The sequence below is a fragment of the Stegodyphus dumicola genome, chromosome 3 (assembly GCF_044657685.1).
Source record: "Stegodyphus dumicola isolate Sdum_Otavi_A_Nest chromosome 3, ASM4465768v1".
NCBI classification, from domain to species: Eukaryota; Metazoa; Arthropoda; class Arachnida; order Araneae; family Eresidae; genus Stegodyphus; species Stegodyphus dumicola.
This window is the reverse complement of record NC_140770.1, coordinates 268,742,822-269,031,179: the sequence shown is the minus strand read 5'-3', so window position 1 is coordinate 269,031,179 and position 288,358 is coordinate 268,742,822. Positions and strand designations below refer to the sequence as shown.

General features: G+C 33.2%; 3 protein-coding genes across 8 annotated transcripts; 1 reads left to right on the top strand and 2 right to left on the bottom strand.

The window, feature by feature from the left end:
* Positions 1-54,277: 54,277 nt before the first annotated feature.
* On the bottom strand, positions 54,278-71,740 carry LOC118197950 (cytosolic Fe-S cluster assembly factor narfl). Of its 2 annotated transcripts, XM_035369519.2 has the most exons (11): positions 71,550-71,740; positions 71,372-71,464; positions 71,118-71,273; positions 70,699-70,831; positions 68,701-68,835; positions 65,240-65,376; positions 65,041-65,152; positions 64,858-64,936; positions 61,512-61,649; positions 57,943-58,100; positions 54,278-54,625 (listed from the first exon to the last, which is right to left on the bottom strand). In XM_035369519.2, exons 1-11 carry the CDS (start codon positions 71,613-71,615, stop codon positions 54,387-54,389), a joined length of 1,446 nt encoding a protein of 481 aa, XP_035225410.1. In that variant the 5' UTR covers positions 71,616-71,740; the 3' UTR covers positions 54,278-54,386. The 2 variants fall into 2 exon arrangements, with proteins under 2 accessions (XP_035225410.1, XP_035225411.1); XM_035369520.2 differs by lacking the exon at positions 71,550-71,740 and having other exon boundaries at positions 71,357-71,464.
* Positions 71,741-71,930: 190 nt separating this feature from the next.
* Lst8 (MTOR associated protein, LST8) lies at positions 71,931-103,147 on the top strand. Of its 3 annotated transcripts, none has more exons than XM_035369523.2 (9): positions 71,931-72,012; positions 74,543-74,677; positions 78,342-78,393; positions 78,503-78,665; positions 80,359-80,530; positions 84,949-85,026; positions 90,882-91,009; positions 94,629-94,840; positions 99,600-103,147. In XM_035369523.2, the coding sequence occupies exons 2-9, from the start codon at positions 74,558-74,560 to the stop codon at positions 99,710-99,712; spliced, it is 1,038 nt and encodes a 345-aa protein (XP_035225414.1). In that variant the 5' UTR covers positions 71,931-72,012; positions 74,543-74,557; the 3' UTR covers positions 99,713-103,147. The 3 variants fall into 3 exon arrangements, with proteins under 3 accessions (XP_035225414.1, XP_035225412.1, XP_035225415.1); XM_035369521.2 differs by having other exon boundaries at positions 99,588-103,147; XM_035369524.2 differs by lacking the exon at positions 99,600-103,147 and adding an exon at positions 98,692-99,562.
* A 4,580-nt stretch (positions 103,148-107,727) lies between these two features.
* Positions 107,728-266,581, bottom strand: zuc (Mitochondrial cardiolipin hydrolase zuc). Of its 3 annotated transcripts, XM_035369527.2 has the most exons (3): positions 112,186-112,336; positions 111,528-111,812; positions 107,728-108,076 (listed from the first exon to the last, which is right to left on the bottom strand). In XM_035369527.2, the coding sequence occupies exons 1-3, from the start codon at positions 112,220-112,222 to the stop codon at positions 107,838-107,840; spliced, it is 561 nt and encodes a 186-aa protein (XP_035225418.1). In that variant the 5' UTR covers positions 112,223-112,336; the 3' UTR covers positions 107,728-107,837. The 3 variants fall into 3 exon arrangements, 2 of the variants coding, with proteins under 2 accessions (XP_035225418.1, XP_035225416.1); XM_035369525.2 differs by lacking the exon at positions 112,186-112,336 and having other exon boundaries at positions 111,528-112,074; XR_015040457.1 differs by lacking the exons at positions 107,728-108,076; positions 112,186-112,336 and adding an exon at positions 264,705-266,581 and having other exon boundaries at positions 111,675-111,812.
* Positions 266,582-288,358: the final 21,777 nt, after the last annotated feature.

The window sequence follows — 288,358 nt, the reverse complement described above, 5'->3', positions numbered from 1 at the left end:
GCAGTTAAAGCTTTTTTTATAAAAACTCTTTAATTTTTTTTATATCCAAATGAGAATTATGTCCTCACTCTCTTGCCTCTGTGCAATATGCAATCTGCCTCTTGTCATTAGTTCTTCAGCTGCCTAAACATATCAAAAATAGGCTTATAATTCTGGAATAATGGATGCACCAATCTAGCTATGTATGCTCACTTTAATAATGTTATTATAGCAAAAATAGAGAACTGTATCAAACGACCATACGTGCGCTTTCTTTCTGTAAAGTTGTCTTGATCAATATAGGTACAGGTAGAAACCAGCCCAAAACCTGCTGTGTACCCCAGGTGGTTGATGTTTTCCTGAACCTAGATAACTGTTAAGCTTGAGCGACAGTTTTAAAGAACAACAACCCCGGGGGGGGGGAGTGCGAGAGTCTCACTACCTCTTCCTCTACAACCAACCTCTCGAGAAGACTTTCGTCTAGCCGTGTATTTTGAGTACCCCCTTGCCACACAGGCACTATAGCTTTCAAACATCCATGCTGTAGTGTCTTAAATTGTTAAATGAACTAAACTGATAGAGGGCGTTGCTACTCTATCAAGTGTCAAGAAGAGCTTAAAAATAGAAGTTCCTCTGGCTTGAAGATAGACGATGTAGTAATGGTGTTAAGAATTAATAGAAATTAATTAGTTTTGCATGTTGTATATGGGAAATTTTAAATGTTGATTTTGTACCCAAATGGTGGAATTCTTTCAAAATTTCACTACACTTCCGGGCTTATTGGTGCCGGTTTTGTGGTAGGAAAAGAGGCGTGGAATATCCCAAGGGATATTTTGCATCAAAAATGGAATGCAACTATGCAATAAATGTGGTGGACTTTTCCTGTGAAACCATCGGTGAAGTTCGGGTATCTCATCCATTTCTTCCGGTCCTGTCCTGTAAAGGTGTGACCACCATCATTATGTAAGCCCAACCTAAAATGTCATTTATGTGTGTATGTCTGTAAAAAAAGTATGTTATAGTTTATTCAAAGAAGCGATGAAAATATCGGTACAAAACGTCAATAACATTTCAAACGTTGTGATAACTGCTGTATCATACGAGTTTTGATTAAAATGAGAAAATTTGCTGAAGATTAAGTTATAATTTTAGTACAGGGTATTCGAAAGGGATATGAATTTCAGAATACATCTCATATCGCAAAGTAGGACAAAGTCCAGAGAAGGGTCCAAAGAATTTATCCACGCACTATAATCACAGATGGCACCGAAACGTGCATATAGCGCCAACATTTTCGGCTTAACTCAAAAATGTAACAATGAATTTAAAATTTAAATTTTATAAGTTTAGCCTAAAGGCTCAAAGGATAATTTAACGCGCAGAAAGGCTCTGACTCGTAGAATTCGGCGTAAACAAGCGTCTAGGACAGTCTAGGATTTTATTTAAAGGTAATATTCCTGCTTTAGCATTCTCGCTAGCTGATGAGTTAATTTGCGAGTTCGTAAAATATTTTGAGCTAGCCTATTCTGTTGAATGTGTAATCTTAGACGACGTTATGAACGGTTGAATTTAACTGTCTGTTATTGCTTAAGTTCATAACGTTTCATATTCTTAGGGAGCATAAACTAGACGTTAACAGACTGTGTAAGGAATTATACTTAAGTACGACAAAGTTCAGAGAAACTGTGTAAAGAACCCTTTATTAACTCAATATAATTAATTCACAGATGGCACCGACTCGTACTTACAAAAGGCAACACTTTTGGCTTAACTCAAAAAGGAATAAAATGATAACTTAAAATAGAATATAACTAAGTTAGCCTAACGGCTTTTCATAGGGTACTTAAATCGCAGGCTGGCTCTGACTCGTAAAAGTCGGCGTAAACAAGCTTAACGGCTAGAATCGGACAGGGAGAAATCTAATCGCTGGTATTTCAAGATAGCAATGCGACATTCAAGCAGGCATAACACGTTCTAAAATCACCTTCCAAAACATTCCCTTTACTACTTCTTTCTATCTCATCTGAATAAACGCAGGCTAGCTTATTAACATTCTGGCAGGAAAGCGTTGGTTGAAAACGAGAATCAAAAGAAATTGTTTTAAAATAAAAAATAAAAAAAAAAAAATAACTGTTAGATAAATGAATATCCCCATGTCTATAAATAGCCTTTCAAACACTGGGGGTAGGGTACAACTATGCCAAATTTGATCGAAAATCCCCATCCTCCTCCTATCAAATCCACGAACTACGCGGCGTTTCCTGTCCCCTATTTCTGGGTGCTACAAAAAGTCATTTATCGCCATTAATGGAACATTCTATTGAGACTGCAAGCCTTTATTTTCGTTTATCAATATTGTAAAAATTGGATATATATATATATATATATATATCAGTTTTGAATAGTAAAATTGATAGATTAATGACATACACAAAACTGATACATAATCAACCTATCTAATATCGGATTTGTAGCTCGCCTTATATAAGTTTCTTGTCTAGATAAATATTAACAAATCTTCTTAGATAGCAGAATGGTTTTAACTTTCAAATTTACCATTTTAGGTAAACAGTTCTAATTTAATTTAAAAAATTCACTTTATTAAATCTAAAAATTGGACTTTTTAAGTCGTTCTAAATTCACACTTATATTATTGCAATATATTCCCGTTATTAAGCTTTCCATTTTTTAGTTATTTTAAGGTTATTTAACTTTCTTACAAATTTCATATTTTAATACTAGAAACGTTTAAATATTTATTCTGTTTTCCACCTGATGTACTTTGGCATACATTTAATTTCTAATACACATTTAATTAATAAATTGATAATTATGAGCGTCAGCAGAAATTTCATAATTAACAACAACAAAAAAAAAATATTCAAACTCCCTTATATTCATATCCTGGGATTTTCAGTTCCCTTTTAATCCATTCCTTTTTCACATATTGTTGCACTGTACTCAAGTTTTCATGTATGTAGAATGTACATACTTTGTACTGTATTTATGCCAATTCATATTTCAATGATAATTTTTACAAATTCTTGCATCAAACTCTAGTTAACAGAAGCTGTTTCTAACACTTTGGCAAAGCTTAATCTTCAGCATGCAGCTTATTTTCTAACCTAATTTCAGGCTGAATCATTTGTAAAATTAATTATTTGAAATTACTTGTTAACGAAAATGGTCGCTAAATAACGCTAATAATATTCCTAACTGTTGTAATTTACAATGCAACAAGTTCATGTGATTTATAATAGAATTCATTTATAATTTTTTCAGCAGTATTGAAATTAATAGCTGATACTGATAATGTTATACATTTAGATTACAATGATTTAGATTGCCATTGCCTTCTTCGCTGATGCTTTTATGCTACATTCCTAATATTTGATAATGGCATGCAAGTAAGTTTAACTCATTCATTAAACATGTAAATCTTTAATTCATCCCACTTTTGTTTTTACGTGTGCTGTATCTTCTATTTTCTTTAATATATTTTTCAGCCTAATTACAAAAGGTCTTATGATCAAGCGGAAAAGTCATTAAACTTTGGTAGTTCGACCCGAGTTTCTAGTCCCAGTGATCCCCCAGCTCTTTCTTTTTTTTTTTGTACTTATTTAATGTGTAAAAATGTAGCGTAAAAATTTCAGTACATGAAGTAAACATACTTTTTTAGTTTATTCTTTAAAAATATTGCAAAAATTTTCACTTTTACCTTAGCATATCTTTTTACAAATCCCTCTGATAAAATTCGGCTTCGGTTTATTTAATTATGGCAAAGCACACTAGGGCTATCTGCCTAAGGAGAGGGATGCCTTCGTGGAGGACTTTCTAAGGGAAACTGGCTCGTATACACGTTACACATGTGGGGAAAGCCACGAAAGCGCCCATGCAGCCAGCCCGTTTGCTGGATTTGAACCTCGGAGCGAACTACCAATGTTCAGCTACTTTACCGCTCGGCCGCTGGAGGGCCCTCTAAGACGAAAAAATAAGGAAAGAAATTAACTCGGTTTCGGTGATTGATATCTCGGTGCAAATTATATGTAACATTTTTCCAAAAGGCATGTAATTATATGTAACATTTTTTAAATTTATCTTCGCGCATTTTTTTCAATTTGCGCCAAGAATAATTCACTCGGTGAACTTCTTGATTTACAGCAATATATTTTCCTTTCCCTTTTTTTCATTGTACCCGAGCGGAAAAAATGTCATCGTTCATACTTGAGTTTATATTGGATATCAATAAATTAAGAATTATTTCTCCATCTAATGTTTATTCCAGAATTTTCTTTTCACACTGTAGCGCTTAACTTTATGAGTTTTCTATAATCACTCAATTTCTCTAGCTATGGCAACTTTGCATACCTTCTGACAAGTAGTCATATTTTTAGCCACTGTTATTTTAATTCCTGCTGATTATTAGTACATTATTCACTTGTTTCAGAAGTGCAACTTTTATTTTACACTCAAATCTACGTAAAATAGCATTAAAACTTCAGTTATGCGGAACTCCTGAATGGTTTCTTGTTTTAGATTGAATGAATTAAGCTTATTTTTGCTGTTAATTAGCTTGTTATTAATTTAATTATACATTTCTAATTAATTATATATTCAGATATTTCCAAGCATATTACTCAAACTTTTGCATCGCAATTTTTAATTTTTGGTTAAAAAAATAAACTTTTGTTTATTGAGAGGCCTGATTGATTATATTAATTTGCATTATTGTTTATCTAATTCCTTTAGTCTAGATAAATTTTAGAAAAAACTTCTTAGCATAATAATTTTAATTTATTTACAATTTATACGTCAGTGTTCCAAATGCATAGTAATGTTATTATAATATATTTCATGCTAAGTTTTTTTTAAATTTAACTAAATTTAATTTCTGCAAACATTTACATGATTACTTTAATTAACAAAAACTATTTTAGCACACTTTAATACACTTTGATATGGAATAATTTTTTGCACGCTAGTGAACGCTATTAAATTTTCCAGTCTAGTTCAGACACATCTTGACTATTATTGATGTAATTTATTAAAAATGTAATTGGTATGCTTTATAATTATTTTATTTATGATATTATTATAATAAATGAAAGATGTTTGTAATGCTAATATGTATGTTTACCAATACCTTTTATTTTCTTTGTTAGCTCTTGCATTTATAACTATTATTTAAGTAATTAGCCTGCTTGTTAGATATTTTTTACTTGTTCTTGTGATATGTAATTGTATTTATTTATTTTTATTTTCTTCTTGGCTACAATTGATTTCGGAAAGTTAAATTGTAACCCTGAAGGCAACGGGGGAAAGAAGGCAACTTTGAATTCGTGCAGTTGGACTATAGCACGACCCCGAGGGGGGGATTTTCATTAGCGCAGTTGGAGTCTTGTTTATCAGTGAATTAAAACTGAAGAAAAACAATTAATAACCTACCTATAAGACTGAAGTAATGAAGTGCTGCAAAACTGCTTACTGCTGCATGTCTCGAAAGCGTGACTTACAGATATACATATTAGATTTCTATATACATATAGCATTGTTCTAACATAGGTATTTTGACACAGAATCGGACTTTTCTGAAATAACATACCAATTTTTTCCCATATTTCGTTTCTACGAATCAAACTATGCCTGGATATTACATTTTTTGGTGAGAAATTTATGGAGAAATCTAAAAATTTATCTTCGCGCATTTTTTTTCAATTTGCGCCAAGAATAATTCACTCGGCGAACTTCTTAATTTATAACAACATATTTTCCTTTCCTTTTTTACTTCTTTGTACGAAGTAAAAAGGAAGTATTGTAATTGCGAAAAGTTTTAGGCAGCATATTTCAACGAAAATATCCATTTTGACAGCTATCAAATGCAATTTAACGATGTTTTTGCGTGATATCTGTACGTAAGGACAGAATAAAATACTCTTTTCCTTCAAAAAATTATAAAACTGCTTTAAAATTAATTCTGAAGAGAATTTTTCGTGGCGTCTGTACGAACGTATGTACGTACGTGCGTACGTTCGGGCATACGTACGTATCTCGCGTAACTCAAAAACGAGTAGCCTCAGAACGTTGAAATTTTATATATAGGACTGCTATCACATGTAGATGTGCACCTCGTATTTTGGTTGCAATCGGCCGCACCAAACGTATATAAATATATTTATATATATATCCACTCTGTTACCCGGCTCAGTGATCTCAGTTTCTTTACTCTTATATGTTTGTAAATTGTACATTTTTGGCTTTAAAAATGATTGAATTGTGTTGTTTCTATCTTCCGGTTAAGGATTTTATGCCTTTAGTAAATCTGTGTGCAATATTTTTAGAATTATCAGCAATTTTAAAGTTGTTTAATAGCCGCTAAGCCTGTTTTTAATGGCGGCCATTGATGTTTACATTTGAAACAGGAGACTAGTGGATTTGCTGCCAATCTAGAGAAACTTAGCTTCGCAACAACAAAGATAACGCGTTCATTTATTATTGCCAATTAAATCATGCTTAATTCTTTCTGGAATTTTTTCGAGGAAATAAGCGTTTGAGATTTACTTCGTAATTTTTACTATAGATATTTTGAGTTTTTATGTATTTTTGCCTTCTCGCGAAGTGAGAAATGAATTAATTAAATGAGAAATACTCAATCGTCTGTGAAAAACTGTTTCTTTTTTGTTTTGTTTGCTTAATTTCTTTTATACATAGTTCTAGCTTTATTATAGTATTTGAATAGAACATGTGGCAACGATTTGATAATTCTTTAAATGATATACATTTTGTGCATTCTGAGTTATAATATGAATGAAATATAATACTGTTAAGTAAACCTAAATCGTTCTTACTTTCAAATAATTTTTAACAAAATGCGTAAACCACATTTGTCGTTATTATCACTTATAACGAATATGCCAAATTCCAAAACACACCAATATATGAATTCACGTACATCTTGGGAAATTTTCAACAAAAAATTCTAATTTTTCGCAAGTATGCATAGAAATACATCTATTTTAAGATGATGGTAAAAATTTTATAGGTTATAATTAAAAATGTTTTTCGGAAAATTAAAAAATTAAGAATCAGATAAGTTTAATAAAAAAGAAATATTAATAAATATATAACAAATTCAATTAACATGGGGGAACTAAAATTTTGAGAGCTAATTTGTTTGATGTTTACAAAACGTAGCACGTTGGCATCATTTAAGTCGTAAAATCGAAATATGGAAAAAAAACTAGTACGTTATTTCAGAAAAAGTCTGATTCTGTGTCAAAATACCTATGGTAGAATAATGCTATATATAAATCTAGGTCCAGTAGAACAGGAGTTATAGAACTGTCCCTTTTTGTTTTATGTTCAAGGTATACATCATTATACTTAATCCGTATCTGCATAAAATACTGTTTTCTTTTTTCAGCCTTTTTTAATGGAAATACATGAAACATGAGCAAGCGATTCGGAGGTATACATTCTTTCAATAGGGAGATGTATGATTAGTCAGATTATTACAATCACTTTTAATCTTAATTCAGTAAACGTTTTAAGCAAGCGTACAGCAGAAAAGAAATTTGGTTCATTAAAAAAGTCTTAGTGGAACGGGATATTGATGTATCTTCTTAAAAAGATCCTGTTTTATTGGACCTAGATTTATATATCTGAGAAAAATATTGGAATGTATTCTCTTTTTAAAATGACATCTTATTACGAAAGTAAAGCTCCAAAATGTTACAAATCAAAACATAAGCCATCTTGTTGAATTCACAACTTTTCGCCAGCTGTTCGATTTCCCGACTTAAGGATTTTGATGTAAAAGATGTGTAACATGATGTTCATTCCAAGTTATCGGCAGGAAAAGTGCTTTCCACGAAAAAAGGATATTTTAGACCGCAATATATATGGCTAGGCAAAATTTCATTTCCTTCAATATCCTCTAATTTTGGAGAATTTTCCAAGAGGTGGAAGATATGGCGTTGTTGTATTGAAGGAAAGCTCTTTATCTGTTGATCAAATCAGGATGTTTTTCATTAAAAACAAAACTACACATTCCTTCTAATTCTTGAAAATAACGCAATACAATTCAATAAAAGTCAAAAATCAGAAACTGCAAGTCAGAAGGGATGCCCAAACCATCTGGTGTTATTTTGAAATGGGTAATAGGCTTAACCTTCTACGCGAAAAATGACATTTCAATCGCAACGAGTTCTGCCAATTTTGTCAACTGCTTTAATAAGCTTATAAAGACCTTGTTTTTTCTAACCAATTATTTTTATTTTAAGAAACTTTCCTTTCCCATTTGATTTCAACTTTCTGCCACAACGCAAATTTAAATAACATATATGCAAATCTAAGTGAGTTCAAAAATAATATTGAAATAGCATTAGCATATTTTAAGAGTTCACGGTAGGCAAGTTAGTTTTCAGATTATGCAGCTTGGTTTGAAAACATTTGAATCACTTTTCAAATTGTTACCACCAAATCTTATCGCCCTCTATTATACTTAAAGAAATTAAATAATGAAGAATTTGCATTAATCTATGTATGTTTCTCGCATTGCGATAAAACAACGGTACTTAGAGCCAACAAATTTTGAATAACGTAGTCCTCCACCCGAACATGGGCATCTGGAAGCATGAATTTGGAATTTGTCTTCTTAACGTTTTCATATTTTGTGACGCTTTAACAAATGGTTTATTAGCAAACTCAACGATTTCAAAACGATCAATGGCTACACTGTACTAAAAAATAAACATTTTTATCTCCAGCGCGCGAGACTGTGTATCGGAAATTCAAAGATATGCTGTTTTTAAATATTTTGTGATATTGCTGTTGAATTGAATTTGATATAATTTAACTGCGAAGAACATGCTATTTAGTAAATAAAGTTAACACATAAAACGTTAAAAAACGCCCTTTTGGGCGTAATATAAAATCTGGAAACTTTCAGATTTTTAGTCTAAAGGACGTTAGCCCAGAAGGGCTATTATTTTCGTTTTGGCATTTTGCGTTTAAAACTTTAAATGTCGGTTCACTTTTCAAACTTTTGCCACCAAATATTACAGCCCTGTATTGTATTTAAAGAAATTAAATAATGAAGAATCTGGATAAATGTACGTATGTTTTGAGCGTATGTAAGTTTTACTGAAAGCTTTCAGATTTTTTTATTTATAGCTTTTCGCCACTATTAAGGTCAGAAGTGGTGGTCATTTGACTATGGAGGCACCTAATAGGTGGCCACCGTTTCCTCCTTTGAAGTGGCAGACAATTTACATCCATGCCTGCTCCGGAATTCGAACCCAGGCTCGATACCACAGTCGGCTTCCTTAAACAGATATAAAAAATTAAATTTGCGCATTGTTATTTAATTCATCAAAGTATACTGCATATTTTATGCCATCAATTAATAATAATTAGCAACAAAAAATAGTTTATTTGCTTCAACAAAAATACACACGAGAGGAAAAGCTGTAAATCTATCTGTAATTTCACTTTGATCTATCTTTCAATCTTTTATTTATACAATATTTGAATTAATTTGGACTTTCTAACGATGATGACAGATAATTTTTAATTCATTTATGTTCTTACCCCACTATAACTATTATAACTAGTGTTGAAAGTGCATCTCTTATTATATTGAGGGATACGCAAAAGATTTCCTGTTCGGTTGGTTTAACAATGCATTCAACTTTCGGTAATGCGCCATCGGTTAAAACTTTTATGCAGTTAAAACGTATTCTTCAATAATATATTTTTTAAATCAATTGAACAAACATTATATAAGACACGTTCCTTAAAGTGAATTCTTTCTACATTGATTCCACACCATTCGATTTGCTGACATTCGAAACTTTTTCCTTCGAATGCTGGCTCCTTAGGGAGACATTTCAGTTCATTTCCAAGTATGAATATGTATCTTCATAATAACTGGATAATATTGCAGCCAGAGTAAAATTTTCAACAATTCGTTTAAAAAATATTGTGGCATTTATTTTTAAGTTTTAATGAAGAAATATTTTTTTTAAATTTACATCTTTCGTTTGTGTCCTTTCGCCGCGAGGTTTGCTCATTTTAGAATTTTTGCAGATTGGAGTGACAAGCAGTTTTACTATGAAGCTCAGAGATTTATGAATAAGTGTCGAAATTGGTGACCTGGCAGTCCGCTGTCTCGTCGATTAAAGCAAAATCTGATGGATACGCTAATTCTGGTCTTGATGCAAGTACATCGAAGATAGATCCGCTTTTGGTAAGTGCGTGTGTTGGAATTTCTGTTGCGGTCTAAGTACAGTCTCTTCTCAGGTTACATTAAAACTGCTGAAATAATAGGCAATGTGAAAAAAAAGTCTTGTATTGAAACCAGGTTTAGGCTGGTAATTTTGTGTTTGTATAGTTTAATTTAACCACTCATGAGTGATTAGATACGCTTGAAGAATTGTAATTCTGCTTCTGTTTGTTTGCTGGTTAGATATTCTAGTGCTGACCAATTACCTCACAAAGCATATGTAACATTTTGATCTAGCTAAGTCAACTGTAACTCACGACGGGTATTACAATATAAGCTTTTTTATTTAATAAAAAAAGCAATAATTTAGTTCAAAATCATTAGTTATCTTGATAATGACTTGTTTAATTAGCTGCGTAAAACACTAATAATATTTATACTAATTTAAATAGTTTTGTTTACAATGTTCCAAATTAAATGCAGATTCTTGCACCCGAAATTGAAAAAGAAAAGTCATCAGCACAAGAGCGATGATTTTCAGCAATATAGCCCATTTAGCCCAACGGATAAGGAGGGTTTGGATCTCCCATTTTTTTCGGTTGTCTGCCTTTTGTACGAATTGATTTTCTCCACATTTCAGTACAGGTTTGAAAACTACAGAGCTAAAAGTTTGTCAAGAAAGTTTTAGAAGTTCTATTTTTTCCTTATTCTGCGATACAATCACGTTTCCTTATTCTGCGATACAATCACGAGAAACCCGTCTACAATTCTCTACATTTTGTCAAACTTATGTAATGTTCCACATTTAGTAACAGTTAGATGGTCCAAGATCTTTCGCAAATCGAGTACTAATCAAATTTAGTTAAACTTCATGTTTTAAAGCATAATAGTTAACAACGGATGACGTTTAATTCCTGCCCTTAATTCGCAGAGAGAAGCCATCAGCCTTAAATCGATGGAACTAAGTCTAAGCTTTACAGTTTAATGCTACTTTTCTCTTTTCGTTTCATAAATTTCATGAATAGCTTCAGCAATTTAGAACCCAACTTTAAAAGAATGTGCCGATAACATTTTATAACATTTTTATTTTCCATTCTGAAGAAACCCGTTTGAAATTAAACGGTATTAATGGCAAAAAGAGCCCCAAAGTGTTTAAGAACAATGACTACTGATGGTTCGATCTGCGTTCGAGTCCAGGGAAATGTGCTGGCTGCATGCATGATTTTCGTATAGTTTTGCCAATATGTAAAAAGAATACAAACTAGTTATCCTTAAAAAGTCCTAGTTTTCAGGCTTTGCCATATTTTTCTTAGCCCAGTTGATGGCAAAAACAAAGCTCTAGAGACTATTAGGTTATTCGGAATAGCAAAGTAAAAAGTCAGCGAAGATTTCGCTGCCATTTGAACTTCGGCTCTGAATCTCATTAGCCTGACGTGCTGCCAGTTACACCATGAAGGCATGTAGTGCGGAAGATAAAAATTCCTTATAAAGAAACGTATTTACTTCGAAATAATATATTGCTTGCATTAATAGACCTATACGTTTTTGTGTATGAGTTGTAGCTTTACATTACGCTAGTCTAACCAATGATTAAGACTTGTATCTTTAATGTCACTTTTCCCTTCCGTTTTCTTACCAGAATGCAAATTAAGCTTCCAAATATTTAAACTGAGATTGTTGGATTGCAAGACAGAGCCTGCTTCTGCTTCTCGAGGCCACGTTTCTAGGTTTCGTTAGTTCAGATAAGATTACGTTATTCAGCTTTGCATTTTAGTTGCCGAGATTTGAAAAGTTACGCCGGTTTAAATTTTGAGCCAACTTCAAGTTAAACCAATTGTGTGCCCTTTAACTACTAGACTTACCTTTTAATCTTCAGATTGACTCTTATTTTAAGTGTAGCACAGTACCAGTGGTTGCTGGTACTATTATTATTAAGTGTAGCAATAAGTTTTGTAAATGTGCCTTAAGAACAATGATAAAACGTATTGTGTAACAAGTATGTGTAGCAATGTATTAACATGTGATGTAAGCGGGATTCAATGTGTTAACATGTAATGTTTAATTACGAAGTTATTTTTGGTATGTTTTCAGAGTACAGCAAAATTTCCGCAACAATGGCTTTTTAAAATAATGTTATTTCATCAAAAGTAGTATGGAATGTATTGTGGCTTCAGATCTGTTACGTGTATTTTGTATATTATTCTACTTTATGCAACGCATGCAGAAAAATCTAGTACTTTGCCCTTGTAATGTCTTGATTTTGTAGTGTAGCTTAGTTACTGGATCCGGACGGATGTTCGGACCTGCTCTTACCTGTCACCTGTTGTTTTAAGTGCATTACCACAAGCGGTTGGCTGATCTGTTAAGCAGGAGACGTGCATTATGTTTCAGTTCTGATTTAATAAAAAGATTCATTTTAAAACCTTCTTAAGACTTTGTACTTCTTTTCAGACGAAGCGATTATTCGTTTCAAGTCGGTCAAGCGTTTGCACTTAGTTTAATGCTACCAAAGAAAATTAAGCTTTATAAAGTTTGTAGAGAGAGATCTAGTACAGATATGTACAAAAATGAAAATGCTTCTGATGTATTCGATAATAATATAAGAATAATCTTAGAAGGAAGTATATTTTGAGGACACTTGCAAACACAAAATCATCGATAAACAGCTCTCAACAGCGAGGGAAAATGTAAACCTTATTTCATATTAAATTTCTTTTCACACTTTAGTTCTTTGTTGACTGCATTCTTAGAAGATCTAATTAGCTTTGCATAGTTTAAGAGCTATGACACTTCAAGAGATCAGTTTTGGGCTTTAACAAGCTTAATAAGTTCACATTTGTAATATTCTTTAAAATTTATAACATTCTTTAGAATTTAAGAAGTTATCCCTACATCTTCATTGTATTCTGTTTCTTAGATTGAATTATTCCAGTAATCATAACAATATGCTGCACAGCTCTTATCTTAAGAATGTTTAGATTATGTCGTGTTTTAAATCAGACGCAGTTAGACTACTATACGAAGTATGAGACACAAAAAAAGTAAAAGCGAAGTTGACATCAACTGTTTTGGTGACGTCATCCCACACACCTCCTCTATCCATGCGGCTTGTTTCGACTTAACCGATCACACCCGTTGGGAGTACTGCGTCATTGAGTGAACATGTGAAACTGCATTCTGCCGGAAATAATGTCTAATGTAAAAACCGAACAGCGAATCAACATCAAGTTTCTTGTGAAACTTAAGAAATCAGCCACGGAAACATTTTAAATGTTAACTGAGGTTATGCAGATGAAACTTTGTCTCATGCACGTGTGTTTGAATGGCATAAGCGGTTTTCAGGAAGAAGGGACAAAGCAGGACTTTCAAAATCAAAATTCAAGGCAATGTTAATTGTCTTCTTTGACATTAATGGAATTTTAATGATTGAGTCGGTTCCCAGTGGTCAGATTGTTAATCAACACTGCTGCATTGAAGTACGAAAAGGACTTTGTGAAAAAAGGCCACAGTTGTGGAATGATGGAGGACTGTTGCACCAGGACAATGCACTCGCTCAAACGGTCCTATCTGTCAATTAGTTTCTGACCAGCAAAAAATTACTGTGATGGGGTATTTTCCTTATTCACCTGATTTGGCTCCATGCGACTTTGTTTCATTTCCTAAAGTTAAATCTTGCTTAAAGGGAAGCCATTTTACCTCAGTTGAAGAGGTTCAGGCAAAAAAGGAGAATCTCCTCAAGGGCCTTCCAAAACCTCGTTCCAGAACTATTACCAGCAATGACAGCACCGAATGCAGAAGTGTGTGAATGAAAGGGACTACTTTGGAGGTGATAATGTCGTGGAGAATTGATTCTGTAAGTACAATAATTTATTGGACCAGTCTCGTTTTTATTATCGCACTTCGTATATAAGACGATCAGTTTAAGATATCTATTGATGACACAGACGACACAATGTTTTGGTTTGCCAATCTTTATGACTATGTTTTGGAATCACAGACATGGATTATTTCAATGCAATAATAAGCTGCATTAAAGTTTCATCATATGGACTTATCATAAGCACACAGATGTTATCCAGCATAATACAACCTTGAGCTCAAATTCAAGCACAGCAGTACAGCAGTGTTGAACATTTCACGGGCGGCTCTAAACGAGATCTGGATTACTGGCAGTGGATTTTCTCCTCTCGAAGAAAGCACATCGCGTATAGCTGGAAATGCAGACGCGGTCGCGGCAATTCAGTGCTTCGACTAGGGCTTGTAGGTTTGAAGGCTGCTATCAAATGTGCATAGCGATTCCTGCAGAACAATGTCACCATTTGCGTTGATTCTGCATCCAGCCTAGTAGCAGTCTCCAGCGTTCACTATTCGTAATTCACTAGTACAGCGTATACGACAAATACTACTGGATATTCTTATTGATTGCGGACGCATCTTGTGCTGCACGGTAAAAAAAAAGTTCGCTCTTTACAGGCAAAAGTTTTGTAAAGTTACAGAAATCAAACAGTTACAGAAGAATTTCCTGTAATGGTTGAAAGCAAACTGTAGCGGTAACAGCTGATTTGCTTGTAGCATTACAGATAATGTTTCAGTAGCCGCGCGGAAGAATCACGTGACTGACTGGAAATTAGCCAATCAGGAGAAAAGTGTTTGAAAGCTAGTTGCAGAAAAAAACATGGCTGAATGCATGTTGGTTGTATAGCGCAGGTAAGTAAGAAAATGTTTACAATTACTACTTGAAATATTTTTTGTTCATTTTATGCAGATTATTCTCATGCACTTTGCACTGTTATATGTAGTGAGTAAGTATTTAAACGTTTAAGCTTTGCGATTAATTAATATCAGTGTTCGCAATGTCTAATGAGTTGAAAGAGTGCAAAATATTTATTCCAAATGCAGATCTAATAGTAGTATTTTGTCATTGTGCATCCGATAAATTACGCCTTAAATAGCCCGTATTATTATTTAAAACTAATTATTCCAAAATTTAATCACTGTTTGTGGTATTTAATTGAAATGGTAATGTGGTTGTTGAAAACAAAACTAATCATGTTAGCGTTCTTTTCCAATCGTCTTGTAACGTTGCGCGCCTCCAACTTGCACGCAACCAAGGGGTGACTGTGAAAACTGTATAAAAGATAGAGCCTTGTGAAGGGTTTAAGTCCCTTTTTATTCAACGTAATAAATTACAATTGCGTGCTCTTGACGCTTACAGACGGCGCCAACTCGGCGGTCAAATAAAAATAATAACCTGAAAAGAAACTAAAGACAAGATTCTAACTACGAGGCTCTCTAAAATAACTAACTCACCGCGTTTTACAACACCGCTGCTAATTCAGCAGACTTGAAGCTCACTTGAACGATTAACACTAATTCCCGCCAAGCACATAGGCCGAAACGCAGGGTTCTTCAATTTCTCGCTAACTACCTCCGCGCTCGTGAAGTAAGAATATCACACACCGAACTTGTTTCCTTTCTATTTAAATCATAATACTTCCGCTAATAATTTGAATCCTTGCGCGTTCTACTAAAATTTACATATTCTGGCATTGGCAGTTCCAGGGGAAAGTAAGGCTTGACAGGAAAGATAGTATAAACTTAAAATAAATGTTAGTTAAAATAAATATAAACCCTACAGTCTGACCAAAGAACGTTTGACATCTTTTTCCCGGCAGGCCTTGCGAGAAACGTTTATGTAAACATTTAGAATTCTGAATGTAATGTATATATTTTTTGCTTACTAGGTTTAGTTTATTCTTTTTCTAGGATTATCTAATTAGTTATACCTGGTTTATAATTCAGTCTAATATATTTATGTACGAATGTGTTATGAAGTAAAATTACAAAAACTTGAAGAACGCGGTCGAGAATCTCGTTTATTCCTTTAGTGTAATAATATTTTTTTCAGTGGTATTAATTTCTTACGAAAATATTATAATTCCAAAATGAAGTAATTATATTGATTAAAAATATGCCGTATCATACTTTTCGTAATGTTTTGTTTTACTAACTAGATGCAACTTAATTATTCCATATATTTTAATATACCAATATCAACAGGGGAAAATGGAAATGACCTAAAATATTTTTCTAACAATTCGTTAAACTAATTATAAAACAAAACTAAAATTTTGTGCATTATTTCCAAAAATATCATTTCATTAATATGTTATAAATGACAACATATATTATATTGTATATATAACTACCATTTCATACTTATAAGTTTTTAAACATTTAATGTAGAATTTATGTTGATTTTATTTTGCCCAGTTTTAATACAGATTTGAATATGATAGTCTTGTTACTAGGATAGCATGAATCTGCTAATACAAGTTTAATACATTTCTTGACAAATGTTTCTCTTATTCATGTAATATAATATATAAATCATAAAATAAGTTTTCTTAAAAATAAATTATTGTTTATTGTTTAAATTATTATTGTTTATTATTGTTTATTGTTTAATTTAAAACAAATCTGTATCTGTATGTTGTATTAAAAATAAAATAATAATGAATTTTTAAAGAAGCATTGATTTTAGCATTAACAATGTAAATATATATATATATATATATATATATATACATGAATAAATGGAAATGTAAGCTACTTTTCCTTACAAAACTGCCCATGAATATATACTTGCCCTTAGGCTGATAGCCTTTGCATGCTTTGCCATATTCTATCAATCCAAGTGATGCAAATATGCAGAAAATTTTACTTTCTTTGAAAGTTAATACAGGAAATAAAATTCAGTGAATTTGTAAACTACATTAGTTCTCTTATAGCTTGGCGTTTAATTGCCCAATGATTTACTAGTCCAAACTAAGGCAGAATTCAGATATCGTTCAAATAAAAGAAAATTAATAAGGTCTGATTTTTAGACGTATGTATGAAGATTTATTTTTTTTAATATTATTTTAAGTCAACCAAATTAATTTCAAATTTAAGTAAGTATCCATGCCTTTCAGTAGCATTATTTTTGATATCTTAAATTAAATAACTGAATGCAATATTTCTTGTTAATAAAAGAAAAGCAATGTTATGAAAGACTAGCGAAATGGATTTGCAAGTTCTAATTACGAAAGGTCCCATGCTTTAAGGGGTCATTTTTAAAAATACTTAATTAAAAAAATATTTAATGTAAAACTTCCAAACTTCACACATGTGGAATATTAATTCTATATATTTTATCTCATTCTTATTTTATTAATTAATTTCATAGCATTTCGTGTGACACTAGTATTAATTATTAATTAAATTTTATGCAGTTTCTGATCTATGTTTTGATTTTGTTATTAATTACGTTAGTTTACATAAGATTTAAAATTATGTAAGGTACAAAAACCTTCTGCATCTATTAATATATGCTGAAGTGAATGAAATTATGCCAGTGAAATTTTTTTAAATCAAAAACAAATTTCTGTCGAAAATTAAAGTTATAAATTCTAAATGCAAACAAAGGAGTGAATTTGAAAGTTATCAAATAAGCCAAAGTGTTGGTCATTTTTTCAGTTTTGCAGAAGAATTTTTATACTTTGCAGAATGGGAATATGATGTTTGGTTTTGTTAGTATTAATTATTACAACCGAATTATTGCAACTTACATTGCAACACGTAATTTAGCTTAAAATTTATTTGAACTTAATTTTCTAATTTATTTTGATCATGTATATTTCATGTGTCATAAGTCTTTGAAATGAACTTAATTCTCATCCTATTTATTTACACAATTTTTTTAAAGAAGAAAAAGTCACATTTGTTTTGCTTAGTTGCACACGAAGATACATGTCTATATAGAGAGAGAAAAAGAGGAGTTATGTTTACTTGCAGACTTTTTTCCTCCTTTTATATTATAGTATGAAAATCAAGGGGGAAATTAAGCAATCAATTTAATTTTGAAGGATGTGATTACAATAAGATCATAGCCAATCAAAAATATTCATGAATGAACTACTGGTAACTATCATAGTATTATTATTTAAAAGAAACCTACATTCCAATAAGAACGCTTAGTAACATAACCATTTAAGTTATCTGATAAAAGTAATTTTCATTCCTACTTCCCTATACCTTGAATTTCACTCTTAGTATTGCCCACTGCTACTCCCTAGACCTCAAAGCATTTAATGCATCTGGAACTGCAATTTGTGTCTTCTTCTACAGCATGCAAGTTATCACCGTTTAGTTTGTACTGCCACGAGCGATGATCTTCAGAATTACCGTATTGCGTTGCATATTCCACCCCACCCAGCTTTAGAACCAGATTCTGAAAATTAAAAAAATATTTACATAATTTTCCCCCTTTTAATGCATTCAGAAAATGAATATCCCAAGATTTTAAAATGGATTTATCAACATAATGATTGTTTTCGTCATACTAACAAAGGCAAACTTTTGCACACTTAAGGCCGCGTTGAATCTTTCTCTTCTAACTGTTGAATATTATGTCAGCCTAATACAAACAATGATCTATGAGAGTGAAAGCAAATATCAACTGCTATTCACTGTGCAATTTTGCCATATCAGCTGAATTTCACCCTAGCAAGCATTGGACCACAACCTTCTCTAATTATTTATGTATGATCTGAGGCCTAAGGATTTGCAAGAACAACAATGAGAATGACAAATTATAAAGAAGAAATTATAAAGAAGAAATGAGATAACTTATTAGATGTTGCAATTATGTTTATTCTAATTGAAATAGAGGTTTCTTTTAAATAAATAATATTGTGATAGTAGTAGTTTATCCATGATTACTTTTCATTTGTTATATTCCTACTGTGACTGTGTCCTTTGGAAATTAAATAGCAGACTGTTGACAAACACTGAGTGCAGATAAGAATAAAAAGATTAGTTAGACGTTGTAATTCAAACGTATGAACAAAATTTGAATTCCTTGTAGTAACAAAATGAAGTTCATTGCTATGTTGAATTCTTTAATTTACTGAAAATGTCATTTTTTAGAAGGAGAGAATATATTTTTGAAATATGAAGAACAGCTGTTCTGAGTTCTTCATAGAAATATTTCACAAAATGTCTTTTACTGTAATAATATGATCATATCAACATGCAACACGTTTACTCATATAAGTTAAATCTAAATCAACATGTGTCTATTTTAGCTAAAATTACTAAAAAGAAAGTTCTAGAACATATCTTATTAACTGACATTAAAACATGCAAATAAAACATACTATTTTTTCAGCTATTTTACAGGGCAAATATAAGGAGTAGCATATCAATTTGAGCTTTTAAATTAATCAAAATGATAATATGAAAGGCCTTTCAATAATATCAGACATAAGTTTCTCTTCATAAAACAAAAATACTCTGCAACAGACTAATGTTACTTTTTGAAAAAGAACATTGCTGTTGAAAGCACATCTTTTAAATTAATGGCCCACCAGCGGCCGAGCGGTAAAAGTCGCTGAACACTGGTAGTTCGGTCCGAGGTTCGAATCCCGCGAACGGGCTGGCTGCATGGGCGTTTTCGTGGTTTTCCCCATGTGTAACGTGTATACGAGCCAGTTTCCCTTAGAAAGTCCTCCACGAAAGGCATCCCTCCCCTTAGGCAGATAGCCCTCGTGTGCTTTGCCATAATTAAATACACCAACACCAACACCTTTTAAATTAATGCTATTCTGAGGTCAAATTGACTAATTTAAAAAGACAAACTATTATGCTTCACTTGCATATATCTGTATAATGATATACACATGCAGATATTGTTTTACTCAAAACATCTTGATTTCAATATATTTTATTATAATAAGCATCATTTTAGACAAAAAAAATCTATTACTTTTATAGACATATCCTTTAGTATTATCTATGAAAAATATATTCTACACACATAATTACTTAATGGGATATTAGAAGGAAATAATCTGAAACCTTTGGAAGATACAACCATTGGAATTTTACGTAAGAAAAGTATCTTCTACTCACATAATAACTTGCTATAATAATACAAGCAAATAACCTGTAACGGTTACAGATATATCTGTTGAGATTTTACATGAGAAAAACATGTTCTTTTTACATAATTATTTGCTGTAATATTACACGCAAATAATCTGTAACCATTACAGATATATCGTTTGGGAATTTACATGAGAAAAATATGTTCTACTTACATAACTATATGCTGTGATATTACAAGAAAAAGATCTGTAACCATTACAGGCAAAACTCTTGTAATGTTACAAAGAAAACACCTGTTTCTGTTACTCAAATAACCCATGGCATCCCGGTTTCCATGAGTTTTCTTAGTAATCTTACAGATTTTTTTTACAGTATGAGTTCCAGCTCATATGGGCATTAAGGCTAATGAGAAAGCAGATTTAGTGGCAAAAGAAGATGCATTCAACATTATTCTCGTTGAATACTCAGTTACTTCTTATCTAAAAAGATCCACTTTATAAGCGCTCATTGTTAAATGGCAAGATTACTGGGATAGTGCTAACACAAATCGACGAACTCACCTACAGTAGAACTCTAATTATCCAAATCAATTGCGACCGGACCCCATTCGGATAATAAAAAATTCGGATTACGAGCAGTTTAATTAATTACTGTATGTTGAAAATGGGAGAAAAACTATTTTTAAAGAGAAAGGGGTTTTTAATTAGTTAAAATGAAATGGCAATAATTTTACGCACGTGTTATATAGCGCTCTATACAGTACTTACAAGTGCTGCTGAAAGTCATTGCTTGCTGAACATCTCGGTCAAAGGAAGCTGTTTGACTGTCTTCGACCGTTTTCGGGCAGCTAAGTCGCGCATCCGCATCGCAATGGAAAGTTGCATGTGGTCACACTCGGACTGACGTTCCATCCACTTCAACGCAGTTTCAAGGCCGGCAGACGCTTCACTAGCTGATGGTCCATGTCTGTTTCAACTTTGACATTAAGGTCATCTTCTTCTCGACACTTTCTTCTCTCACACTTTCAATAAGTTCATCATCATTTGGAATTTGTAACCCAGGGTCTGACGAAGCACACCATTCTGCTTTATCCTCAGCACTAGCTTCTGAACATACAGGAATTTTTAAAATAATATTTCTTAATTCCTGAAGTGACACGTCATCCTTGTCTTGTCCTGTCTCTTCCCTTTCCTTTTCTTGATCTTCTTTTTCTTCTTTTGTTTCTCTTCTTCGGTTGATTCTGAAAAATTCGGAAATTCTGAAAGCCATTCGAATAGCCGAAATTCTGATAATTGCAGTTGTACTGTATTAATATTAGCGGTCAGCAAAGTACTTCGAAGCAACAGCGGGTCATTCCCTCAGTTCATGTCGAGGTAGGGTCCGTTCTCTTCATACTCTTTTATATTTGGGATTATGGTACAGATGCATGTCCTTGCGGCCAGGAAGGCAACGCGGACTACTTCGTCTCTGAATGTCCTAACACGCAGCAATGCAGAAACCACCTGTTGAACTCTGGCCAACATGGACCAAAAATGCAGTCAGAAAAGCAAATACCAGAGTAAAGATTGCCTGAATGCAATGTCACAGTATTCAGCCAAATATGTCACAGTATTCAGCCAACTATGTGCCTCCACACAACACTGACATCTCAGACTAAAAACGCAGTGAACGACATAACATTCACTGGTCGTATATTCAATGAATTTCAAGATTAGTTGTGTATAGTGTGTTAAATTGAGTTAATTAATTGTGTATTGTTTAATTAATTTTGTATTGCCTTGTCAAGATAATATGTCATTTGGAATATATTTCTCTGTAAAATATTTATGCACTTAAATTTAAATCCTAATTAATAAACCGAAAATGTAATATGAGTTTTTGAGAGCTCTGTGGTGGCCCAACAGAAGCAACAAATTCTCCAAAGTCAGTTTTCATCGATATAAAGGGTATTTTTTACATGTCTGGAAAATCGTCGTAAGATAATCAAAAATATGAAAATATATTATAAGGTATTTCTCCCACTTTCTTAGCGTGCCTTCGTGGTGTAGCGGTCAGCACACTGAGCCGGTGTTTCAGAGGTCTATGGTTCGATTCCCGGCAAAGGCGTTTGCTCATTTTTCATCTTACCTTCTTCCAATTAACCTAATTTCTCTACAATATGTTCATTAGAAAGTCAGTAATGCCACAAAAAGGCACCTCAAGAGCAGGCCACGAGTGTTGTAGGCAAGGAATCTAGCTTAGGTTTCTTGTATTAGTATTTGCATGTATGTCTATCATTACAAGCTGTTTCGTATGATATTTCAATATTATGCATATAATCATTTCATATTTTTTCATCTCATATGAAAAGTATAATTAGAACTGACTCTGGGTAAACAGAGTGGATATAAACATGGTACAATCTCTACGAATCAAATATAAATCTTCCCTCAACAACTATCTACCAAGAATACGTGTGCGACAATCTCTCTCTATATATACTGTATTTGACGGCATATAAGACGCACTTTTTTTCCTAAATTTGGTCTCAAAAAAGTTACCTGCGTCTTATACGTGAAGGACATAGGTTAACTTTTAATACTGAATGCTATTTTTAGCCCGGATAAAGGTCTAAACACACATAACTTTTTCTACATCTGCCATAATTATTTTGCGCATGCGCAAAATATCTGTCGCCAAAAAGCGGCAAAGCTCGAAGCTGAAGTCGAAGTTCGAACAGGTTCGACGGTCACATTACGTCTATGGAGCCTTTACTTCTTTACATAGACTTTCTTTGACTCAGCCGACACACGTGTCGGTATCGGTGCTACTCTGTATAAACGTGTCGGTATCGGTGCTTAAAACTATTTGTTTAAAAAAAAATACCCTGGAAAATATGACTACAGAAAGCAAGAGATTAAGCTATACAATTCAGTATAAACTAGGAGTGTTAAACTACGCCAAAGTGCATGGAAACAGAACAGCAGCAAGGCATTTCGGTCCACCACCTACCGAAAAAATGATACGTAGTTGGCGACTGCAGGAAGATCAACTGAAGACTGCTAAAAAACAAAAACATAACCTTCGGTGCCCAGCTCCATCTTGGTCTGAACTTGGAAATGCCATAAAAATGTGGGTGACAGATAAGAGGAAATCTGAGATAAGTGTTTCAACTAAATCAGTGAGGCCAAAGGATTTGCAGAAAAACATGGGAAACAAAACTTTTCAGGGTCTGAAAGCTGGTGCTACAGGTTCATGAAAAGGCAAGGCTTATCAATGCGCACAAAAACAACTACAGCACAGAAAATGCCAGCAGATTATGAAGAAAAAATACTAGCATTTCATAGGTTTGTTGTAAATGCACGCAAGAAAACTTCTTTTAAGCTCGGTCAAATAGGAAATATGGATGAAAGAGAAAGAAACCACATTTTAAGTTATTGTGGTACAGCGCTGTCGCGCGGACTATTGAAACTTTTTTTCCTTGTGTGTCGTCTTCTAAATAAGGGTGCGTCTTATATGCCGTCAAATACGGTATATACAGGGCGTGCTGTAAATGTTCCAACAAACTTCTGGGGAAGATAGAGCACATTATAAGGATTAAGAATTGCATAGGAACACATGCTCGAAAATGTCAGGTTCAGTGGTAGCAGAGGTATAGAAGACGGGAAAGGAAATAAGAGAGTGATTAATTTGAAACATTTATTGGACATGAGTACAAATTCTGTACGACAGCTTGAAGGTTGCAACAGATGCTCGTTGTTTGCACCATCAGACGCCAAACATGCCTGACACCAGCAGAACATTGATTGGCGGACATGTTCAAACACACCGGAAGTTTCTTGATTGTAGTAGCTGCATATGCGAATTTTGCCGCGAGATCTATTTCAGACACATCAGGATCGTGATACACGACGCTTGATGGCTCTCCCGGATTTATCGAGCTTTGATTTATTTTTGTGGCACTTGATGGCTCCACACAAAAATAAATCAAGGCTAGATAAATCCGGGGAGCGCGGAAGCCAGGGAACCGGTCCACCACGCCCAATCCATCGATGTAGGTATGATCTGTTCAAATGGCTACGAACATCCATTCCAAAATGAGCAGACGCCTCATCATGTTGGAACCACATGTTTACAATCTCTGCGTTTGTATAGCGTTCCATGCTCTTCGCATGATGCCTACCGCTCGAACGAGGCAATCCTCCATTTCCGCTAGCACTCTCCTGTACAACATCCTCTGGCGGCGTACAATGCTGTTTCTGGGCAGGGGTTCCTATGCAATTCTTAATTCTTATGATGATTCTATCTCCGCCATAAATTTGTCGCAACATTTACAGGACACTCAATTTCGAAAAATGTTTTAAAGTAACTTGAATGTAAATTGTTAAAAATGTTTAACGGGGACTTGAATTAAATCATGAATAACAAAATTTCAATTGTAAAAAGAAATTAAAAGCAAGTAATTAAATTAAAAGCAAGTAATCATTGCCATTGATCGGAAATTAGTTGACTTTTCAAGGGGAACAAGCCAACTCCCGTTCAATGAACAATAATTAAGAAATAAATACGAAAGTGTTTCGTTCTTTACTCGAGTAATAAGGCGATGCCAAACCGGCAATTCAAGCTAGGCCAAATATTTCCGTGAATAGAAGGGATTAAGAACCAATGCAGAGCACCAAAGAACTCATTCCGATTAAGCATTTTCGCTAATTCAGTTTTGAGTGAAAAGCAATTTCTGCAGTAAAATTGATAAATTACTCGAGTAATTGTTCCCCGACACCCTCGTGTTTATGCATTTTAATTCAAAACTATTTGTAAAAATTAAACATTGGAAATTGGCATTATGAAATAGAACTCAAAGTAATTGAAATAAACATTAGAAAATTACGAAATATAAGAAATATAATGCAATCTTTGCAAAAACTAATCAAAAAACAAAAAATAAAAATTGAAATTTAAAATATATATAATAAGAAAAGGGAATGTACATGAAGATATAAAAGGCCAGACAAAGCATTAATTAACTTATGTTCTTTCTAGTGGGAAGTGGGCAAAGTGTCTTCTTCGCGTCTGATTCAGAAGGGTTGTGTTTCCTATATATATATACTTATAGTTTCTGTATATATATATATATATATATACATAAAGAAACTTAATAAGAGGCAAAAAATAAAAACAAAATTTTTTAAACCCTTCCTGCGCTATAGCTGCAGTATTGAAGTGAAATAAACTTAAAGCACCTAAAGTTAAAGTATCTAAATTAGATGCTTTAACTTAAAGCGTCTACTTTAGGTGCTTTAGGGCCCACCAGCGGCCGAGCGGTAAAGTCGCTGAACACTGGTAGTTCGGTCCGAGGTTCGAATCCCGCGAACGGGCTGGCTGCATGGGCGTTTTCGTGGTTTTCCCCATGTGTAACGTGTATACGAACCAGTTTCCCTTAGAAAGTCCTCCACGAAGGCATCCCTCCTCTTAGGCAGATAGCCCTCGAGACTTTGCCATAATCACACACACACATTAGGTGCTTTAAGTTTATATGTATGGATAAGCAGAGTTCATAGGTATATACTTAGCTTGACTAATGCGCAGAAACAATACAATATACCCAGCGAAATTGATATGCTAAAATATGTAAACAACAGGTACCCTGATGAAATCAACACGTACTTTGGAAGCTTGGAACGATGATGACTGCTAACACCTAGCAGTGAAAAAGTATGAATTGGGAGCGCCCTCTAGCAGTAACAGTGAACACAGGTGTTAAGACGAATAAAGCTTATATATTCACGAACTGTCCGCATTTCGAATTTCAGAGGAAAAAAAAGAAAATATATTGTACCGTGTAATCTTCCCGCTAGCACTTTTAGAGGAAAAATCTCACTGAACTGTAGGGAAAAGGGTGAATAGATTAGAATCTTGTTGTGGGATGGGAAAATCCATGGGTATTATCAGCTAAGTGATGTATGGTCTCGGAAGATATTCGGATTCCAAACGCAATAAATAGAACTGAAGAGGATTTTACTGTGGGGAGAAAAACCCTTCTGATCATGACAGCGAAAGAAGCAATGGAATCGGTAGTTTGCCGGAAGACGAGCGTTAGGAAAAAAAAAAAAAAAAAAAAAGAGGTCCGCTATTGTATTTACGGTAGATAGAATGTGGGAGCTTTTGTGATAACGTAAACATTAAAATTTGTTTTAGGTAATATAATTAAAAACACAGTGGTACTTTGGTATATATCCGCTTTGAAATACATCCAATTTGGCATACGTTCCATTTGGATGCGAAAATTGTTGTTTGGTTTCTTGCAGCATGATTCGTAATTTGTTCGGGCGCCACTTATTACGTGTTACACTTACTCTGCCAATACTACTTAAATCCTATAAATCTAACAGACATGAAACGAATTATCGTTATTTCTGAGAACAGCGACCAAGTCTTGAGAGAAGTTAAAATAATCTTTTTATTTAAATGGTACTAGAAACATTGGTGCACAATCTTGTACTACAATCACCACAACCCGTGGTGATGTAAATAAATAAAACAGTCCAATTTTAAATTTCAAATTGAAGAGTACTCGAAGATTACACAATTAAATACTGTATCAAAAGCCGGCACATTAACTCTACCGGAGCGTCGGAATTAAAGGGTCGGCAAAGCGAAAGAAAACAAAATAATACAACTGGTTAGAGGGCAGAAACTAGCCACGCAGCACTCCACTGGATGCCAGAAACACTCTCTATCTCAAATCCAAAAACCTCAGTTTTAAAACTCACTACTAATTGGCATTCTGACGAGGAATGCGGAAAGGAGATATTATAGTAAAGGATGAAATTAAATAACGAGTTCATTAATACGATTCCACACAAACGAAATACTGAGAAAAATGTATATAAACTCATAAAATGGGAAAACTTAAAAATGGCATTGCAAATAATTCTAAACGCTAATCCAGCATCAAACTCTGTTGTTTTTTAGACTTATAACAAGAAATGAATTTGTAAGGTATATTTCAATTTCTTGTCCAAAGGAGCAATTTGCCCAGAAGAACTATTAATTTCGTTTTGGTATTTTGCGTCGATTCGCTACAAGCGTCGTTTTACTTTTCAAATTGTTGCCACCCAATATTATCGCCTTGTATTATATTTGAAGAAATTAAATAATGAAGAATCTGCATAAATGTACGTATGTTTCTCGCATTGTGATAAAACAATGGCATCGAATTTTGAATGACGTAATCCTACTGCGAATATGGGCATCTGAAAGCCGAAATTTGTTTTATTATCGATTTCCTATTTTGTAAAACTTTAATGAACTTTTAATTAACAAACTCTACGATTTAAAAGCGAGATAATGGCAACACTGTACGGGAGGGGGGATTTTATTTGCAGTGCGCGTGACTGTGTGTATCGGATATTTCTAAAGATATGCTCATTTTAAAATTATTGGACATGATATTTAATAAATAAAGGTAGCACTCAAAATGTTAAAAAACGCTACTTTGGACGTAATTTAAAATCTGAAACTTTTTTTTTTTTTTTTTCCTAACAGTTATTTCTATTTCAAAGACCTTTCCTAGCAACTTTTGTTTCCACTTACAAACCACTTACCAGAATGAGTTTTTTAAAATCGCATTGAATGCAAATGAGTTAGAAGAAGTATTCAAGGAAGGTTTAACTTACTTCGATAGAGTGTGTTAGGAATCCTTAGTAGTGCGTGTTTGCGTTCGCTAAGTCACTCTTGAAACTGCTGTGCTCGGGTGTATATTACGCGCCTATTGATATTCGCCGGCTAGTTTAATTTAAGGGCCAAGTACGTTAGATAATTGTGTTTAGTGTCTCCCTTAATTAATCATAGTTTTTTATTTCTTATTCTGAGTTAAAGCCCGAGTAGAGGCTTCCTGTAAGCCCGAGAAGGGGCCACCTATTATTCTTACTTGAGTAAAATAAAAGGTATTTTAACCCTTCTCGAATCGGCGTCTGTAGTTGTTTGAACTCAGCGATAAGTCCCTACATAGTTCACTGGGTTCCTCGACGTTCATCTTGTACAAAAGGAGTGGGGAACCCTACAAATTGTAAATACAAAGTCTGTCTATAAGGAAAATTGGGAAAGAACTAGCTTTTATAAAATGGGAGAAGGCTTCTAAATTTCTTTACAAGAAGCATTTTCTTGCAAGGCACGGGAGCTTAGTAAATAAATAAATAATCGTAAAATTAATGTTAGAGAAATCGGTATGGAGGGAAGAATAACTGTGTGACGTATGCCATCATAACTTCAAACTGCAAGCAAATCACATGACGCCAAATAAAAACTGAAATTTTGTCTTCTGCTTAAAGTCTGTAGCATATATATATATATACATTTAATGTAGAAATTTGCCGAATTTATATCTTAACTCTGAAAATTCCAAACTTTATAGCAAATACATTTTTAGATGCTGAAATTTTGAAGTAATAGACATGAACTAGTCGAAAAATCGAGAAATTTTCCTGAATTTACCAGAAAAATCAGGAATTAGGTTAAAAGTTTTACATCAATGTCATTTAAAGATTCTTTTCTCCTCTATCCGATAGTGCAACAGCAAAATTCTGAGATTTTAGTTTGCTTGTAAAACGAAGATATGCACCAAAAATCATTTAAATATTCACTTGAAACATAAATTGAATTCTAAAGAAATCGCTTTACCGTATCGTATTGTATCTACGAATAATTATGTATAAAAAATTTCAGCTCGATAGCTTATGATGTATAAGTTTAATAATCGATGGCAAATTTTCGACAATAGCTACAGACATCATCAGAGAGCTAAATAAAAGCTTATAAAAATAAATGTTTTAAAATAAATTGTAATGCGAGAGAAAAATATTTCTGACACATTTGTTCAATAACTGTTAGTTGAAGGCGAACTATTATGTATTCGTGAAATAATCTTATTCATTTAAATGTTTCATGTTTTGTCAAATCGTTTTTATTGAAAAAAAAAAAAAAAAAAAAAAAAGTGAATCTGTACCTGAGGAAAAATCATACTAATTTTTAGACGTGTATTCGAATGAAAAATATAAAATGCAAGTTTTCCCCCATGAATCAAAAGCAAAAAATTTGAATTCCACCTTCCCCGAATAGAAAAGTTAGTGACACTAAATAAAGTATTCTGTGAGAAATTATGCATCGCAATTTATATGCAATTTCTTCACGTCTGTCTTCATAAAAGATGATGTACTTACTCATCGCGATGAATTATTAACGGCGTTTTCAAACAAATGGCATTCATTTTATCTTTTCTTTTTCACATCTTTGATATTTTGACTAAAAATCAAGAATTTCCGCCCATTGTTAAAGATATTTTGACGCACCATATTTCACGCGTTCCAAGGTTAAACAACACGGTAAATGCTTCGAATTTGCGGCGTATTCGAACGTAACCTTGAGATCTCAGAACTCATCAACGTATCATGTAATGCAACTTAAGAATTGAATAGATGAAAAATAAGTGGCATTTATAGATACCTTTTTTAATATTAAATATTAGTTGTTTTCGTACTATCCATAAATCCTTTTTTTACTTTTCTGTACGAAGTAAAGGAAGTATTGTAATCACGAAAAATTCCCGGTGCCACATTTTAACGAAAATATCCATTTTGACCGCTATCGAGTGCAATTTAACGATGTTTTTGAGTGACATCTGTACGTATGGACAAAATAAAGGACTCTTTTTCCCCAAAAAAATTATAAAATGGATTCAAAAGAGATTTTTTTCGGAGCGTCTGTACATACGTACGTGAACATGTATGTATGTATCTCACATAACTCGAAAACAAATAGCTTCAGAACATTGAAATTTTGTACGAGTATATAGGATAGCTATAGGATGTGCACCTCCTTTTTTGGCACCAAAAGTACATAAATATATATATATATACCCATACTATTTCTCAGCTCAGTGAGCTCAGTTTCTTTATTCTTATATATTTGTAAATTGTGCATTTTTTGCTTTAAAAATGATTGAATTGTGTTGTTCTTATCTTCCGGTTAAGATTTTTATGTCTTTAGTTAACCTGCATGCAATAAATGTGGAATTATCAACAATTTAAAAGTTTTTTTTTTTTTTTAAGTGCGGCTAAGCCTAATTTTTGTTTAACATAGCAGCCATGTTTGTTCACATTTGAAACTCAGCGGAATAGTGGATTTGTTGCCACACTAGAGAAACTAAGCTTCGCAACAACAAAGTAACGTCTTCTTTTATTATCGCGAATTAAATGATGCTTAATTCATTCTGGAATTATCATTTAAGTTATTAAATTATCCCATATATTGGCTCAGCATAGCGTCCTCAACAAAAGACAGTTTCTACGGCTTTAGTGTCTTCTTGCCGAGTGAGACCCAAACTAAACTTTCAGTTTTGTGCACCGAAAAATCTGCCTCCTTGCCCGCTGGCCGAATTGCTTGCTTTTGCGTAGAAACTGTAATTTTAATTGTTTTAACTGAATTCGGTGTTTTATGTTTTTCTATATAGTTCAATTTTTAATGAAAATATTTTTAACTTTTTTTTTGTATTTTTGCCTTGCCGCGAAGTGAGAACTGAATTAATTAGTAGCTCATGCACATTAGGTAAGAGGCGCTGAATCGTCTGTGAAAAACTGCTTCCTTTTTATTTGTTTAATTTTCTTTATACATCGTTTAGGATTTATTTGAGTATTTGAATAGACCCTGTGGTATTTCTTCAGATGATATAATTTTTGAGCATTCTGAGTTATAAAATGAATGAGATGTAACGCTGTTAAGTGAGCCTAGCGCCTGAGTGTCGCTATGGTAAAAGAATATAGTGAATTTTAAAGAGTGCATTTATTTTATTGTGGTTTATGCGCTATCGACGAAGTAGATTTAATTCAATTCAATAAGTTTAAATGAAATGGAGAAAAAATGCGCATAATTTAATATTTCATGCAAGGAAGTCATGTGATGTACGCATCAGATTTTTTTTTTTTTTTTTTTTTTTTTTCAATGCGCTGCTTTTATTTCTTAATTGTTTCTGTTTTCAAACTTAAAATTTTAACACTCAGCTTGGTTAATATAAATCCAGGTTAAATTTGAGTCAAATTCATTGACCATTTTCAAGTGAAAAACTATTATTACATTTTGGGCTACAAACTGAGGAAGTAATTCAAAGCTCTTTAGTTGGTCTTTATTTAATTCTGACAAATGAACTTTCTAAGACAAGCATTTGGAAGTGCAAGAGATGTCGCTTAATGTGATTGCGGTTAATATTATGATTTGGATACTGCTATCAAATTATCAAAGTCCCGCCCCTTTTGTATAGGAAAACAAGGGAAATACATCGCTTGTTAATATCGTTACGAATCTTGTACTTAGATAATTTTAGTGAAGTTATATGTGAAATTGATGTTGGTCTTGAGGGGTTCGACCCTTTATAATCATACGGTCCGGTGGGACTAGGAGAATTGGGTCTTCCCTGTATTATGACTATGTGAAATTGATGTATTTTTTCTGCGAAGTGTAAATGAAAAGGCCGAGAGATTTGATGCTCTGCTGAGAAACTAAGAATAGAGGAGCAAGTCTATTTAACATTGAGTAAATGGCTATCTCGCTAATTTGGCAAGATATCGCCAAGCTGGCGACGTTTTTGGAGACTGATATTTGTCGCCAAATTTGGAAAGAAACCGACAAAAGTGGCCAAACCGTATTCGGCCCTCAAATGCCTTCCAGTAATTTCGAAAAGCAGAAAGTGCTAGACATATCTCGGCGGGCAGGTGAAAAAACTATAAAGGACCGGACAGAGTATCTGCTGTCAGTTGCAGTTGGGAGTTGTTAGTTCAGTGTGAATTCGGAGTACTGAGATATCTCCGGGTTACCTTCGCTCTTTAGATGCGCTTCGCATTGCGTTGTGTTTAACGTTCTTAATAGCTTGAAATGTAACTACTGATTGTACTCTGTGATACTGCGAGGAGTTGCAGTACTCCTTTTGTGGAAAGTTCCAGAACAGTGAAGTTTAACTTTTTGTAAAAATAAATTTTCCAGGCTATCGTGGTTCTGCTTGCATTCAATCTATTACGAACTCAACAAAACTATCAAAATTTTAGAGAATGAAATTTCAGACCAAAGTAAATTCTTCAAATAAGCTGAAAATCAATTTTAAAAATTGCCAGATGACTGGAAAATGTCACCAAGTGAGGAATTAAGTCAACAAAATGCTTGGTTTTTATTTTAGTCAACCATTTAGAATTAGATAATTGAAATAAAATTTTTGTTTAAATTGGGACAGAATTTTAATAATTCTCTTGATTTCCAGAACAATCATACATAAATCTCTCTTCTTCAGACAGAAGAAAGTGACCGAAAATATCTACCAGGGCTTTCTGAAACAATTCCAAGCGCACCATGTAATGAACTTTCTAAAGAAGGTAAAGATAAAATCAGCGATTTTCTTATAAATGCAGATATAAGCAACGCCCTCTAAATAGTATTAAAATTAGGGGTACAATATCGGTCAAATAATTTTTAGAAACATTAGACACAGTTCATAAATGAACTTTTTCATAACGCTTGCAAACAATGCACTAGTAATAACTTTTCTCATAATTAAAATACTGTAAAAATTAGTATTATTATGTTTCTACTTACATTTAATTAATTAAGTTCTATTGCTGATTTCAAGGACACTTTTTTTTCTGTCACTGACTGTTATCATTTGGTTAATGTTACCAAAATAGCCGCAGACAAACGTGATTACATTAAAAGCCGCCTAGTATAAATCAAAAATCTGATGCGTACACCACATGACTTCCTTGTACGGAATATTAAATTATACGCAATTTTCCTGCATTTCATTTAAACATATTGAATTAACAGTGAACGAATTTTGAATTAGATTTACTTCGTCGATAGCGCATAAAGCACAATAGATTAAATGCACTCACACTTTTTTAAAATATTATTTTCTTTTCTGAATTTTGTAATCAAAAACTTTTGTTCTTTTATTAGCTGATTTAAACTAATGAGTGACCGAAGAAACTAAATAACAGGAATATAGCTGATTTAAACTTTATTCCTGTTATTTAGTTTCTTCGGTCACTTGACTTTTTTGGTTAAGTAGGCTGTTAAAAATAGTGCGTTTCCTATTTCACATTTTATTCAGTGATTGTGAAAATTATAATAAATATCTATTAAAAAATTCATGTTACCAGGTGATAATTTATTTTTGCATCGCTTTAAATGACTGTCAGATGCAGGTTTGGAACAGAAATCGGGAAAGAAAAATGGATTTTGATTTCATCTTTAAGAAAAATCAAAATGTAGAGCATGTGTTCAAAAACTGCCAAGTCTCTTATTTTTCGTAGTATTTCATTCAAAATAGGAATGTGGTGTTAATGAATGTTTTCACAATGTTATTCTTATGTTACATTAAATAGCTGCCTTTACGGTGTTGGTGTGGTGTGTGGTGTATTTAATTACGGCAAAGCACACTAGGGCTATCTGCCTAAGGGGAGGGGTGCCTTCGTGGAGGACTTTCTAAGGGAAACTGGCTCGTATACACGTTACACATGGGGAAAACCACGAAAACGTCCATGCAGCCAGCCCGTTCGCGGGATTCGAACCTCGGACCGAACTACCAGTGTTCAGCGCTTCTGTCTCAAGAAATATCACATTTCAATTTTTTATTCGGTTAAGGCTGCTAAATTTTGGTAGTTTGACCCGGTTTGAACTTACACGAATAGGCTGATTGCAGGAGTGATTTTCGTAATTTGTTCCATATGTAACGTTAATACGAGCCTGTTGCCTTTGAAAGTCCTCCACAAAGGCATCATTCCCCTTCGTCAGACAGCCTTCGAGTGCATTGCCATATTCTAATAACCTAACCTTAACGTGCAACTCTACATATCCGCTTATAGCAGTTTTCCACCGATCGGAAGAAAAATATGTTAATGTAAAATTGGCACGTTTCAGGAACAGAAACATTTTGGTCCTAAAAATGAGGGATGTACGTCTGATCGCCCTCGAAGTCGACAGACAATCTGTCGCCAGTTTAAGAATAAAATTGTTACTTTGCACAATTTTAAAATATTAAATGCCTCCGTTACTTGTACATTTTTTTTTTTTGCTAAATATTAACTGCATGTTCTAAGTGCTGAATATTTATATGAATTCATTTCTAGCAAATTTTGAAAATGCCATTTAATTTTAAGAAAAGTTTTGAACATACCCTTTTACAACAATCAGATGTTTTGAACATACCCTTTTAAACAATAGTATGCATGAAAATAAATTTCGAGTCAAATGTTTTTTATTCAGTAAATGCCTTTTGCGAACAAATTTCAGAAATAGAAGCGCCTGAAACAAAATGTGAGCCACTTTATAGTATAGTAATAAAATAGAAAAATAAATTCAAGAGAAAGAAGAGAATTCAAATATTCCTTCAGAACAATTCATTCTAAAATATGTAGTCGCATACTTCAGAATAGTATGAGAGAATAGGACAGTCAGAAAATTTCTTTACAGCTGCATTTTCAACAAATATCTGAGAGTCTAGAAATTTATTTTGTTGCTTCTAAAAGGCTGTTTGTCTAAAAGGCGTCATTCTGGAATACTTTATTGTGGACTCGGTTGTTGGAGCTACTCGATGAATTTCCAAAGATGTTTCTTTTTACTTTCCTCTTGAAGCACAAAAACCGTTATCATCATTACCATCGCTTCTTATAAAATTTATTTTCACTTGTTGCACTTTACAGTAAATAAGCACATATAGGTGTCCCTCGCTTAAAACGGTTAATATGAAATTGCTACAATAAATTAAATCGTGTTAATCGAATATGCAAATACGTGTCAATTATTGTTGTTATGAGTAATCTCGCTTGTCTGATATCAGATCGAACCTATGAAATTTATCGTGGCAAGATTGCACCTGTCGTTGGCAAGAGCCTTGTATACCATACATATGACTCTGCTCAGCTCTGATCCTAGTTTTGTAAGAGAGCACCCCAGAGGGGACAGCTCCGACGGTCTCCACCACTATTTCCCTACACACCAACCTCTCAAGAGGCCTCTCAGCTCTCAGTATATTTTGAGTGCCCCCATGAGGCACAGATACTATACACTTACACACATTCATACCTTTTCCTGGAATTTAACCCAGGCTATTCGGTATGGAAGTCAGAGTCACTAACCATTATCCTGGTTACGCGACCGTCAACTCCTGTAATTCAGCCAACTATTTTTTATAACCCAGCCACTATATCTTCCTTTACAGCAAATAAAAAGAATGTAAAAGAAAAGCTGAAAGCTTTCAAATCTCGCATTACTGCCAAAGAGGCGTTTTTGAACGTTTTGTGTGCTACCTTTATTTATTAAATATCATGTTTTCCGCGCTGTGTTTATTCGCATTGTGTGTGGAAATTTCATGTGGTTAAACATAAAATTCAATTCAACAGTAATATCGTAAAATAATTTTAAAATGAGCATATCTATAGAATTTCCGATACACAGTCTCTCGCGCTGGAGATAACATTTTTTTTTTCCGTACAGTTTTGCTATGGCTCGCTTTGAAATCGTTGAGTTTGTTAATGAAAAATTCGTTAAAGTTTTACAAAATTTGAAATCTCTACATATAATAAAACAAAGAGTCTGCGTGTGTGTGTCTTTCGTTCGCGCTGCGCGTAAGCTAATAGACCCACGGCTACGAAATTTGGAACATAGGTGCACGTAGACAAGAGCCAGTGCACCTCGAAGCTATTTTATTTCGAAATTCGAGTTCGAATATTTTTTATTTTATGTTTTGTGACGAAATAGCATCATTTTGAGACATAATGGGCTATAGGAAAGCGAGATTTTACTCTACACACTCCGTTTTCACATCGTCATGAAACGTAGGCATTTAGCTATTTTACGAATTTAAAATAAATTTCGTGTTTCAATAAATCGATTCAATACGAATTTGTTTAACAAAGTGAGCTTAACAGCTTTTCAACGGGATTTTTTCTAAAAAAGTTTATGTTTAAAAATGTACAGTTTATTTTTCTTTGATTTTTGGAAACGTTAAACTTTAATCCTTGCGACTGCTTTTACAAAAAGAATTTTGGAAAAATGATAATATTTTGTATTTTTAAAAAAATTTTAAATGAAGCTTCCGAGTACACTTTTCACATCTCACATCTTTAAAAATGTGATTTTGGCAACAATTTTCCTGTCTTATTGTTGTTGATAGATTTTTGATGAAATAGCATCATTTTGAATAGTTTCATACTTTTAGAAATATTTGTTTGGCAACAATTTTTCATCGTATTTCTTATGTCGCTGTTTTTAAGAGATTGGTATATTTCATTGTCATTTATATATATATATAATACATTTTTATTAATTTTTTTTATAATGTTGTTCTGCAGAGTAAAATTCTGCGCGGAATTTTATGTTTTTTGAGTTGCTTTCGTGTTATTTTTTGCTTATTTCACTGTTTGTAAGATATTGAAAAGTTTTGCATGATTTTTTTGCTTCAACGGAAAGTTGGTTAATTTTTTTATTAGGATAATTAATATTTTTATTAAGGGATATAGCTTATTTCATTGTAATTTTTTTCTCTTGAAAATATAAGATAAAATATCATTAATTATACTTTGCTTCTCAGAATTTTTTGTTTTTTGTATTCTTTTATGTTATTTATTGCTCATTTCACTGTTTTTAAGATATTGAAAAGTTTTGAGTGATTTTTTTAGGAAACAAAGTTCTTAACCTCCTTTATACCATTCGAATTCTTAAGATTTTGCAAAGGAAAGTTGGTTAATTTATTTATTAGGATAATTAATATTTGTATTAAGGGATATTGCTTATTTCATTGTAATTTTGTTATACGTAATAACTTTTTTTATGAAGTTAATCTGCAGAGTAAAATTCTACGCAGTTTTAAATTTAACGTTTGGTGTTCCCTTCAGCCTTTTTTCTGGTACATTTAAAAGTCAGACGAAGGCTGGCAGCGAAGTTGCTAGTAGATAATAAAACAAAGTCTCCAGTGTATACGAGCCAGTTTCCCTTAGAAAGTCCTCCACGAAGGCATCCCTCCTCTTAGGCAGATAGCCCTAGCGTGCTTTGCCATAATTAAATACACCACCACCACACCACGACATCCAAGTCTCCATGTTCGTTCGGAGGACAATGTTATTCACAGTTTGATGACTCTAGCTACCGCTGTTTTTAGCAGTGCAAGAACTTTCATGCAGATTCTTTATTATTTAGTTTCTTTAAATATAATACACGGCGATAATATTTGGTGGCAACAGTTTGAAAAGTGAATCAACGCAGAAAGTGAAACGACGCAAAATGCCGTTTTGAGAATAATAGCCCTTTGAATTTTGAGATTAACGCCTCTCAGGCTAAAAAGAAAGTAACACACGCAAAAAAATAATAGAATAATTACAATAATTTTTTATTGCACAAGAAGAATTGAATGTACGCTCTTTTTAACGAACAATTATCTAAAGAAGTTTAAAACACTCTTTTATTTCATACTTTTCCTCATAACAGCTCACTGCACTGTCAGTCATATACTGAAACTATAATATTTCTTTCCGCGTTTGGATTCAAGTCCATAACTTGAGTTGTAAACTCTTCAGCAGTGCGAATATTCTGCTTTAAGTTCATTTCGCTTCTGCAAAAGTTTTTTTTTCACAATGAATAAGTCAGCTTCAAATTTGATTGCTTTTCTTGAATACTTGACTTCAATAATTTCTGCACATTCAGTGTGTTGCATAGAAACCTAACACATGTCCAGTGGTGGCAATTACAGCCGAGACAAGGTTTACGGCTAAGGGGGTACTACCATGTTAACTGCGTAATTTTAGAAATGCGTTCAAAAATATATATTGTGATTGCTAACTTTCAGTTCCGAAACAAAAATAGCACATTTAAAGCAATAAAAAGTGAGACATATTCTTGAACACTTTTGTACTCGCGCGCTTTTCCTTAAATATAATCAAAAACTTGATAAACTGCCTACGATTAAATATTTAAAGTCATTATCACATATTTTACAAATTCTTCAGATCATTGTGATTACTTTATAATTGTACAAAGTTCAAATTTATATAGAGATATCAAATGGTAAGTCATTGCAATGGATTGAAATTAATAACCTCTTTAAGCAAAACAGTTTAAAATTTTATATTTGTCTTCCTGGAATTCAATACTGAAAGAAAAATGAAAGGTGTATGAGGCCTTATAATTGAAAGTTTTAATGATACAATAATTGAACAATTATTGAGCAATAATGTTACAATCATTGAGCAATAATGTTACAATCATTGAGCAATAATGTTACGTCGAATCCTGGCGAATGGGTTAGCTGTATGGGTGTTTAAGCGGTTTTCCTCCTCGTAGAACATAATATGAGCCAGTTTTCCTTAGAATAACCTCCCCGAAGGTATCCGTCCAAATAGTCCTTGAATACTCTGCATACTGAATACATATAGTCTTACCTTCTTTGGAAGCATAAACAAACTTGTGACCCTGGGAGACGTAAGCGAATTAATGCTATGCTTTGGAAATTATAACAGAGACGTACTAAGGGTGTAAAAGTCCTTTTTATTAAACTCAATAGATTAACAGTAGGCACGTCTTGTACTTAAAAAACCAGCCAGTACTTATGCTACAACTCAAAATTAATGAATTTAAATTAAATTAAGTCTTAATTTAGCCAAAGGCTACACAGAGAAAATATGCAACGCCGCAGAAGGACTGCTATCAAAGAGACAGAGACTGAAATAGTAACGTGGCCTTTAGCAGGCGGAACACGCTTTGATCAACAGTCTAAAACCTTCCTTTAAATCTCTTTTTATCTCATATGAATAAGCGCTAACTAAAATGTGCATTCTGGTAGGAAAACGGAAAAAAAGAGCGACAGAAAAGCTCTTTAACATAAAATAACTCGTTAATAAAAATAAATGGAAACTTTAAAAATTACACAGATATCGAAGATATACAGATAGAAAAGATATCTTTATCTTTACAGAAAATGCGACAAAACTGTCTAGATAAATGTGAAAATTAAATTTCGGAGATGGCTGTATCAATAGAATAGAAAGAGAAATCAGAAATGAAAATTAATAAATCAGACTTGTCAATCGATTGATAAAAGAATTAATTTTTCCAGAAAAGTACTTTTTCACAGTAGAAACGAAAGAAATTAGAGATATTTTAATTTCACAATTAAAAAGAAAATACCAAAAATTAAATGAGATAGCTTCCAATTTTCAGTTTGTAACCGACGAAAAATTAATGTTATTCGATTTAAGTATTTTAGAGATCAGCAGCTTTTGCTCATATCTTAATTATCCAAATGATAAAATTCAAATGGACTTAATATATTCCATTCCAAATATTGAGTTTTAAAATCTACGCTATTTTAATAATTCTGATCGCTAAAGCAAAATCAGGTCTTTTTTAAGATAATGCGGAAATGCAGTTTAGTTCAATGATATCTGAACTCGGAAACTGCGTTAAGAATATTTTTAACGTTACTAGTTACTAATATTTATGTAAAAGAAGCTCCAGAAAAACTTAAAGTGAAACAAAATTATGCAAAATCTTCTCTAATTGAAAAAAAATTAAATATCACTATTTTTTATACAAAACATAAATTAAGATAAACGATCTTATTTAAAGGCCTTTTCAAAATTGTTGTTATATTTCTCAGTTAATGAGTTTTTTTAATGGGCTACTCTGACAATCAAGTATGATCACAACAGAAGTGATAAAAATTCATTATTTTGTGAAATTTATGCAAAAAACTGAAATTTTAGTTCGGAATTAAAAAAACATCAGCCATCACTAGCAAGAAAATAATAATGAACAAAACCTATTTTTCAGTTTATGTTATACTAACGGAAGTATCCGATGCTAGTTAAGTTAGATTGAGGTAGTAATGCATCTAACAACAGAGAGAACGATACCGTTGTAATCCTTCTCTAATAACGATGCAAAAAATACGATTCATAGTCGTACATTTTTCAGTCTGATGCGATATGAAAACCATATAAAAAATTTCAATCGAAAAATAAGCTAATACTTTCTCATTATATCAGCAACAATGGCACGCAGTTTTTAATGATTTTCGTCTTTCTAATCAAATAATCGTAAAAGCTCAAGTTCCATCTAATATTTCACCTGCATTCAATTTTAGTCGATTAAATGAGTTAAAACCATTTATCATAATTGATCAGAAATTAATAACGCCAATAAACAAACACACAAACAGATATTCTTCTTTATATAGATTTTGTGAAACTTACAAATTTTTGATTAACAAACTCTACAATTTGAAAGCGAGCAGTAGCAACACTTTTCGAAAATAAAGCATTTTTATCGCCAACGCGCCAGACTGTTGCCACTCGAAAAATGAGTTCGGAAATTAGCGTTTTCAGAGCTTTTAATGAATATTTCGGCAGATTAAGTCGCACGAAGATGGGAACAGTCGAAATGGCTTCCCACGAATTTTTGGAATCGGGAATAATGTATTTAATATTTGGCAATGCTATTTTTATTTCATCGTAAAACTTTGAAATTTTTTATTAACAAACTCTAGGATTTGAAAACTAATAGTGGGAAGAACTTTCGAAATAAAGAAGATTTTCATCTCCAGCTTGAGAGACTGTTGCCACTCGGAAGAATGAGGGCAAAAATTGTCGTTTTTCCGAGTTTTTATTAGTATCTCTGATTTTAGCTGCTTTTACTTGAAAAAAGTGGTCGTCGACCTTCTTCAGAACCTAGAAAATAATTGTAGAAAGTTTGGTGGCGATAGCCAGAGTAGTGACTGAGTTATTATCGAACAAACACACAGACTTTATATAATATATAGGTTTTTTTAGTAGTTGAATCCGTGAAATTACCCTAGCCCCATGCCTAATCTGGAAGGTTGCTGAGCAATAAACTAAGCGATTTAAAAGCAATAAACACAATTCTTAAATAACACTTTTTTTACTTTTTAATCTAATTGATTTATGGAAAGATGATATGATGATAAAATATGATATTATTAAAGATTATAAATATAATTGATTTATATAATTCAGTCACTACTCTAGCTATCGTCACCAAACTTTCTACATTTCTTTTCTAGGTGCTGAAAAAGGTCGACGTCCACTCTTTTCAAAAAAAAAAAAAAAAAAAAAAAAAAAAAGCAGCTAAAATTAGAGATACTAATTAAAAACTCGGAAAAAACTATCATTTTCATCTTCATTTTTCCGAGTGGCAACAGTCTCGTAAGCTGGAGATTAAAATCTGCTTTATTAAAATCATGAGATGCCCAATTAGAAATAGTCTATATTTTTATAAAATTAATCATGCACTTATTAAAGTAATTATGTACTCATTAAAATAATTGTATATATATATATATATATTGTTTTTTCATAATAACTATTTTAGGCAGATGGTTGTGCTAGCGGCTAGTTTACTAATAGTTTTGATGCATTGCTAATTGCAGTTAATAACGCACTACTAAGGCATCACTAAACATGCTTCTGAATAAGTTGAATACCTGCAAAGTTACTACAAGCCTCAATAGATTCGTTAAAACGAAAGAAAGGTCTATTAGTGCAAATTATGCAGATTTTAGTTCGCTAATGTGTAGGATCTTTAAAGTTCCGAACATGTCGGATTATCGCACACGCTGTATTATGTATCTCGGTTCATAAAAATCGCTTCCGAACAACTAATTTTCTTCGTTTTCGCTTTAACCCTTTATTTTCCTAAGGGACTTTAAAATCCTACCAATAAAATTGCCCAATTATGTTCTAGCGGGAGTTTTAAGCCCGATTTTAAATTAAAAAAAAAAAAAAAAAAGCAGTGAAAAACTTATAATAGTTTTGTAAGTTTACTACGAGATGTTTCTCATAAAGAAATATAATAAAAAGGTACGAACTCTTTTTCAAAAAATAAAGTAATTTGGGACATAAAGGCTAGCCAAGGATTAATTATATATTAGAACGTGAAAACTTGACTCCAGACACAAGCTTTCAGTTTTTTGAATATTTCCGCACAGATGTTTAGAGAGTCTGAATTTCTCTACCCCTTCCCCCCCCCCAAAAAAAAAAATTCCCAATCACACACAGCTGCCAACAGGTTGCTATGGGGGAAAATAAAACAAATTAAACACGAAGCAAAATGAAGACATGTTTAAATCGCTCGCTATCGAAGGTCGTCCGTAGTCTTTGCGTGACAATCTGCCCGACAAGCAATATCCGCCAAAATATTTATTTGGATTTTCGTCGAAAATTAAAACTTAGCCTGCTTTCGTCCGCTTTCAGATTCCAACATTTCTATTCTTCTTTTATAGACAATAACATAAAAGATATACATATTATAGAGGGTGTTTAAAAAACATGACTTTATTCCTCAAAAATTTATTCTAAGCATGCACTTTTTATTACAAAGCTTATAAAACAAGACATAGAATTCCATTAAAAGAGTAAATCTAACTTTCTCTCTTAATGGAATTCCACAGAGGAATATATTGCAATGACTTAAAATAAAAGAATTCCGTACCTTTAGCATACATTCGCTCAGATATTCTTAAAAAACTATTTTTAAGAGAAATATACAGATTTAATACTGAATGCATTTCATCTGAGACAAACTCATCAATCGTCAATAGCGCAATTCATGATTGGTAGCTGTTCCCCAAATTTATTATCAAATTTTAATTTGTAACACGTGTTACCGGCAAAGCTTGAAATCCGGCATTCTATACAATGACTAGGTATTGTATAGAATGCCTAAAACTAGCCGGCAATGTATGAAACCATTCGTATTTCATACATTTCCTAGACATTCTATAAAATGCCAAATAGGAATACATTTCCGATTCGTTTCGAAGAATCAAACTACTTACCAGAAGTTAAAAAATGATGTTTTTACATCATTTACGCGAAAATGACTACTAAGAAGGAACCAGGGGACTACTGCCTGCCGAATCGCTAGGATGTGATGTTTGTGGAAAACAAAACTATATTCATTTATCCTGTTAAAGAAAGCGTCAGTATTATACAGTATTACGGACGCTGATTTATTTTCCGTACTGCATTAAAACTCCTTTGAGTACTGGACACAGACTACGTGACAGAAATTTGAAAGAACTTTCAATCAAATATAGAAACGTAACACCTAATGATACTGAACCGTACAACAACCTTCGTGAGCCCTGTCAAAAAAACAAAAAGCCATTAAAAATGGCATTGCTGTAAAACTTACGATTGGTTCTGAATTTAATTTCCGTTATCAAGTAGATCTTACTGATTCCCAGTCTCAGCCAGAAAGAAAATACAAATTTGTTATGTTGTATCAAGATATTTCGAATAACAGTTTTTTAATGGCACTCTTTCATTAATTTTTCAAAATAACATTTGTATTTTTGAGGAATGAACGTCTTTTGAACAATATGTCCCTTACCTGTCAATAATGTGCCGGAATTCACTACTGATTAAAATTATAAAATCGTCTAAAACATATTCTCCAATTATTAGAAATACTGGAATGAAATAAGTAATTGATAAATTAACACTGTTCTAATCTAAACCAAATGAAAATGCGGTAATGTGCAAAATTACCTGGCAAATCTTTGCATGATCCTGTGTTATTATAAATTAAGAACCTTAGAGAAATCGAATTTTACATACGTAAGTTTTTTAAATGCTTTTGCATCATTTGCAGCTACATTCATTTGAAGTTGATGAAAGCAAAAATATTTTGTAAAGTCTTGGTTATATTTATTTTTTTCCTTTAATCTCAAATTAAATTTAACGTATACTAAACTTCCATACTTAGATTATTAGTACAATTTTTTGTGATAAAATATAATTATATACGTATACAACGTTTTATTACATCTTATTATATACGTATATAAAATCTTATTATATATAAGAATAGAAATGTTTTTCAGAAATCTTAAATGTTTAAGTGCGCAGTTGTGAATCCTGTACTTTAACTTCTGACTGTAGTCATCGCTGAGAATACAGTAATACACGAGGGTGAAGGCTTGATGAAGCAGATAACTAAACTGAATTGAAGAATCGCCATCTATATTTTTACTTCGCCATCTTTATAATCTCTTTGGCAGGCAAATTTACTTTTCAATAATCGTTGAATACAATAATTTTTTATATACACAGGTAAAAAGACAGACGTTTTTTCAGGCAGGAAAAGCATAAGAGGCTCAGTGTTGTTTGTCTAGCCAGAAGCTAGGAAAAAAGGAACTTAGTTCCTCGCGAAGCCGTATTTATGCTGCTTAGGTGCATGTGAATCTAAGCCATGATTGGCTAATTTTACTTTTAGTTACCTTTTTCGAGCAGTGTTATGTAATTTGAAATGATCTCGAATTTGGGAGAAAGGATTAATTTAGAGAGAGAGAGAACCAAATTTAGAATATTTAATTTTGAGTTCGCCAATTTGCACCTCAATTAAGCGTCTGTAGGAATAATTTGAAGCATCTCTAGTTACCCTCTAATGTTTTTTAATCTTACTAACTATTAAGTTCTCTCTTTTCTATGCATTTTTAATACTATTTTCTAAGGAATTATTGCATCCTCCCTGCATGCTCTCTTGATGTAAGGGGTAGCATGTCTACCTAGCAACTGGAAGGTCTCAAGTTCGAACCCGTGAAAGGCATAGTCGATTTTTAAGATTTCTCGCTTCGGGAAAATGCTAATAACTATACACTTTAAAGTTTTGTGTATGTGATTAATTCTGCATATTTATACATTTTGTTAAATACTTGTGCACAACAAAGATACGTTCTACCCTTCTTGCAAGTCTGCTGAGAGCATTTAAATTTTCTTTCGTATGTTCAATTTTTCGAGTATTCATATTGTTACTAATTTCGTATTTAGTTACATATATTTTTAGTAGAATTAATTAAAATTGTTTTATATCCCCGTGCAAAGCAGCACGAGACTTATTGAATAGAAAGCTACGCCGAAAAATTAGAAATACAGGAGCACGCGCATTTAAGACGTATATATCTCGCAATTGTACGCTTTTGCCATCCGGAAAAATCGAGAAAATACGAGAAGATTCTCGTGCGTGATTAAAAAGCTGGAGAAAACATCTCAGTTCAGTTGTTTACTTACTGCTGTGTTTGATTGTAGCGAATTCGCGGTGAGAATCGGATTAGCTTTCTCAGTATTTTGAATTGAGTTCTATTCAACGTTTTAGTAGTTTAAAACATAACTACAGTGAGATATTGCTACATTGGTACGAATATCTCAGAGGATATTTCAGCATTTTGTTTTATTTCTTGGGATAAGAATAAACTTTATTCACTTTTCATCGGACTTGTGCATTCGATTTATTACGAACCCGCACGCACGCAACAATATTTTTGTAAATTAACAGCATTTGTATGTAGTTCATACTTATATATTTTTTATAACTGAACGATACACACGAGGCCTTTAAACGTACGTCGAGTTAAATACTATTCTAAACAAGTAATATAAAAAAAAAAAAAAAAAAAATTAAATTCCTACTTAGGTCAACAAAGAAAAATTTTGGTACTATTCGGTTTCGAGGGCCGTAAAAAAATTGCAGCGAAAATGTATGCGCTAAAACGCCAAATCTAGCAAACGCGCCCATTTAACAGCGCGCCAAATCTAGCGTACGCGCCGATTTCAGATTGCGTAAGTTTACATAGTTCTATATTTCTTAAGACGCCATTGAAATACTAGTTTAATTTTTAAATCCTTTCTTGATATCTTATGGATTTAACAATTTGGGAATTGCCCATGACGAAAAGTCGGTAATAAAATTTTGGGTAAAGTGCAGAATCACCCACTGCTTGACGCGTTTTTAAGAATTGCACATACTCGGTGTCCATGTGCACATCAACCTGTTTTCACTTTAAAAAAAATCCTAGAATTGCGCAAAAATGGCATTGCGCACACCCTTGACTTTATCTATGTACACATCGACCTATTTTCACTTAAAAAGTAAAAGAAAATTGGCAAAAATCCAATTGTTTTTATCCTTGTAAAAAGCGGCAAACAAATAAGTGAGCGATTCTGCACTTTACCGAGAATATTTTCAAAGAAAAGGCATCATTCATTATAGAAAATTACGTGTGAACAACCAACGAGATGAAATTATACTTTAGCGATAACTCGGTAGCGAAATAGCGATGCAGGCATCCATTCAGTTATGTTCAGCAATTTTTATATAAATTATAATAATGATCTGAAATAGTTATTGACTCTTATGCTTCCATTCAGTCATGTTCAGCCTTTTTCATATAAATTATAATAATAAAAAAGTATTATATCAAATTAACTTTTCATCTAAATTAAAACATCAACCTTGAATAGTTATTTACTATTATACTTCCTTTCTTGCCGCAATTATTTTTGGCAGTATTGGCATCAACAATAGTTTGACGATTTTTTTTACGGCCCTCGAAACCGAATAGTATCAAAATGGTATTTTAATTACTTTTTATTAACATTTTTTCGTTTATAACTTATGAAGCTGAGGGTGGTCTATAATTTCTCATTCTATCCATCACTTGTAATGCTTCATTATTGCAAGGAACCTTTCCAGTGAGTTTCGAGTAGTCCAGTTCTTCAATTAATATTCCATCTAATGATTTCACATGACTCAAGGCGATTTATGCTTGACCTGCTGCGAAGAGTTTTCGTAGGAAGCTTTTCTTGGCGTTTATGTTTTTCTTTCTCCAGTCGTCGCTTGCGTTGTGTTGTAGTTTCTTTTCGCTTTCTCCCTTTGTGAAGCAAGGGGCATTTTAAAGGGTTATATTTTAGGTATATATTATTATCACGTTAACATAGAAATATGGGGAGACTTTTCGCTCCATAATGGACATTACATCCGCTTCATCCAACTCTATAAAAACTGCAGTTCCTTAATTCCATGCACTTTAAAAATCTTTAAAATTATGTATTACTGTTGCCACTTATTTTTGTTAAATATTACAATCCCATTGATCCCAGTCATGTACTATTATTTAGAAGTTGTTATAATTTTAATTTTTACAGCACCTGAGAATTCCTAATAAATGGTCATTATTTGCAAATCTTATAATATATTTATAAAAACAGCATATCTTTAGTTCCGATAAAGAGGAATCAATACGTAGGAATTGACTTTAATATGTGAGAAAACTGTATTAACATCAAGTGTCATTCACTTCAAGTTTAAAAAATGTATTTAAAAAATGTAACTTAAGTGGATGAATAAAAAGTATTTTATTTACGATTGAAAATTTGAACAAGATTATAGGGAGATTGTGAGCTAACATTAGGAATTTAAAAAAAAAAAAAAAAATTGCAAAATATGATTGAAAACATGCTTATATAAGTGAAGCCACCAATTAAAACCAATGTTATTTACAAGCCAGCTATATATCTGCATAGAGCGACTTCGTCGATAACTATGAGGGAGATCCTAAAATTCAGTGATACACTTTTTTTTTTTTTTTTTTTTCATTTAAAGTTGCTGCATCGCACTGTGCTTCGAATACAAAACTCTTAACAATTTATCTAGCGAAAAACGTAAGGCAGAAATATTTATAAAAAATTTGCTCTTCATCTTAAGTAAAGTTGCTTTCGCTTATTTTTATACAGCTTTCTTTAGAGGAAAAGATGCATTGCTTTATATGTACTCTAAAAATGTTGAGAGAAAACACATTTGCATTTCAGATACGAAATTGCTGACTCCTTGGGTGAAAGCTATCACGGTCCATATACTGACCTTAATCCGTTTTTGTGTTTACAAAACATTATTTTCCAGGAGGTATGCTTTTCACGTAGATCCACAAAACAGTGAGTTCTCTTCCGCAAGTGAGAAATGGGCTAAAAAGAAGCTCTCAGGAAAATGTACAAGCAAATAGGAGAGAACTCTCTCTCCAAAATGTGCATCAGCGAGGAAACTGACAAGGTAGTGCTTTTCTGCAAATGGAAAACGCATGTAGAAAAGATGAAGGGGAAAGAAACATTCCTTACTTTCGTAATAAATAAGGAATATAAGGTCCTATAAGGGAAATTCGCCTAAGCGTACGAAAATATATGTATGAGAAAAGGAAACAAGGAACTTAAAAATGCGTTTAAAACCCAAAGCCACTACCTGAAACCGTAAATTATTAACAGAAGAATTTTTAATAAAGTTTCTAGGGTTATCTAATAATACTAATTAGACCAACAAGCCTAAGAATCACTGAACGAGTTATCACTATGTCTGAAACAACGATATAATCGTGAGAAGGTTAAAAAAAAAAAAAAAGTTTTATTAGTAGCACCTAAACGACTTTTAAATTATTGATCGCGTTAGGTTTCTGTAAGTTTCACCATTACTTTTTGATTTAAGTCAAGAGTGTTGGCTTCCGCAAGCACGAGTTGGTGGCGACTGTTAAAATTTACTTCAGTTAATAAAGGGTTCTAGAACCCTTCTCCTGATTTTGTAGTATTTTAAAAGAGTGATAATTCACTAAACAGTCTTTCAACGTCGCGTACGTGTTATCACAGTAAAGAAATACAGCTTTACAAGGTCATTAAAAGAAGGAATATATAAAATATGGAAAACACTGAACTACAATGGTTTCAGAAGAAAAAAAAAAAAAAAAAAAAAAAAAGCTTGCTTCCAATTAAGATAAAATTCAATGGTTAATGTTTCGGTATTAAGACTGCGAGTCCTCTTAATGTGTTTCATAAATTTCTGAGTACAGGTATACATTTGACAAAAGCAATGATTTGCAGAATATGGGGTTTAGAATTTTGCAAAAATTTACACTTATATTTAAGTTCAGGATGGCCATAAATTTGGACACTTAAAAAAAATTACATAAAATCAGCAAACTGGAGTATCAGAGTGCAGCTGTACGTAAATATTTACTGCAGATGCCAGATGCGCAATTTTTTAGGGAAGGCTTAAGACGCATTTTAGTTCAAATTTTCCTCGCTAGACCTCACTGCATTGCTAAATCGTGAAAATATGCAAATTAGGCCCTTCTTATGAAGATGTGCAATTCAGAGCTCGATGCACTTTTATTATATTATTACAACAGAAGCATGCTTGCAAACTGAAAAAAACCCTCATTCTATAATGTGCTACTAGAAGCTCCATCTATCCGTGAAAATTTAAACTAAAATTTTTACTTTACCCCAGTAAAATGAATCTCTCTATTTATGATGTGTCATTTCCGCATGTAGCAGGAAAAAGCACATGAAATTTTCTAACATATTTGCAACAAACCAGGAACATCAGGTGGCATTTCCGCACAGCCGTTTAAAAAAAAAAAAAAAAAAAAAAAATAGATTGATGTGAACACCACATAACTTCCTTGTACGGTCTATTATATATTCTTTTTAGAACAAAAATAAACTAACATTAAATATTAATAGGTATTTATTGTTAGACTAACTCCAGATATAAACTGCTATTATGCATGTAGTTAGACTTCGCGGTCGACACTGCAATAAAAAAAATAATAATAATAAATAAAGAGGTGAACAAGTAGATGTTATAGCAGTCTCATACACAACATTTCAGCGTTCTACATTTAGTCGTTTAATGAGTTATGTGAGATACTTACAAACGTACGTACGTACGCATAGACGTCACGAAGAAATCCGTTTTGAATCCATTTGGGAAAAAAAAACACTCCTCTATTCTGTTCGTATGTAAAAATGTCAAGCAAAAGAATCGTCCAAATGGATTCGGGAATGGTCAAAATGGATATTTCCGTTGAAATATTATACTCGAATTTTTTTACAATTACAATATTCTTTTTATATCGTATAAGGAAGTAACAATCATCAGCCTACGACTATTCATATGATTTTTTTCTTATTATACCTTGTGTATTTTCAGTTTCCCAGCACTTTTTTTAAAATTTATACAAAATGAATCGGGAATGGTCAAAATGGATATTTCCGTTCAGTTGGATTCGGAAATTGTCAAAAGGGATATTTCCGTTGAAATATTATACCCGAATTTTTTTTACAATTACAATATTCTCTTTATATCGTATAAGGAAGTAACAATCATCAGCCTATGACTATTCACATGATTATTCACATAAACTTCCCCCTTACTGAAACATCGAAATGAAATGCGCAGTCCAGAAACACTATCGATACCGGCAATTTTGTGTTAACGTATATTGTAAAATTACCACTTGTTGAAATAATGAAAACAAAATTGAAGGATGGATTTGAAAATGAAGCAGTTTCGAAAATTAAAGAACATATTTGTAAGTCTGGCACAGACGAAACAGATGTTAAAAATTCAGTTTTTGAATACAAATAAATGGTTTCGAGAAGAGGATGCCTCGATACCAAAACTTTTCATCATGATATCAGTGGACTCCTTACAGATGTTATGGCTTTGTAACCAACATGCCATCAACTCAAAATTTCAAATCATCTTTTTGTAAAATATGGTGGAAAGCTCAACGTATCACACTGAAACCAGATAACACTCATGATTTAATTATTCTTACCTATTTTACACTGGCTTTCTTTTGTACCAAAAAAAAAAAAAAAAAAAAAAAAAAAAAAAAAAAAAAAATGCCAGTACTCATCTTCAGTAATGAAAGGGCACAGGTATTACAGGAATACAGCAACATTACTTCAACAGAAAATTCAAAAAGATGTTTTCTTAGTTGTATTTCTTTCATGCAGATTTTGGTAGCTCAGTGAACAAACATAAAGTTGTGGCTCTATCCTATGTTGTGATGTAGAGGCCTATTTACCTGACGAAGGGATGCGTTCATGACGGGCTTTCTAAGCAAAACTGGCTCCTAAACATATTTCATATGGGGAAAACCCCAAAAACTTAAATGCAGCTAATCCGTGGAATCGAACCCAGATCAGAACTACCGGTGTTCGGCCGCTGGTGGGGTTTAAAGGAAAAACAACAAACAGCAACTAGTGCCATATAAGAAGCTTGTTTCCCAATACAATCACTAAAGGATATACCTGATTGTAACGAAAGTTTTCCGCCAAAAAACGTTCATCCTGAAGTCATAAAAAAAAAACTTTAAGCAGTCCTTTTAGTGCAGGTAGTAATCACCACCCAAATCTATGATTATCTGACAAAGTTTTGGTAGTTTTTCAAAGCCTTTGGCTCAGGAACGTGATGGCAGAACAAATAAACCTCATTTCGGATGTCCTGTGCAGAATGGAAGACAGCAGCAGCAAGATGTAGCTGCACAGTGTGAAAAAAGGTAGAAGTCCGCAGAAGCAATGTCGGGGCTACATGTTGGGTGTAGCAAAAAATCCCATTTGAGTCCGCATAGAGGCCAGCCGGTGAATGCAGACACATGTGGTCTTGCATTATCTTGATGGAACATTACCTTTTTGCACCAGAACTCAGTTCGGCGTTTTTTCTTGATAGCAGCATCAACATGGATTAACATCTCGTTGTACACCTTACGGTCGAGGCCTTTTATGTGAATAATACCATGGCAATCCCACCAGATATAAAGAATGAGTTTTGTGTTAGTCAAATTACTCTTTGCGACGCTGCTGACAGACTCACCGGGCGCAGACAAACCCCGTTTTGGCTTGTCTTGTTGAAGTAAATCCACTTTTCATCACAACTGATGATCCGGTTCAGAATTTTGTCCTTGTGTTGATATTCGAGCAGATTAGTGCAGGCCCAAACACATCTGTCCTTGTCTGCTTGAGTCAGCTTATGCAACGCCTATATATTAAATTTTGTAAAATTTGGTGTGAAATTTATGGAGAAATTCAAAAATTTATCTTGGGCCAATTTTTTCAGTTTGCGCCAAGAATAATTCATTTGGCAAACTTCTTAATATGTGGCAACCAATTTTCCTTTCCCTTCCATTATGCTGGAATGGAAAAAAAGGCACCTTGTTCCCACCTTTTTACATGAAAAAAAGTCACATCATTCCTACTTTCAATTAATTTTAGCGAAGCGCCTAAATCTCATTTGATGTTTTATCGCTTTCAACAAATATGGCAAATTTCAAAATGTGCCAATATATAAATTCATGTATACCTTTGAAAATTTTGAATACAAAACTGAAATTTTTTGCAGGTATGCTCCTCTAATTTAAGATGATGGTAAAAATTTTACAGATTATAATTAAAAAAATTTTTTGAAAAATTTAAAAAAATTATTTAAAAATACAAATTTTAAAAATAAATCATAAAAAATGGGTGAATTTTATTTGTTATTAACTTAAGATTTTGAAATGTGAAAGGAATAATCAAATAAGTTTAATAAAAAAAAACAGAGATTAATAAATATATACCAAATTCAATTAACAATGAGGAGCTAAAATTTTGAGAGCTAATTTTTCAAAACTACTGGTGTGATTTTTACAAAGCTTGGTAGTTTGGCATAATTTGAGTCGTAGAATTGAAATATGGAAAAAAATTGGTATGTTATTTCAGAAAAAGTCCTTTTTGTGTCAAAATACCTATGTAAGAATTATGCTATATATAAATTTAATACATATCCTAAGTCATGCTTTCGAGACATGTAAAACGCAACGCAAGTTCAATTTCGTCAATGGGCCCAGTAGAACGGGAGATATAGAACTGTCCTCCCCCCCCTTTTTTTTTTGCTTTGTGTACATCAAGTTTATTCAATGCATAGTGCTACTAATGGACATGGCACTAACATCTAACTCCTTAGCAAGCTCTCGAGTGGTGGCATACTGATCTTCTTCCACAAATTCTCACAGGTGGACCTCATCAACATCAGTAGGCCGGGCAGAATGCTCTGCTTCTTGAATGTTACTGGAAACTTTCATTAAAACACAATATTTACCTTTTTACACAAGCACATTCATTGGCATCATAAATATGTCTTGGAAAAATATTTAAGTATCAGAATGTATACAGCATTAGCACATCTTCCTCAGTAACTCATTAATGAAGGATAGTTAATAATACATGACAGATGTCCACAGCAATCTAAATTAAAAGAATTTGCTTTCTGCTTTGCCAAGCAGTAGTTGGATAACAAAAATATTCCGGTGAAAATGTGAAATTACAATATCAGAAGCATACAAAAAACAATACTGTGGTAAGACAGAGCCGCAAATTTGACAAATGTATGTAAAGACTTCATCTAAAGTTCAGCTCATAAAGATTCATATATAATCACTATCAAATTGATCATACAGATTTTAATTTTTCTGGAAAGAAGTAGAAAAGGTATATAAAAGTAGACAATAAGATCAAAAATATCTTAATTAACTTAAAGGCTATAAGTGATATACTAATACTGATTATCATATTAACTTCAATAATGAAACACTAATTCAAGATATGAAATCAGAAAAAAACTGAATGAAACTACATCACATAAATATATAAATACAGATGTTCATACAGTTATGTACATAATCTGACACTGTTTTCTTACATGTAAAGAATGCTTAAGTTCTGTAATTTGGCACAGGATTTTTTCTGTGTAGTTTTCTATTCTTCTTCCCCTTTCTTGTCAATTTTTATTTTATCAAGCTATTGGTATCTTTAAGTTAAGTAGAATTAAAATATGAGATGTTTCACTTCCACTTAATAGTAAATTAGTCACCTGAAGCATATAATGCACTACTGATAATAAAAATTTTCTCCCACATAAGTTTACTTCTCAGAGCATGAAATATGATAACATTAAACTTTTTTTGTATTCTTTTTTTCACCCCATCTTTGTACACGTGACAGCTGGTGGCATTGTCTGAGCATTCTAAAAATAAATCATTTTAGAATTCTGTCATAGCCACACTCCACACTATATAACATATTCTTTAGTCAAAAGTAAATAGCTATAAAACAATTATTAATTGTGCTAAATGCCAGCAAAGATCAGAATTAAACAACGCTTAGAATATATTTGAAAAAATCAGATAAAAAAAGCATTTATTTAGAGAGAAAAGTGATTAGTATAAGTTTTTTTATATCTTAAATTTGGTATTTTATTCTCAATCAATATATGCTAAAATAATTTGTACTTGTTTCTATATTATTCATAGTATATTAAACATGCAGAACTTTTTATTGGTGTAGTTTCATTTCATTTCTGCTAAAAGTTAAAAGAATAATACATTCTTTAACATACCATTTAAAAATGTATGTGACCTTTTTAATGCAATTTAAACACATATGCATAAAAATTATCCAGTTCAACATATAATTAAATAGAACTTAAATCTTTATTAAAATTATATAATCCTAATAGTATACCATTTTTATAACAGTCATATGTTGTACAAAAAGTCAATGTATTTAGTCTGCCATTTATTTCACCATTTAATTAGTAATGCATTATTCATTTTCTGTACAGCATGATATTGAGTGTGCAGCATTTGCTTTGCTTTTCCTGTGTCTTCTCCACCTAGCCAGTCTTCATATAAATCCTTAAGTAAACTATCTTGTGCTGGATTTTTTACAGGCAAAGAATGATATAACTGTTCTACTTTCAACAACAGCTCCTTAGGAGATTCACCCATAGGTCGAATTTGAGCACCACCATTTATACAACCTTAAAAAAAAAAAAAAAAAAAAAAAAATATATATATATATATATATATATATTTTTAATATTTATATTTATATATATATATATGTATTTATGTGTAAAGAAAAACAAGAACTTTAAAATTAGTGAATTTTACAATTTATTTAAAAGAACTGAAAAGTAAAATCCTGCACTATTGCTGCAAGGATAATATTTAATTTAATAAAGAATGTAGAGAACATATTAATGAAAATTATCTCCTAGCAAATATGAAGTGAAATTTGAAAAGGAAAAATGAACTATTATGATAATTATTAATTAGAATTTATAAATAAATACACTGTAATTGTCAATTAAAACACAAAGAAAAGAATAAAGCAAGATAATTATTGCTGATTCTATAGAAAGATCCTGACTTATCATCAAGGATTACTGGAACCTCTCCATACAACCATTAACAATTCATGAGAAATGCATTTCATCATTTTACATATCTGAAAAAAAATCCCTTTTCAATTTTACACTTCTATTCATTTTTATATCATACAAATTTAATCTTAAAAATTCAGATATGTAAGACAATTCTCTGATGTATGGAAACTATTAACTACAACTAATTAAAAAAATAAACATAGCAGTCATACAGAACAATACTTAAAACTAAAAAGCAAGAAAAAATATGAAAAACTGAAATAAAAATGAGATGCAAATGAAAAGAAGTAAAACAATAAAAGTACTTTTAAACATACACGCTTTCGAGATGTGAAAAATGCAAGTTGGATTTCGTCAATCAGCCCAGTAGAACGAGAGATATACAACTGCCCCCCGTTATTTTGCACAGTGTACAATTATCCTACTGAATGGTTGAAAGCTAACTGTTTTGGAAAGGACTTACATCTAGTTATGTATGTAACTTTAATGCACTGACAGACATTATAGTTATTATACATTATACAAATTTGTAATTTTGAATGGCTTCAAAACATGTATTTACCATGAAAGGAGAAAAAAAGTATTTTTTCTTTGAAGAAGAGGAACCCCCTTTCCATTTCATTCTCAAAATGTATATTTTTAGTCCAAAGGGGCTTTGTCCTCAAAGGACTGTTGTTTTCCTTTGCCGATTTTGCGTTGAATTGCTATAAATGTCCGTTTCACTTTTCAAACTGTTGCCACCAAATGTTAGAGTTCTGCATTATATTTGAAGAAATTAAATATTGAAAAATCTTCATAAATGTATGTATATTTCTCGCACTGTGATAAAACAATGGTACATAGAGCCATCGAATTTTGAACGACGTAATCCTCCTACGAATAGGGGCATGTGGAAGAGCAAATTTGAAATTTGGAATTTGTTTTATTATTGATTTCATATTTTGTAAAACTTTAACGAATTTTTGATTAACAAACTCAAGGATTTCAAAGCGAGCAATGGCAACACTCTATGAGGGGGGGAACCTTTTTATCTTCAGTGTGAAACTGTGTATCGGAAATACTAAAGATATGCTTATTTTAAAATTATTTTGCGACACTGCTATTGAACTGAATTTTATGGTTTAAGTGCAAAAAACATGATATTTAATAAATAAAGGTAACACACAAAACGTTAAAAAAAGCGCCCCTTTGGACGTAATTTAAATCTGAAACCTTTCAGATTTTTTTTCCCTATAAAATTAACACTAATCGAATGATGAATTTCATTTGAATTTTAAATTTATTGTACAGTGAAAAATGAAAACATTAAAAGACTACAGAAAGGAACCAAAATATATGCCTGAAAAAGCAGTTTACAGTTTATATAAAAATTAACTGATTTAAAGAAAAAGGAAATTATCTAATTTGACTCTGATGTAATGTGATAAAAACTCTAATAAAATATATTAAGTAAAACAGAGAAAAATAAAATAATGCACTAATGAATAATATATTAATCTTTCTTGAGGGAAATTACACACAATACATTTTGATACCATTATGAATATGAAATAGGTTAAATTAAAGTAAATACAAAAATAATCTGAAATTAAGGTCATTTGGTTAATTATAGTAAAGCTTTTTAGGGTTATCTAACTAACATGCTTTTGTAAATTATTTTAAACTATCTCTTAGTTTTGTTACATATCAGAAAAACCACAGAAATTTAAAGGCAACCACTTTAGATGCCAAAAACTGACCCCATAAATTTCTTACGCTATAATAAATCTGCTTTAAGATTTTTGAAAAACAGAATCTGAAACTCAGCATTTAAACTCTCCTCTCGACCTTCTATTCAACATCTGATCTGAATTTGCCATATTGCATCTTTAATAGTTTGAAAACTTATGGCAGCCAAATCTTTAAAAAGAACCTCAAATATTTAGGGTACTCTTCTGTTATTGAAATCGAATTCAGAAATGTATGCATATATGGCATGTGTATGTATATATGTGAGTATATGTGTGTGTATGTATACATGTATATATGTATATTCTGTTACAGTTTTTGAATTGAATTAGCTATTTTTAAATAGAATTGTTATTAAATTGTTTCATTTCTCTGTGCAATGCTGCACGCGACTTATTTTAAGAGAAAGCTACGCCGGGAAAATGAAAAATACAGGAGCATGCACGTTTAATAAACAGATACCTCGTAATTGTACACTTTTGCTTTTCGAGAAAATACCAGAATGTGCTCGTGCGTGATTTAAAAAGCTTACAAACCTCTAAATAAAAGGAGGAAAACCTCTCAATTCGTAGTTGTTGGTAAGTTAGTTATTTTATGAGTTTTGTTTAGAAAACTGCTGTTGTTTACTGTAACGAGTTCGAGGTGAAATCAGATTAGCTTTCTGTACATTTCTCTATTCTGAATTAGTTCTGTTGAACGTTTTTAGTGGTTTAAAAAGTGACTACTGTGAGATATTGGGATATTGCACAAATATCTGAGGAAATTTAAGCATTTTGTTTTATTTGCTGTGATAATAATAAATTTTATTTATTTTTCATCGGACTTGTGCATTCAATTCATAATGAACCCATACGCATGCAACCATACGTACATATATTATACAAGCATATATGAATACATACATCCATTCATACATACAATTCTGAATCTGGTCCCAATAACAGAAGAGTAACATATTTAACAAATAGTGAAAAACAAATTATTGATTATAGATTATGTCATTTTAGTAAACATATCTCCCTTCAGTTCTATCACATACATAATACAAATTCTTTTATACTCCTAAATTTACATACTCTTACGTTCTAATTTCTAAACAGATTAGAAAGACTGTATCTAATATTAATTTTTTAATAATATTTCAAATAACAAAGATAAAAAATAATCAGAAAATCAAATACCGGCTGGACATGCCATCACTTCAACAAAGTGATACAGAGACTTTCCTCTTTTTAATTTCTGCACAATATTTTGAATATTCCGAAAACCATTTGCTATTGCAAACCTGAGAATAACTTCTCCATCTTTTTCTAAAGTAATTTCTCTAAAATCCTGGTTTCTATTAAAAAAAAGAAAAAAAAGAAAAAAAAGTATATAAAAGTGTAAAAAATGAAGTCTTTCAAAAGACATATAGATCATTTATGAGTTAATTTATACACATAATTGTTGTAAATTAATCAAGCATTTTGAAAAAATTTCTTTCGTAACTCACTTCTTCTAGTAATCCTAGCAATGTTGAGGCATGCACTGACCACTTCCAAAAACTATATCCTATTATCCTTTTTTCCCCTCTTTTTTCATTATTATTACTCTCTCTTGTGTGCTTATACATATCTTTAATGTATCTGTTCTTTCTTATTATTTTAGTCAAAACTGAAAAATCGTGACTTTTGTATAAATATGCATTCCTGTTGTTAATGGATACATGATGAAACATCCCTCACTATATGATTTTATTTTGGAGAATTAACCTGCCAGAATCATAAAAAGTAAGCAAAGTTTGCTACCTTCATATTCAGTTACAAACAAGACATTGCAATTTAAACACAGCAAGGTTGCAAAATACCCCAGTAATAAATAAAAAAGTAAAACTTATAATATTATTTTTAAAAACTTTGCTATAAATGTATATAGCAATAGATGTGTCAAAACTGGCACATACCTCTTTTCTGTCATTTTAAACTGAGCTCACTTTTAATACAACAGTTTTATTTTTGAAATTTTTTCTGATATATCACACTATATTGTTCATCTTTAAGAAACAACAATTTAATTTCTAAAATTACAATATAAGTACCACAGTTTCAGAATGTATGCCTTTCACTGACTGTCAAAGTAACAAATAAAAGCTTTGATATGGTGATGATATTTTTAAGAAATGGTAGTGATTACTGGGAAGCAGAAAAGATTTATGCTTTAGAAGGACAGTATGCTAATCATGTAGATGAAAACTAAAAAAACAACAATACAAACATTTATAACTATAAATATGACATGAAAAAAAATCAAAATTTATTACAAGAGCTAGTTCTTATCTAATAAGTGAATGACTTCAGATGTGATCTCTGTATTAAGATACTATGCATAGAAAGTGTCTCTAAAGTTTTCATTCGATTTCAAATTCATGCAACAAATTTTTAAAAATAATACAACAATTGTATTTACATTCAGGTTTCAAAGAAATGTTCACAGATCTTCAGTGTGGTCTCCTCTGGCTGCACAGCACATATCAACTTGAGAATCGAATTTTTTCATTATGTAACATGTCCACTATCACAGAATTAACTGCTGCCATCATATATGTCTTCAAATCATCAAAAGCATTTGGTAGTAGAGGAATGTACACTCAATTTTGATGAACTACCATTAAAACAAATCATATACTGAGAAATCAGAAAAAAAATGACAAAGTGAAATATCAAAACTCAAAGCCCATTTTGCCCAATCCAGTGTCAAGGAATTTTACACTGACCATCAAATTTCAAGGATAAGGAGAAAACATATGCTATGTTGCAATTAATACTCAATGCTGTAATTATTTATGTTCATTAAATACAAATGAACATAAAACTGCATATGTTAGCAATGGAAATATGCAAATTCGGTGTCTCATAATATAGTGTTCAATGGACAAATGTTGGAAATGTGGCCTGTAGTGTTGTTTAAAGTAAATATTTTTCTGAGAATAATCAGTATTCATTAGTTATATGGTCCAAAGACATCATTTAAGAAAATATCAAAAGGGGCAAATAATTGGTAGAATAAAGGGAGGTCAAACACAAATGGAGATTGGCCAAGATTTTAATACCAGTCAAAGCCTCACATCAAGAATTTGAAGCCACTTTATAGCACTGGATCAGTTAACAGACAGCCGGGTCAAGGGCGACCAAGAGCAGCAACTGCATCAGAAGATTGTTTTTTGTCGTTGTCAGCTTGAAGAAACTGTAAAGCAACTACAAAACATTTAGTTTTAGACTTTCAGGCTGCCCAGGAATTCAAAGTAGACATTCTACTGCTGCACGAAGGCTTAACAAGATTGGGCTGTATGCAAGAAAACCAACAATTTGTGTTCCACTTACTCCAGTTTCCAAAGAGGCCTGTTTAAACTGATACTGTTGTCATGCTGAATAGAGCCAAGAAAACTGGAAATGAGTATTGTTTACTGACAAGTCCATATATAGTCCTAAACAGTGATTCCAGACATATTTTGATCTGAAGAGAAGATGGAACATGCAACTTGTCTTCCCTTGTCTGTTAAATACCCCATTTCTGTGACCATGGTTTAATGGTTTGGGAAGGAATCATGACAAATGGCCCCTCCGAGCTGCATATCTTTCAAGAAGGTTTTGTAACCTCTCAGAAGTTCGTGGACGAGGTTCTGGAACCCCAAGTTAGACTCTTTAGGGATGCTGTTGGCCCAGAGTTTTTGCTAATGGATGACAATGCTTGGCCTCATCGGCCATATACAGTGTCAGAATACTCATAAACAGAAGAAACCCACTCAAATGGATTGCCCACCTGACACACCAGACATGTGTGTAAGGTGGGCAATCCATTGATTGAGCATATGTGGGATGTCTTAGGGCACCAAATTTCAGCATGCCAAATTCTTCCCTGGATGATCCAGGAGCTGAAAGGTGTACTTTTAGAATAGTGGTGTACAATTCCAATAAACTTGATCAGCACTTTGCTGATCAAGTTTATTGCAATTAAATCTGAAAGTTTATTGGAATTAAATCTGAGAAGAATTTGCTGATCAAGTTTATTGGATCAATGAACACTAAGTCTATAAAATCAAGATAATTTTTTTTTTTTTTTCCTACAAGAGGTAACTTCATTTTTCTAATCTCCATAAATTTGGTTTTAATTTCAATATTTTATAATTAATCAACTGCTAGACACTGTAATTTATGTTAACTAATGCTTCTGTACAAATTTCTATTAATTGTTTTTCATTAAATACCAGTTACATTTTATTTCTGCCATTGTCTTTTAATTCTGATGACTCGTGTATCGTTCAAAAATTACCATACTGCCAAGTATCATGACATATTTCCATCTAGCAGAAAAATTAAACCTTCACTATCTTGCTACAACTGTGGGAAAAGCCTTAGCATATATGAAAATATTAGTTTCCTGAGACAGTTTTCTCTGTGGGAAAAAAAAATGGGTGACAAACTTTTCCATACGAAGCCGCACAATACATGAATTTTAGGGGAATCTTTTTCATGTCTCCTAGTAATGTAATCCTGATCATGTAATGTTCCTGATATTACATTTCCCAAAATTCAGACAGTGTGCTTTGTAATTTACTTTTTTTTTTTTTTTTTTAATTTTATCATTTAATCTGTTTATCTGTCTGGTTACTTTATGGGTGCACCTTATACGCAATGAATCAAAAGGTAAGATAAAGTTAAACAACACACAAAGAAAAATCATAAGATGGGAATGCATATTTTCTTTTACATACCGCAAAATTTTGTATTCCAATTTAGATAATGTTTGTCCAAACAGTTCTTTGGCAGCATACATGAAGATGTGATCACAATATCCACCAGAGGCACTTCCTAAATGTGTATAAAGTTCTGGTGGAAAAGGAGTTTCCTTGCTAAGGAGAAAAAAATCAGAAATTTAAGCATTTTTAATGTCTTCCCTTTCCCAACAATAAATACTGAAAATAGAAAGCCGATTAAATTTGAATGAAAAAATGAAGATCACATTTACATGATATTAGATACATATTTCTGATAATGCAACATACTTATTTTGAATATATTTATTATCTACTAAAACTAAAGTTTAATAACAGTAAAATATATATATATATATATATATCAATCTATAAAAGATTCACCTCTTTAACACAGATTAATTTTTTCTGTATTAAAATGAATCGGAAATATAAAACTATCTATAAAAATTGATTTCTTTAGTACAGATTAAAGAACTTTCTTCTCAAAATTACCATCATATTTAATCATCAAAATTGGCAAATTGCCCAGTTTATGATGGACAAATTTCAAATGTTATCAAAAGCTTACATAAAAAGAGTTTTTATGTTAGGCACTCCAGATTGCCAGAATTATTAGCACAAATTCAACATAATTTCGGCCAACTTTCACAATCAAAGGTAAAATACATGAATACCATTTGTTCAGTTAATATCAGAAATTGAGATATATATGATATATGTTTTTATAAAAATGCATCAGAAAAGAAATCTTCTAAATGTACTTCATTAGACCACCAACAATCCCACAAATTATTTGTTACATTCATTAATTAACTAATTAACAATTAAATTTTGGCTTTGAATTTAAATTTATCTCAGAAGATCTGATTATGAAATGGCTTCCTTCCAACTTCTTTTCCTTAAAAATAAATGGAAAATAAAATTTGCAGAGGAATGTTTTGCTGACATGTAAGCACATTATTTCTGCTATGGAATCTAGAATAAAGTTTAAATATTATTATCATAATAAAAGACAGAGATCACAAATCTTTCATTTAGTATTGCTAGTAAGTTACTTTTACTGTCTTCCAATAATTCCAATTAACATGTCAGCATCCTTAAAATTTCAAGCCACAAAAACAAATACACAGACCACAAAAAAAAAAAAAAAAAAAAAATGATTTAAAATCAGAGAGTATTATCAAATAATATTCTATTGATTCATTTAAGTATTACAGGCTAAGAGAAGATATGAATTAAACATAAAAAGATTACTTTTTATTAATAGGTCACAACTTGACAAAATTTATTTATTTAAAATTGAGACAATGCTGAAAATATTTGGCCATAATTGTGTGGCATTGCATTTAATTTTATTAACTTAACTTTTAGTTTACATCTTTCCTATTGCCTCATTTCTTCACGAGCTCGCTCATTTCAGAGATATGCAGATTTGAGTGGCAAGAAATTTATTATAAAGTTAGAGGAATAGTTCGTAATCGGATGAGAGCTTGAATTAACACTATCTGCTTTGACATCCAATTTGTCACTTTGTAAACTGCCATTCACATTAAGTCATATCTGGCTGGTAAATTAAGATTTTGAACAGGTGTTTAGTAATTAATCCTCGGATTTAGAGCCTGTATTAGAAAGAAATTAGATATTATATTTGAGAGATTTGTACATGCCGATTTTGTGTCCGTTGCCAGATCCAAGCGAATAGTAACTTTATATTCTAATATTTTTAGTTTAACCCTCACAAGTAAGTGAGGTAAAATAAACTTAAATTAAATTGAATACTTGAGTCTCTTTGTATTCAGATAGCAGTTAAAATATTTATGAAAACTGACTAAAATAGCATCTAAGGAACACCTGAATGAGAGAAGTTGGACTGAACTACTTGAGAATAAGGTTTAGCCTCATATACCAGGTTGTTCAATAAGTTTGCAGAACGGAAATGAAAAAACCAATTTTTATTTGTAAAAATGACTTTATTTTTCAAAGTAGTTTCCCTCAACTTCAATACACTTATTCCAACAGTCTTCTAATTTATGGATGCCTTGACTGTAAGGGTTTTTCGGCAGCTCTGCAAAATATCACTCCACTGCAGCTATTACCTCTTCATTTGAAGAAAATCGTTTTCCACGGAGATATTGTTTGAGGTGTGGGAAGAGGCAGAAGTCGGAGGGAGCTAAATCTGGCGAATAGGCTGGATATTGCAACAATTCGTACTTCAATTCAGTTATTTTAGCAATGGTTTTTTGAGCTGTGTGCGCAGGTGCGTTATCTTGGTGGAAAATGATTTTCTTTTCTGTAATCTGGGTCTTCTTTCACGAATTTTTTCATCTAATTGATTCAAAAGGTTACAATAATAATCCGAATTAACTGTTTTGCCAGTTTGAAGGTAATCTATAAACAAAATTCCTTTTGCATCCTGAAGAACTGATGCTAACACCTTCTTGGCTAGTTTTTTGCACACGAACTCGTTTCGGCGCCGAAGAGCCGGGTTCACACCACTCCTTAGCCTCCTGTTTTGATTCAGAATCATGATGGTAGACCCAAGTCTTATCCATTGTGATAAATTGATGGATAAAGTCGCTTTTATTCTTCTTAAAATGCTCCAAATGTTGCTGGCAAAGTCGCATCCGAATGTGTTTTTGCTCCAACATTAGAGAATGCTGCATCCATTTTGCACAGAGTTTTTTGAAACCCAAATTAAAACTCAAAATATTGCTCACTGTGCCCAATGAAATGCCTAAAGCCTCTATTAAATCTCGTTCAGTCAATCGACGGTCTTCCAATACCATATCTTGTATTTTTCCGATGATTTCTGGTGTTGATTCAGTTTTTGGATGTCCCTCTCGCGGATCGTCTTCAAGGCTGGTACGATCACTTTTGAATAAACTAGCCCACTTGCAAACCATTGTTTTTGAAGGAACAGATTCACCCAACACATTCACCATTTCAGTATGAATTTCCATTGCCTTTAAACCTTTCTTTACAAAGAATTTGATAACTGCACGTTGCTCAATTTTATCCATACCTGAAAAAAGCCACAACACATTAGATATAAAGGGTGGTTAAACAATGAACAAATTAGCAGATCGAAATGAAACTTTTGACATGTTCTTAAGAAAGAACAAATATGAAAATGGCGTTGAAGTTTTAGGTCTAATATTGACGAATAGATGGTGCTCCGCGAACTTATTGAACAACCTTGTAGGTGTTACAATTCTTTCCCGAAGGATGTGACACATATCAATCTCTCTTGAAATGCATTGAGTTTTTATGTAAAATCATTATCGATCTCCGATCGAATTTTACTTAATTTATACAGTAAAATAATGCATCATAAAAAATAAACCTTATGAAGCAGTCCAAGTTTTCAGGTTCGATCATATTTAATGAGACACCTTCTGTAGTCAACATAGCTTCAATTTCAACTGAAACAATAAAAAAATGCACATTTACCAAAAATGAACTAAAATCTTATAATTACACAAATCCAATGCATGCAAATTATAACTGAGACAAATAAAACTTTTACTTGATGTTAGAACACAATCAACATCACGAATCTGATGTGTATCACTATAAAAATCACTTCTTGAAGCTTCCAGTTTTTTGTCAAAGCAAGGCATAACAGTCACGTGATAAATCTGAAAAAGTAAATTATGAAAAAAGAAAAAGTTTAAAAGGAATTATGTAATATACTATACATAACATACAAGATAAACTTGCCATACCTGGTCTGGTCTTTTCATTAGTTTGCTACAGAGATAATCTTTCACAAGTGATCCCATAATTTGCTGAGGGGATTTAACAGAACTAAGGTATGGTAAAATGTAATCACCATGAGTTTTTTCAGCATAACATATCCAACCTTTAAAGGACATTGAAAATTATCATATTACCTTTTGATAAAAAATAATATAATCAGATCATTAGCATCACAGACATTAACAAGATAGTATTCACCCTCTAAAATTTTAAACACAAACAACACTAAAACAAATATTAGCAACTAAGAAAATGTAGCCATTTTGCATCATAAAAGGAAGGTTAATAATGTAGCCATTTTGAATCATAAAGGATGTTGGTTAGGAAGCTTTCTTATTGCTAATATCTCCTCAATAAAAGGCCAAAATATAGAGCTAATTAGTTTGCTTAGTAGCTATTGTTTATATATCCTTACTAAATGATGCAATGAATGTTTTCTATATGAATAATATATATAAACCAATATAAATTTTATTTAAGCTAAAGGGAATTACTTAATAATTTGAGCTTTTCTTACTTACAACCAATTTGACAATTTTAAAAATATGTCAAACCAAAAAATAAACACATTAAAAATGAATATACATGTAGCATGTACAAATACATATTCATAAAATTTTTATCTCTACAGTTTGATAAATCTTAAAAATGGAGGTAATTATGATCTTTACAACATTTAAATGTGTACATGCTAAACTAAATACATTTAATGGTTAGAGTATATTTAAGGGTACCCCTTGGATTATCACTAAGTATTTGTTTCATTTATGGTAACCTGAGTAGTTGAATGTCATAAAAACCCTATTATGATGTAATTGGTTGCATGATTGCAGTAAATTTGAATGATGGGAAAAGATTTGTAAGTTTGTTTGTGTGTTGGATGTTGGTTAGGAAGTATGCTGGTTATTTTGTGGTTTACATGGTTAAATGGCTGAATGTGGTAAGATTAATTTGAATTTCTGTATGATCTGGAACGAAAGGAACAAAAGCAATAATTGACTGGTGTGTAAATGAAGGTTTACTTAGTAGCCATTATAAGTGTTCTGTTTGTACAAAAGAAATGCATATGATCGAACATCGGAGGATACCGGCACTACGGATGATATTCCTTACTCTTATTTTTTTTAATTTATGTGATGATGCCAGTGTACAGATTCTAGTTCAAATAATTTTAGGAAATTTGTGGATGCTGTTAAGGAATTTTGTTTGACTGAAGGCACAGAAATTTCTGAGTAAGGTTAAGTGGATATTTCCTTTGTGTAGTGCTAAGATGAATTTCCTTTTTTTATGTTATTTCATTGTTTAATTTAAAATGTAGTTTATTGAGATTACATATTTTTTTGTTTGGCTCTAGTGTAGAATTCGCTGCTCCTTTTACTTTTTAAGTGAAAATAGGTCGATGTGTACATAGATACAGAGTTTGTTCAATTCTTCAACTTGTTATTTTGGCTTTGTGTTTGAGGCAAAAATCACCATGACACAAATCCAAAATAAAAAGTCAAAGAATTACACGAGCTCAGTGTTCATGTACCGCCAGTTTTTGCCAAGGAACAACAGTAAATATATTTTCACTCGTTTAACTGCTTGAAATGTACATATTTTATTATTCAAAATGTATTGATTAAATCATTTCAAAATTTAAGTATTTCAAAACTGTTTATACATATACAAGGATCAAGTGTTGTTTTTTTTTTTTTTTTTTTAAACACTATGTCCATCACAATGGTCAAAATACAAAATCACACAATTGTCAGCCACACAGGTAATCTTCAAAATGGCAGCTTTTCTTTTTTTAATAACAACATATCATGATGATTCATAATAAATAAATCTTTATGAAGTGGTGCTCTTAATGTAAAAGTAGTTAAGTGAACTGAGTGAATACATTAAAATTTTACACACAGAAATAATATTGTAGAAATATTATCAAAAGAAAGAACATTAAATACACAAACTAGAGAAAAATATATAAAGTTATTTAGTTTTTAATGACATCCACTTATCCCAGTAATTTAAAGGAAAGAAACTCAGTGATTTTTTAAATAATCATCAAACAAACCTTTTACAGCTGATTATAGCTTAATATCATTTCACCAACAATGTTTATGGACTAGATACATTATCAAAATTAGACGATGGGATAATGCAATCTCTGCACTCATTACGTTAAAAAAATCAAACAATGGCTAACTTAGAAAATAATATTCCCAAAAACAAAGTTTAAAATAAATTTGGAAAAAGGAGTTTCTTTCTTCAAGTCTTGTTTCCTGTTTTTAATTTTCTTAACATATGATAACAGAACTGAAATAATTTTCCATTAATCTAACAATGTAGTAGAAAATGTAAATAATAATAATATTCAATAAATCATTAACATCCCTACTGATATAAATTCGTTAAAGTAAATGTGTCTCAATTTTGTCCTCAGCTTTATTTAAAATCTTCTGATTAGAAAACATACACACGGTTTTCAAAGAAGTACAAATTGTTTTTAACACAGGAAAAAACAATTTGTACTCTATGAAAAGAAATAAATTTGCTATTTTCTAAATACTTAATTTACCAAAAATCGTTTCCTTAAAAAAGTATTCAGTTCTTAAAAAGATTCAATTTTCAAAACAGATGAAAGCAATTTTTATTAATCTAAATTATCTAAATAATTTAATAACTTTACAATTGGCTCAAAGATATAGAAAACTTAATTAATCATTAATTACTAATTATTAATGTATCACAAGTGGTAATTTTAATAGAGCCAAAGTAACAGAATTTTAATGCTGTATAAGAATAATTAAAAATAATAAAAAAGGGGTTAGAAAATTTGGTACTTATGGTATTATCCCTCTGACCGTTAAACAATTGCCAAGTAGCACAATTTAGTGCCAATCATGCGTGACGTAATAGCTACTCATAACACCTGCATTTTTGTTTGATGTAAACCTGATTGATTCTCGATAAGCCACCTCATCTTTTAATGAACAAGGATATATATTAACTGTTAGAATATTTTTTCCTTGCATTTTAAAAATGTGATTAAAATTTGGGACTTGCCTTCTATAGAAGATGCAACAATGGTTTGTTTTCAAGATTATTGGCACCCTACCATAAAAAATAGGGTTTATTAATAGATAGGATATAGTTGGCTGAATATGGCCGCCAAACAGTAATAGATTAGAACAATTACCTGCAGGAAGTCTATACTAAACACAGCTTTTGATAAAATCAGAAAGTCTAACAATACAGTAGAAATTGATGAAAGTATTTTACAAAGTGCAAAGAATAAAGCGGGTTGAATACTGATTATTTTATTAATATGCAAGTATCCATTCCTTCAGAATTTTGTAGAAACAATTGTTGCAACTTTGATGGCTCGATGGCAGGTAACTTATACAGTCAACAGGATAATACGTAAGTACCAAAAATTTACCTGGGCATGCTGAAGACAACATAGGCAACATTCCAGACTGTATGTCTTTCTTCCTATAACGAAGGACAAATTCTTTCTGACTTTCAATGAGAGAAAATTCTCTAGACAGAGTTGTATCAAATACAAATGTCACCCCTAAATACATACCATCAATAAATCATAAAACACAGCAAGAATTTATAACATTTTACACATTAATAAATCATCTGAGATTCATAGCATAATAAAAAACTGACATATTTTTTTATTATACAGTGAACAAGGGAAAAAAAAAAGAAAACAGAAAGAAGAAAAAATCTGATGATTCCATGATAGAAAAGATCATATAATTAGGTACAAAATTCATTATTCATTAAATACACAATATAATCTTTAAGCAATAACAATAATACCAATTCAGAAGTCAAACAACAAAAATCAGTGTTATATTTTTAAAATTTTCACAGGACTAGTTTCGGTGGGTTTACCGAACCACCATCCTCAGCTGCAAAACCGCAAATGAACAAGATAGGAAATAATGATTAGATAAGATAAGAAAGCCTGAACAAGAGTAAGAAAGTGGTGCCATCTATTGGTGAAACCAGAACTAAAACATAATTTCTTTAAAGGCCGAAGGCAAAGATGGATTGGAATTAGGATCGTTAACTAGAACAGAAAGATTTTTTTGAATGTGAAATGCCTCTAGTGTCTTAACAACAATAAGTTTTTTGAATATGATTATCTGAGTTAAGAACTTTTTTAGATATGAATATTTTAGAGAAAAGAGAAATTATAACAAAGAACATAGCTATTATAATTTTTGTTGTACATTATATAACTTTGTAAAACAGTTGAAATTAAAATTTTAAAAAGGACTAACTCTTGTCCAGGCTTTAAGAAATAAAGCATAAATTATTTTGTTCCCTTTTTCAATACTGCTTATAGAGATGTAAGCCAAATTAAACATCATCCATGTGGATTTGTTTTTAAATTTATATGTCAGTGAAAAAAATAGTGAGTAATTTTATCAAGGAATAATACTATGGAAACAAATAGAAGTCATACAGCATAACATCTGAAATTAAATATTAAGGTGATAAAAAAGGAAAAATTGGATGTGCATACCAACTTAAGACGCAAAATGCCAAAATTAAAAATTTAGTGGATACATTTTAAATAAAGTGACTCGAAGCATTTTTGGAAATCACTAGACACAAGTCTTCTTTCATAAGAAAACAAATATTTTGCACATATGCCAGAAATATAATGTCATTTATTGAGCAATATCAAATGAAAAGAAAGAGGGATTAAAATAGTCACAAAATAAGTGCAGAAATACTGATGCAGAGATGAGAATTTAAACCATTAATTATAATAGATACATTTTTATGAATGTGAAAAGCTTAATAATAACTTAAAATGATTTAATTTAAATCAAAATAAGCCTGATGCTACATTTTTTCTGAACTGACAGAAAATTCATCCCACATGAACTGAAACATACTTAACTAAGGTAATCCTGGATATGTCATAATTTTCTCAAAATTACTTCTCTTTTAAAAAATGATCCAAAGATATAATAATCAGCTAAGGAAAGATCAGAAGAATATGAAAGATGACACAGAATTTCAATACCCAGCTTATAAAACTTTTTTCGCATTCACTAAATACATGAGTTAACATTAATCAATTTTAATATAAAGCTAATATCACAAAGACAGATACCTTTTTTATTAATTTGTGTTATTTATTAAGCTTTGAACTTTAGATGTATAACTCCTAATTTTCTAACGTATGACTGCAATTATACCCAAGTTTCAGTATGTTGCAACATTGCCAATTAAATTACAATTGTGAATCTCATAAAATTTATAAGCTCCTAAAGTAAGGTAGATTTCAATAAATGTTTCAAAACATTAAATAAAGAGGGGATGTTTCCGTAACCGGCACTTGGTGAAATTTCGGATTTGTTTACATCGGAAGACAGAGTACGTGGGCCAGATACAAAAATTAACATACCTAAGTTGTGAAAAAACTTTGTCAGTCTCTTCGCTGTATCTTCAACAGTTAAATTATATTTAGCAGCTAAAGAAGCTCTTGACTGAGGTGAAACAGAAACCACAACAATTTTAATTTTATCAAGATCACCTGCCTAAATATAAAAAAGAATCGTTATAACAATCTATAATAAAAAATTACTATTGTGAAGATATATAACATAAAAATAAATACTTTTTCGTTATGCACTTGCCATGTTTTCTAGCCCCCGTGAAAGAGAAATCAAACACACGCCGAGACCCAACGATAATACCATTCTAACATTGTATATGTGTGTAAACTATTTTTGGTAACTAGAAATTGTTTGCAATTAAAAATTCCGCCAAAATGCGTGGCAGGTGCCTAAAAAAGGATCGAAAATCATAAATAAAGCAGCTTACTTCAGAATGAACCAAATTCTCTTTCATAATACGATAAAATTCTTCCTGGCTCTGCTGAGAAATCAGAACACTCTCTGCAGAAGTGATGCACCCACTACATGCTAAACAATCATTTAAAGTTATTTTGGCTTTTTGTAACGGTTCTTTTGATCCATCCTAATAACAAAATAAGTATATTAATATAAAACAAAACAAAATAACGTTAATGATTAGTTAACACAAAATAACTACTTATTTACAAGTTAGTTATGTACTTCGTTAGTTTCAAAATAGTTTCCATCATCCGAGATGACCACCGATGAGCTTCTATTATCCTTCTTTTGCAGCACTACAGGTTTGATACATTCCTGGAGCATAAGTAAAATAATTGTTACATGCAAGTTAAAATTATTAATTAATTAACTGATTTGGTAGCCTTTAGTTACTACTTACCTGAGAAGGAGTAATAAAATCATTTAAGTCAGTTAACTGCAAAGCTCCACTAAACATATGTGCCATATTAAATAAAATAAAGGTCAATAAGTTTTAAATATTCTCAAAATGTGCTTTCCTCATTTTAGAACTTCCATATTATTTACATTCATTGTTTACACTTGTCGCCTGCTCGTCTTCAATGCGTGAGCTTTCGCCAAGGTATTACCAAAGCAGTTCTTTGAATTTATGGTGTTTCATATTTAAAAATAAAATGTAAAAATTACTTTTTAATCGCAGATTAAATAAATTTTAATAAAAAATATTTAACAATGTAAGCTAATCATTTTACAATAATATTAAAGGCTCAAAATAGCAGGATATATTACATAATGAGTTAAACGTAAATAAAAGTATCAATCGGAAAGACTTCGTGAATGCAAAACAAGAGATCTGTATGTAATGTGTGTGTATTTAAATAGATGTAAGACAGTTTTTCCCGAAGTTTTTATCAAATTATATCAAAATTTTCTAGTTTTGTTATATAAAAATTTTTACATTTGATGATTTATTTATTTTAAAGTATAGTTTTCGTTTGGAGATTTGTAAAATACATATTAAATGTAATTTACTCATGTTGTACTTTACAGTACTGATTCGCATTCTTGATTGTTTGATAAAATAAAACCGAGGTAGAGCTTCAGGGAGGAGGCTTCTGTTGAGAATAATCTTCTAGTATTTAGGGATAGGAGTAAGATAATCTGGAGGATCTTCATGGTTGAATAAAATCATCTTTGATAGCAGATTATAGACGATAAGTGAGACTGTATATACATATATTTGGATTACAGCAACGCACCAGTGGTATCTACCAAAGGAAAGGACATCCGCAGAGGACTTTTAGGAAAACTGGCTCATATCCATGTTACAGAGCGCAAAAATGCTGTTGCAATCAGCCCGTTTACTGGTATTCAAATCCTAGATCAAACTACCAGTATTCAGTGACTTTAGCACTCATCCATTAGTGGCCCCAGAATATATTTGAAATTGAAAACCACTGAATTCAGTGAAAATTTTTATTGTGTTCGAAATTCCAACAGTTTTTATAAACAAATCATGATAATTTTGCTTTTAAACTTAATTTTACAATATGTGCATATGGAATTTTCTAACAATTTTAACTGCAGTAAAATTTCTGTAAGACTACAGAATTTTGCTGCAAAGTCTCTAAAAGAGAACACTGAGGAGATATATTAATAAATAACTGCCAAATGCTGAGGTTTTCATACTTTGTAACTGTATATTTTTTAAAAACAAAATCAGATCCCTTTGTATTTGGAGAGTATAATAGCTTAAAAATTATGGCAAGATTTAGTGAAGAATGTAAGTTTTAAATTGTTAAAGTGTGTTTTCTTTTCATATGTTGATATAGTAGTACAAAGTCCGAGATCCAGAATAGTCAGGACTTCAGCAATTCTACATTTCAGATAGTTCTGAATTTTTTATCATTAATTTAAATCTGGTAAGATAGCATGTAGATATGGTGACATTGGGGCTTCCGTTAGGTGAATGGTCTTCAGGTTCTTTAGGTTTTAACCAATGTTTCAATATCTACATGTAGGTATGGCAGCTTTGGAGTTCTTCTGTTTAGGTCAGACAGAAAAGGATAACTTTCTTAAAGGACATTGGGGCTTCCATTAGGTGAATGGTCTTCAGGTTCTTTACGTTTTAACCAATGTTTCAATATCTACATGTAGGTATGGCAGCATTGGAGTTCTTCTGTTTAGGTCAGACAGAAAAGGATAACTTTCCACAACCATTAAAGGGCTGAAATTGTTATTGTGTCAAACAGTGTCAATTAATGTATTATGATTGGCCATGGTGCCAGCAGGTGTTTGAATACGACATGCAGGAATGTCAGTCTAGAGAAGAATTAGACTTATATCTGTGGGTTTTTTTAGGGGGGGGAGAGCAGCTGTTTTAATCTCTATTCTGGATCCATATATATATATATATATAGAGAGAGAATTATTATTTTATTTATTTATATATATATATATATATATATATATTTTTTTTTTTGGCTGGTAGTTCAGAGGTCTGCACCTTGGATGTCTAGATTCCGAACTTTGTACTGTAGTGTCTGCCTATTTACAATACATATTGATAGTTTGGGAATCTATCATTAAAAAAAGAGTTCATGAAAACCACCAACTTGCACTTAATAAGTAACTTTTTCAATGCGTAAAAAATTGCCAGATTGGTTGTGTTAATATGTAATTATCTGATTATTATTAAAAAGTGTATATAAGTCTAAATCAAGATTCATTTTTATGCATTCTATATAAAAAGTATAATTCAGAAAATGCGTCTTCAAAATTTGTTAACTCGAACTTATAAAGCTGTTAATTTTTCTTTTAGAACTTCTACCATCCTCAGAAAAGTCAATGTTAAAAAAAAAATGCTTTAAAATATATTAATGTTTCATATACTTTATATGGGAAATGAAAAGAAAAGCATTCTTTAATTATAACTTTGCTCTTAAAAACTGATCTGTTTTATATTATTTTAGATAACAATAATAATTTTCATATTTTGATTTGACTTGTGGAATTCCAGTTTTCCACAGAACACAATTTGAAGATCACTTATATAGGATATGCATGATACCTTATACAATCTTTTCCAGAGGCAAGTACTGCTTTGTGCACTGCCATCAGCAAATAATTCAATCCATTAATTTCTAAACTGCATCAAAAGGAAATATTCCATTAAAGTCCAAGAAAATAAATTTTAATTATAATGATAATTGCTTGAATAGAATCCTTTCAAAGATTTAATAGTGGTGGCATAGTTGTAGGCATTTGTAGATTACTTCAGAAAGGCTGTAAAAAGAATATTACTATGTTAGTTGTATTCTTTTTGTAACTGAAATTCTTATCTATGTATGCCTTTTCAAGAATTTTGATTTTATTTAAGAAATGTATATCAAAAGTTCCTACTTTATCTTTCAGTAAAGAATACATGACATGGCAGTAGAAGAACAACAGAACAAGATGATATTGGCCACAGGTGGTTATGATCATACCATAAATTTTTGGCAACCACACAGTGGAGTAAGACAGTCTTCAGTTCAACATCCCAGCTCTGTATCCTTGTAAATTTTCTGATTTTTCAGTCCAAAATACGTGTACTAATACATAAAATGGATTTTTAATGTTCCTTATTTGAAATGTTCCACATATTAATATCTGCAATTCCATCTCAAGTTCAAAGGTATACAAAAAAGTTCACATTAAACACACCAGCATAAGCTATATTTATCTTTCTTTTTTCCCATCTTATTTAGTTCAACAAAGTAAGATGTTATACATATTCATGTATCTGTATAGATTTGGACATATATATTTGTGTGTGTGTATATGTGTAAGATAAAAAGTATATAGATCAAAATTAACCCCATAATTCTCCCTTTTCTAGACTGCATCATTTCAATCCATCTTGCAGCTAATTTTTCTTTTCCAGAAAAATTTTTTGATGTTAAATTGTCTTGCAGAAAACTTTAATTATTTGCCAATGAAAAAATTTTCGGGCACATAAAAATGGGACATGTAAATTTACTTTTGTCCACAGAAACAATTTCAGATTTCTTTTCGAGACATTTGCAACAAACAGATTTCGATCTTGCCTCCATCAGGAATTTAAAAATTACTTAATTATTAAATTATTGTAATGAAAGACATTTAGTATACATTATTAACAAAATAACATTAACTAAACTCAAAAAAATTTTAAGTCAGTACAATTAAATTTTGGCAATTTTTTTACTAAACTTAGATGCAAAATTTTAAATCATCGCAGTTCTCATTCTTGCATCTCCTTAAAAAAAAAAAAAAAAAAAAAAAAAAAAAAAAAGATGTGATTTAATGTAGTTGATAAAATAGCTTAAGACTATTAAACGTTAACACGCAGTTCGAATTTTCCCGCACACTGGAAATGTAGCTAGACAAATTATCAGCCAAAGGACCTTGAACCACTCATGGATACATTATGATGGATGATGTTCTTTTTCTCCTTACTACTTAAATAATGATCGCTTGGTGTAATGCAGAGGAAGATTGTAAAAGTCAGAGCATAATTTTTTTTTTTTTTTTTTTCTTTTTTTGTGTGTGTGTGTGTGTGTGTTTTTATATTGCTTTCGAAACACTTGGAATTTCAGTTAGACAACATTTAACACGTTTCAACTTGCACTTAATTCCATAGGCCAGTTTTCCATTTTCAAATACTACCCATGTCCTGTTGACTTCATTGTCATAAGATGACTTGAGTAAACTGCAACAGGAATATGTAAGATAAAAATATATAAATCAATATTAACCCCATAATTCTCCCTCTCTAATCTAAAAATCATAACTTTTCTGAACTGCGTCATTTCTAAATTAATGCATCTTGCATAGCTTGCGTAACTCAGAACCTGAACTCAAAATTTTGAGAACTAAAACCTTTCTGATCTAAACAAGATATGTTTTTGATAATTAGTTTGTATCCAGCAATAAAAGTTATAGTCAATTCGGCCACGTCTGTCTACATGTCTTTCCTTTGAATGTTATCTTTCTAACTATACAGTAAAGTCTCTCCAGGATATAATGAAGAGAATCATCATCAATCTGTTGCAGCTTACTCCAAATCATCTTACTGCGCACACACATATATATAGCCTAAACAGCTTATACCTCTTTAGGCTCTTGCATACATTCTTTCAAATACTACCCATGTCTTGGCAGACTGACAGAGCTTCTAGATACTTACATAATTCTCATTTACTGGAGTACATTTTAATTCTCTTATTATTATAATTTTCTGAAATACTCTTTGAATTTTGTTAAGGCAAGATTTCATTTAAGACACTATATAGTAGTTTGTAGATGGTAACCGGGAAATAAAAGGGTAGAATTATGTAATATTTTTTTTTTACAATACATTACTTGGTGGCATTGTTAGAAGAAACCATGTTTGCTTGGTTTCTTCTAATAATTCCGGTCTTTGAATCCATAAAAACAAATAACAGACGGATAAAATTTTAAAAAAATCACATTTTTCTTTTCACAGATATTATTATAAGGAAAGTATGTTAAGGTATCTTCTATTATCGTTCAATAGCTTCAGTGGAATTAGTTCAATCTTGAATTTTATTTTATTCATTGTGAAAACAAAGAATAAAATAGAATAATTTTTATTGATTATTTGAAGTATTTTTATGAATTAATTAAATGGGCATTATAGAATATTGGTGCTTGTATATCTTCCTGTTGAAAATTGTATGCTATGTATTGTCAATGTTGTGTAGGATTTAATGTTAATTAACCAAATATTATGATTTGAAACTTTACTGTAATTTCTTCTTTCTATAATTCTCATCAGACTTCAAATTAGTTAATGAGTATTTAAGTGGAGGGTTTGAATGTTTTAAAGTTGGAGCTTCTGGCAGTCTTACTTTCAACTATCATTGTCTCTGCTAAAGTGTGTTCCAGCTTTTGCTAACCAACCTTAAAAGTGTGTCAATAATTACTTGAGCCAGCTTAATTAAACTATTGTGTGTGCAGTCGTGGACTGTATTACTTAAATTTAACTTCATCTTATGTTATTTGAAATACCGGCTAATCTTTGGAATATGATAACCGGTAGTTTGGCAACATTTTGGTAAGGAGATAAAGGTTACTAGCTAGGACTTTAGCAATAATCTGAGAAGTACACAGTTCGAATCACAGATTATTTTGTCTCAGAGAAATGAGAGATCATGAGACATGTAATGGGGCATTTTCCGGAAAATTCCAATCGTGATTTTAGCTAATAAGCACTTGGAAACAATTTCGCTGCTAAAGTGCAGAATCGCCCACTTATTTGTTTGGCGCTTTTTACAAGAGTAAGAAGAACTGGATTTTTGTCAATTTTCTTTGACTTTTTAAGTGAAAATAGATCGATGTGTACGTGGATAAAGTCAAGAGTGTGTGCAATACCATTTTTGTGCAATTCTGGGATGTTTTTTTAAGTGAAAATAGGTCAACATGTACATGGATAACGTGTATGTGCAGTTCTTAAAAACATGGCAACCAGTGGGCGATTCTGCACTTTCTCACAATTTCGCACCTAATCTTCGTCATGATTAAGCACTTTTGTTCCATAAAAGTTCTAGTATAAGCGTAATTCGGCTAGCAGATTGTTAGAAAAAATGTTGAGTAAAAAAAAAAAAAAAACATGCCTTTACTTTGTGAAAACAAAATGGTGTCCAGAAAAAAAACTAGCAGGTTGCTGTAGCAGGGTTGATCGCCAAAAATTATCCTAGTTACCATAATCTGAAGATTCACCGAAATACCTTTAATTAGTGGAGTTATCTTGTGTAGCGCATGGGCTGCCTTCTGGTAATTTAAGGTGTTCAAAAAACATTATTTTAATCTTCATAAGACTGTTATATGAATTCAGACTGGAGCGATAACTCACTTCTCAGTCTAGTGGGGTCTCAAGGACTTAAGTTAAGCTAAAACTGCTTGTATTGTATAAAAAATTGTTTCGTACATAATATATAATATTATGCATGGATTACACAATTTTATTATTTGTTTGTTGCAATACTGGTAACATTTAAATGTATTTCTTTTTTGTGTATGTATATGATACAAAAATATCCCTATTCTTCTGGTACCAATATGAAATAAAAATTCTTAAATCATGTAAAAAAGAAAGAATGTTCCAATTTAAACCTCTTCATGTTACCAAAAGCAAATTTATGTTATATCACTTTAATATTAATAAAAGCAAGTCAACAGCATGGAAATTACACCAAATCGACAATTATTAGCTGCTGCAGGTATGTTGCACGTCTTGTAGACATCTTAATAATTGTATCCTGTAATATATCAGTTGTTCATTGTATAACTATAACCAGTTTGATATTATTCTTTGTAATGTCTGATCAGGTTTCCAGCATATACGAATGTATGATATTTATTCAAATAATCCAAATCCAGTGGTTAACTATGAAGGGGTGCCAAAAAATTTTACTGCTGTTGGTTTCCAAGAAGATGGTAGGTGGATGTTCACAGGATCTGAAGATAATGCAGCTAGAATATGGGATTTAAGGTACAATATAATTTCCTCAATTTTTAGAATTGTTGATAAAGTTAGTTCAGTGTGGTTTTGGTAGAAATCATTATTTGCCAAATAAGAAGTAAATCCGAAAGCAACTCGCTCTAATTTCAAAGCTGATTGATAGAAATTACTAAATTTATTCTGTGATCATCATATTTATAAAAACGCTATGAATAAACTAGAATAAATATAGAAATTTTTGCCAGTTGGCAGTGAAAGTAGAATTATGTAGTTTCTGATATGTTTGTTATGAGAAAAGTTAAGACTCAAAGAAGCCGCTACATCCTTTGTAATTATGACTTTTATTAAAATGTGTCACTTTTTATAGAATTTTTAAAAAAAATTGATTTTTTTTTTAGATAAGATTGTTTCTTGTAGAGATGTTTTTTAAGTAAATTTGTTATTGGAGTATTTCACACAGTCATTGAAAATAAGGTACTAGAAGTTATTATTTATACGTTATTTCAAAATTATGTTTAACTTAATGACAAATCTGTGATATGAACAGTTCTGATTTTAATATCAGATTTAGTCCTAATTTAGTCTTGTTTGGTTATATATTTATATTTTAATTTACAAGATAAGATAGCTCAAAGCTTTTAGTGTTATCAATAATTTTAATGGCATCCAAATTCAGAATGGAGGCTTACCTAATTGTTGCAGTTAGATTGATTCACTTAAAAGCAATTAATTATATATTTTAGGTACTGTTCTGTTATTAGGACAAGGTGCAGAAATATAAATATATATATATATATATATATATATATATATATGGATCAATGGATGTGTTCATGTATGCATGTCTATATGTACATACATATGTGCCTGTGTGTGTACACATATTTTTTTTAGCTTTAAATTTGCTTTTTTTACTTTTATACGTGTTTGTTAAAATTAAAATTAAAATTTGTTTAAATATATATATATATATATATATAAGCTTATACATACATACACTTCTGAATCCGGTCCTGATAATAGAAGAGTGCTATATTTTATATGTCACACAACAGTCTTTACATATAGTCTTTACATTTACATACAGTCTTTACATATTACTGTATTACTTAAATTTAACTTCATGATTCTGAATAAATTACAAAATGTACAAATTTTGAACAACTGTATCATTAAATAAATAATTCTTAAGTTAGTGGGTTGGGTAAGTAATTTGCTCACTATATAGATTTTGGAATTGAACTGGACACAGCTACTTTCATTCCTTATTCCACAGTTTTCTCACAATGCTTGCTGTTCGCCACAGTGACTGTCAAAGACCCAGCTTTAAGGAAATATGACATTGCAGTTGGAATGACGGTTTTTTGAGCTTTGCCATTCAGTAGTAGCTATTTCTCATCTTTTACTGATAATACAAATCAGCTAATGTTTTTTTTAGTACAAGGAAATAATTAACATTTTTCACAAGGTGCAACTGATATCTTTTCTCTCACTGCACCAACACTTTGATAAACAAGCTCTAAAACCACACAGCTGAGCATGATTTCAATTAAATACTGAGATTTATTGTGGTGCTTATAAACTAACTACAATATCCCAATGCGACTTGAAAACTACTACAATAATTCCAATGTATCTATATTACCTGAGTGACTTTTCTATTGTTTAAAATTGTTAAATTATTGTTAGTATGACACACGTGTGCCAATGATTTCCTTTAAAGATCTAGGACATTGCAGTGTCAGCGTTTGTTTGGTACAAATGCTCCAGTCAACTGTGTGTGCTTACATCCAAACCAAAGTGAACTGTATATTGGAGACCAAAGTGGTGCAATATATTTGTGGGATTTGAGAGCTGAGCTCAATGACCAGCAAATGAAAAAACCTTTTTTTAAAGTAAGTGTCATCTATTTCATATCACACTGAATTACAAGATTTAACACATATCTGTATGTCTGAATAAAATAAGTTCTATCACTTCTACACACAATTTTTAAAATTCATAAATGATATGTGCAGGAGACATGTTAAAAATTGTATTCACATTTTCTGAATGTATTTTCTACAAAATGAATATTTAAGTGCTTAAGGGAGGAATTTTGCTAATCATTTAGCTGGTCAGTGAAATTTTGTAGCATAGATTTCTTGTTACTAGAATAATTGAAACATCCAACTATAAACTAAATGAATAAATTTGATTTTTAATTTATACACATAGTTTTTTAAAATATTTTTTAAATCATGAAAGCAAATCTGACTCTGTAGATACTTAAAAAATTTTAAGCATAGCAAAGCAAAGATTGACATTTAATTTAACATTTCTTTTAATAATAATTTTAAATTATATATTCCTTTGTAATCTAATATTTAAAACATCCACCGTAGAATTTACTGTTAATTCCATATAAAAAAAAACTATGACATAAACTTTGTTTAGTTATATAGCCATAGGTATTTTGTATGTATGATATGTGCTGTAATTTTAATTAGTTTATCATAATTTGATAATTTTATGTCACTGATATCAGCAACAAGTAAGAAAATAAGAAAGACAGCATATTATTATTGGGTGTTTACAAATGTTCATTCCTGATTTTCATAGGTAGCAGACACACAGGTATGGGTGTGGAGCACATAAGTATGGGGCAGCACATTTTCTTTGCAAGGTGCTATACTGATTCACAAGTGGTAACTTGATGAACCATTGTTACAGGAATTTTCAGTGATATAATTTTTAAGTGAAAGACCTTTTGTCAAGTTGTAGAATTAAAAATTACATGCATGTCAGGTTATGTTATATGAATTTTAGAAAGGATTGAACATTGGAACTCAAAAAGAAATCTAAAATATACATTTCAACTGAGCTCTTATTTTTAATCTACAATAAAAATTGGTTTGGTAGATTTCAAAATTGTGATTTTAACTTGGCGAATAAAAACCTTTGTATCGCTAACCAGCATTGTTAAGAATGTTGTGCTTGCCTTAAATGAAAATAAGTAAATAACTCAAGGATTATAACTAAGGAATTTGCTAAAAGCCTGAAAATCTATAGTTTGTCTATGTGCCACAATTTGATAGAAAAGTATAGGCTAATCCATATCTTTTTTTTTTTTTTTTTTTTTTTTTGTCTTGTGGGCGGAGAAAAGTGCCTTTTTTGGATTAAATCATATCATTTGATGAAAAAAGATTCTGGCCAACAATATGCAATACAGCTGGAAGTGAAGTATGGAACGTATAGGTAAGTAAGAGCAGACATGTATCTAAATGAAGGTGACATTGTCTGCTTGATGATATTCCAGAAAAGTAAGTCATTCTTCAAGCTCCTTTCACCTGGGAAACAGTAATTCCAAATAAATACTTTGAGCTACTTATCAAACTCCATATGGAAATTCACAAAAAAAGGGAAAAAAAATCATCCTCTTGGAAGGTGTCGTCGTCGTTGATCATAACAATGCCATTCCACATACTGCTTAAGCAATGCTATGAAAATTAAAGGAGTAAAATAGAAAATTCTCCAGCATTTTCCAGACTTTGCTTCTTTAGGCTTTCAGCTGCTCTTTTGTCTGCAAAGTATTTTGATGGCAGGAGTTCAGTTCAGTGGGAACTATCTAAGTATGCAGTTTTCATGAAAAAGAATCCAAAAACTTGTAAGAGAGACAACCATAAGAAATGGAAGTCAATATATTATTAAATACAGTACAAAGTCCGTAATCCGAACTCATCGGGACTTCACCAATTCCGGATTATAGATCATCAATTTAAATCTGGTAAGATGGCATGCAGAAATTATACAATTAAAAATATGAAACCGTAATTTATGAAATAAAGAGCAATTATGATCTAAAGGGTATCAAATTTTACAAGAAAAAAAACTTTTTATTTATTTCATTACTGTATTAAACATACTTTCAACTCGCGCATGCATAAAGCATACATTGCGTGCATGCATAATGTATGCGCATTCTTTACGTGCATGCATAATGTGTGCACATTCTCTACGCGCATGCGTAAAGTTTGTGGCTTTGAGGTCCAGGTTATAGATCATTCCGGATAATGGACGTCCGGATTACAGACTTTGTACTTTGTACTATGTATATATATATTAAAAATCTGTTTTCTTTTAAATGTAACTACTTTTGATTTATTTTCAAATTACACAAACTTTTCTATCATCTAATGCTATTGTGTTATACATTGTTAACATACATATAATCTTTTTCTATCATGTAATGCATTAAAGACATGAAGTATCTTGGAATAGGAACAAACCAAGCAGATCATAATAAAAATAAACTAGATGTTTCTAATCTAATTAATATAAGATAAAAATGGTAAATTATAATGATAAGTATAAAAAATTTTAAAAAAAACACTTTATTTGGAACAAAATGTTTTGGTACTTTTCCATTTTGCCGGTGCTAGTAAAGTCACTAGTAATGGTACAATTGATGCCAAACAGAATATACTCGCTGGTAACCTTTTACGCCTCACTTTCAAAGTAAGTTTCAGTCATTTCTTATCAGATTGATTGTTTCTTTCAATACTGGCATACAATTACATAGAATGTTTACCAGATAGTTCAATTTTATGCCCTAAGGCCATTCGCAGTAACTAAGTCAATTAGGATGCAATCACACCGCTCACCCAAAATCGGAAATATAGAAAAGGTAAAGTCAAGGGTTAAATTCATCAATTCTTATGAGAATGCACTATCGAAGTAAAGCACTGCGGTTTTACATAATTTCTGAGTAAGATATTCGTACAAATTGAAATAATTCTTGCCTTTAAACTTATATTCTAAATTAAGATTTAACTTAAATTAATATAGATAATTACTGAGAGAATTAGATTTTTGTAACATAGTGTACGTAAGCTGAGATCACTTGGGGTCAAGTGATATGAACTGGCGAATCAGGATGTTGAACCATGAAAGCATAGTAAATTCTTAAATAAGCATCTTTTTAAAAATTTGTTGTCTTTATTTATTGGCTTTTTACAAAATTTTAAATGATATTAAAATGTTTATGCCTTCAAAATAAAAAATTCTTAGAACTAACATTCATTAAAATTTTTTATTTGTGTATATTGTATGTTGTCACCAATAAAGTCTGCATGGTGAGATTTACGCCGGCGAAATGGAAAAGTATGAATTTTTTATATCAAACAATTAATATGCTTTGTTGGGTTTTTTTATTTGCTTACAATGAAATCATCCAAACAGTTCTTTTAGTTTGAAGTGATTTTGGTGTTCTATAAAAATGTACCTTATGAAATATACCTTGGAGAATATTGCTATTGGTGTTGTTTCAAGATAATGTTTATGTATGATCTCACAATATCCGCTTTTAGGAGTAACTGTCATGAGAGGTTTCATTATATTTGTAATCAAAATATATGCTGTCTTGCTGCAGTTATTAACATTAACTAGAATTCAGTTATTAATATTTCAGATTTAAAAAAAAAATATGATTTATCTAATTGTGTGAAAAATTTCACTCCAGTTTTGTTCTCAGACAATTGTTTAATTCTTCAGTTGTTTCACATCTTTCTATAACAATGTTTCATTGAATACTTTGTTATCAAATAATTATCCTTCACCAAAATATTTTCTTGTAGAAGTTAAGCTGAAAGTAAGCCATATTTGCATTCTACTACATTTTCAAACAGTGTCGATGTAAAATTTTCAAGATGACATTAATTCAATGTCTATTTCTCAAGTAGGAAATGTAACTGGAATTGAAATCTATAAATGTATTTCTGAACCAATTTTTTGTGGGCCTTCCAAGTTCCCCGAAACATACACCAAAGAGCATGATTATTTGACTATTGAATATATCTTTGACTCTACAGAAACCTCTTCATAACAATATAGAATGAAACTAACAAAATTCATATCAAATATATTTAAAAATATATATATAATATTTACAGAATGCATAATATTTTTTGGGTGTATAGATTTTTGGTGAAATTAGCATTAAAATGTAATATGTAGACAATTAATAAATTCTGAAAAAAATTTAATTAGTTATTTATCTTCAATATAATGCACTGATATAAATTTTATAAATCTAATAATTTAAAATTATGTTTTCATTATAAATTTTTAAATAAATGTTTTGAATTTTTGATTAAATACTTTATTTGAAAGCTGTAGTGGAAAACCAGTATTAAAATTTTAATGTGATCAGGGTTGGAACTCAGATTTTTATGACATGCTTGTTTAATTAAATGAGACAATAATATTTTTTCCTCAAATAAAATTTGATTTGACTAGTTTTTCATATGTGTAAATATTTTCATATGTATTTTAGGTAGCAGAACCTCATATATCAATTCAGAGCATACACATAGATGCAGTAGGCACATTCATGGCTGCATTAGATAACAAAGTAAGAGTTTTTGTAACGTTATGTCTAAAATAAATCATTCAAAATAAGTATAATTATTAAGTATAGAATTTATAAAATGGAGTATCAACAAGTAAAGGCACTGTATTATATAATTCTCTTGCATGTTACCTAAAAATTCCTTTGTAGTCTTTTTGAAGCATAGTTCAGCTTCTGTTCTTTAAAGAAAGTTTTTTTAAAAAAATTTCCACATCCAGCATCCTTAATTTTATCATCAGAGTTAAACCTGCAACGTATATAATCTATTTCAGTGGACAAAGATTATGATGATTGATTGAGGTATTAAATCATGGCAATAAGGAGGAAACAGAAACATTTAAGCCATTGTTGCACTGTCTTCACTGCACTGATTGCTGTATATGGATGTACACTGTCCAAAAAATAAAATGGGACTGTCGGTTGACGAAATTCATGTTTTTCATGTCTCAAAAGCGCGACTTTGGATATGTATTAGATTTCTATATAGCATCGTTCTAATATAGGTATTTTGATGCAAAATTAAAGCCATTTCTAGTGATGGTGCAGCGCGTAAATGTACACAGGCAGCCAGACTCTCGCACTACCATGCCTAAATATTTTTAATTCAATGTTAGTACTTGTCATATATATGAGTATGTTTTACACAGTTTGTGATGTGTATGCACTCGGTGAATATGAAATAAAAATTTTATTAATCATTAAGCATTTTTTTTATTTATTTATTTATTTGGGGGTGGCAATCTTAGGAAAGTACACGGGCAGCCAATAGCCTAGGAATGGCCCTGCACAAAATCGGACTTTTTTTTAAAAGACATGCGAATTTTTTCCCAAATTTCGATTCTACTACTCAAATTATACCAAACTGCTAAATTTTGTAAAAATAGCACAAGTAATTTTTAAAAAATCGGCTCTAAAAAATTTAGCTGCTCAATGTTAATTGAATTTGGTATATATTTATCAATATATCCTTTTTTCTATTAAACTTACTTGATTCCTTCTTCCAAAATTCGAAATTTAACCTTAATCCAAATATAATTCGCCCGTTTTTATGATTTATTTTTAAAAATTGTATTTTTAAATATTTTTTATAATTTTTTTTTAACTTTTTGTATTATAACCTATAAAATTAGGCACACATGCCAAAAATTAAGAAGTTTTATATTCAAAATTTTCTGAGATATACATGAATTTACATATTGGCACATTTTGAAATTTGGCATATATATTATAAGCGATAATAACTACAAATGTGGTTTGCACGCTTTGTTAAAATTATTTGAAAGTATGAACGATGACCTTTTTTCTGCTCATGTACAATGAAAAAAGGGAAAGGAAAATAGGTTCCTATAAATTAAAAAGTTCAAGTGAATTATTCTTGGCACAAACTGAAAAAAGTGCCAAGTTGAATTTTTGAATTTCTCCGTAAATTCCGCACCAAATTTTATAACATTTAATATTTAGGCATAATTTGAGATGTAAAATCGAAATATGGAAAAAATTGCTATGTCATTTCAGAAAAAGTCCAATATTGTGTCAAAATACTTATATTGAAAAGTGCTATATATAAATCTAATATAGAACGTAAGTCGCGCTTTTGAGACATGAAAAACCAATTTGAATTTCGTCAATCGGCCCAATAGAACAGGAGACATAGAACTGTCCCTTCCTTTTTTTTTTTTTTTTTTTTTTTTTTTTTTGCACGCAGTGTACATTCTATTGAAGCATCAAGACTTTTTTGATTACGTTCTTTTTTTTTTTTTGGCTTTGAATAGCAGATTTTGTTCTCTTGAAGCACAGCGCAGTGTTATTTTGCTATGCTTCCTGTTTGTGCAAGCTCTTAAAAATAGATAAAGGCCTTTTGTGTTTCAGAAAATCAGTACAATTTTCGTATTAGAATGCTGAGTTTTATCTTTATTAAAGATTTTTTTTTTTTTTTTTTTTTCATGCTTTGCATCTTGTTACCCAGTGATTGCAATGAATCCATGTTCTATCCAGTGATAATCCATCCTCGTACTAGAATCTTCATAACATATCAGAAATATAGTATTTGCATCCTTTATATACTATAACTGTTGATCATAACTCAGCATTCAATAACTTGATCATGCAGAAAATTACTCTTTGGAAATCCACTTGCATTAACTTTTTTGTATTCTGAGTCATTAATTATGTGGCAATCTGTAGCTGATATCTGAACTGCAACAATGGTGGGAACAATCATTCATCTCTGTACACACCATGTTGCCTTGTCATATAGATTTACATGCATGATCTTGAAGCTTGATTGGATCAAGCATTTGTGTATTACATTTGTTCTTCAATCCTTTTGCAAATTTATGCTTAAATTTTGCTGTTTTTACTTCTCTATTGGGTTGATGGTCTTTGTTTAATTTTAGAAGGTTTATTTTCTTTATTCAAAGAAATCATTTTGCATAACAGTTTTTTGGTAATGATGTAATTGTATGATAAAATGTTTAATCTTATTTAATGCATTATATGGTCATTAATAAAAGCTAGCTTTTTTTTTTACGTTTACATTTTTACTGAACCCTTTACAAGATCATCCACAAATTCCAGACGATTTTGGTCTTCGGTGAAAGTACTGGAACTAAGATAAATAATAACTATAGTATAATAAATCAATATATATTGCATGTTTGTTCACTTTATTCAAGATGTCACTGATAAATATAATTTTGGTTCAAGAGGTAAACCTCGATGTTCATTAATAATTTGAAAGTTGAGGTTATTTTCACAATGTTGTTCTACTTTTAGCATCAGTGAAAAACTTCTTGATGTTTGGAGAAATGTGGTCTGGAAATCTGTCAACTAATAATTTATATATTTATTTTACAAACAACAAACATTGGTGCTTAAGCTATTTGTTTACGGGCTCACCATACTTTTTTACAATGTCCTCATACCAAGAAAGTGCAATACAATTATAGAAATGTTCAAAAATAATAGACTGATTGGAGTCGCACAAATTACAGTTTGGGGAATCCACCCCTCCAATTCTGTAGAGATGGTCTCGCAAACTGTCATGTCCGGTCAGATGTCTAAATAGAGCTACTGCTGTTTTCTTGGAAACTGGGAATGAAAATTGTCTCTTCCCCAACTGTTCCTCCAACTGTTATCCATAGCACGCTGAATCATATCCTGCTTAAGACTCAGGTTAACAAACAATTTAGTCATATGAAATGAAAGCGGTCGATTAATGCATTATGAAAGTTACTTTCTTAGCCAAAGTATCAGCGTTTTCATTTCCCATAATTACACAGTGGGCTGGAATCCATTGGAAAGAAATTCTGCGTGCCATTGTCTTAAGCAAAGACCTACAGTCTAAGATTCTTTGGGAACTATTTTGATTATTCAGAAGAGCTTGAAGTGCACTTTTGGAATCTGACAATATGACTGCTTTTACAAAAGAGTGGCTACAAATTGAGTTGTTGAAAAGACACAGCAGTAGCTTCAATTTCACCATCAAAGGCAGTAGTAAGTAGAAACTGAAAAGCTTGATATGAATACCTGCTCCAGCACCATGTGTTCTCTCTAACATAACATAGAGCCATCAGTGTAGATATGCAACCACTCATTTTGAGGATAGCGAACCCCAGTAGTTTCCATTGCAATAGATCTTAATTGTGAATCACTCATTTCGTTTTTAACAACTCTTTGAATAAGATCAAGATTTATGTCAACTAATAATAAACAATTCATTCAATTTAAGATTTTGCTGCCCAAACACATGTTGAGTGACTATAATGTAACTTTACAGTTTTGTTTCATTCATTTTAAGAAATAAAGTTTATTTTTAAAATGTATATTTAGTGATTCTTTAATTCTTTTTTAAAATAAAGTTTATTTTTAAAATGTATATTTAGTGATTCTTTAATTCTTTTTTCCTAAAAACTGAACTAAAATTGCAATTAAAGCATTAATGAACAATGATTTTCAGTGTTTAATCAATCAGTGGTAGTTTCAGCTAAATCAGTTCATTTAATGACTCCCTTCCTTACAAAAATGTTATGCTTTGATTATGTTCATAATTGCTTCATTTCTAAATAATTTTATTCCCTACTTTCTGTGTTAAATATTCTGTGTTGAATATCAGCACATTGCACAGAATGCAAATATCAGCATTCTTTCTAATATCTTAGAAATTACCAAGATTAAATACATTTCATACACCATACTTTATTTTATACTTTTATATTTCATTTAAAAATTAATATTAATTGCTAAAATTTTAGATGAATTACTTCAAATCATGTATTCATAAACTGACATCATGATAAATGGCAGCTTAACTTGAAAAACTATGATAAGATTATCTAGAACTTCTTATCCTAAGAGTAATGGATTCTGTCGCCCAGGCAGTATAGTGGTAGGGGAGCCTACTACGGAACTGAAAGGCCCAGATTTGAATCCCGAAGAAGACATGGACGCTTGTAAATGTATAGTGTCACTGTAGCATGGTGGCACTCTAAATATGTGGCTAGCCTCTCGTGTGGAGAAGGGTGGGAGACCCCCAGGTCCCCCCTCCTCAGAGTGCTCTCCCTCAAAATTGGGGGTGGAAAATAGAAGTCCAACCTCTCTTTGGAGTAGGCTCTGGCAACCATTGTTCCATGTAATATGGACAAAACAACAACAACAATGAATTTTGTTTTGAGTTGTTTTTAGCATATCTAATTTTAACTTATAATGTGAAATATTTTAGGAGCTTCTGTATTAACTCGTACCTGCCAAAATGTTACCAGTAACTTATTTTGGTGATGAAATACATTTTCAACATTTAGCAGATTGATGAAACTTTTTTTTTTTTTTTTTTTTTTAATTTCCAGCAGAAATTCATCAGCAATCATGTTCAAAATCACATCACGCTTTTAATTTCTGCAGTCTCTGCCTCAGTATGAGCTCTGCTAAGAAAGTGACTTCTCCTGAACCATTTCTGAATTTTTATTCTAACAACTTTTTCGGTTTGTATTGCATACCATTTCATTGCATGAGAATTGGGTAACTGATGATTTTTTTAGCAAAATAACATATCTGAAAATATTAAATTGCTTCTGCTTCATTTCTCTGCAAGCTTAGTAAATGCATGATGTAAAATGTAGGTAAAAATTAATAAGAGATGAGCAAATGTTATTCTAAAACAAACTTTTTGCTGGGAAAGTATTGCTCCTTCCGCTTAAAAAAGGTGCAATACAGATATCTGTTTACTCTAATTATTCGAAAATTAACATTAATATTAAAAAAAGAAAACAAAAAGAACTCACTCTCTATTTTCTTTTTCTCAGAAAAAGAAAAAAAAAAAAAACTTTAACATGGAAAGAAATAAAAACTCATCTTTCTCAAAAAATCAGGAACAACTTCCTGGGTTCCTAAATGCTTCCACAAATCAAGAGTCAATGGTAATTTTGGCAACATATAACTAGGATTTGCAAATACAACAAGTATCATATTTTAATTTATGTTATCCTGATTTGAAATATTTAGCTGTATTTAATTTTTGAGTAAATAGGTGGTGTAAAAAGAAAATTGATCATTTCAAAATCCATATTAAGACAGGTAAATTATAAATAAAAGCACATACGAGTATAAGCTTAATCTTGAAAATCATTTGTTTAGTGGACATCAAAATTCTTCCCATGTATATATGCATTTGGCAACTTTAATGGTCTTGGAGTAACTATTTGTCTGAATGCAACAATGAATTTTTGGTAGACATAATAATAGTTTGGTGAATATGTTACTTGTTTGTGAAAAAAATGTAAATGCTTTGGCAATAAATATTGAATAAATTTTGTAGTTCTCTGTGTATGTGCTTCTAACATAAATACATTTAATTATTTTAGGGTAACTGCTATCTGTTTACTCTGAGATTTGGGGGATGTGAAAGCTCACATTCGGAACCAGTACGAAGTTCGTATTTTGTACCACATAAAACTTATGGGTTAAAATGCAAATTTAGTCCTGATTCTACGTAAGTTTCCATTACAACTTATTAATTTTCAAGTTTATAAAATAATTAAATAACTATAATTAATATGGACATTTTAAATGACTATGAAATAATTATTTAATATTAATGTAGTCTTGTAAAAAATATCTGCTTATTAGAATTTTTATTACTTTTCTGTTAACTAGGTACTAATCACCAAATGTGGTAGCCTGTTTATATCACATTATGAATAACTGTTCTATGATAATATATCTGTAATGTTTAATCATTCACTGCCTTGATTGCTCACATTAAACATGATTTATATTATATTCATTACATATAAAATATTTATTCATTTCATGAAGCTTTATATAGCATTAGTGTTGTTGTCTTCTGGTTAGATTTTGTGCCTATATTTATGTTTGGTGCTAAGTCGTGCTCTGCTAATAGTACTGAATATTTCTACAGAATGGGCAGAAATTAACTCTCTATTGAACATTGTTTATAACTTTTTAATACTTAGCCAATTTTCATGAAACAAAAAGCATTTTGTTCCTTACAATGTAAGAATTATTATGCATTTCTAAAATTCCATATAAGCACCAACATTATTCACTAGTTTTTGTAAACAGTTGGGAATGTTTGTAACAGACTTCTTCAAATATTTGGTGAATTCACTCCTCCAGTGCATCAAGAGTTTTTGGTTTAGTGTGATAAACTTCCTCTTTCTCCCAAACCCTGAGGAAGAAGTCAGAGGGCATTAGGTCAGGACTCCTTGCAGGCCATTCCAGGGGCCACAACATCCCAACCAACAGCCTAGAAAATGGGAGTCAAGCGTTTCGTAGACAGGACATGCGAAATGAGGTTCTTCCTCATCTTGCATAAAGATTAAGTCATTATAATTGTTCCAAGTTTATATGATACTCTGAATATAATCTTCAAGCATAGCAGGGTACCATTCTGCATTCGCTGTACTCTGAATAACGTATAGAACCACAACTTTTGTGGTGGTTATGCCATACACATCATGGCCTTTGGGCAATGTTGACTTTTTTTAACAACCATCCTCAGATCCTTCTTCCACCCAATAATAACAGTTGTGCCAACTAACAAACTCTCCAGCATGGAACACAGCTTCTTCTGACCAAAGGATATTACCAGACCTGTCTTCATACCAAAGAGGTATAATCTTCCCATACTCCAAGTGATTACCAAGGTCTTACTGTGATAATCCCTTGCAGTAATGTGGTTTCCATAAATAAAAAATCAACTCATCTTTCAGAATAGTTTGGATTGTGTGATGAGTTAAACCACTTTCAGGAGATGCCTGGCTTTATGATAACTCTGAGCGAACATCTTCTGAACCATTTTTGCATTTTTGGTACTCTTCTGTTATTGGAAGTGGATTGAGAAATGTGTATATGTACTATGCATGTATATATGGATGTGCATATATGTGTGCATGTATGCATACACATACATTGTAGGGGCTTACTCCACTCACTTTAATGGAGAACTGAAAGCCATTCATGTGGCTCTCCAACAATTATCATTGAGACAGAGCTCATTCAGGAGGGCAGTTTTACTGTCTGATTCGACTTCAGCAATACAGGCCATCTCCTCTTACCAAGAGTGTAAGAACATATGCATTCAACAGTGTCAGGAAGTCATAAAAGAACTTTCCCACAAGATTCTTTTCAATGGGTACCTTCACATTGCAGTATTTATGGGAATGAGATGGCTGATATGCTTGTGAAAAAGGGGGCTACGTTTCTCCAAAGCAAAAACTAGTGCAAGCCTCTTCTGTTAAGCTTCTGACATCGCTAACATATCAAAAGACTTTCAGAGATTTTGCCACTCAGGCTTGTGAGGGCAAGCTTTGGAGTGTTGCTCTCTCAACAAACCCAGCTTTTGTTCCTGACCATCTGCGAACAGTTGTAGTTGCATCTTTTAGACTATTGATGGGACATAACTGTCTACAGAATCATTTATTTCGTATTGGACTAGCTGATTCACCATTGTGTGTTTTATATAATAGTGGATGGCCAATGACGGTGGAACATTTAGACGAGAGTGAAGCACTGACAAATTTTTCTTGTAGATATTTCAGCACTATTAGCAAGCAAGGAGTTTAATGGCTTAATGGCCAATGTAACTGGCACTTGACAAATAAAAATAAAAACATACATGCATAGACATATACATGCATTCAGACATACATTCATATATACAAACATTATTGAATCTGGCCCCGATAAAAGAACAATACAACATTTTCCTCAGTTCTGGATGTTGAGGGGAAGCTGCTTCTCCTAGTATCTTCTACAGAATCTGTGTTCTTTATGGTCTTTGCATCTACCATTGCATCCTTTTACACTTCCACCATTTTTGTACTTGTACAATAGACTGTCATGCTTCGCACGGAGGTGCAAACGGAGCTCGCTCATACAAAGTTACATATTACAGCATAGTCTGCCACTGGTACCTGCCATGGAATAAATAAAATGTAATGTAATAAATTCCTAATTGTAAGGAACAAAATGCTTTTTGTTTCATGAAAATGAGTATTAAAAAATTTACAATTTTCATTGGGGAGTTAATTCCCACCCACCGTGTATATATAAGAGAACTTTTAACAAATGTTTTTCTGAAGTTTGTGGGTCAGCTTATATATGAGTTGAAATGATTTACAAATAACTCAATCACAAAAAATAATATTATAAGTTAAGTAACTGAAAAAAAAATTTTTTTTTATTTTGTTTACTTTTAAAATATATTGGTCAAATTTCTTAATAGTGATACCTGACTCAGAGTTTTGTAGTAATTCTCAAAGGTCTCTCTCTCCCTGCTAGAGGCAAGTCCATGCGAATAACATTATTCTCCACTTGATCATTAACATCACCCATTTCTTAGATAATACATCTTCAAATCCATTCATTACATTGCTAAGCAAAAGTGACAACTTAGTTTAAAATTTGCAAAATATGTTGTCCTTTATTTTTCCTAGCATTTTGCACTATATAGTAGAATTGAATAGTACTCATAAAAGGTGAGAGTGCAAAGGAGAAATTGAAAAATCTTTGTTATTGCTTGAGATGGTTACCACAAATGAGAGCTAAAGTAAAATTAACTAAAAGTGTTGAATAATGTAAATTGTACTTATCTTCAAGTTATCAGTATGTCTATTTAAGTTGGATAATTGATTATTTGCAATTTCAGTGCTACAACAAATAGCTGGATTTAGAGAATGATTTTAAATTTGGCTTATTTCCTAATCTGTATGAGAGAAAGAAATATACAATTAAACATTTATATCAAAAATTAAAATAAGTAAATTATGAATAATAATTTTTCAATTTTGGCTGAATTTTTTTCAGTAAAATATTTTTCTTTAAGCTATCTTAATTGCTGTTGGATCAGCTTATAGTTAGATATATATGGTAGTTTACACAGTAAATATGCTGGTCATTAAAATAAAAATTTTAAAAAGTAAAAAAAAAAAAAAAAAAAAGAATTTTAATAATTTTATATGATTATCAAATATTTATTTTCTTTCTTCCTTGCCCCTGTGTTCTCCTTTTTAAGCTGCCTAAAATGTAGAAACATTTAATATTACGGTGTCTTTTATTAAAGCAAAATTAAAATTTACTTCCTACAGGTTGTTAGTCACAACATCCGCAGACTGTTCTGCAAAAATATGGCGCACTACAGATTTAAATTTACAACAAGCACCTTCATCTCCAGAAAATGTAGGAACAGGAGGCATTGAAAAGAAAACTCCAGAAGCCCCTATGGTGGAATTGAAAGCTAATGAACAACGATGGGTATGGGATGTGGCTTTCAGTGCTGATTCAAGTCATGTATTTACAGGTAAGCACAATCATGTTTAATTTGCAAACTTATTAATTAATTATTAAAAAATTATTAGATTTGCATAATAATCTAATAGAAACTGAAATTTATGTTACATCAGAATTAAAAATACATTTTATTATGAAAACAAAATAAATAAAATCTCACTTTATCAGAGATATAAGACATGCTTCCATAGAAATGTAGAGACATATGTTCATATAATGTGATCATATTTGTCGAATATTATAGCTTTAAACAGAAAAAAAAAGTGTCCTTAAAAAAGGTTAGTGCAGTTTAACTAATTTAATCAAGCATAACAGAAATTTACAAAAGCACCTTTCTACATGATTTTAAAAGGACTAAAAATCTAAAAATTCATTTTTAGAGAATTGCCTCTAGTTATACAAAATTTCATTTACAAATTGTTCATATTCATGGTTTGTATGAAAATTACACAATTAATGTTGTACTCTTAATTTTAACAAGTGGAGCTCCTTCCTTTTTTAGTAGTAGTAGGGAATTTCCCATAAATTTCATCATCATCTTCAGAAAGTTACTCATCTTTTATGCCTAGATCTGTTCAATAAAGTAATTGTACTCCAACTTGAATGTTTTCATCAGTATCCACGTCAAATTTCTTACAAATCATGCTAGTTGGAGACCATTGTCTTAAACTTCCTGTGTTTCATCATTTATTTAGTCCTCTGACTGTTGTTAGATTTTGCATATCCTACAAAAGTTTAAGAAATTGGTAATCAAAGGCTGTCATGATTAAAACATTTCTTTATTGTGTTTTCTGAGATATGGTTCCCAGGTACATATTCAGCAAATGCAGCAACACATCAGGGAGATTAGTTGTCTTTTCACCTATTTAACTATTTGCATTCATTTATTTTCATTTATATTTGGGAAGTAACATAAGAAAAATAAATATTGGGTTGTTCGGAAAGTAATTTAGTTTTTTAAGACAGCCAACAGAGGGCTTTATTGTATTTTTTCACAGCCGACTTCACACTTAAGTCGCATAATCATTGTATATTTTGACAGCTGATGTAGCAAGGCTTGTTTGTGAAAACATTCGATTGATTCTGCGCAGTAGTTTTTGGTTGGTGCCCTCTCAAATATGGAAAGGGAAAAGCAGCATTTTCAGCATATTATTATTTTTTTAATATCGAGAAGGGTAAAATGCTGTTCAAGCAAGAAAAAAAATTATCCGGTATGTATGGAGAAGATATATTGTCAGAACACCAGTGCCAAAAACCTGGTTTTCAAAATTTCGATCCAACAATTTTGATCTTGAAGATGCATCACATTCTGGAAGGTGAGTGTAGGTTCATAAAATTATGTTACATAAGGCAGCGACACTAAAACCTGAGGGATGCAACTGGACTCATTATTATTAATCGCCTTCCCTAATATAGATTTCATCATGAAAACTCCTATTAGGACAACAGAAACGAAATTTTATGAGATAGGTGTAACAGAAAGGTAGAGTAGATAGGGTGATTAGCTATGCAAGGAAAGATTCACACTAATATTCCTGTCAAAATTTCTTAGAGAATGTGTATTTGAGATAGACATCTTAATCGAACTTCTACTAATGATGGGTATTTTCCAATATATTATAAGAGATTTAATGTAAAATATTGTTCATGCTTTTGTTGTAAATTGGATGTCAGTTTACTAATGTAATTTTAAAACCCAATGAGCTTCAAAGGGTATGGAAGAACAGTCACTAATGATCCTGTAAAAATTTCTTATAGAACATGTATTTGAGGTAGATATTTTAATCGGACTTTTACTAATGATGGGTATTTTCCAATAGAGATGTAATATAAAATACTATTGTTTATGTTTTTGCCGTAAACTGGATGTCAATTTACTAATGTAATTTTTAAACCCACTGAGCTTCGAAGGGTATGGAAGAACTATCACTAATGATCCTGTAAAAATTTAATGTGGACTAAATAGAAGTATAATTAAATATCCTTAATGTTATGCATTATTTGAAGAACAAACAATGCTACTGTTTGTACATAATGAATTTAACTTTTTTCTAGATTTCCAGTTTTTCCCTCTTATGCAATTTTTACATACTATGACATATCTTTCTGTTTAAATCTGTTTGGCATTGCACCAACCATTTTCAGATTTGAAGTTACCAGCACAAATCTTCCATTCAATTTTCAGGATGTCTTTTGATATACCATATAAAAAATATTACATTAATTCCTGGTAACCTTTGATGGCAGGCCCAGTTATATACATATGGAAATTACAGCTAAAAATCTGAAACAAAAGCAAGTGTTCAGTTGAAGTCTCTATAATACAGCATTTTGAAGTAATGAAGGTTTGAAATGTATTCTGCAGGTATCTGGGGAACTATGATTGTTGACAATCAGATTGAATTCTTTATTTGAATTTGAAAATGTTTGCAATAGAATTTTACAGTGCTTTGCATGAAGTTTATTAGTAATTCAATAAATCATAGTACAATTTTCCACTGAAATACCTGCTTTTGTGAAAAATGTTTCAAGATGTGCAATATGATTGAAGAAAGACCAAAAATAATGATAGAAAAAGGTAGTGTAATACTACTTGTAATGGATTAGAAAGGAAGATGATCGAGCAGTGTGTGAAAAAGTATCTCAAGCTACAATGATGTCACTAGTATCAGTATATTGTATTTTGAGAAAAGCTTGAGCCATCTAAGTTGCTTGCCACTTGAAACAATTTTATTAAAATGAAGATTTGTTAATAAAGGTAAATGATTTTTCTCCCGAATAATCTGACGAAAAGCAATCCTTACAAAAAATAGCAAAACACTCGGTCGCAATTATTGAGAAGCAAGGGGAATAGATGAATTGCAAGGAGATACTGCCTGAAATAAAATAACATCTGAGGAAAAACAATTGAAATGCATTATTTTCTAACTATTGTTCGCATTTTTCTTTAGAACTGTTCCAATGGTCATTGACTAGTTTAAAAATAACAGTGTCATTACAATTCTCACAAATCAAATTATTTCCTATTTTAATTGCTACTATGATCATAAGTGCATAAGGAACAACTTAAAATAGTTAAATTATTACACGCATAAATTAATTTAAAAATTTTATTACTAACTGTTAAAGATGCATGTCATTGCATGATTTTTTTAACTGCAAATATTTCAAAAATGAAATGACTGTTTGTTACAGGAGAGTCACACTTAAGGGGTCAAAAAGCCTCAAGCAGTTTTCGAGCCACACGTGACTCACAAGCTGCAATTTGGCCATGCTTGTTACACAGAATTAAATTAGCTTATAGTGTAGAAAATTATGTGCTTCATATCCTTTGTAGTGATGTATTTTATGGTGTGTAATACTTGTGACAATGATGTTAGATTACTATGCTGGACTGTAATCTGCCACACCATATGCTTGTATGGGCATGGTTGATGAGGGTTTATGCACTTTGTTAAAATTATTTGAAAGTATAAATGATGACTTTTCCTTCACCTATCTACAATTAGAAAAAGGGTTGCTATAAATTAAGAAGTTCGCCAAGTGAAATATTCTTGATGCAAACTGAAAAAAAAAGTGGCAAGATTAATTTTTGAATTTCTCCATGAATTTCGCACCAAATTTTACAAAATTTAATATTTCGGCATAATTTGAGTCATAGAATCGAAATATGGAAAAAAATTGGCATGTCATTTCACTAAAAAACCGATTTTGTGTCAAACTACCTCTATTAGAATGATGCTATTTATAAATTTAATATATATCCTAAGTCGCGCTTTCGAGACATGAAAAACGCAGTTTGACTTTCATCAATCGACCCAGTAGAGCAGGAGATATAAAACTGTCCTTTTTTTTTTTCAGTGTACATTAGTGACTGCCAATGAATTGATGCATTGCTTGAGTCTACTTCATTCTGAATGCACACCTGTATGCATGTAGTTCCAAGATTCTTATATCCAGTGCAGAAATAATATTTATTGAAACCAAGCCACTTAAATTCAGAAATTTTTGCAGTGTTTTCAGAAGAAAAGGTTGTCTATTTTTAACAATTATAATCTATGCCAGCTGATTTTTCATACTTTTCTAAGTTTCAAAAGATATTTTGAAATGATGAAAGCATTCAATCAGTGGAGATGCTTCATTGCTTTTAATGTCATGGTGACTGCATAATAAATATAGTTAATAAAGTGCTTATTATGGAATACAGAATATGACATAAAGTGTCAAAATAAATTTTGCTTTTGATGTAATATAAACCTTGTAAATTTACTTTTGTGATCTACTTATGTTTCCTATGGTAGATTTATTTTTTATTGTAGCTGCCAAATACAAAAATATATGAATCCTTTCATGAGATTTTCCACGTATTTGCTTTTCTGTGTTCAAATTATAAACTCATAACTGCTTTTAATGTTTTAATAAACAATTAAAAGAGTTACTCTATTTTTATTTCTAATGACATTTGTACTTTGTGCAATTTAGTAATTTGAGTCACAATTTGATTACATAATGCACGTCAAGCTAATGCCTTTACTTTTAAGCAAATTAAAATCAATTTATGTTTATTGATGGCTGAAGTTATTCTTCACATATATTTTAGTAATGTTTTAATGGTAGATGTTAGAATCATGTCTTGTAAATATATAATTTGTGGTTTAATTACACCATACAGTATTTAAAATTAAATGCTTTATTTAAGCCCTGGTTAGGATACATAAGGAAATTTTCACATGAAAACAATTTTTTTTATGTTTAAGTGCTTTCCACAGCTTCTTCAGATCATCTAGCAAGACTTTGGAATATTGCTACTGGTGAAGTAAGAAGAGAATACAGTGGGCATTCTAAAGCATTGACTGCATTGGCATTTAAAGATGGAGCATAAAATAAATTCAAGATGAATGTTTGTACAAAACAATCTGTAATTATATGCTGTTGTTAATTACAAATGAAACATAATTCTCAAAAATCAGAATAATTTATTTTTATATTCTCTACTTTAAAACTTCCTCTTCAAAATTAAGCATTTGTAAATGTAAAATGTTTATTATGTTAAACTAATGTCAGTACAATGTGTATGATGCTTTAGTACAGTAATTATAAAACAATAAATTTAATATTTAAAATCTTCATTTTATTGTAACATATGTTTTTATACTTTAACAAAAGTTTTTTTAAAGTGTACAGAGACGTTTATGAAGTATTCAAAATATTTTTCTTTCTGTGTATCTAGAAATACACATCCTTTGCCGTTCTAAAAACGCTTTATCCATATTTCTAGTTATTTAGATGACTTTTATAATTTCATGAAATTAAATCCATCCATATTGTAATAAACACAAATAATAAAAATAACCTAAATGAAAATATGTTTTCCTGTAAAAATGTCATGGTTCCTTAATTTTATAAAAGTTCTTTTAATCTTAGTTTAAGAAACCAAAAGTTAATTTTTATAAAATAATTTATAAGAATTGGATGGTTACATTTATACTCTATTACTGCTTGACTATCATTCATAAAATAGATACAGTCTAACTCAAAAGTAATATCTAATGTCCATGTGATTTCCACATTTTTCTCCTCTAGTCAGATTGGTATTTTTAAAGCCAAATTCCAAAAGTTTGATTGTCTCTATTTACTTGGCCCCAGAAAACTCATACAACGTTTTATATATTGCTTGTAATTATTTCAAGTAAGTATTCATGCAAGGGTGTTCCCCTTGTAAATATAAGCTTATTTACCTCAAAAATTTTACAAGGCATCCATCTTAATTCAGATGTCTTTTATATACTTTGCCATAATCATTTAACCAACCTAGAAATTGAGCTATTCACATGATGATAGTATAAAAAATATATATTTAATTTTGTTTGTTAGTACTGATGAAAATGGCAATTCATGATATATTAAGTGTATTGTAAAAGCTATGATAAGGCAACTATCTTAATTCAGATGTGTCTTGTGTAGTTTGCTATAATCATTTAACCAACCTAGATCTTCGGCACAGAATATTAAAAAACATCTGTTTGGATTTAAACCAAAATTTTATTTTGGCAATCCTAATGAAAATGGTAGTCCATAATATATTTTTATGACTCATAATGCATTTTAAGCACTATGACAAAGAGTATAATTCATTCAAATATAAAAATCTATGTAAACTTTACACAACATGATGAAACTATGATTATGTCAATCATATACTTTACCATAAAATTGTACAAAACGTTTTTTAAGTTTAATAAAAATTATTCATGTTTACAGTTTCCTGAAGAGTCTAGTAAGTGCATGTATAAGTATCAAATAAAACCTCTCTTTTTAACTTCATCAGTTAAGAATTAATAAATTTGGAATATGATTAGGACAGCTAAAATGTTTTAATAATTCATAAATAGAGTACTTTAAAAATGTGCACATAACAATTATCCATTAACATTTTAAATAAAACAATTATATCTATGGTTTGAAATGACTGAATTATCTATACAGTACAAAGTCTTTAATTCGGATGTCCATAATCTATAATCCGGATCTCAAAGCTACAAACTTTCTGTGCATGTGTAGCATTTATGCATGTGCATATGCATTTACGCATGTGCATAATACCTTTATGCATCTGCATAATACGTTTATGCATGTGCGTTTAATGTACAACGGACGGAATAAGCTAAGGCTAAAATTATCTAATTATCTATTTCAGTTAATGTTGCAGATTGTGTTGTTTCATAATCTTCTAATTGGATCCGGCTTATTATTTTTTGCAGACTGTTAGAGCAATTTTATAAAAAGTAAGCTTCAACTTTTGATTATGCCAAAAAGAGTTTCCGATTCTGGAGCTGCCAAAGGGTCTACAAAGTGAAAGCATGTTTCGATGTCCATCAAACAAAAAGTGGAATTGCTGCAGAAAATGGATAAAGGCATGAAGAAAGTGACAGAGAGGTTAGTGAAAATGAAAAAGTTTCGATTGACAAGTTAGTCGGTATTCTCGGCACAACAATTACAGGACTTGAACAGCGAAACTTTGTAACTGAACAAGAAATTATGTCTGTTTATAGAATTAAAGAGAAAGTATTAGCACATAAAACGAAGCAACTTAATATGTGTTTACATTAAAAGAAATGTTTAATAAAGTAAAAAAATAAATATTAAGCTTTTTTTTTTTTTTTTTTTTTTTTTTTTTGTAAATTTTGATACCCTTTAGGTCATAACTGCTCTTTATTTCATAAATTACGGTTTCATATTTTTAATTTTATAATTTCTGCATGCCATCTTACCAGATTTAAATTCATGATCTATAATCCGGAATCGCCGAAGTCCTGACAAGTCCGGATTAAAGGCTTTGTACTGTATTATATTATCTGCTATAAAGCATGCACCTCATTTGCAAAAAAACAGTTTGTCAAGTTCTTTAACCCCATACAATGTTGATTTTTCTCAGGTTTGTAAATAAATATAGGATCACGCAATAATTCAGATTCTTTCTCTAATATACTGCTTTTTTTTTTTCCCTGTTTATTACAGCCACCTAACAACTTTACTGATCGCTGGCAGTTCAACAGCATACGCATGTCCAACCGGCCACTCAGCCGCAGTTTCTCCCTGTTTTGAATAACTGTCAGGACAATCTAATAAATCGTCTAAATAAAACTCTGCAGTAACATTTTTTTCACTCATCGTGGACGATAAATTTTTTAAGAACGGCGTAGAAATGTGGAAGTTTATGAAGCAACGCACTTAACGCAAGTGAGGAATTTACCTCAATACTAGTAATAAAATACAAATGATATAGCAAATGGCAAATGTTTATTGCCATGTCTACCAATTTATAGGCCTTTTTTTAGGTAGCCTAAAGTAGGCATTGGCGATATAAAGCCAATTAATAGGCGATCGGTTGGTAAAGTGCTAATAGACATTCCTCTCTTCAGAAAAATATGCAAAGAGGATTAATTTTTGTAAAACTTAAAAATCAAAACTAGTTTACTAACTTAATATTTTCTGTTAATGTGGCAAAGCCAACAAGCCTCTTCTTCCTTCATTGAGGCTTCTGGCAGTGCTTTAGCTGGCAGTGCTTCTTGTATTTTTTATCATAATGTGCCAATATTTTGTCTTTATTTTTTTAAATTATCATTTCTAAATGCTTTGTATTTTTCATGTGAAAAAATTTTCAGATGAAATTGTGTGTAAATTTGTATGAAAAAAGAGTAAATAATTATATCGTGTTTGTTAAACATCTGTTATTGAACTTACATATTTATGGCTATTAGCTGTCAAATTAATAATGGTATTAATTTAATAAAACATGATTCTCTTTTAAGCATTATTCCTGTTTGCACCTTCATTTGTAATGCTAGTATACACCTCATTTGCAAAAACACTTTGTCAAGTTCTTTTAGACAGGGATGGACAAACATTTTCGGTCGGGAGCCAAAAATCGAAAAAAAATTTGGCAGGCCAAGATAAATTTTTATAAAACTTTAAAAACAATATACAGTACAAAGTCCATAATCTAGACATCCATTATCCGGAATGATCTATAATCCGGACCTCAAAGCCACAAACTTATGCATGCATGTTTAATGCACACATGCGCGTAAAGCTAGTAAACAAAAAATTATGTCTGTTTATAGAAGAGATAATTAAAGAGAAAGTATTAGCACAAAAAACGAAGCAACTTAAACAACTTATATTGATAATAAAGTAAACAAATAAATATTAAGCTTTTTTTTTTTTTTTTTTTTTTTTTTTTTTTTTGTAAATTTTGATACCCTTTAGATCATAATTGCTCTTTATTTCATATTTTTAATTGTATAATTTCTCCATGCCATCTTACCAGATTTAAATTGATGATCTATAATCCGGAAAAAAAACCCTAATCCGGAATCGTCGAAGTCCCGATGAGTCTGGATTACGGACTTTGTACTGTACAAGTATTACAATTGAACTATGTTAATGAGCTAAATGAAACTGCGATTTCATTTTTAAAAGTTCCTTATATTGAGGTTCGAAGTGAGATGTACTGATTATAAGGAGTGAGGTTAAATGTTCATCTGTCAATCTACTTCTGAAATAATTCTTTCTAAGATTTATGGTTGAAAATACTTGTTCTCATATCTAGATGAAACAAACATAGCACTGATTTTCTGGGCATGAGATATTAAAAATTTGGAAAACTTACTTTCGATAACGATTTGTAAAACTCACTTTGGCATATTTAGAAACAGCTGCTTGAGATGATTGTTAGATTGCAATTCAGTTAATTCAAGCTGCAAATCTGACATCACTGCTTCACAATTTACCTTGAAAGGCATGGTTAAAAAAAATTCAATTCTGTTTGAATGACACTAAAATCTTGAAATCTTCATTCGAACTAAAAGTGCAGTTTTTTTCAAGCCATCTTCATTCTTAAGCTTCTCTTCATTTACTGAGGGTATTGAATTTAACTTTGGGAAATAAAACTAGCCAGCTACCCAGCAAACAGATTGTTTTATTAAATTTTTCCTAAGAGGTCTAATTCACCTATAATTGGATTCCCATATGTCTGCTCCCCGAGAAAGAGATAATGCTTGTTGGTGCCAATTTACAGCTATAACTAACAAAGAACTTCTGCTGTTAACACTTTACCGATTGAAAGCTGTTTCCGTCAATTTGTGTTTTGTAGAATAAAAATAGAGAAAGTAAAAAGATCATCAGTCCTTTGAAATAAGGACGAAAAAAATATTTAACGAAAGTAGAAAAGGAGATGTATATATGATACATAAATAATATATTTATTTTAACTTTCCTCGGACTGGCAAATTAAAATTCTATCCGCGGGCCACATAGAACCTTCTGGCGAGCCGTAGTTTGCCCATCCCTGTTTTAGACTATACAATGTTGATTTTTCCCAAGGTCTGTAAATAAGTATATGGTCATAACCATATAAAAATTGAAGAATTGTTGCAGAGACTTATAAACTGATGCATTCTAAAAATTAAAGCTTTATTTCCTTTATTAAAGGAAAACAATGTATGAGATGAATCTCTCTATAGTAAATAGTATTCTTTTACAATACAGCTAACAATGAATAATGATTTCTAAATTTAACTATATACAATTTTGTAATGAAACTTTTATGTGCTAATGATAATTCTAATGTAAAAGAATTTCACTGTATTTTTTTTAACAAAATAACTAATGCATTGAGTTGCATTTATATTACATACGATAATGTTAAAAATGATGTATTCTAATTCAAAACTTTAAATGTAAACTTTACATTACATCTAAAGTTTTGAATTCGAATAACATGGCAAATAATGATTATTGGACATGTTAAAGTTACAAGCTTGTGCTCAGGCAATAACAATGAGAAAACTTAAGTCAAACTACTGGTGCCATCTATTGATAAAGAATAAAAACAACTACAAAGTAATTTCCTTAAAGCTGAGGGTAAAGACAGATTGAAATTGGAATTGTTAATTAGAACTGAATGATTTTTTATGAATGTGAAAAGCCTCTATAAAATGTAATTCACCAATAAAAATCTGATTTTCTGACTAACAGTGTTGGGCAACAGATGATTTATATTTCTTTTTTCCCAACATATGCCTTGTGTTTCTTAGTGCAAAATTTTACTTCTGAATATTACGCTAACTCTTGTTGCCTTAATGCCTCCAATAAACATTTATATGTTATCCAATATTAAAGATGTATCTTAATTATCCTAATGTATACAAACAAGACTAGTAGTTGCAACAAACTGTTACCTACAACAAATAGAAGTGCCTAAGCTTCTATTATTATGGGCTAGTGAAAAATAGCAAAAATATTTATTTTCTTACTGATCAAATTTTTCAAATTTTGCTATTTTTTATTGGAAGTATATTATAAGTAAATTTACAGTTTTCATTTTACAGACATGCAAGTGTACTATGACATATACTTAGAATACTTAGTATACTGTAGAATACCAAAATTTATCCAACGAATAATGTATAACTCTTCCTACATCAAAACAACTGCAAAAATCAAAATACTATTAGAGGTGTGTGCAAATGCTTATATCTTTCAAACTGCAAATGTTACAATCAATCTAAATGTATAATTAGATAAATGAGAAAGCACATAAGCAAATGCTAAAAAAGGGGGGTTTATTATTAAGCAAAAGGGTAGTAACATTAAAAACAGCAAAATTTTGATGAAGTCACCCTGTGTGTGCACGTACAACCACATGTGAGTTGTTAAGGTTGGCTTCTGGACAGTGGTGTGTTCGCTGTATTTTATTTTATTTCCTTAAGCTAGTGGTCTTGTGATTTATAGAAATTAGGGGCGTTTATCAGATTCTGTACCAATATAATTTACTGTTAAACAGCATAAGAGGATACAGGATTCAGAAGAAGGTGATATTTGTATGGTAGATGTAATTGTTAATGGATAGTCAAGATTTATACATTTGTATATATTCATTCAACTTTTAATGCAGGAGATTTCAAGTTGTTCTTGTTAGTACACTGACAAAATGTTCTGAGATTACTTTACTGATCGATGAAGAGTTTACTATAGATATAAATGTTCCTATCGTTATGATGGGAGATTTCACTGTAGACATCATACAAAATGAAAAAAAATTCGATTTTATGAAACATCATTTTAATTTCAATATGGTGCAAAGTAACTCTCCAATTACACATTTTATTTGTTCTATAACATCCTCACACTTCCCATTAGTAAGCCTAAGCATTAAACACCAGCAACTCTTTAAACTAAAAGACAGAGCCTACCATCATTTTTTTAATATATATTTGTATTTTACAGAGGCGTAGCTATGGTTTTTGGCACCAGGGGACAGCTGAAGATTTTGCGTCCCTTTCTCTGTGCCAAGAATGGAAAACATTTATTCTAAAATTTCATAACATCAATTTGGTGCACCCTGAATGCTGTGCCCGGGGACAGATGGCCCCTCTTGTCCCACCCTAGCTACGCCACTGGTGTTTTAGTATAAGAAAAATTCCTCTAGATTAATGTATCTGTTTTCTGAAAGCCATACTACACATCAGCCCTTTCCTTGTAGAGTTAACAACATGGATTACATTTGGATCATATGGCCCATTTTCAAATTTTGCTTACATATGCTGTCCCAGAAGAAAAGAAAGAAAATTCAAGATAAATTAATATTTAAAGTTTAATATTAGCAATGTGTTGCATATATTTCTACCATTTAAAATATAAAAAAATCAATTGAAATTTTTTAGATATAAATCTTAAAAAAATAATATCGTAGGCAAAAATGTCTGTCCCTTTCAAGTTTTATGTTATTCAACCTCTTTGTTTTGTAACCTAATTAATTTTTTTAAATAAAGAAGGTTAATTATTTTAAATATGAATTATTAGTGTGTTATATTCATGATAGAAATTAATTACAGAAGTTTTTTCTTCAGCAAATCAATAAAAATTAGTCTTCCACTTCATGTCAAGTCCATTACCTTGAGATACCCACAATTAGTTTGTAAATCTGCCTAAAGGGGGCCAGTACATATTCAAAGTAATAAAGCTTAGCATGGCTAGTTTATCTATGTCACTGCGTATGTTGAACAGCATTAACTATGATTCATAATATAATTAATAACTGTATTATTTTATTTATCCATACACATATTTTTGAATCTAAAACTCACCAAATTCTCAATATATGAAAATTAAACTTCTTTTGAATATTTCTACATAATTATAGACAAATGCTGTTGTTAGAAGGACATTATCAGATGTCCTATTGATCTGTCGATGTTTAAAAAAATTCAGCATGATATATAATTGACAGCATTGGTGATGATTACTTCAGGATGTATATAAAGCTATTATCAAATATCTTGAACCTGAAGCTTAGTGTGCTCAATTTAGTTTTTCTAATAACAGATACACAAGAACAATAAAATGAAAATTTATTAAATAATGTACAAAATATGTTACATACAAATTTTTGAAATTCTCATATTCAGAATTTTAAGCAGATTAAAAAAGTTATGAATGTTTTATCATGTCAGAGCATTTCCAGCTACAAATTCTTCTGGTGCTAGAACATCCCACAGTCTCTGAAATTCTGATACAAATGGCTGTACAAGATGTTGTTCACTAGTAATAATCAAGTTTTCATAATTTCCCATAACAGCTTGATTAGTCCAGTTAAAAGATCCATTAACTAAAATTTCATTATCTGCAATAAGAAATTTATGATGCATCCAAAATGATGATGATCTGCATCTGACAGATATACCTAAGAAAGATTAGTAATTATTAGTTCACATTCATTGTAACTAAAAATAATATCAGGATTGTTCTAAGTATCAAATCATCTAAATTATACAACTTAATAGATTTATCAAATTATTCACATCAATATACATGAGGAAGTCATTTTAGCAGACACTTTAGGATAAGATCAAAGTTAAACTTATTTTCCATTTTGAGTTTATGTAATAAATGTAAATATTTTTGCATGTAATATGCATTTTCTCTTAACCCTCTGAGCATTATGGGTTTAGCCCTGAAATTCCAAAGTTCCTCAAAATGTCATGAATAAGTGATATTTTCTTGATTTTATTCAAAAAATTACTCTTTCATTTTGTACCTTGATTCCTTTTCTTCCAATAAAGCTAGCAGAAATTTTCATGTATAATGAATGTGGAAGGCAACCTTCTGTATGGAATTTTCCAGCCATAACGCTGAGAGAGTTAATAGCATATGTAAGGGGATTCATCAAAGTTTTATAAGAAACTGTCAATTGTTCTTCAAAAAAATTCGGTTACCTAAAATATATTAAGAATAAGCAATATGAGAATTCTCTTTAATGACTATAGGTATTGTTATTAGTTAAAGCCAACAACCATACCCTCAGTCATTTATTATTAATAATAATACATCAGGATTTATAAAATTAAGAAAAGCAACAACCCTGCGTTTGGAATAGATTTTAATCAAGACTTGATCAATTTCAAGGGCAAACAGGTGCAAGTCCCTTTTTATCAGAAGCAAAGAAATGTTAGCTGCTAGATTTCTTTACTTTTGATGAAGAGGGACCTGCACCTGTTTGCCCTCGAAAATCGATAATCTTGAATAAAATCTACGGCAAATACAGTCGTTGCTTTGCCTAATTTTATGTTTTATTTTGGCATGTTTATCTTCTCTCTTGATTAGAATTTAAATCAAATTTATTCATAAAAAGTAAGGTACTATTCTGTTATCCGGCGAGGAGGGGGGGGTCCAGAAATTGATGTATGTGTGCATGCATATATGTACATTGCACCAAAAAATAAAGGGGGGAGGACAGTTCTTTACCTCCTGTTTTACTAGGCCAATTGATGAAATTCGAATTGCGTTTTTCATGCCTCGAAAGTGCGACTTAGGATATATATTAGATTTCTATCTAGCATTTTTCTAATATAGGTATTTTGACGCAAAATTGGACTTTTTCTGAAATAACAATTTTTTTCTATATTTCGATTCTATGACTCAATGCCTAGATATTAAATTTTGTAATTTTTGGAGAGAAATTTACGAAGAAAGTTAAAAATTAATTTTTTCATTGATGCACGAGCGGGAAAAAAGATCAATCATTCATTCTTTCAAATAATTTTAACATAGTGCATAAACCACATTTTTGTTATTGCTCATAATAAATATGCCAAATTTCAAAATGCTCCCAAAATATAAATTAACATATATCTTAGGAAATTTTGAATAAAAAAAGCGCTTCATTTTTTGCAGGTATGCTTAAATACATCTACTTTAACCCGCAAGCACACGCACTGGGTCTAGTGGACACATGCATTTAAACAAACTTTTCTCAAAGCACACCTATTTCATGCGAAATGTTGAGGTCCAATATAGTCATGTCTTAGGTCAACCTCTTTATGTTTCCAAAGTTTTTTCGCTGGGTCTTTGATTCAGAGTCTTGGCTTTAATCACATTGGGTCTTTTACACCCAGTGCACCTCTTACCATTACAGTAATAGTTCATTTCTGATAGTGTAGAAAGCGGCTAACACGTTGCATAACTCATCTTACAATGAAGAAATTTGCAAACATTATTAAATGTATCAACTGATGAAGAATGTATTGAAGAAAATGAGGATGGAAGTGATCATTAATTTTTAGTTCACGATACTGATTCACACAGCGATATAGATTCTGGAAATGAGAGTGAAAATGCCATAAATTGTTTTATTGCAAAAAAATTATTGTAAACAAAAAAAAAAAAAAAGGTTAAAGATGCAAGCACAAAAAAAAAAACAAAAATGTGCTTCGTCGAATGTGAAAAATATCTGTATTTGGAACACATGAAAACAATTTCTTCAATGTGCTGCGAACATTTGTTGTTGCATTTGTTCTCTGTGTCTATAGTGCCAACACAGAAAATTAGAATCAATACAAAGTAAAGGTATATAATTTTTTTAGTTAAGATATTAAAATTTTTATAGGTTATAATACAAATGTTTTTGAAAATTTATAAGAAAAATTTTAAAATACAAATTTTAAAAATAAATCAAAAAAATGTGTAAATTACATTTGGATTAATAAAAATTTTGAACTAAATTTTTAATTCAGAAGAATGAATCATGTAAATTTAATAAAAAGATATTCATAAATATATATCAAATTCAATTAACATTCAGGAGCTAACATTTTGAAAGCTCATTTTTTAAAAACCATGTGTGCGATTTTCACAAAACTTGGCAGTTTGGCATAATTTAAGTCATAGAATCGAAATATGGTAAAATTGCCATGTCATTTCAGAAAAAGTCGGATTTCATATCAAAATACCTATACTAGAACAATGCTATATATAAATCTAATGCATATCCTAAGTTGCACTTCCGAGAAATGAAAAATGCAAGTTGAATTTCATCAATCCGCCTAGTAGAACGGGAGATATATAACTGTCTACTGCACATTTTACACAAAAAATTTCACAATTTTGAAATTACCATTTTAAAGTGGAACTTTAATTATAACCACCCTATATTTTAAGTCCCCCCCCCCCTGCGGCCAATCGCGTTATCTTTTAAGGCTCATCACTCTGCCACCATTTTCCAGCAAGAAAATGCTTTGATTCCACATGACCTGCATATCAGCCATTCTTATTTTGGTATTTAATGATTATCTGAACCACCATAAAAAGTTACCAACTCACTGGAAATTTTGTGAATAAGCAAAAAAAATATTTTTATTTTGGCTACCTGGTACAGCTCATAGGCATTGTTGGTCTCCACATAAAAAGCAAGAGATTTTTACAAAGAAAAAGAAAGTCTACATGGTCCAATATTTACATTTTCATAAACTGGTAGTTACTGTTCAGCTATGGTTTTAAAAATTTCTTTGAAATAATACTTGCCTGTTCAGTTTTCCACCACATAAATTCAGCAAGCTATTTTGAGAGATATCCTCCTCTCTAAACCACACAAACAAACAAACAAAAAATTCCCTAAGAGAAAAAATGCCAGTGGCCAGTAGAAGGCAGTTAAATATAAGGTATGTAAATCCATGTATACAGATTACACATATGAATGCATGTGTAGGTTGGCTGTTGCAAAGGCCAAACACAAAGGCAGTTTTACCCAACACTGACATTGAAGGTGCGAGTGTCAAAAGGTATCCATTTTAACTGTTTAACACTAGGAAATATGTACAGTAACAAAATTATGATTCATATTGAAAATAAAATCTTACCGGAACTTCTTAATTTTCCTATTTGGGAGCCAAATACTTCACCTTCTTCACCACTATTCCTCTCTTCCGTTATAACCCTTAACATTAATCCTCTTTTCTGACAATCTACTAACGCTTCTGCTAATATGCTGCAAGTAATCATATACACGCATACGTCAACAGTCTGCTTAGAAAGTTTTAAAACATTTATTAGAACACTTAAAGATGTTTCTTTATGTACAGCAGCGCAGTTCTGATCTCTACAAATTCGACCACATGCTGTTCTTCTACAGGTGATACCAGGATCTGGAAAAAAAAGAACTTTGTGAAAAACAAAAGAACTACTTTCATCTTTGTTATAACATTGTATGAGCGCGTGCGTCAAACTATTTTCAGGCACACGTTTCGAATATTTTACCAAAACTCTTCTATAGAATTGGTATATTACTTCCGATAATATAGCTATGCAAGTAATGTTGATCACAGCATTTTTAATCATTTTAGAGTAAAAGAATTCCCATTAATCCGTTTCAAACTTCGAAACCAAACACATGTCCTGTTTTGCACCGCTAAGTCTTTCTGCCCGCAGGGCGAAAAATATATATGTAAAAAATAATTTTTTACTCATTACCTATTTAATTTTTAATGATTTTAATAGACATTTTATTTATTTATTTACTCTTGTCTCTTGTTCCTCTTTCCCGACGGTCTTCCATAGGCCTCCGAGACTTCTACTTTTAGAAATTAAGCCCTGGGGGAAGGAGAAAAGTATAATATCCATTGGATGCATTCGTAGAACTGGTACAAACAGTATGCAGTTTCTACGAGGTTTCAATTTATTTCAAGTAACGTATTAATTCGATAGATGGCAGCACCATACTACATTTAACAGCGACATATTGCTATTCGTCGGTCGGCGCAGGGTGCTGACCGCACTTCGTAATTCTAAAATGCTATGCAAACATTTAAATTCTAAATTTTAGATATTGGATCATAAGAACTCGTAATTGCAATGAATAATTTCAGTAAAAATTCTTATTTGATCTTCGCCGTTTTAACAATTCCAGATTTTTTCAATTAAAATTTTGACAAAAATGGAATCTTAGACACCTGATTCCGCATATAATGAACTACGCTGCTGTCCATTCAAAATGCAGCTCAAAGAAGAAAAAGAGATACCAAAACCAGTGGCGGATTGGCCAAAGAATCGTCCCTGGCAGGAAAAATATGCCGGCCTTAAGGCCCCATATGAAATGTCATAAATCATCATCAAAAATAATTTTATAAAATAAAAGTATAACTTTGCAGAAAAGTAACACTTTTCTTATGTATATATATATATATATGCAAATAAACTACAAACAATAAATAACAGTGACTAAATAATTAAATAAACGAAGCAGCGCTTGATTCATAATTGGCCATTTAAATATTTTTTATTTCCAGTCCCTAGGCAAATATATCCTCCTTTCTATCTTCAGATTTGCTTTAGCCTTTCTCTATGTTCACCAATAGCAACGGCTTCAAATAGCTTGCTTCATAGTACTCCTTAATCTAATTTTTTTAATTTTGAAAAGGATTTTTCGCATTCAATTTGCGTTATGAGTACAAACTCATAAGCAAAAAATACGTTGGCGTAAGCTGTACTGTATAACTTTTATTTCAAGAGTAATTTATACACACACAAGATGCAGTTTTTGCAAAAATTGCATTTAACTTTGGATGAATGCTTATTAATAGATACAGCATTCTGTCGTTCTGACTCGGTAAATAATGACTAGTAAGCAATTGCTTTTTTTAGTATTTTCCGTTTACTTACTAGGCCCTGATATTTTTCCTTAAAATTATCAATTGTTACATCTGCATAATGTTCTAAAAATATAGACAAATACTCGAAAGAGTCCGGCGACAATGGCTTCCAAACGTTTTTGGGATCGAGGAGAGATACGACTTCCTATGCCCTTTAAACCTACTTCCCGTCGATGAAATGGTGTTATTCATTATAAAATTAAAGATAGTAACTTCGAATTGTTTGACAGGGCAATTGAAATTATAGCCGGACTATTCTTCGTCGTCTATTTGCTTCACTCTTCGGCATCTTCTAACGTATAATTCACTATAATTATATCACAACCTACCCTTTCTAGTTCATTATTGCAATCCGTTGCAAACAATTTTGATGCCTTAAATTTTGTTTCTACATTTACACATAACATGTTTCTAGAAATGGCTTTTAAAGAGCTTGTAGCCCCCCTTATCATGTTATATGCTGGGATGTAATCTAATCCTTTATTCTTCAAATATTTTGTTACTGGCTCGTTAAATTAGAATGTGACTGTACGGTATTTTCATAAATCTACTTAACGACTGTCGATGATAGGCCCTACCCTACATCCTTCAGCTACCGTATGTCATATGAGTTTGCGTCCATGCCTGCATCCATGCCTGCCTCATGGTCCGCGCATCCATGCCTGCCTCATGGTCCGCGCATCCATGCCTGCCTCATGCGTAGGGCTGTCTCGCTGAGTCATCTGTGTCAATTCAATCGTTCGAGTTTCTTGATCGGACCGAAATCGCTCCGGCTGTATCCACCACTGATCAAAGCCAATACTTTTCACAGATTACACATAACATCAATGATAATTCATTTGAAATACATCTTTCTTTCAGGTGAGGAAGACGAGAAAATCACTTTTGAGTGTTGCCTCCACGTTTATTATTATCCGCCACGCCAATGAGTGAAATAGGCTTTGGATGTGTGGTTGGGGAACTGCAGCCAATGATACCTCTACATGTAGCCTAAGTTCATCTGGTGTACCCCCGCGGGTGCGGCATATCGGACTGGGTATTCTCCAGTCATTGACCAGACATGTTCGATGGGCGATAGATCTGAAGAATGGGCAGACCAATGTGACCATGCAACGTGGTGGGCTAAGAAGAAAGCTTAAACATTGCGTGCAATGGATGGTCGTGCATTGTCTTGCTTAAATGTCGCCGCAGACAAGCTCTGAAGGTAGGAAAGAGAACGGGCTTAGAGATGTAGCGTTGACTGTTAAGTGTACTTATAATGCGAATTAGGAGGGTACTCGCTGTAGCTTCTATGTGCCTGTTGTAGCTTCTGTGTGCAGTGGAGTTGGACGGATTATTTAGAAATTAAAGTGTAGTTTAAACGGCGGATCTGTCATAGAATCAATTGTATTGACTGATGTTATGTAAGACTTTTCAGATCTTCATATTTATCTGATTTTTTACCTATGAATGATAATGCTTGTCATCACAAAACAAACTTCGTTGACACATTTCTTGAAAATGAAGATATTGAGTGACCAGCAAAATCTCCTTATCTGAACACGAAAAAGAACTTATGAGACTACTCTGGAAAAGTAGTTACACGGAGACATGAAACTCCTAGAGATGTAAATGTCCTGAAGACTGTACGGCTGCAGCAATGTGGAGGAACTTAGTTCCCCAAATTGTGGTTAACAACGTTATTGAAAGCTTGAAGACAGAAGAAGCTATAGGACACCTAGGCAACTAACAAAAATTAAGAAAATGATATTCGTCGGGTCATACAATATTTAAGAAATGATTGATGATCATGCTTTATGTTCAGTGAATAACAAATAACGTAAGTAATTTAGTCTTATGCCAACTTCCTTAGTTAAGTGAAAGAACTACTCCAAACGCACTGCCTGACAGTGTGTAAAGTACTCTTACCAATTAAAGAAATATTACTTTGGAATTGCTCTTTTTTCGAGGCTACCATCCCAAGGTTCATAGGCTCCATTTCGTAGAACATGTAGGTCATTTCTCCCGCCTTCTTAGCATAACTTCGTGGTGCATTGGCCAGCACACTCGACGCGTATCGAGAAGTCCGAGGTTCGAGTTCCGGCGAGGGTATTGCTCATTTTTCATCTGCCGGGAGAAGAGGAAAAGTGATCTAATGTCCTGCTTAAATAACCTGCTTTAAAATAACCTAATGTCTCTACAACCAACGCCAAAGAATAATTTCAATTGCCATTGTTAGGAATAATTTTGCCTTGGGAATGAACTTTGTCTTCCGAGAATTGTCTTGTGGCTTTAAAGCATTACTTTAAATACTCAGACACCGAATGAGCAATGCATAATACATGAAGGTATTAAAAGAGTAGCTATATTTATAAAATAATTAAAATGAAATGAAAGCTTACATCCATAAATATGAAGAAACACTTTTTAAATTTTCATCTACCGTTTGCTAATTTTATACATAATTTTTTAATAAATTTTTGATCATGGGTCATGTGATTTCAGAATAATCCACAAGTCAGCCCCCCTCATTTTATTGATTTTTCAATGATTATTATTTTTGAAAACAGTATTTTTTCCTACATTGTTACATTTTCCTACATTTCCTACTTTTTCTTCCTCATTCTCGATTTCGTTAGACGGCAAAATTTCTCTGATGATACTTTGTGTTAAGCACGTAACAACCCAAAACCGCTGTTATGATATTTTCATATTTTTTTAATTCGCTACCTAGGAAAACAAATTTTACGTAAATTAACAATAAATACTGTGTAAATATTCGCACATTCGGTTATCTTATCTTCTTATTTTTATCGTTCGCCCGTGTATTTTCTTATTGTTCATATACGAATTATTTTTCGCCACTAAACCTCCAGTTCTCTAACGAATCGAATAAAATATAAAATAAAATAACAAACCAACATACATCGCGGGAAAAAAAGGGTAAACAGTTCTATATCTCTCGTTCTACTGGGCCGATTGACGAAATTCAAATTCCGTTTTTCATATCTCAAAAGCGCGACTTAGGATATATATTAGATTTATATATAGCACTGTTCTAATATAGGTATTTTGACACAAAATCGGACTTTTTCCGAAATGACATGCCAAATGTTTACTATATTTTGATTTTACGACTCAAACTATGCCTAATTATTAAATTTTGTAAAATCTGGTGCGAAATTTACGGAGAAATCCTGAAATTTATCTTGAAACATTTTTTTTTTCAGCTTGGGCCAAAATTAATTCACTTGGCCAACTACTTAATTTATAGCAACCTATTTTCCTTCCCCTTTTTTCATTGTACACGAGCCGAAAAAAAGTCATCGTTCATTCTTTTAAGTAATTTTAACAAAGTGCGTAAACTACATTTTTTGCTTATAACAAATATGCCACATTTCAAAACACGGCGGTTGTGCTTAAAAATACATCTACTTTAAGATGATGGTAAAATTTTACAGGTTGTAATTCAAAAGTTTTTTCGAAAAATATATAAAAACGATTTAAAATCAGAAATTTTAAAAAGAAATCACAAACAATGCGCAAGTTTTATTTGGAATGAACTTCAATTTCGAAAATGTGAAAGGAAGGATCAAATAAGTTTAGTAAAAAAAGACATATTAATAAATATATACCAAATTAAATTAACACTGAGGACATAAAACTTTTAGAGCCAATTTTTTAAAAACTGCTCGTGCGATTTTTAACAAAATTTGGGCACTTTGCCGGAATTTGAGTAGTAAAATCGAAATCTGGGAAGCAACTGGCATGTCATTTCAGAAAAAGTCCGATTTTGTGTCAAAATACCTATATTAGAGAAATGTTATATATTAATGTAATATATATCCCAAGTGCGCTTTCGAGACATGAGAAACGGAAGTTGAATTTCGTCAATGGGCCCAGTAGAACGGAAGATATAGAACTTGTACCCCCCTTTTTTTCTCCGCGGTGTTTGTTGGTTTGTTATTTTATTTTATAGTTTATTTGATTCGTCAATCAGCGTAGTAGAAGGGGAGATTATAATTGTCTTTTTTTTTCCGCATTATATCTGTATTCTATCCTGTGCTCAACTCTTATTTTCAATCCTCAATGATTTCTCTCGGATAATTAACTCTCATTTTCGAAAATAGTACTTATAGACATAAGTACTAAACAGCTGAGTGCGTCTGCGGTGGAGTAAAATTGAAATATCAGCTTATTTTCCTAGTAATATAATTTACGTTTCGTATTTTTAAACGCAACCTTTTTGTTATGCTTGTAATACTTTTCGTAATCTCAACTGGTGTCGAGGTTACAATCATTTTTTTTTAGTAATTCAGAATGGCAATAACAACAAGAAAAAGGTATCCCAACAAGGAAAATCTGCAGTTAAAATTTTTAGATCTCTGCTAGTTGAAGCTACACGTCCACGCCTTACATATTTTTCTTTCTCATCGCTCTTCTTTTTCCTTCACCAGTTTCTTCTCTTCCCCTTTCTGAAATTATATTAACCAAAATATTGATCTCACTATTAATGCTAAGAATAATAACTAAAGTAGCAATAAATAATAACTCAAGTAGGCAGTTCATGATTTAAAGCTCATTTTTTTCATAATATTCTAAAGCTAGCATCAAAACAGTTAAACACATATCATAAAACTAAATCGTAATAAAAATTAAAAAAATATGAAAGCTTTCAGATTTTATATTGTGCCCAAAGGGGCATTTTTTAATGTTTTTTGTGTTACAGTACTTATTAAATATCATGTTCTTCTCACTTAAACCATACAATTCAATTCAACAGCAGTATCACAAAATATTTAAAAGAGCATATCTTTAGAATTTCCGATACACAGTCTTGCGCGCTAGAGACAAAAATGTTTTTTCTTCTTCCGTACAGTGTTGCCATTGCTCGCTTTGAAATCGTTGAATTTGTTTGACAAAATATGGAATAGATACTAAAACAAATTCCAAATTTGGGCTTCCAAATGCCCATATTCAAGCGAAGGACTACATTATTCAAAATTTGATGGTTGTAGGTACCGCTGTTTTTCCACAGTGTGACAAAAATACATACATTCATGCATATTCTTCATTATTTAATTTCTTTAAATATAAGGCAGGGCTCTAATATTTGGTGGCAACAATCTGAAAAGTGAAATGACATTTAAAGTGAACCGACGCAAAATGCCCAAAGGAAATTAATAGCCATTCTGGGGAAATTCCTCTTTGTGGTAGGAATAAGGCTTATAATATTCTGTGGACTGTATAACTGTAATCCTAAAATTCACAGTTTTAAGTATATAAAAAATGACATCTTACTTGTTTCAAAAATAAAAATTTTAATTTTAATTTAAAACTTGATTCCATTTTAAACGACTTTATAAATCGTTGTAATCCCCCAGCTTCATAATAAAGAATAATTATAAATGAAATATTTTGATATTTTCCATTTTCAGATACTGAATAAGTATTTTTTGTTTGTTAACGATTCGTATAATCGTTGTGAATGAACATTCCAAACAAGTAAAAACTGAAACAAAAATTTGGAATCCTTTTTACAATTACAAGCAGTAACACTTTTTACAGGCGAAGATATCCGGAGCAAGTCATTCGGCAATTCATCGTTTCATCAGTTTACATCCTAAGTATATAGTATAGGGTATAGTATAGAAATAGTATAGAGAATATATAGTATAGAGTATAGTATAGTAATAGTATAGAGAATATATAGTATAGAGTATAGTATAGAAATAGTATAGAGAATATATAGTATAGAGTATAGTATAGAAATAGTATAGAGAATATAAAACCAGCATGGCAACATTTAAACATTGCATCTAAAACACATTCGCCTTTCCTAATATAAGATCCTTAAGTTTAGAAAAGGTGCTTAGACCTCTAGGAAGTCTCTGGGCTTGGACGAAGAACTTAGTTTAATATGCACGAGATGGATGACGGTTTGCTGCATTTTTAGCCCAAAGGTCAGTTTGCCCAGAAGGCCTAATTTCGTTCTGGCATTTGCGTCGTTCACTATAAAACGATGTTTCACTTTTCAAATTGTTGCCACCAAATAGTAGAGCCCTGCATTATACTTAAATAAATTAAATAATGAAGAAACTTGCATGAATGTATGTATGTTTCTTGCATTGTGAAAAAACAACTGTACCTAGAGACATCCAATTTTGAATAACGTAATCGAATATGGGCATCTGGAAACCGACATTTGGAATATGGAGTTTGTTTTATTACCTATTTCATATTTTGTAAAACTTTTTTTGATTGAACGAATTTGGGAAAACAGGTGAATTTCGAGGAAGAACACCAAATCTAGAATAGTTAATTCTGAGGTCGCCAGTTATTTTTAAAGCAGCCATCGTATTTTGTTATATCTTACATTGTGTAAGATAAAAAATATGAAAGCAAACTTCTAATTTTAATTGGTTATAACCTTTTTTATTTTTATTTAATTTGGGGACGTCTTCTCTCTATCTTAAAAATAACGCCATAAGTCTAAACTGCGTCATTCAAATTAATTATGCGATCCTATGTACCGCTTAATGCAGATACCTCTTGCCCAATCAAATAAATATAAACCAAAACTTTTTTACCTCGAACTGAAACTTTTGACTCCCTTCCTTCTTCCTCTGAAATGCTGCGACACTTTGGCTTACGCTTTCTCGCTGGCAACACGTTTGGCGGCTACCTTCTTTGTTAACTAAATATGTGCTAAGCTAACAAAAATGTCGGGCGCATAAGACGCTCGTCCGTATGTGAATCAAATATTGCAAATCTCGATTTGCTTTTCTCAATAATAAAATGATCTTGAATCTGGCCATGTCTATACCTTGGGAAGTTTCTTCGCTACGCATCTATTATGCCGCCACCAAGTTCCAAATCATTCATATCATGTCATATATATATATATATATATAAAGAGAGTGGACACCGTGAGGTGTTTTTTAAGAAATCATATGTAGACAATTACCTTCCTCTTGTTTTGAATATCAAGTGTGCCGAATTTCATCGCGATCAGAATAAAACTGTAAATTTGTATGAAAGACAAACACACGGACACTCTTCTTTATTTATAGAGATAATCTATGTTTGACAATTTCCTAATCCAACTCCCTTAATAGAAACTTATAAATAAAATTGCTAAGAACAAGATAAGCAAGAATTGAAAACGGAGTTTCATGCAGGAATGGTGATAAATGCCCTGTTCCGAGATCCGTTTGAGTCAGCTGAAAAATGTATAGTTTCAGGAAAAGAGAACTTCTGCCCACACACGTTTGAGAGATTGAAAAATGCCAGATATGTCACTTTGGTCTTTTACTTCCACCGTTTGCTTTCGCCTCCAGAGTTCTTTTGCTATACGGATATCTTGTTTCAGGCCTCACTGCCCTGTTCGCCCGGGATACTCCGCCCCCAGTCTTAAGCGTTTCCAATGCTTCGCAAGTAAAAAAGTGCTAATTACTTTTTTCAATAGACAAGATTAAAATTTTTAAAACGTTAATTTTCAGTTTCCCAACCATTTCGTGTGATTAAAAAACTTGAACAGAAAGACTACGATTTTACTTTTGGAAATAAGAGTGTAGCAGACCAGGAAATGTCCTCCTCCGCCTCCAACAAACGCTAGGAAAGCACTTCCGAGGTTGTATCACACTTTTAAGTCATAAAACTTTGCCCTTTTACAGCATTAAATGGGCTTACGTATCCTGTCCCATTTTCTCTTTAGCTATCAAGCTTAGAGATGAAACTCTTTTAAAGAGGAGACACTAAACATATAAGCAATTTCATCTTAGATAAAAAAAATATAATAATTTAGAAGGATTGTTTTTTACATTAAATTCGAATTTCAGATAAATCAATTAATGGAGCAAAAATATTAAACCTTTTTTTTTTCGAATAATATTGACAGCATGTCAGCTTCGATGCTTTCAGTACCAAGAATTTTATTCTAATCATCTAATAATTTAAACTTCTGTTATTTAAAATGATTTAATGAAGCGGTAGTTAAAAGCTCATCTGGTCGACTCACTCCTAAGTATTTTATTATTCTTGAATATATTTATTTATTTATTTTGTGCGTGTGTGTTTGGAACAAAATACCAGATAGTGATGGATTAAAATGAAGTATATGACAGGAAACGTCCTCAGTATGTAGAAAATATGTGGTCTGTCAGTGAGCAGAATATTTAAGAACGCTGTACAGGAGTAGTTCGACGAAGATTGGAATCCTAAACGAACGGGCTGACTAAACAGATATTTTTTAATTTTTCCTTATGTGCAATGTTAATGCGAACCAATTTCATATATAATTCAAGATATATATATAATTCAAGATATATTTAAAAGATAAATGTAAAAGATAAAAATAATATGTAAAAGATAAAAATTGAAATTGGTTCTATATATAATTCAAGTCCTTTATAAAGGCACCTTCGTGGCACCAAATACCGTATGTGTACTTTGGTATAATCTATTAAACAAACCATTACAAAGAAATGTGAAAACCATACAAAACAAATTATAACAATGAAGTAAAGTTTGACGAATTTGTAAGATAATGTACATCGTCGACATAAAACCAAAACCATGAATCAAATCAGATTTTGAGGGAAATAATTTCATGAGCATGTGCATGGTTTTACAAAAAATCGATTTATGTGTTCTACATTATATAATGATAATATGTTTGCCAAAAACAAAATACATTATGATTTATCATAATGTAAAGCATAAAAATAACAGAATGCATTTAAATTAAAACAGAAAAATTGAAGATTCATTATTTTGTGGTTATGCCTACTATGGTCAATATCTGAAACGATTTATTACAATAATGTAAACGTATTTCATATTTTAAGATGCTAAGCCAAATGGGATCCCAAACTCGATATGTGCTAGAATCAATACGCCTGAATCGTTGTGTATTTTCTCTCTCTCTATATATATATGTAAGATAAAAAATATGAAAGCAAACTTCTAAATTTAATTGGCTATAACCTCTTTTATTTTTTTATTTCATTTGGGAACTTCATCTCTCTGTCTTAGAAATAGTGCCATAAGTCTAAATTGCGTCATTCAAATTAATCATGCGATTTTACGTAACGCTTAATGCAGATATCTCTGTCCCAATCAAAGTAACTGTAAACCAAAACTTATAAAACTTAAATTTTTGCCTGCCCCTTCTTCCTCTGAACTGATGCTTCACTTTTGCTTGCGCTTTTATGCTAAGAAGACGCTGTTGCAATGATCTCTTCTATCGCAATAGTATCAAAATTGTTTTGTAAATAGGCGCGATTGGAGTGCCAAGTGAGTTGTGGCCACAAAATGCGAATTTAAATAAATGCGGAATTTAATCCTGCTCGACTGCTTGCTCTTCAAAATGGATGGACGCTCTAAGCATCAAGTATCTATGCTAAACAACATTGCTACGTTTCTATATCTCAGTGGTCTTATATCAGTGCCTCCTGAAAGTAAAATTTAGAAGCATTGATGTAGGAACACTGAAGACGTAGAAACGCAGAAATACTGATGGCGAAGCACGTAGATAGCGTATATTGATGAGGAAGAATTCTGATAGCGTAATATGCAGAAATGTTGAATCCGCCGTGATTAAGAAATGTGGCAGCAGAATAATATTAAATATTCAATTTTATTTCAGTTGGCACTTGTGGCCACCATTCTAATCGTGCCTATTTCCAGAACATTTATATTATTGATACTATTGCGGATAGGAACAGAGCATAGTGGAATAGCATCCAAGCAGCACAGTGCATTTATCCAATATGGCAGCCAGTTTTGTTTTAGGTCAGAAAGGTATAAGTTCTCAGTGTTTAGGTTCAGAATTAGCTACGTCATGAGCTTTACGCAAGCTCTGTGGCATAGATTAATCTTGAAAGGGCGCAATCCATAAATGTTGCTATTGTTTTTAGAATAGAGAGGAAATACCCAAATTAAAATGAGAAATTAAATTATAAAGCTAATTTACCTTTTTTATCTTACATGTATATCTATATGTGTGTGTAAGAAAAATAAAGAATATGTAAAAGATAAAAAATTAAATTAGCGACGTAAATTAGTTTCCCCTCTGTATTCTAAAAATAGTAATCTCTGCTTGCACTGCGTCATTTCCAGATTAACCCATGCCATATGACTCTTACATAATTCTGATGATGTAAATGAAACTAAAATTTAAACATTCAATAATAAGTTTACATCAGTATTAATTATCCAATCAAAATGCATCGAGAACCAAAACTAACTCAGTCTGAATTAAGATTTCAACCTGAACATAACGCATTCGCTCACTACTCTTCGGCCTAGCTGGACTGGTGTTTGTTGCTTCCTTCTTACTGTAAAGTTATCAAAAATGTAAACTTCTTGAAATAAGCACAAATAATGTGGGTACTTGTTTGTGGCCGCAACATGTTTGCTGAAATAAAATAAAAGATTTTATCTGCCTCGAGTGCCAAATTTTTTATTCATTGTGGATCCGCTTTTCAGCATTCTACGACATCAAAATTCTCGCTGTTCTTTACAGATTTAGCCATCTACTACCAACTACAACCTCAATATTGCAAAGTCCTTTTATTATGACATATGTATATTCTATAATATTGCTTAGCCAAATTCTGATTTTTTGTTATTTGATGAAATAAATTGCTAAGCAGGCATTATGGCGCTATTAATATTTAAAAAAAACTACCGATGCTGTGTGACGGGGGAAAAATTTCCTCCTGAATTCCTTTACATCATATAACAGTTTAATAACTTAGAGTTTTAAAATGAATGGAGTGGCTCAAGATTTGGCCGTCTGAGGAGGTCCATGATTAAGCCGCCTCTCTTAATGTACAAACATATAACTAAATGTCAAAATGACATATAGGGAAATTAATTTAAATTCTATGTTTATGTTTAAAGAAAAATTTTTTAATTCCAACATGTTAAAATTATATTATTCATTTGGTTGCTTTTATTGTTGTTTTGTTTTCTTGATGCAAAACCATCGATGACATCGTAGAGGTCTACTTGATTTCTGTAATTGCTGTATTATTGACAGTAAAGAAATATTTCTTTAGACTAAAAATAAACATTTATATTTCTAAATAGTACTTTCTGAATGACTTTCATTTAGGAAATTTAGGATTCTCCAAATCAGCAGCTCTTGGAGTTATTGCAAAAAAATATTCGCAATTATATTACAATATTTGGAACTTTGTTCTGGATTGGATTGGATTATTCAGTTATGGCAAAGCACACGAGGGCTATCTGCCTAAAGGGAGGGATGCCTTCGTGGAGGACTTTCTAAGGGAACTGGCTCGTATACACGTTACACATGGGCAAAACCAAGAAAACGCCCACGCAGCCAGCCCGTTCGCGGGATTCGAACCTCGGACCGAACTACCAGTGTTCAGCGTCTTTACCGCTCGGCCATTGGTGGGCGAACTTTGTTCTGGAGATTCTATTTTAGAATAAACAATAAATTCAAAAGGACTGCCCTTCCAAGCTCCTAATTCCTTTTATCTTAACAAGAACGGAAATAAAACTCTTGAAATACCTCTCTCTTAACAAGGAATTCTTCGTTATTAGTTTCACAGTCAGTTGATATTCATAATTTTCATTAAAACGTTTCGATGAAGTAAAAAAGATGAAACAAGGATATCTAGCACTTAAAATCTCGGCTGATTCCTTTGAATACTTTATCTCAAGTAAAAAGTACATGTTTTCTGATTTCAAATCGGAATGCAATTCAGAATCTCATTTTTTTTACGTGCCTCCATGATCCACAAGTCTAACATCTATAAAATAATGCTTCACACGAAAAATACCGCCCAAAAAATATGCCGTCCGATGCAGAATCCCTTTCTAGTCATACCACTTTTTAAAATGATAGTTACTCATTTTTAAGCGCTTGACTGTGTTCATTTTTAAGAGTACTTTTTTACACTTTTGAAGCTGGCTGCTGGATGTATGGTCGACTTAGCACCCATACTTTTACCTGTACCGATGTACCTGGCACCCATACTTTTACCTGTACCTGCTCCTTTTGCGCAAAAAGTAAACGTATAAAAATAACAAGAAAATGTAGAAGCATACGCTTTGCTCTCCTCTTCTGCTGGAATAGTCGTTAGTGACTCTGACTGCCGTACCCAAGGCTCCGGGTTCGTATCCAGGAGAAGGAAAGGGTGTTTGTAAATGTATAGTGCCTGCGCAACTTGAGGGCACTTTAAATATGCGGCGAGCCAAAAGCGCTCTCGAGAGGCTGGCGGTAGAAGAAGTCGTACTGTCACCCTTATGGTGCCCAAGGTTCTTGCCAACGACATGCGCAATTTCGCCTCCTTGTCGCGATGAATTTCGTCGGCTTGATCTGATATCAGGTAAGCGAGATCAATCACAACAACTCTTCTGTTCAAGAAAAAAGTCAGTAATACAAATTTAATGCTGTGTTTTTCACCTTGAACAAATTGCATTTATGCTTTTCTTTTGGTTCTTAATCCAAATCAGTTATCCAATTTGAATTTTAATGAGTTTTGTGTACGTAGTAATTACGTACTTTGTACAGGAATGCCAGACATCATTCATTCCTAGCTGGAAAATAAATACAGCCATATCTTTTTTAATCCACCGTTTCGTCCAGTTCATCCGTTTCATTCATTTTTAGGTGTGTCCAGTTTGGACACACCTAAAAATTTCCTTCTGTACGCACAGAAAAATTGAATGAAAAAGGATTTATAGGTTACTTTGAACCTTCTTTATTTACAGATGCAGTTTAACACAAACCAATCCATATATTTTAGCCATTCTTAGTTTTTTAAGACCCTCATTTTTCAAAGAAATCTTCCAGATTTTTTTAGGGTATAAAAGGAATTGTTGGAAAAGAAATTTTTGTGTTATTTTTTTGGCTGTATGCTAATCTCCTTACTCTATATTAGTTTTAAATTTTTGCCTCGAAATCTTGCCTAAAATCAAATGGCGAACCCTAGGTGTGCCCAGAGCGGGCTCACCGATAATCTAGGACAACTGAGCGTCTGTATTCTTTTGTTTCTCCGCATCTCATCGGTCAGTTCATTGACAACAACGCTCGTTTCAGCACTCTTTTCGAAGCTCTATTCAATCAGTGTGCCCTCTTCGGGCACACCCACTGAAATAAACGATAATTGCTATCTTCACAAAATTTTACTTGTGTACTCCTCTAGGCCTAATTAGGCTGCCTACCTTTTTTTTATATATCAAAACTGAGACTTTAAAAGGTGGCGTGACGGAAAGGGTTAAGGGCTGAGCTTTATAGATTCATTTGAAAGAAACACAGCTATTTCGCAGCTGAAATTGTTAGAAATCGTAAAAAATGTTTGAAGAAAATATATAGAATAATTAAAAATGTTATCAAGTACAAATTAGTTAAATTAAAGAATGTAACCTTATGATAAATTATCCAGTTCTTTTTACTAAAATTAACCGCGTTTTCTTTGCAAGAACAGGAAAGGTCATACTTCATATTAAGAAGTGTTCATTAATAAATTATGAATTAATAATATTATTAATACGAGTAAAATGTTTTTAACATTTTTTTACAGCGGGATTAATACAAAATTTCAGCAGGCTGGTATAACAGTTATTTTAATGCTAGTAATATACTTCGAAGTTCTGAAAATCTTTTAAGTAAATTTCTGAATAAAAATAATGAAGGTCAATCACATTTAATTAAACAATAATTAAAAAAGTTAAACAACTAAAACAGTCTCGAAGCTACGATCGATTTACTTTTATACGTTTTTATAATAATTTAAAATAAAAACCAAATTACTTTAGAAATAGGAAAATAGTCTGAATTTAAAAAACAATATTATATTCATATTCTGCGAATATTCATTTATAATATTATTTCTTGATTGTATGTTTTCTGTCTTTTAAAAAAATTTAAATCATCGAATTGATCTCAAAAACATTTCTGTTTTCGCCAATATTATCTCGGTGATAACTATAAACATTTCTTGATTTCCATATCAGCAGCTAAAATGATTTTAAACTTCACTTCTAAGGCCATTTGAATATGATTTTTAAAAACTCATTAGGATAACTATATTATAAACTTAAAACACAAGAGAAAACTACGTTTATACTATACTTCTATAAGCTAAACGTAGCTTACGTTTTCATTTGTTATTGCTCATATATATATATATATTGTACCGATATTTTAAGCGTGAGAATGGCAACATTTGGAAAAGAAGTTTGTCGAGACCACTTAAAAAAAGCACATCAAAGTACATATAATTAAGCTTCTATAAAGTTATCTTCAAGAGCGTTTGTTCCAAATAAAGCACTCCTACGTAAGGAAGATAACAGAACACTTTTATTTTTCTGAAAGGAATTTCTATTTGATATCGAATAAAAAAATTGCTTCCTTCTTTTAATCATTTATTATGACATCACCAATTCCACGAGCTTTTTATTAATAGAACTCTTAAGATATTTTCGGTAACAGTGCAAAATTCAGTAATGGTCGCTATGAATGGAAAAGTCTGTTGCATGATAATGGTCCATAGTTAGTCAGGAATTCCAAGGCTTGCTTGCATTTAAGATTTTCGTGGCATGGTATGGCGCCCAAAAGTAATTTCATCTTCCCCCCCACCCTCTTTATTTTTTTTTTCACTTCCCTAATTATAGCATTTGCTCCCGTCGGTTGCAATGAGGTAGGCGACTGTAGACATCCAAATAGCAGTCGTCGTGGAGTCTTGAAGAAATGACAGAATTCTTCTAAGTTAAATGCAGCATTCAGTTGTTCTTCCGGCAACAACATTTGACGAAGAACAGACTGCATAAAACCCTTTTGCTGTAGATTGTATGATGAATGTGTGTCTTACTTGTAGACGCCTGAGTGTGCCACCATTATTTACGTCTACCAAGACCGGTTGGCTCCATACTTCACGCATAAGAAAAGTATCAATTAATTACAATTTTTAATTCCTTCTACGAAGTAAAGAAAGTTACGAAGTTATAGTTACGAAGAATTCCGGATGCCATATTTCAACGAAAACATCCATCTTGACCGCTATCGAATGCAATTTAACGATATTTTGCGTGGCATCTCTATGTAACGACAGAATAAAGTCCTCTTTTTTCCCAAATGGATTATAAAACTGATTTAAACTGGATTCAGAAGAGATTTTGTCCTGAGGTCTGTACATAAGATGTACCTCAGGTAATTCAAACACGAGTATTCTCAGAAAGTTAAAATTTTGTACGTAGGACTGCTATAACTTATATTTGTGCACCTCTCTTTTTGGTTGCAATCGATCACACCAAAAGTATATAAATATATAATAGAACTCCAATTATCCGAACCATTTGGAACCGAGCCCCATTCGGATAATCAAAAATTCGGTTAATTGGGTTTTTTCCTAAGAAAGGGTCTATGTACACTTTAATTAATTACTGTATGTACTCTATGTTGAAAATGGGAGGGAAAAAAACTATTTTTTTAAAAAAGAAGTTTTAATTAATTCAAAATGAAAAAACAACACTTTTACGTACATGTTATATAGCGTACTGTACAGTTCTTAAGAGTGCTGAAAGTCATTGCTTGCTGAACATCTCGGACAAAGTAAGCTATTTGACCGTCTTCATCCGTTTTCGGGCAGTCAAGTCGCGCATCCGCTTTTGACAATGAGAAGTTACGTGTGGTCATACTCGGGCTGACGCTCCATCCATTTCGACACAGTTTCAAGACCGGCAAACACTTCACTAGCCGATGGTCCCATGTGTGTTTCAACTTCGACATTTAGGTCATTTTCTTCCTCGACACTTTCTTCTCTCACACTTTCAATAAGTTCATCATCATTTAGTATTTGAAACCCAGGGTCTGACGAATCACACACCAACGATTCTGCTGTATCCTCAGCATTAACGTTTGAACATCCATGAATTTTAAAAAGAATGTTTCTTAATTCCTCAAGTGACACGTCATCCTCATCTTCTCCTGTCTCTTCCCTTTCTTTTTCTTGAGATATCCTGATATGATCGAAAGATAAAGTTTTTTTAATGGATATTATGGAAATCCTGTTATCCCAAACGTGAAAATCATGCTTCATATCTTTTCCGTAGAATATTTATTATGTGAAAAGTATAGCAAGGTTTTTCTGGATCATGTAGTTTGTAGAGTTATATTAGGGTTTTTTAAGCAGGAGATGTGAAAAATATGCAATGTCCTCGCAGGGACCTCAACCTGGACCTCTTGAATATGTGCCGAGTGTGCTTAGATGTGCTCGTTATACCCTGAAGGAATGCACAACAGAGGAAGAATATACCTTATATACCCCCTTTTTTAAAAGGCGACTGGGGATTAGGGGACCCATTTACCAAATCCTGGTGGTGAAGAATCTTCCTTCACCAAGTTTTACTTCGAGCGCCATAGAGACATTCGGATTTTTGACGTAGGAAACATGAAAAATAAGCAATGCCCTCGCCGGGACTCGAACCTGGATCTCTCGAATACGCGCCGAGTGGGCTACCGTTACATTATGAAGGCATGCAGAAAGCAGGGAGAAAATAACTTATAAGTTACTCCCCTCAAATAGCAGTACATTTGCTCTTACCAACATATTTTAAAAAGATACTTGGAAGAAAACTGTAGTTTATTATAGAAACGCAATTTATACCTTTATTCGGTACAAAACAAAACTGACAACAATTTACGTTTTATGTTTGCGTGCTATAAGGTAAGTTAGAATTATGGTTACATGTTTGATCGCATCGTGGTGGCAGTATTATGTCTAAGGAAAAAGAGTTCGTGCTGTTGGTAAGTCATGTCCTGAAAATAATGTATACATTGCCCATCAGACGGCCCACCAGAATAACGGCAGTTCGGTCCGGAGCTCCAGTCCCTGCGAACGGGCTGGCTGCACAGGCCTTTTTCAGGCTTTTGATAGAGTCTGGTTGAACCCACTCATTTACAAATTACACGTTCTGGGCTTCCCAGACTACATCATTACCATCACTAATTCCTACCTAACAGGTAGACACTTTGTCGTTCACGTAGCTGGCACAAACTCCACTTCACACCCTATCCTTGCAGGGGTCCCCCAGGGGTCCCTGCTCGGACTTACATACTTTAATAACTATGTGAACGACATTCCTACCACACATGACACAACAATAGCTATGTATGCAGATGACACTGCGATCCTGGCACAAAGTGCATTCATTGGTCCAGTAATTCAACGGTTACAAAACTACATCCACACATTAGAGATCTGGCTTAACCAATGGAAAATCTCTGCTAATGTGGATAAGACCAAGGTAATTCTATTCACCAGGAAGATCAAAATGAAAAAGAACCTGCAGTTCTATAGTGCCAACATTCCATGGGCCAAGCAAGTCCTTTATCTTGGGGTGATCCTCAACAACACTCTTACATGGTCCCCACGCATCACTTCGATTATCCAGAAGTTCCGGGTTCGTAAAGCACAACTCAACCCCTTAATTGCTCGGAACAGTGTGTTATCTATAGACAACAAGCTACTTATTTACAAATCCATTCTCAGACCGTTGCTTTGTTATGCTAGTCCCATCTGGGCTCATACACGCAATAGGGGTAAGCTGCAGGCATGTCAGAATATTGTGCTTAGACAGATTACCAGTGCCGAATGGTACATCCGTAACAATCGCATCCACGAAGAGCTGGGTATGGAGTTAACTAAGATCATTTTATTATAAGCTTGCCACTAAATTCCATGCTCGGCAGCAGCAAATCAATAACCCATGCATTAAAATCTGTGACTATAATCATAACATGGACAGGCCACTGGCCCAGCTTAATGTTCACATCATGTGAACGTCTACCATTACTACATGCCTGTAGTTACACCTGTTTTTTAATGTTTTCTTGTACCATGTATCCTATCTTATTTTTATCAGTATATATCTTATGTATTAATTTTTATATCATTATTATGGATTCAGACTACTGTGAACTTGTCACTTACCATGTTTTCTCTCCAAGTCACGGCTCGACTGCTTTCTTGTGCCTTCGTTTTCGCCTCGTTACCCAGAATTCTAGCAACTCATTAATTAATGCATTAAGTCAATGTTCTTAGACTCAAATTTAATCCTAATTAATATAAAAAAACTATGAATTTTAACTGAAATCTACATGCTGTTTGAACCAGTTAGCTACTAATACAAATTCTAAGATACTAATTATTCTACAAGGCCTTTGGCCTAGGCACCCTGGTGTTTCAAAAACCGTTCCACTGGAGGCACAGGTGTTTTCGTGGTTTTCTCCATGCAACAAGTAGATACGAGCTAGCTTTCCTTAAAAAGTCCTCCACGAGCATTTCTTCCTTTCCGTTTAGTGCTAAATGACAGAGCATGTAATAAATAAATAAATAAATAAATAAAAGACTTTGAAAAAAATTCTGAAAATTTTCGGATTTTATATTACGCCCAAAGGGGATCTTTTTTTTTTTTTTTTTTTTTTACGTTTTGTGTGTTTTCTTTCTTTATTAAATGTGTTCTTCGAGCTTAAACCACAAAATTCAATTCAACAGAAGTATCATAAAACAATTTAAAAAGAGCATATCTTTAAAATTTCCGATACACAGTCTCGCGCGCTGGAGATAAAAATGTTTTTCTTCCCCTACAGTGCTCGCTTTGAAATTGTTGAGTTTGTTAATAAAAAATTCCTTAAAGTTTTACAAAATATGAAATCGATAATATAACAAATTCTAAATTTGGGCTTCCAGCTGCCCATATTCGTTTGGTGGTGGTGTGGTGTATTTAATTATGGCAAAGCACACTAGGGCTATCTGCCTAAGGGGAGGGATGCCTTCGTGGAGGACTTTCTAAGGGAAACTGGCTCGTATACACGTTACACATGGGGAAAACCACGGAAACACCCATGCAGCCAGCCCGTTCGCGGGATTCGAACCTCGGACCGAACTACCAGTGTTCAGCGACTTTACCGTTCGGCCGCTGTTGGGCCATATTCGTTCGGAAACGTACGTTATCCAAAATTGGATGGCTCTAGATACCGTTGTTTTATCACAATGCGAGAAACATATATACATTTATACAGCTTCTTCATTATTTAATTTCTTTTTAATTTCTTCTCGGCAGGACTCTAATATTTAGTGGCAACAATTTGAAAAGTGATACGCTGTTTATAGTGATTCGAGGCAAAATCACAAGACGAAATTAATAGCCCTTCTGAGCTAACGCCCTTTAGGCTAATGATGCCAATCAGACTTATTTTATTACCTCAAATTGTTCTCCATTTTGAATTTAACAGCCTTACTCAGAAGTCTTTCAGAAGACTTCTTTTCTTCTTTTCTTTTAATTCATCACATGGAGATATGATACATCAAGTTTAATATATCATTCACCATTGAATACAGCTGCACTACATTTATACCAAACTCGTAGCCATACTTCTGCACCATTTAATTCATCACCGTGTATGTTTAGAACATTGAATATGCTTTCTTTAAAATTTCAAAGGTAAAGCTTTTAAAATATTTTTTTTTTATTAAAAACATCTGCAAAGCTGTCGACCTTAAAACACTCTCTTGATGATACGCTGAGTTTATCTGAACAATCCTTTCCCACTCTTCATACTTTTAATTTCTCAATGTAAGAGAATTTTTGCGACAATCATAAACCTCTTGCTGAAATTTTCTTTGCATTGATGGAATGGTTGCAATCGGCCGCATCAAACATAAATATATATATATATATCTACCTATAAAGACATAAAGTAAGAAATTTAGAACTTATTTTTCACAAAGACCAAAAATTGAAATTAATAATTAATAAATTTCAAATAATCTTATAAATGCAACAAAGATTTTAAAAATGTTAAAACCAAAACTTTTCAATCAAGCAAAATCCCATTTAAAAAATAATGAATTTTAAAGAAAAATGAACAAAAACAGAAGAGGAATTCATTCAACTTTTGCGCTACTTCGTCAGGGGCGAGGAACATTGAAATCAATTGAAATCTCTCATCTACAAAAATCCTTGTTTTTCTATATCCAGAATCAGCCGATGAATCATTTGAATGTATTTTAATTATAATAGTTCACCCCAAAAATTCTGGCCCTTCTCCAAAGCAAGAAAGAAAAAAAAGTAAATTCTAATTAGAATCTTAAACCTTAAGTAAAGAGAATTCTATTTTATTTAAAGAATTGAAAACAAAAGTGAAATAATAAAATATTTCAGTGAATTTAAATCAAAATGTTTACCTTTAAACAGATAATTCAAAGAATTAAAACGTTAGTGAAATTATAAAACATAGTTGAAAAGCCCTAATTAAAATCACAAGAAGTAATTAAAAATTTCGAATACTTTCATTAGATACCAATCTAAACTATGAGATGCGTTCAGGTTTGCCATTTTGGCTTCATTGGCGAAAGTAAAAAACTTGGCGAGAAAGTAATCGCTCAAAAGGCTGAAATCTGTAACAAAAGATGTAATTTAGAAACCGGTATTTGTGAAAAATTAATTCTAAATTCCTTACTTTATGTCTTTAATGATAATTTTTCTGCAGCTTAATGCGCGAAAATACTAGGCATGTTTATATTTTGTTTTCAAGAGTATTATTTTGTAATTATATTTATATTCAGTTTTTTTTTCACAGTATATTAAATTGTGCTATTTTTGCTTTAAAAGTGGTTGAATTAAGTAGTTCTTATGTTCCAATTAAGGTTTTCATGTCTTTAGCTAATTTGCATGCAATAGTTGCAGAATTGTCAACAATTTACAATTTTAAATGGTGCTAAGCCTAATGAGGTCGATATTTGTTTATCTTGAAACTCTTAGTAGAATAGTGAATCAAGTCAGTTGGTTCACCAACTTGAGTGTCTTTTTGCCCAGCGGAACCAAAAGTAAACTTTCAGCTTCGTGCGCCAGAAATTTCCTTTTCATGTCCGTTGGCTAAATTGCTTGGTTTTGTGTACAAATTCTAATTTTAATTGTAAAAAAAAAAAATTGCTGTATTTGGTGTTTTAGGTTTTTCTGTACTTTACAATTTTTAATGAAGATGTTTTGAATTTTTATGCATTTTTGCCTTGGCGCAAAATGAGAACTGAATTAATTAAATTAGTAATATATCTCTAATGAAATTCGAGGAAATAAGTTTAAATGAAGTGCAGCAAAAAATGTGTGAGATTTAATAGGCCTTATCTCTCCATCGCACTCTTGTTTGGTCAAGAATTTGCGTTTGGTGGTTTGGGAGGGATTGAATCGGTTTTCCATCCAATAGGCAAGTTTTTATGATCCAGCCGACACCTTGAACTTAGAGATGGGATCTTTTACTGATACTATAGATTTGGTGTCAGTTTGAGATCTTATCTATTTACTATTTACCTTTTACGGGAGTTACCATTTAAATCCCTTGATTTAAATGATCAAATGGCGGAAGAGTAATGGGCAATTTTGCCTAAACTCCTTTCCTTCTTTTCATAAGAAGGAAGCGCCCTATTGTTATGTTATGTTATAATAGGCCCTACAGGGAAGTCATGCTATGTCCACTACAGATATTTTTATCTTATCGTTAAAAAGCTTCGATGTATGAACTTTTTAACGTGTAAGCATATAAAAATGCACGATACTCTACAACAGTCCAAGAATAGATCATTAACATTCCAAAATCAACTGCAAGACATTTTGAGTTGTCGGAATTCTTGTTTCAGTTCTGCAATGTTTGTCTCTCGCGATATGTTATGTCCTCTGGATACCTCCACAAGAAGAAACTCTTGGAGAAACAGCTGGAGAAGATGCTGGCCAGGAGATGAGACTTTCGCTTCTGTTGGGAAGAATTTCTCATTGATATGTGAATTTCACACAATTTGACGCCAATGAGAGATCTACCAATCTTTGTGGCAAATGATAATTGGATGCCTTTGAGAAATCTAAGGCTTCCAATTAAAGGTTTTATTTTATTTAACTACATTTCCTTTATGGTGGTAAGCTTTGCAAATGAAATGTTAACTGACAAATAAGAAAAATCTTTTAAATTTCTTTAATAGAATATCTGCAAATCTTTCGCTTTTGCTTTTTTAAATGTGTCAAGGACATCAGGAGCCTCTGTATGTACTACGTGTGGTTGGGAGCCGGTTCAGTGAAACTAGAAACTGCTCAGACTTCCTGTGATTCCAAGGAATTGGCTGCTACTAATCTCCACATATTGAGAAGATACTTTCAGTGTTATCGCGGAAGTAGCTTCTTGTGTCACATATTGATACGTCACCGCGTACGTGCACCTTCAACTGCTTTTATGACGAAGACAGGACATACGCAAAGTTCAATGACGTGTGATTTCCGTGGAAGTTTTGTTATCGTGCATGAGACAAATAAGGAAAATAATAAAGTGAACTCGTTTGAATCAGTTTTACCTTTCCATCTTCTATGCTTTCACCTGGAGTTTCGAATGGCCACCATGTTTTGTAGAGACATTAGGTATTTTGGAAGCATGAATACTCCCCCTTTTAAAGGGAGACTGGGGTTTTGGGGGTACCCAATCGCCAAATAATGGGTGTGGAGAATCATCATCCAACACCCTTTCAGTTCGGCGCCACTGTAGAGACATTAGGTAATTTAGAATAAGGAAAGAGGAAAAATATGCAACTCCGTCACCGGGAATCAAACCACGGGCCTTTGGAATACACGCCCAGAGGGTAGACCATCACACTACGAAGGCATGCCAAGAAGGCGGGAGAATATCTTATAGTTTAATATTTTTTTCGTTCATTTACTTGTTATATCTTTGTAAGTTCAGGATGTGGCAAATAACATATATAAATGTATTTTATTATAATACGACGGCGATTTATTTCCATAGCTGTTATTATACAAGAACTTACGAGGAAGAGACACACTAGTCAAAAACCACAAGTAATGTTTAATTTTAGCTTAATTTTATACTATGCAAGTTTACATACCGAAATTGTAATTCAGAGATTTCTTTCTTACTTTGTATAAGAATCTGCTGTATACACCACATAATTTCCTCGTACGGAATATTAAATTATACGCATTTTTCATCTAAACTTATTTCCTTGAATTTCATGAGAGATATATTTCTAATTCAATTAATTCCCTTCTCACTTCACGGCAAGGCAAACATACATAAAAATTCAAAATACCTACATTAAAATTTGGAAGATATAGAAAAACATTAAAAAAAAATTTAGGCTTAGCCGCATTTACACAACTTTTAAATTGTTGATAATTCTAAAACTATTGCATGCAGATTAACTAAAGGTATAAAAATCTTAACCTGAAAATAAGAACGAGATACTTCAATCGTTTTTAAAGCAAAAACGCACAAGTTACCAACATATAAGAACAAACAAAACTGAGCTCTTTCAGCCCAGTAACAGAGTGGGTGTATATATATATGCATATATCCGATCCGCACCAAAGGTATACTGAATGATCTAAAATTCATTGAATTCCAAAACAAGTTTTTCTAATACGTGCGCGATAGCTGATATATTACCTTTGGTGCGGCCGGTTGCAACTAAAATAGGAGGAGCACAACTGCATGTTATAAAAGTCCTATGTACAAAATTTTCAATGTTCTGAGGCTACTCGTTTTTTAGTTATACATATGTACATATGTACATATGTATGTATGTATGTCGCATAACTAAATAATAACGAGTAGAATACAAGAAATTAAACGTCTTCTGATGCTGTTAAAGTTTTTTTACGTCTGTTTTTGCGGTGTATCGATTTGGGAATACAAAGATGCAAGTTCGAGTCCAAATAAAGTAAGTTTTCTTACGATACCTCGTACTAATATCATCCTCTCTTTTGGAGTTATTACATTATACACTAATTATGCTTTATATTCATACTGAGTTTCATTACTAGACTGCTACATGAGTTTTCATCTCGTTCTACTAGTTTAGAATCCTAACAACACAAACTGCTAACAACCAAACGTATAAAGGCAACTCAGGCATTAATTGATACTTCAGCTTTAACTTATATCTAAAGATATTATTAATAAAAACTTAACTTCCGCAATTCATAGCCTGAATATATTGTTTGCTAATGAAATATTAAAGATTATGAGCCTAGCTCCAATACTAAGACGTATTTGAATACATGAAAAGCTAACTCCCCTACTATCGGCATATCATTACAGCATGAAGAATCTGAATCACTACGTAGCGAGTCTATGTTAATAAAATTTTTTCTCTCTTCTGAATTTAGATTCACTCTGGCTATTTAAGCTCACTTAATTTGCATTTTCTTCCGTTCTATTGGGCCGATTGTCGAAATTTGCGTTTGTCTCAAAAGCGCGGCTTAGGATATATATTAGATTTATTTATACATTTGTATATTATACATTTTATATTTGTATATAACTTAGGTATTTTGATACAAAATCGGACTTTTTCTGAAATAACATACCAATTTTTTCCATATTTCGATTCTACGACTCAAATTATGCCTAGATATCAAATTTTACAATTTTTGGTGAGAAGTTTATGGAGAAATTAAAAAATTAATCTTAGCCCATTTTATCAAGAATAATTCACTTGTCGAATTTATTAATTTATAGCAACTTATTTTCCTTTACTTTTTTTCATTGTTCACGAACGGGAAAAGGTCATCGTTCATACTTTCAAATAATTTTAACGAAATGCGTAAACCACATTTGGTGTTGTTATGGCTTATAACATATATGCCAAATTTCAAAACGCGCCTTTACGTAAATTCACGTACATCTTAGAAAATTTTGAGTAAAACACTCTACTTTTTTGCAAGTATGCTTAGAAGGACATCCACTTTAAGATGATGGTAAAAATTTTATACGCTATAATTCAAACTTTTTTCAAAAAATTTATAAAAAACTGTTTAAAAATACAAATTAAAAAAATAAATCATAAAAAATGGGCTAATATTGTTTGGAATGAACCTATATTTCGGAATCTGAAAGGAAGAATCAAATAAGTTTAATAAAAAAAAGAGATATTAATAAATACAGAGGCTGTTCACACATTTTTTAGACGATGTATATTGTATTCACAAAACTAAATTACATAAAATTCTTGTGTTTTAAATGCTCTATTGGACATCCCTTATTCTGAACTATCTTTCGACACCGCAATTTCCAGGATAATAATGCCTTTTGAAGTGGCAGAAGAAATATTCTATCCCATTCCTCCCGAACAGCTTTCCAGAGTCCTGTTAGGGTTTTGGGACAACGTTTGATAATGCAGTTTTTAAAAGTCCGAAAGCACAAAAATCCATAGGTGACACATCGGCAGATTTAGTAGGGATATCAGTGAAGGGTATGGCCTTGATACCAGTATTTTGTTCCATTTCTTTTAGGAAATTTACAGTGGCTTTTGATGTGTGACTGCTAGCTTTGTCCTGATGGAGTCTCACAGATGGATGACACTGTGGGTAAAGCGATGGTATTTTCTTCAGAAAAATTGGCGATAAAATATGTATCTGATAGTATTTGGAGTTAATCTTGACATTTTTTTGCACTCTCTTTATTTTTAACTTGCCATTATAAGAAAAACCAGCAACAATCATGAATCCCTTAGAAAAACTTTCTTTCGATTCTTTGAATCATGTACTAAATTTTTTTCTCCCCTTTTATGATAATAAATGGCTGTTTTTTTGTTACAATCATTTAAATACACCCATGCTTCATCTATTGTGACAATTGTTTTCCATTTTCTTTGGATAAGTGTTTCTCATATAGAATTCTGCAGCGTGTCTTGCGTTGAGCTTGGAAGAAGACGATGCGCATTGCGTTTTTTCACTTTCTTAAGATTTAAATCAACGTTTATCATTTTGTTTACAGTGGACACCGAGCATTTTAATGATTTTGCAACTGTCCTTTGACTAGGGGAATTTTCTTTTAACATTAAAACAACGTACCTTTGCAATAGTCGAAGATGTCCGTTTTTTCCTTGGATACTTGTTTGGAATTTTTGTCCAACTTGAGGCTCCAATTTGACGTTTTTTTTTCTTGATTGTTGATGATATTACCTATTGACGCTTTAGATATCACAAAACCAAGACTCTCGCATCGTTTTTGGATAACGGAGTATGCATATTTCTCTTCGGAAAGAGCGTAAATGTAGCCTTCGAACCACTGGCGATAAAATTAAAATTGTGAAATTCGCCATTTTGAATAAAAACAAAACTTTCAAGCCACAGACGATAATTTTGACTTTTAAAAACATAGTACAATTGCAATTACTTCTTTTGCAGCGAACGATTTTTTATTACCGCTTACCAAAATCGTCTAAAAAATGTGCGAACAGCCTCTGTATATACCAAATTCAACTAATACTGAGGACATAAAATTTTAAGACCTAATTTTTTTTTTAAACTACTCCTGCGATTTTTACAGAACTTGGCCCTTAGTTATAATTTGAGTCATAGAATCGAAATATAGAAAAAAATATATGTTATTTCAGAAATATGTTATTTCAGATGCATATGTTATTTCAGAAAAAGTACGATTTTGTATTTAAAATACCTAGGTTAGAACAATGTTGTATATAAATGTGATATATATCCTAAGTCGCGCTTTCGAGACATAGAAAACGTCAGTTAAATTTCGACAATCGGTTCCAGTAGAACGAGAGGTATAGAACTATCCCCCCCTTTTTTTGTGTGTGTGTTTGCAAGGTGTACATTTAATATGAGTATTACGACATTTTTTAAATATTCTTTCTCTATTTTTATCTTTTTCTGAAGTATTATTTTGATTTAGGACAACAGAAGGTAATAATAAAATAAATATAATTTAAATGATTAACGTACTGATCTAATGCCGAAGTGCTAATGCTAAATACTTAAATATCTCATCGATTCAGTTATAAACGATAGAAATAAAATACTTTAAAAAATTAAACGCAGTGTAACTAACTTATTGCGCTAAAAATAATCGAGAAACTGTTTCCCATAAAATGTTAAAAAAATTAATTTCTGCAATTTATTCTGAAAGAAGAATTCTTCATTAAACCGCAATTCCTTTGGATAAATCATTTTATGGAAGTAATCAAAATCATCGTTGTTCGTTGTAGCATCGCGTCAACTGCTCGTAAGTTTCGAATGAATCATAAATGACTGGACATGCAGCCAAGCGTGCCAACATGAGTTCGTACGGCGCGTGAAATAACAATAGAACAGGTGTTTATATATCTATTCGAAGAGCATTACTCATTTGAAAGAAAGTTGAAAGAAGGAGCAGCGTCTGTCATATTTGAAGAGACGCTCCTTAATAAGATAATAATCCTCATTCATTCTACTACGTTCGCTTACATTTTTAATATTAATTTTAACATGAAATATCCAATCAGAGTGCACAAAAAGAACGTTAAAAAATTCTAAGACTGCTAGAATGCACATCTGATTATAAAACTGACGAATTCTATTCACCAGTTTTATAATCAGATGAGTATACAGAAACATCCAGATCTGCCGAAGATTCTAGATTAAGTTTATTATTAAATTAATATTATTATTAAAAGACGAATGGTACTCGACTGAAACAAGTTATAAATAAAATGTAATTATTAAGGGAAGAAAAATATCCGTTTGTCCACAAATTTCTGAAAAAAAAAAAAAAAAAAAACTCATATCATGACAAAACTGACATTATTGTTGTCTTTATATTTTTCATAATTCCAGCAGCTCAGAAAATGGCAACTCCAACTAGCGTTAATATTTTATTTGACATATTATTACAGGTTTGACATATTATTACAGGTATTACATATTGAATATAAACTATACTCATTTTAGGTTAACAGGCAAATGAAACATAACATTTTTCAGGCGCGCTTCGAAAAGCATAAAATTCAATAATATAATTTTTTGTTTTTTTGTTCCATTTAATGGCCGGAGTTTTGTTCCATCTAATTGCTGGCTAAACATTCGCCTGGAAATATATCTGAAGTGACTAAGTGGCGCTCGAACTAAAAGGTGGTGGATGACGATTCTTCACAACCAGGATTTGGCGACTGGGTCCCCTAATCCCCAGTCACCCTTTAAAAGGCGGAGCATATAAGGTATTTTCTCCCTCCTTTCTGCATGCTTTCGTGGTGTAACTCTCGGAACTCTCGTAAGCACTCTCGGAACGCATTTGCGAAGTCCAGGTTCGTCGAGGACACAGCTCATTTTCCATGTCTCCAGTATCAAAATAACTTAATGATACAAACGGGGAACAATAGACTGAAGCTCTACTGTACACATTGTTATTGATGTTATTAATTTCACTGTCTGAAGGAATTAGAACAAAAGCTCACGAATTTTCATGGTGTTAAAGAGTACAAAATTGCGTCTGTTGTAGACCAGACGCCTTAAGCACTCTTCTGGTAACACTCCGGCTTTATACTCTGTTCCACCCTAATTTTGAAGGAGAGCACCTCCGGGGGCGCATCGGAGGGTCTCCTATTCCCTTTTCCCCTACCATTAACCTCTCGAGAGGCCTTTCGGCTCGCCGCGTATTTTGAGTGCCCCATGCCGAAAAAACACTATAAATTTACAAATATCCGTGTCCTTTCTACGATTCGAATACAGGCCCTTCCGTATAAGATTTAGCATCGTTAACCCTTTTTCCGACTGGGCACTGTACTCGTTATAATGAAGTATGAAATGAGCAAGAATAATTGTTCTCTCGTTTAATGTTAAATGTAACTGAGTGTACTTAGAGAAAGAACATGTTTACGCTTAGATTACATTCACTAACTTACTTATGTATGCAAGTAAAATTCAAATAGAATTGCATTTTTTTTTTAATCGTTATTATACCTCGAGTTAACCGCAGAGTTTTGTCGGAACCATGGTTGAGAGATTCCGCTACAATGTTATCGCCTGAGTTCAAGGCTTTCTGGCTTCGTGCCACCCAACCTGGAGGCACGGGTTGTTTCATTTCGTATTCCCTTATTTCTGGGAAGAATAAAAAAGCAAGATGACGCCGAGATGCGGATGGTGGGGACGCCCTTCTGCTCCCGTGAATCTTCAGCGCCGTGAGATTGCTTGCTACGCCAACGTGAGTCAATTGACGGCGCCTTGTGTGCTTCAAACGTTGGCTGGCTCAGAATCTGCAAGAACTATATCCGAAATCGCTGAGTCGGCATAAGAAAAAGAAATCGCTTGCACAATGCATCTGTCCCTCGTTTCCTCTTGTAAATGATGAAAATAAACAGAAATTTGAACCAAACAGTTGTTCCAAACCACCTACCGCCGACCCTCTGCAGAGTTTTCTAAAGAAGTCCTTAATGTCTGAGAATCAGAATCAAAACACCCCCCCCCCAAGCAGTTTATGTTCTACCGACGCACCACTACGGGGAAAGTTTATTATTGGGATGAAAATTGAAGTCACTGTAAAAGTGTAATCTACGTTTTGTCTCAATAGTTGCCATGTCAGCGAAAGCCATTCCCTTTTCCCAATACATATGAAATTTTCTTGCAGAATACAGTGCCAGATGTGAACAGGAGCAGACTGTGTGAAGACTTGCATCAATATTTTTTATTGATTTTATGTGGTTTAAAAACGTACTTTTGAGCGTAATATAAAATCTTTCTTTCTTTCTTTCTTTCTTTCTTTTTTTTTTTTAATAGAACCACCTAAGGTTCTGTAGTTGACGAATATTTTAGTGAGAAATTGCTTAAATGCTACCATTCAAACGACGAGAAATTTGTATTCCTATGCTATAAGATCAACTATTTCTGCTCTATTTAATATTAAATTCGAAAGTACTGTAAATATTGAATAAATCTGTACATATATAACTATAACGCATTTCTCAGTCGCTTGAAATTATTTTAGGTGATTTGATTTGGCTTTGTTTATTTAATTATGGCAAAGTACTCTAGGGCTATCTGCCTAAGGATTGGGATGCCTTCGTGGAGGACTTTCTGAGGGAAACTGGCTCGTATACACGTTAGACATGAGTAAAATCCTAAAATCGCCCATGCAGTCGGAATTTGAAGCTCGGACCGAACTTCCAGAACTTTCGAATTCCGCTGAGTGAAAAAAATGTGGCAAAGAATACTATCAAGAGGTGGCAGAAAAATTTTAATGCCCGCTCTTTGTTATACAAACACATTGCGTTACTTTTGATTTTTCTTAATATACTCAGTGGCGTAGATAATGGGGTCGGGGGATGGAGTTTATTGGATTATAGAAAAAGTTCTCTATGGTTGTCTGTCTGAGGGGAGGAATGTCTTCGTGGAGATCTAGTTTGGTTTGGTTTAATTTTATGTGATTACGGCAAAGCCTCGAGGGCTATTTGCTTAAGGGGAGGGATGCCTTCGTGGACGACTTTCTAAGAGAAACTGGCTTATATACATATACACATGGGGAAAATCATGAAAACGCCCGTACAGCCGGCACGTTCCCGGGATTTATACCTCGGACCGAACTACTAGTGTTCAGCGACTTTACCGCTCGGGCACTGGTGGGCCGTCTTCGTGGAGAAGTACAATTCTTAAAAAATGCGAAATGGCTCATATTCACTTTGCAAAAGATACAGTGACTTTATTCATGTCATGCATGCGTGACTACAGCATTACATACCACATTACACATAAGGTAAACGGCATAAGACAGACAGCCAGTTTGGATTTGACCTTAAGCCGAACTATCCGTATCCAGCAATCTTATCCACTCGTCTACTAGTATCAAAGAAAATTACAAGAAACTTCAGTAGTTTCACTTTCTTGCAATGTTTTCTTTATTCCATGGAAATTTGTGAATGGAAAATATGAATAACAGTTAAATTATGATCTTAATCGTATAAGTAAGGAGAAGTTCGTAGAGAAACACATATTTTACAGCTTTATTTTTATTTCTGTTACTGCTCGGGAAAACGAAACCGGAAGGCGGAAAAGCATTGATTTTGAACTTTTACGTCTCTAGCTGCTGTGTTGAAGGACCCGGGTTCGAAGGCATGGATGTTTATAAATGCACAGTGTCCGTGAGGCATGGGGCACTCTAAATACGCGGCGAGCCGAAAGTCCCCTCGTGAGGTTGGTGGTAGGGAAAGAGGGATGGGGGAAAGAGGGGTGGTAGGGAAAGAGAGGGGTGGGAGATCCTTGACCCATCTCCCTGGGTTGCTCTCCATCAAAATTGGGGGTGGAACTGAGCTAAATCGCACTGTCGCCTGTAAGGTGTTCAAGACTGTTGCCAAGAACAGACGTATCTTACGCTCCTTGCCAGGAGGAATTTCGTGGGCTTCGGCTGACTATAGGTCAAACAAGCTAGAATTAAGTCAGCATCAATTTATTCTAAAACACAGTCTCCAAAACGAAATTCCGGTTATTGTAACTCCTGTTTCGAATTTCCCTTACACTTGCTGTAAGTATCACATGTTATGAAATGAATTTTCTAGTCAAGAAAATAGAGAGAAGAGTTTTCTAGTTAAGAACCCGTTAAGAAACACCTAACAGCTAAAAATGAATATCTTGTATATAATAATACTGTACTGTCGGGACTCGGACAGGATTGGAGTCATGAATGTCATTGAAGATTTTGCTAACAGAAAAACAAGTAAAAAAGAACTTTAAAGCGTTGAAATTAAGGTTTTATTTCAAAAAGTAATGGAAAACTATTAATTGCCTATATGTCGTTTTGAAATTTTTAAATTTCAGTTTTTGGCGTGTATTTAGAGAGCGGCAAATCGATTGATTAAATGATTAAAGCAAAGCAACCTGAAGGATATCTATCCGCCTATGGGAAGAGATGCTCTCGTGGAGGAATTTTTAAGGAAGACTGATCGTATCTATGTTACATATGGGGAAAATTACGAAAGCTATCATGCAGTCAGCCCGTTCGCCGGCATTCGAACCCGGGTCCTTTGGTTTGGTTCGGTTTATGTGATTATGGCAAAGTCTTAACGACTATATACCTAACGGGAGGGATGCCTTCGTGGAGGAGTTTCTATGGGTAACTGGCTCGTATTCACGTTACACATGGGAAAAATCACTAAAACACCAATGCAACCAGCCTGTTCGTCTCTGATTCGAACCCTGGACCGAATTACCAGTGTTCAGCCACTTTACCACTCGGCAGCTGGTGATCATCGAACCTGGGTCGAACTACCAGTGTTCAGTGACTGGCTACTGGTAGGCCAAGAGGGGAGAGGAAAGATTTTGCTGCACCACTGCGTTTCTTGAATGAAAATACTGCGAGTATGAAAGAATTAATGTTTTGTGTTTTACATTAACGAGAGTATATTTGTAAAAAATTTAATATAAGTGATACAGTTATCTTATAATTGCGTTTACTGGAAGGGGAGATAATTTAAATAAAAGCTTGCTATCATAGCAACGCAGGTGGTAACGAATGCACAGGCACCACGATTTAGATTTTGATGGCATTGGCTGAGAAAGAAAGCAGAGGCTGGAAATTATACAGTTTTATCATTTTATGTTAGGATGTTTATGTTTATCATTTCATATTCGTATATTATTCTCCAGATCCTACCTTTAGTAAATGGCTTCAAAATAAAGCTGCTCCAGCACACAAGTAAAGCTACTTGTTGCTGTAACTAATTAGACTCCAATTATCAAGTAAACAATTGCGTAGGAAGTCTAATAAGGGATCAGTTCTCGAGAACCTAACGGTGGATGAAGAACTTAAACCTGCCTGTCATCTGTTTTTTTTTACAGATTTAGTTGTCTGCGGTTTGTGCAGTGGCGCCATCTGTCTCTCCGCTTGGCATTCTGCCTGATGACTTGTTCTTCGACAAAGGGTTTCCTACATGTCATCGTATTGTTTGTTTGTATTATTTAACCATCTTTTTTTGCCTTCTTCTTCCAAAGAACCGTTCGAGTTACTAGGCGAAAGAGCTTCCTCTCGTCGAAAAGCGTCATAGGAAGTTTATACATGATCGTTCTAGCGGAACTGAAAAGGAAAATCATTCTTAAAAAGAGCAAAATGGAGTAAATAGAACGAATTTTTGATCTAAATAATAAATTTAGAAACAGAGAGAGAATGTATGAAATAGTTAGCATCTAATCATATTTTTCAAATAATATATATAAATGTATTATTATATTTATAAAGTTACTGGCGGAAGTGATAATAATTTTCTAACACATACTTCAAACGCATTGTCCAGTTCTCTACCAGTGAAACAAAACGTCAACTCATTTATTCCCGTAATAGCTGAAGAAAGCAATGTAGATAAATCGCACTTTTGAACACATCGTTAAATCACTTTTACGTTATAAACACTATACTTAATTAATTTTTTGGAAGCACTGGTAGATTACACGATGCATTATTAAAAGGCGCAGCAGTTATGATCACAAGATTTTTTCCTATTCCTCTTGCTACAGGCTCGCTAGAGGCCGAGCAGTCATATCGCTGAACACTGGTAGTTCGGTCCAAGGTTCGAATTCCGGGAAGCATATTTCACAAGTGCACATCTAGCACCGAGGGAGTATAGCCACCGAGGGAGTGACTTCTAGAATGGACCAATGGGCATATAGTAATATTTCTGTCATGTCACATGACCTTTCGCGTGCTTTAAGATTTAAGCAAGATGGTTGAAAATATTCTGCCATGCAATTTTCTGTACAAAATAATTAAAGCATCGTCGATTTCTTCTAAAAATTTTCATCGCAAAGTTAGATCAAATATAAGCAATTGTGAAGATTTCACTACCTGGTTGAAAGAATTTGAAATAAAGACAAACACACTCCGCAAAGATATCCATGTGAAATATTACTTAATAAAAGGTAAATAAGATGAAGAAAGAAATATGTGATGAACATCTGATCCCAAATGCTATCTTTACATAACTATGCGTATGAGAAAAATATTTACACCAATTATGTATGCAAATAGAAGTCAGCACTTTTATTGCAATATATATATATATGAAAAAAGATGTTCTATAGTAATAGACAATGCAGAATTTTATTCAAAGTGAACTTTACTAATTTACATTCGTATTCATTTAGTGTGTTAAATTTCACATTTAAGAACTGCTCACTCTTAAATATACTGTCTACACAAGAAATACTCATCAAACACTTTCAGTCCTTCTCAGCTCAATTAAAAAAAATTACACTTGAATTATGTTAATCCACAGATGTTAGTAAATGCGTAATAGTCGAGATTAATTGTAGCGTGAGTCCTTTTCTCAATGTAAAGAGCCATAATATGGTGTGTACATCAATCCAAATAATAATAATGCGTGATAAAAATCGCGAAAGTGAAATGTCAGCAGTTTATTAAACTCATAAAACGAAAGTACTACGAAATTTTCTACTATTAGGCCATGCATTTATAACTGCGAAACAAATGCAAATTAAAACATAAACAATATACGCTCACATGCACGAAGATTTAGCGTCATAAGAGCAATAGAAGCTCATTGGTCCATTTTCGAAACCACTCCCTCAGTGGCTATGCTGATGTGCACTTGTGAAATATGCTTCCGGGAAACAGGTTGGCTACATGGGCGTTTTCGTGGTTTATCCCCATATGTAGCGTGTATAAGAATCAGTTTCCCTTGGAAAGTCTTCCACGGAGGCATCCCTTCCCTGAAGTAGATAACCTTCGTGTGCTTTGTCGTTATCAAATAAAACTTCTTGTTACTTCTTATTCCAAACCAATCTTCTTGTTACTGGATATTGCTGTTGAATTCCGTAAACCAATTTACAACCAAACAGGGGCATTTTTCGCAAGCTCGACCCTATCATTTTATCAACTGTAATAATTCCGTAGGTAATTTGAGGATTAGAAGACAGCTTCGTAGACACATAAGACGAAGAGTGAAAAGAAAAATTTTCAGACGTGGCCGCAGATTAACATAGATTTATTTTGTAACAAAGCAAGCTTCGGTAAGCATGAACAAGTTCTCATATCATCATTATGGGTAAGATATGCATCTCACATTTCTAAGACGATAGACAGCAGAGGCTAGAGATGCATGTCGGCAGCAACAAGCGAAATGGAAAAAAAAAAAAAAAAAAAAAAAAGCTGCGCAATAAGTAGCAGTGATATTTATAGACTTGGTTCTTTGTTGAAATCTTGATCTGTGATTGGATGTGAGCTGTCTCAATGCAGGAAGATTATACACACAAACGTGAAACGTATTAATTTTGAAAGACAGAAAGCAAAATTTTTTATAAACAATTTCTAGTTTTAGGACAGGGGTAGGTGGTCAGATTAAAGAGGAATTAAAAGGACTAATGCCAAATTAAAGTTATAGGTTTTCTTTCACATTTTATTTCGCACACACACAAACATATATATATATATGTGTATAAGAAAGTTGATCCATATTGGAAAGCAAACTTGGCACTCAAAGAAGATTAAATATTTATCATCTTTATTTCAATGACATTTGCAGCTCCAATTCACTTGGCACTCTAATCGTGCCTATTCAAGGACGTTTACATTTTTGATATGTTGAGATAGGAAGAAAGAGAGCAGCGAGGGAGCGTTTTAGCGAGAAAAGAGGTAGAAGCAAATGTGCACAGTTATACAATACAGAAGCTCACTCTGAGAAAGTTTCTGCTTCAGTTCCGAATTAGTTACGTCAAAGTTTCGGTTTAAGTTCCGGATTAGTTACGTCATAAGCGTTATTAAGTCATATGTATGGATTGATCTAGAAATGACGCAGTAGAAAGAAATTTTGATGCATGGCAGATGTCAGGCTGCGGACACATAAAAATTAAAAAAAAAAAAAAAAAATAACGAGCTATTGCTAATTAAGTTAGTAATTTATTTGATATTTATTTTGTTATTTTATAGATATATAAAATACAGAGTTGCCAACTCTCCCGATTTAGGCGGGAGACTCCCGATTTTCGACCGCTCTCTCGCCAACCCGATTTACAATATATTTCTCCCGACTTTTTCTTATTCTTATTATTTCTCACGATTTTTATGTAACTTGGCTTAATACTTTGTTATATGAATAAAAAAAGTGCTTTTGGACGTCTGAAAGCAATTGAATTTTCTCTACATTATATCTAAAACAAAACCTTGCGAATCAGATAGCTTCTGCTTTGTGAGTGAGAGCATTATACGTATCCAGAAACGTCATTCTCCAGTTCTCCGATAGGCTTCGAGCTCCACTGCGTGTCAGCTGGCATATATTAGCCAATGAGGACAAAGCAAGTTGTTATTTGGACGTTCTTTTTAGTTATTTCGTTCATTTTGTCCTGAGTTGTGTGAGTACACGTGGCTTAGGGAAATAGTTTTAGAAATTATCATCTTTTGTTACGTCTGCGAGAAAGGTGAAATACTCGTGTACGTTTCAAAAATCGTACACAGTCGACTTTCCTTCCATTATTTCCTCAAGGAAATGTAATAAATTTGCGATGTGTACCGCCTGTCGTTGCGATTTTTCGATTTCGTATGTTGGAAGGGCGGATGTTCTCAAACATGTGCGTACACAAAAACACAAGGATAACATGAGTTGTTTTGAAAAAATCGAAAAATTAAATTTTTCTTCGGAAACAAAGGACCAAAAAGTTATTAATGCAGAATGTCTGTTCTCTGCCTTTTTACTGGAGCACAACCTGCTACTGAATGCATCGGATCACGCTGCAGCTTCATTTAGAAAAATGTTTCCCGATAGTGAAATCGCCAAGAAATACTCAAGGTGCAAGAATCAAAACAGGTGCAATTGTTAAAGAAATGGGTTTGAAAAATAAATCTTCAGTTATTGATTGCATTAAAACAGCTCCGGTCTGCCTCTCTACTGATGGAAGCAATAATACCGATTCAAAACTGTATCCAATTGTTGTTTCTTTTTTTGATCCAGAGTCTGCAGAAATTGAGTGCAGTTTACTTTATGTTCCCACTTTATAAGGACATTTGACAGGCTTTAATATAGCACAGCTAATTATTAAAACTTTAAAAGAAAACTGCAGGCACTCTGGATAATTGCTTAGCACTTGGTGCCGATAATGCACCAGTATTGGTAGGCTTGGAAGGCTGGTGTTGCAGGCATCTTAAGAAAGGAAAATTCAGATTATGAGGTGCACCTGTCACCTCTTAAATTTAGCAGCTGAAAAAGGGGCAACTTCTTTACCAATAAATGTGGATGAACACATTGTTGATATTTATTATTATCTTGAAAGGTGTTCTAAAAGGAAGGAAAAATTAAAACAGTTCAAGGAAGGAAAAAGGAAAAATTAAACAGCTGCATAACAGCAGTTTACAATTAGAAAACTTGGATGAAGTTATAAAATCAGCTACGATTGACACCCAGTGGAGTTTAATTGCAAAACTGAAAGGTGCTGATGGAATTTTAAAATATAGTGAACTGTCTAGAATTGTGTTGGTCATCTTGACAGTTCCCTATAGTAATGCAGAGTCTGAGAGGATCCTCAGTGTTGTTGCGAAAACGAGGACTAAATTTAGATCTAATATTAGAGATGGCACATTAGAAAAACTTTTATCAGCGAAAGCAGGCCTACGTGGCAATTGCTGTGAACACAATGATAAAGTTTCTTTCTTAAAGAAAGCAAAATCTGCCACTGTTTATAACATTTGTACGAAAACTGATTAAAGAGTCTTTTTTTTTTTTTTTTTTCTTAAACGATGCGTGTAGTAAAAATTTTTTTATGTGTAAGGTATTTTGTGTTGCTTGCATTTAAGAATTAGTTAATACTTAAAGTTCATTCATTATTAAAAACTATATTTTTATCATTTAAAAAGTCTTTTTAACATTGTGAAAAATCTCCTGATTTCTTAAAAAAATCTCCTGATTTTTGAGTGTCATAGGTTGGCAAGTATGAAAATATATTTTTCGAGAAATAATTCCATTATTTTGCTTTTCATCCTAAAATCCTGTAAATCCTTCGGAAATTACAATTACGTACTGTTCGCAAAGCAGCCCTAACATGAAAGGAAATCCGAAAGTCCCTGATCTTTAAAGTGTAGAAACAATTACAGTTGATGATAGATTTGGTTACCGAATTGAAAACAAGCCAAAACGTGGCAAAACCGATTCGAAGGTCAGTCAGGAGGCAAAGGCGGCAAATTTGAAAATTTGCCAAAAAATGTGTCAATGCCAGACTTTTTGAGACTGAAACAGCAATTGCGGAAGCAAATCAGAGTACATTCATTGAGGGTTTTGAGAACATATTGTGGACTGAACACTGACCGTTCCGTAAAATATTTTCTAAATAGAAGAAATAGTAAGATGAATAGGTTTTACTTTTGATTAAATAAATAAATAAGTAAATTCCACATACATAGAAGGGAAGGGGGAAAAAAAGAAACAAAAGAGAGAAAGGAAGAAAGCAAAGTAATATATATATTTGTAATAATAAAATTCCATAGTTAAGAATACACATAAAATTCTAACTGTATGTTCTTTTCATTTTTTAATGGCGACGGTCTCTTATTTGAAAGTACGTGGAATTGAATTCACAGCCCCGTAGTCAAGTTGTTTTTCCCTCCTTTTCTACACGTACTGTTATATAATGTTCTCGAGATATTTAAAGCGAATGGAATGGCTGACGTCATTTCTTGGATGCTCCGCCTTTCCAGAGGCTATAAAAGGACTCGCAAAGGAATATCGAGGTCTTTTCTTTAATGTAACAATGCAGTAAACTTCATACAAAAAATTATTAGTAGTTCTTTTTATTTACTTCGGAGATCTTAATTTTTGTAACTGCTATTTTCTCCTGAAATATAATAAATGGATCCTGTTTTTTAAACTTATCGTCTGATAATTTAAGCTACGACTACATCTATGATTCTTCGCCAATCTATTTATTCCGGACAAAAGCTGGTACATCACATGTATATAATGTAAGATATAATAAAATACGATGGCTGCTTTAAAAAATAATTGGCGACCTCAAAATTAACAATTTAGTGCTCTCTCTCCTAAATTCATCTGTTCTCCCAAACTCGAGATCATTCCAAAATTACGTAACACTGTTTGAAAAGGTAACTAAAACTAATATTTACCAATAAAAGTACTCTCTGCATCTACGAAGTATAAATACCGAGTCACGAGCACTGAGCTTTCCTTTATGACTTCTGCCAGGCAAATAAATAAATGCCAGGCTCTTCGTCGCTTATGCTTCCCTGCCTGAAATGACGCCGTAGCTTTTTATCTGTGTATATAAAATTATTTGTATTCAACTGTGATCGAAAAGTGATTTGTCTGCCAAAGAAATAATTTTTGATGTGCCTACAAATAACGATGGTAATTCGCCGACAAAATTGAAATGTTCACGAAAGAAACTTGAATTATTTTAGGAGGAAATTTTCAAGCATTTAAATGTCTATGTCTACAGCGAAAATTCTTTACAAATTATTTAAAATGCACCTCAATTTAATAACATTTACGTACACATTTTACATCACTTACATTATTCTTTATTTTTGGGAATAAAAAATGAAATTTCGACGTCTTGAAGAAAATTTGGAAATTTGAACATACCTTGTCCCCTTAAACTCTGAAAGTGTCCGTTTTCGAATTGCCGTACTTAACAATCTAATTGCACCCTCCTCGGTGGGGCGTGGGCCCCACATTTTGAAATACTGCTGTACACAGAACTTTCATACTGGTAGATTTTAACCAACAGATTTCGCAAAGATACTTTACCTTTATTATTTGGACTCGAACCGAATACAGCTGCAGTCGGCCTTAGCTAACCAACATAACATCAGGGATGGAAGTAACAGCAGATATATTTAAGAATCATAAGCAGTTACCCTCCTAAGGATTTAAAAATTTTATTTGATTGATTAAAAAAATGTATCTTTTTCCTCTTTTCAGCATGCCTTCGTGGTGTAACGGTGGCACACTCGGCGCGTATTCGAGAGGTCCAGATTCGAGTCCCTGCGACGGCATTGCTCATTTTTTGTCCCCTGCTTTAAAAAAAAATATTTAATCAACATAAATAAATAAAATCTGAAAGGTTTCATATTTTAAATTACGTTCAAAGGGGCCCTTTTTTTTTTTTTTTTTTTTTTTTACATTTTGTGTGTTACCTTTATTAATTAAATATCATGTTCTTCACACTTAACCCATAAAATTCAGTTAGAGCAATATAGCAAAATAATTTTAAACTGAGCATATCTTTAGCATTTCCGATAAACAGTCTCACGCGCTGGAGATAAAAATGTTTTTTCTGTACAAAGTTGCCATTGTTTGCTTTGAAATTCTTGAGTTTATTAATCAAAAATTGGTTAAAGTTTAAAAAAATATGAAATCGATAATGAAACAAATTCCAAATTCGAAATTTGGGCTTCCAGATGCCCATATTCGCAGGAGGATTACGTTATTTAAAATTGGATGGCTCTAGGTACCGTTGTTTTATCACAATGCGAGAAACATACATACATTGATGCAGATTCTTCATTATTTAATTTCTTCAAATATAATAGAGGGGGATAATATCCGGTGGCAACAGTTTGAGAAGTGAAACGGACATTTAGAGTGATTCGACGCAAAATCGCAAAGCAAAAACAATAGTCCTTCAGAGACAAAGCCCCTTTGGACTAAAAAAACTAATGACTCTCCAGTGGCTCTCGAACTAAAAGGTGTTGGGCGATAATTCTTTACTACCAGGATTTGGTGATTGGGTCCCCACCTTCCCAGTCGCCCTTTAAAAAAAGGGAAGTATATAAGGTATTTTCTCCCTCCTTCCAGCATGCCTTCGTAGTGTAACGGTAGCACACTCGGAGCCTATTCGAGAGGCCGGTTCGAATTCCGGCGAAGGCATTGCTCATTTTTCAAGCCTAATGACTCTACAGACAATAAAGCTAAAATCAAATTTGCATGTATTTGCACTGGTAGTTCTGATGAAGCAAAGATTAAATTTGCATCAGTGGCTATGACGAAATTAAGATCACATTTTCATTATTCTTGTGGTTATGATAAAACAGTAGTTATACTGCGGATAATGGAGAGCGTTGACCTTGTTAACAGACATTCTCTTTCCATACATTTTCCTACCCAAATCTCTGCATTCCAACTTAGCTGTGAAGTTCCCACGGCTCAAACCCGCCACTGTGCAAAAGATGAATTCCATAACAGGTTGAGATAATGATGCACCTGAGCACGCACGCGCGCAAATTTTTATTTCCGCCCCGCGTGCCGGTGCAGAGAGTGATTCATACACCGGTAGCACGTGTCCGGTCTCGGCTGGCCGGTCGGCTTTCGCTACGAGAGTAAAAGGAATTGCGGTTCTTTTTTTTTTTTTTTTTTTTTTTTTTTTTTTTTTTTTTAACCTAAGCCACCTCGCCGGAAATGGCATTTACTCCAAATAGTTACCATATGACGTGTTCCATATTTTCTTTCAGGTTTTGGAACGATAATAGTTCCTATAAACCCATAGTGTGAGCAGTGTCGGATCTTAGCAAAGGAGAAACTTTCATTTTAAGACGCAGCCTTTGCTTCTTCCTTTTTCAAAAATTAATTCATTATCTTGTGACCCCTCGGAACACGGAACATCTCGTGATTGCGACTTCCCAAATAGGCCTCTGATTGTGCGTCGAGTTTCCCCGTGTATTTGATTCATCATTGCTATTAAAATAGGCAAAAATACAATGTCTATCCAAAGAGAGAGGATAAGTAAAATTTTCAAGGGAAGCGACGTGGTAGGAAAGCAAGAGAAATCGTGATGATAACAGTAATAATAGTAATAGTAACAATAAAAGTAATAACAATAATAATAATAAAAATAGTAATAATAATAGTAGTAGTAGTAGTAATAGGTAATAATAATAATAATAATAGTAGTAGTAGTAATAGTAATAGTAATAATAATAGTAATAGAAGTAGTAGTAATAATAATAAGTGCCGCCCAACTGGTATAGTGGTTAACGTCACCGACTGTGGGGCCGAAGGGACGGGCCTCGAATCCCGGAGAAGCCATGGGTGTTTATAAATGTACAGTGTCAGTGCGGCATGGGGGCACTCTAAATATATGGGGAGTCGGAAGTCCTCTTGTGTGGTTTGGTGGAAGGGGATCTCGAAGGGAGATTTATTTAACTCCCTTTCTTTGCACCCATCCAAGTTCCCCGTCTTTGCAATGGTAGCCAAGAAAATGATATGACAAGCTATTGTACAAGATCGGGTACTAGATCAAGAGCCTACAATACAAATAAAATAACTTGAAAAAAAAAAAAAAAGATGGAAAGAAAAACTGTTGTCACTAAACAAAGTGTAATCTTTCGAATTTAAGTAATAAACTCATTTCTTTAAAAGAAATACATTTTCAACTATTTAAAGGAAATTCATCTATTTAAAAGCAATATATTATTATTACTATCCAAAATTTAAAAAAAAAAAAAAAAAAAAAAAAAAAAAAAAAAAAAAAAAAAAAAGGTCATCTTTCCCGTGCTCTGTATTGTTGGCATTCAGCAAAGCGCAAGGTTTTTTTTTTTTTTTTTTTTTTTAAGTCCAAAGAAGCTTTGTCCCTGAAAAGACTATTGTTTTCGTTTTGCGATTTTGCGTTGGTTTACTATAAATGTCCGTTTCACTTTTCAAACTTTTGCCACCAAATGTTCTGCATCATATTTGAAGAAATTAAATAATGAAAAATCTGCATAAATATATATAAGTTTCTCTCATTGTGATAAAACAACGATACATAGAGCCATCGACTTTTGAATAACGTAATCCTACTGCGAATATGGGCATGTGGAAGCCCAAATTTGAAATCTGGAATTCGTTTTCTGATCGGTTTCATATTTTGTAAAATTTGAACGAATTTTTCATTAACAAACTCAAGGATTTCAAAGCGAGCCATGGCAACGTTGTACAGAAAAGTAATTTTTATCTCCAGCATTTTACTTTTTTAAAAAGCAAAATAATTTATTTTCAACACATAATGTTTTTTGTTCGCCAGTGTAAAATTTATTAATCTTGTAATGGGAGTATTTCAAATTAGATGACAATAAAAAATAATCATCGCGAAATTACTGAACGCTTAAACAGCGCGAAATTAAATACTCTAGTCTCCATTCTAAGTTTTCATCATTTACTTTGTAGGTGTGTCGCAGAGAACAGGCTTCGTTAATAGTGAAGGTATGTCGAAAACCACCGTACAAATACGTTGACATCATTAATATCTACTTAAGCTTGCAAGGCATGCTTTCTAGCAAGTAATGGGAGTTCGTGACAAGTGTCACTGCTGCCAGCTTAATTACGAGACAATATAACAATTAGTTAATTGTTTGCCCTAAATATGCGGAACAACTACTCAGCAAAATAGAGGGGGAAAATAAATTTATTAAATTAGGTTAAGAAGGCGCGCCCCACCAGGGACTGCAACATGGACTGAAGAAATTATTTCTTTACCTGTCCTGACTTTTGTGCGGCTATATTGTCAGCAAAGGGAAGAAGTCGTCTATTTCACTTGCAAGTAATATAATACGCCAAGAGCCGAATACAGAATTTCGTGCTTATTATATAGAAACGATATCACCTTACTCCAGGGGGTGTTTACACATTTTTAGAATGATTTCGGGGCCTTTAATGCTCGATCTGACAGCTTTTTTTTTTTTCTGGACTATAATTCTGCATCGTGACACCCACGAAAGACGGGCTTTTCGTAAAATTTCCGAGGGTATTAATCTCCATTACTTTCCAGAATTCATTACTTTTTAATTCCATTACTTTCCAGAATCCATCAATTGTGCAGCCCGCCGTGATTAAAAAACGTTCCGACCGAAGTCGCTTACCACTGGTAGTTCAGATCGGGAATCGGATGCCTGCAAACGGATTGGTTACGTGTGCGTTTTCGTGTTTTTTCCCATGTGTAACGTGTAGACGAACTAGTTTCCTTTAGAAATTCCTCCATGAAGGCATCCATCCCTTTAGGCAGATAGCCTTCGAGGAATTTGCGGTAATTAAATAAACCAAAACAAGCCCTCAATCGTGGTGGGTTGCGCTTAACAGAGTTGTTTTCAAGAGACCACAGACACAATAGCTTGTAGGTGAAACGTCAAGGGGCTCCGCAGGAATACATTAAAAATATATACAATGTGGTCGGAAATAAAACACCCTACTCCGAGCTCTCCATACATCGAACTACGGAGTGTAAAAGCTCCAAAATTGTCGAACATGCTATTCAAAAAATGCGGAAACGGAAAGAAAAAAAAAAAAAAAAACTTCCAGAAACACCGATAGATGGCGCTGTACAACAGAAAATATGCTGAAAAGACACAAAATACACATTTGTAACACATATTATTCGAACGTACCAAACATTCATATCACAAGGACCTTATCGATGCAGAGGAAGCTGCTCAATATGGTTCCCTTCGTCAAGATGTAAAAATCTACAATCTGTGGACAGCTTGTTAACTGCGGATCGCAATTAGTCGATTGAGATGCTTTTCACATGCAGAGTGACTTGTCTTTCAAATCTGCCAAGGTTACCAGACGTACTCGCACAGCCAAAAATCGCAGGGATCAAGATCTCGAGAGCGAGATGGCCAGGTTGTCTGAAACGCACGACTATTTACTCTGTCATTAGTAAAATGTTGCTGAAGAAACTGCTGTACCCAGAGTCCAATGTGTGGAAGCGCTCCATCTTGCGTAAAGGTAATCGAATCAAGACGTTGGCGCTGTTGCAGTTGGAGTACAACAAAATTTTTGAGCATGTTTTGGTACCTCCTGGCCGTCAGGGTGCATGTCACAGGGCTGCTGCGCGTAGTCTCTTCGAAAAAGAAAGGTTCAAGAATGAATGAGGCTGTCAATCCACACCAGACTAATTTTGAGTGACGTGAAATCTCTTGGAAGGTAGGAGGGTTTTTCCGTGTTCCCAATGCGACAGCCATGGTTGTTGAATGTTCCACTTAAATGAAAATGTGCTTTGTCGCTCCATAGAATCTGCCATGGTCATGATGCATCCACTTCAATTTTGGCTAGAAATGTCAATGCAAAGGTCACTTGTTTCTCCCTGTCGATGGGTAGCAACTGCTGATTGTGACGAATTTTGTACGGATAAAACTGTACCATTTTACTCAATACGTTTCGCACTGTACCGTAGAGAAGACCCAAGTGCCATGACACTGCATGTGCACTACTACAGCTTACAACGTTATCCATTGATTTTTCAACAATAGCGGTGGCAACATCTTCGATGACATCTGAACGAGTCGACCTATTGAGTTCTAAGATCTCCAGTTTCCTCCAATCGAGCGATCACTCTCTAGAGAGCTTCTGAAAGTAATGGTCCTTTGCGTAAAGTCGATGAAACTCTCGAAGTGCAGCTGCAGCATTCTTTTTTTGTTTGTTTTCCATGTTTTCATAAAAAAACTTCACAAGCAAAGCGCATTCTGGAAGCGTGACAGCCCTCGCTGATCAGAATGATATTGCCAATGCCAATGATTTCAAATTACGGAGTGCCTGGGGTTTAAAACCATTTAAGAATGATATTTTTCCAGTTTTATCCCCTTTTATGCCTAGAACAGTAGCTGCGAACCAGGCGTTAATGCAAATTTTTGTGCTTACAGGGCGGAATTGGAGTTACAATACTAGTTTAAGTTTCATCTCTTCTTTTTAATCTTTTTTTTTTCCCCCATATCAGTAACAGAAATTAAAAAGGAAAACTTATATACCGCATGTGTTTGTTTTATGTGATTATTTGTATCTTTTCAGCATATTTTCTGTTGCACAGCGCCGTCTAGTGGTGATTCTGGAAATAATTTGTTTTCGCGTAATACGCTTCCCATGTCTTGAATAGTATGTTAAACAATTTTGGAGACTACATTCAGTAGTTCGATGTGCAGAGAGATCAGAGTATGGGTGTTTTAATTCTTACCACCTTGTATATGCAATGCCTGTTTCTTGAAAGCTCGTGAATTGCTTTTAACCTTTTCTACTATTCTTCCTACTTCTAATTTCCCTCTGTAAGAAAATTCTGCGACAGTCGTAAACCTCTTATTGAAACCTTTTTTACGTTGACGGCACCAGGTGTGTACATTATTTTCTCTTCGTTTTCGATAAGAAATAGATCTTGTTTTATTGCAGGCCGTTTAGGTAAACCCATGCTTCATCAAGGGTTACAATTTATTTCTATTTATCTCCTGCTACATAAATTTCATAAAGGGTTCTACAAACTATTTTGCGTTGAGCCACATGCCTCTGCGAAAGAGCCTATCAGCGGCCGAGCGGTAAAGTCGCTGAACACTGGTAGTTCGGTCCGGGATTTGAATTCCGGCGAACGAGCTCACTACATGGGGGTTTTCCTCATGTGTATACAAGCCAGTTCCTCTTAGGAAGTCCTCCACGAAGGCGTCCCTCCCTTTCGGGAGATAGCCCTCGCGTGTTTTGCTATACTTAAATAAACCAAACCAAAAACTGCAAAACCTGGTGAACATTATATTTTTAGCCTTTTTAAGTTGCGAATCTTGGTTTATTACTTTATTTATTGTTGCTACAACAAAGACTGTGTAATTAATTTCTGCGTCGGTGGGGTTTTCTCTTGTTACCACTGATTTAAATTTGGAAACATTAAAAAAAAAAAAGTACGTACCTTTTTCGGGTATTCGATTGTAATCTTCTTTCCATGCATAAACAATGGTGGACGGTTTTTCTCTTTCTGTTTAATAATGTTGTTTACTTCGCACTTAGAAATTTGAATACCATGCATTTCACAACGTCTTTGAATTATGGAATAGGAATATTTCTATTTGGAAAGCGTAAAAAACGTACCGTATCATTCCACAGCTTTTTGACACACGACATTTTGAAGGAAGAATAAATTTAAAAGTAGCAGACGATATTTCTAATTTTAAATAACAAGTTGTTGCCAGAAATTTTTCTTCCAAAATATATGCTTTTTTTTTTAACTCTTTATCGAAATCGTTCTAAAAAAATGCGGAAATACCTTCTGTATTATTAAATTACTACAGCGTTTGACAAAATTACATTTACCTTATAATATATTTATTACAGGAAAAATATCAACATTATACTTTTAATTGTAAATACTAATTTTTTTAAAACATTCCTTTTAAAGTGATGTATTTGTTGATTGTTGATAAACCACACCTATTTTCTTGCGAGTATTTATATGTCGCAGACTGGCAATAGCGTTTAATTCCCTAGTCAGCTGGGAATATATAAAACTGGAATTCTTGTTAGAACCTTTAATACAGTAAATCAAATTTATTTTTGCTGTTGAAACCAGTTATTTCTTGCCACTTTACATGAAACTGAATTAGCAGAAATCACTTGCGTTTATCCTTTTCGAACAGAATCTAAATCTAGTTTCATAGGCATGACAGTAATTGCGAAGAACACAATCAAGAATTTTGTTCTCATTTTTACTTGTTATGTGTTTCATAATGGTGCTTCAAATGCACATGCAATCAGAATGAGATACCACGAATAGTGAAAGTTTGTTTAAGTATTGGCTATTTTTTCAATAAATGCTACTTTTAAAAGATCGACTATGTGAATTTCCCTAACGTTGCATATTTGATTGCATCTTTGGATATTTATTCCATTTTCAAGGTCGCAGGTAAGTTTCGCCTTAGCTGCGAATGAAGTAATAGGTATATTGAAACATAGTTAGGACTTTTTAAAATCTTGAAATGACTTCTTTTAGTTCTTTGATAAAATAGCAATGAATGCCTCACATTTTTTGCTGTATATATAAAATGATTAATATTTGTTTTTGGATGTCTGTACGTTTGAAATTTATCAGCATAGATCTTATACTAAATATTGAAATAGACCCAAAAAATTTTTAAAATATATTATTTCTTCTCTGTTTTAAGTCTTGCTAATTACAAAACAAATACTCTCAAAATATTTCTTATAATAAAAAAGTTTGCTCAAAAAGTGTTAATCAGTAACTTGCATAGAAATTCGGACATCTTGAAAGTTTTATTGAGATGTTTTCCAGGCTATGATTCTTGCTATATTCCCCCCCCCCAATGGGCCATATTTTCCTTCAGAAGGGTTATTAGTTTCGAAACGGCATTTTGCGTCGGTTCACTGTAAAAGGCGTATTACTTTTCAAATTGTTCCCACCATATATTAGAGCCCTGTATAATATTTAAAGATATCAAATAATGAAGAATCTGCATAATTGTATGTATGTTTCTGGCATTGCGAAAGAACAGCGATACCTAGAGCCATCAAATTTTGATAACGTAGTCTTCCACCCGAACATGGTCATCTTGGAAGCTCGAATTTGGAATTTCGAATTTGTTTCATTGTCTATTTCATATTTTATAAACCTTTAACGAATCCTTCATTAAAACGAACGGTAACAACAAGCGAAACAGTAACAACAGTAACAGTTCAAAGCGAACAGTAACAACACTGTAGGAAATAAAACATTTTTATCTCCAGTGTGCGAGACCGTCTGTCGGAAATTCTAAAGGTATGTTGTTTTTAAAAATTTTTATTCCAATGCTCTCGAAACGTATATGGGTCTGTCAATTTCCCGTAAATATTGAATTAACAGTTAACGAATTTTGAATTAAATCTACTTCTTCGATAGCGCTTAGACCACAATAGAATAAATGCACTCTTTTAAAGTTCACTATACCTTTTTACCATAGCGAAACTTCGGCGCTACGTTCACTGAACAGCATTAACATTCATTTTAAAACTCAGAGTGATCATCTGAAGAATTATCGTAAGTTCTATTCAAATACTATAATAAATCTAAAACGATATATAAAAGAAATTAAACAAATAAAAAAAAAAACGTTTTCGTAAACGATTCAGCTCCTTACCTAGAGCGCATGCGCTGCTACTAATTAATTCAGTTCTCACTTCGCGGCAAGGCAAAAATACATAAAATTCAAAATATTTTCATTAAAATTTTACATCTATAGAAAAACATAAAACACCAAATACAGTTAAAACAATTAAAAAAAAAACAGTTTTTACAATTAAAGTTACAGTTTCTACTTAAAAATAAGCTAATAACTTAAATGTTAATTCCATAATGAATTAAGCATAATTTAATTCGTAATAAAAAAAGAAGACGTTGGGAAGCTTAGTTTCTCTAGATTAGCAACCAATCCACTATTCTGGCAAGTTTTAAATGTAATCGAACATGGACGCGGAAATTTGGCTTAGCCGCACTTAAAAAAACATAATGTTGATAATTTCACAATTATTGCATGCCGGTTAAAGGCATAAAAATCTTAACCAGAACAACATAATTCAATAATTTTTAAAGCAAAAAATGAACAATTTACAAATATATAAGAATAAAGTAACTGAGATCAATGAGCCGAGTAACAGAATGGATATAAATATACATATATTTATATAAGTTTGGTGCGGCCGATTCCCACCAAAATACGAGGTGCACATCTACATGTTATAGCAGTCCTATATACAAAATTTCAATGTTTTCAGGTTACTCGTTTTTGAGTTATGCGAGATACGTACATACGTACGTACGTTCATACGGTTCTAGGAAAAAAGCCCACAGGAATAATGCTCACAGAATAATGCTCACAGGCATAAATGATCACAGGAAAAAAAGCCCACACAGAAATATACCCACACAGAAAAAAGTTGACATGGAAAAATGCTCACACGGAAAAAAGCTCACATAGATATATGCTCACGTGGAAATAAGCCCACTGTTAAATAAAATACGTTAAAATATCCTTACATTAATCAATCAATAATTAATCGATCTTGAACATCGTACACCTACTTAATTTTTAAAAGAAAAATTATTTAATCATTTGAAAAAAATTATTGGACAAATGCTAACATTAACCTTTTCAGAGCCGGTATATAAAAGAATGAAAACTATAGTAAAATTTTGCATGTACTAGAATATTTTATACCACTGCCCCTGTACGACATTTTTATTCCAATAGTTTTTTTTTTTTTTTTTTTTTTTTCCTTAAGTCTATTTTTGCGTACTTTTGATGTGTATCTACAGGAATTGTTGTTTGAATGTAGTTATTTAAGTTTGGAGCCAAAAAGGTTTTAGAAGACCACAGTTTCCAATTGAAGTGAGGAATCATTATGAAGCAGTTTTCGAAAAACCTTCTAAAACCACAAATAGGTATGAAAGCTTTCATAAGGTACTAAATTCATTATTTAATTGTAGCCATCCCAGTATGTGGTTTTTATTTGACAGACTGAAAAAAGATTTAGCCTGTCAACGTTTATTAATAGCTATTGTAAATACAGGGTGTGCTGAAGTAAAAAAAAAAAAAAAAAAGAAAAAAAGGAAAAAAAAAAAAAAATATGTAAACTTACATTTGGTAATCGCGGATCATGTAAGAGAAACTATGATGAAATTAGATATTTACATATATTAGATATTTACAAATATTATTTACATAAATTAGATATTACATATATTTACATAAATTAGATATTACATATATTTACATATATTATATTCAATAATTTTATGTATTTATAACTTTTTGAAATGTATATTTATGATTTATATATAATAAGGTATTTTACGTAATTTAAATAAAACAATTATTTATATTTATTTATTCTTCTAAATGTTTAGATTATAAAATGTGTAACTGATATTAACTATTATTTTATTTTTTTAACAATTAAAATTGTAATACTTTTTCATTGAATATTGTGTTTAATCTTTTTTCCTTCCTATATATATATCTATATATATATAGTATGGATTCACTCTTTTAAAATAATTCTACTTTAATTAACTTAGGAGATAATATAATCAATTAATCAATATTGTTTAGGAAATAAATTATATATATATATATATATATATATACAATCAATCAATAATTAATCGATTTGAACATCGTACACCTACGTGAATTTTTCAAAGAAAAATTATTTAAATTACTAAAACATCTATGGTATATATATATATATATATATAATCGATTTGAACATCGTACACCTACGTGAATTTTTCAAAGAAAAATGATTTAAATTACTAAAACATCTATACCATAGATGTTTTAGTAATTTATTAGATTAATCATTTTTCTTTGAAAAATTCACGTAGGTGTACGATGTTCAAATCGATTAATTATTGATTGATTAATGTAAGAATACTTCTACCGATTTTATTTACCAGTGGGCTTATTTCCATATGGGAGAATATATCTATGTGAGCTTTTTTCCGCGTGAGCATATTTCTAAGTGAGCATTTTTCCATGTGAGCTTTTTTCTATATGGGCATATTTCTGTGTGGGCCTTTTTCCTGTGAGCATTTATACCTGTGAGCATTATTCTGTGAGCATTTTTCCTGTGGGCCTTTTCCTGTGGGCATTTTTCCGGTCACCCGCTCATACGTATGTACGCACAGACACCACGGAAAATTCTCTTCAGAATTCATTTTAAATCAGTTTTATAATTTTTTGGGGGGAAATGAGTCCTTTATTCTGTCCTTACGTACACATGTCACTCAAAAAATCTTTAAATTGCATTCGATAGCGGCAAAAATGGATATTTTCGTTGAAGTATGCTGCCTGAAACTTTTCGTGATTACAATAGCATGGAAGCATGGACGGAAACTGGTTGTCTCATCAAAGGAGGCAATGGTGGTCCACCTATTAAATGCCTCCATAATAAAGTGATAATAAAGTGACTTATAATTAATAATAAAGTGACCATAATAAAGTAACTTAGTAGTGGTCAACGTCTATAACGGCGAGTGCTGGCCATTGAACAAAAATAAAAACAAAACAAAACAAAAAAAAAAAAAAAAAATCTGAAATGTTTCAGATTTTAAATTACGTCCAAAGGGGCGTTTTTTTAACGTTTTGAGTGTTACCTTTGTTTATTAAATATCATTTCCTTTGCACTTAAACCATAAAATTCAGTTCAAGAGCAATATCGCAAAATAATGTTAAATTAAGCATATCTTTAGAATTTCCGATATACACAGTCTCGCGAGCTGGAGATAAAAGTATTTTTTTTCTATATAACGTTGCCATTTCTTGCTTTTAAAGCATTGAGTTTGTAAATCAAAAATTCGTTAAAGTTTTACAAAATATAAAATCTATAATAAAACAAATTCCAAATTTGGGATTTCAGATGCCCATATTCGCAGTAGGATTTCGTCATTCAAAATTCGATGGCTCTATGTACCATTGTTTTATCACAATGCGAGAAATAGACAATCATTTATGCAGATTTTTCATTATTTAATTTCTTCAAATATAATGCAGGACTCTAACATTTTGTGGCAACAGTTTGAAAAGTGAACCGACGTTTATGAGTCCGACGCAAAATCGCAAAACCGAAAACAATAGTCCTTCAGGGACAAAGCCCCTTTGGACTAAAAAAACCTGATAGGTTTTAGATTTTAAATTACGTTTAAACGAGCGTTTTTTTAACATTTCGTGTGTGACCTTCAAGTATCATGTTCTTCGCACTTAAATCATAAAATTCAGTTTAAGAGCAACATCGCAAAATAATTTTAAAATGAGCATATCTTCAGAATTTGCAATACAGAATCTCGCGCGCTAGAGATAAAAGTGTTTTTTCTTTCCGTACAGTGTTGTCATTACTCGCTTTGAAATCGTTTAGTTTACTAATAAAATATTCGTTAAAGTTTTACAAAATATGAAATAGATAATAAAACAAATATCAAATTAAGGCTTCCAGATGCCCATATTCTATAGAAGATTATGTTATTCAAAACAGGATGGCTCTAGGTACCGTTGTATTATCAAAATTCGAGAAACATACTTACATTCAGGCAGATTATTCATTATTTAATTTCTTTAATAGAGGGCGATAATATTTTGTGGCAACAATTTGAAAAGTGATACAGACTTTTAAAGTTTTCAGCTCAAAATGCCAAAATGAAATTAATAGCTTTTCTGGGCTTACATCGTAAGCTTACATCGTTACATAATAAAGAAACTAAGAAATTAAAAGAAATTCAAAAATATATCAGTTACTTTTAAAATGGTTAAGTTTATACCCACAGTCATTTTTAGTAATTTAAGGTAGATAGAAAAATCATGAAAATGGTGCATTTGAATGTTTAGCAAGGAAAACTATAATTACTAAATTCTATAATTATTTGAAATTTTCATTACTTTAGTTTGGTCTGTAAAGTCACAGGAAATTTAAAAAAAAATGAAAAGTGAATTTGAACATTAAAATTTTTTTCTAATAATTGAAAGGAAATAAAAATATAAATACTTGATCCGGAAAGAGTAGTGTGAATAAAAAATTCTGCAAATTTCACGATAGACTATCACCTCTGTAAACAGTTTTTATTCGCCGGTACAGGATTTCCTGCCATTCTTCGCACGGCGGTTGCGCAACTCGCCGACATGTGTAAGCCGCAGTGGTGGTAGAGAGGCAAAACAAACAATTGGCAAAAAAAATACATAAAAGATATTTAAATGCGGAAGACCTTCTCAGAATGTTCCTTTAAAAAGGATCGTGAATCAATCGACTACGATTTAATTACCGCTGGATTTTCCACGTTTGGAGAGTCGTCCTCTACGTTCACTTTGGATATTCCCAGAAATTCTCACATCCAGAGATATCACGTTTTTCAACTTTTTCCCCTTCTAATCGCCATAGTATAGTAGGTGATGAAATAACCGCATATAGTAACTTTTTTAACTATATATTATTTCCTTTTTTGAGCGGATAAATTTGATCGCATACTTTTCTATTTGTAGTTTTATTTAATAATTTAATAATGTTAGATAAATAATAAAATCGTGATTCCAGAGACAAGTCAAAATCTGTCTTGTTGTTGTTGCTAATGTTCACTTGTCTGACACTATAGTTACCCCAAGTCCACGAAATTCCTTGTGGCAAGGAGCGCAAGTTTATGCCTGTCGTTGGCAACAACCATTCAGGTGACAGTGCGATTTATAGAGTGCCCCCATTCCCTACGGACACTATACATTTACAAACATCCATACCTTCTCCGGTATTCGAACCCGAGTCCTTCGACACGGCGGTCTGCGACGCTAACCGTTATACCGGTTGTGCGGCAAATGTGTCTTACATGAGGCATGTTTCACTGTGAACTGAACTGAATATTTTAGTATCGAACAATTCAGGATGTTTCTCTTTCCTTACAAATTTGAATCATTTCAGCTGCTTAAGATGTCATCAACGTCATATGAACTTCCTTCACCACCCAAGACCAAATGTTCTAATTTGTAGACGATTAATCTTTGTGTAGAACAGATATGGGATATTTCTATATACAGAATTTTCGACAAAACTGTTCTATTTTTATGACATTTTGCATCCATTTTATAATTTCTATTTCAGATTTTTTTTAATACGAATCACAAAAATAGTAAATATTGTCGTCCTGTATTATATTTGAAGAAATTAAATACTGAAGAACCTGTATGTTTCTCGCATTGTGATAAAACAACGGTACCTAGAGCCATCCAATTTTGAATGACGTAATCCTGCTGCGAATATGGGCATGTGGAAGCCCAAATTTGAAATTTGAAATTTGTTTTATTATCAATTTCATATTTTGTGAAAATTTAGCGAATTTTTGATTAACAAACTCAAGGATTTCAAAGCGAGCCATGGCAACGTTGTACAGAAAAAGCATTTTATCTCCAGCGCGCGAGTCTCTGTATCAGAAATTCTAAAGACATGCTCAGTTTAAAATTAGTGTCCTACATTGCTCTTGAACTGAATTTTATGATTTAAGTGCGAAGAACATGATATTTAATAAATAAAGGTATCACACAAAACGTTAAAAAAACGCCCCTTTGGACGTAATTTAAAATATGAAACCTTTAAGATTTTTCTTTTTTTATACTTTTAAATTAGTGATTCATTATTTCTTCAAACACGCATTGACAGGCTTAAGAGTACTGCATTTTAAAAGCGTAAGTTTTTACAAAAAATATGACTTATGAAAAGTACGACAGAAAGGGAATTATGGCATTCATGCAAAATTGTCAATCATGCATCAGTTCTGCACGAGTTTTGCAAAATTTTCAATTCTGGCCTTGGATAATTTAACAAATCTCAGTTATGTAACAGTACAATTTATTAAAAATCTTCTGCATTTAGCAAACTCTTATATTTGATTCTAAAAATTCTTTTTGTGCGAAAAGGTTTTCCGTCATTCAGTGAATCATTGACGAACATTTGCAAAAACAAGAGTACTGAAATTCCAACGTAGATAACCTAATAAGAATTGTTTATCTGTATGCTCTTTGTTCCCAGCTTTAATTTTCTTCTGTGTGATTATTCCGATGCCCCGGAAAACAGGCGATAAAGAATTTTAGCACTGAAACAACTAGACTTCCAATTTCGAGAGGCAAGCGATAAGATAAAATGGGTATACCGCCTTTGACCAAATCTTTTAGTGCCTGTAAAGACACTGCCTATCTTGGAATAACCTTCTAAAAACTAACTTCTTTTCTTTAATTTTCTGATGAAACAGTCATCACCTTAAATATTCTGCTGACTATTAAGATAGAAGAGATTTTCGACAAGATATCTTAGCTATGATAAGTTATCAGTTGAGAATTTACGAGCCCCAAAAGTACTCTACGCAAACTGATGCAATATCAGTTACATATTTCAGAGACATTTTGATATCTAAATAACGACTGCATTTCCCATCATAGGTATTAACAATAAATTCATAAAGGAAGACATTTTGTTTTCTCATAGAATACATTAGATAATGAAACGTTTGCTAAATATTAGACTCAGCTGACCAAATCACAGAACTTCAGTAACGTAGAGTTTATCCTAAGTTAATATTGCTGGTTGAGAATTAGAAACAGATAAAATAATCTGCTATTTCGAATAATTCTTATTACGAGATAACACAGTCATTTAGATTCCAAGAACTTCGTTGTTTCCGGTTTTAAAAGATGTTGCAGTTTGCAATTCCAAGAATCATCATTATCCAAAAGTGAAAATAGTTACTTTCGAGCTCTCACGCGTAGCAAAGACGAGCGTCTCCTCTTTTCTTTATTTCTTCCGAATTCAAACGTTTAAAATAAAATTATTGGAATCGTCATAGAATTTTTTTTAAATGTGAGGAAGTGAAAGAGAATAATTCAAAGAACTTACAAATCGGTATTCCATTTAGAGTTTGTCTAAGTATTACATCCATTATTGTAAGAGGTGAAAAACCAATATTCCATGAAAAATAAACGAGCATCCTTTTTCAAGTTCTTAACTATTTAAAAAAAACCAAAAAAATTACTACTCACAACGTCGTAAATGCGTTAAATGCTAAAGAGTTACAAAAAGAATGACAATTTAATCCAGCAACTTCGTGAAGTTCTGATTAAAAGGAAATATAAAACAACTGTTCTCGACAGGTCGGCGTGAAAATGTCTTAGTTTAGTTATGAAGAAAGCAAAAGTGAAATACGTAGGCTAATCAAAAACAGATTGAACATGAATTTATTTTTTAACACATATAGGATATATGGTAGCGAATATCATCTGCTTGTGGAGGAAAAATTTAAATAAATCTGGCAATACGAAATTTGAACCTTTTCTTTTCTAACTCTTAGTAACTTACAATAAACTATGCTATAAGATCAGACGTCAGATCCCATGTAAAGATTTGAGCTGCAGCTCGAGTTTGCACCAAGAGCCTTGTTATTCACACTCTATCAGGTTCATGCTGACCAATGAACTATCCGCAGCTGCCAATCAAATGTTTATTTTCGGTTTAAGGGTCGAAACTGTGATTTTGGTGGTGATGCTCTGAAGCACTGGCGATCCCTACGTGGTGACCAAAACATTGGGTCATTTACCATTAAATTCAATGGGTTTTGACGCGATCGTATGTAAATATTTTGTAATTTCGTCGTAAATATGCATATAAATGTATATATTTTCTTTTTCTACAACACTTCAGAGTCCTAAGTATATGAAAACAACGTATTTTTAAACAACATTCCATTTTAAACGGAATTAAATGCTACACTTTTCGCAGAACAGTTTTCTCAGAATGGTTTAATTTGAATGAAATATTTTCACAAGTTTTTAGTAATTACATTAGAAAAACAATTTATGGTAATTCGATTTTATTCGGTTAAGCTCCAAAAATAAAAATCAAAGTTTATTGTATTATTAATATTAAAATTATGCATTATTTTTTTTTCTATTTATAGAACTTCTTCCTAAAATACTTTCTTAAATATGACATGATTTTTTGGCTTCTGAGGCATCTTTTAAATCCAAAAATATAAGTCAATTTATAATTAATGCTCTATTCGGTTCATTCTAAATTAGAGAATTATTAGAAATTAGCAAAATACCTTAAATAGTACTTAACTTTCTCTGAACATTTCTGAAAGGGAATAAAATAAGGATTTTTTTAAAGTATTATTTAAAACTTGTAACTGAGTTATTATAAAATGTAAAGGGAATAATTCATTTAATTATGCTTATCAGAATTTTTTACCATTAATTTCAACAATACATATTCCAAAACTCTTTATTACTTTCTTAGGGGCGCATCTCGTAGCATTTGCTTTACAGTGCCTTTTAACAGATTGCTTTCCAATACGAACAATTCTTTCTTAAATAGTTTTATAACGTATTTGTCAACAGGATTTCAATTTATGTTTACAATTCAATATTAAGGTTATTTATTATATATTTAGATAACATTTATAATCATTATAAATTAGATACATTTAATAAATAGATTTCTTCACAGTTGTTTATAAATGAATAAATTCTTCATTTCAGATACATTTATAAACAATTTACTGAATATTTATCTATTTTGTTAAAGGCAGATACATGCTTTTTACACGCACATGCATAAATACCCATACATATTTCATATTTTTCATTTCCGGCATGTGCAAATCTTTAATTTCTGTGCATTCACTATATTTTATTTTTAATTAATCCAAATAAGTAAAACGTGTAAGCCCAAAGGAATTATTTTTCAGATATATAAAATTAAAATGATGAGTTTAAAATGAGCAGGAGTAAAGCCTCTCTAAAAAATTTTAAAAGGTACATGTTACAATAATATATGGATGTGAAAAAAATTTATTTTATTTAAAACATTTTGGCGTTTAGAACATAAAATAAAAGTAGCGAATACTCTATCAAGGGTATCGAAAGACGTATGCTATTTTAAAGGTACCGTAAGGTATTTTTCATTCTTTAAGCATAACATTTTTGTTAAAATTTATATTTATGTAGTTCAACAGCTTAGAATTTTATAAAACGAATTCATAATCAAAATCGCTGTTGTTAGCTATCGAAAAATAACCAAGATGTGATTTTTGCGTAAATGTAACTAAACTATACAAATTGCTATTATCCATCACACTATAAATGTTTCTTTCATGCGAAAGTGTCCCTTTTTCGATTTGTATGGAACTGTGGTGTGTGTGGAAATACTACCAGAACATTGTAAAGCGAGCTTCTGAATGTAAACAAAGAACACCCCATCTGGTGACCGAAGATTCGAAGCAGTGCTTCACTTCTAGTGCCGGTTGGCCACTCCTCCCCTTCTTACCTCCGTGCTTTTTTCCATGCTCTGGTTCTTCTTTCAGTGTTCCTCACTTTACGTAGTCAATTTTTATTAATTTCCTTTTGGCATTTTGGGTCGATTCACTATAAGCATTGTTTCACTTTTGAGATTGTTTCCAACAAATATTATCGCCCTATACTATATTTAAAAAATTAAACAATGAAGAATCTGCATAAATGAGGGTATGTTTCTCTCACTGGGATAAGAACGGTACCTAGAGCCATCCAGTTTTGATTTACGTAACCCTCTTGTGAATATCGGCATTTGGAAGCCCAAATTCGAAATCTGGAATTTGTTTTATTATCGATTTCACATTTTGTAAAACTTGACTGAATTTTTGATTAACAAAGTCAACGATTTCATAGCGAGCAGTGGCAACGTTGGATAGAAAAAAAAAAAAAAAAAAAAAAAAAAACATTCTTATCTCTATCGCGCTGAGACTGTGTATCGGAAATTCTAAAGATAGGCTCATTTTAAAATTATTTTGCGATATTGCTGTTGAACTGAATTTTATGGTTTAAGTGCAAAGAACATGATATTTAATAAACAAAGGTAACACTCAAAACGTTAAAAAAACGCCCCTTTGGACGTAATTTAAAATCTGAAACATTTCAGATTTTTTTTTTTTTTTGTTTGTTTTGTTTTTGTTTTTGTTCAATGGCCAGCACTCGCCGTTATAGACGTTGACCACTACTAAGTTACTTTATTATTAATAAGAATTATCAACAATTTAAAATTTAAGTAACTTTTTCTGAGACTTTTCCGGACTTTTTCTGAGATGACATGCCAATATCCAGATTTCGATTCTACGACTCAAATTATGCCAAATTAATTGCCAATGATACTGTTATTGAATTGAATTTTTATGTGGTTCAAATGCGAAGAACATGATATTTAATAAATAAAGGTAACACGTAAAACGTTAAAAAAACGTCCTTTTGGGCGCAATATAAAATCTGAAGGCTTTCAAATTTTCTTTCTTTTTTTAACTTTTTTCTGTCTTTCTTTTCTTTCTTTTTTTTTTTTTTTTTTCTTTTTTTTTTCTTTTTCTAACGCTAGAATATCTGTTGATACACTACTCTCAAATACAATAAGTTGTCTAAGACTAACTTCATACTGTGCAATCACACTAGTTTTACACAAGCGTTACTTTTTTTTTATACATAAAAAGAACAATGCATACATTTCCTCAGCACTTTTTTAACTGTAAAAGAAACGAGTTGTTATCCGTTATCTGGACAATTTACGATCATTTGCAAATATTCGGCTTGTAAAAACTGACAAGCAGCGGGTTATGACGTCAAGGGAAGTTGGAATGTTGCCATTTCTCGCTTTCGAAATAGGCAAATAAGCAAAGACGAAAGCGGTGGGATGGGTTGGTAATGCTTCTCTCTCTAAATGCGTCGGCAGAATTCGTTTCGAACCAGTCCTTTGTCTTTTGACAGCTAAATCACAACGAAAAATCCGGCAGTGCCTTCAAAACAATGTAATTTACGATTTATGTGAATTTTGGTGGAATATATTTCATTATTGTCTTCTCGATTCCGGATCTTAACATACGTCAACGACAATGATTTTATCTTTCTATAAATACTATAGTAGCTCGAAATAACCCAATTTGCGTTTTGTTTTTTGTTTGCATTTGTTTAATAGACTATTTATAGACCTTAGCGAACATTTACTTTTATTGTTCTATTTTTTGTGGGGGGAGGGGGGTGCTTTCTGCGCAGTAAGCTAAGCAATAATCGAGCTTAAAACTGATTTAATCTTAAAACATAAAAATATTAAAATACTAAAATCTTAGTTCATTATAAAAACCGATAAGGACTCCCATTCAGTAGCAGTAAATATTCTAAATGTTTTTTTTTTTTTTTTTTTTTTTTTTTTTTTTTTTAATATCTCAAAGAAATATTATTGTTTTCAATTTCAGTGAAAAGGCATGCAACGTAAATAGTCATTGTTGCCAATGGACAATATATATATTTAGTGTAAAACTACTCGCTGAATACAGAATTAAGCATTAAAAAAATAATTTTATTTGGACTTCTTAACAACTGTTATCTTATACCACGAGCGTCGCAGGGAAAATAAATTCAGTTGCTAATGTTTTAACTTGTATCCATCACCTTCTTGCATACAAATTAAAATCTAACAGTTCTTTTGAAATTTTGTAAAATTGAAATTCTATATATTTCTTTTTACAGTTCCATTCAAACAGTACCGTATGTTATTAATGATTTAATTTTCATTTTTAATTAATGCTAATTTAAATTTTCATTTTTAATGTTTAATTTTTCACTTTTAATTAATACAAATAATATTACGAGTTGGCTACGTGCCAATCCGAAGCCTGCCAGTGTTTTCTAGAGCACGATTCTGCAAACATTTTGCTGTTCAGTTTGTGTATTGGGGTCCCTGAATATAATTTCCAGCTTCATTATCAAATATTTTGGTCAATTTTTGGTCATACGGGAGACACAATTTTTGTGTTTTATTTTTTATAAACGAGCACAAACTTTTCCTAGATATAATGACAGGGACTTGAGGTATGTGTTAAAAGTTTTATACTTCCTTATAGGAAGTAAAAGAAGCATTGTAATCACGAAAAATTCCGGGTACCACATTTCAACGAAAATATCCATTTTGGCCACTATCGAATGCAATTTAACGATGTTTTTGCGTGCAATCTGTACTTGTGGACAGAATAAAGGACTCTTCCCCCCCCCTCCAAAAATTATAAAACTGATTTAAAATGGATTCAGAAGAGATTTTTTTTGTGGCGTCTGTACGTTCGTGTGTACGTATGTATCTCGCAAAACTCAAAAACGAATAGCCTCAGAACGTTGAAATTTTGTCGACCGTCTGACTCGGACAGATGAGAATGTTTACGGGTACCGCATGCGAATTAGGTAAGCGGCGCTGAATCATCTGTGAAAAGATGTTTCTTTTTTATTTTTTTAATTTCTTTTATACATCGTTGTAGATTAATTATAGTATTTGAATAGAACATGGGGCAACGATTACATAATTTTTCAGATGATATAAGTTTCGTGCATTCTGAGTTATAAAATGAATGAGATGTAACGCTGTTAAGTAGACCTAGCGCCAGAGTGTCGCTATGGTAAATAAATGTACTGGATTTTAATGAGTGTATTTATTCTATTGTGGTTTATGCGCTATCGGAGAAGTAGAACTCAATAAGTTTAAATGAAAGTCAGGAAAAAATGCTTATAATTTAATATTCCGTACAAGGAAATCATGTGCTGTACACATCAGGTTTTTCTTAACTAGAGATGCGAAATCTGAGATGCCTCACGAAGTCTTTTGTTTCCGCTTTGATCCTGCGACGGCTCGATGATTTTAAATGATTGTCGAGAAAAGGTAAAAGTAAACATTTTATAAATCAGTTCAATGCCCGCTAATGTAAGCGGAAATACAATCCGAAATGAGAAGGGAAAAGAAGGCATAAAATACACACTTTAAAAAACATTTCCTTGCGAAAGACATTAGAAAATTTCATAATGAATTAACCTTTCCTCTCTTCCTATTATGTTTAGCAACAATTATCAGTCAGATGAGTTGAGTAAATATTCTACTAGTTGAGTGCCGAATGAGGTCATGGTCGTTCAAGCTATTCAACCCTGGAAGTGAACAGAAAAAAGGAACCTTCTTTTGAAGATACGAAAGACAAGAGTGCGGAATACGAACTTCGCCTTTCCGTAATGACGTAAATATTGCGTCACTCGAAGTATGAATGAAATACCAGTTCTGTCAAGGCGACAAAATAAAGCGGCGCGTGTGTGAATTGATTGTCTTGTTGCATACACGAGAGATAACAACCTGGCTTTAAGAAACTGCGGAAGCCCTCAGTTAATAACAATGGTCTAAAAGGATAATTAACTAACTAAAAGTGAAAGGATCCTGATTCTTTAAGCTTGCAAATATATTTGTTTGAAAACTCCAAACGTAGTAGCTCAGTATAAAATTGTAGCGCTGTAAGTACTGGTGGACGGAGTTTCTTAGAAATATTCATTGTTGACAGTAGGAATGTCAAACTCACAAGTAAACCTTCTCATCTTTGATACCGGTTTTCTGAGAGCTTATATTACAAGTAGAAAAACTGAAATCTTAGGGGCAGAGGAATAAGGGTTTAGGAGCTATAGAATCCACAAAGTATCAGTAAAATGTTGTAAAAACATGACATCAAACGTCGTTCAAATGCTCGTTTCACGTATTTATATGAACTAATAATATGGTAAGAAGGTGGAGATCTCAATATAAAGGAAAAAGCAACTCGTTGAAAAGAAACAATATACGTTGGGATGTTGAAAATGTGACTTGTTATCGACTTCAAACAAAATCTATTATAAGAGACAATCAATGTGCAGTTCATCTAATAAGCATTGAGACGGGCGAAGAGACATTTAACATTGGACAAATTCACAAAAGCGATAGCCTTACACTTTGAACACTCATCGTTGGCCAATGAATCGGAGAGCAGTAATCCATTGGCCCAATCCACATTCCAGGTTCGTCGTTCAAGTATCCGCCCTTATAAAAAGCATACTGAAGTTCTTGAAACGATGAGCGCTGAACTGATTTGGTGAAATGGCTGCAGGGATGGAAAACTATGCCAAATGTGCTCCTGTGTCTCGATAATGATTGTGTCCGGTATGTAACGAACAAAAGATTTGTATTGTCTGAAGAAATGAATATCCAGAAGGCTGGATTTTCCCCGTACATCCTTCAGGTACCAGTTCTTTTTGTAGGACTTTACCATCAGGTACTTCGGAAGCAGACAGCTCATGAACATGCAAGAAATAGATACTTCATCACGAGAATATGTCCATCTAATACACACTTTAATGATATATTCTGGGTCCTATAGCTCCTAAATGCTTTTCCCTCTGCCCCTAAGACTTCACAGGTTTTCTACTTGAGACATAAGCTTTCAGAAAATATATGGGTTTCCGGAAAACCGTTATCAAAGGAGAGAAGGTTTACTTGTCAGTATCTCAAGTGAGCCAAATAGTCATTATTCATAACAAAAGGCCATTTTCGTAGTTAATGAAGCCGTGATGTGCAAATACATAAAATCTCACCTATTGCTGATAATTATTTAAAAACATAGAAGGTCATAAGGAAATCCGAAGAGTAGATGGATGGATATCTATTGCTTCTTTCCCGACACTGGCATCTTTCTCATACAAGCAACTTTCCAGTGTTTGGAGACATGTTGCTCGCACTAATGATTTTCAAATGATTTTTCAGGACAGAGGTATTTTGCTCCTCCTTTCTGCATGCTTTCGTGGTGTAACGGTAGCACACTCGGCGCGGATTCGAGAAGTCCCAGTTTCGAGCCCCGGCGGGAACATTGCTCATTTTTCACGTTTCCAGCATCAAAATAACCTAATGACTCTACAAGGTCAGATGAAATGTGGATCTCGCTCCTTCCTTTTTATAAATGAGGAAAGTTGTTCACACTGGTGTGTAACACCGAGCAGTGGAAATCAGGTACGATGCAAATTCGTGCGGTTTTGTGAACCGTGCAGGCAAACGTATCATAAAAATTCGAGGGTACACTGAATTTTTGCTTTAGAGTTGAGTCGCACTGAATATTTGAATTCCATCTGTTGTTGTTGCGTTGTTGCTTATGCTCATTTGTCTGACGTAGTCAGCCCAAGTCTACGAAATCTCCTCGTTGCAAGGAGCGCTAGAATACACCTGCCATTGGCAACAGCCTTGAGCACCATTCAGGTGACAGTGCGATTTAACTCAGTTTCGCCCCCCCCCAATTTTTATGGAGAGCACCCCGGTCCCCCACCGAAGGTCACCCACCCCTCTCCCCTTGCACCAAACCACACGAGACGACTTTTGGCTCCCCGAATATTTAAAGTGTTGCCATGCCGCACCGACATTTACAAACATCCATGCCTTCTCCGGGATCGGAGCCCGCGCCCTTTGGTACGCCAGTCAGCGACGCTAACCACTATACTGGTATGGATTATGTACTAGTATGGATATATGGGATTGCACTTTCTCATTGACAATTGAGGAACTATTTCTACACACAGATCGTCTCTAGGGCTCCAGTTTAGCACCTGAGATTATATATACGTTTCAATATTTAGAGCTCCAGTTTTTATTAATATATTATAATTATATTTTCTTTGTTTTCTCTGGATCGGCCACAGAAAAATAAAAAAAAAAAAAAAAAGATAAATGAGACAGAAATATGAGTCAATGCCGCAAAAAATCCCGCCCTTGGCATGTCCAACTCGCGGCCATCCTTTTCCACAGCCTGATGTGCAGGCGACTTGGTTTGCGAAGAAATCTTTCTACATAGAGCGAAAACTTCTGTAAAGGTATTGCAGCTCTAACTGCACTAGGCTCTGTCTCTGGATCACCAGTCAAAATTTTTGTGCTGATAGGTAGAGGAAGGTAGAATTATTTCCTTTAAACTGTGAATGGAAAGCGTCGCTTTATTAAACTAAACTGACTGATTTCTTCCCTGGTCAGAATACCGGCCACCACAAGTTTACGAGATTCATTTTCAAAACATGCGTAAATTGGCAGAAAGATTCAGACTTTATGCTGACCTTCAGTTCAGGCAGAGTCCGAATGTTTATTTAATAAATACATCTTTTAGGGATCCCCACAAATCAAGAAAATCCCATGGGTTTAAGTCTCGAAAGTATGGTGATCAATCTTAATATCTTGTAATCGCATAAGCTTCGTCAAAGTTCTTCGTCAAAGCAAAGGAATTTTTGCTTGTTGACCAACGTTAGATGCAGCGCAGGAAAATTGTTCTTGAAACATCTCGTTACTAGAAGGTAAGAATCATATGCTGCGAAAAAAATCAAAATACGTTGGTTGCACTTGTATAGAAATCCTTATAGGATTTTTAAGTCTCAAAGATATATGGATACCAATCAAAATTGGTGGTTAATTTACCCCCCCCCCGTTGTTGCATATTCAGCGACTTTTCGCGTACCACGTACCACATCTCCTTTCTTATACTCGCACAGAATGCAGCGACCATAGCGAGGCGAAGGGCACCTCATATGTAGCAATTCTAGGATTTTATTGCGCAATTATATTGAATAATATGCACCTCATCCGTTGATAAAATATTCTTGAGGTGTATTTCATCAAATCATTTTCCATTTTCTGAAGAAATCGATTCTATTCTACTAAGAAACAGTAAGGCTTGTTCCACTAAAATCTAGCACACCGATGTAGAAAGCAAGATAAAAAAATGGTCAGGAAAAAGTAAGATAAAATTGTCTGATAAAAAAGGATGCATTGACGTCATCAAAATGCCAAAGTAGACTTTTGTAATAAATATAACAATAATATTTACAATAAATTTTACAGTTATAAAAAAGAAAATACACAACATCGCCACACCAAAAAGAATAAAATTCACAACAACAACAAAAAAAAAAAAAAAAAAAAAAAAAAAAAAAAAAAAAACTGCGTAGCATAAATAGGCTAAACCTAGTAAGGTACCACATTCTGTAAAACACTGTACAGCAAAATAAGGTTAGGCGTCAGTATCCCTTAGCGATATATTGTTGCGTACGATATATTGTTGCGTTCTACCGGTTAGGGGATTTTGAGTACCTGATGATAACACTTGATGAAGAATCAAAACACAATTTATTCGCCAGTAAGCGCTATTACACAGAACAGTGCGCAAGACACGTTTGCATTCGTCGAAAAACTACAATGAACATGCTGAAACAATCAGCAACACAGCCTTTATGCTACATCGGTGAAGACAGCTTCAGGGCAAAGCACTAAAGTACAGCTCCCGACTCGGTCGATCGCTTTCAAGCTAATCTCTGAACTCAAGACACTCACTGCTCTCAAGCTACTACTGCTCTGCTGAACTCAAAATACTCCAAGTACAGGCAAGGTATTATTATTATAAGGGCACAGCCCCGATCCTCCTAGCCCGAACAAGCCGGCCGTATGATCCAAAAATGGGACAGGCCAGGAAAAAACATATAAAGTCCAAAATCTGAGTCTCAGTGCCGAATTCCAATTCTATCTTTGTTCATATTTATAATCTTCATTATTATCGCTGCACAATCTTTCAAATTTTAATAGTCCATTTTAAAATCTTCCTTAAAATTCTTTCTACATTTCTCTCTTACTACGGGTAAGCGTACATTCATCGACGAAGTGCCTTGCGTCCCCAAACTTAGCACACATTAAGCATTTATCATTATTCTGTAGATGGAACGAATTAAAATAAGCCGGGAAACGCCCATGATTAGTCAGTACCTGATTTATATCAACGTTATTTATAATATTCATCTTCTTGTTTAACTTTGTATTTTTCATTAACTCTTTTTACTTCCTTGTACGAAGTAAAAAGGAAGTATTGTAATCGCGAAAAGTTTCAGGCAGCATATTTCAACGAAAATAATCCATTTTGACCGCCATCGAATGCAATTTAACGATGATTTTGCGTGACATCTGTAAGGAAGGACAGAATAAAAGACTCTTTTCCTTCAAAAAAATTATAAAACTGCTTTAAAATGAATTCTGAAGAGAAATTTTTGTGTCGTCTGTACGTACGTACGTATGTATCTCGCATAACTCGAAAACGAGTAGCCTCAGAACGTTGAAATTTTGTATAAGACTACTATAACATGTAGATGTGCACCGCGTATTTTGGTTGCAATCGGCCGCACCAAACGTATATAAATATACGTATATATATATCTACTCTGTTGCCCGGCTCGGTGATCTCATTTTCTTTACTCTTATATGCTTGTAAACTGTACATTTTTTGCTTTCAAAATTATTGAATTATGTTGTTCTTATCTTCCGGTTAAGGTTTTTAGGCCTTTAGGAAATGTGCAAGCAATATTTGTAGAATTATCAACAATTTAAAAGCTGTTTAAGTGCAGTTAAGCTTAATTTTTAAATAACATGGCAGACATGTTTGTTTACATTTGAAACAGCAGAATAGTAGATTTGTTGCCAATCTAGAGAGACTAAGCTTCGCAACAACGAAGATAACGCCTTCATTTATTATTTCGAATTAAATCATGCTTAATCCTTTCTGGAATTTTTTTCGAGGAAATAAGTGTTTAAGATTTACTTCGTAATTTTTAATATAGATATTTTGAGTTTTTAGGTATTTTGGCCTTCTCGCGAAGTGAGAACTGACTTAATTGAATGAGAAATACTCAATCGTCTGTGAAAAACTGTTCCTTTTTGTTTTGTTTGCTTAATTTCTTTTATACATCGTTCTAGATTTATTATAGTATTTGAATAGAACATGTAGTAACGATTAGATAATTCTTCAAATGATATAAATTTTGTGCATTCTGAGTTATAATATGAACGAAACATAACGCTGTTAAGTGAACCTAGCGCCAGAGTGTCGCTATGGTAAACAAATATTGTGAAATTTAAAGAGTGCATTTAGTCTATTGCGGTTTATGCGCTATCGACGAAGTAGATTAAATACAATCCAATAAGTTTAAATGAAATGCAAGAAAAAATACGTATAATTCAATATTCCGTACAAGGAAGTCATGTGGTGTACACATCATATTTTTTTCTTATTAGACCGCTCCCAGAAAAAAATCCATTCTGTATAAATCCAGTTTTCCATTTCAGTTATGATCTTTTTTTTTAAATCTTGGATATCAAAATTATCGGTCCCATCCCCAAGTGGAGCCATTTTAGCAAGGGTGTCCGCTCTTTCATTTCCGACAATTCCACTGTGTGCTTTCACCCAGGGTAATTTAAAATATGTTTTCTTTAAGCCTTTTTAAACAAGTCTTATTTCATTTTATGGTTTAAGTGCGAAGAACGTTATATTTAATAAATAAAGGTAATACATAAAACGTAACTAAACGCCCTTTTGGGGCGTACTATAAAACTCGCAAGCTTCCAGATTTTTTTAACTATAAAATTACTGTAAAATAATACTTACGGCTTAAAACTTGCGGCTAAAATTTATGATGGTGCTAACAAGCTATCTCTTAACCGCATAACCTACATACGTCAGATCATCTTCTATGGACGCTTGTACTCAAATTATATGAAATATTAAAACTAAAATTTAAGCGAAATAGAACAGAAATACTCCAATATTTGTTGAGAAAACTAATAACGAAACGTAAGAAACTGAGTGGCTTGGATTGGAATCGAATCCGTTTCAATGTTGTTAATGCTATCAAAATTTTAATGTATTAGTTTTTCACGTTTCATTACTATTTTCCTCAAAAGATGGCGTTACTTTCGTTTCCGCTTTGCTCTCTATCCACTCCTTTCAATATCAAATCGTTGTCGATCATCCTATTTTTGGAAAAAAAAAAAAAAATTTTTTTTCCTTCTGAAGAAGAGGGAAATGTGTAAGATCACTTTGAAAATCGATGAAGTTTATTGAAAATCTACGTTTAACTATAGTGGCTTTTCTGCCTCATTTTAAAATTATGTAGTATGTTTTTATGTGCAAATAATATCCTGAAGAGAAATCATATTTAGAAAGAGTTATGATGTTCAGAATATTGATTTTACGTTGTATTTAGGTTGAGTTATAAGTAAAATAAAAGAATATATTCCAATCGGGCTTGACTAGGAATAAAATTTACGGTATTTACTCCATCTAAAAAAAATAATAATAATAATAAAAAAAAAACTGTGAAGGTTGAGTAAGAACTGGGCTGACTCGTTACTAAGCCGTACATGATAATCGAAAAGAGAAAATGCATTGGGTAGGAATAATCAGTAAGAATTTGTTAGTTAAAGCACAGACCTAAGATAAAATTTTAAAAAACGTCCGTGTTAATGATAAATTCGTTGTTATCTTGTAACGACTTTCAGAAGAAAATAAAATAGTTGCTTATCTTGTAAACATTCCTCAGAAATTTTCGTGGAATCTACTACTGTTTCTGTTCTTTGGATTTCTAAACGTCAAAAAGATCGGTGATATATCTGCTTTTAGATGTAAAATATTTACAAACATTTAAAATGTTAAATATGAACAAACACCCATATAACACATTATGCTTAATATCTTGGTCGATTTTTAAAGTGTTATCTTGATTACAGTATTTTTTATCAATTTCATAATAATTCTTGAAAATATGTATTCAGCAACAATCATTTTGTAAATTCATTATCTTTCTGTACTTAATTAGAATTTCAATTTTAAAATTTCCTTTTTTTCTGCACTTTTTTAAAACGTAAAATAACATAAACAGAAAAATATAGTATGCTGCCGTAAAAAAAAAATATATATAGAGAGAGAGAGAGAGAGAGACAAGACTGCAATCTATATATTACTATAAAATTTTATCATCATTTTATTAATCCGTTATTAAACTAATTAACTTATTGAAATGTTAGAGACATATGTCATTTTTTAAATGAATTTCATCAAAAGAAAATATTGCAATCGCGAAGAGTTTCGGGTATCATATTTAAAAAAAATATCTATTTTGACCGCTCACGAATCCATTTGAATGATGTTTTTGCATGATATTTATACATACGGACAGAATAGAGGACACTTTTTCAGAAACCGGATTAAAAAATAAATTTTAAATGGGTTCGGAAGAGTTTTTTTTTTTTTTTTTTTTTTTTTTTTTTTTTTTTTTTGTGTGTGAGTGTGTGTGTGTGTGTGTGTGACTTCTGTACGTACGTATATTACGAGAGAGTTATATTCACATAACTCTAGAGTAGCCTTAGAACGTTAACATTGTGCATATGGGACTGCCTTAACATGTAGTTGTGCCCCTCCCTTTTCTGTTGCAGTCGGTGGCACCAAAAGTATATAAGTGCATATATATGCAAACCCATTCTGTTATATGGTATGGTTCGGCAAGCTAAGTCTTTTTATTCTTATAAGTTGGTAAATTGTGCATTTTTTGCTTTTATAGGGATTTAATTACGTTGTTCTGGTTGAGGATTTTATGCCTCTAGTTAATCTGCATTCAGTCGTTGTAGAATTATCAACAAATTAAAAGCTATTTAAATGAGATTAATTCTAACGAAGCACCTGTTTGTTTATATTTGAAACTTAGTAGAATAGTGAATTAAGTCAGTTTCTGCACCTTCAGTGTCTTTTTGCAGAGTGGGACCAAAAGAAAACTTTCGTTTTGTGCACCAAACAATCTGCCTTCATGCCCGCTGGCCGAATTGCTTGTGTTTGCCTAGAAACTCTAATTTTAATTGTAAATATTATTTTTTTACTGTTTTAACTCTGTTTTTTTTTTTTTTTTTTAATTTTATTTTAGAATTTTTAATGGAGATATTTTGAGTTTTTATGCATTCTTTCCTTGCCGCGAAGTGAGAACTGAAGTAATTACTGAAGCATCTCTAATGAAATTCGAGGAAAATGATGGTGTTGGTGTATTTAATTATGGCAAAGCACACGAGGGCTATCTGCCTAAGGGGAGGGATGCCTTTCGTGGAGGACTTTCTAAGGGAAACTGGCTCGTATACACGTTATACATGGGGAAAACCACGAAAACGCCCATGCAGCCAGCCCGTTCGCGGGATTCGAACCTCGGACCGAACTACCAGTGTTCAGCGACTTTACCGCTCGGCCGCTGGTGGGCCTTGAGGAAAATGAAATGCTGCAAAAACTGTGTATAGTTAGGCCGTATAAGAAAGTCGTGTGGAATCCACATCAGATTGTTTTCCTTACTCATAGTGTACGATCTATCGTCATTCAAAATCTGGCACTCTCGTCGGCTAATGAAATGCAAAATTATTTCAAATTAAAATGTAATTTATTTTAATATGTGGTATAAATTTAATACAAAGAGTTCCTAATAATTCTAAGTATTATATAGTACGCAAAATGTTGCTACACCATTTAATTTTATTACAGGATTTAAGGAGGATTTCATTGTTGTAGGATATGTACTAAATGCCAATTTTTGTGTTATTTTATACCAACGCACGTAATATGACGTTAGAAATAGCTTTTGTTAATTAAATAACGGTGCATATATTTCTAAAAATTATTATATGGATATAATATAAATTACATTAATGAAATGTTTTTAGCTTTCATAAGGGAGTTATACTTTACGAAATAAAATAAAGATATAAATTATTAAAATGTGCGTTTGTTGCTTTAAAGTCCGTACATCCATTAAACAACTATGGTTCAAATTTGAAAGTTAAATTAAAGGTATCGCATACAATGACAATGTTTTGAAAGATAGATAGAAAGACCAGCGGGGAAGATAACTAAGATATTTCATCTCGTACAATAATTACTTTTGTCACATTGCATGGATAATAAATGGTCTGATTTAGTTTATTACTTTAAATAGGCGCTTCAAGGCCATTTGCGCCCGCCCGATTTGCGATCGTAACTTATGTCATCATCTGCACGTCATTTGAGGCTGTGGTTCAAGTCAGCCTTCCTTCATATGCTTGTGGCTTGCTTCACGCTAAACGAAAGTAAAGTGGGGAAAACAATTAAACTATTCGCCCCTTTTTCCCGCAGCTGCTGTTGCCGGATCAAATTGGGTGGCATAAAATAATCTTGAAATTCCTGTTTTAAAGTAACAAACTATAGTGTAATAATATCATAACCGCGCTCGAAAATTGCCGCAAAAGACAAGTTAAACATAATTATAATGTTTAAAAAACACATATACACATGTTGAAGACGGATTTATCTAGAGATCTCGATTTTGTTACGCTGCCCAGACGGTGTAGTGGTTAGAAGAACCTGACTGCGATATCGAAGGATATCCGTTCCCCAGTTCGAGTCCCGGAGAAGGCATGGAAGAAAAATTGTCTTCCCTTCATAGGGGGTAACGGTGGTCGCCTATTAGGTTCCTCCACAATAAAATGGTCGCCACTTCTGGCCTTAGGAGTGACAAGCACCCGCCATTGTAGGGGGAAAAAATTTTTTTTTTTTGTTACTGTGACATGTTTTGGAAAGGAGATGCGATACATCTCAAGATATATACGCTGTGAAAATGTCCAAGTATGGAATCTATATGTTACGTTTTTACACATTGGATTTTAATGTTTTTAATAATCTATTTTCTAAATTAATTCTTAATATACCAGCTTGGAATATTTGAGATATATTTTCAAATTCTGTTCCCATGGATTTATTTCTATTTATAATACATTTAAAATATTTCTTTTTTATACGAGATTTTTTTTTCTTCTTGTAAATGCTGCATAGTAGAAGACAGGAATTCAATTAGGGAATTAATGGTGACAGATCGAATGAAATGGACATGATGGGGGAGCATCGTTTTCTGCGGAGTTTGCCAACGTACGTATGGACTGTATATTTTTTTCTCATACCTCCTTCTTTTTTTTATTTCCCCACGTATGCGAATGTGAAGAAATTTCGAATTGGAAGGAGAAGAAAGTTTATCTTCGTGTGCCCTGTCTCTTTTCGTCATCTGTGTAATCTGCACCTTAACCTTAGACCCCCGAGAAAATGAAAGCGGTACTTACGTCAGAATAGATCGATAAGATCCGCGATCTCAAGTAGATCCTCGGGTGGTCTGTCGCCTCCTGAAGTCGTGATAAATTCGACTCAAGATCTGTGTTCCCATTGCAAACAATAGATTTCGAGTGCATAATGGCTTCGTTGAGCTAAAGAACGTGTGCTACCCCCAAGGGCAAACGTCTGAACACTTCCGCTGACATAAGAGGAATCGTCAAAGATCTTCTGGCTTTCTTTCTTTCTTTCTTTCTTTTTTTTTTTTTTTTTCTTTTTAGCCCACAGGAGCAATTTTCCCAGAGGGGATATTAATTTCGTTTTGGCATTTTGCGTCGGTTCACTTTTCAGGTTGTTGCCATCAAATATTAGAGCTCTGCATTAGATTTAAAGAAATTAAATAATGAAGAATCTGCATGAATGTATGTGTTTCTCTCACTGTGAAAAAACAACGGGTACCTAGAGCCATCAAAATTTGAATAACGTCCGTTTCCATCTGAATATCAGCATCTAAAAGCCCAAATTCGGAATTTTTTTTATTTTATTTTTTATTTATTTATTTATTTATTTATTTATTTTTTTAAGAAAAAGAAATCCTTGTGCACCACAAAGTATCACACGAGACTTACAAATCGTAAGTAAAAAAGCCAAAATTGTAAATAATAACATTAATTTTCAGTAATACAATGAAATCATACAGAAAAAAAAAAAAAAAAAAAAAAAAAGTAAATACAAAAGTATAAAAATGTATTATAAAATTATATATAATGTTTAAAATAAAATTCAACAAACTCCTTGAAAGTTGGGTAGGCCGAAGCTGAAGATACAAAATCATAACATTTCGGCGGCCAATGAATTCCAATTAATTTTAATCTCCATTTCAATAGATTTCTTGCTTTATCAAGCAATGAGCAGTCAAAAAGCAGGTGGAAAACCCTTTGTTGGACGCTAAGATTGCAATAACACAAATTGAAAGACGTCAGCTTAAACCGTTAAAATAAACATTCAACTTACCATGTCCAGGCAAAAATTGTGTTTAACTTTAAAATTGAGCAACAAGTCCTTACTTTTCAGTCTTTCAAAAATAGTTGGGAAGAATGTTTTTGTATTTGCTTTGGAAGAACGCTTTGGAAGTTGTTTTATTATCTTTTTTTGATTAACAAACTCAACGATTTCAAAGTCCTACAAAGTCAAGAGTAGGGTGTAAGGAGCCCTTTATTAACTCAATATAAAGTTCACAGACTCGTGCTTACAAACGCCAGCACTTTTGGCTTAACTCAAACGATAATAAATAACTTAATATTAAAAGAAGTTAAGTGATATTCTAACGGCTTCACGGGTTAACTAGCGCGCAGGCTGACTCTGAATCGAAAAGTCGGTGTAAACAAGCCGAATGGCAAGAACAGGGCAACGTCACAGAAATCTAATCGCTAGAAAATCAGAAATAGGAACGTGCCTTCAGGCAGGCAGAATATGCTCCGATTTCACCTTCCCTTAATAGCTTCTTTCTGCCTCATTTGAATACACGCAAGATCGTCGATTTACATTCTGGCAAGAAAGTAGAGTTGAAAGCAAGAAAGATAGGAAAGCTACTTCAACATAAAATAACTGTTGACAAAATTAAATAAATTCTCATAATACTAGCATTTTGAGCAAATAGTTATTATGAAAAAGAATATATATGTATATATTGATTTTAATACGTTCAGCTAACAATCAGTTATAATACAAATATTCGTTTTGACCACTCTCGAATCCATTTGAACGATACTTTTGCGTGATATCAGTGCGTACGCATAGAACAAAGAAATCTTTTTTTTCCAAAACAAATTGCAAAATGGATTTAAAATGCATTTAGAAGAGACTTTATTATGACGTCTTTACGTATGCATCTATGTATCTCGTATCAATAACGATTAGCTTTAGAGAGTTGAATTTTTGTATACGGGACTGCTATAACATGTAGTTGTGCACCTCCTTTTTTGGTTGCAATCGGCCCCACCGAAAATGTATAAATAAATATAGCAACATTATTCAATCACTTTTAAAGCAAAAAATGCACAATTTAGTAATATATAAGAATTAAAAATTTTATATATCTACGTATATGTACCCGCTCTGTTATCCGGCTCGGTGAACTCAGTTTCTTTAATTCTTACATATTTGTAAATTGTCCATTTTCTGTTTAAAGGTGATTGAATAATGTTGTTTTTATATTACGGTTAAGGTTTTCAGGCTTTTAGTTAATCTACATGCAATAATTATAGAATTTTTAACTGAAATTTAAATTTAATTTTAGTCTTTATTTAAAATTTAATTTTTATTCTTATTCATTAAATTATATTAAATTATATTAAAATTAAGCCTAACGAGGCGGTCATTTGTTTACATTTGAAACTCTTCTTAGAATATTGAATGAAGTCAGTTGCTGCACCAACTTCAGCACCAGTTTTTTTTCCAATGTGAACAAAAATTAGCTTGCAGTTGTTTGCACCAGAAATTTTCTCTTCCTGCCCGCTGGCTAAAATACTTCTTATCCGTTTAATTTTAATTGTCATTTTTTAACTGTATTTCATGTTTCAGGTTTTTCTATATTGTTACGAATTTGGTATTTAAAAAGCTAATGTTAGTTCAGTTATAAATTAAATGGTTTTATTTCTCGCGCAGTGCAGCGCGTGACGAATATTAAAAGAAAGCTAAGCCGGAAAAATTAAAAATACAAGAGCGCGTGCGTTAAATAAATAAATATCTCTTTTTGATTTCGAGAAAGTGCTGGAAAATTCTAGCGCGTGATTTTAAAATCTTATAAAAGGAGGAAAACATCTCAGTTTGTAGTAGTTGCTTAATTTGTTGTTGTTTAGAAAACTACTGTTGTTGATTGTAGCGAATTCGCGGATTAGCGTTCTTTAGCTGTTTTGAATTACGTTCTATTGGACATTTGAGTAGTTAAAAGAAAACTACTGTGAGATATTGTAATACTGCGTGATAATTTGAGAAAATTTAAGCATTTTTGTTGTGATAATAATAAATTTTTGTTCATTTTTCATCGGACTTGTGCATTCATTTAGTAACGAATCCGTACGCACGCAACAATTTTTGGTGTCAGGAGTGGGGTTTGAATGCCAATCACAAGAGCGATGGAAGAACAGTTAAAACAATTCATGGTAGCCTTTGCTACATTTAAAGAAGAAATGAAAGACTCTGTTAAAGAAGAAATTAGGTCCGTTAAAGAAGAAATGAAGTTGGGCCAGGAATCTGTTAAGGACGAAATGAAAGCCGTTCAAGCTGGTCAAGAAAAGATTGAAGCAGGTCAAGAAGAAATGAAAAGAGAGATTACCTGCATAATAGAAAATAAATTTGAAGCTATGGAAGGCAGAATTGACACAGTTGAAAATAAAGTTGGACTAATTGAAGAAAGAATTTCTTCGGTGAAAGAAGAAATAGAAGAAAGAGTTTCTTCTGTAAAAGAACATATAGAAGGGAGAGTTTCTGCTGTGGAGGAAGAATTGAAGGAAGAGTTTGTGCCTTCCAACACCAAATCGAACAACAAATTGATGAGAGAGTTTCTGCAGTTGCCAAAGAAATGGATACTTTAAAGAAATTCGTAGCGTCGGCAGGGAGCAGGAGTGATGATTTTAAATTCTTACCAATGCCTGCTCGTCCACCTCTGAAGCTATCCACATATGATGGGAAGACCTCCTGGCAGGTGTATAAGACACAATTTTCTATCGTGGCGGATGCGAATGGATGGGATTCCCAAGCTAAGGCCTGTCATCTCGCCGCTTCTCTAAGAGCCGACGCAGCGGATATCCTTCAGACTCTTCCCGAAAACAAAAGGTTAGATTTCGAAGCTCTGTCCGGCGCCTTGGAGTTGCGCTTTGGGGAGAAGTGTTTAAAAGACTACAGCAGGCTCCAATTAAAATCTCGTCAACAGAAGCCTACCGAAACAATTCAGGAGCTCGCCGCGGATGTTGAAAGGCTGTCCCATCTCGCCTTTTCGGAATGCCCGACAGAAACAAGGGAAATCCTGTCCTTGCAATACTTTATTGACGGCATCCGAGATACTGAAATACAGAAAGCTCTACGAATGGCGGATGTAAAAGATTTAAAAAGTGCTCTAGTGTACGCCATGAAATTTGAGGCAGCCCAGCAAGCCACTCGTCGAGACCGCCACCCAGTCAGAGCTGCTTAAGTCCAGGAGCCAGGGGATCAAGTCACCGCTCGACTTGACGATTTAACTAGACAACTGAACGCCTTGAGACGGAATATTGGTGAGAAGAAACCGACCGTTAAGTGCTGGAACTGCGGTGCTGAAGGACACATACGACGAAACTGCAAAACACCCCAGGGTACTGATGTTAAGACCGCTTCTAACAAGCAGCAGGGAAACTAATTAGTGGCCATCTCGCGGGGCGGAGGTTGCCAGATAATGAAAAGCCCCCGTTTAAAGCGCTTCAGATTTCTGCAATGAGAGGCGGCAGTAATGGACTTTTCATAATAGGACATATTAATGGAGTTCCGTGCAATATGACTATAGATACAGGAGCCAACGTCACCATCATCCAAAAAGATTTGGCTCAGCAACTAGGAAACAAACTTATCTGGACGCTGCCCTGCGTTACCCTCCAGACTGTGTCCGGTGAGAAGATCGACATCGACGGAAAAGTAAATGTTAACATCACGTTTGGAAGTGCCGCTTACCATCACACGGCATATGTAGCAGAGATCACTGATTCTTGCATACTCGAATTGGACTTTCTAAGGAAATACAATTTTTCCTTGGATTTTAAAAATAACTAATTGCATTCTACATCTGAGGACATAGCGTTATTTCTCGTTAATGATGAAGAAGTTAAATATGTCCATAAAATCATAGCACAAGACTATATCACAATACCGGCAAGAACAGAAATTTTACTTCCTGGATCCATAGCCGAAAATAGAAATTTCCGCTACGGCATCATAGGATATCCCAATAACTGTAATATCCCAAAAGGAGTACTAGTAGCCTCAACACTTGTCGACCTATCCAGAACGGTTATCCCGGTGAGAGTCGCCAATGTAACTGAAAAGTCGAGAGTTATTAAGAAAGGTGAAGTGGTTGCAACATGTACTCCAGTAACCAGCTTTGAAAGAAAGAGTAACATCCCAGAATCCGTGTCCTCAGAGAGCATTACATCGGAGTTATTGCAGAATGCACAATTAAACGATAAAGAGAAAAATGCTGCCGATCGCGTCATTAAAGATCTTCAAGTTGTTTTCTCCCGCTCGTCTTCTGACGTGGGTCGAACTAGTTTGACACAACATAGAATAGATACTGGCGATCATCCCCCGATCAAGCAACATCCAAGACGTCTACCGTTTGCTAAACAGGGAAAGGTGCGAACACTGTTAAAAGATATGGAAGAAGGCGATGTCATCGAGCCTTCAGCGAGTCCATGGGCATCTCCCATCGTTCTCTTCAGAAAGAAAGACGGCTCAACAAGATTTTGCGTTGACTATCGCCGGTTGAATGAGGTTACGAAGAAAGACAGTTACCCTCTTCCTAGAATTGATGACATTCTAGACACTCTTTCTGGAAGCAAGTGGTTCTCAACACTTGATTTAAAGAGTGGGTATTGGCAGGTAGAAATCCATCCTGATGACCGAGAAAAGACGGCATTTACTACGGGACAAGGACTTTGGCAGTTCAAAGTGATGCCGTTTGGACTGTGTAATGCGCCGGCAACATTCGAACGTCTTATGGAGACTGTTTTGAAAGGCCTTTCCTACGAAGCCTGTCTGATATACCTGGACGATATCATCATCATCGGAAAGAGTTTTGAAGAGCATCTAGAAAATCTTAGAAAGGTGCTTCGGAAACTGAAAGAGGCCAATCTGAAGCTGACTCCCGCTAAATGCAAATTGTTTCGAAAGGAAGTGACTTACCTGGGACATGTCATCTCCGCAGAAGGTGTGCGCACGGATCCTGAAAAGGTATCAGCGGTTAAATCCTGGACGCGTCCCGAAAATGTCCATCAGCTGAGAAGCTTCCTAGGGCTTTGCACCTACTATAGGAGATTCGTGAAGAACTTTTCTTCCATCGCAAGACCGCTTCACAAGCTGACAGAGAGCAAGCAAAGATTCTTGTGGACAAAGGAATGCGAGGATGCATTTAACAACTTAAAGGAAGCTTTAACATCTGCTCCAATCCTGACGTATCCTCAGCTCGACAGACCATATATTCTCGACACCGACGCGAGCAATGAAAGTGTCGGTGCTGTTTTGTCCCAAGAAATAGACGGCCAAGAACGTGTAGTAGCTTACTGGAGCAAGTGCCTGTCTAAACCGGAGAGGAATTACTGTGTCACAAGGAAAGAGTTGCTCGCCATAGTCAAAGCTGTAGAACATTTCCATCATTATCTATACGGGAGAAAATTCCTCCTCCGCACGGACCATGCCTCATTGGCCTGGCTTTTAAATTTCAAAAATCCTGAGGGTCAAATAGCCAGGTGGATACAGAGACTCCAAGAATATGACACCACTATCCGTCATCGTAAGGGATCATCACACGGAAACGCCGACGCCCTGTCTAGAAGACCTTGCCAAGAAAGCTGCCGATATTGTTCCAGGGTGGAAGCGAAATACGAGCTGCTGACTCCGGTCGCAAGACAAATTACAACATCAACATCGGCTGATCGAGAACCGTGGAGTGATGATGAAGTCAGGAAAGACCAGCTGGAAGACCGCGACATTAAACCCATACTTGATTTAATAGAGTCATCAAACAGAAAACCTACCTGGCAGGACATTTCTATCTGTAGTCCTACAACCAAACAATATTGGGCACTCTGGGATTCACTTTACATTCGAAACGGCGTCTTATACCGGAAATTCGAATCGGATGATGGGAAGACGTTCCGATGGCAACTTATACTTCCAAGATCCCGCATTCCTGATGTCCTTAAAGAGTTACATAGCACCCCTACTGGAGGTCACTTTGGAATAATGAAGACCTTGCAGAGAGTTCGTGAGTGCTTTTACTGGAATAATGCAAAGGATGACGTGCAAAAGTGGTGCCGATCTTGCGATGCCTGTGCAGGTCGGAAAGGACCGAGGAGACGCAGCCGAGGCAGACTGCAACGTTACAACGTAGGTGCGCCTTTTGAACGTATCGCCTTTGACATCCTGGGACCTCTGCCACGAACTGCTGATGGCAACAAATACATACTCGTTGTCATTGATTACTTCACCAAGTGGCCTGAAGCTTATCCTATTCCTGATCAAGAGGCAGTCACAGTAGCTGAGGTAATGATACAGCACTGGATTTCCAGGTTCGGAGTGCCTCTTCAGTTACATTCCGATCAGGGAAGGAATTTTGCCTCGGCAGTAATCAAAGAACTATGCAAACTACTCGGCATTGACAAAACTCAAACGACGCCATTGCATCCCTAGTCGGACGGCATGGTAGAGAGGTTCAATCGAACCATCCTTAATAACCTCTCATTAGTGGTTTCCAGAAACCAACAGGACTGGGACAAGAAATTACTACTCTTTTTACTGGCTTAACGCAGTGCTGTCCACGAGACTACCGGCTATTCTCCATCACAGATGCTCTTCGGTCGTGACCTTCGTCTGCCTTGTGATCTATTGTTTGGCCGCCCTCCGGATGCTCCTTCATCGTCTGAGGAATATATTCAAGATCTCCAGGCCCGGTTTGAAGTGATGCACAATTTTGCATGAGAGCGAGTCAACTTGGCGACGGAGAAGATGAAGACCCGATACGACACAAGAGCTACTGAACATCAATTCCACGAAGGAGACAAGGTGTGGTTGTGGAATCCGACTCGACGGAAAGGACTTTGTCCGAAATTACAGTCACCTTGGGATGGGCCGTACACAGTCCTAAACAGGCTGAATGACGTCGTGGTTCGGATTCGTAAGTCTTCGAACTCTAAACCTAAAGTCGTTCATTACGACAGGTTAGCTCATGACTATGGCCATAGTACGTAATGTAAAAAATTGTAAATAGTATCAGACCATGGTCCTTTTTGTTTATAAATGTGTATTTGATTTGATTTGTATTTAGTATTTGATTTGTATTTAGTATTTGATTTGTATTTAGTATTTGTTTTGTATTTAGTATTTGATAGCATTTGATTTGTTTAAGTTAGTTATTGCATTTATTGTTTATATTGTTTGATATTGTAATGTAATGTTTATGCCTCAGTTGCATTTATGCCACAGTTGTAAGTTTAGCTTCCTGTCCAGGGATTGTACTGCCCGGGACGTGCAGTCCTTGGGAAGGGGGCAGTGTTACGAATTTGGTATTTGAAAAGCTAATGTTAGTTCAGTTATAAATTAAATGGTTTTATTTCTCGCGCAGTGCAGCGCGTGACGAATATTAAAAGAAAGCTAAGCCGGAAAAATTAAAAATACAAGAGCGCGTGCGTTAAATAAATAAATATCTCTTTTTGATTTCGAGAAAGTGCTGGAAAATTCTAGCGCGTGATTTTAAAATCTTATAAAAGGAGGAAAACATCTCAGTTTGTAGTAGTTGCTTAATTTGTTGTTGTTTAGAAAACTACTGTTGTTGATTGTAGCGAATTCGCGGATTAGCGTTCTTTAGCTGTTTTGAATTACGTTCTATTGGACATTTGAGTAGTTAAAAGAAAACTACTGTGAGATATTGTAATACTGCGTGATAATTTGAGAAAATTTAAGCATTTTTGTTGTGATAATAATAAATTTTTGTTCATTTTTCATCGGACTTGTGCATTCATTTAGTAACGAATCCGTACGCACGCAACAATATATTACAATTTTTAATGAAGATGTTTTGCGTTTTTACGCATTTTTGCCTTCCTGCGAAGGAAGAACTGAATTGATTGAATATGTGATTTGTATATCTCTAGTGAAATTGGATGAAATAGATTAAATGAACTGCAGCAAAAAATATGTGTAATTTAATAGTCCGTATAAAGAAGTTGTATGTTGTCCACATCAGATTTTTTCCTAAAGTATAACGATAGTAGAAAGTCACTATCTTAACCATTTAACATCCTTCTTTCGGGAAACAACAGTTCTGCTATTTATCTTCCTCTTTTAAGAGCACACATACTTGGAGTCTTACCGTGAATAAACCGGTCTGAGATATACTATGAATCATAGCTTCTAAATCATCTGCTAATAATTTATCTGATCGTTCCCAATGATTAAAAGGTTTATGCACGATTCAGTAAAGTTTGTTTGGATATCCCAACCCTTTGTTGTTCAGGTTCGTTTCTAGATAGAGTATTCAAGTCAGTAAATACTAAAATAATCTTGTATTTCAATTGTAACCTTTCAAGAAATACACATATTAGCAAGGCATGACAATTTCATATGGGAAATCTGGTTTTCAGGCTAGATAGCCCTTAGAGGTGATTTTCCGAAATGTTTGGTTAGACTACTATGCATGTATCATCCCCGCAAGGCCGTCTTGTACTTTGCACTGTCTCTCACCTATGACTCTTAATCCAGAGGTCACCAGGTTAAGCCTATTAACTACGTTATTGTAATTATTTAACCTTGCATTGCTATTAGGAATTTTTGCCACAGCGTTAAACAAAAGTCGAACTAACCTATAATAAAAAAATCTGAAAGGATTCATAATTTAAATTGCGTCTAAAGGGGCGTTTTTTTTATCATTTTATGTGTTACCTTTATTTATTAAATATCGTGTTTTACGTACTCAAACCATAAAATTCAGTTCAACAGCAATATCGCAAATTAATTTTAAAGTGAGCCTATCTTTAGAATTTCCGATACACAGTCTTGCGCGCTGGAGATAAAAAATGCTTTTTTTTCCAGTGTTGCCATGGCTCGCTTTGAAAATGTTGAGTTTGTTAATCAAATATTCATTGAAGTGTTACAAAATGTGAAATCGATAATAAAACAGATTTCAAATTCAAATTAGGGCTTCCACATGCCCATATTCTATGGAAGATTACGTTATTCAAATTTGGATGGCTCTAGGTACCGTTGTTTTATCACAATGGGCGAAACACACCTACATTCATGCAGATTTTTCATTATTTAATTTCTTTAAATATAATACAGGACGATAATATTCGGTGGCAACAATTTGAAAAGTGATTCGCCGTTTATAGTTTTCGACGCAAAATGCCAAAACGAAATTAATACTCCTTCAGGGCAAATTGCCCCTTTGGACTAATAAATAAAACTTAACTAAAGGATTTATTAAAACTACGTCTGCTAGTACAAATGAAAATTAGCAAATCCGCTACTAGCAAGATATCTGGGACTCAAGTATTTAATGCGTACCAGAATCGAACTTCAGTTATCCACTCGGATCTGAAAAAGGAGATTCTATCTTTACAATCTAACAGATACAGAATTGATTCACCAAGTCTTAGGCTGAACAGTGTACTGGCTGACATTTAAACCACAAATTTGCTCGCTATTTAAACTCAACCCAATTTGTATTCTGGTGACTGCCGGCCGAAGGAGCAGAAAGTACAGAATAGAATCAGAGTAAAAATAACGTGTTTCTTGCACGAAGTAATTCGGATATTATATTTCAAGGAAAATTTCCATTCCCGAATCCATCTCAGCGATGTTTTTGCGTGGCATTTGTATGTATGGACAGAATAAAGGACTTCTTTTCCCTAAACACATTATAAAATGAATTCAAAATAGATTCTTTTGTGACGTCTGTATGTACGTACGTATGTGTGTATCTTGCATAACTCAAAAAAGTGTATCCTCGAAACTTTGTATATGGGACTGTTATAACATGTTGTTGTGCACCTCCCTTTTCGGCCGCACCAGAAGTATATAAATAAATAGTATATATATTCTCACTCTGTAACCTGGCTCGGTGAGCTCTGTTATTTTATTCTTATATGTTGGTAAATTGTGCATTTTTTGCTTAAAAGTGATTGAATTATGTTTTTATGTTCCGGTTAAAATTTTTTTGCCTTTGGTTAACCTGCATGCAATCGTTGAAGGATTATCAACAATTTAAAAGTTATTTAAATGCTACGAAACCTAAGGAAGCCGCCATTTGCTTACATTTGAAACTTAGTAGAGCGGTGAATTAAGTCAGTTTTTGCACCAACTTCAGTGTCTTTCTGCCCAGTGCGACCAAAATAAACTTTTCGTTCTGCGCACCAAAAATTCTGTCTTCCAGCCCTCTAACCGAATTGCTTGTTTTTACATACAAACTCTAATTTTAATTGCAAAATTTTGTTAGCTGTTTTTAACTTTATTTGGTGTATTATGTTCTTCCGTATTTTACAGTTTTTAATGAAGATGTTTTGAGTTTCTACGTATTTTTGCCTTTCCCCGCACTGAATTTATTGAATGATAAATCTACCTCAAATAAAATTCAAGGCAATAAGTTTAAATGAAATGCAACAAAAAATGTGTATAATTTAATAGTCCGTAAGGAAGGCATGTGGTGTACACATCAGATATTTTGTCTTTTCTGATACGGGGTTCTAAGTTGCTTAAATGTTGCCTGAAATCAAAATCAAAGAAGTCGTGTGGTGTCTCTATCAGATTTTTATCTTTTCTCATAGACAGTTTTAACACTTAAATGTTGCCTTAAATCAAAATCAAGATTCTTGGCAACTCAATTCCGTTATCGACGACATATCTGTCATTTGAGGATTTGTATACTATATCTCGACCTTTTTCAGCGATTTTATCTTTTATTTGACGACATTATTTAATTTAAAAAATTATATTTTGATAACATTAACCGATCATTTGATCTCAATAAGCAATGGATTTTCCATATTTTCGTACACAAATGGGTAGGACTTCCTCAATTCCATAACAATATCCGAATCATAACATTAAACGGCTTCTACTGTATTGCAAAATTAAACCGAAGAATAACGGTGCCCTTCAAGGTCGCTAGATTGGCCTTCAAGTTTCAAGGCTACTGGCCTTCGAGATTGCCTTGTAAAATTTATTTTAGATAACACGTTATATATTTTTACTCTAATTCTTTTCTGTACCTTCTGTTCCTTCTGCTAACAGTCACCAGAATACAAATTAGGCTGACTTTAAATAGCTAAGAAACTTGTAGTTTAAAAGACTACTGTGGAAGACTACTGTTCAGCTTCAGACTTCCACTTAGCCAATCTGAGTATTCGGTGAACGAATTTTTGTATCTGTTAGATTGGAGAGACAAAATCTTCTTTTTCGCATTCGAGTGTTTAAGTGAAGTTGGATTCTATACTTGAAATACTTGAGTCCCAGAAATCTCGCGAGTAGCGGATTTGTTAATTTTCATTTATATTAGAGACGTAGTTTTATTGAACCTTCAAGTTTTATTTATTTTATCAAGTTTAGGTAGACTTCTGTTTAACGCTGAGACAAAAATTCGTAATAGCGAGGGAAGGTTAAATAACTATAACCAGATAGTTAATAGGTTTAACCTAATGACCTCTGGACTGATAGTCACCGCTGAGAGACAGTGCAAAGTTTCGTGTAAGGCAGCACTTACTGAATCGCGTGAATGATAAATGCCTGGTAGCATAACCAAACATTCCGAAAAGACACCTCTAAGGCCGTATCTAATCTGGAAACTACATTTCCCATTTAATATGAAAATATCATGCCTTGCTAATAAGTATATTTCTTGAAAGATTACAATTGAAGGACAAGATTACCTGAGTATTTAACGACTCGGGTAATCTATCTAGACATCCCTGGACAACGGCGGGTTGAAATATCCAAACAAACTTCACTGTATAGCTTTTAATCATTGAAAACCATCAGATAAATTATTAGCAGATGATTTAGAAGCAATGATTCATAGTATATCTCAAAGTGAATTCACGGGAAGCTTCCAGCTTTGCGTGCCCTTAAAAGAGGAGATAGGAAGATAAATACCAACACTGTTGTTTTGCAAAAGGGGGTTGTTAAATTTTTAAGATAGTGACTGACTGCCTACTATCGCGATGCTTTCGGAAAAAAATATGTGATTCTTACTTTGCACTGATGACACTCTCCTCTATCCTACATTCTGATGTGTAACACTCTACAAAAGAATATAACTATGATTTACATGACTAAACAAATACATATCTCAAGAACTTATACCATTCTGTTGATGCATTTTATTTTTATTTATTAGTCCAAAGGGATTTGAATCCCGAAGGACTATTAGTTTCGTTTTGGCATTTTGCGTCGGACTCATAAATGTCGGTTCACTTTTCAAACTGTTGCCACAAAATGTTAGAGTCCTGCACTATATTTGAAGAAATTAAATAATGAAAAATCTGCATAAATGTATGTATATTTCTCGTATTGTGATAAAACAACGGTACATAGAGTCATCGAATTTTGAATAACGTAATCCTCCAACGAATATGAGCATGTGGAAGACCAAATTTGAAATTTGAAATTTGTTTTATGATCGATTTCCTATTTTTTAAAACTTTGACGAATTTTTGATTAACAAACTCAAGGATTTCAAAGCGAGCAATGGCAACGTTGTGCAGAAAAAAACATTTTTATCTCCAGCGCGTGAGTCTCTGTATGGGAAATTCTAAAGATATGCTCGTTTTAAAACTATTTTGCGATATTGCTGTTGCACTGGATCTTATGGTTTAAGTGCGAGGAACATGATATTTAATAAAGAAAGGTAACACACAAAATGTTAAAAAACGCCCCTTTGGACGTAATTTAAAATATGAAACATTTCAGTTTTTTTTTTTAATGTTTTTATTTATTTATTTATTTTTATTTATTTATTTATTTTGTCTGGCTATGGTTGCAACGAAACAGCGAGTGCGTCAGTCTAAAACTTTAAACATACGAATTATCTGGTACTACGATCTCCCAGAAAAAGCATACAATTCGGAAAATACGTAACAATATTTTTTTTCTCAACAGAGACAAAAACAATCATTTTTTTTTTAAATGCAAATTACGGGATTTTCTTTTACTTTCTTTATTACACCCCTTTTTACTTCCTTGTACGAAGTAAAGGTGCATGCAGAGATTGAGGTATGTATGTATGTATGTATGTAGGAACTGACAAGGAATAAAATAATTGGCTTAGCAATAAAGTTATATGTCGTTTGATGTTCTGAGCGATGCTTTCTTAGAGTTGGCAACAAGAATTAAAATTCAGAAGTTGGATGTAAAATGTCAGCAGTTTTCTATTAGTATTTTATGCGTCGTATGTGTATTTGCTGTGTGTTCAGTTCCATTAAAATGTCTTTCTAAATCAAGAAGCCCCATAGATTCAGCTTATGCCGCCCACATGGACCCTTCAAATTATCAGAAGTGGAATATGCAAGTCTACATGTATGTATGTATGTATCTCGCGTAACTGTAGAAAGCTTATGTATGTATGTATCTCTCAAAGTCAATTTAAAACCACGAAAAAAATTTTTTAGTCAGAATTTAAATATTTTAAATAGTAATTTTGATCTCCTTACTTGAAAACATAAAAATATATATACTATTCCCATATCTATATGGATAACGAAATACGAATTGAGTAATTGAAGAGTTAGGTTTGGAGGCAACTTCCCCTTGATCTGTCTTCTGCCTGCTCAACAGTTATTCACTAATGCAAATTAATTTATGCTTAAAAATTAAAATAAAATTTAGGATTAATTTTTTACAATATTATATATATATTCATGGTTTTAGATACTTAATTTACACATGCTCTCATAATTTAAATGATATTGTAAATTAGTTCTCAGAATGCGTCGTATGTGTATTTGCTGTGTGTTCAGTTCCATTAAAATGTCTTTCTAAATCAAGAAGCCCCATAGATTCAGCTTATGCCGCCCACATGGACCCTTCAAATTATCAGAAGTGGAATATGCAAGTCTACATGTATGTATGTATGTATCTCGCGTAACTGTAGAAAGCTTATGTATGTATGTATCTCTCAAAGTCAATTTAAAACCACGAAAAAAATTTTTTAGTCAGAATTTAAATATTTTAAATAGTAATTTTGATCTCCTTACTTGAAAACATAAAAATATATATACTATTCCCATATCTATATGGATAACGAAATACGAATTGAGTAATTGAAGAGTTAGGTTTGGAGGCAACTTCCCCTTGATCTGTCTTCTGCCTGCTCAACTGTTATTCACTAATGCAAATTAATTTATGCTTAAAAATTAAAATAAAATTTAGGATTAATTTTTTACAATATTATATATATATTCATGGTTTTAGATACTTAATTTACACATGCTCTCATAATTTAAATGATATTGTAAATTAGTTCTCAGAATTAATTAATCATTTATATGTATGCAATTAAAATTTCATATTTAAAATTTAAATTTTAATTTAAATTTGCTTTATACGAATAGAGAATGTTTGTTGAATTCAAGTTTTATTCCGTGCAGCAATGGCGCAAGAGAATTATTTAAATTTAATTAATTCGTTTGTTCCTACTACTTAACTTTAAATTATATATATTTTAGCAGTCGTAGACAGGAATGACGAAGCTTGGCATCAAAAGTCCGGGCATTGCTGTGGCTGAATGTTAAGGCAGCAGAATGATGACGCAGAAGGATTAAAAGTCCTTACCCGGCCTTTATTTTCGCAAGCGTTGGCAACACTAGTCATATACTTTTAATTACACAATTACAGAAGTGTTTTAAATGACGAAAATATTCATATTTGGGAAATGCCAGATGATAAAACAAGTAATATTGTAGAGACATTAGGTATTTTTTGGAGCAGGAAAGATGAAAAATTAGCAATCGCCTTCGCCGGGAATCGAACCGCGGACCAGCGTGCAGACCAGCGTGCAGCGTGGGATACGCGCCCAGCGTGCAGACCACAACACCACGAAGGCATGCCAAGAAGGTGGGAGAAATACCTTATAATATAAAAACAAATTAATTTTTTTCTACTTAGGTCAACAAAGAAAAATTTAATAATATATGAAATATGGAACCGGGAATGTTTCGTGATTGCAATACTTCCTTTACTCCGTACAAGGAAGTAAAATTGTAGCCTGGAAACAACATCTCCCAAGCCTGAATTTGCATTTTTTTTTTTTTTTTTTTTTTTTTTTTTTGTGATTTGTATTAGAGCAAATTTATCTTTTAAGATCTGACTAACTTTGGATTTGACTGACTTACTGATTACTTGCCTAATCGTATCTTCTTCAGATAAACTATCTTCTCTGCTACTTAACTAATACTTATTTGCTACCTCTATAGTCTTTTAGAATAAGAATCAGAACGGACAAAAATGGTGGCCTCTTGTGCGGTTCGGATTAAAGTATTTAAACGCTAAGGAACATAGTTAAGGCTTCGGTTATCAAGCCAACTCGCTTTCCTAAAGTTAACACTAGTCATTAACAGAAAATAAAAGGTTTTACCATGTTTCTACAGGGCAGCAGTTCACAGTGGCACTACACAACGTTGTGAACTTGCAGGATAAACCGGTAATTTGTAGTTCACAGTTCATGCGTTCTAAATATTGTTTGCTTTTGCCGTTTAAAGCCATTTTGGTAAAAGGCGACAGGAAAATGGAAAGTGCAAACAAGAATTAAAAATAATTAATCATTGAAATAAACCCCGATGTCTTAATAAAACTGCGTCTTAAGTAGGCAAACAATGTCTAATACTGAAAGCCGTGCTGAAGCGGTTGTAGAGTCATTAGGTTATTATTAATGCTGGAGACGTGGAAAATGAGCAATGCCCTCGCCGGGACTCGAACCTGGATCTCTCGAATACGCGTTGAGGATGCTACCGTTACAACACGAAGGCAAGCCGAAAAGAGGGAGAAAATACCTTATAAGGTTTCAACATCTCAGGCAAAATTCCTATTTAAACCACTTAAATTATTCTCACTTTAATATTTAATTTATGACATTTTAATTCGTCCTCTCTCATTTTATCTTGAGATAAGTACCTCTTCTTGCCTTCTTCGTAGCATAATTTTGCTAATGTATATTTTTCTAGCCATCTTATAACGATACCTTGTTCATATAAAATTTCAGTCAATTTTATAACTTTAATATAATAATTCAGCTTTTTAACCATGTACGCTTTCAACTATGTAGAATGCATTTTCAACAGAATTCATAGTTCTTATCGCTTTTAAACAATAGAAGAAAAATCAAAGCCGGAAGTGCAAAGAAAACTGGAGCCAACTTGATAAATTAATAAGCATTTAGGTTCGCCTCTCTGAGTTTCATGTATACTTTCTTTTTGGCAGCAAATACTTCTCTTTTTACACCCACCACTGCAAAAAATTTACACCCCTAAGTTGCCTCCTCCACTTTTCGGTTGCACTAGAACTATTATCACGAATCTGTTACGTCTCTTGATTCCTCTAGTTGGCCAAAAATAACATTCCATTTCAAAAGCCCGTGTACTTTCCCTGCCTCCTCTTTTTTTTTTTTTTTTTTTTTTTTTTTTTTTTAAGCTCCCCCTCGTCATTGCAGCAAGCTTTGTACCCACCAGCGGCCGAGCGGTAAAGTCGCTGAACATTGGTAGTTCGGTCCGGGGTTCAAATCCATTCGAACGCACTGGCTGCATGGGCGTTTTCGCGGTTTTCCCCGTGTGTAACGTGCATACGAGTCAGTTTCTCTTAGAAAGTCCTCCCCGAAGGCATCCATTCCCTTAGGCAGATAGCCCTTGAGTGCTTTGCTGTAATCCCGTAAACCAAACCAAACCCTTTGTTTTGATGACCTCCGATACCGCTGAGTTTTAGCTTTAAATTGATTACTATTAGGAGAAACAATACACAGGGAGGTCATAAACAAGTTTCCGATATATGAGCCCCTAGCAGCCTATCTGCTCAACAAGTCCAAGTGAAATTTCAGATATTGTTATTCGAAAGTATGCGCTTGAGATTGTCGTGAATTAAAACAAAAGAGCTCTCACGGTTACGGTTAGAGCGAGAAAATTTCAAAACTTTCGGAAGATAACACCTACTTCTTTCTTGCGCACGCTGAACATTCCATTGAAAAACCATAAATGGCGTTGGGAAGATACACGAAGTTGCCGGCAAATCGGTAGCGTAAAAGATTTGCGAAGAAGAGTATTCTAAAGGCCCGATGATAATCCAAAAGAGAAGGGGAGGGAACTTTGAGTGGAATTACAAGTTTTAAACTTGCCGACCTTCGCAGATGATAACGCATAGTATGCGGGAGATTGATCACGACAATGACTAACGTAATATGGCAGAAGAAGCCTGTGCAGCTTGATGTTTTATGGCATCTTCCCGTTCGGACTAATCTCGTTGATTTGATGTGTATATCTTAGATTTCAGATATCATCGGAGTAAGGTCGAGAGATCGCAGTGCCCTCGAAACTGCAAAGTTACGGGAGATGAATCTGTCTTGAAACACCGTACACGTTAAAATAAATTCCAATAGTAATTCCAATAAAAATTATTTTCCCTCTCCACTCTTATGTTGTTATCGGACCTTTGCTCTTTTTTGCAAATGTTTTATGCCGGCAGTTTTCGTCAGACATGTACGTATGGTTCGTGTATATACGCATGTATACGTGTATATACGCATGAATACGTGTATATACACAAACGTGTATATACGTGTATATATACCAAAACCAACGCGTGTACCACCAACCAACGCCATACGTGTATATATATATACCAATATATATACGTGTATATACGTGTATATTATACCAACGCTATATGTGGTTCTCCTCTGTGTTGATCAATTTATGCAGGAAAACCGTGAGGGTTGCCATTCGAAAATTTCGTTACGACGTTTTCACTGTAACCGTAGCCGTGAGAGCTCTGTTCTTTACAATTATCACAGTCTCGAGCGCAAAACGTCAAATAACAATATCTGAAATTTCATTTCGATTGGTTCGCCGCCAGGGGTCCGTATATCAGGGAATGTTTTTAATGACCACCCTGTACTACATAAAGTTCTAGGACTTAAGCAACATACACCAAATCAAATCTGAATAATATCCGGGATCAAAATGTAGAATCCGTTTTGTCTCTAACTTCGTAAGTGTCTGAATACAACTCATAATAATGCAGCCCGTCCAAAAAATCTATGTTTCTCTTCCTTCTCCTGTATAATAATCAAAATCGAGAGGATGTTCTATCTTATATTCTCAGTTAAAAATAAGCGGTCGAGCGGTAAAGTCGCTGAACACTGGTAGTTCGCCCCGAGGTTCGAATCCCACAAACGGGCTGGCCGCATGGGCGTTTTTGTGGTTTCTACCATATGTAACGTGTATACGAGCCAGTTTACCTTAGAACGAAGTAGAAGTTACCACGAAGGCATCCCTCTCTTTAGGCAGATAGCCTTCGAGGCTTTGCCGTAATTAAAATAAAACCAAACCATTTAAAATACTCCTGCATCTTCAGGAAGCTGCTGTGAAAATCCAATTAGAAATATCGTTGTGAACACATGCTGGAGAGATCTCCAGTGAAGACCTAGAGACCTTTCAGAACAGTAGTTACAGTGGAAATTGCTATCGGCTAATCAGTAATTTAATAAACTCTGAGGGAAAAAAGTGTAATTGCACGTAGCAGAGTATTTGCAATGTAATCGATGACTCCTTAACGTGTAGAATGAAAGTAAAGTCTTCGCTTATTTTGTAAGAATCGGTAATCTAGGAGGGTGCAGTTTTAAGTAAATGTATGAAATGAGGTCAGTGCAAAGCTCCGAAAAGTAAGATGAGATATAAAAAACAAAATCTTGTTTTGATAAAAATGAGGAAGCCGGGTGAGCGGAAGGGAAGATACGGAAGGGAATTTGGATGTGATACGGAACTGTGATCCATTTCCTATTTACGCGATCATTCTTCAAAATACATTTTACTCTTAACCAAATTTAACGTTAAACTTCTTAGAAATAGATTCTGCCTCTGTTATTTCTTCACTTTATTTTGTCGTGAATATGTTTACAAGAGAATTAACCATAGAACCAACAATTTCACTCCCTTCTTTTTTTGCCCCTGTCATTCATTGGCAAGAACATTGTGCACCATATCGGTGACAGTATGACTTTGCTCGGTTTCGCCCCCAATTTTGAAGGAGGGAGGGGTCTTAGGAAGGAGGACCTCAGACCATCGAGGCGGGAGGGGTCTGATGGTTTTCCACTCCCCACTCTTTCTCCACTTCCCATTAACTTCTCGAGAGGACTTTCGGATCGCCTCATATTATAAGTACCCCCATGCAGCACAGATACTACACATTTACAAACATCGATGCCTTCTCCGGGATTCGAACCCAAACCCTTCGGTACGGCAATCACAGTTACCACTATCGCTATTGGGGTCGCTACAGTACAATTACCACTATCGCTATTGGGGGGGGGCAAATCTGCTTAATATTACTTATGATATTGTAAGAATTATGTTAATTTTATTAACAGTTAAATTTTGAGTTAAAGTTCCTTTCCTATTCTTAACTTCAACTTACTACTTCCGGCCAGAACGTAGTTTTAGAATCACTTTGAATACATAATGAGGAAGAGCGGTATTTAACCGCGAAGTTCTACTTGCTGAGTTAGAGAGAATCAGAGTTTCTGATTTGCACGCGCCTGTCTTTTTGGCTACTCTCTCGCAAAGCTGTTATTACGCTCGGCCGTACTCAGGCCCTTGATGGCTTCGCAGTCAATTAGCGTTAAGGGGCCAACTCGGTTAGAATCTTGATAGCTTCGGCTATATCTCTTTTAGTTTAGATTAGTTTTAGTTTACTTCTTAGCCTCTTAAGTTCAAGCCCAAGTGTCGGCTTTGATTGTACACTCCAAGACGGAGTTCTGTTAACTCTTATTGAAATAATAAAGGGTTAGTTACCATTCCATCTTGTTGTTTCTTATCACACGAACTTAAGCGTATTATTCGCTTAGCAGTTCTTAAGATTCTTCACGTTCAACAGCAACTTAGCCTTTATAAAGTGGAGGAACCCTATAATATGAGACAGAGGATTTGGGCCTTTTGTGGCAACCTTGAGAAATGGAAAAAATTATCTGGACGCATCCATAATCCAGTGATAAAGAATTAAGTCAGTACCATTAAGGGCCCACCAGCGGTCGAGCTATAAAGTCGCTGAACACTGGTAGTTCGACTGAGGTTCAATTCCCGGTGAACAAGGGGGCTGCTTGGGCATTTTTGTGGTTTTTACAATGTGTAAGACGTTTCTAATTTTAGCATAAGTTTCTAATTTTAACTCAGAAAGTCCTCCACGAAGGCGTCTTTCTTTTTAGGCCAGACAATCTTCTCGTCTTTTACCATAAGCAAATAAACCAAAACCAATATTAGTGAGCTAATAAGAAAGAAATAATTCATGGCAAACGGAGTAAAAGTGTTTGCTCAAAATATATGACATTGATGGTCCAAAACAACCAATAATATTTGTTGTTTAGATTGCAATATAGTATCTTTCTGATTGGAAGGTGTGTTGTTAATCACTTCACAGAAGGAATTAGGGGATTTTATCAAATTAGATTATTCAACTTTTTTCGCAGAAGCCGTTACCATGGTTATGTTGTTTGGATACATCTATGGAAGGATGGCTTTGAAGTCCCTATTTTTTGAACTAGAGGTCATGCAAAAATAAGTACAGGTGATGGAAATATATCCAAGGATTTATCTACTGAGTAAGAAATTTTGGAATTATGAAAAAAAAAAAAAAAACTATCATTCGAAACGAGTAGTTTGCAATGAAAGAATATTAATTCATTAAATTTACCATAATAAATGAATGGAAAATTTAAAAAATCATATTTAAAAAATATTGACCACAAATCCGATATGCAATCATATGAAACTGCAGCTAGTATAAAGATGACGCCGTAAAATAATAAGAGTAGGATTTATTTTCATTTATTTAAATACCCTATTTTCATTAACATAGAACGTTTCATTTCATAACACTGACTAACATTCTCAGTTAGCTCAAGTAGTATTCAGGATAAAAAAGAAGATATTGCTTATCCGTGTCACACGATCTTCAATTTATCTCCTACACAGTAACAGAATTTTACTCTCGGTGTTACAATGTGACCATCGTCTTTGTGCTACCTAAATAATGCATTCAAATTTTAATAACTTAGCATACAGAAGCTGTTTAACTATTTTTCGAAACAATTGCTCTAAAACATTGTAATAAAATTATTTGGGAAACAAAACCTTAACTCTGAGCTTGAAGCATCTTCAGATATAATTAAGTATGTATAGACATTAGTTTTTCTTTCTTTTTTCTTCTTTTGAGGAAAGAGACGTGAAAAATGTGCAAATCCCTCCCCGGGACTCGAACCCTGGACCTTTCGAATGCGCGCTGAGTGTGCAACCGTTACACCATGAGCTCATGCCTGAGGGAGAGAGAAAATACTTTAGATACTCTCCCTTCTAAGAGGTGACTAGGTATTAGGGGAACCAGTCGCCAAATCCTGGTGGTGACGAATCATTGTCCACCACCTTTTTAGTTCGGGCGCCATTGTAGAGGCATTAGGTGTTTTTTTTTTTTTTTTTGTATGCTCGAAATGCGAAAAATGAGCAATGACTTGGTCGGGACTGGAACATGGACTCCTCGAATACGTGCCGAGTTGCACCACGAAAGCATGCTGGAAAGAGGGGCAAAATATGTGATAAGTATCGTCTGGTTTAAAAATACTACAGTTTTGGAACAGAAGATTTGCAAACAGGTTTGGCCTTCAAGATTAGAATTTTTCTCTTTCCAAAGATAAGTATTCTAATTCTGTCAATAAAAAATGAACATAAAAAGCTTGAAATCGACGTTTCGAAATAAATAATATGATTCATCTCAACTGAGAAATGCTTAAGAAAAACAAGAAAAATACAAACAAATATTCATCTGTATCTGAAACACTAATTATATTACAGGAAACGTGTTTTATGAAGGTGTAAACAGCTGCTTTAATTAAATCAGCAAACCTATATTCCCGCAATTAATCATAAGAATAAAACCAGAAAGCTCCTCCACTATCTGCGATAAGATTGACACTCTTATCTTTTAATTTTTTAATGCATTCAACGTATCGTGAAGCTTCACTAATAAAATTTCGTGATTTTGGAAGGCTAAAAAGAGCGTTGTATAACCGCTAATAAAACACCATGAGAGCTTATGGAAAGAAATGGAAGAGAGTTGGAGAAATATTCCATTGTTAAGCTAAACGGTTAGAAATGCTTTTTTAATTAAGAAATTAAGATGTAATTTGATAGACCAGGAAAACAGCAATGAAAAGAACACACAAGAAAAACAAAATTTGTTTTAAAAATATGTAAACAGCTTCTGTAGTTAAGTCAGTAAGCCTGTCTTTCAACAATTTAATGTCAGTGCAAAGCTAAAAAACTGAGCAAGGGGTCATTTGATTCACAATATAAATTGCTTATATTTTTACACCATTTGACTGATAGAATTTGGAATCTGTACAATTCCTACTTTATTTATGTATTATGTATATCAAATGCGTAAATAATTTTATTAACATAAAGTAGCACTTCTCCTCTGTGCTCTGCGGAGCCCTAAGGACCTCGCGCTCCAGAAGGTTCCTCAGGCGCTCCAGGAAAATAAAATAAAAACACAATAAAATTGAAGGACAAAAAATTGAACCAAAAATAAAAGTTTAGAAGTTATATTCTGAAAGCGGAAAATCGCCAGTTTCGGACCTACTCGGTCAGATGTGCTTGCCTAATTGCAATTTATTGATGCTCTCAGGAATAATGTAAAATATCTGTTTAACTCAAATTAGTGTATTTTATTAAACTTCCTTTATGTATAGATACCTTTATGTTTAGATAAATTTTGACATATCGCATTCAGTATAAATTGAGATATTAGGATGACGTTAAAAATTTTTTTAATGTAATTTTATTTCATGGACATCGCACAATTGTTTAGTTATCTCCTTACTTTACAATTCCTTATTTTGTATGCCATTTTCTACCACTAATAGGCACGTTGCCCTCGAGAGCTTTGCCGCACTAAAATAGCCTAACATAACCTACTCATATAATAGAATTCTTAAACATTATTAATTTGTAAGACATCGAATAGGCCTAAAGTTTTTTTTTGGGGGGGGGGAAGGTTATGTGTTATGAAATTATGGCAAATCCTCGAAGGCTATCTACCTAACAGGAAGGATGCATTCGTGGAGGAACTTTCTAAGGGAAACTGGCTCGTATACACGTTACACATGGGTAAATCCACGAAAATGCCCATGCAGCCCGTTTGCGGGATTCGAACCTCGGACCGAACTACAAGTGTTCAGCGACTCAACCACTCGGCGCTGGTAGGCGTAATAGGTCTAAAGAGCTCCTGATTCTAAAAAAGATTTTAACTTGTGTTAAAGTGTGAATTTTGTAATAAGAAATTATCTATATGAACATTTATTTCCTTTCCTATGTAATCAAGGCTTAGTTTATAGAGACACAATGTTTCATCTTTACCATGAAAATGACTGAAACGATCACTTTGAAATTATTACCTACAGAAGGAGTTCCTGATTTCAAGTTTCATGATTACATAATGAATCATAAACATAGTAATTGCCCCCAACTACTAGTCTATTTATTTGTTTAGATACGACAGAAGAGTCTGCGGTTTTGAGTTTTCGGTTTTTTTCACACACACCCAATCGCAGCAGCAATCAAACTTAAAATTCATATTTTCCCGACTGAAAGAATTCCACGATGTGCTGAGGAAATGCTTGAATTCTCGGCAATGTTTTCCAAGAGTTATTCGGCTAAAATAAGGTATGATCTAATGAACTGCGAATATAAAGGAGCAAAGAAAAATATGAAATGAAGCTTCCCAGTATTTGATAAGCCGTGCGAATTTTGTCGCATATTCGGGTTTTTTAAAAATAAGTATTTCGATTTTAGTTAGATACGACTTTGATAATCAAAGGATTGCTCAGAACGCTTCAAATTTACTGACCACGTCAAAACACTCTGTATGTCGCCGTTTCTCCGCAATGCGAGAAACATATAAATATACATACATACAGATACTTCCTTATTTAATAGTAGAGATGAGTTAGAAAAATAGATGATAGACGTGCGAGTAAACAGATCAATTTTCTGCTCTTGAAAACGAGAATGAATTTTCGTTTTTTAAGATGTTCCACGGTAATTTTGTCAGTAGCACCTATACTGGCAAAAGCCGTCCAACCAGCGTCAGTAGGGTCTATACTATTGTGCCAACCGGTATAGTGGTTAGCGTCGCTGACTGCCATGTCGAAGGGCCGGGGTTCGAATCCCGGAGGAGACATGGATGTTTGTAAATGTATAGTGTCCGGCCGCATGGGGGTACTCTAAATATGTGGCGAGCCGAAAGTCCTCACTAGAGGTGTCTGGTGAGATCTAAGATTCTAATGAAATCTTCGGACAAGTCCCCACCGGGTGCTTGTCATCATGTTCGGGGGGGGGGCGGGAACTGGGCTAAATCGCCCTGTCACCTGTTAAGGTCAGCTGTTGCCAGCGACAGGTGTCAAGTTGCGTTTCTTGCCTCGAGGAATTTCGTGGGCTTGGGCTGACTACAGGTCAGACAAGTTAGTATTACCAAGAACAACAAATATACTTATGTTCATTTCCACAACGATTATTGAATTTTTTCGATGTTCTTATCCTTTCGAGATTGCAAAGAACGACCTCTTTTGGGTTCATCAATGACGAAGTCATTCGAACAAATTAAAAAAGATAATGCTTGATCCCCTTATGCTTTACGCATTAGTACTAATGAAACATGTAATTCATATGGCAATCGATTCCCGAATACTTTACACATTTCAAATCTGTCCGCGGCTGTTTTTCTCCAGCTTCACAGTAAAACTGCTTTGCTTTTCTTCGCTTGGCTTTGGAATCCAATGACAGACATTCACTGGATCACAGCAAACGATTATTTTAGAAAATTTTGTTCACAAGTGATAGCAGGCGATATTTCAGAAAAAACAAGCTGAGATGCCGTAGTAATAAATGCCGTTAATTAAAGTAAAAAGAAAGTTTAAAAATCTTAAGTTTTAAAAGAATTAATCGTAAACTGTATGCACTATGGAACTTGTTCTGAAACTCGTAGGAGAAAGGATATTTTTTTCCCCCAATGACGGGCACTTGCCTATGTCGGCATTGGCCACTCCTAAGGCCAGATGGAGGTACCTAATAGGTGGGCCGCCTTTGCCTCCTACGAAGGGGCAGACAATTACATCCATGCCTTCTCCGGAACTCGAGCCCGGGGCCTTCAGTCAGGCTTCGCTGACCACCATACCGTCTGGGCGGCCGGGAAATGATACTTGAACTATGGAAAAAGCAGCATAAAGAGAGAAAAACATTTGAAAGTTATTATCGCGTAGTAATGAACTATAGCGTAGTAATGAATTATTACTACGCTATAGTTCATTGTGGCTCTTCATGCGTAGTAATGAACAAAAATATCTGTCTTATTGGAAATAATTTTTATTAATGCATTAAGTTTTGGACATAATATTTATATTAATTATACATCAGAATATTTTCCGAAGATTTAGTAATATAATATATATTTTTCAGATTGTTAGAATTCTGCAATTTTTTATCTCGGTTTGAAAATTGTAAAGAAAAAAAAAAAAAAAAATTCAGTTGTTCTCAGCCCTCTTTTGTGGATAAGTTAAAATCAGTGTCAGCGAAATAAAATGGATCTTATTTCGGCTAATAAATTTTATTTTAATGAGTTATTTATTGAGTTATCAGATTTCAATTTTATTTTTAAACTTATTAGTTCATATCCTAATAAAGAAAGTCAGAGACGAGTCTCGTGAGATATTACGAGAGGATTTTCTAAGGAAGCTTTACATTTTATCTAAGAGAAAATATATCTGTGTTATTTTTTTAGCGTTCTTTTTTTGTCAGGACTGCAGCAGCATAAATAAATTACAGGGAATGTCGGAAAGTCTGTATTGCGAATGAATACCTTTCAGACTCTTTTCACTTAGGATGAATGTTTCGCTTTCGCGACTCGCATCGCTATCTACAGGATGTAGACACAAAAAAACCGGAATCAACTTCACACCCCCCCATGACACCAAATCTGAAAGTGGAAGTAATTGATATTGTCCAATGTGGCTCTTCACACGGGGTTCAACCTTGAAACGGAATTAACAAGCGAAGTTTTTTCGTGTGAGGTGGATTTGGTTGATCGCCAGACTCCAACCATTCTTTCGCCACGTCACAAGGAGAAATTTGGCTGCCAAGTCAGAAAACGATAAAAGTGGAGTCAAAAGATCAAGAGGAAAGGAGTAAAAAAGTTGAGCATTGCGACTGGGGAACTTTCTTACCAGTTTTACTGTTCGGTTCGACGACATGTAAGAAGTGTCAATCAAAACGCTTTACAATCAGAAAAAATGCAGTTTATAGATATTTTGGTAGTTTTTATTGTTTTTTATTGTTGCACAATAGTAACAACGTTGAATGGATGATTACTAAGGAGATTTCTGAAATATATTGATTAATTAAGAAAAGTTATATCTGTTACCGTTAATGCTTACTTTCTTTGCATGATAGATTTCCAATAAGATTATGCATATTTCTTGGCGTGCGTAACGTAATTAAAGAGTTTTCATAAATGTTCTGAATTTTAACACCCAAAATTTTAAAGTCGGGAGATCCTCTTTGATTTATAGCTTATATCCGTAGATTGCAGGGGCTCCCAACCTTTTTGTCCCTAGGAGCATATTTTAGAATATCCTCTACTATTTACTTTTCACTATTTACTTTTCAATGTGAATTTATAGTTGGATAGATAATATATGCACATAAAAAAAAAGAGATCGATCGCATTTCGCTTTGTGCTGGTATCTGTGTTGGACGCGATTTCTATTTCATTAAAATTGAGAAAACTTTCACATAGAATTTTATTGAAAACCAAAACATTTTTATTGTGATCGCACAGGCACACGTTAAACGACCGGCGGGTGCCATGGTGTTGGGAACCCCTGCAGTATTGGAATACTTCTTGATAATGCGAAAACAATTGCCGAAACGATTGTTTTCCTTTTTTATCGTCAGCCTCACTCCATGCATTCTTTTGATAAGTTTACCATGCTTACTTAACATTATTGTGCTTATGCGCATACCTAAGGGACCATTTGCTTATTCTCTGCGAAATCTCAGAAAAAGGTACAATTAATTGGTGACATAATTCCAAACTACTGATTACAGCTGATTTGAAGTTAGATGCACATTAGGAATCCAGTACTATACCTGTAGTTTCGTCAGCGTCCGATTCGAGGAGCTAACGAGCGATATGGATATTTTCGTAGTTCTGTCTGTGGTAACTTTAACATCAATCAAACCATTTAATAAAGCCTTGTAAAACGATTAGGCATTTATCAGAGCAGGTAACACGAAAAATCAACGATGCTCTCTTAAGGATTCGAAATCCGAACCTTCCGATTACTAGCCAGACATGCTTCTAGTTACACGCCGAAGGCAGGCAGTGAAGAAAAACCTCTGTACTGAACCTCAAATAAAGGTTTTGCAAGGCTGAGATAATGCCCATTCTTTCCCAGTTTAACATTATACTACTTCCTCTACAACTGTCTTCTTCCAATTTTAAAATGTTGGAAAATTTTATAATAGCGTTTAACTTAGTCGTCAAATTAAATTTTCTGAACCTAAGCTAAGTTACCTTGTTTCTAGTCTCTTGTTATAGTGCCTGGTTTCTGATCTAGAAATATTCTAGATTAGAAGAAACAAGGCAAGCACTGTAAGTGCACTGTAAGTTTAAGATAAGTTGAAAAAAAAGATGGTTTGATCCCCCTCCAAATATGAAACAGGGAGGAAGGGAAAAATTCAATAAAATATTCTTCCCCCTCATTAATCATTTCTTTAAAATTCTTCGTTTTGTTTCTAAATGAAGATTATTTTGCTAGACCAAGAAATTAGCTTTTTTTAAATTTATTTCTGTTTGAGGACTGATGTTCAAGTTTTTGCTTTATGCTGCTTTTTTTATTATTTGTGGCATTTTTATGCTAATTGGCTGGCCACTTTTAGTTGGTATATATTCCTTATTCTTTTAAAAATAAGTTATATAATTTCGCAACATTTTGAATGATATTAACAACATTTAATTAAATTTTCTTAAATTTTTATTCTTTATATATATATATATATATATATATATACAGGGTGTTTCATAGATCATGGGACAAACTTGGAGGGGCGGTGGAGCGTACTAAAACATGCATTTTTTATAGGAATATAGGATCTAAAGTGACGGGTTAAGGCAGGAAAGGAAAAAAAAAAAAAAAAACCGACACGAGAGGAAAATGTGTTTATGTACAAAATCTACGCAAAGTGTTCTTTGTAGCAATACATTATTCACAATAAATGTTCAAAATTGCGATTACCAGCAGTAATACATGCTTGGTAACGTTGCAGAAGGGACTGACGAACATTTTGAAAAACGACAGGCATTTCGCGCGCGCTTGCAGCCGCAATGCATAGTCGTGCGACGAGGTCCTCCAGTGAGTCAACGAGAGTCTCGTAAATGATGCTCTTCAGATAGCCCCATAAAAAAATTCCAAGCTGGATAAATCTGGCAAACGAGGTGGCCATCGAACGGCTCCACCACGGCAATCCATCGGGCTATAAATGTCCCATCCAAGTAATTGCAGACCTGCACGTGGTTATGGGCTGGTGCACTAACATGCTGGAACCACATGCGGTCACGAACAACAGCGGGAACATCCTGCAGCAATTCCGGTAGCACCTCTTGCAGAAAAATATGATAACATAAGCCATTTGTACGTGCAGGTAAGAGGTATGGGCCTATGAGATAGTCGTTAATAATACCTGCCCACACATTCACAGAGAAGCGGGTTTGAAATGCATGTGGACGTATGCCGTGTGAATTATGAGTTGCCCACACGTGCATGTTGTGGCCATTGAAGGTGCCGTCCTGTGAAAAAGTTGTCTCGTCCGTGAATAGCACATCCAAAAGGAAAATCCGCCTGCGCCGCACACTGCTGCAAGAACCAATGACAGAAATGAACTCGAAGAGGGTAATCTGTCTCTTGCAAAGCTTGGACTCTCTGCAAATGGTATGGCTGCAAACCATTTTCATGGAATACTCTCCAAACGGTGGAATGACTCAGTTGCAGACGACGTGCAATAGCTCTTGTACTTATCTGAGGTGATTCATGCACAATGTTCAACATGGATTCTTCAATGCGAGGTTGTCGTGCACTTCTTCCACTCCTAGTGTCAGAGGTGGCTTCAAATGACCCGTTTTCACACAGAGACCGATGCAACCTCTCCAATATTGTGTGCTTCGGCATACGCCTGTTCGGAAACCGTTCCTCGTACAACCGTAGCGCTGCTCTGCCGTTCCCATTACCAGCACCATACCAGGGGCGTAGCTATAGGGGGGCAAGGGGGAGCATCTGTCCCCGGGCGCAGAATCCAAGGGGCGCCAAACTGATGTTACGACATTTTAGAATTAAATGTTTTCCATCCTTGGCAAGCAGTAGGGGGCGCGAAATCTTTAGTTGTTCCTGGGCGCTGAAAACCCTAGCTACGACTCTGCACCATACATGAGATGCATGTCAGCTTTTTCCCTGTGCGTAAACTCACCCATCACGCTCGACATCAGAATTGCGAATTATCTTTTTTGAACATTTATTGTGAATACTGTATTGCTGCAAAGAAGCACTTTGCGTTGATTTTGTACATAAACACATTTTCTTCTCGTATCGTTTTTTTGCGATCCTGCCCTAACCCATCACTTTAAAAACCCTACATTTTTACACAAAAAATGCATGTTTTAATACGCTCCACCACCAGTTCAATTTTGTACTCCGATCTATGAAACACCCTGTATATACAATTATATCAACCTGTATTATACAGGTTGGTATAATTGGGTAGCATAAACTAAGTCCAAACTCCTAACAGCCTTGGAGGGGATTATCGCTGCTACTGAGACAATGATAAAGACTCGAGAAAGTTGCAAAATAACCTTTTTATTAGATGAGAACTATAACATAAACGCACAACTCGTGGTTGACGAGCTCAGCCATCACTTGTGGCGAGTTGACTGAAAGTAACAATCAAATTCCAAATTAAAATTTAGTATCAAAGGCTACATAATTGATTTAACACGAAGTTGGCTCAAACCTCTCACTGGCATAACAATTTAAATGACTACCACTGTAATACAGAGCCAAACTTAGCTACGTGGCCATGAGAGGTATAAACACGCCCTGTCTTACAATCCGAAAGCCTCGACTTATAAACTTTTAACCTAATTTATGTTAAGGAACCTTGCAATATATACGTAAACAAAAGTTTAGAAATTTCAAAATTATGATTATAAATTATTCAATGTTGTATAAAGTATACTGCGAAATTAATTAAACAATCAAGATATAATAATTAAATCACAACTGGTTGTTCACAGTCTAACAGAAAGACATAAATCAAAATTGAAACAAAATTAAAACAGCTCAATAAATAATAATCTAGCAAAGAGTCGTAAATTCTTTATTATTTTTCAAAGGAATTCCAAAAAATGGAAGGATTATAAAATGATGAAATAATTCTAAAAAAAAGCGTCAGATAAAAAAGAAAATTAAATTAGTTTAAAATAATTATGTAAGGCCATTATTTTTTTTTATTTTAATGGCTTTACATTCTTATTAAAGTTTATTTTCTTTTTTATATTAGTTACTAATTAATATCTAGGGAAATGAACAAATAAAAGTTCAATTTATTTTTCCCTAGGCTGGTGAAATTCAAAATAATTCAACTGGATAATAAAATTGCAGAATTATATTTCATTTAAAGGGATTATTGTAAACGACTTCATTTCTGTCCCATTGGCTATTGAAAACTATCACTAAATTGTGGCTGTTTTTAAATCAATGAATCATCTTAATTGAATTTCACACTTACTCTGCACTAAGTGTTAAAAGTTTTGTTTACATTTATTAGTTACCCAGCTGTTTTCTATTCCAAGCTTCGATACATACACGTAAAAACATTAATTAAAAAAAAATCTTTAATACAGCTTTGCTTTATTTTATGTTATTTTAAAGCTGTGTTGTTCTTTCCTAATCACCAAAAACCAAAGCTTTGTAAAAATCTCATCTGTATCAAACATCATTAAGTACTTTTTTTAACACATTTTTATAGATTCAGTTCCAGCAGAGGAGATGGTATTTGTTTTGCGCACGTGTCTACGGATACTGATGAGCGATCAAAATTTGCCGATTCAGCAGACATATCGAAAACATAAACAATGCTGAAAACAGCTTGATATAGCATATTATTAACGGACTGCAATAATTACACTAATAAACAGGTTTTTATTGCTGTATGGTCAAAATTAGGAGCCTTATTTAAATTTTTAAGTGATGTTTAGGAATATCGAAATAGTCTATTATTCTCTGATTTGTAGTAAATATTAAAATCCATTTCATAACAGGCATTGTTGATGAAAATTAAATACGCTGATGAAGTTCATTTCTGAATCTGCCTCGAATATAATCAACCAGTAAGGAATCGTATCTTAATTTATTTGTTATGAAACATAAAAAATTCGATTGGAAGGAATAGTGCAGCTAAAATAGGGGAAAACTTATGAAACTTTCCATAAATGTCTTCAAAAACTGTTCTATTTTATCTCTACATATAATAAAAGAAAGAGTCTGTCTGCGTGTGTGTCTTTCGTCCGTGCTGCGCATAAGCTAATAGACTCAGGGCTACGAAATTTGGTACATAGGTGCATCTAGACAAGAGCCAGTGCATCTCGAAGCGAATTTTTCAAAATTCAAATCAAATTTTTATTTTAGTTTTTTTGGTGAAATCGCATCATTTTCAGTAGTTTCATTCTTCTAGAAATGTGGTTTTGGCAACAGTTTTTCATTCAATGCTTTGTATACTGACTGTTGAAAATATGAGATAAAATGCTGCTTATTTTCATTTGATTTTTGGACACGCAACAAGCACATTGCAATCTTCTTATTCTGACGCGCATGTGTCTCGCGAGGCACAACAGAAAGAATTTCCTTTTTTCTCTCTCTCTCTTTATTAGCTAATGGCAAAGAGGTTTGTATATGTTGAATTATGTCAACCACAAAGCACTATTTTGATTGGTTATTGTTTTCTGATGATAGTTTCATTCTTTTAGGAATGTGATTTTGGCAACAGTTTTTCATTCATTGCTTTCGATAGTGGACTGCTGGCTGTTTTCTCTTGAAAATATGAGATTTATTGCTTATTTCATTGTAATTTTTTATATTATGCTTTAATTATATATAATTTTAATTATATAAAAAAGTTTTGTATGATTTTTTTAGGAAATTTCTTAACTTCCTTTATACCATTTAAATTCTTAAAATTTTGCAACGGGAAGTTGGTTATTTTATTTATTAAGATAATTAGTATTTGTATTAAGGGATATTGCTTATTTCATTTTAATTTTTTAACATGTGATGCATTTTTATTGATTTTTTTATAAAGGTTTTCTGCAGAGTAAAATTCTGTGCGGGTTTTAAATTTAATGTTTGGTGTTCCCTTTATGCATTTTTACGGTTCATTTAAAAGCCAGACGAAGGCTGGCTACGGAGCGGCTAGTCACTAATAAATACAAAATATTTCTTTCAAATTAAAGGGATTAGTCTGAAGAAAACATTAGATGGCTTAACGGAAATGCTAGATTATTAACAAACTCCTGCACCAGGGGAATAATTTATCGATTCGTCTAAGCTAAGCGTCGAAATTTATAAAATACATGTAGATAGCTCTTGCTTGCTTTGCCATAATTGTTACTGAATTATTAAATGTTACTTACTTATGACATTTTCAAGGAAGCATTCAAAATAATCCTGGTTTTAATTGTTCAGTAAATTTTATTTATTTTATTTTATTCTTACTTTGATTCGATTATAGGAGAAAAATTGAATCAAAGTCAAATAATTTACCTGTAGCGGGGATAGTTTCATATAATTGAAATCTATTTCTTATGATAACAGCAAATCTTCGTTCAAGAATTCAAAGTTTGTGGGATGACAGGCAAAAGTGCAACAAACTTAGAATAGCTGAGCTGTTTCCGATAAATATTTCATGAAAAGTAAACGATTTTATTCATCTATTGCGCTTCCCAGACGAGAAAATGGTTAGGGAACCTGAATGCCATACCGAAGTGCCCGGATTCGAATCCTGAAGAAGGCATGGGTGTAAATTGTCTGTCCCTTTAAAGAAGGTAATGGTGGCCTCCAGTTGGTGCCTGCATAATAAAATGACCACGGCTTCTAGCCTTAGTAATGGCCAAAAGCTTAAAATGGCTAGTGCTGGCCATTAAAAAAAATTATATTGCTAATGCTTTTAGTATTAGAAAAGAAACTTGAATAGACAGGTAACAGTTAACGAAGGACGTGGGCACCATTTCCCTACCATAACGATTAGCACCACGTCCGCCTCTGTCTAGAACAAAACCCCCGGGTTCTTAGTTAGGGACCACACATTCATCTCATACCTGGTCCCGAGACCCAGCGTCTGATGCATGGCCCTTATGACCAGCTGTATCTAAGTGGCCACTGGGATTTTGCTTTTAACACATGGAATTTTTTACATTGCCATGAGAAGGCTATTTTTAACATGTTCTTTACAGGATTCAAATTTTACATCAATTTCAAATTATACATTAATATGAAATGTTTATCAATGTTTAACATAAACTTGAATATAGAATTTTCAACATATAAAAGAGACACTAATAATCGTAATGGATGAATATATAATAAATAAAACATAATATAGGTATATACATAATAAAGGCGTAAATCCTAATACTTTCAATAATACAAATTTTGAACAAAATGTATATAATGGTAATAAAAATAGTAACTGTGAAATAAATACTTTTCTTAAATTCTATAAATATATCTATCATAATTAAGACACAATAACACGCCGAACAAATGCTAATTCAGAAGTCAAACAACAAAAATCAGCGTTATATTTTCAAATTTTCACGGGACTAGTTTCGATGGTTTTACAGAACCATCATCCTCAGCTGCAAAAGCGCAAATGGATTGCGCTGATTTTTGTTGTTTGACTTCTGAATTAGTGTATATATCATAATCTACTTCCTAATTTTAGGGAAGTCCTAATTTATTCTTGAATATAGTGCCAGGAATTAGCTATTATATTAGGTATGTAATTCTTGTTAATACCTTTCTTATAAAACTTGGAAAATTATATGATAAGAAAAATTATCTTATGGTAGTTCTTTATAGACTTTCATGTAGTGTATCTTTGTAACGGAATAGTTTTTACATATTTTAACACCTTAATGTGTCATTTTGTGCGGACGCGTCAGGAAATTGGAACAGAGAATTGAGACTATTAAAATTTTCCAAGACACTTTGTCTAAATTAAAAATTTTTGTAGCGAAAAAGTTTCAATTGTCTGTTTCGGCGAAACGCGTAATGGGGTTAGCTTGATTCGACGTTCAAACAAATTAAATTTCCCTTGAAAAGCCAGTTTGGAAGTCGAGTTAAGCTAATTTACCATTTTCCGCTTACTTTTTTATCTGATTCTGTTTTTTAATGTTTTACATGTTTAATGGTTTGATTTTCATATGTATTAATTTTTTTAAAACGTGTTGAACTTTTTGGAGCAACAGCTCCTGGTAACTTTTAGGCGAGCTTACTACCATTTCTATTTTATTCCTTAGTAAATGTCATAATTTGTCCTTAGTGTTTTTATATCTTAATGAGCTAGTATTTGAACTGAGGTTTTTGTAGTTTAAGACAGAGCGTGTTTCTGGCCGGCACGTGCAAGCTACATTTAGTTCCTACCAACTGGATAGGTGCAGTTTTCGGCTTTGCGTTATTCGCTGTGGATATAGGGATTTTGACGCTCCGGTTAAAATTACTGAGCCAACTTAGAGTATACTAAAATTTTATAGACTTTGACTACTATTTCACGTCTTAACTTCAAATTGACTGTTTCTGTTTAGTTCGTGAGTTGTGGCTGATGTTAGCACAGGAAAGTGCATTTCTGTTCAAATTTCTGTTTAATAAAAATGGTTATTAAAATCTAATATGACTTCCAGTTACTTTAGATCTGGCGATAATTCGTTTGACGTCTGATCGGGTTATTAATTCCAGATCAAGTAAAACCTGTAGTTTTACTAAGCAAACATTATTTAAATGACGTCTTTGCTAATTGCCTCATTTCACCACGAAGTTCAGTTATTCTCTACTTTTTGTAGACTGGAGTGGCAAGGAGTTTTACTAAAGTTAGAAGAGTTACACATAGCTGCCATGTGAAAGTTTTGTCTTGCCCGCCATGATTGAGTTGCCGTGGGAAGTTTTGCTTTGTCTTGACAACTCCAACGCTAGTCTCGAACTGAATATTATAGCGCAAGTATAAGGTGGCAAATTAAACATTTGAATCTCTGTAGTGATCTCAGGAAAAGAGGGTAGCACCTGCTTGCATAGATTAAATTATATCAAATTATAATAGTTTTGAAGGATGCTTGTGCTCCAGCCAGATCCAGATGGCTGGTAATTTTTCCTGTTTAATTTTAATTTAATCCTCAAAAGTGGTGTGACAGGACAGGAAACCACGAAATAAGCAGCTGCACCATCATGACGATTTATCAGCTTATTTTCTTATTACGTGGAGTCAGCCACTATCTGTTATTTATTATAAAATTTTCAATATTTACATAATAAGGACAATATTGCATAATTTGGTTACATAATAATACCAATAACATAACAATAATATATCAACAACATAGCAATTGCATATAAGTAACGTAAGTTATTTTTGGTTACATTTTGGTAATATAACAATTACTTTTGATTAAGTAAATACATAATAATATTTTAGAGCATAGTTATATGACAAAGTGGTAAGACAAAATAAATTTGGTTATCTTATTTTTGTGTTTGATTTTGAGAGTTAGCGATTCTAGAGGTGAAAATTCATCCGTAGAATCCGAGCTGCTTTTAAATGTGCCAGCTAATTTTAGTTGAACCCAAGATACGCAATTTTAGCGCCAGAAATTGTTAAACATATATTGGTTGATAGGAAGGTACTTATAACGCTTTAGGAGCAACGGCCTTTCATTGAATGAAATAAGTCTTTACTCGTTTAGTAATACTCATTTGTAGAAACTATGTTTTGAGAAGCAGACGAATCTGTTTTGTAACTAAATAATATTATTTTTCCAGTTTTTGCTTAAGTGTACAGACTCTCATTTTCTTTGAAAGCATAAACTAACGAGCTCTGAAAAGGCAGTATGAGGAATTATCCCCAGGTCTTTAACTACGACATAAAATTCAGAAAAAGGATGTAAAGAACCCTTTATTCACTTAATGTAATTTAACAGATGGTCTCACTTGGGCTTACAGAAAGCCAACACTTCTGCCTTAACTCAAAACAGAATATGATGAACTTAAAATAACGGTTAACGGGATAATGTAACGCGCAGGAAGGCTCCGACTCGTCGAAATCGGCGGAAATAAGCATAATGGCTAGAAGCATTAAACACCACAGAATCTAATCGTTAGTAATTCAATATAGCAACGTGGCCTCCAAGCAGGCATAACACGCTTTGAAAGGACCTTTCAAAACTTTCCCTTTAATAACACTTCTCTCTACCTTATTTGAATACACGCGCGCTAGGACGTTAACATTTGGGCAAGAGTGGGTGAACGGAAAGTTGCTTTAACTAAAAATTAACTGTTAGTAAAATTAAATAAATCTCCACAAGTGAAATTATAACATTTTTCTGCGCAATGATGAAAATTCAACCGCATATACTTCTGAGATGCTTTTAAATGAACATTTATCAAATTTATTTTCATTTACTTTTTAATAAAATAGCATTTCTTTTTCTCTAACTACAGCATTTTGTGGCTGCGAAAATTGCTCGTTTTGATGAGACCATACTGGTGCTTAGATAACCAGCCGTTATTACCAAAAATGTGGCGTCTTCAATTCACATAAGAAGAAATTGCGTCTCTATGCGTCTTCGGTAAGTCTAATTTTTGTTTACTACTTGCTGGGCAGGATATTTAATTTGAAATAATTTTGAAACCTCGTCATTTTCAGATACTTTTAAATCCATTTGAACTGCACAGCTTAATTTTTCAAAAGGAATGAATTTCTGTTGCCTTCCCCCCCCTTTATTCATTTTCAGCTTGAAAACTGTAATAAAAAATTCACATTATCTCAATTACAGACACCAAGTGTGGATAAAAAAAGTGTAAAGTGGGTTTGCTCCAATGTATTTAAAATGTAAAGTACCGCTTTGACATTTGGGTATTGCTTCAAAATTCTAGGAAGATCCATTTACATTAAAATTATTCAGATTTGAATTCACTCTAAAACGGAGTTATTTGCGACTTTTGGTCCTTTAACTGCATGTTCATTAGGAATAAGCAGTGATGTTCAATTTTTGAGGTCTTTCAGTCTCAGTTTCTAATGCGAGGAAAGACTCTGTTTTAAATTTCATGTAACTGTATTATTCTGTATTTCGTTTTCCAAGAGATTACTTCTTAACTTTTAAATGTTGTCATTTCCCTAACACGTCTTTATTTCCTGAATTAGCGAGAGAATATTTTGGGCTAAAGGTTCGCATATAGCTATTTGCTAACTTATCGACAGTGCTTAACCCTTTGTTGCATCATGACCACTCTAGTAGACAAAAGATTAAATTTGTTTATTCTTCTGTAAATGCCTTAATAGATTCCATTCCTGTGTTTATTAATTCTATATTATTAGAACTTTCAACTGTCGATCCTAGATGGCTGTATCGCATCACTAAGCATTGCTATTTGGAAAACGGCTGCCACTTCTGTTTCCAAGTTAGTACAATTTCTCATAGTAAACATTATATAATATTGCTTACGTGTTCTTATACTGTCGTTTTTTATTCATAATTAGTCATTTTAGACAATTTATTTTAAATGTCAGTTTGAGAAAATTGTGGAGTGGGTAGATAAAGATCTACCGGAAAAAGTGAATTGAAACCCAAATGTACTGCTTATCAAGCCGAAGCACCACTGGAAATGTTTATGTTTGGCAAGGAATTTCTAGAACATTTGACATTTGAATCCAATAGGTACAGGTTACAAAATCGTAGCAAAATGAATTCAACCACAATCGACGAAATGAAAGTATTTTGGGGGATCTGTATGTACATGTCAGTTGTAGATTTACCATTTAGAAGATGGTAATGATCACTGCAAACAAGGTAGGAAATGATTTCAAATACAATGATCGTAAATCGTTGGGAAGAGATTTGTATGCATGTACGTATATGCATGCTGTCCACTATAGTGAACAAACTGCAGCAATTATTTAAAACGAAATTTGAATAAAATTAATTTTTTTTATTATTACTAAGGTTATTTTAAGTAGAAAAAATACAAACATTTTCGTTTAATTTCTCTAGATTATTTGTATGCAACAAAGGGTTAAATAGTGTGAATCTCAGTGTGGTTGGCGGTGAGGGCACAACACATAAAAGTTTTTTATGTTGTCCCATAGAAAATTCTACGTGCCAACTTTTAATTGAGATCGTGAATAACCGATTAATACGGGAATATTCGCAAATTTTGTAGAATTATAATCGAAGATATTGTCACAAGAGCGTCAAATAATTACACAAAATGGTTTCAAACACCGTAGATCTGTTTATGCTTTGCAGTTTGTTGAAGAATAAAATTTACGGAATTTGCAGTTTGTTGAAGAATAAAATTTACGGAAGGAAATGTCATATAATAGTTTCAAAGATATTTACTTTATGTGAATAGTTCATAATACTAGTGAACACTTCGTCTAGGTTATATAAGGAATTATAAGAAAATTAAAGAACTATGTTAAAATTTCGTAGCAGCATTCTAAATACAATGGAAATCTTTGATGTTTTCCCTGTACCAGACACGCAGACAATTTTTTAAATACACCATAACTTTCAACTTGACGTTAAACTTCAAAAGTTAAAGCTCCTATTGAAAACATTATCGCCCTATTTAATGCATTACGCGTTTCAAGAATGGCATTTGAAACATATTTTAGGCATCTCGTTCATTATCCATTTTAGTCTGTCTTTTCTTGCTACTGAACTTACCATTGGAATGACATGCGGCTTTATAATTAGAATTTCTTGACAAGAGGTCAGCGTTTCCTCAAAACTAAGATTTAAAACTAAACGCATTCATAAGATTTGTAACTAATTCTCGAATTCCTTCCCTGCCTCATTTTATTCGCTTTGCAAACAGCTTTTGAATAAGTAGAATGTATTGCGTTATACTGTTCATGTGATTTCTTGCTTTCTTGTGCCTAGGTATAATTGTATACTATATAATTGTAATATATTTGTATATAATTGTAAAAATAGGTATAATTGTTTATTTTGTCAAAACAATAACGATTTTATTTGAATTTTTATCCAGGGTGTTTAGAAAAAAGTAATTGCTGGCTTTATTTGATCCAAAATTTACCCTAAACACGCATTTCCATTTAGAAAATTTCGCAAAACATTAAAATTTCATTTGTAAGAGTACGGATATATTATAAAAACACGAAACTATTTTTTAAAGTATGCAGAAGAGTATTTGTAGAACTCAGCACTACATAGAACTCAGCTTATTTGCTTGAGGATACGACAGAGATATTGAGAAACAGACTGAGAAGTAGTAAGAGAAAATTAGGAAACTGATACCTCGAAGGCGTTATCTCTTTCATTAAGCAGCTGCTTTCATTTTCCGTCAAAATCGCAGTTACATATCAACACAATTATGTGTTACAAATGTCTGCCGAAATAAATGCGGTAGTAAGGAGAATTCTGTAATAAGTGCTCACATTATAAGGTAACCATTTTCGTGTTACTTCTGGATTGGTATAGGATTTTCACTGGTGGCCTATTTAAAATTTAATTGATCCATTGAAAATTTAAAAAAAAATTATAGTTTAGTAGTCAGTATAGGAAATGTCTACCATAATCGTTAACTTGTAAAGACGAAATGTGTTTTGAAATCGTCGTGACAAAAGGCAGCTACTTTTTTATGCGCAAATTCATTCGTGTACAAATTATTTACGCTTCTTTATACATGCATAAGCAGTTTACATATGCAGTTTCAATGAAATATGTACAAACTCATTTTTAATATATCGTATATTTAATGTGACGCTGTAATCCCCAGCGAAAATTAAGGGCGGAGAATGAAAGTAAGCACCTTCGTTCATAATTTATGATGAGTGGACAGTTAATATAGATAATTTTATCATGCTTTGAATATAAATTATGCTATGAAAGTCGGAATCGACTTATAACATTGCATTTGAATGAAGTAGCAATAAACAATAGGATTCATCATAATTCCAGGGAAGTTTAACGAAGAATATATATATATATGTATTGTTACGAAATGAACAGGCGTGGTAAGATGGCTTCCCCGCAAAGCAGTTTTAGGGTTGCCATAAAATGACAAGGAAAGACAGGGTTGCCACATTTGGCGGGAAATCGCCCATTTGGCGACAAAATTGGCGATATCCCATGGACGGATAGAGAATTTTCTGGAACGAATTCTTACCGGTTTAGCCCAGAATGTTCTCGAACACAGGCCGAAAGCTATATAAACCCTGCTGGTCCGCAGTCAGTCAGTGCGTGCTTCATCGAGAGGGCGAGTGTGTGTGTGCCTCGTCTAGAGTGCGAGTTAGTTAGTATCGAGTTGGTGTCCAGTCTAGCGAGTCAATCCCTGCGGAGTCGATCGAGTTGACAGCCGAGCAGCGAGTGCCGAGTGGGTCGTCGAGTGCATCGAGAGAGTCTTTTAGTGCATCGTCGAGTTTTGCCTTAGACTGTGCTGAGTCGAGATCTATACTCTTGTGTATCGTCGAGTGCATCGCGTGGAGAGTCTCGAGAGTACGTGGAGTTCCGAGAACGACCAAGCAGAGTTGGGAGCTGTACTCGGGTGCTTTGCAGTGAAGCTGTGTCTACCGTTATTGCCTGACATGTGAAGGCTGTGTTCGTGTTAGGTGAGTTCCGAGAACGACCAAGCAGAGTTGGGAGCTGTACTCGGGTGCTTTGCAGTGAAGCTGTGTCTACCGTTATTGCCTGACATGTGAAGGCTGTGTTCGTGTTAGGTGAGTTCCGAGAACGACCAAGCAGAGTTGGGAGCTGTACTCGGGTGCTTTGCAGTGAAGCTGTGTCTACCGTTATTGCCTGACATGTGAAGGCTGTGTCGCTGAATGTGTCATCGCGTTTGTAACAGTTCGACGACTGTAAAAGTTATTTTGGAGCTATCTGATTAATACTGGTAAATAAACTGTGTTTCGATACTTCATCAAGTGTCGTCGTTATTTACTCCAAATCTACGAACCCCGTACGAACGTGAAGGAAGAAACGAACTACAACTAGTGTCAGAAAAGAAAAACAGAACGGTATTTAAGAAGGAACTTTTCATCTGATTTTTTAGCTTCCGACATAACATTTAAAGCTCACATTCAATTTGAGTTATTTGCAGTGTCAAACATATCACCAAAAAGCAGAAACGGTGTTTTAATAAACAGAAAGCATATTCACCCTTAGATACTATTACGAATAATATGCAAACAATAGCAAAACAGAATAATAATAAAACAAAAATAACTTTAATCGAACATTATGGAAAATAAATCGAAGAATTTATCGAATTCGAAGAATGGAGCATAAGGTCCGAAACTATTTTTACTTATTTTCTTAAGCATAACGAATATTTTACTAATTGGAGTTTTTATAAGGGTTATATAAAAAGTTAAATTTTATGTTACCCATGTTTAATATCCGACAAGGCTGTTTTTATCATAAAAACCTCTCTCCTTTAGAGAAACTTTGTAATTAGAAGAATATGTTTACATCATATTTAAGGAAATAAAGCCTTTAATTTCTTTTTCCGAGCACCCTGCATATGATTTTTAGCACGTGACATGTTGTAATACCTAATACGAAATATCATTAAATGTAAAACTAGAAAACTAAATTCAACTCACGGACCCTTCGCCACATATTTCTACGCAAGAAATTTGGCAAATTCTGTTATCTATATATGTAGGGAATGAGAACTCCTGATCATTACACTTTCTCATGCCCCTTAACTGAGGATATTTTCATAAAATCCCCAAGAACTGACCTCCTGGCATTCCAAAGGTTTTTAATTAAAGATAACCATCAGTATACAGAGTTTCAGAAAATTATGCAACGAATCTCTTCCTACGGCCTAGATCTCTGTCAAGTGTAAGTCCACATACTGTTTAAACTTAGTGAACTTTCACATGCTGTGATTATGGACAAAATGGCTCCGCTCGCGAACTTTATAATAACTGCAATAAACCAATATATCTGAAATAATCCATGGACACCCACCTCTTTAGCATTATTATTACAATTCATTTTAACATTGTGTTGCCAGTACTAATTATAATTATAATTATCTCATTATGTTTATCTGTTTATTAATTATGTTTATCTCCTATTTCTGTTGCACCAGATCAGATGTTCAATTTATCTTGTGAATCTTAAATTGTATTCCTACTATTTTGTAATCTACTTATGTCCTACATCATTATTTTAATTAAATACTGGATGCGGGGCGTACTGTGGGATTGCACGATGTACCATAATAGGCAAACTCTAGACCTTTTGGAAAGCTTGCAATTCACCCCCCCTTTTTTTTTTTCAAAAAGTTAGTATGGAAAGGCATTACCAGTTGACCTATGGTACATCGCTGGTGTCCCCCATACTTTTACCTTTACCTTTACCTTTAGTTTGAAATTGCTTTGCTAAATTATCTATTAATGCGACTGAAAAATTATTAACGTTTAAACGTATGCTTTAAAGCCATAAGAATTGATTTTTTTTTTTTTTTTTTTTTTTTTTATTTATTTTCAGGGCATGATACAAGATTTGTGATACATTAAAAAAATTAAGGGTATGAAGTTATGCCTTTTCAAATTAAATTTTAAAACATACCCTTCTTAAAAATTGATTGTTGCTAACTCGCTGCTAAATGCAATCAATAAATTTCTTAAAGTAGGTTAGTAAGTAATATCGCGAAATACGTCATTCTGAAAAAAAATACTTACGATGATGTATTGCATCACTATTTAAATTACATCAGCATCTGACTGAACCTCACATTCTTCCTTTGGGCATTCTTTGTCTGTCGCTTATTGAGGCCATAAATTCCGACGGGAGCGTACCTGTCTGCGAGATAAATAGGCTGAGGTCGTATATTTCTTTGATAGAGGCCGAAATTTCACTGTCAAGGGAACCGCAAAAATTTACTCGAAATATTTCGAATATTTTGTGGCTAAAATCTTAGGCGTTTATGGAGCTGTTCCTACCATCTGCATCACATACATACTTTGATTCTGTAAAACGTAATTTCTATCTGTGGTATATAATTTAGTTTAAAACAAACAAAATTTTCTCTTTAAATAATACTGCAATTCCAAATAATAATAAATTATTTTAATAATTTTTCAAGCATTAAAAATGGATGTCTCTACTATAAGGTATTTCTTAGCATGCCTTCGTGGTGTAATGGTCAGCACACTCGGAGACTATTCGAGAGGTTCCAGGTTCGAGTCGCGGCGAGGGCATTGCTCATTTTTCATGACTACTCTAAAAATACACACTCTGTTTAAACCTTGCAGTTAGGAAGTATAAGCCTGGAAAGTACTATTCTAATCAGAGATCTGAAAATCTGCGCACATGCTGAGTCATTAAACAGACTTCTTTCCAAAATACGAATCTCTAAAAGGCTGACATCGTATAATGTTTAATATTTATACAGATAAATATATTTTTCAATACTTGATATAAATTTGGAATCACCTTCCCAATTCTATGATTAAACTAACCATCAGAGTATTTAGCACAAAAATCGTCAAAAAGAGGCTAAACGCTCTGAATTTTTAAGAACGTACGGACTGAGAAATACAGTGGAACATCCACGACTTAGAAATTTGGATCAATCGGTTTGAAAGTTTTCCATACAGGAATTCTGTTGAAAACTGATGATCATTTTTTCGATACCTTGAGCTTTTTCAATTCGATGTAGCATTCAATGCAAACTCTGCATCAACAGTAAAATTATACACAAAGCTATGAATCATAGAAAAAATTAACAGAATTTCTTATTGAATTCTGGCTGAATATTTGTTTATTAGCCCAAAGGGGTTATCAAATTGTTGTCATTAAATATTAGAACTCTGCATTATATTTAAAGAAATTAAATAATGGAGAATCCGCATGAATGCATGTATGTTTCTTGCACTTTGAAGAAACAACGGTACCTAGAGACATAAAATTTTGAATAAAGTAGTCCTCCACTCGAATGTGGACATCCAAAAGCCCAAATCTGGAATTTTTTATTATCTATTTTATATTTTGTAAACCTTTAACCAATTTTTGATTAACAGACTCGATGATTTCAAAGCGAGCGATGGCAACACTGTACGGGGGGGGGGAATTATCACTTTCGAGACTGTGTATCGGAAATTCTAAAGCTATGCTCTTTTTCGTGCTACTGCTGTTGAATTGAATTTTATGGTTTGCGTGCGAAGAACATTATATTTAATAAATAAAGGTAACACACAAAACGTTTAAAAAGTCCCTTTGGGCGTGATATAAAATCTGAAAGCTTTCATTTTTTTTAAATTGATGATCTTGTGCTTGAATTTTTTATCGCATTCATTTAATCGCAACCCAGTGGGTACGCTATTGTTGAAGCAAGGATTTATCTTAATAAATGTAATAATAACAGTAGTAATGATAAATGAAAAAAGAAAGTGAAAAATGGAATATGAACTCGCAAAATTGGAGACAAGGAATACAAACCTAGCTTAGATGATTCAAAGATAGTGTGAGAATAAAATTTATGACTGGTACCGGTTTCTCTTATAAGATGAAATTAAATTTAAAAAAATAGAAATAAAAAAGTTTTTTTTATAAAAATTAGCTTTTATTTAAAACTTCTTAAATAAGTTATAAATTAGAAGGAGAAAAATAATTTACCATTTAGTTTAATGGGAACAAGAGATTAAATAACTCTCTCTACAAAATTCATCTACAATTTCATTTCATGAAAAATAAAAACTTAGGGCGCCTTTATAAACTTACAAAGATAATCGTTTATACTTTTCACACTGCAATTTGATTATCCGATATCGTTATTGAGGCGCCCGCCCTTTTTACTTCCTTGTACGAATTAAAAAGGAAGTATTGTAATCGCGAAAAGTTTCAGGCAACATATTTCAACGAAAATATCCATTTTGACCGCTATCGAATGCAATTTAACGATGTTTTTGCGTGATATCTGTGCGTAAGGACAGAATAAAAGACACCTTTCCCCCCAAAAAATTATAAAACTGCTTTAAAATCAATTCTGAAGAGAATTTTTCGTGGCGAAAAGTTTCAGGAGAAAAGTTTCAGGCAACATATTTCAACGAAAATATCCATTTTGACCGCTATCGAATGCAATTTAACGATGTTTTTGCGTGATATCTGTGCGTAAGGACAGAATAAAAGACACCTTTCCCCCAAAAAAATTATAAAACTGCTTTAAAATCAATTCTGAAGAGAATTTTTCGTGGCGTCTGTACGAACGTACGTACGTATCTCGCATAACTCAAAAACGAGTAGCCTCAGAAAGTTGGAATTTTGTATATAGGACTGCTATAACATGTAGATGTGCACCTCGTATTTTGGTTGCAATTGGCCGCACCAAACGTATATAAATATATTTATATATTTATCCACTCTGTTACCCTGCTCAGTGATCTCAGTATCTTTACTCTTATATGTTTGTAAATTGTACATTTTTTGCTTTAAAAATGATTGAATTATGTTGTTGTTATCTTCCGGTTAAGGTTTTTATGCCTTTCGTAATTCTGGAAGCAATATTTGTACAATTATCAACAATTTAAAAGCTGTTTAAGTGCGGTTAAGTTTAAATAACATGGCGGACATATTTGTTTACATTTGAAACAGCATAATTGTAGATTTGTTGCAAATCTAGAGAGACTAAGCTTCGCAACAGAAAAATAACGCCTTCATTTATTATTGCGAATTAAATCATGCTTAATCCTTTCTGGAATTTTTTCGAGGAAATAAGTGTTTAAGATTTACTTCGTAATTTTTAATGCAGATATTTTGAGTTTTTACGTATTTTTGCCTTGTCGCGAAGTTAGAGCTGAATTAATTGAATGAGAAATACTAAATCGTCTGTGAAAAACTGTTTCTTTTCTGTTTTGTTTGCTTAATTTCTTTCATACACCGTTTTAGTTTACAGTATTTGAATAGAACAAGTGGCAACGATAATTCTTCAAATGATATAAATTTTGTGCATTCAGAGTGTCGTTATAGTAAGCAAATATAGTGAATTTTGAAGAGTGCATTTTTTCTATTGTGGTTTATGCGCTGTCGACGAAGTAGATTTAATTCAATCCAATCAATTTAAATGAAATTCACGAAAAAATGCGTATAATTTAATATTCCGTACAAGGAAGTCATGTGGTGTACACATCAGATTTTTTTTATTCATGATGCAAAATTGTGTATGAATAAAGAGTTATTTAATCTTTAGCTACCATTAAACTATTTGATACATTATTTTTCTCCGTTTAGATTATTAATGATTTTATGAGTTTTAAACAAAAGCTTATTTTATAAAAACCTTTTTCATCTTTTTAGTCTCAATGACTCGTTATTAATCAAATTATTTTACAACAACAAATAATCACTTTTGTACTTCCAACAATTCTGTTCCGTTAAAAGATTGAAAACTAATCCATCAATTTTACCAAAATGTTAGAAATTACGTTGAAATGTCATATAAGCTTCATATAAATGATTTCTTCCGTTTTATCCAGGGTTGGAAAATAAAACAGATTCTCAATTTGTTCATCAAATAATGATAGATGCAAAAAATGTTTTCACTATTAAATTTTAAAAAAAAACTAAATCAAATTTTTAACAAACCTCTTCACCACATTGAATTGCCATCTACAATGAATGCGTGCAAAATGTGAGTACGATAGCTTATCATGGAATAGTTTAAATAATGTGTGCTAATGTTTTGAGCATAGTAACGAATAGTCTAAGAGAGTTAGGTAAACCTTGATAAAAACAAGGGTTGCTTTAAAAAAAAATTAGAAATTTGCCTAGTTAATTTTTTTTCTTTTACTATTCTTGTTTTAAAAGAGAGTGAAGAATTTCTTTTATAAGATTTGGAAATTTCAAATATTTATAGCAGACACATTTTTGAATGCTAGAATTTTAAGTATCCCACAAAAGAATATAACTTACGTACCACAGTAAAATTAAGAAAATCGACTCTTAAAATGAAACGAGGAAAACACGTACAAACTTAAGAAAAGGAAAAAATTTTAAATGACCCGGTAACTTTCATTATGACGCAATAATTTCATAATCTTGAAACTATGTTTCCAGTTAATGCCGAAGGGAAAAGCGATATTTCCTTATCCGTTTCACTCTGCAGCATATTTTTTTTTTAAAACTGAAGAAACTAGCCCAATTAGTACTTTTATTTTTATCATTCTCATTTACAAAAGAAAGCGAAAAATTCTAATTTATGAAAAAAATCAAAATTTTGTATGCGATAGATTTTTAGAAATTGAAATGTTAAAATCATGAAAGCCAAATAATTGGAAAAAAATTGATTGATTTTCGAAAATTAACCAAAATAAAAAAAGAAAAAAAAAGGGTTATAAACTTTATAGAGTTCCTCACTTTTATCCTATTAAACTAATTGTTGAGGAACTTAGTGAACTTCGCTAAGTCCAAGAACAGAAACGTAAACTCAAGAAGGGTTAATTATCCTTTATTTACTCCAAATAAAGATTTAACAATCGGCTCCTTTTTCAGGGCGTACAACAAAGCCTCTACTTAGGCTTAAAATGTAAGAAATAAGAACTAATTAATGACTAACTAAAATTTAGCCGAAGCTAACACAATTCTAAACTAGTTGGCTCATAATATTAACTTAGACAGCGAAACGATCAAAAGGCACGCAATACGGCCGAGCGTAGTAACAATTTAGAAAGATGTAGTCCAAGGCCCACTACTTCGGAATCCTCACCCTCTCTGGAAAAGTCACTTGAACTTGACTTAAATACTATTCTACTTCTCATTTACATGTAACGCGATTCTAAAAAACTCATTCTGGTAGGGAGTTGTAAGCTGAAGCTGGAAGAGACATAAAATAACTGTTATAAAATTAAAATATACCTTACAAATTTGATTTAAAAGAATTTTTTCGCTCTATCCCAGTGTTCTCAAACTTTGACTAACGCGTACCATCTAAACAAAAATTGAAAACCTTTAGTACTACTACCACCACCATTCTTGAATAAAGCTTAAGATCGCATAAATTTACGAGTGTTAGAGATAAACTTCAGTCAGGATGCTGGGAGTTGTCATTTTTGAATTTAATAGTTAAAAATACAGGGTGTTTATAAAGTCCCGTACCCATTTTGACATTTAATAACTCATAAAATAATAAAGATAGATTAAAATTAATAACATAAATGGTTAGATAGACTCAGAATGTTTCATGATCGTTGTCAATGAACTTCCACATGTGCCCCCTTCGTCTCACGGAGAATATCAAGTCGATATTCAATTTCACGCCAAGTGCCGGCAAGCATGTCTGCATCCACAGATGCTATTGCGGTTGTAATTCTGGCTTTTAGGTCATCCATGTTCGACACTCTCCTCCTGTAAACGTTGTCCTTTACAAATCCCCAAAGGAAAAAGTCCAGCGGCGTTATGTCAGGTGATCTGGGTGGCTAACGAATTGGACTCCCTCGCCCAATCCATCTTCCTGTAAAATGGTCATTCAAAGAACTTCGCACGATTGTACCCCAATGAGGTGGTGCACCGTCTTGTTGCAAAAAGACATGTGGCTGAAGCTCTTCTAGTTGTGGAAATACGAAGTTTTCCAACATGTCTAAGTATACGATTGATGAGACCGTCTTTTCTGTAAAAAAGAAAGGCCCAATGACTCGGTCGTGCATTAGTCCACACCACACATTTGGGGAATCCCTTTGTGCCTCACGGTATTCATGGAGGTTTTCAGATCCCTATATACGCACATTATGGCGATTAACAATGCCAGAAACAAAAGAGAGAAAAATGCAATTAATAAGCAGACGATATTTAGAAAAGTACAGATGTTTAGACTGGAAAATGAAATTATCTGAAATTAAACACATGCGCAGATGTTATTTACAAAAGTAAACATATTCAAACCTGAAAAGCAAAATATATAAGTTATTTCATCAATAAATGCCGTAAGTTTGTTTTTATCTTCACTATTTTATGAGTTATTAAACATCAAAATGGGTCCGGGACTTTACAAACACCGTGTACTTTGCTTCTTTTGCGTACCACCTATTTTTCTGTTGCGCAGTACCAGTAATACGCGTACTCACCGGTTGAGAACCCCTGCTCTCTATCCGAAGGTGCACATAGGAAATTTTCAAGATTTTTAGTTTGTTCGTTGAAAGAAGATATGTGCAAACAATCGTTTATGCATTTAATTAAAAAGAAATCTAAATAAAGTTTTGAAAAGAAAAAAAAGTCTCTTCATCACACTGCATTGTCATCCACAAACAGTACGTGTACAAAATTTGAACTGGATAGCTTATCAGGAAGTAGGTTTAAATTGATGAGAAATTTTTGGCCATAGCGACAAACATCATGAGTGAACTAAAAAAAAAATGGCTTATAAAATATTACTTTTTTGTATGATCAAAATAATGCTTAACTTAAAAAAAATAATTCAAAAAAAAAAAAAAAAAAAGAAAAAAGAAAAAAGAAAAAAGAAACCGTCAGATCACAATAAAGCATGCATTATTTAAATCAAATACCAAATTTCTTGAAAAAAATAATTAGAAAACTTCAATTAACTCTGCATCCTTTGCTCCCACTTCCCCTAAATTTCTGATATTTCATGAATGACCATTGCATTTACGGGTTATTGGAAAAAAAACTGTTTTCTAAACGCAGGCTTGATAACTGAATAAACCATAGAAATGAGTGACGCAGAATGCCATTGCTAATTGTAACGAATAATGCCTTCTTATCTTCGACGTAAAATGTAAATTTATAGTCAACAGAATAGGTTATAAGATGTTTTCTCCCTTTTCCCAGCATGCCTTCGTGAAGTAACCATAGCACACTCGGCGCGTATTCGAAAGATCCAGATTCGAGCTCGGCGAAAGCATTGCGCATTTTTCTCGTCCCCAGTATCAATGTAACCTAATGATTCTACGAGGTAATTAAACAGAATATTAAGTATATTTGAATAAAACCTTAATTATAAATCAGAATATTTGTATTTACTAATTAATATAATTTTACTCAATTAAGTAAACAGTTCTCTGCTTTTAACTAACACTTCTAATAAACGACGTTAAAATTCCTTCGAAAACGTTTCTGTTTATTTACTGATTAATATAATTTTACTTAATTAAGTAAACAGTTCTCTGCTTTTAATTAACACTTCTAATAAACGAAGTTAAAATTCCTTCGAAAACGTTTCTGTTTATTTACGAATTAATATAATTTTATTTAGTTAAATAAACAGTTCTCTGCTTTTAATTAACACTTCTAATAAACGACGCTAAAATTCCTTCGGAAACGTTTCTGTTTACTTACTAATTATTTTACTTAGTAAACAGTTCTCTGTTTTTAATTAACTCTTCTAATAAACGACGTTAAAATTCCTTCGAAAACGTTTCTGTTTATTCGAATGCAATTCCAGTGCTTCTTTGATTTATTTGTAGTTAGCTCTATTTTAAGGATACCTGCGTATCAGATTTCTTAACTAGAACGTTAGGAGCCTCGGCGACAGAAGCGATAAATGATCTGCAGTCATGAGAATACATTACTCACGCACCTGCATTAAGTCAAAGCGGCGGTATTTGCTTAACGCGGCAATGCCGAAAGAACATTCACGAACATCCACTTAACTGCGGAATTTCCCCATAAAGCCTATAATGTGTGATATCAGACAGGTGTCGAAAGTAAAATTATTCCCTCTATCCAAATGCTGTTCTTTTAACAACTCTCCCTGCACTTCCACTCATTATATATATTTCCTGTGATCTTCAGTGCAGGAAATTTCGCAGAAAAGGAAGGTCGCGTCATTTTTTTGTTTATGATGTATTCGGCGCGTGTTTTCCAAAATATTTAAATCTTATACTTGGTTCACATTCTGACGCGTTGATAAAATTCAACAGTTTAAGGTATTTTAACTATTCAAGTGGTCATCCTTGACTTGAAACATTACTTCCTTTTTATTAGAAACATCAAAAACTAGTCTTGTTTCACAGCCTCGTTAAGAATCAAAACATCATATTGCTCTTCTGTAGAATACTGTTCATACGCATAAAAATTGTAAAAATTTTTCCAGCGCAGGGAAGAAATGAGGTTTAGTTCGGTTATTGCTTTGATAATCATATGATTGCTTCTCGAAACAAAATGTTACCTATTCCATCTAATAATATAAGATATGTCTGTTATTTCACTTCTTAGTTCCACTCTCTGTAACACTATGCGGTGTTTTACAAAAGTGATAGAATAATTTTAATTTTCAAAAATAAGATCAGTACGTTTAAGTACATGAAATGAAATTTTAAAACGTGTTCAGTCTGTCCAAATAGGCAATTTGCCCAGATGGACTATTAATTCCGTTTTGGCATTTTACAATGGTTCACTATAAATGTCGGTTCACTTTTTAAAGTGTTGCCACCAAATATTAGAGCCCTGTGTTATATTTAAAAAAATTAAATAATGAAGAATCTGCGTAAATGTATGTATGTTTCTCGCACTGTGATAAAACAACGGTACCTAGAGCCATCTAATTTTGAATAACGTATTTCTTCACGGAATATGGGCATCTGGAAGGCCAAATTTGAAATCTGGAATTTGTTTTATTTGTGATTAGTTTTATTATCTGTTTCATATTTTGTAAAACTTTAAGGAATTTTTCATTAACAAACTCAACGATTTCAAAGTTAGCAATGGCAACACTGTGCGAAAAAGAAAAACACTTTTATCTCCAGTGCGCGAAACTGTGTATCGGAACTAAAGATATGCTTATTTAAAACTTATTTTGCGATATTGGTGTTGTATTGAATTTTATAGTTTAAGTGCGGAGAACATGATATTTAATAAATAAAGGCAGCTCGCAAAAGGTTAAAAAAAAACCTCCTTTGGGCGCGGGGGGGGACATGTCATATTACTCCAAAAAATAAAATATTGGACTTAAATTTAATATTCTTTCTTTTTGTAGTGAAAATCATGTCATAAAAGTGATCTGAAATTACTAATTTATTTTTATTACTTTCAAATAAATAACTAAATATAAAAATTAAAAAGTGGAAACCTGTTTACATTTTTCTGCTGTTTTGTTTCATTATTATTAGATTTCAATAACATGATGTTAACATTTTGGCACAGATTCAGCCGATTTTTTAGCATTATTTTTAATCTAATGTTACTCATATCATCTTAAATTATTAATTGCAATTGTTGTTTCAAAGAATTATTTGTTTAAAATACTATATTGCATTGTTTACCAAGTATGTTCGATAATATTTAAATATGGACACTCAGAACACATTTTGAGTGTTTGAAGATCATTAAACAACAACCAAATAATTCATTGTAATTGTCTTAGAGATTTGGTCTCAAAATGGAAGCCAGTGTGCCGCATCCGACATCTGAAGTAATTTTGCATGGCCTGCGAATTTATTTCAGTTGTGTATTTGTTGTCTGAACGGTGCTTAGAGTATAAAAATGAATTTTTCTCTTTGCGTTAGTATTATTATTATTATTTACGTATGGTTCGATAGATATTTAGTGAGTGACTGGGTATCTAAAGAAAACAGAAAAGAAAAATTAATGGAAAAAAGAGTCTCATAATTTTAGCCAATTCGAGAAGAAAAATATAAATTTAAAAAAACAAATGGTAAGGGAAAATACTGTAGAAAATGCATTTTGTGTTACTGAAATAAACTTTCAATTAAACTACGTTTGAGGCAAATCACATTTTAAAAGTAAAATTTCCAAACATATAAAAGCATACGCAATACGCCATACACACGCATCACGCATAACCTCTGTTTATGAGAGGGTAGTATCTATACATTAGAAATAAGTGCTGCGCAAAATTTACATACATATATATACAAATATGTCATATATATGCGGCTTAAGCGTTTATTGCCGATAGTTTATTGGTTGCTTGCGTAACTGTAAATTGTTTTATTCCCGCGCAGTGCAGCGCGTGACGAATGCTATGAAAAAGCTAAGCCGGAAAAATTAAAAATACAAGAGCACGTGCATTTAACATTTAATAAATAAATTTAACATCTATATAATTCGGAAGCATGCAACGAGGCAAAAACCGGCGATGATGAAAAAACAAATAAATATCTTTATTATATGCGGCTTAAGTGTCTGTTTATCGCCGATAGTTTATTGGTTGCTTCCGTAACTGTACTAGCCAATGGGGTGAAGTTGCCATGGCACAGGGTTGCCGTTTCAATTGAGATGTAGACAATTTCCTGTAAAACTTGCCTTTGCCATGACCATCAATATGTCTCAGGGCCAAACGCTTAAGCGTGTTGGCATTTTTTTACCCGAGCCTGCATTTGGACAAGGTCCTTTATGTTGCCTGTTCAAGAGTTCGTGAAAGAACGGACGTAAAATTAAAAATAATGGAATGGTCCTTTGCAAGACGAGCTTAAAAATGATGGAAAGATCTGCACAAGAAATGTTGTGTACAAAGAGATCTTTGACATGTGTTGTTTGAATTAGCAGACATGTGCACAAATCATTTTAATTACAATTTATAATATCTAGAACAGCGATCATTTCGTATGAACGCCGGGCTTTCTAGTCTAGTATAGTGTGCAAATTAATTGGGACAAAGCGAATTTTTTTAGAATATAGATATGTATATATATATCTTCTTACAGTGATAATAATAAAATTAATAGGAAATATGTCATCCTGTAGCAAAAAATGACCTCTAGGAATACACTTAGACACTGACTGTCTTGCATATATATTTTTTTCTTCTTTATCGTGGAACCGCACTTTTAAAGCATTTCTAATCGTGCGCTGTTTTGCCTTACAATGCTCTGCAATCCTAAGCTATTCCTTGAGAATGCGTCACAAGTCTTCGATAACATTTAAGTTTGGTGAATTTCCGGGCTAATCCAGCACAATAATTCTATTTTCCAGCATGAACCATCTGACAGATTTCGAATTGTTACATGGAGCCAAGTCATGCTGAAATGTCCGTGCAAAGGTTTTCAATAATGGCACGTTTTAAAATTTCAAAATGCATCGATGACTTTATCATTCCGTCAATTAAGAACTAGACTTCCAGTATTATCTGCCGTTAAAAAAAAACTGAAACCTTTGTTTTTGAGGGTATTAATGGTTTGTTGTATAAGTTAAGGTCTTATTGATTCACCCTTGTTTCATCTGATAACGTTAGATGTGTAATAATAAACAAATAAATGAGTGTCATCGCTGAAATGACATTTTCCCAGTCATCTATGGTAAAAGATTTGTATTTTTCTGGCCCATAATAATTATTTTTGCTTCACTTGAGGTGTTGTTTTTTTAATTGATTTTCACGCCTTCCGACCCACAATGATAAGTCTAGCCAGCACATTTTAAAGATGAATATCAGTGCCAATCGACAATCTTTAAGGTCTCTTTAAGATATCTTTTAAGGTCTTTGTTAATTTTTGTTGGATTACTAAGGCTTCCACATTTGTCCATTCTTTCTGAAACAAACAATCCAATTTTATTGTGTCCCCTCAGAATTTGAAAAACGTTCGATTTTCCAACACAATCTATGGAAGCAATATCTCTTACAGTCATGGATGTGTAACTGTTAAGTACGATAATCTTTGCTCTTTTTCTAAGTGTTATATCCATTTTTAGTACACTAAAATAAAAGAATGCAAAACGTATTTAAAAGTCTGCGAAAGTAACTTCCACTTCTCACATAAGCAAGCTTTAGAATGGTACAATAACCCTAATTTATAGTTTGATCTGTTCTCCTAATTTACAGTTTGATCCGTTCTAAGTAATCGAAAGTAAACATGAAGACGACATCAAGGCCGATACAAATGCTCTGAAGGACCTGCTAGCGTTAGCTGGGAACTAAACTAAAAATTCTGTGAAAAATCACTTGTCCCAATTAAAACCCTCTGAGCGGCCCGGGTTTTCACTAAGAAAGCACAAATTTCCCAAAACCACTATGAGAATTTTTTTTTTTTTTTTTTAAATTTTAATGTAAAAACTATCTTGGTATTTCACACCTAGATTTGTTTTCTTTTGATATATTTCCCTAATTTCTTTGACATATTTTAATATGCACGTATATATACGTTCTTACAGATATCACAAAAAATATTATAGGCTGTATATATACGGCTTTGCCGCTTAGAGGGTTAATTCACACACTATAGTATATGCATATTAAGTTTATTTTGTTTAAAAACATTCCGGCCCGTTAGCTGCTTTCAGATGGTAGATTTCTTCAGCATGTAATTATATTCTGAAACTTGGCCTAGGATTATCATCTTTTTACTTCCTTGTACGAAGTAAAAGAAGTATTGTAATCATGAAAAATTCCGGGCGTCATATTTCAAAGAAAACATCCATTTTGACCACTATCGAATGCAGTTTTGCGATGTTTTTGCATAAGATCTGTACGTAAGAACAGGACTCTTTTCCCCAAAAGAGTGTGAAATTATAAAACTAGTTTAAAATGGATTCGGAAGAGATGTTTCCCATGGCGTACGTACAGACGTAAATACATACGTACGTATGCATGTATCTCGCATAACTCAAAAACGAGTAGCCTCAGAACGTTGAAATTTTGTATATAGGACTGCTATAACATGTAGTTGTGCACCTCCTATTTTGGTTGCATTCGACCGCACTAAAGGTGTGACACCAAAAAAAAAAAAAAAAAAAAAAAAAAAAAAAAAAAAAAACGAGACTGGTCCAATAAATCATTGTACTATTGTACTTACAGAATCAATTCTCCGTGCCGTGCCACTATCACCTTCAAAGTAGTCCCCTTCAGCATTCACACACTTCTGCATTCGGTTCTGCCACTGCTAGCAACAGTTCTCGAATGAGATTTTTGGAAGGCCCTTCAGGAGATTCTCCGTTTTTGCCTGAACCTTTTCAACTGTGGTTAAATGGGTTCCCTTTAAGCAAAATTTAACTTATCTAATATTACCTTATATCTCTCTTATAATATTATCTTTTCCCAGTATTCAGAATTTTTACTTCTCATAAATTTTGAGAAAGAATCTGAAATTTTCTGTTCATTCACTAACGTAGAATTTTTGACTTGCTAAACGGCCTAGCACATCAAATTATGATTTTAACAATATTTGAATTGGTGAACACTCAGCGTGATTATTCTACTGCTTCTTGTTTAGGAATACCTGACTTTGAGTATTTAGATAAATTTAGGCTACATTGTGTTGTATTTCGAAGCCTTGTATGGTCTCCAATGCCTTCACACATTTTAAATCTGTCATGCTTTTTGACTGTATCAAAAGCCAATATATTATATAAATGAACTATTTCAGAAACCTTTCTAATAGATTTCGCTTTCTTTAGTTGCAAATAAGAGAAAATTTATGAATTTCTAATGAATTATGCTTTTCTGAAGAAATCATACGAGCAAAAATTTTAAATATAATAATTATTTTATGAAATATTAAAAAAAATTGCACATTTTTTTCTATTACATTTTTTTCTGATTACAAGACAATACGCACCAAACAGTTTTTCTGAGAAAGATTTATGCGTCACCTGACCCCCGCTAAATAAAGTGTGCTGTTTCCATCTTTTATAACAGTATTTTTGTTTTCAGAGTAACTAGTATTGTCAATAAAAGGTTTTTAAAGTGCGTTTTTATTTTCATTTATCTGAATAGCTAACCTAAGAGAACCATATTCCTTACATTTAAAAACGTTTTACCGCAGTCGAAATGAGCTAATGACGAAGGTAAGATTAATCAAGTTGGCACATTATATCTTTCTAAAGAAAGTTGTTAGGAGGTGGTCTTATATGGAAAAACATCCCATCTTTTTATAAATTACAATAAAGCTGCAAATGTTCATAAAAATTATCATATTATTGATATAATATAAATTACATGTATTTTGATTTGTATAATATTTATTTAAAAATAAAATCAAAGTTAAACTATTAAGAATTACTTTTATCTCTTTTAAATCGCTCACTTTGTTAAGGAGTTGCAGCCCGATTAAATCTGAAAGATTTATCTTACATTTTACTGAATGGAAACAGCGAGAACCGAGTATGCGTCAGGCCACGTAGAAAGTGATTTAAATATTTTAAGTTTCGAGAGATGGCAACACTTTCTAAGGATATATGGATGCAGAAGCGTAGCTATAAGGAGGATATCTGTCCCTTAGCGCAGCATCCAGGGATCGCCAAATTGATATCTCGAAATTTTAGAAAGAAATGTTTTCCAGTCTTGGAAACAGAAAGGGGCGCGAAATCTTCAGCTGTCCGAGGAGCTGAAAACCCTAGTTAGGGCTCTGTATGGATGCTAACGTAACGTAGCATAACTGTTACTGTCTAATTTTGGGAAAGACTTCGCTGCGGATATTTTTAACGTCAAGATTCCAATTAAAAATGGTAACGCATTTTCTCTGTTTTAGGCGAAAGGAAAAGTTATCAAATTTACCTAATTAAAAAATTAAATGATTTTGAGAATTTAAATTTTATGCTACATTTTATATCATGATATATGTGCGAAACTGACTTTTTGTGTTTTTCTTGACAAGCTTGGAAAAAATAATATGTAATTTTGTTCAAATTTATCGAAATCTAAAGCAGATGTATGGAGCGCCTACCATGCAACAGTCAGCACTGTTCAGATGGGCTAAATGTTTACAAGAACAGCCAGAATTCGTGACTGATTATGTAAACTTGGGCAGATTTTAACTGCGTGTTTCAAAGAAATATCGCTCGTGTGTTGTCTTGTGTACAGAGTAATCGACAACTAACTAATGTTTGTTTATTAAATCTCTTCCGAATTTAACACTTCAGTAATTCGTCGGAATGATTACTGAAACTGCTGTTCACATGGATTCAGTTGAAGAATCGACAATGAGAAAACTGTGTGCAAATGTGTTCAAATGTTGAACAAAAGCTAAAAAGGAAGGAGTGTTGGTTTATTTTTTGTTGTTTCTATGAAAAAATTTTATCCTGACGAAATTTCAGTGAAAAGACTGAAAAATAAAAGGAAAATCTCAAATAATAATAAAAAAAAAAAAAAAAAAAAAAAATTGGAGAAGCAGATGGGAAACTGAAACCATAACAGTTTTGTTACTGTTCTTTTCGACAATCGTGGAGCTGTGCACCAAAAGTTCCTCTCTGGGGGCAATCTACAGACGCAATTTATTCGGAACTTAATGAGCCATTTCATAAAACATTAATTGTTAATGGATTCTTAGTCAGTAATTTTATTGTGTTCATAACCTTCTCTATATTCCTCTGCGACTTTTTTTATAATTCCAAAAATTAAAGTACTGTTACGAGATCAGCATTTAAGATACGTGGAAAATACCAGAAGCAAAGTGATGTACGTAGCTATTGAAAGAATCTTACAAAGATAACTGCAACTCTGTTTCCGCCAATGCAATTCAAATCGGTAAAAGTGCCTTAGCAGCTAAGGACTATTTTGAAGTTGACCACGTTGACATGCTTGACTAAAGATAAAGATTTTGCGTTTTTTTCTCATAAACATTCTTTTTTGGTTCTTTTGTTACATTTTCACTGCACAGAAACTATCACTTGCTTTAAAATGCTTCAGAAAAATATAAATATTTTGAATTAGAATTTTTTAGCATTTTCTATATTTATGCATAGAATGAATGCGTTTCTGTGCTTTTCATCGCTGTGAAAATTTCCACAGAAAAGACACAGAAAATATGTAATATTTTATAAGATAAGATATTTTAATCGTTTCATTCTCAGTATCTTAAGGATATTGAAGAAATTTGATGAATATGGTATATTCGACAAAACTGTTAAGGATATTTTAGTTGATTAAATGTTTATCACTGCCAAATCTGTACCTAGATATTTGTTATTTCGGGACAAAGAGATAAATGCGTGCCCCTATAATTAACAGAATTAACTATATTTGTATGCTTTCATATTTATCAGCTGTAATTATTTTAAATAATTATATTCTTATAATATTTTGACTGTAGTTTTACATGTTTAAAAAACGATTCCAGTAATGATTTACGATGTTTAAATAAAAAACATTAAAAAAGTAAGTACTGTGTTATATATAGCAAATAAAACTGAAATGGTAGTAATAGTAATCTAATTCACATAAAAAACTCTGAAATGGTTCTGAAGCATTTTTTTCACTATTAAATTTTTCTTGATTTTATTGAAGAAAAATTATCAATAATTTACCCAAAAATCTATTTGATTACTTAATTCATATTCTGTAGAGAGAACAGCCATATTTGAAACCAAGGGAAAATAACTTTTTGACCAAGTCAAGATCTTACATACTTTTTTTTATTATTATACGTTTGTTCATCTGTTGCTAATAGGATCAAAATTATTTAATCTTTTAAGCGTCTTTACGTTATTAAAAATCTTTTAAGCGTCTTCCAGTTTACGATACTATTCATGAATTATCATTGGAAGACTTTTAACTAAAATACCCAGTAAGCTTCCTTATTCTGGAAAAAAAAAAAAAAAAAAAAAGGTTTCTAAACTAACTATTTACGAGTGGGCTGGCTGCATGAGTGTTTTCGTAGTTTTTCCCACGTGTAACGTGTTAATGCGAGCCGGTTTCCCTTAGAAAGTCCTACACGAAGGCATCCCTTCCTTCCATGTAGTGCCTTAAGGCGGAACACGTAAATAATAATAATAATAGAAAAACTAAATATTTCCTTATGAAGCTTTTGTAGCATTTCACCGGATAAATAAGTTCTAATGGCGTTTTTTGAGGTGTTTCAAATCTGAAAGTTGAGAGTCATAATTTTTTAAACGAACTTCTAGCTTTCTAACTGATCACTTTAAAGCAGATATCGCTCTGACCTCTACACTGACAGATAATGGAAGTTCAGTTACCCTACTAAAATGTTTTGAAGTCCTTCAACAGCAAAGAAAGTTTACGGCTTTTCGAGTGACTGAACATGCTAAAATTTTTTAACATTTTCCGTAATTCTGAAATAAAATGTTAAGTTCAAAATGTTCTTAAAAATAGTGAAATGTAGTATATCCTTAGAGTTAGGTAGGCTTGTTTTTTTGACAAAGGCTTCCGCTATTCTTCAGAAAATGGGTTCGAAATTTCTAGACAGGAAACAGCTAATGATTACGCTCCAGTTATGCAACATATGCAACCCTAAAAAGAAAAAAAAAAAAAAAAAAAAAAAAAAAAAAAAAAAAAAAAAAAAAAAAACGAATTTCATCCCGTTGACAAACATAATCCACACCCACACTTAATCCAGTAATCCAAAAGCCTATCCAACAGATTGGAAAACAATCGCAAATCAAACAGATAAGCGTCATTATGCATTTATTTTATATTATTTACAGTTCTATTATAAGCGTTCCTTGACGTATTTAGAACAAAAGGCTATCGCCAGTAGGCGCTGCATGCAAACTTTTGAAGATCTTTTAAAATTCTCAGGTCAGTGCGTTTGAAACGCGTGAAATGAATACGAATAAAGTGGGTTTGAAATTATACGTTTGATTAATATAAAGCGAAAGGAGTTATGTGAGTATTCTTCTACAGTCTGATGCTAGATGACATTCAGGAAATAATTATTGCAATTTGTAAAAAGTGAAAAATATTAATCAGATACTTCTTCATTTGTGATCTTCAGTTACACATTTCTCGTGCCGCCCAATCGGTATAGTGGCTAACGTCGCTGACTGCCGTGCCGAAGGGCCCGGGTTCGAATCCCGGAGAAGGCATGGGGGTTTGTAAATGTATAGTGTCGGTGCGGCATGGGGTCACTCTAAATATGCGGCGAGGCGAAAGTCCACTCGTGTGGTTTGATGGAAGGGGATAGGGGGAGACCCTCGGATCCATCCCCCCTGGGTTGCTCTCCATCGAAATTGGGGGCGGAACTGGGCTAAATCGTACTGTCACTTGTAAGGTGTTCAAGGCTGTTGCCAACGGCAGGCGTAATCTTGCTCTACTTGCCACGAGGAATTTCATGGGCTGGGGCTGATGTTACCGTCAGACAAGTGAGCATAAGTAACAACAACAACTACTACACATCTCTGGTTTACGCAAAATTTTCCAGGTCCTCGAATGAGGACAGTGGATAAGACCTCTAAACTTTAATAGCTCGATCTGTGTACAAATTTTCTAATGAACGCGCTGGCTTTATGGTACTTTTGTAGTTTTCCCATTGTGCAACGTAGATGCGAGCCGGTTTCCCTTAAAGTCCTTTACGAAGACATCCTTCTCCTTTTGCCGTATTCCAAAACAAACTAACAATTCGATGAGAGAAATGGAGACACAGTGTTAAAGTTACACCTTTGTAATTTCGCGAAGAATTCAAAAGCGAAATTTTTAAGTATTTTACTTGAGACAGGCCTTGATTCTTCTGAAGAGATTTATGATAGTGTCGTACGATATGAGGTCAAGTCATTGGGGAAAAACAGTTACATCAATACTTTCAATTACAATGTTCTCAAGGTTGCAATTGCCATTTTATGGATTGGGATAAAGTTAAGATGATTCTTTTTTAAAATCAGTATGGGTAACATAAATGTAAACATTTACCTTGAAACAATTATGACATAAAAACGCAAGACGAGGAAACACGGGGAGATTACGAAATGTTCAAAAAAGAAAAAAAGTTCTCTAATACAAATAAATGGTTAATAATTAAAAGATTTCTTAATCAGTGTGGTACCAAAAACCCCGGTCATGTCTAGTTCTGGCATATCTAGTTTAAACCAATAGCTAGTAACCACTGGTTAGCTGTCGCTCAAATAGAGGGACTTATAACGACACTTCAGAATTTGCACTATAATAATTTAACTAATAATTTAATTAATTGAATAATAATTAATTTTTATGAAAATAGTAAAATGAATTTAATTTTATCTTTTTGAAAACTACGTTATTCTAATGCAGCTCCAATCAGAAATCTTACATTCATACATAGTATAGTTGCAATCGCCACGGTGGCAATTGCATGCTTTTTTGTATGCTTTCGTCTCAGCTGAATAAGATTTGTCGAGTTGCATTTTCATTATTTCTCGTTCATATATTACACTGTAAATGACTTTGTGGTTTTAATTTTGAATTTGGAAGTGATTACCGCACTTCATTTTCTCGTGAGTATAGTGAAAGCACAATTTTTTCTAAAAAAACAGAGGTAACATCGAAGGACTTATCTATTCACCATGATGTTGCAAATAATGCTGATGCCTAGGAAATTATTTTTGTACCGATTCGGCGTTTATATTATACTGTTTATTCATCATTCAGTGGCAGTTTTAACTTGAATGAGAAACCAAATAACGAAGAAATGTAATTTAGTTTAAAAATATCAGGACTGTTAGTTTCTTAGAACTTTCAAATTTAAATTTTTTTTCCCAATGTCCGAAATAAGCATTTTTCTAGCAAGTGAATTTAGGCATCATAAAATAAATAGACGAAGTTTGGATTGCATATAGTATGAAAGAACTTCAAATCGGAAATTCTAAAAACTAAACACTTAAAATTGCCATTGTACTGAATCTAGTAAGATTTTTACTGGTGTATTGATAAATGGCCCAATCACGAGACACTTGCTTACCATTGTATCTTCAAAAACCGCTTTGTGTGGAGACATTTGCATGAGAAACTTTCACAGTTGTTTAAATGGTGATTAAGATTATCAACTGCAGCTCTTAAAGCTCTTAATCATCACGAGTTTAAAGAAGTGAGTGCACAGATCTTCTGCTGCATAATAAAGTACATTGGTTATCAAAGAGGAAACGTTTCACGTCCTTATTAACAGAAATTAAAGCATTTCTCCTTGAAAAGGATGTTTATTATCCAGAACTAACGAACGATCAGTGGGTCCCAAAATTTTATTTCATAGTAGAATACGTTACGTCTCATCTAAACCAACTTAATCAAAAACTACAAGGGAAAGGAAATACAATTTTTTCCATGTTAGAAGAAGTTATTTCATTTCAAAACAAATTATCTCTTTTCCCTCAAAATTTTGAAAGAGAAACTTTGATTTCTGCCTGTTGAAACATCTCCAAGAAAATAATTTTGACATTGACATTTGCTGTTTCAAAACAACAGTTTTAAATTTGAAAGAAATTTCTCTCAGCAGGTTTCAGGAATTCAGAAACAACGTCAGCCTTTATTCAAAAACCTCTTAATACTACAGTAACAGAATTAAATTTTTCTTCCTTTAATATTGACATTGGCAACTTTGAAATCCAATTGATGGGTAATGAATTATGGAGCTCGAAATCTGAACGTCTTATCGCTGATACAGAAACAATGGAAAAAATTAAATGTGAGCTTTACGTTCACAGCACAATTGATCTGCTTTGAAAGATCTGGAGAAGGAAGATATATTAATTTTTAACACATGGAATAGTATTCCTGCCTCATATAATCAGCTGAAAAACTAGCATTTGCTATTCTTTCCTTATTCGGGTATACATATTCATCATTTTCAAGCATGAATCTTATCAAGAGTAAATTGAGAAGTCGTCTTATTGACGAGAATTTAGAATCATGCTTAAAAACAACAACATACATACCTGAGTCACACAAACTTTCCAAAGAGATGCAAGGCCATTGTTCACATTACTGTTTCTTCGCCATGATCATGATTTAAGTTTTTGGATATCTTACAATTTTATTTTATCAATAACTAGTATCGTTGTTAATTGTAAGTTTTATTCGATATACCTATATAGTTTAACTAAGACTTGAAAACTGAAGTGACGTTAAGTTAATTTTTGGGCGTGTTGCGGAGCGAAAAAAGATGTAGTGTTGAGAATTGAAAAAAGGTATGTCCAGACGGTTTGGACATATAGAGAAGAGGAACGAAAGAAGATACGCGAAACGAGTATATAAGGCAAGTGTGGATAGAAGAGTTGGAAAAGGGTCGACCTCGGAGAACGTACGTTAATTCCAGATTGATGACGTTCTTAGTAAAAGCCAGCATAAGAGTATACTAATTAAATTAATAATAATATACCTACCTATATAATTTAAGTTTAAAAAATGTACTGTTGATAATTGGCTCTGTTGACTAATGAGTTTGTCGACCATGTTTGTTACTAAACCATGATGATTCCAAGTGGAAGAAGAAGATTCTCATGCTAGTAGATAACATAAAGTTCCGAATCTCGTTCATGTATTTTATTTCGTCATCGATCCTCGCCTTGTAATTACCTCTGCCGATGTTACATAATTCAAGTTATTCCCCGGCACACGTTAGGTTTCTTCTCATTTTTAGGTTGCCTTGCCTTGATGTCACCTGTATTGCACATATCTAGCCTATGTTTCCTTTCTTAAACAATTTTCTTTTAACATGCTAACCAGAGGTCAATCTTTCTGCTGAATGCGAAAATGTTAGATTAACACATTTAAAAAGTTTTCGTTAATTAAAAGAGCGTAACAACATTGTTTCGTACAAAAGCTACATTAGCACTGAATATATAATAGATGAGTAATTTTGTTAATTTTCTAGCATCACTGTCGAACATTGATTTTCTGTACTAATCCCTATAAATCGCCATACAATCTATAAAATAAGAATGACAAAGTCTTTATCTTGAAATATTTATGAAAAATATTGAAAAACATTATTTTTTTCTACTTTCTGTTGCATGATCCTTGAAATCCTGGTGCCTCTCATTTAAATGGTTTGAAGGAAATGATATCATTTGTCATATATGATCTCCCAAGAAAGTTATTTTTTATTTTGTTATAGAATTAAATACGCGAAATTTAGTATTTTATTAATTAAAATTGACTATACTAATTCTACACAATTTTGTCAGATTTACGCAATGAATCGTTTTCCTGGTTTCTTTGAAATATTTTATCTGTCATTTAACATCAACACTTAATCAGTATCCTAGTATATAACTGTTTAAACATTTAAACACTCATCAGTTATAGAGTGGATAAGTTCTCTAAACATCTATAATTCGATCTAGATTAGTGGTTCTCAACCTTTTGACTAACGCGTACCATCTAAACAAAAATTGAACACCTTTAGTTCCACCACTACAAAGTACTACCACCACCACCGCTGTTGAACAAAGCTCAGATTGCATAAATTTACGAGTGTTAGAGAAAAAACTCAATCAGGATGCTGGGGTTTTAATTTTTGAATTTAATAGTTTGGTACGCGTGCCACCGGTTGAGAACCCCTGATCTAGATTCAAATTCCGACAAAAGGGTTGATTGCACAGGCTTTCTGTGGTTTTTCACTATATGAAACATAGTTATAACCCAGTTTCCCTTACAAGCTCTTCACGACGGTAGCCTTCAAACAAATATCTCTTGCATACATTGACATACTTAAAACAATCCATTCTAATCATCATTCATAACTGTCTTTAGAATTTATGGAAAGATGTATAAAATCCTAGCCTTTAAATGTGGCTCGAACCCAGATTTTTTTTTATCGTTTTATGGACACTTTATTTATCGAATCCAGTAGAGATTTTCTAATAATTCGTGTTTGTAGACAGGGGATGTGAATAAATTCTCTTTAATTATCAGGTTAATCTATAGAATGAACGCTATCTTTGTCCTAGTAGAGACATCGCTGTTTCTCTGAGAGTTCCTAGCCAGCTGCGATGATTCTGAGAACTTCACCATAAAAGTTCTGTAATGGAAGTATATCTATGATTTTTAACGGTGAAGTGTTCTATTTTTAGTTATGCGTTTGTGTAAAGTTCTGGAATTTTAACTGGAATTCAAACTTATGATTTCCTCGACATTGTCTGGAAGACAATCACTCCTCTAAGGAAGCAATTGCCAACCTCTCATAATGAGAATTTAAAAGTGGGAATTTGAGCGAATTCTCCTCGAATGTGAATTTTTCCTTTAATCGGACCGCGTTTGCCCTTCATATCTTTCTTATCTGACACTACGAATTTCGTATCTTTCCATCTTACAACGTGTTAATGAAATCGCAAGCAAGCAAGAACTTTTCTTAGCGATAATTAGAGTGGCCGGTGATAGAGACGGCGCGTGAAAAGTATACAGAAGACAATGATCTGACAATAAACACTTATGTCTTTCAAACAGTTGTGTAACTTCGAAGCTCTTGAAACACGGCTACTGAATTTTCCATTCAAATGGGATCTGGAAGAAATAAATGTTATATTTAGAAAAGGATGGGCATTTCTTATGTGTTATCGGGCGATAAAATTGATAGTAGCACGCAAGTTAACGCACTGTTCGCTAAATACGTCATAGTTGTGTAACAACTCTTCGCATCCTTCGGCATGTGTTAGCGGCGAAATGCACAGACAGAAATCATATTTTTTGAGATAACGCTTCATTTTTATTGACTTTCCGATCGGGTTCTCATGAGCTCTGTCTGTTGATTTTGGAATGCTATGGTCACCCGGATGTTTAACAGGAAGGAGTTGCTACATCCAAGATTCCATATACGGGAAAGGATTATAATGATTTAGGATGTAAAATCTCATTTTGCCCGTTTTATTATCCGTTTAAATTATACTAGCTGTTTATTTGTTTGATTGGTTGCGGTCTTGAGATTTGTAGGTGGGGATAGAAAGGATTCTCCAATTGCTGCTTTGATATGTAAAATTTAAGGAAATATTCTAGGGATAGGATTGGCAAGCTAGATTGCGTTAAAATTTAGACATAAAGCAGTATTAACTTCTAAAAATATCTTTCCTTCTTTTTTCCCCCCATAATTTTTTTAATGTGCGCATGAATTTTTTTCCTTCTTCAGTAAAGTTTTGTTCAATTAAATTAAAATGTAGTCTAGCTGTCTTGAAATTTGAAAGAACAAATTGATTCTCAATCATTACGTTGTGTGTTTACACAGAATTGCAAATATTGTAAATTCAAGAACTATGGAAGTACACCTTAACGCGAATGTTGACTGAAATTCAGTATTTCATGAAAACAAAACATTTAAAATCCTTTCACCGAAAAACACTTGATACAGCTTTTGAAGCAAGGTTGGGAGATAACTCAGCCGGCCGTTCGTGTAATGAAAATGCTTTAACAATCATGGAACAGGTATCTCAATGAACACTTTGCAATACTTGTATTCAACATCTTGGTCAGCATCCTTGGTGTGAAGGCATAACAATATGTTTTATTCCATTATAAAGGTTTCTTTTGGATTCATTAACCTTAAGGTATGTGATATATTACGTCGGCTCCAACGGTAGGCCACACAGGCGGTCACCTACGATGAATATTTTTGGAAGGCACTGCAGAGTTCCTAGCTCCTTGTCTAAGATGAAACGTCGAGGAACCTAGTGAATTAAGTAGTGTTCAAAACAACTAAGACGTAGACTCGAAAAGGGTTAAAATACCGTTTTATTCACTCAAATAAGAATAACAGTCGGCCCCCTTCTCGGGCTTACAGGGAAGCCTCTACTCCGGCTTTAACCCAGAATGAGAAAATAAACTATAATTAACTATCTAAAGTAGAATTATCTAACGTAGTTAACCCTTAAATTAAACTAGCCGGCGAATATCAAAAGACACGTTATATACGGACGAGCGTAACAACTTCAAGAGTGACTTAGCCAGAAGGCAAAAAACGTGCTACTAAGGACTCCTAGCACTCTCTATCGAAGTTAGTTGAACCTTCCTTAAGGGGACTCGTACACCTTAAAACCCATAAGATCTTCGAATATGTGACTGTTGCAAGAATTGGAATAACTTATTTATTTTAAAATCAATCACTTCCAACTTTTTACAGCTGACTGCATAATATAGCTGCTTTCTGAAATAGTTATCAGAAAGTTTGTGTTGCCACAAATATTTTTATAATTTAATCCGCTTTGCGACAAAAATTTCGTCGCGTTTCTGACCTTGCGCGCGCAGTTTAAAACATTCTTTTGCATAATTTAATTCCATATTTAATATATAGCTTTCATAACATTTGGAAACTACTGTAAACCAAAAATTCTAAGAATTTCATGTTAAATTTTTATTTTAATTCGAGTTGAGTTTATCAAATATAGTCTATTAAAAAAATCTGTAATGTTTTCGTCCATAAAATTTTTAATATTAATGTATTCATCAGAGTTTTGGGTTCAGTTAGAAAATAGTGCCCTTATAAAGAATTTCATCAAATTTCAAGTATGTATCATCAGCCATTTTTAAAATATTATGCGCGCAAGGTGGAAACATGACGAAACATTTTGTCACAAAGCGGATTAAATTACAAAAATATTTGTGGCAACACAAACTTTCTGAATACTAGTTTCCAATGCAGCTGTATTATGTATTCAGCTGTAAAAAGGTGGAAGTAATTGCTTTAAAATAAATAAAACATCCCAATTCTTGCAAGTCACATATTCGAAGATCATAAGGGGTTTAAGGTGTATGGCCCCTTTAAATATTTTTAACTCACTTGCATTCAACGCCATTCTAAAAACTCAGTCTTGTAGGGAGTTATAAGTGGAAACAAAAATTGACAGGAAAGGGTTTCGAAATTAAAATAAGTGTTATAAAATTAAAATGTACTTTACAGCAGAAATTAAGATGTTTTCCTAAGCCACAACACTAAGTAAAGTATATTTAGGTTTGAATTACTAATATATTTAAAATATTCGGGCCCCAACTGTAGTAATCATTAGGCGTCAAAATTGCTGGAGCACAGCCTGATTAGAAATAATGTCATTTAAAATCTTCAAATTTCTTTTTTTGGCAGAGACAAGAAAATCGGGATAATCTCTTCGGGCAGTGTAGTATGGTATCTGCACAGTTTTGCAAATAGCTGAGTAGTCAAAAGATAACGAGGTCAACTGATAACTATATTCAATAATCCTATTTAATCCACCAATAAAAAAACTTTACAAATATTTTCAGATAAATTCAAGTTTCCATGTCTGAGACTTTTCTCAACGTTCTATAAATTTTATAGATACTCCTTCAAATAATGAATGAGCATTATGATATTTAATTGCAGTCAGATGAATTCCATTATTGAGGATGAGATGTCTGAAAGATGAAACCAAATTTTTTACATTAATTAAATCACAAGGATTTCACAAATCAAATATGCATTTCAGAAACAGGTCATACATCGCAGTTTCTCCGAGAGTCATTTTAAGCCTCATTGAACGTTGGTATCTTAGTTCTAGAGCACTGGTTATGTGCTTAAAGCCGCGAAACATCTGTAATTGCTATCCCAGTGAACGGACTGCGTGCACGGGCGTTTTTGTTGTTTTCACTATGCGTCGTTGGATATGAGATAGTTTGTCTTAAAAAATCCTCCACAAAGATATATCTTCTCTTAGACAGATAGCCCTCTCGTGAACCAAACCAATCCAAACACTGTTAATCATCTTGAATTCTGTAGAGACATTAAATATTTTTTGAAAGCAGGAGAGATGAAAAATGAGCAATGACTTCGCCGGGACTCGAACCTCAGACCTCTCGAATACGCTCCGAGTGTGCTGACCACTACTCCATGAAGGCATGCAAAGAATGCGGGAGAACTACTTTATATACTTCCCATTTTTTAAAGGGCGACTAGGGATTAGGGGCCTCAGTCGCGAAATCCTGGTACTGGAGAATCATCCACCCCCACCTTTTTTAGTTTTTTAGTCACCCACTTTTTTAACCACCTTTTTTTGTAGAGACATCAGGTTATCTCAAGACAGGAGATATGAAAAATGAGCAATGCTTTCGCCGAGACTCGAACTACGAACCTCTCGAATACGCGCCAAGTGTGCTGACCACTACACCACGAAGGCATGCTAAGAAGGCGGGGGGAATACCTTATGGTTTCATTACAGATGCGTAAGTTGGCTGCATGATGTTTCTGTAGTTTATGCCATTTATAACGTAAGTATAAGCCAGTTACCCTTCAGCTATGTAGCCCCATGTATTTGCCTTAATGACTTGATCTATATCGTCATAAAGCTGTTTCAGATGAAGTTTATAAACTATTGAATCGCAAGCAAATAGTAAATTTGTATTTTTAACCTTTTGCAGTTCATTTGGCTTCAGACACACCCCAGGTGTAATTTCACATGTGTGGCGACATGCTAACAAGCAGCGGAAACGAACCCCCCCCCAATAGTACTGCGTAACAGAAAATGAGGATATTTCAGAACGGATGCTTTTATATCAGTGCTAAATAGCATGGAATAGAAATAGCTCGTTAATATTTCGCCATTTATTAGCTTTATGAATGCATGATATAAGAAATTAAATAAACTACAAAAATAAAGAAATAAACTAAGTATAGCTAAGAATTTTTTGTGCTACTCTTCCACTTTCCATGGCACAGACACGTTTTTACTGCCCACTTTCCATGCTTTCGTATAAGAATTTTTTCCATAAAAAGCACATGTAGAGATGAAAGGATTATGTATTACATAACACAATTAATAAATAATTGCTTTGGATGGTCCTATGATAAAACTTTGCGCCAAATTTTGAGAAATTGCTTAGGCTTTCCTGGAAAGCAAAATCTCTATTTCATATTTGAAATAAAATGCTTCTTCTCAATGTATTAAGGATATTACTACCTACCAGCTATTTTCTTTAAAAATAACGTTAAAAAAAAAAAAATTACGAATAAAATAAAATTTATGACAATAAAGCGCATGAAAAAATAGTTTATTTCTGTAATAATAAGTCGCAATAAGTAATTTGGAACCATACAAGTTATATCTGCTTAAAAATGAAGGACATTTTATTTTCAAAGAAAGTTTTCTAATCGTAACTTTGAAAAATATTTTTCAGACTGTGCAATTATATCTCATCCCCGAACACTTATTAATGCGTATTAACTTTCATTAAGAAAAAATATGGCTTTCACACTTTGTAGTGTTAAACGCGCTGTGAATACTAGACAGCACGTACGAGGAACTTCGTGGTACAAAAATTAAATTTCATCCTTCCGCCCTCGCTGGTTGAATTCCACGAAGTTAGTTTCCTTTATCGTCTACAGGGACTTTTATTTTGAGTGCTATTTTCTTGGTGCAAAATGCACGGGTGCTATGTTAGTTAGTTTAAAAGATCGCCATTATCTTTCTTTACGTATCTTTCTTTAAGCTTTTTGGATTTCGTGTTAGTGACAGCTTTGAGTTAAAAGATATTCTTCTAAGATATTGGTTCTGAACGGGGCAGTAAGAAGATGCTGAGGGGCGGTGAACTTATTCTGAGCGGTAAGGGGTGGTGGGTATGTTCTCGCCGGTAGGGTGGGCGATGAGCATGTTTTGGCATTCGAACTTAATTTTAAAACTCCCAAAAAATTTATTAAACAGATTATCCGGTTTACACCATTTGTACTAGCAATAAAACGAATTTAGGCGATTGCTCCTAAGAATGGTAAGGCGAAATTTATATTCTAGATAGGATGACCTTGAAGGATTCGACAGTGCGGTTTTTCTGCGATTGAACCGAATTACTGTGATATTGAACCGAATGTTCAGAAACTGGCTCCAAGCACAAACGTCCCACTAATCATACTTGATTTTTTTATTGATATTACTCGTTTAGTGTATTTTTTTCAGTTCTTTTTTTTTAATTATTTAATTAAGAATAAAAAATGTTTTAAACCTGAAAGAGCTTTTTAGATTTTTTTTTTTTTTTTTTAGTCCAAAGGGACTTGAGTCCCGAAGGACTATTACTTTCGTTTTGGCATTTTGCGTCGGACGGATAAATGTCGGTTCACTTTTCAAACTGTTGCCATAAAATGTTAGAGTCCTGCATTATATTTGAAGAAATTAAATAATGAAAATCTGCGTAAATGTATGTATATTTCTCACATTGTCATAAAATAACGGTACATAGAGTCATCGAATTTTGAATAACGTAATCCTCCAACGAATATGAGCATGTGGAAGACCAAATTTGAAATTTGAAATTTGTTTTATGATCGATTTCCTATTTTTTAAAACTTTGACGAATTTTTGATTAACAAACTCAAGGATTTCAAAGCGAGCAATGGCAACGTTGTGCAGAAAAAAACATTTTTATCTCCAGCGCGTGAGTCTCTGTATGGGAAATTCTAAAGATATGCTCGTTTTAAAACTATTTTGCGATATTGCTGTTGCACTGGATCTTATGGTTTAAGTGCGAGGAACATGATATTTAATAAAGAAAGGTAACACACAAAATGTTAAAAAACGCCCCTTTGGACGTAATTTAAAATCTGAAACATTTCAGATTTTTTTTTTTTTTTTTTTTTTTTTTTTTTTTTTTTTTTTTTTTAAGTCATTTTAGTTTTAACCAAAGGAATTACCTTCCAGAGCAAAACTATCGAGTTAAACAAACAAATTTGGTGTGTAAGTCTGCTGGAAAAATTACTTCAAATTTTCGCATTTTATAATTCAAGAACCCCTCTTTCCCGTACCCTAAATTACAGGATTTTCACATGGGGGTTGAAAACTTATTCGCTCCTTAGGAGAGCGACAGCTTTAAAAAGGCTAAGAATCACTGCTCTAAGAATTCTAATATTTTGATTATGATATTACCGTTTTTTATAGTAAAGTGGTTGATTGACCCATGTATTCACTACTGAATATTAAAATTCTGTACCAGCTCTAGGGTTAAAATAAAATGGTAATTTTTAAATACGTGACATGGATTGAACATTCTTTACAACGATATTTATGAGTACCACTAACAGTGGTGTTTTTATTCTATTAGGACCATTAAAACATGATGGATTAAAACCAACGTTATGAAATGCATCTCAAGTACAGTGGAATCTCCATTAAGTGAGCTTCCATCGACTGTGGCCTCAGTTAACCAATTCTGCAACCAGTTTAAAGAAGTCATTGAGAAAACGTAGGGACACTTGAAAGGGTACAATGGAAATCAATAATGTTCTGTTATCAGTGATATATCTTTTCTCGTTTCTTTGCAATAAGGACCTTGTTATTGTGTATTATGATAAAAGATTTGGGTAGATGTGTTAAAGAAGAAGCAGCCCAGACATTAAATGACAATGAATTAGTAGACATCTTTCAAAGGATGAAAGGATGCAAAGACATCGCTCGAGGATTATGTTTCGGAATGGATAAATGTAGCAAACAGCAAACATTTCAGGTTTTAAGACAAAGACATCGCTCGAGGATTATGGTTCGGTATGGATAAATGTAGCAACCAGCAAATATTTAAAACTAAGACATCGCTCGAGGATTATGTTTCGGAATGGATAAATGTAGCAAACAGCAAACATTTCAGGTTTTGAGTGATGAAAAAAATCATTCGCAGAATAAATTCGAAGAATAATAAAAATTGAAGGGATGAGAATTATGCTAAGGATCACGTCGAAACGTATAATATGAAAATTATCCATGCTGAAGCCTAAACAAACCATTTTAATATTTAGAACAAACAAACTCCTGATACTTTTCCTACGAATCTTTTATTGATAAAAAACTGATATGATCGTGCGGCGGCTAGTTATAGAACTATCTTTAAAAAGGATAAAAAAATCTTTAGGAAAAAATAAAAAATTAAAAAATTATTTCCTAACGGGGGGTTCAAAACGGGAGATGAAAAGTGATACAGATATTCCAAGTCATTCAACGTAAAATACCGTTGGACGCTGTAACCTCTTCGCGTTGCCACGCTACCAGTAAGAAATGTGAAGAAACCTCGCGTATAAAATATCGGTGCTTGAAGATGCACGCGATATTAATATTAATGGAATGAATACTTTGAAATCGTTGAGTTTGTTAATAAAAAATTCCTTAATTTTATAAAATATGAAATAGGTAATGAAACAAAATCCAAATTGAAATTAGAGCTTTCAGATGCCCATATTCGAGTGAAGAACTACGTGATTCAAAATTTGACACCTCTAGATACCGTTAGTTTTTAACAATCCGAGAAGTATACATACTTACATTCATGCAGATTCTTCATTTTTTTAAATTTCTTTAAATATAATGCAAGGCTCTAATATATGGTGGCAACAATTTGAAAAATGGTTCGCACTTTTATAGGGAACCAACGCAAAAGGCCAAAACGAAATTACCAGCCCTTTTGGGCTAACGCCCTTTCGGCTATAATACCTCTTAAAAATGCATGCAAGAAATTTCACAACTTGCTAAGATTTTGATGGAGTTCAATTACTCCAATGTTTTCGTGAATATTTTTGTCTTGAAGTAAAATCTTCTAAGAATTATTTATTTAATTGAAAAAAAAGTTTTCTAATGAAAGAGTTTGTTAAAATGTTATGAGAGTATTAGTGCATTTAATTTCAGAATTTCAAATAAGAAATTTGAAAAATCCGTATCGAAAGAAAACCGGTACGATTTAACATTTAGTCTGCATTAATCAAGTTTTCGATTATTTGAGGTAATTGTACTCTCAGTTACTCCGTATAATTGAGGTTGCACTGTGATTACTAATTTTACGAAATGAAAAAATATATAGCAAGATTTATTGTAATAGTGCTTTCCTGTCTTCAGCTTCTCCTATTTGAAAGACACATATTTATAATGATCTTGGCAGAATTTGATGAACTTCTCGACACTGACTATACGATATTTGAGAGTATATGATTTCAGCAAAATGGCACAACATCATAGTATATCCAAGTGAATCCGTGCCTGTGTTTTAACAAATATTTTGCATTTGCAAGATTTCTAAAGAAGGGATATTACGTGTTCGATATGAAATAGTCTCAGCAGAAAATCTGCAGGCTTTTTAGCATGAGACTGCTTTCCCTTCAGAAATCTGAAGTGTAAAATTAATAAACTTACGAATACTGAGGGACTGAGGTTAACTTTACAACAAACAACTGTAGTTGTGTCACTCAATATGATCCAAACAGTAAAAAAATATTTGAAAAATATGTGTTTAAAAAAAATGCTGAATGTAATGTTATGATAAAAGACACTGCATACCCTATTGTTTTAATCTCAAAATTAGTATTGATTTTAACATTAAAATCATCGGATTTCTTAACCATCTCTAAATATCCTGGCTCAAGTAAACAGAAAAATGTAAAGCAAAATAAAAGGAAAAGAAAAAAACGTACACCAAATTTTCTGATTTTTTAAAAACTTCCCATTATGCAGGGAAGGATTCTTAAACCTTCTAAGTGATAAATACTTTTTACTTAACTCATGTTTTACTATTTTATTGAACATCAGATTTATAATTTAATTTTCTGTCGAAAAAATTGTCAAAAACTATTTCTTTGTCTATTACTTATTCCCAGATCCATCATATAGCGTAATACCTTTATAAAACTGCGAGTGCAGCGGAAATAACATGACAAAAAAAGGTTTAAAAATTTCCTTTTTTAAAAAAATAGTTACGAAAATAAAAAAATAAATTAGCTTAAGTTAGCTGAGGAATAAATGAAGTTTTACGTGCAAGTTTTAGAACACTTTGTTTTCTGCAGCTTTCTGCAGCTTCTACACTTTGTTTTCTGCAGGTAAAGAAATTTTCTAATCACACTAATTACTTGGATATAATATACATAAATTATAATTTTAATCACGCTGATTTTAACTCCTCAAGTGAGTCTAGAACATCCTCGTAATCTCTATCTCAACTGTGCACTCACAACAAATAATTACAATGGTTAGGAATTAGACCGTATGAAGGCTTTTTGGTACCATTTTTTCCAGAAAGATTTTCTGCATGCAACCTAATTATTCTCTCACTGTATATAAAGTATTTTCTCCCTCCTTCCAGCATGCCTTCTTGGCGGAACGACAGCACACTCGGCACGTAGTCGAGAGGTCTATTTTCGAGGGAAATCAATAATAAGTGATGGTAATAATGAAAAATAAATTCAAGTAAGTAATAGTAAGTTTAAAATTCATCTCATATTCCATTCGGTATAAACTTATGCTAAAACCAAAAAAGTAGAAGTACACTAGTAAACTGCAAGAAAAATGGGTTAAAACACGTCAAAACCAAAAATGACATAAGAAATTTACATCTTTCGCTGCATCGTCATCAGGAGGTTGGTGAAAGGGAAAAAGTAAATAAATCACCATTTTTCTGGACCAAGCAAAGGATACAAATTAAAGTTTAAAACTTAAAACAATCTCAGAAGAACGATTAAAGGAATTTGTATCTTGAACAGTCCAACCTCTTGCAGGTCGTCTGCTACTTGACAAGTTTGTTTTCATGCAAAATGGCGCTTTTAAAAAGGCAATGGACGGAAGACTACATTTGTACTCTTTCCGAAGAAAATTACTCGCATTTAGTTATTAAAAAACGCAGTAAAAGACATGATTTTTCGGTATCTAAGGTAACGATAGATTATATTATCAACAAGAAAGGGAAAAAAATCAAAGTTTTGCTTCAAGGAGAAAAAGTGTTCAAAATGCATAGGCAAGGAAAAAACGGAATGTTTCGAATGTTGCAAAGGTCTTTAATGTTAAAAGAAAAATCTTCGAAGTCAAAAGACAGTTGCATAATCATTAAAATGTTCAATGTCAACTGTAACAGGGATGAATGCTGATTTGAATCTTAAAAAGGCGAAAAAAACGTAGTACTGTGCATCGTCTTTTCCTACGACATATCATCGAAAGCAGAACGCGCTGCAGTATTCCCTATGAGAAACAATTATTCCTTCAGAAACGGAGAAATATTCTCACAATAGATGAACCTTGGCTACATATTTAAGTGTTTAACCTTGGGTATATATTTAAGTGAACCTTGGGTATATATATTATTATTTCAATAAAAAGAGATCCATTTATTATCATCCAAGAGGAGGAAAAATTCTTAAAAGATGGATCGAAGAATATAATGAAAGTTTTTCAAAGGAATTTATGATAGTTATTGGTTTTACATATGAAAGCAAATTAAAAATAAAGAGAGTGGAGATAAATGTTAAGATCAACTCCAAAAATTATCAGGAATATATATGATACCCAATTTTCAAAAATGAAATGCCTTTTCTTTATCCACAGTGCCATCAATCAGTAGAACTGCATCAAGACAAAGGAAACAGCTGCACGTCAAAATCCACTGTTAATTTCATGGAAAAAATAGAACAAGAAACGTGTATCAAAGCCATACCTCTTTATTCATATCCCTACTAAATGTTCTAATCTATCAGCAATGTATTTTTACGCTTTAGTCCAGACGTCAACCTAAAACCTTGGACTTTGGAAAGATGTTCAAAAAGAATGGGATAAAATACACTCCTTTGCAAAAAAAACCGAAGCACCATGAAGGAAGTGGTTGTTTTGGTTGATGAAATTGAATATGTGTATAACTCATACACTGATAATAAAATGATTAAAAAATCAAGGTCATAGTACCTGTTCACGGCTCACAATCATCCATTGAGTGTTCAAATTAGTAGTTGATCGAACCGCCCCTGGCGGCAATGCATGCTTGAATTCGTCGAGACAAGGAGTGGAAGAGGTTCCTAATGTCATCCTGCGATACATTCTGCCAGGCATTCATCATTTGTCGCTGCAGATCTTCGATGTTTTGTGGTGCCCGAATCTGGCGGTATACCAAGTTTCAGACATGCTCGATTGGTGAAAGGTCTGGTGACCGTGCTGGCCAAGGAAGAGTATCAACCACACGGAGACAGTCCAGAGATATGCGAGCGGTATGTGGACTGGCATTATCTTGTTGGAAAATGGCTCCAGGAGGGCGTGCCATGAAATGGAATGCAACCGGCCGCAGGATGGTACCAACATATCGTTGAGCTGTTAAAGATGTACGAAGGATGACTAAAGATGACCTGCTGTCATAAGAAATCGCGCCCCACTCCATCACACCAGGAGTTTGTAAAACAAAGGCTGATTGGGACTGCTGGCACCGCCCTCTCCAGACACGAACACGGTGGTCATCTGCTTCAAGAGTGAAGCGGGATTCATCGCTGAACACTATACGATGCCAGTCTGATGGTAGCCATAATGATCGGTTGCGACACCACTCCAGATGACTCCGCCGATGTTGTGGGGTCAAAGGCAAAAGTCTTAAAGGCCTCTGTGAGCGTAACCCCGCCTCAGACAAGCACCGTGAGATGGTGGACGGTACCACGGGAGGTATAGACGTGGCTGTAGTGCGTTGAATAGTCGACAATGATACTGTTGGGGCGGTTCGAGCCTGGCTAACAATCATCCTCTCTTGCCTCGCATTTGTGCTCCTTGGCTTTCCAGAGCCTTCATTTCGTCAGCAATTTCTTTGTAGCAATCATTGCTGCCAACATCTTTGCACAGCAGTGTCTGTACGCTGCAGGTGGCGGCCTGTTGCTCGATATGATCACCCAGCTTCACGTAACCCTACAATACGACCACGTTGAAGTGGTTTAGTTGTCTGTAAGGTCTTCGATATCGTCGTAATGGCTATTTAGTTGCTTCTTTACGGAATTACATTGGCAGCAACAAAAAAAGATAGATTTTTCCGCCTCCGTTACTGGTTTCGTACTTTGCGAATTGCGCACTAGAAATGCGCTCTATGATCGCAAATCCTGTTCATTTGCCTTGAAACTTTGATCATTTTCATGTTCGATCAAGATGTTTTCGCATACCAAATTTCATCACGATCGCAAAAGTCCTTCTTGGTACTTCGATTTTTTTGCAAAAGAGTGTACCTCTTCCGCTACTAAAAAAAGCTTTATTGTTTTGAAAATTACGGTGTAGAAAGATAGTGAAGAATAAAGGTCTTCAAGTGGAACATATAAAACACAAAAGTTTTAAGTAAAGTATTTCTGTGAATACAATGGAAATCGTCTAAACAATGTGTGTACAGCTTCTATGTATACACAATCGATGAAATTCATTCTTTAAATTATAAGTTATTTCTCCTGCCTTCCTAGCGTGCTTTCGTGGTGTAGTGGTTCTGCACGCTGGGCCGGTATTCCAGAGGTGATGTTCGATTCCCGGCGAAGGCTTTGTTAAATTTTCATCTCTCCGGCTTCCAAAAAATCCTAATGTCTCTACAAAATACTTAAAAGCATTCATGAACTGGCCGGCTGCTTTTCTATCGGCATTCAAACGTTTCACTGTACTTTTAGTGCACAAAAAGTTTCACATGAATGCTCGGTAAACCTCATGAGGATTTACCAGTATTTCTGAGGCAACGCTTTTCAATTTTTAGTTTTAGTTACCGTTTTGGACTGGCCGAACAGCAGAAATTTATCGGCAATCTTACCCACCTCCCACTCAGAAAAAGTTCACAAACAAACTTGTACCGTTATGCAACTCATTCATCGGGCTGCAATGAGAACGTGACCTTCTCTTCGTATTGCTACCGAACGCGATGCCCACACGTTCGCATCCAAAAAAACCACAAATAAATAAATAAATAGAGTAAAGTAAGAAAGAGGAGGGAAAAGGGGAGGGAGGGAACTTCGCGCTTCATAAAATATGGCGTAAAAGGCATTCATCCACATCTGCCACAAACATTGTTTCCAGAAAAAGAAACCTTCAGGATTTTCAACGCGTGCGGCTTTCGCAATGATTACTCTGGGATCGAAGCCTGATTATCCGATAATGATTATTTTTACCCATCAAGGACTTTCAGTATACTGGCCATCGGCATATTTAATTCTCTCTTCCTTATTCTCTCCTTCTTCACCTACTTCGCAAGTTCGAGGAGGGGAGGGGACCCGTTTTGGGGACGTGATACTAGAAAGCTTTAGTTTTGTTTATTATTCGGAAATAAGGTCACGGTAGGCTCGAGAAGAGATTGGATTACGTGGTATTACACTCATAGCTTCTACTGACAATGTAGCAACTGATATGTTATTTGAAAAAAAAAAAAAGGGGCAGCTGTATTTTTTGAAAGCTTGATTGAGCATTCATATTAACACCATATGTAAAGTTTGCACGACTGACTATCACTTAAAAAGTTGGTCGCAGATATATGCCAGTCCTAGAAATAAATTAGTAAAATAAATGTAAATTATTATAAAAAACTGAAAGTTTTCAGATTTTATATTACGCCCAAAGGGGCTTTTTTTTTAATGTTTTGTGTGTTACGTTTATTTATTAAATTATCATGTTCTAACACTTAAATCATAAAATTCAATTCAAGAGCAATATCACAAAATAATTTTAAAATGAATATATCTCTAGAATTTCCGATACGCAGTCTGGCGCGTTGGAGATCACGATTTTTTCGTAGAGCGTTGCCGTTGCTGCTTTGAAATCGCCGAGTTTGTTAATAAAAGAATTTGTTAAAATGTTACAAAATATGAAATCGATAATAAAATAAATTGCAAATTTGGGCTTCCAGATGCCCATATTCGGTGGACGATTACGTTATTCAAAATTTGGTGGCTCTAGGTACCGTTGTTTTACCACAATGCGATAAACATACATACATTTATGCAAAGTCTTCATTATTTAATTGCTTTAAACATAACACAAGGCGATAATATTTAGTGGCAACAATTTGAAAAGTGAAACGGACATTTAAAGTTTTCAACGCAAAATGCCGAAACGAAATTAATAGCCCTTCTGGGCTAACGCCCTTTGGGCTAAAAATGCGTCTAAATAGATTCGAGAGGGGCCAAAATTGATATTTTCGTTGAAATGTGACACCTGAAATTTTTCGCTGTTACAATACTTCCTTTACTTCCTACAAGGATGTAAAAATATATATGCTATTAAAAACTTCGATTAGGAATTGAACTCGGGAATTTCTGCTGCAAGCAGTCAAGCTCGCAGCAGAAATTCCCGTGAATAATTCCAATGAATTATCAAAGCACCATAATATTCTTTTTTTTTTTCCCTGAAAGTTGAAATCCAAAATAATAAATATCACAGTGTATTGTTTTCGCAGTGTATTGTTTACACAGGGTATCGCTTGACTTTATTTAAATAAAAGTTAAAACATTTCGAGGAAGTAGATTAGAAAAGAGCTCAGTTAACAAACAAAGTGACTAATAATAAAATTCTGGGGGTACTCCAACTGCGCGAATGAAAATCTCCCCTTCGTCCTGGTATAGTCCAACTGCGTGAAACAAAATTTATTCTCCCCCCCCCCCGTTGCTTACAAGATTACAGTTTTACTTTTCGAAGCCAATTGTAGCCAAGAGGAATATAAAAATAAAGAAATAGAATTACATATCACAATCACAAGAACAGTAATAAATGGGAGAGCTAACAAAGGAAATAAAACGTATTAGTAAAGATACATATTAACATTACAAACATCTTTCATTAATTACAATATTACAGCAAGGAATATTATAATAATATCATAAATTAAATAATTATAAAGCATACCAATTTTATTTTTTATAAATGACATCAATAATAGTCATGATGTCTGTGAACTAGACTGGAAAATTTAGTATAGCTCACTGGCATGCAAAACATTATTCCGTATCAAAGTGTGCTAGAAATATTTTTTGTTAATTAAAGTAATCATGTAAATGTTTGCAGAAATTAACAGTTAAATTTAAAAAAAAAAGCTTAGCTTGAAATCTATTATAGCAACATTAGTATACGTTTGGAACTCTGACGTATAAATTGTAAATAAATTTTAATTATTATGATAACATACATATGAAACTTGAATACGGTACAACAATAAGTGAAAAAGGAATGGCTGAAAAGGGAACTGAAAATCCCAAGATATGAATATAAGGGGAGTTCGATTTATTTATTTTTTTTTTTAATTTTATTTATTTATTTATTTATTTATTTGTTAATTGTGAAAATTCTGCAGACGCTCATAATTATCAATTTATTAATGAAATGTGCTATAGAAATTAAATGTATGCCAAAGTATCTCAGGTAGAGTAACTAGAAAACAATAAATACTTAAACGCTTCTAGTATTAAAATCTGGAATTTGTAAGAAAGTTAAATAAACTTAAAATAACCATAAATAGTTAAATAACTTCAATGACTAAAAATGGAAAGCTTAATACGGCAATATATTGCAATAATGTTATTATGAATTTAGAACCACTTAAGAAATCCAATTTTTAGATTTAATAAAGAGAATTGTTTACATTAAATTAGAACTGTTTACCTAAAATGATAAATTTGATAGTTAAAACTATTCTGCTATCTAAGATGATTTGATATTTATTTAGACAAGAAATTTATTTAAGGTGTGCTACAAATTCGATATTTGATAGGTTGATTACGTATCAATTTTGTGTATGTCATTAATCTATCAATTCTATTATTCAAAACTGATAGACTAAAATCTACAACTTGGGAAGTTTTTAATTCTTACAGAGAATAAAAAAGACCTGGCTCATCAATCTTTTAAGCATCATAAAACTTTAAAATGAATGTAAAAGAAATTAATTTTTTTTTTAGCACACGCCGGACTTTAAATTAATATTTGCTTTGTATGCACAATTTTTACAATATTGGCAAACGAAAACAGAGGCTTGCAGTCTCAATAAAATGTCCCATTAATGGCGATAAATGACTTTTTTAGCACCTAATCTTCTTCGTAAAGAAAGAGGGGACAGAAAACGTCGCGTAGTCCGTGGATTAGATAAGAGGGGGAAGGGTATCTTCGATCAAATTTCGCGCAGTTCGTACCCTACCAAAATTCTCTGACTCTTTTTTGCCCAAACAAAATATTGCCCAGTGAAGTTTTTATTATTTCCTTGAATACTTTTGATTTTTAATTATAGCTTTCGTTTCTTTCTATTTTCCAGTCTTCAGAAAAGAAGAAAACTTAAAAAATTCAGATAGATGTGCATGGCAAATGCTTTGTCTATTTCACTTGTTCTGAGCAAGAATTATGCACAAAGAAAAAGTTTCAGACAATGATATGTATTCAACATACCAGTGGATAAATGTTTCAGTCTCATACGTCTACTGCAAACAAATAAAAAAAAAAAAAAATTCGGGGGTAACACAGTTTTCCCAATAGTTGCGGTTCTGCCTTCGATTCAGCCGTTAAATCTTGCAAACAATCCTTTAGATCTACAGTAAAGCCTGTCAACAAGCTATCAGTAAAAGGGAATCCCCACACACCTGTTAGCTGCATCAAATTCGAAATGAAAGAATAGTTCTAGTTCATAAACTAAGTTAAAAGAAAATAGTTAAAGAAAGAAAAAGAAAATGTAAGGGTGTGAGAAAGAAATAAAAATACGGCTCTTAAAGAAAAATAAAAAAATTGATCGGATATATGATGTGGATTATTGCCAAAATATTCTAAAACGGGATAATTCGCAAATTTCCTCTCTTAAATCATGTGAACAGTTTCTTTCGCTCTAGCAGGCGCGTTTCAACCCAACAAACGCGTCTAAGTTGCCAATAAAATATAATAAAAACAGACAAGTTTTCTTTCCCCATTCAGAAGAATAATTCCGCCAACAGAAAATGTAAATAGAACTCAGAGTAATGGAACTTAAGAAAATCAATTCTGAAACTTAGATCACGGGCGGTGATTGGTCTGTCTGACAACAAGTTGCGGACTTTCCTAGTGGTTGAAAATTTGCGCATGACTTCGTAGCAGACGACAGGAACAGCAGCAGGTTGCCACATTTGGCGCTTTATCAGTTTATAAAGCACTTCATATAAAATCATTCTTTCACTGTTTTTGATTCTTTGGTTTTTGAAGGAAAGGCTTATCGAGCAATGGTTAAATTTAAGAAAATTTCTAAAGGTGTTGTTTTTATTCATATTTCATTAACGGTGTATAAAAGTACAGATTCTATAAAGAAAACTCTATAGATTTGCTTTCCGTTTGACCATTTCTCGATTTATTAAATTTTATTAATCTCCATCAGCTTCTCCTTAAAATGTTAAAATTACAATTTTATCTAAATGAATCACTTAATCTAATGTAAGAATTAGCTTTCAGCTTAACGGTTAGACGAAACATCGAACAAAATATTCATTTCTGAAAGAAAAAAAAATGATTGAAAATCCCCAAAGTTTAGCCAAGTAGTAGCTATTAAATAATTTTATTAATAGACGTAAGAATAACAATTAATAAAAATTATTACGTACGTATTTAAGAGTAAACCAGTAGGCAACTTTCACATAATTAATTTTTCTAAACATGAAATAATATTATTTCTTCTTCAGCACTTTTTTAACCGGAAGGTAAAGCGCACGTAGAAATAAAACAAAATCTGTTAGTTAAAAAATAGTTTTCGGAAACTATTTAGAATAAAAAAAACCTTAGATTAATTAATTAAGAGATTATCTAAGGAGTTATTAATAACGACATATTATTGATTGACTCATAAATTATTATTACTAAATTGTTTGTAGTAGCGCACTAACTGTTCAACATTATACAGTAAAATAACGCTGCGTTATGTGTTATTCGAGCTGTCTTCAACCCTAATGTAGTTGTACCCTCTGAGTTATATACATATATATATATTTAGTCCAAAGGATGTTAGCGCAGAAGGGCTATTAATTTCGTTTTTGCATTTTGCATTGGTTTACTATAAAAGGGGTTTCACTTTTCAGATTGTTGCCACCAAATATTAGAACCCTGTATTATATTTAAATAAATTAAATAATGAAGAATCTGCATAAATCTATGTTTGTTTCTTGCATTGAGATAAAACAACGGTACCTAGAGACATCCAATTTTGAATAACGTACGTCTCCACCCGAATATGGGCAACTGGAAACCCAAATTTGGAATTGGAATTTGTTTTATTATCTATTTCATATTTTGTAAAGAGTTTATGAGTTTCTGATTAAGAAACAACGATTTCAAACCCAGCATTGGCAACACTGTACGGGGAAAAAAAAAACATTTTAATCTCCAGTACACGAGACTGTATCGGAAATTCTAAATATATGCTCTTTTAAAATTATTTTGCGATATTGCTGTTGAATTGAATTTTATAGCTTAAGTGCGAAGCATTTGATATGTAATAAATAAAGAAAACATACAAAACGTTTTTTTAAAAAAAAAGCCCCTTTGCGCGTATATAAAATCTAAAAAACTTTCAGATTTATTTTTTGAATAACTTTTTCCTCTCTTTCTTCTTTTCCCACGAGAAAACTCCTCTTGAAAATCAATTTACCAAGAAAATTTACAGATCTAAAACTAAAATAGCTTTAAAGAAGAGCAAGCAAGCACAAAACAATTTTAATCAGACAAAGGCTTATGACATCATTCATTCCAGTGCTATCAGTCTAATTGAACAGACGCTATACTTCGAGGAGAAATAATGGACGATTTCTTCTAACAGACTTATGAGTAGTAATTGTCTTTTATAATGTCTATAAATAGACAGTGTATTAACCCTTCTCTTAAAAGAAGTGACCAACTGGCTTTCCCTAAGATAATGATTTGCAATCTGTAAGAAAGTTAACAATATTATTAATATTGTTGCTACTGATTGTGAACTGTGTTATGTGCATATACATTTTCACACTTTTTGCCACTGGAGGGCAATTGTCAGGACTGAATTTGTTATTTCGTATAAGGCCGCTCAGTGAGCTAACGGGGTCTATTTATGTGAGGCTAAGTCCGCTATATGGGAAGTTCCGATTTTTCAACTGAAGAAAAACTGGGGTTTTTTTTCCAACTCCGCGGAGGTATGTCGACTTGCCGGAAGTCAACATTAACTCAGATAAAAACATAGTGTGAATAATCCTCCACTATTTTGCACTATAGTCGGTTACTTTAGAATAGACTTCAAAACCATTTCTTCTTTACCCTCAAACCATGACTCATAACCAAAGCAACGACTGCTGCGAAAAAAAGGTCGAAGCTTCTAATTTTCTAAAATCCCCTTATTCCCTCTATGTGTTGATGACGATTGACAGGTTATGATCGTAAATGATGGAAGGTTGGCGCCTAATTTAAAGTTACAGACAATAGATTTTACGTTGTAAAGTCCAGGTGGGTGAACTTCTGTTTGAAACTGGAGTATCAGGAAACTACACAAGAGAAGGGTTAAAATACCTTTATTAAATCTTTTAAAAATTTACAATGCGTCAGCTCGACGCTAACAAACTTCACCTCTGCTTGGGCGGTAACTGAAAGTCAGATAATTGAAACTAAAAATTGAAGTAAGAACAGGTGATAGAACTAGGCTCAGCAAGATCTCGTAACTTAAACACCCTTCGAAGCTAGTGGCAGCAAATAAATGCAATTAAGCCACTTCTACCAGCAGTAAGTAAACCTACAGCGGCGGCTGAAAATAGACGGCGGCTGAAACCTAACTTCCTCTTTCTCATACCGAAACTCAACATTTTGTAACACTTTAACGAATTTTTAATGAACAAACTCAACGATTTTAAAGCGATCAATGGCAACACTGTACGAAAAAAAAAAATTATCTCCAGCGCGCGAGACTGTGTATCGGAAATTCTAAAGATAGGCTCATTTAAAATTATTTTGCGATATTGCTGTTGAACTGAATTTTAGGGTTTAAGGACGAAGAACATAATATTTAATAAAAAACAGCACAAGAAGGTAAAAAAAGTTCCTTTGGGCGTAATGTAAAACAATCTTAAAATCTTTCAGTTTTTTTTTTTTTTTTTTTTTTTTTTTTTTTTTTAAGATTGTGGTTATAATTATTTTTTTAGCCCAAAGGGCGTTAGCCTAGAAGGGGTATCAATTTAGTTTTGGCATTTTGCGTTGGTTCACTATAAATGTCGGTTCACTCTTCAAATTGTTGCCACCGAATACTATCGCCCTGTGTTATACTTAAAGAAATTAAATAACGACGAATTTGCATAAATGTATATTTTTCTCCCATTGTGATAAAACAACGGTATTAGAGCCATAAAGTTTTCAATAACGTAATCCTTCACCCAATATGGGCATCTGGAAGCCCTGATTTGGAATTTGTTTTGTTATCTATTTTATATTCTGTAAACCTTCAACGAATTCTATATTAACGGTGTAGTGTTTCTACACGCTGAGCCGGTATTCCAAAGTTCCGTGGTTCGATTCCCGGCGAAGGCGGTTGCTAATTTTTTATCTCTCCGGCCTCCAAAAAAAAAAAAAAAAAAAAAAAAAAAAAAAAAAAAAAAATCCTAATGTCTCTACAAACATACAAACGTTAATAATAATAAAAAAAATTCCAAGCAGAACTGAAACTGAAAAAGGAAACTGAACAGTGATATAATTAACTGAGAAAAGACCGGAAAAAAAAAAGGGTAAAAAAAAAAAAAAAAAAAGAAAGCGAAAATGTATGTCAAATGTATGTCGAAAATTCTAAACGTATGCTGCTTTTGAAATTTTTGAAATTTTCCTGTTGAATTGTATATGGTGTGAGTGCGAAGAAAATGAATCTTAGTAATAAAGCTGAAAAGAAAAGAAAATATGGGTTAGTTTGGAGTGAACGTACCAACAGACTGATAGACTGCGAGCTCAGCGAGAGCTTAAAAAATCTTAACCAATCCATCTGGGTGATCGTTAAAATCTGAAACCTTTCATATTTTTTTTATATCTTATTATTATTTATTTTTTCCCCTTATTTCTGTTTCTGGAATCTATGCCTCTGAACCTACTGCATTTGATTTATTAGCGCATTATTTGAAGTATTATTTATACAGGAGAATAAATACCCGGGAGATATTCCAGAAAGTATTTAATATTGAGGTATGATTGTTTTCAAAAGACCATTCGGCTATCTTTCCAGCTAAACTGATAAGAGAATTTTGTCAACGCGAGTCGAACTCCAGTTACACAATTGTCTCCGGAGACTGATTGTTGCGTGGTGTCATCTCTCTTACAATAACAATTAATCGCCCTTAACGGCAGTGGAAAGAGAAAGCACGCGACCTCATTCCTGGAAGCAAGTTTTGTTCATTCGTTCTAATTCGACGAGGGGCATCGTTCTGGGAAAGCGAAAAATTTTCTATCCCTGTGTGGTTTTCGTTCCGGATCTCAGTAATTCCAAGGAGGGGAAAAACCAGAATGTTTTTGACAGAAACCTGACTGGTTTTATTATTATTATTATTATTATTATTATTATTGTTATTATTCTAGTCGACCGTTAAGAGTAGTTTGTGTTAGTTGCACTCTACTTACTTTTTTTTTTGTTTTTTCCCCACTCGCATTTTTCTGTTGGTAAGCGTAGTCATTCGCGTCTCCTTCTACGCCTCAGAATCCAATTTGAGCCTTGTTACAAGCTACAATATTACATTTTTTTAACGGAACATAAATTAAACTCTAAGTCATTACTGCCAGGATTCTGAGAATTATCTTTTCAGCTCTAAATTTCTACGAATGCGAGGATACTGCTTTTGCAGCTGCAGCTTTCAAGCTGCTCGTGCTTCTTAGGTTCGCATTTTGTCGTAACTTCCGAAATAATGATGCTACTCATAGTTTAAATAATTAAAATTAGAGAGATACACGGGGGGATTTCAGTACTGGATCAGTTGAGCTTAGAAAAATTTGCTCATATGTTAGATACTGTGCAGAATGGATGAAAATCGAGTAACTAAAAAGATCTTCTCGGCCAGATCATTCGGCACCCGAAAAAGAGGGACACACTTAGGTGGCTCGACTGTTTGGAAACAGACTTGAGAATTTTAAAAATAACCAATTGGATGTCCATGGCCAGGGATAGAAGAGCTTGGAATTCGATTCTGAGGAATGCAAGGGCCCATCCTGCACTGTCTGGCCATTGAAGAAGAAAAAGAAGAAGTTAGATACTTCGCGAAACTTCAAAAAATGAATTTTTGTTCCCCCCCTTTTTTTTCGCGGAACATCAAGTGAGCAAATTTTGCAGTTGAAGCCCATCGGTTCGTTTTAGAAGCCTTTCTTCCGAGATTGTCTTCAAAACATTGCGCTATTTAATGTGCTTTAATTCCACAACAATTATTTGTTTAATGAGTTGAAATGCTCAAGCCCGATTAAAGCAATCTAAAGTCTTTATTTTTGCGAGGAAAAATGCGATTACGAAGCATTATACACTCGTGTACCAAAGAAAATTTGCACATTATGTCGAATTTCTGAAAAACTAATGGAGAGATTTTAATGAAATTTCGTATTAATATACATTTCTAAGAGAGAAAGAGATGTACTATTCAAAAGTCAACTTATGTACGCATGTTTATGATTAAAGCTTCTTGAGACATTAGGATTTTTGATGCTGAGAAACGTGAAAAATGAGCAATACTCTCGCCGGGACACGAACCTGGACCTCTCGAATACCCGCCGAGTGTGCTAACCGTTACACCACGAAAGCATGGCGGAAAGAGGGAGAAAGTCCCTTATATTTTCCTTATATACCTTATATTTAAACAGTTATTTTATGTTTCACTTATTTTCCTTTGTTGAATTCGGCGCGGCCTGTTATGACCATGAGACCACTTGTTTGGTTAGGTGATCGGGCTTCCGCCCACTTCTGATACCTTATATACCCCCTACCACTTTTAAAGGGCGACTGGGGATTAGCGTACCCAATCGCCAAATCCTGGTGGTGAAGAATTGTCATCCGCCACCTTTTTAGTTCGGGCGCAGCTGTAGAGTCATTAGAATTTTTTGATGTCAGAAAATTGAAGAAATGTGCAGTGCCCTCGTTCGGACTCGAACCCTGGATCTCTCGAATCCTGCTAATCGTTGCACCACGAAGGCATGCCGGAAGGAGGGAGAAAATACCTTATAATCTCATAACGCAAGAATGTCCAAAATCCAAGTTGCGATATCGAGCTGAATAAAAGTCTAATATTGGGTATGGTACCCTGTCACAGCAGACAGCGTGATGGCATGCTAGACAGAATGCAGCTGAGGAGTCCCTGTGGCAGTCGATCCCACTCCTGCAGCTAAGTCCAACCTCCTTGAGGCCTCTCTGGCAACTATTCTTCCATGAATTAATAGACAAGACAACAGCAACGGCAGTTTTGGTATTCGGAGGGGATTTTTTGCCAAAGGGGCAATTTGCCCAGAAGGACTATTAATTTCGATTTGGCATTTTGCGTTGATTCACTACAAGCGTTGTTTCACTTTTCAAATTGTTGCCACCTAATGTTAGAGCCCTGTGTTATTTTTAAAGAAACTAAATAATGAAGAATCTGCATAAATATATGTATGTTTCTCGCTTTGTGATAAAACAACGGTACCTAGAGCCATCCAATTTTGAATGACGTAATCCTCCTGCGAATGAGGGCGTCTGGAAGCCCAAATGTGAAATTTGGAATTTGTTTTCTGACCGATTTCATGTTTTGTAAAACTTTTAACGAATTTTTGATTAACGAACTCAAGGATTTCAAAGCGAACAATGGCAACGTTGTAAAAAAAAAAAAAAAAAAAAAAATATTTTTAGCGCGGAAGACTGTGTATGGGAAATTCTAATGATATGCCCAATTTGAAATTATTTTGGCGATATTACTCTTGAACTGAATTTTACGGTTTAAGTACGGATAACGTGATATTTAATAAATAAACGTAACAGACAAAATGTTAAAAAGACGCCCCTTTGAATGTAATTTAAAATCTGAAATATTTTTTTTTTTATTTTAATTCACATTTTTATTATTTATTTATTACGTGCCCTCCATCAGAGACTACACGGAAAGGAGGGATGTCTTGTGGAGGACTTTTTAAGGGAAACTGGCTTGTAGCCACGTTACACATGGGAAAACGCCCATGCAGCTAGCTAGCCTTCGATCCCTGGACTGAATTACCAGTGTTTAGCGGCTTTTACGGCTCGGCCGTTAGTGGGCTTACTCGGAGGGGGATGGCGAGAAAAAATTGATCTTTCATACAGCCCTATCTCCTGAAGGCCTTTAGGCAACTGTAGATTGTGAAACTCAGGTTCCAGTGGCAGCATACAACTCATGTGAGAGCTGTGAAGCTGTTGAAGTCCAGTGCCGCCACGTCAAATAACGATCCTCATTCGTCGTTGTGGATCGTGGTCGATATTTCAGGGCCTTTTGATATGGATCCTGAAACTGTTTTGCACAAACTGAAGACAACACTGGGCGTTACACTGAATTCCCCCCCCCTCACCTGCCTTGTGATTAGCCTGCTTCCACTCTACCGATAATTCTCCCTCTCATTCCTGCATCCATACGTTCGTGGCTACTCATTTTACCTGATAATTTATAAAATTGACCGAACTCTTGCGGGAAACCCGTTGAATATCGTAACGGAATACCAGCACACAAATCCCGAAAAACCCTCGTGCGCTTGTATCTCCTCCACGATCACAGCTTTGCTCACATGCACGTGTACTTTTACGTATTTCACTCTGAATATTTGCATAAGTCTTCTGCGGCATAATTGTTAGTACCTATGGTTCAACACTTTTCGTAGAAATAAACATAATTTGTAAATTCTCTTATTTTTTCACTGAGCGTGTGATAATTTTGGAGCTTTCTAAAGTTTAGAAACGCAAGTCCCTGGCTTTGTTTAATACAAAGCCAGGGACATCTCTCACAGTAAGAGATTACTCAAAGGTACGTTTAACATATGTTCCATTTCTGATAGATAGAATTTCACTACGTACTAGCCGCTTGCGCTGCCAACCACCTTCAATATTTATTTTTTTAAATATATAATAATTTTAAAGAATACAACTACTTTAATTTCCTGAGACAATCTAGTAATTAGTAATAAGTTAGAGATGAAAACTACGTTTATTGCTTTTAAATCGTTTAGTCTGTTAATTAGTAACAGGCAGATTAAATTTGAGAGAAAAAAATAAATATTTTATGCTTTGCAGAATGGCAGCACGCTGGTGAGTGGAAGATAAAAATCATTTATTTTTAATGGCAATACTTTTCTCTCAATAGCGAGGTTTTTTGATTTAATTAAGTATTTGTTAATTTAAGACAAATAAATATCTTACCCTTTGCTGAGTGGAAACACATTTCTTTCAAATCGCTGAATTTTCTGAGTAAATTTGAAACATATCTCGCCGAGTGGCAACACATTGCTTATAAAAAGCTGAGTTTCTCAATTATGTATCTGATGTGGACAGCGCATGACTTCCTTGTACGGCCCACTAAATTATACGCATTTTTTGCTGTACTTCATTTAAACTTATTTCCTCGAATAGCATTCGAGGAAATAAGTTTACTATTTTTCTCATTCAATCGATTCACTTCTCACTTTGCGGCAAGACAAAAACATATCGTCAGTAAAAATTGTAAAGTATAGAAAAATATAAAACACAAAACACATTTAAAAGATTTAAAAAAAATTTTGCAATTAAAATTAGAATTTCTACGCAAAGGAGAGCAATCGGACCAACGTGAACTAAAACGGATTTTTCGGTGCACCAAATTAGAAGTTTACTTTCGATCTCACTCGGCAAAAAGCCACTGAAATTGATACACAAGCTCAATTCACTATTCTACTAAGATTTTCAAATGTAAACAAATGGCGCCTTCGTTAAGCTTAGTACCACTTAAAGAACTTTTAAACTGTTTATAATTTTACAATTATTGCATACAATTATTGCATTTACAATTATTGCATAAAAACCTTAACCGGAACATAAGAACAACATAATTCATTCACTTTCTTAGAAGCAAAAATAACATATAAGAATAAAAAAAACGGAGCTCACCGCGCCGGATAAGAGAATGAGAACATATATATATATAGAGAGAGAGAGAGATACGTTTGGTGCGGCCGATTGCCACGAAAAAAGGAAAGTGCACAACTAGATCCCATAGCAGTCCTATATACAAAGTTTCAACATTCTAAGTTCAACATGAAGTTTCAACATTCTACTCGTTTTTGAGTTATGCGAGATATATACATATGTACGCACGTACATACAGACATCACGAAAAAAAAATTTCTTTCCGAATTCATTTTAAATCCATTTAACAATCAGTTTTGGGAAAAAGAGTTCTTTATTTTGCCCGTACGTACAGATGTCACGTAAAAACTTTGTTCAAATGGATTCGAGAGCGGTCAAAATTTATATTTTTTTTTTTAATATGGTACTCGAAATTTTTTTAGATTACATGCCTCTTTTACTTCGTACAAGGGTGTAAAAATTACTTAAAATCGCTCAAAATAGGAACTAAATTAAAAAAAAATTCAAAACTCCAAATCCGGGCTTCGAGGTACACAATTTCGGATGGAGGATTACGTGAATCCAAAATTGTATCATCTAATCTACATCAAAGCGTAGCTAATTTTTCCCACTTGAGTTTAGATTTTTTTATTTTAATCTTGGAAAAAAACCTTTCACATATATCTTTCGTTAACGAACTAACCAAAATTCTCAAAAATGTATTCTCTGCACTACTGGATAGAGCGGAAAAAAACTTTCAGACGAATTTAAATGAAATTTTTAACATAAGTTCTGATTTTTTGGTTAATTTTCGAAAACTGCTCGATTTTTAGAATATTGGATGTCCATGACTTTAAAATATCCTCATCTAAAAAATGTTACAGTGTTGAAATTTTTCCAGATTATAAAAGAAACTCTTCGTCTTCTTTTAAAAGAAAAATGACAAAACGATAATAACTGTGCGTTTTTTATATTTTATTAATATGCTAACTGTAAAGTATTACTTCTTCGCTTTTAAGGTTATAATGTCATTAAGTCACACCACTTTTAAAACATATTTTTTCTACCATCTGACGTAACAGAATTCTTTGAAGTAAAAGAGTAATTTTTTATTGTTGAAAAAATGATTTTTCAGTGCAATAATTTGATTGAAACCATGTCATTGAGCATATAAAAATGAAAACAGAAAAGTTTTTATTAAATAAGCTTTTATTTAAAACTGAAAAAAGTCACCAAAGAACTAAAAGGGGAAAAAAAATTCGCTATATAAATTGCCAAATTATTTTTATCCTTGTCAAAAATGTTATTTTTTCTCCTTAAATTTTCATATAAATCATTTGTCAAAATAATTTTGTCGTGGGCTCCTAAATAACGAAATCTATTCATTTTAATTGCACTGTCAAAAGTACAAGACGTTATCTTTAAAATTCATCAAGCGTGCCCCACGTTTGAGATGAATTGTGTAAAGAGATTATTTAACCTCTTTCTTTCTTAAACTATATCACAAACTATTTTTCATTAATGATGTTATGAGTTTTAAATAAAAGCTTATTTTACAAAAACTATTTAATTTTTAATTCGTTGTACGGTTTGAAGGAAGTATTGCAATCACGAAAAATTTCGGGTACAATATTTCAACGAAAATATCCATTTTGACCGCTATCGAATGCAACTTAACGATTTTTTTGCGTGACATCTGTACGTAAGGACAGAATAAAGGACTCTTTCTCACCGAAAAAAAAAGTTATAAAATTGATTTAAAATGGATTTTCGGGGCGTCTGTACGAATGTACGTATGTATGTAATGTATCTCGAATAACTCAACGAGTAGCCTCAGAACGTTGAAATTTTGTATATGTTATGCTATGATATGTAGTTGGGCACCTCGCTTTTTGGTTGCAATCGGCCGCACCAAAAGTATATAAAGTGTATATATTATATATATATTTATTTATTTATTTACCATCAGATGAGCAGCTGCACCGCCTTTAAGACATTCAGCTTTTACGCTCCATCTAATGTAATCATCTACCAACTGTGTTGTTATGTAAAATACAATAAAATTTTAGAATTTTGATAATTACATAATAAAAATTAAATATCAAGAAATAAATAATACAATAAATAATAAACATAAATAGATACAATAAATAAAAGTTAAAAATTTAGAATAAGATAAATACAATGTTGTTATATATGAAGTCAAATAAAGTATCAGAATTTTGAGAATTATATAATAAAAATTCAAGAAATTAAATATATAAAAACATAATACCTAAATAAATATGAAAGTAAATGAAACGTAAATACATAAGTAAATACTTAAGAAGATCATTACAAATTTTGAAAATGAACAACATAATGTATGAGAATAGTAGAGGCTGAGAATGTAAGATATGTAAAGAGTAAAGTATTTCATTATGGAGAATGAAGAGCAGTAATTGAATAAAAGTTGATGAGAAATAGTATTTGAATGAATTAGGATGACTTGAATGAAAAGTTCGTTGAAATTCTTGATAGAGAGTCATTCTTGAGTGAAAGACTTGACTAAAAATCTTGAGTTGAGACTTTATTAATATATTAAAGAGATGGAGTTAGAAAATATCCTTAAATTCTTGATTGAACTTGAGAGATCTTGAAGGTGTACTTAAATAAAGACAGTCTTGAGTGAAAGCATTAAAATGAGGTAGTAGAAAGAATGGCGTATTAAGTAAGGTAAATGAACAAAGAATAATGATTTCAGGTTCCTTTAAGATTATCGATGTTTGCGGAGATATAATTTATTATATTATGAAGATGATTTCTTAGAATATTACTTTTTAATAACTGTTGAAACCATAACTGAGCAGAAGTTAAATTGTATGCTTTAAGGTGATAATCTTTAGTAAGGTTGCAGTGAAAGAGATAATGATCTATTGTGCCTTCATTCCCACAGGTACAGAGATTTGTATGGTGAAGTCCGAATCTATGAAGGTATTCTGGAAATGGACCATGAGCTGTTAGGAAAAATGTAATTGAACGGTTGGTAGATATTAATGATCTGGAAGGTTTTGATATAAAAGTAAAAGTTCTTCTGCCGGTAGTTGCTTCAGTCCAGGTTTGCTTCCATAAGTGCATTAATTCTGTTTCTAATTTTGTTTTTAGTAATGATATTGGATATGGAATTGAGTAATTTGGAAGGGAAGAATTGTTTGCAGCCTCTTTTGCTAGTTCGTCTGCGAGCTCGTTACCACTATTACCGATGTGTGCTTTTATCCATTTGAAATGTGGTCTATTATTGTTTTGAAATTGAGAAAGTATAAAATGGATTTCTTGTACAATAGGCGATCGACTGTGTCATATATATATATATAATTAAAGAAAAGATATATATATATATATATATGTATGTATGTAATATTTTGGCAGTCGAGCACATGAATGAAACTTGGCATAAAAATTTGACGCAGAAAAAGTTAGCTGTTTTGATTCCACATCTTTATTCAGTTCAAATGGCAAATCATTATTCTTTTAGATTCTCCAAGATTACACACCCGATAGTAATTTAGACTAAATACGATTAAATTTACTGCGTTATACTATTCAAACAAATTAATTACATAGCATGCCAGAATGTGCTCGAAAGTAATGGTCTAGGGGAAAGATCCTGAAATTGCGGAAAGTTAATTAGAGGTTGCGTAGAGCAAAGCCATCGTATTTTTTATAATGTTGGTAAGTTGCGCATATTTTTCTTTAAAAATTAATGAATTATGTTATTCTTATCATCCTGTTTTTTATGTTTTCAGTTAGTCTGCATGCAACAGTTGCAGAATTATCAAGCATTTAAAGGTAGTTTAAGTGCGGTTAAGCCAAATTTTTGTTTTTACATAGCAGCCATATTTATTTACATTTGAAACTTAGCAGAATAGTGAATTAAATCAGTTTCTGCACCTTCAGTGTCTTTTTGCTGAGTGGGACCAAAAGTAAACTTTCAATTTCGTGCACCGAAAAACCTGCCTTGTTGTCCATTGGCCGAACTGCCTGAACTGTAATTTTAACTGCAAAAAATTGTTTTTTAATTGTTTTAACTGTATTTCGTGTTTTATTCTTTTTCTATATTGTTTTCAAATTTTAATGAAGATATTTTGAGGTTTTATGCATTTTTGCTTTACCGCGAAATCAGAGCTGAATTAATTGGATGAGAAATACTCGTTTATCTGTAATGAAATTCGAGAAAATAAGCTTAAATGAAATGCAGCAATAAATGCGTATAATTTAATACTTCGTAGAAAGAAGTCATGTGGTATCCGCTTCAGATTTTTTAGTAATGTTCAGCCATCTAAACAGAGTAAATTATATTATGTACTAGAGCCACAATCTGGAACTAAGACACGTAGGTTAAAAGCTGAATGGAAGAAGAGATACTGATCATCTGAAGAACAGATGAACAACGGAAGTAGAAAAAAGGATCTGTGTAGAAACCACTTTTTTTAACGTTGGTCTGATAAAAAAATCATGTTTATACACGTAGATATCAGAAAACCAAGCGTGTGCAGTTGAGCATGACCTTGTTACAGCAGCGGAGCGCGAGAAGTAATATCTATCGTTTTTATAGGAAAACTTTGACTACAGAAACATGCACTAACTTGCAGAGAGGAAAGACTTGTCTTTTATTTGCTATTAGATACCAAATAATAATAAAAGTTCTGTGATAAGAAAAGAGCAGAAATTTGCCGCTTTATGCACTAAAATATGAAAAACTTTAAGAAGAGATATAGCCTCCTTTTCCGAAACCAGGTCTGAACACTCGAGAGAGAACATACTCTAGTACCAATGCTCGAGAGGGAGCATGCATTAGTACCATACTACTAGTACAGTTAATCTTTTAACTGCATTTTTGTTGTCTGTGTTTGGTGTGCTTCGTTAACCGTGAGGCCGATTATTATCGTCCAGGAGTGCTGCAGCTCACTCGTATATTACAGTACATTACATAACACCAGTACCAATGCAATGTAAAACGAACGAATCCAAAACTGAAATTTATTTATAATGAGAAATATTTACTTATATTTATCTAAATGTCACTCGATGTTAATCATATCGGCTCAAATTTTAAATATATACAAATAAAATGCATATGATACACAATTAAAAGAAAAAAACAAAATTCTGAAAGCTTTCAGATTTTATATTACATCCAAAGGGGCTTTTTTTTTTTTTTTTTTTTTTTTTTTTCACGGGGGATTCAAAACGAGATTTGAAAAGTGATACAGACATTTAAAATCATTCGACGCAAAATGCCGTTAGATATTGTAACGTCTTTGCGTTGCTACGCTACCAACATATTACCAGTAAGAAATATAAAGAAATTTAGGGCGTAAAACATCCCTGCTTGAAGATGCATGCGATGTTAATGTTAATGGAACGCTTTGAAATCGTTAAGTTTGTTAATCAAAATTCGTTAAAAGTTTTCCAAAATATGAAATGGATAATAAAACAAATTCTGAATTTCAAACCTGGGCTTCCAGATGCCCATATTCGAGCGGAGGACTACGTTATTCAGAATTGGATGGCTCTAGGTACCATTGTTTTATCACAATACGAGAAACATGCATACATTCATGCAGATTTTTCATTATTTAAGTTCTTTAAATATAATGCAGAGCTCTAATATTGGGTGGCAACAATTTGAAAAGTGATTCAAACTTTTATAGTGAATCAAAGCAAAATGCCAAAAACGAAATTAACCCTTTGCGGCACAGAGGTTCCGGTCTGGACACACCTAAAAATGTCCTTCTGTACGCACAAAAAAATTGAATGAAAAAGGATTTATAGGTTACTATAGGTTACTCTGAACCTTCTTTATTCTTCTTTCTTCTTTCTTATTTTATAGTAGATGGCAGCTCAACACAAAGCAGTCCATATATTTTAACCATGTTTAGTTTTTTAAGACCTTTATTTTTTAAAGAAATCTTCCAGATTTTTTTAGGGCATAAAAGGAATTGTTTAAAAAGACATTTCTATGTTATTTTATTGTCTGTATGCTAATCTCCTTATTCTATATTAGTTTTTACCTTGAAATCTTGCCTAAAATCAAACGGCGAACTCTAGGTGTGCCCAGATCGGGCTCACCGATCATCTAGGACAACTGAGAGCCTGTATTCTTTGTTTCTCCGCATCTCATCGGTCAGTCCAACGTGCACCAGTGACAACAATGCTCGTTTCAGCACTCTATTCGAAGCTCTATTCAATCAGTGTGCCACTTTGGGCATACCCACAGAATTAAAACGATAAGTGCTATCTTCACTAAATTTTACTTGTGTACTTCTCTAGGCCTAATTAGACTGCTTATCTTTTTTTTTTTTTTTTTTTTTTTTTTTTTTAAATCAGAACTTCTGCTTTAAAAGGTAGCGTGCCGGAAAGGGTTAATAGCCCTTCTGGGCAAACTGCGCCTTTGGGCTTAAAAAAATGAAATCAGTGTGTTTTATAATAAAAATATATTTGCGTGTTACGGAGTGAAGAATTTCCGATTACCCGTTTTAAAAATAATATAGAGGAATGAGGTCATGAAAATCGAAATATTTTTTATCATCATTTTCGTTACACTTGCCCAAATGGGCATAACGTGCCCCGCAGACTGTACTTTGTGTGGCATATGAATATTTTTCAAAAATTTACAGAAATGGTGAGTAAGCTGTATTGCACGGATGGATGATGATGTAAGACTTCAACAAACATCGGTATAGTCTTGACTATCAGTAGTGATGGAGCGCTGATACCCTAACTTAAGTGCCGCAGGCTTCTTCCTTTGGTTCAAGAACCAAATCCTTTTGGTTACAGAGAACCATTGTAAAAAATTGCAATAATCGCCACATCGTTAAAATGAAAAATGAAATAAATAAGACACAAGCATTAGCTGTCGGACGAGAGAAACACTGTTAGAGATTAAAGAAAAAAATGGATAGGTAAAATATAGATATACCGAGCCAGCCAGGATTCGAACCTGGAATCTACTGATCCGTAGGCAGGCGCGTTATCCGTTGCGCCACTGGCCCACACTCCTCCTTTCGGAAATAACTGAAAACTAAGTTTCTTGCAACCGGAGTGGGAAGTATAGAAAAGGAACGAATCACGGAGGAAATTCAGCGCATAATCTCGGATGTCCTGATAGTGTCATGTAAAGTGTCCGTAACTGTGATCTGTCCGCAAACTTATAGTTTCCATTAAAGCTCACTGGTTTCACTTAAGAACTTACTAGTCCCTAATCGTCTTGTGCCGTGCACTGGTAAATGAGGGGATCAACTGGCAGACACAGTGTTTCGCAAATAACAGTAACAAATGCTCACAAAGTGCAACAGCAAAGTCTGCGTGGCATGTACGTAAACGGACAAGTGTAGTGAAAAAAATAATATAAAATATTTCGAATTTTTCATTTCCTATGGGGTCGAGTATATTATTTTCAAAATCGGTAATCAAAAATACTCCACGCTGTATTATATGCTCAATAAGCAGAAACGGCAAAAATTAGAAAAAATAACTTTACCGAAATGCAACTTTTTTTTTTTTTCTCAAAATGAAAGCATTGCGCAGTCACTATTAACAAAATCCCATCTTAACCATTTTAAGGCAACTGAAAAATGAAAAAGTGGAAGAGAAAGCCAGAGAACTCCGTATCCAGTTTGAAGCTGCATATTGCTACAAACTTATATTGTAATTAACTAAATCTCAGCGAATTATTGACAGGCCCTGCCCTTAGCGTTTTCGGCGCCCTAGGTCATCAATACAGTTGCACTTTATATAAATCAAACATATCAATAACTCGCAGGAAATATATCTTTAACTTAACTGTCATTAGTGAAAAAAGCTTAGCGGATTCCCTTCGAAAATCGGCACCCTAAGCAACTGTTTGTCTCACATACGTTCGGAGTACCCGATTATTAGTACAAAATTTTTTCCTTCTCGATATGTAGTCTATTTAGATTTTTTTTCCTCCTGTATTATTATGATGTTACCATTCAGCAGCTTTAGCAATATTTTTAGAAAAGAAATAATATATATTGCTACACCGAATGATTACTGCCTTCTGTATTAAATGCTAAAATGAAAACAAGCAAAACGAAAATAAGCTACCGAGATTCGAACTACACCAGGAGTGCCAATGTGTGCTGAAAACTAAAATAATGTAAGTAAGTTATTGAAAAGAAAACAATAACCTTTTGCATCCCAACCGGTATAGTGCTTAGCGTCGCTGATTGCCGTGCCCAAGTGCCCGGGTTCTGATTCCGAGAAGGCATGGATGTTAGTAAATGTATAGTGTCGGTGCGGCATGGCGGCACTCTAAATATGACAGGCTAGCCGAAAATCCTCTCGTGTGGTTTGGTGGAAGGGAAGGGGGGTGAAAGACCCTCGGACCCATTTCCCTAGGGTGCTCTCTATCAAAATTGAGGGCGGAACTAAGCTAAATCGCGCTGTCACCTGCGAGGTGCTCAAGGTGGTTGCCAATGACAGGCGTATCTTGCGCTCCTTGCCACGAGGATTTTCATGGGCTTGGGTTGATGTTACTATCAGACAAGTAAGCATAAGTAACAAC

What these genes read in the sequence shown, in the direction of transcription:
- Lst8 (XM_035369521.2), top strand. Translation starts at nt 74,558, where the DNA reads ATGGCAGTAGAAGAACAACAGAACAAGATGATATTGGCCACAGGTGGT. An exon ending in CAGTTCAACATCCCAGCTCT is followed by an intron (nt 74,678 to 78,341) that starts GTATCCTTGTAA and finishes TATTAATAAAAG; the next exon opens with CAAGTCAACAGCATGGAAAT. An exon ending in ACAATTATTAGCTGCTGCAG is followed by an intron (nt 78,394 to 78,502) that starts GTATGTTGCACG and finishes ATGTCTGATCAG; the next exon opens with GTTTCCAGCATATACGAATG.
- LOC118197950 (XM_035369519.2), bottom strand. Translation starts at nt 71,615, where the DNA reads ATGGCACATATGTTTAGTGGAGCTTTGCAGTTAACTGACTTAAATGAT. An exon ending in TAATGAAAAGACCAGACCAG is followed by an intron (nt 65,153 to 65,239) that starts GTATGGCAAGTT and finishes TTACTTTTTCAG; the next exon opens with ATTTATCACGTGACTGTTAT. An exon ending in AACTTGGACTGCTTCATAAG is followed by an intron (nt 61,650 to 64,857) that starts GTTTATTTTTTA and finishes TTTTCTCCTTAG; the next exon opens with CAAGGAAACTCCTTTTCCAC.
- zuc (XM_035369525.2), bottom strand. Translation starts at nt 112,005, where the DNA reads ATGATTAAAAATGCTGTGATCAACATTACTTGCATAGCTATATTATCG. An exon ending in AGGAAAATTAAGAAGTTCCG is followed by an intron (nt 108,077 to 111,527) that starts GTAAGATTTTAT and finishes AATCTTTCTTAG; the next exon opens with GTATATCTGTCAGATGCAGA.